Source organism: Phyllostomus hastatus, unplaced genomic scaffold (genome assembly GCF_019186645.2).
Source record: "Phyllostomus hastatus isolate PE091 unplaced genomic scaffold, TTU_PhHast_1.1 phas_contig_329, whole genome shotgun sequence".
Taxonomy (NCBI): Eukaryota; Metazoa; Chordata; class Mammalia; order Chiroptera; family Phyllostomidae; genus Phyllostomus; species Phyllostomus hastatus.
In genome coordinates, this window is record NW_025333854.1 from 1,192,614 (window position 1) to 1,464,417 (window position 271,804).

Genomic DNA, 271,804 nt, shown 5'->3' on the forward strand with positions numbered 1-271,804 from the left:
TCAAATCAACGATGTGGACCAGAAGGAAGAAAGAAACATTCAACCAGAACAGAATGAAGACACAAGAATTCAAAAAACTGAAGAGAGGCTGAGGAACCCCTGGGACAACTTTAAATGTTCCAACATCCGAATCATAGGAGGGCCAGAAGGAGAAAAAGAAGAACAAAAAATTGAAAACTTATTTGCAAAAATAATAGAGAACTTCCCCAATCTGGCAAAGGAAATAGACTTCCAGGAAGTCCAGGAAGCTCAGAGAGTCCCAAAGAAGTTGGACCCAGGGAGGAACACACCAAGGCACATCCTAATTACATTACCCAAGATTAAAGAAAAGGAGAGAATCTTATAAGCAGCAAGAGAAAAGGAAATAGTTACCTACAAAGGAGTTCCCATCAGACTGTCAGCTGATTTCTCAAAAGAGACCTTGCAGGCAAGAAGGGGCTGGAGAGAAGTATTCCAGGTCATGAAAGGCAAAGACCTACATCCCAGATTGCTCCATCCAGCAAAGCTTTCATTTAGAATGGAAGGGCAGATAAAGTGCTTCCCAGATAAGGTCAAGTTAAAGGGGTTCATCAGCACCAAGCCCTTATTTTATGAAATGTTAAAGGGACTTATCTAAGAAAAAGAAGATCAAAACTATGAACAGTAAAATGACAACAAACTCACAGCTATTAACAACTGCACCTAAAAAAAAAGAAAAAAACACACTAAGCAAACAACTAGAACAGGAACAGAAACACAGAAATGGAGATCACATGGAGGGTTAGCAGCAGGGGAGTGGGAGGAGGAAAGAGGGGGAAAAGGTACAGAGAATAAGAGCATAAATGGTAGGTAGAAAAGAGACGGGGGTGGGCAAGAATAGTATGGGAAATGGAAAAGCTCAAGAACTTATGACACATGGACATGAACTAAAGGGGGGGAAGTGGGTGGGAGGGGTGTGCAGGGTGAAGGGCAGTGAAGAGGGAAATGGGACAACTGTAATAGCATAAACAATAAAATATATCTTTAAACAATGCAAGGGAAAACGTTAAAAAAATAAAAGTGAACGGAGAGTATGCGTGTGTAAAATTGAAAACACCTGCTTCCACAGTCATGCGCCTCTCACTTAACTAGGGGGATCCGCTGGGAGACGTGCGTCACTCGGAGGTTTTGTGGTGGCGCGGACCTCACGGGGGCGCACACAGGGCCCGCCGGTCCCCGCCGCAGGTAGCACGCCCTGCCGGCCCGTGGGCCCGTGCAGCCAGGCGCTCGGGGCTGCCACCCCCCGCACAGTGTGGTCGTGGGCGGGATCACCCGAGACTGAGTCCCCCGCGGGAGAAAGGGATGTGGTGGAGAGGCGCGGTGAACGAGACGGAGGAGGCTGCCGTGGGGTCACGCAAGGCGACTCCTCGGCCAGCAGGCGGAGCGCACCCCGGTAACGACGAAAGGTGGTGGAAGGTGCAGCGGGGCCATCGGCCCGCCGGGAACCGCAGGGCCATGCCCGTCAAGCACCACGGACGGCCCGGAACTGCGCCGGCGGCGCTTTTCCACGGCCCGCAGGGCAGGAGTCCCGTGGACACCGCGTGGCACAGGCGCGGCAGTGACGCGTGGCCCTGCGTCGTCAGGACGCGGCCTCCAGTGGCAGGAATTGCTCAGCTCCGCGGCGACCCCACGTGACCCCAGCGGAACCTGCGGCCGGTCCTAGACCGAGGCGGAGGGGGCGCACGAGTGCGCGTGCGCGGAGGGCTGGCGCCCACGTGACGCCTGCGACCCTTAGTCTCCTCTGGTGCTGGGACCGCGTGTGCGTCCCTTACCATCTTTTAACTGTATTCCCGAGTTTTAGAGTGAAGTGTATAATTTTAGGGAAAAAAGCAATAAACGTTTTTTCTTAAGAGAGAAAATACGTCCCGCCAACTGCTCCACACCTGAAGCTGACTGCACGGACCCCCGCCGGTGTCACTGAAAGCCCCGTGCGCTCCCACGCGGTACTAGTTTGGGGCTCCACTGACGGGCGAAACAACAAGAAAACGCGTCGGCAGCTTCTAGACCGCCTACGTGAGGCCTTGGGTGCAGCGTTACCGCGTCCACAGGCATGCAAACCAGTGCACGCACCTTTCACGCTCCTTTATTCCGTCCACCCTGCCCAACCCTCCGAGGCGGCTCCGTCCCCCGGTTGGGGAGGACCCCCCTGGAGAACCGACTCGACGCTTCCGCTGAGTCCCCCGGGCCCTGCTCCTGGCGATCCCGACGCCTCGGCCGCTCGGCCCCTGGCCGGCCCACCCGGCCCCTCCTCGTCAGCTCTGCCAGCGTGCCTCGGGCGGCACCGATCGCGTTGGGCCGGGATTCCTGTTTCTGGCTGCACGTTTGTCCCGCCGGGAGGAGCTTTGCACTGCAGCCACTGGGTCCGGCCCTCGCCCCAGCGGGGGAGCTTGCCATGCCCCTCCGTGTCGGGAGCGCGGGAGCCCCCCGCCTGGCCTCGTGCCCTCATAGTCCAGTGGGGGGCGGGCGGTCCAGTGCAGGGTTGGTCCTGCAGTAAAAGACGGCAGCGAGCACAGGGGAGATAGTGGCCGGTTTTGGCTGGGGGCTTAGGAATTGCGTCCCAGCGCAGGGTCCACGTGAATTAGACGGCTAGACTTCAGGGGTTCCTTCCATAGAAAACGGGGGAGGGGGGGCGGCGGGGGGGGAGGGGCTGGAATTCACCAGTTACCGCCCCACCCTGACCCCAGCTGTGTTCAGCACCAGCTGGCCCTGGCTCCCACTGCCCCAACCTCCCTTCCCTCTCATCATCGCCCGAGTCACCGGCGGTGCATTTGCCGGTTAGGAGGCTGGGCTGGCCGCCTACCTGGCCAGGGTTCTCTGACCTGGCTGGACGTGTGTTTGCATGGCCGGAGAAAGGGTGCCGGGCACAGCACAGAGGGGCTGCTGTCTAATGCTGGCTGTGTCGTGGACTCGCTGAGCAGACCGGCGGAGCAGAGCGGCACGTGCTGGTCCTCAGTCTCTGCCTCTGCAGTCAGGGGCGGGTACGGTGACATGGCTGTTCCCCAGCCCGCAGGACCGAGAGCACCAAGCAGGAGTGCCTCGGTGAGCTGTCACGCTCTGTCCCAACGCTCAGTTTGAGGGTCATGTCACTACACTCCAGGACACACCTTGTGGGACCGCCCGGACCCCGTCTAGTGAGGGGACTCCCAGGCCACAGAGAGAGGCGAGCTGGGAGGAGAAACCGTGCCTCCTTGCACACCCGGATCTGTGGATTCCAGGTCCGTGTGAGCGGTGAGACATCGGGGGTCACAGAGGCAGAGTGTCGGTGTATTCGTTGTGTCACACACGTTGGGACGGTCTAGTCCCGATTTTGTGGCAAAAACCGTGACTGTCTCACATGCAAATACAAAGCGACGCAGCGACCCTGCCGCCCAGCTCCGGCCCCCACACTCCAGCGTGCCACTCACGCTGGTGGATGGCGCGCTCCAGCAAACAGCACCAAGCGAGAGACAGACGGAGAGAGGTTTTAAGGCATCGCCTTGCGAGGGTGGAGGCCGTCCAGCCCAAAGCCGCTGGCAGGCCCTCCTTCTCCAGAGAAGCCAGTTTCGTGGGGGGCCTCCTGTGTGGGGGTGAGGCCCCCCACATCATGGAGAGTGGCCTTGTGTACTCAAAGTCTATTAACTTAAGCGCTAATCTGGTCTAAAAAAATACCTTCACAGCAACGTCCAGACATGCTTAGCCAAATGCCTGGAGAGCGTGGCCCAGCCAGGTTACACGAAATGAACCACGGTGCTCACCACCTGAGCCCCAGAAGGGCAGGTGGGAGAGGGCTCCCCCTCCCTTTCTGGTCTGTCCCCCAGGATTTCCTAGGGCTGCGAAAGCCCAAGGGGGCGCTGGCTGTGCCCTGTTAGGGAACCGGCTTGTCACGAGGGACGAGGCCCCACTGTAGAGCGCCCCAGCCCAGCTGCTGCGGGCCCTGCCGTGAGGCCTGTGGCCGGGTCAGAGCAAACGGCGCCCCCACAAGGCAGCCCCGGTCCCCGTCCCCTGGGCCAGCACCTCCCCGCCTCAGGCTGACCCAAAAAGGTTGCACCAGGCCCAGTTTGGTGACAGTCATCTCGTGGGACGCTCGGGGCCCCTCTGATTACGGGTGAGATTGTTCTCTCTCTCTCACGGTTGCTGGTCCCTGGGAGGTCTCCTTTCGTTGTTGACTGTGCGAAGGCCAAGTCTAAACCGCGCCAGACAGCCCTGCCTCCCCGGGCCCTGACCTGAAATCCGGGTGACGGTGAGCGCTGCTGTTCTCCTCGGCCCTTTTGCAAACGGCCCCCTTGGCTCCCTTGTTGCTGGTGGCTTTTCGCCTGGTGCAGGAGCGCGATTGATGCTCCGTGGTTAATCAGATTTAGCCGGCTGCGGAGATTGCTTTGCTTCATCAAGTCACCTCACGGAACAGTCTGAGGACGAGAAGCAGAGCGGGGGAGCGGGGGCCCGGGGCTCCCCAGCCCTGTCCCACTGCCCGCGGCCTGCCCTGCACCCTGTGCACAAAACTCGCGCCGCCCCCCCCCCGCCCCGCCCAGTGCTTGCGGCTGTCTCATCGTGGACGCCCGGCCCAGCCCCGAGGGGCCGCAGGAAACACGCGTGAGTGGAGTGAGCACCGTACACCCCGACCGAAAAGACCGCAGACAAAGCAGAGGGCACTCGGCGAACGTTTCTCCCCCCTCTGCCTGGGTGAAACCCCCTCGAGTCTGAGGACCGTGGAGGGGACCCCACGGAGACCCGCGCTGGAGGTCTGATCACATAGCACGGTCACACTCTGTGGGCCCGAGAGAACCGTGAACCGAGTCCACAGAGGAACCTCAGCCTGGGGGCAGCCCGGCTGCGTGCACGGCGTAGAGAGAGGGAGGTAATAGGAGGGCATCTAAGGTTCCGGCTCAGAAATGAAACACCAGCATGAAAACGGACAAGTCACGCAGAAGGAGTGCAAATAGCCATAAAATGGCAAAGAAGGACCATTTTCTCACAACCCGTGTTGACAAAAAGAGAAAACAACGACCGTCCTCGGTGCTGGCGAGGACGCAGGGAGTGGGCCCGCACCCCACGCTCGGCCCTGACCTGCAGAGCCAGGGCGGTGACACTCAGAGCCAGGCAGCGAGTGGATTATTCGTTTATTTTTAGAGGGAAAGGAGAGGAGGGAGAAGGAGAGGGAGAGAAACGTCACCGTGCGGTTGCCTCTCATGTGCGCCCCACCACGGGGGACCTGGCCCGCACCCCAGGCAGGTGCCCTGGCTGGGCCTCGAACCAGTGACCCCTTGGTTCACAGGCCAGTGCTCAACCCACTGAGCCACACCAGCCGGGGCGTTTTCTGCCTCTTAGCTGCTGAGACCGCCCCCGAGGAGCCACGCTGCACGCAAGCCTGCAGCGCCCCTCCAGGGGCGGGAGAGGTGGGCGCGCAGAGAACCGCAGCCACGGCAGCTTGGCAGTGCCCCAGAGGGTCCCGGAGACAGTGAAGGGTCATCCTGTCCCCAGTGGGCAGGGACCCGATGTCGCCCACTGGCGTGAGCCGTGTCCTCTACACGTAGCCCACCAACACTTCTTCCCTTCGAGGGAAGAGCCAGCAGCGACCACAGACGACTGAGAAATTGGTTGACCAGTGTCACTGGCAATACTTTTTATCGGGTATCGTTTTCCCGAAGGCCCAGAGACCGTGACGGGACGCAGTGTCCACTCGGGCGCGGAGAGACACGAAACATGACTAAAAACGTCTTCTCTCCACCCCTGGCTGGCGTAGCTCAGTGGATTGAGCGCGGGCTGCGAACCAAAGTGTCGCAGGTTCGATTCACAGTCAGGGCACATGCCTGGGTTGCAGGCCACGGCCCCCAGCAACCACACATTGATGTTTCTCTCTCTCTTTCTCTCTCCGTTCCCTCTCTAAAAATAAATAAATAAAATATTTTTTTAAAAAGTCTTCTCTCTGAGTACATTTCAGTGATGAACGCAGGCCTCGGAACAGAGGAATTGTGAGTCCTGCCAGTTTCGGGATCTTTGTTGTTTCGTTTTACTTTTTTGCTTGCTAATCACAAACCTCGGCATGAAATCCTGCAAAAGCAGAGTGCCGTGGCCAGGCCGGTCTGCCCGGCCCTGGCCAGGCGGCTCTGTTGGTTAGAACGTGGCCCAACACCCTAAGGCTGTGGGTTTGATCCCCGGTCAGGCCACATCCAGGAGTCAGCCAAGGAATGTGTCAAGAACTGGAATAACAAATCGATGTTTCTCTCTCTCACGCTCTCTCTTAAATCAGTTAAAAAAAAAAAAAAAAAAAAGATCAGTCTGGCTTCAAACCATTAAAAAAAAAAATCAGTCTGGCTTCAGAGCCTTCCCAGCTTCCCTGCCTGGAGGACAGATGTGTCTTGCTGAGTCAGGACCATGAACTGCGTCTGCCGAGACCACGGGCCACGCTGCGCCCACACCCACCCACCGCCTTGCACGGTGAGCCAAACACCTGGGAACCGAAACTCGGTCGGGGGCAGAGGCAAAACTCGGCTCAGCCGGGGCAGAGTTCCGCCCGATTCCCAAATGTGAACGGTTCCATTAACGTCCAGGGAAGAGCGGGGACCCAGCCAGCAGATTTGGAAATTTCCTTTCAGATGTCTTGAAATTTTCCTCTGACATTTCCAGCCCAGCACACGAAGCGCTTCCAGGCCCTAGCGCACGTCAGCCGCCCGCTGGCTGCAGGGAGAGCCGGCGTGACGGCCTCCTGTGCGTCCAGGCCTTGTCCAGGCGGCCAGCAGCGCTTTGTCCGGCTCCGTGTCCCAGCATGCCCTCGGGGATCACCGCGTTCCCTCGGGTCCTCGGGCGGCGCTCCAGACGGTGACCTGGTTTTCAGAGGTGGCCCCGGCGGGCGGACGAGGCAGAGCTTCCGTGCCTGCCCACCCACCCCGCGGGGAAGCGGGGGCCCGGGAAGGCGAACCCGGGGCTCCCCGCCAGTTGTGGAAATGTCGTCAGCACGGACACGAAACTCCTGCTTCCCCCGGGGCTCTTCCTCGTTCGCCTGAAACGAAATCCTTCCCGTCCCCGCAGCTCCCGGGAGGCTGTTCCGTCACACACACACACACACACACACACACACACACACACACACCTGGGGTCCCCTCTAACCGGGACCCCCCCCGTTCTCCGGGGCCCCCGAGCCGTGCATCTCGGGGCGCAGCCCTCTCCCGGCTGAGCAGACCACCGTCGGTGGGTCTGCCGCCGTCACGAAGACAGTGTGGGAGCCGCTCGCTGAACGCTTAGATCTGGAGAGCTTTGTCTGTGAGAGCCGCACACCCTGGTGTTCTCGGAGACGCCCTTTGGAACTATCCACCTTAGGAGCCCCGTCCTCATTTTCGGCTCCCAGGTGTTTGGCTCACCTGAGAGAGTGGGCTTAGCCGGGAGAAAGGCCTCGCCCACGGGAGACAGCTGCTGCAGGAGGCGGTGGGGCCACCCTCGGAATGTGGGGCGTGGCTCTCTGGGGACAAGCCCCTCCTCTCTCCCTGCAGGGCTGGGGTGAGTCACAGGCCCTCCCACCTGCTTCCTACGGCAAAGGGCAAAGGGCAAAGTCTGTGACGCGATTTCACACCGGGAGTTCAGAGGTGGCAGGGCCTCCAGTGCCCCCCCCACATCCTCAGGCCTCCCCGCTACAAAAGCAGGTGGCATGTGTGACTGTGCCTGAGGACTTGCCCGGGGACAGGGGCTCACGAGGCTCATGCACAGGGCCGGTGGCAGCCACTGGGCACGCCCTGGCCTCCAGGGCGAGACTCAGGCTGGCAGAGGGGAGTGGGGTCCCATGGGCCCAGGCCCTCCCGCCCCCAGCCGTGCCCCAGGGGGACAAGCAGGCCCCAAGGCTCCCCCTCTGGGGGCTGCCTTCTCTTCTCCGTGTGCAAATGGGTCCTTCCTCTAGGGACATGGGTGCTGTTGGGCGAGGTCCCAGCCCTGTGGCCTCCCTTCAGTCTGCCTCAGCGAGGACGCCAGCTCCACCTGGGGCCACGTTCTGGGGTCTTGGGTGTCGGGCCCGCAGTGGAGAAAACCCGGGGGACACGGAGCGCCCGGCATCCTCTCGGGCCCCGCCCACCTCTGCAGGAGCACGCTGGCCACGGGAAGGGTCCTTTGAAGGCCGGCTTTCCAAGGTTCGCTCAGCCCTGCAGAGGCTGCCAAGCCTGGCCCCCTGGCCACGGGACCGTGAATACAGGAACTTTCCGGCCCGGGCCTGCCAGCCGTCCTGGAGGGGAGTGAGAGGTCCAGTGCTGCAAGGTGGGGTTTGCCTTTGACCTTTGCTCACTTGCATGAGTTCTCTAACCCCACCCACGGCCAGGGCCTGGTGACCTGGGGGGCCCCCTCCGACGCTGACGGCAAACAAGCAAACTGCCATGACGGTTGTTCTCCTCCAGGTCCCGAGGCTCTCTGCTCAGGAGAGAGAGGACACCGCCGGTCCAGGAGAGCCACAGGGTTCTGTTCTCCCTGCCAGTTCGTTAGCAACAGCCGGCCCCCGGGCCGCGGTCCAGGCCGCTGACATCAGTTCCCCGCACAGGACAACTGGAGCTGGGTCTGGGCAGCCGCGGGGCCAGGAGGGCTCAGCTGTACTGATGGGTGGGCCAAGAGCAGAGAGGGGAAGGGAGGCGAGCGGGGGAGGGGGACGGAGGGAGAGAGAGAAGAAAGAGGGAGGGAGGGAAGGAGGGAAGGAAGGAGGGGAAGGGAAGGGAGGGAAGGGAGGGAGGGAGGGGGGAAGGGAAGGGAAGGGAGGAAGGACAGATGCAGGGAGGGGAAGACAGGTGGAGAGGCCTGCAGACGCCTAGGTCGCCCTGCGTCAACAAGGGACTCGGGCAGGACGGTGGGAAGCAGGGCGCGAGGCGAGGTGATGGCACGAAGTCGTGTCTGACCACCATCGTCTCCTGTGAGTGTGTAGGAAAACCGAGGCTCGCGGCCCCTGTGACCCAGCGCCGTCGGTGCTGGAAGCCCAGGCTGCAGCCAGCGTGCCGAAGGGGACCCACCCCGGGAGGCCGGGCTGGACGCAGGGACAGGCAGCCCAGCCCACGTCCCCTCTCTCTGAGCCTCCCCCCGTCTCTCAGCGGGGCCAGGGGCACCACCGCACCCCTCCCTGCCCGAACTGCATTTCTCCAGTCGCCTGACGCCCCCCACTCCACCCCCCGCACGGTATGCTGATCCAGCAAGAGATCTCCGGAGCCCCCCCCAGCCGGCGGGGCGGGGCTTCCTGGAAGCTTCCCGCCTGCAGTCGCTGACCCCCCCACCCTCTTGTCTTGATTAAGTGACAGCCTCCCCGCTGAAGCCTCCTCTCTGTGGCTCGCCGCCAGAGCCCCTCCTGGCCTCTCCCGAGGCTCTTCCTTCCAGCGCCCGAGCATGAGCCCTGGCCGGCACTTCTCGGCCTTGGAAGAGCTGCCGGAGCTGAGCCGGGTGTCCACGTGTTACCTTCTGTCCCTGCCACGTAGGGCGGCGCGGAGCCGGGACGGGGTGGGGAGGCCCGTGGCCGCTCCCAGCCGCCTGGAGGCAGGGCTCGGGCCTCAGGGGGCCTGAACAGGGGGCTCTGCCCCCAAAAACCGGGGCAGCCGCCGAAGAAGCAGGGGAGAGAACGCCGAGGAGGCGAACCGAGGGCGAGCCGCAGTCACTGGGCTCCTCGCTGCGGCTCCACCCCAGGGGCCTGGGGATGCCGTGTCCTCCCCTCGGAGGCTGACGCTGGGACCCTCCCCGTCAGGCGGGGCCCTGGGAGCTCTGACCCAGGGGTGACCTTCACGGGGGTGCAGAGAGCGGAGGAGGAGCCCGAGAGGGCCACAGCCGGGGGAAGTGGGGCCTGGACCCCCCTCGCCCTCGGGAGACGGCTTTGCTGACTCTGGGCACGTGGCTCACACGGAAGCCTCAAGGAGGGAGTCACGGCGGCTTCCAGAGGCCGTTCCCTGAGAGGTGTTAAAACATCGAGGGACACCCGGAGGAGAGCCGCCTCCGCGCTCCTGCCCGCCGAGCCGGCGAGAGGGGCCCGGGTCCGAGCCCCGGGAGCCGCCCCCCCGGAGGACTCTGCCAGCCGAGAAGACGGACGCCGGGGGCGAGAGACAGAAATGCGTAAAGAAGGGTTTTCGGGTTGTCAGTGGATAAACACACAAAGCGCTCTCTAAAAAATATACGGGGGGGAGGGAGGAAAGGGAAGGAGGGAAGGAAGGAAGGAAGGAAGGAAGGAAGGGAGGGAGGGAGGGAGGGAGAGAGAGAGAGAAGGAGAAAGAAAGAAAGGAAGGAAGGAAGGAAGGAAGGAAGGAAGGAAGGAAGGAAAGAAAGAAAGAAAGAAAGAAAGAAAGAAAGAAAGAAAGAAAGAAAGAAAGAAAGAAAGAAAGAAAGAAAGAAAAGGAAAGAAAGGCAAGGCAAGGCGCCCTGGCCGGGCGGTGCGGTTGGTTGGAACCTCATCATAGGCACCAAAGGTTGTGGGTTCGATTCCCTCAGGGCACAGGCCTGGGCTGTGGGGTCCGCCCCCGGTTGGGCTGCGTCCCAGAGGCAACCCATCAATGTTTCTTTCTCGCATGATGGTTCCCCTGTCTCTAAAAGCAATAAACGTATCCTTGGGTGAGGCTTTTTTAAAAATTAAAAAATACACACACACACACACATAAAATAAATCAGACTCGTGGATACTAAACGTGGCCCTGCTTCTTCAGAAATCACATCCATTCACTCGACAGTGAGGACCGGGGGCCTCCCCCCACCCCACCCCCACCCCAGCGCAGTGCTGGGGGCGCACGGAGTAATAGGAAAGGCTTCCTGCCGGGAGGAGCCCCTTGTCCGGGGCTTCCTGCGCGCCCCGCCCCCCCTCAGGGCTCTGGACTGGGGCTCCGGCTCCAACTTGGACCCTCCAAACTCACGGTGCCCATGCTTCCTTTCCAAGAGGAACCGGCTTCCCCGCTGACGCAGAGCGTGGGCCGCGGCCAGACCTCCGCTGTCAGCCAGACGTCCAGCCCCGGCCCCTGCTCCTTCCTGTGTCGGTGCGAGGCCCAGCGCAGCAGCCCTGCCTGGGCGTCCTCTCGGGCCCAGAAACTCGGTCCGCACACCGAGGTCACCCCACGGAGCCCCTCTGGCCCTCGGAGCCTCGGGGGCGCCGCTGCTGTGGGGTCCTGCCCTCTGGTCTCCATCGGGGGCCCCCCCCCTCCGCCCGGCCACCTTGGCACTAGGACAGAACTGTAGGGTCCCCGTGCATCTGAGAGCTCCTCCGTGACCAAGGAAAGCAGGGGTCATGGCGAGCTATTTCCCTCTGACCCCGCCCAGGCTGCCCTGTCCGAGGGGTGCCTGAGCCGGGACCCGCCAGGCCCCCAGAGCCCGGAGCCACCACTCCCCAGCTCCTCACCTGGCCCTCGGCCTCGTCCCCCCACAGAGCCGGGAGGGGCTGCCCTGTAGCCCAGTGCAGAGCAGGCACGTGGACACGGGGCACCCCTCCACCCGTGGGGCCGTGTGCAGCCAGACGCTCCCCCTGGATCCCACCACGAGGGGAATCCAGACGCCCTCGGTGCAGGCGGTCTGCAGAGCAACTGCCCTGCGCTCGTCACAGACGCCGGAGTTTGGGACGCCAGCAAGCGGCTCCACATCCCAGGGAGCTGAGGAGGCGTGGCAGCCGAGTGCCGTGCCGGGTCCTGCACCGGAAAACCGTGGCCGCAGAGGACGTGATAGGGACAGTCACGGTCCTCTGTCTGCGTGTGCGTGTGTGTGTGCGCATGTGTGACTGCGTGTGTGCATGTGGAACGAGAGGGGAACACGAATGTGGCGAGACGCTGACCATTCAGGCATCCAGGCGAAGGGCATGGGCTGTGTGTTGCACCGTTTTCTCAACTTCGCTGCAGGGTCGGTGGTTAAAGGTCACGCTGAGAACGCTAGCTGGTCCCACAGATTAGTGACAGTGTGTGGGAGGGGGCGGTGTGGGCCCCTGCAGGACCCCGGAGAGGAGGGCAGCCCCCGGCGGCTCAGGGCTGGTCCTCGCTGGTGAGAAAGGCAGGAACCGGGCGGAGCACCGGGCCAGCCCCCCAGCCACGGAGCCAGGGAACCCGCGCCTCCTGTGCACCTGGGAGCCCCGCCACCTGGCCCCCAGCCGCAGACTCGCTAACCAGCAGGGAGCCCCAGCACTGCCCTGGCGGCCCCAGGGGCTCAGGCCTGGGGGGGCCAACCCCCCCCCATGCCACGAGCCTGGAGCCCGAGGTGGGGGTGGGGGGGTCCTCAGAGGCAGGGCCAGGCTGGGCTCTGCTGGCTCTGCCCTGGTCACAGGTCACATTGCCAGATGGCCGCTGAGCGGGCCCACAGACGTCACCCCGATTCCCCCCCTGCCCATCTCTCCTCTCTCCTGCCCTCTCTGCGTGACCCTCCGGGCTGCCCCCGTCCCTCTCCCGGTCCACGCCGCGTGGTGTGTGGAGGCCTTCCAGACCGGCCTCCCTGACGCGCCCCGAAACGCCGGAGGGCCGAGGCGCCAAAAACAGAACAGAAAGTAGCCTCGGCGCCGGTTTGGTTCTCAGTGAGACGTGAGGTTTCCAAAGGTCGTGAACTGCGTGCTGAAGGGACCCCCCTCCCCACCCCGCTCTGTCCTCCTCGGGCACGCCCGTCCGGAGCTCTCCTGCCCCTACAGGGGTGGCCGCCCCCCCGCCTCTCCGTCAGCCCCAGCGGCCCCAGCTGCCACCACAGAGGCCCGGGCACTCTGGAGGGCCCCGCCCCTCCCGAGGGTTCTCCCCGGGTGCAGAGCGGAGGTCAGCCAGGGGTCGGTGCAGCCCGGGGGAGCAATGCCAGGCCCCTGTGCGCTGGGGGCGGGGGTGGGGGCGGGGGGTCCAGGAGCGGAGGGACGGACGCCCCCTGCGAGGAGCCAGGAGAGCGGCCGCCGAGCTCGCGCGGCGCGGACGAGCGGGGCTCGCCCGGAGCAGACGCCTCCTGAGAACCAGCGGCGTCTGCGGAGGTGGTGGGCTCGGGCGCCCCGGGGGTGTCCGTCTCGGTGTCTCTCTCGTTCTGCCCTTCGAATCGGCAGGGGGTCCTGCGTTCTCACACACACACACAGTGTGGACGAGAACCGGTGTGGGAGGGAGGCCGGAACTCAGCCGGTCGGGTTGTGGGGGGTGGGGGGGCTGTGGGCGGACACCCCCGCTCTGGTCCGCCCTCCCCCGCGCCCACCCCCCACCCCCACCCCCACCCCCCGCGGAGGGAGTCTGCATCTTCTCCCGGCTGCCGACCCCGCCCCCCCACTGCCCCCCACGCTGCTTCACGCTTCCACGCCCGCCAAGAACTTTTTCGGTCCGATCTGTTGTATCAACGTCCTAACGGTCTGGGAAGTGTCTGTGGACGGAAAATCAGGCTAAATGTCATCGCTCGTGGTGCCTTCAGAAACGAGCGCTGGCCTGAACCGCACGTGTTTCGTCACACGGGAAAAGTCGAGGTGGGCCCCGGGGTGGGGGTCGCCCCTGCCCTCCCGTGGGGCCGGAGGGCGCTGGGGTGGGGGTGGGGGGTCGGAAAGCGCGTCCCGAAGTCTCGGAAAGGTCCGAGTGCGGGAACAGCAGGGCAACGCGGTGAGAGAGGCCACGGGACAGCGAGCCCGCCGGCCGCCACAGTGGCCGAGGCCCCGGGGCGGGCGGGAACCCTTTCCACCTCTTGGGGCCGGGCTGCCCGCAGTCCCGCGGAAACAATGTGTTGTCGGTCGTTAAAACGTTCTGGATGTTTTTGGCTCCCTCCTCGGTGGCCTCTCGTTTTCCATTTGAGTTCATGCGAGGTTGGACTGCCTGTCCCCGGCCTGCACCGGCCGGAACTCGGTCTGCCCCTAAAACGCGCAGAACGCCAAGATCGCCCGGGGGTCCCCACCCTCGCCCTTCCCTCCGGTCCTCATCAGCGTCCCCATCCTGGGAGGCCCCCGCACGGGTCTCACCTGGTTCACCCAAAAGTCCAGGACCACCGCCAGCTGCCGCCGCTGTCTCCTCTGACCCTGCCCATCTTCAGTGCCGCCTGCCCCGCCTCCACCACCCCTGCAGCTGTGAGTGGATGTGTCACAGTGCCTCCAGTGTCCCCCCCACCCCCATGGGCCCACTGCCACCATCACCCCCCACCCCTAGGGCCTTCCGTGTGCACTGCGGAGACGGACATGCTGGAGGTGAGGGCGCTGGGTGACGCAGCGGGGGGCAGGCTCTCCCCTCCGTGGGGGGTACCCGGGCCTGCGTGAGACAGTCCAGTCCACCTGGTCTCCTGCACCGCAGAGTGACGCTGAGGATGCTGGTTGCATCCGTTCGGGCGGCTGTAACGTAAATGCTGCCCACGGGGCGGCTCAGAAACCACAGCGGGGTGCCAGCAGGGTGGGGCCCAGGGGCAGGCCCTGCCCAGGGTGCAGGCTGCTGGCCTCTCACTGGGTCCCCCCAGGGCAGAGGGGCCTGTTGTGATGTCACCAACCGCAGTTTCCCTCAGGAGGACCGAGCCCCAGGGGCTGACCTCTCCCACGGGCCTTTCCCTCCCAGCACCGCCCCGTGGGACAGCAGGGCTTTAACGGGAGGCGGCACGCTGGGTGCCAGCTCTGGGGCGCAGGCCTGTCCGTGCTAGGACTGGGGCCTGGGGCCTGGGAGCCGGCCAGGGCCCCGGGGCGGAGCCTCATGCCCCCAGAACGGCGCCTCCCTCCGCAGCCCTCACCCGCTCTCCGCTGCACCCTCCTTCCCTTACATGGATGGGTTCTCTCCCCCGAGTTCCTCCCCCCTCCCAGGTCTCCGGTTCTGGCAACTCGCGCCTCCCCACAGGCCCAGACTGGCCCGGGGCCCCGGCAGGGCAGGGCTCAGGGTTACGCGAAGGCCACGGCGGCAGACCTTTCAAGTTCAGGTTTTCTGCAGGCGCGTTTAGCCTAGCAGGTAACTGGGGTTGCATCGATGCTTCATCCCTAAGTCAGTCCGTTTCTTTTCTTCTGTCTGTCCCCAGGAGCTCTTGTGCACGCCCCGGGGCCGGCTGGAGAGGCTGTTGCCGACTGTTCGACTTCGGGGCACGAACCCCCGGAGCGCAGCCTGCCGCACTCCTGTCTCCCCGCGTCTCCGCGCCACCTGCCCGAAACAGTTTGCACACACGGGTGTCGCCTCGGACACGGGGCCGTTGGAGCCCCCGCGCCCGGCCGGTGGGGATGTGAAGTGGGGCGGCCACTCTGGAAATCAGCCGGACAGGTCCCCCGAAAAGACTCACCCCAGGACCCCCCACCATTTCCACTGCTGGGTGCGCCCCGGCGAGAGACAAGCACACACGTCCACACAGCCACGCGCACACGGGTGTTGGCCCCCCACGAGCCCTCCACCGCAGCCCCTGAGTGGGACCGGCCCCAGGGCCCGCCGGCTGCTGAAGCACCGACTGGAAGCTCTGGTACAGGCTCGGGGGCGGCCGAGCCCGAAAACATGGTGCAGAGGGAAAGAGGCCGGACTGAAAATGTCTCCTGGTGTGTGACTTCACGGGCTCAGGATGTCCGGAGCGGGCGAGTCCACCGAGACAGAAGGCAGATTCGGGGCTGCCCGGGGCTGGGGGAGCGGGAGGGGGAGGGGCTGCCAATGGATTCGGGTTCCTTCTGGGGGTGACGAAAGCCGTCTGGAAATGGCGGTGTTTGCACAACCTCGTGACTCTCTAAAAACCCCCGAGTTTACACGCGTTGAAAGGGTGACTGTCACGGTATGTGAAATGTATCTCAATTCAAAACAATGGATCTTCACCGCATGTTAACCATTCAGTACACACACAAAAACCTGCTTTTTTTTTCCTTATTCAGATTTCCTTCCCTTTTTGCCTAGCATCATTTTTCTGTCCCCAAACCCTACTTTTTAAAGAAAAAAAGTCAGCCCTGGCTGGTGTGGCTCAGTGGACTGTCGGCTTTCAATCCAAAAGGTCACAGGTTCGATTCCCAGTCAGGGCACATGCCCGGGTTGCAGGCCAGGCCCCCAGTATGGGGCACGCAAGAAGCAACCAATCGATGTTTCTCTCCCTCTCTTTCTCCTTCCCTTCCCCTCCCCTCTCTCTAAAAGTAAATAAAGACAGTCTTTTAACAATTAAGCAATTTCTTTCCTGATCAATGTTTACAACTCACTGCAGCTTCCCAGCAGCACCATGCCAGACTGAGACCCTTCCAGCCCCCCCCCCGGGGGGTGCCAGCGGGGCGCTGGGGCCTGAGACGGGATGGGTGCGGAGAGCAGGCCGCCGCAGGGGGCGGGGGCGGGGGCGGCACGCGGCAAGGACACGCACTGGGACTGTGGGCTGAGAAACCCTCTGGAGCCTGAGCCAGGAGCCCAGAGAGCGGGGGAGGGGGGCGTTCCAGAAACAGGGACAGCGTGCGCCAGGCCCCGGGCCGGCAGAGGACGCGCGGCACATTCTGGGAACCAAGAGCTGTGCGGGGCGGCTCCGGGACAGGGGCCCCGTCCAAACGCCGGGTCTGAGCTGCGTCCAGATGACTGTGTTCAGGAATTCGGTGATCTTGCCAGGGCCGCTGCTTGCGCAGACTCCCTCCGCGCCGAGCGCCAGAATGTCTTCAGCGCAAGCAGCAGCGGGGCTGACTCCGGGGGGGCGGGGGGGCGGGGGAGACCGGGACCTCCACTCTGTCTGGCCAGAGGAAGATGGGGAGGAGGGCGGGCTCGGGGGCCAGAGGGCCCAGGGGCTCAGCCACCGCCTTCGGGACCAGCTCCCCTCTGCCTCTCTCCCCGCCACCCGCCCACGGAGCTTCTTTGCAGGGCAAGTTCCCCTAAGGCCACGTGACCGGGCCGTGCTTCCCTGTCCCCTTTGAGGGGACACGGTCACTTCTCCTTCCTGAGGGCCCCAGCGAGCCTCCCCGGGTGCTGCGTCGGCCCAATTCCCTCACAGGTCCCAGGCTGGGAGTGGTTTTCTAGCCGAGGACTGTGCGTCTTGGGGGGGCGTCCACTGTGGGGAGCCCCCCAGCACACAGCCCGGTGCCTGCGGCTGGCGCTACAGCCCCCAGCACCCACGCGGGGCCCACCGCCCACTCGTGGTCCGGAATCACGTCCGAGTCCCACCTCGGCCGGTGACGAGCTGCGTGGTTTGCATCGCCACGGTTCCGCGAGCATCGGCCCTCCTGCCGGCAGACTTCCTCAAAGTCCTCTTCGAGCCGCGCCCTCGGCCTCAGATTCCCACCCCCCACCACGGCCGCACATCTCCGTGTCTGTCCCTCCGCCCCATCTTCCTCCCCAGACCGCGTGCGGGCGGCCACCGCTTTTTCCATTCCCCCGTCTTTAAATCCGCCGCCCCTCCTCCGCCACACCGAGGGAGGGACCTGCAGGCCCGGCTGCCCGTGGGCCGAGGCTCCAGCGGCCTGGGTCCCGGTCCACCCCAGCGCCTTCCACGCAGTGGCTTGTTGATCAGGACTGAAAGTTACGGACAGTCAGTCTCTCCGAAGGTGTTCTGTACAGTGCCGGAGGAACTCAAAAAAGTCCTGCGGCTTTGGCTGAAAAATAAAGCGACTCAGACTCGTCCAGGGTCACACGGCTTGCAAGCTGGAGACACCCGCCAGCCAGGCCCAGCGAGTTCCCGAGGAGAAAGGCGAGTCTGACAGTTTCGAGGCGAGAGGCACATTCCTGGGCAGAATCCGCTCTGCATTCTTAGCCCCCGGGGCCCCTCTGGCAATAGGGACTGCTGGACGTCCGGCGGCCATCCCCACGTAAACGGACGGCCTGCTGGATGGCCCGGGGTGGACACGCCACACACGGGCGTGCATGCAGATACGGACGCAGCACCGGAAGTTCGGGAGTTCAAGTCCCCAGGTGAGCGAACAGGAATGAGAACAGGAATGAGTGTTTCCCTGCGCCTCAGCCCACTCGAAATTAATGATTTAGCAGCTTGGCCACGACGACTCCATTTTATTTCTTCGTCTGTTCCCTAGCTTTGCTGAGGTCTGAAGTGACCACAAGCATGTCCAAGGACAAACGAACACCGGGAAGTATTTGCAAAGTACACGACAGTCTCCTTAAGGGACACAGTCACTTTTACAAATCCCTAAGAAAGAGATCAACTTCCCAAGATAAAGGATATGGGCTGTCGGTGTATGAGAGGGAGGGAGAGAGAACAGTTAACTTATTTCCAAGGTTGCCCAGTAGATTGGCAAGGACTTAGAAAATTATTAATCGTGGTGTCGCAAGAACATGAAACAGTGAGCGCTGTCGCTGGGAATGCCAGTCGGAGCAACTTCCCAGGAAGTCCACCTGCACCTGTGGAAGTGCCAGTACCTACACTAGGTCTGCCTTTCATCAAGTAATGAACCCTTCTGGGCATTTACTCTGAGGAAGCATTTAGGCAGGGGCACAAAAAATGTATGTGCAAGATATTCGTCATCACCCATTTCTAATAGCAAAATTGAATGACTTTACTGTCCTGCTGTAGGGGTTAATTAAGTGAATTACACTGAATTTGTGTGGGCACAGACCTACTTACCTATGAATGCACCTCTGGACTCTAGCTAGTGATGTGTCTGCGCGTGAATATTTATTGAATAAACAGAGAACTATAATAGACATTCTATAGCCGTTAAAAATGACAATGCACATTTATATTTACTGAATTGGGAAGCTGTCACCAGTTGTTAAAGGAAAAAGCATATTCCCAAACTGCATGACTAGAGTGATCTCGTTATTGTATAAAAGGCGTGTGTGAATGTAACCACAGGAATGAAACTGAGAAGGAGACTTCCGACCAAGATGGAGCCATAGGCAGACACCCTGTGCCCCTCACACAACCAAAAGAAGGACAACAACAAATTTAAAAACAAAAAACATGAACACCTAAGGCTCTGCCCCTCACTGTAACAGGAGCGACCAGACCAAAAAAAAAGAGAGAGAGAGAGAGAGAGAGATGGCTCAAACAGAAGAACAAATCGGTGCCCCAGAACTCATCCTTTTGAGCGACCAAAAGATAGCTAACCTCTTAGATGCACAGTTCAAAACACTGGTGATCAGGAAGCTCACAGAATTAGTTGATTTTGGTCACAAATTAGATGAACAAATGCAGGTTACTATAAAAGAAATGAAGGAAAAGGCACAGGGAACCAATAGTGATGGGAAGGAAACTGGGACTCAAAACAATAGAGTGGACCAGAAGGAAGAAAGAAACAACCAAACAGGAAAGAATGGAGAAATAAGAATTCAAAAAAACGAGAAGCTTAGGAACCTCCAGGACATCTTTAAATGTTCCAACATCCGAATTATAGGGGTACCAGAAGGGGAAGAAGTAGAGCAACAGATTGAAAATGTATTTGAACAAATAATGAAGGAGAACTTCCCCAATCTGGCAAAGGAAATAGACTTCCAGGAAGTCCAGGAAGCTCAGAGAGTCCCAAAGAAGTTGGACCCAAGAAGAAACACGCCAAGGCACATCATCGTTACATTAGCCAAGGTAAAAATGGAGGAGAGAATCCTAGAAGCAGCAAGAGATAAGGGGACAGTCACCTACAAAGTAGTTCCCATCAGACTGTCAGCTGATTTCTCAAAAGAGACCTTGCAGGCAAGAAGGGGCTAGAAAGAAGTATTCCAGGTCATGAAAGGCAAGGACGTACATCCAAGATTGCTCTATCCAGCAAAGCTATCATTTAGAATGGAAGGGCAGATAAAGTGCTTCTCAGATAAGGCCAAGTTAAAGGAGTTCATTATCACCAAGCCCTTATTCTATGAAATGTTAAAGGGACTTATCTAAGAAAAGAAGATAAAAAAAAAACATGTATAGTAAAAGGACAGCAAACTAACAATTATTAACAACCACACCTAAAACAAAACAAAAACTAAGTAAAACAATTAGAACAGAAACAGACTCACAGAAATGGAGATCACAGGGAGGGTCAGCAACAGGACAGTGGGAGGGGGGAGGAGGGGGGAAGAGGTACAGGGAGTAAGAAGCATAGATGGTGGGTAGAAGACAGACGGGGGGAGGGCAAGAACAGTGTGGGAAAGGGCGCCCGCCGGCCCGTGTGGTTTGGCTCGTTTTGCTGTGATAACCTGGGAATGCCGAGGTCCCGGCAGAAGCTTGCCGCTGGGGAAAACTCAGCAAACTGTTAAAGGACGCCAGGACTCCCCGGAGGAGGAAGACCGGCCGGCTGCCCACGGAGCTTTCCAGAAACGCACGGTTGCTGGGGACTGTGCTGGGACACGAGGCTCACGGAGAAGAATGAAGGACAAATGGGAGAAAAGGACACACGATCACGTTTTAAACGTATGAACTGTTGTCAACCTCAAGGAAGACGCTGCAATAAACAAAATGCACTCTTCGCGTGTTCATTATCCTTGTTTCTCTTTTCTGTGTTCTCCTTCTTCTCTTTTTTAAAAAATCCTTCTCCGTGCACGAATCGGAGATCCAGTGACTGGGCCACACGCAGCCTCAGGCGGAAGGTGGGACGGGTGGCCGTCTCGGGCCTTTCTGGCGGAAGGGTCAGGCTGCATGTACGCCCTCTCTGAAGTTGTGTTTTTGCAACAACGACAAAAAAAAAACATCAAAAAGCAAAATGTGTCTACTCTTCGACACGGCGACTTCACCTCCAGAAACGTCTCACACGGAGGCACCCCCACCCCCGTCTTTGTGGACGGAGGTGTTTGAACGCTGCATAGTCCGTGTGTTAGTAGAAGACTGGACACGGCCGGGCAGTCCAGCGGGAGGGTCCTGGGCACAGGACACGCCTCCTCCGGTGGGATGCTGTCTCACCGTCACCGGGGAAACAGGCCGATTTACAAAATGCTCGGCTGGGCTTCGAGGTTGCGGAGGAGAGAAACTGCCGCAGAAGACGGTATTGGGACAACTGCAAACATCTGTCTCGGGACCGCCTGTGAGACGGCGGCGTGGGGTGGGGCCAAAGGAGGTGCACAGTCGTTCGTGCGGGAAATGATGCAGTTAGTAAACAGTGGTACAAGCATCCACCCTTTGCACACTCACACCCGTAAACCTAGTTTTGTCCCCCCCCACCCCGTACTGTATCGATACCAGGTTTTCTGGATTTGACCCTGTGTCATGGCGAGGTAGGACAAGGCTCTCAATCTCCAGAGAGACGCGAACTCGGGTGTGCGGACGAGGGCGGGTGCCGCGCGCTCGGAAAGGCTCCGCAGTGACGTCGACCAGGGAGATGAAATCTCTCTCCCTCTCTCTCTCTCTCTCTCTCTCTCTCACACACACACACACACACACACACACACACAGCACAGCCGGGGCAAAGTGTTCATGGAGGAGCGTGCGTGAAAGGCACACCAGTTTCCTATTCTTGGGCCTTTTCTGAAGGCTTGAACCTTTTTTTTTTAAGATGTTATTTATTTATTTTTAGAGAGGGAAGGGAGAGAGAAAGAGAGAGAGAGACATCCATGTGTGGTTGCTGGGGGCCGTGGCCTGCAACCCAGGCATGTGCCCTGACTGGGAATCGAACCTGCGACACCTTGGTTTGCAGCCCGCACTCAGTCCACTGAGCTACGCCAGCCAGAGGCTTGAATCTTTTTAAAAAGAAAGCGTTGAGAAGGGAAAGAGCAGGGGTGCGGAGCGTCCAGGCTCCCCCGCGTGCTTGCGGGGAGAGGCGCTGCGTCCGGGAGGAAACCAGTCTCGGTCGGCGGCGCCCAGGCGGGGTGCGGCGGTCTGCCGTGCTGCGGCCCCGACTCTGCCTCGCTGTTGGAGAGAGAGAGACACACACACACAAACTGTTAGTATTTTAAAAGGAGCTGCAGCTACTAACCGACCAACACGGCTTCGCTTCCGTCGAGCCAGGGTCCGAGGCACCACCGCGTCCCTCGGTCACCTGGGCGCCCCGGCGCACACTGGTGGAGTCACTGAGCCTCACGCTGGAAGGAGGAGGGCGGGCCCCACAAGGCCGCCGCCCTCCAGGGACAAGCTCGGAGGGGGACCCCCCGGGTTTCCATGTCCCCGTGTCTCCACATTTTTTAAGACTCAGTTGAGATCATACTTACGTAACTTTATAGTCTACCTCTTTTTTTTTCTTTTTGTTGGCTTAATAGTATGTCAAATATGTCATAGCCTTAAAAACTCTTTTTAGACAGAACTTTTAACAGCCGCATAAGGTGCTGTGCTGGGATGTCTGGCAACTTCGGTCCCCAGCCCCGGCTGCTGGGCATCCAGGTCGTTTGCGATTGTTTAGTCATCGCTATTGTATGTGAGTGAGTCTGCAGTGAACGTGGTTACCTGAAATCTGTCGCCTGCATCCCAGTTACTCCCTGAAGCTGGTTCCGGGGAGAACCCACCGGCTGCGGCAGCAACACATGCACCCCTGGACACAGACGCCCGGCCCTGCTCCGTCCGCACAGGCCGCCCCGGCCGCTGTCCCCGGGCCCAGAGCCGTCCAGGGCCTGTGCCGGCGGGGACAGCTCGACAAGGACGGGACTGAGGGTCAGGAGGACGGCACTCTGGCCCCCGCCCGGCCACACACCCGCTGTGTGATCCCGAGAACAGCCACTGAAAGACGTATTCAAAAGTACGCATAAAAGTTCTGTGGTTTTTTAAAACCACGTTCGCACCCCCCCCCCCCCCCCCCCCCGCACCGCACAACCACTGCGTGGAACAACAGAGGAGGCTCAGCCCGGTCCGGGGACGGGTCCAGGGTCGGGGCTGCCGAGTGACGGGAAACACTCGACTCCCAGACCCCCGTTCACAGCCGTCGCGGAACAGCGACCGCCCCTCTTTCCTTCGCCTGCCCAGCACGCTTTCTGGGTGGCCCCCCCGCTCCCCAGACCAGACTGTGCCCACTCGTGCCCTGGGGAACCTTGCGCAATGCAGAGTCCAGTCTCCGGGCAAGGCCAGTGTCCGCGGTCCTCCATTCCCAACAAGCTCCCGAGGGCGGGGGTGCGGCCACACCTCACGCCGAACAGCCGCGTCCGGACTGCCTCGCCAGCTCCTGCCGGCAGCGGGGCACTCCCCGTGCCTGCATTTCCCACCGAGACCCAAGCTGTGCCTCCGGGAAGCCGTCCATCACACAGCCCCCCCAGCTTCCAGGACGTGAAGATCGGGGGACCAACGACGGACCACAGCCTGGACTCCAGAGCTTTCCGCCACAGTGTCAGAGAGCAAAGGATTTTAAAAAGAACACAAATCTAATAAACCATAAAAGCTCCTGGACACCGCGGACACAGGGTGCAGGGCCAGGGCATCCGCTGGGGAGGCAAGAGTTACACTCGGAGGCCGAGGCCGAGGAGTGCCAGGCTGCATGACTAAGGACCGGCCGGGCAGGACTTTCCGGGCGGAGCCCAGCTTTGCAAGCACAGACAATAGGCCTGAGTCAGCCTTTAGGGGCATCTGGGAGGAATGCGCAGGTCTGTGGGCAGATAAGGTCGGACAGGCAGCCCCGCCGGGCCGGGTTTTTATAGCCTGTGGGCGCTCGGTCGGGTGCAGGGCCTTTCCTTGCCAGACCGAGGTCGCTGCGGTTGCAGGGTTTTAGGGGTTTTAGCAACCGGAGCCACAGGATGACTCGGTGCCGCCGGGAGGAGGAATTTTCGGAGGAGGGGCGGGGTCCACTCTCAGGTGGGAGCGGGCGGCCGTGGGAACAAACACGAACGGACACAGATGCGGGAGCTGCTGTGAGGGGCGGGTCGCCTTGGCGGCGCGGGCTCCTGGCCGGCGGCCGTGACGGAGGCATGCAAGGGGAGCGTTTGAGCTCTCGAGGCTAGAGGTCGGGCCAGGGCCACGGGCTCCTTGGCGGACTCGGGGACCCGAGGCGCGGTGCCTGAACAGCTGCCGGGGTCCCCTTGGTGCCTGGGCACGGCCCAGGACACTGTGACCCCGATGGCAGAAGAGAGACGAACCCGAGACGGTTTTGCCTCGACGTCCTGATGATCAGCTAGTGTTTTCACGGTGGGGACGGCGCCCGGGCTGGGTCGGTCTCCCAGGAGACCCGGGGACGCACACACCTGTGCCTCCTTCCTGCCCATCCTCCTCGCAACCGGCGCTGGCGGCGGTTCCCTGGGGTCGAGAGGAATCCCTGCGGCCAGCCCCCCCCCCGCCCCCCCGCCCCGTGGGGTTCAGACTCGGAAACATCGGCGTCGCCCTCCGCATGCACCGCTCTCCGAGGGCACGGCTCCAGTTCTGACTCCACCCTGGTCACGGGCTCCGCTGGAAACCCCCCGCCGGCACCCGAAGTCCTCCCCCGTGGAGCCCAGCTCACGCGTGCTTGGGCCTCCCGACGCCTCCCCCAGGCCTCCCCGCCCTCGGGCCGGCGCGGTGACCGGCAGCGGAGGGCCGACCTTTGCACCCCGTCGGCAGCCTCTGCCCTCGGTGGGGGGGGCGGGGCCCAGCTCACGTCACGTGCAGCTTCCTCTCTGCTCGTCCGTTCGCCGGTGGGCCTCTCGGGTGGTCTGACGCTGTGCCACAGTGGTGAGGTGTCGGGGGGACTCTGAAACGTGGTTCCCGGCGCGCCCTGTACACACACATAGAAGACCTTCGATTAGGGCGGAGGCAACCGAGAACCGCATTTTCTAGAGGAAGAGGGTTGACCTTGGTTGAAGTCACATGTCTTCATCGGATTCCAGCCGAGATAGTTCCACGCGTGAATATTTTTCTTCTCACCTTTAAAAACACTGATTTTGGAGAGAAGGGGAAGGGGCGCTGATGTGTAGTTCCACTTATTTCTGCATTCATTGGTTGATGCCGGTGTGTGCCCTGACCGGGGATCGAACCAGCAGCCTTGATGCATCAGGACGACACCCCAACCAGCTGAGCTCCCCCTCACCCCGCCCCCGGCCAGGGCCTCCTCTCGCTCCTTGCAGCCGGCAGTTAAGAATCTGTAGAACACCCACTCTGCTCAGGGCACAATAACACGCCATTGTTTCGCGTTCCAAACAAGTTACCAATGCAGTGGACCCAATAAAAGGTTTGTTTTTCACCCTTTGGTAATAACGGCCACTTTCATGTGAGCAGCTGACTGTGTCTCAGTGGGAGGGGCACGCGGCATCCTGGGGCATGATTTACCGTAGTCACGTGTGCAGTTTGGCACGGAATGAGACGGGACTTGGCATGCAGCCTCCAGAGAAGGGTCTGTGTCCACCCCCGGCTCGGTGCTCCTGCCGGGAGAGACGTCCCAAACCTGCCGACGGGGCGGGCGCAGCCTCCGCACCGGGCGGCGGAGCAGAGGGCGGCGCTGCCAGGACCGCCGGTCTGGTTTGGCCGGAGAGCCCGCCCCGTGTCCTGAGGAGTCTCCTCGGCCCCTTCTGGAGCCAGGAAGCCCGGCAAGCCCGGGCTATTAGCCGAGGTGTGTTTTCAATCACAGGAAGCCTTGGGAAGGGGCCGGCCGCTGAGTCAGAACCGCCCGTGAACCCAGACGCCAAAAGCCAGATAAACGCACCGCAGCCGGCGTGGGAACAGGCCCGCGGGAAGAGAGGGGAGAACCCCCCGCAGGAAACCAGCTGGGTTTCGTCCGCGGCTGCGGCTGCTGGGCGAGACCCGCTCCCCAGGCACTCCTCCGAGCTCCTTATCCTGTGCGGCCAGCTGGGTCCCTCGAACCGCTGCTTCGGCTTGGCCTCCAGCGCGACGATTAAACCCGAGTGCACGGCCCAGCCCAAACACAAGGCGAGGAGAAGAAGGAACTCGGGTGACATCTGCGGACGATTTGGGCCACAGAGGACCCCTCGGGTGACCTGGGGCACCCCCCTCCACCCGACCCCGGCGTCACTCTCCGTGACGGGGCGACACGGGCCCTGGTGGGACAAGTGTGTCACTTCAAACTTCGCGTCGGTGCTGTGCGACGCTGTCCTTCGAAACGCCCCGGTGGGTACGTTTCACAGGGTCAAACGGCCTCGGGAAGCACCGGAGCTCTCACCGATGTTCGTGCAGTTAAATCCACCGCCTTCGGGACCGCACACGACTCGTTTTCACGTGCCCGGCAGCGGCGTGTGACAGGTCCGGTGTGACGTGGATTTGAGTATCGGGTGTTTTCCTCGTCGCGCCGCGAGGGTGAGGTGTCGGGGGGCGGTCTCGGCGTCGGCAGTCCTACCACTTCCCGCTGGGGTTTTGACCGCGATCGTTGGACACGCACACACACCAGCCGTCAGACTCGGTACAGAGGGCGCGGCTCCCCCGACGGTAGCGAGTTCGGGACGCACAGACCAATGTGGCAGCCAGGACCCCCCCAGTGACGCAACCCAGAGACCTTGCCCCCGGCGCCCCAGCTCCCCCGCACCCCGCACCCCGCACCTGGGGGTGCTCGCGTGTGCTCCTGCGCAGCCGCCATCGGTGCCGTTCTCGGCGTCCGGCGCACACGCCTCCATCGCTGAGGGGGTCCTCCTCTCGCCTTTTCCTCGCTGCACACGGCCCCTCCCAGCCCCCGAACTGTGTTCTGTTTGGCTGACCAGCTAGTTCCCCGCGCAGATTGGAAAGCCAGCACGGACAGTGGTGAACAGTGGTTCTGAGTCCCGCCGCCTGGTGCTGAAACCGCGCTGGGCCATTTCTGTGCGTGACGGCACGGAAGCCCCTAGAAGCCCCGACAACCAGGCATTCTTGGTCCCGTGTCCACAGGAGGAAACGGCGCCTCAGAGCGAATACACCACAGGCTTTGCCGGGCGCCGGGCTGGAGGGCCTTGGGTGTGAAACCAGGTCTGTGCGCCCCCCAAGCCCCTGCTTCCCCGCACGAGCGAATGCACTGAAGACAGGGTTTCCCGCGGGGGCGGCAGGGCGCTGGCTGGGGCCACCGTCCCAGCCCGGGGCCCGCCCTTGCTCAGGGCTCCGAGACACACCCCTCACCCCTGTGGCGCCAGCTCAGCCCTCAACAGGTCCTGCCCGGACTAGGTGTCGTGGGGTGGGGGTGAGGTGCTTCTCCCTCCCGTGTGTCTCCTGTTCCTGTGGGGGTCCCTGTCGGGGTCACTGTCGGGGTCACCCCGGCGGCAGCTCCTCACCGTCTGAGCCGGGTCCGCTTCCGGGAGCTGCACTTGGCTCCAGGCAGCAGGCTGCCCGGTCACTGCCCCCCTCAGGGGACGGCCCCCCAACCTCACCCTCCCCAGAGGCCTGGCTGCGGGCCCTGGCTGGGGGGACCCCTTGGGGTCCCTCCTCCAGTCCAGGAGCCTGAGGTCTGTCTGCAGGCCCCTCTCCAGGTCCACCTTCTGATGGGGGGCTCAAATGTTGGAAAACTTGAGTTTCCGGTAATAGCGAAGACGCTGAGGGATCAGTGTGTGTAAAAGCTGTTGGTCCAGGAATGGAAGGTGTGACCCGCCCGGATTCCAGGAGACCACAAGGGCAGTCCCACCTGTGTGCCTGGGGCACTGCCGGCCCTGGAGACGGAACCTGAGCCGCTGTGCCCCAGGGGGTGACGCCCACTGCCCAGGGCCCTGAAGAAGAACCCAGGTCAGTGGGTGCAAGAACGCTGCAGCTTTTGATCTGGAATTCCCTGAATCCCAAACCCCTTGCCTACACTTTTCCTTGTAAAAAGGCCGGCTTAAAAAGGAATGGGAGACGGTCTGCCAGGGTGCGAACCCGCCGTCATCTGAGGGCGCCGGCATCTGACCAAAGCACCCGTGGAGATTCGATCCCTGTCTCTGCCTCATGGGCCTGGTGGGTGACCAGCAGCCTGCGTGCCGGCTCTCCCGGCTTCGGTTCTGAACATCTGGACCCACTCTTTCTCTCAAGTCCCAATCAGCGACAGTCCTGCCCCCAGCACTTGGTGAACAATTCCTTGCGTTCAGTTCCTCTGTTGTAAGAGTCCGTATGGCTTCCAACTCCTCCCTGGACCGGGGTGGACGGATCCCAGGCGCCAGCTCAGAGTTTGGAAATTGACGAGCAAGATGGACCAAAAATGTGGCAAAAGTGTTTACTCTAGCAAATAGGACCTGTTACAATGTTACGGAACAAATACTCAAAACAAAAATGAGCTTCAGAAAATGACCGTCTCCGCTCAGCCCATCGGTCAATGGGAGAGGCCTCCCCGAGTGTTGCGTAACCTTCTGGGGAGGTGCCTCTGCGCCCGGCTCTTTCCACTCGGTGAGGCTCATGTAAGCTCCTCCAGGTCCTGCTGCTGCTAAAGAACACCCGTTGGATGGGCCATCACAGTTCATCCGGTTACGTTCGACAGGCGCTCACTTAAATATTCATGTCACGGCCCTGCGGTCCACGCGCTGACAGTTCTACTGGGACAACAATGGCCAAGGACATTTCCCACGTGGAAGGCTGCGGCCGCGGCCTGGCCGGCCAGGGGCAGCCACCCTTTGTTGTGGTGATGACCTCCGCAGGCCTAGGCACGTTCCCGAGGGTCGGCTCACCTGGGAGGGGGCCCGAACGAGCCACCCTGCTGAAAGCTGGCTGGCGTTTCACAAAGAGCATCTGGTGAACATTCCAGGGAGCTGAGCCACGGATTTGCTTAAAAACGCCTCCGTTTCGACCCGGGAACCCATGACCAGATAGATCAGTGCTCCAGCCCACCCTGGGGTGAGTCTGGTTGAAGGAAAGTCTTCCAGGCGGCAGGCCCCCTTTTTCCATGTATTTTTAATTCGGTGGCTTCTGTAAAGGGAGAGGATTGAAATCAATCCCCTGCAACTGGGCCTCGGGGAAACAGGATCCCCCCCAGGGCTCGAGGCCGGCGGGCTGGGCTCTGGGCCTGCGCAGAGCCTCCCGGGCCGGTGCCTCAGAGGCAGTCGGGAGTCAGGGCGTCGGGGTGCCCGGTCTGGACGTCCAGGGCCTTCTCCGGCTTGCGGCAAACCTCGTCCTGGGCCACTCCTCCAGGACTGCTGGGCCGAAGGCCATTTCCCCTCAGTCCCAAGTGCCACAGACAGAACGGCCCCCTCACCCTCCTCGGCCAGGAGCCCTGGGGTGGGGGCGGCTGGCACCCTACGCCCCACCCGACGGGTGCAGAGGTCCCAGCACAAACATTAGCTCTCACCCACGTTCCCAGGACTTTAAAGACTTCGGCACTGTAGAAAATAGGTAGTCAGCTTGTGACAGCTACAATCCTGCTCCTGTTTCAGCTTAAAAAAAAAAAAAAGGAGAAGAAAACAAGGAAACCGTACTCATTTCTTCCTTCCACAGCTCGGTGAAGTTCCGAAATGTGGAAAGAATTCCTCAGCTCGGTAGAAGCACCGGGCTGGGGCATTCCTTTGGCCATTTCAGCTGACGGCTGCATACCTCCGGGTCTGACGCGTCCTCGCCCCGGTGCTCTGCCACCGTGCCGCCCGGGCGCTGTCTGTCTGCGGGGACGGGAGAGCCCCCAGCGGGGCCCGGCGCCCAGCCGCACCTGGCCCAGCCCGAGGCTGCACCTTGGGGGAAACCGCAGCATCCCTCCAGCTCTTTCCACGTCGGGAGCTGGGCAGGTAGCAACGGCCTTCTTAGGAGTGCCTGCCTGTTCCCCTCGCATCCAGGGAGACGTGGGAACGTTCGCCCGGTGAAAGGAGACGGCAGTGAGTGTGACACAGGGCAGTGACCTCCAGGGCCACTCTTGCAGGCCGGGACACCCTCCCCGGAGGAAACGGAAAAGCTGACCGGGCCTTTTCTGTCTGGGATCCGCATGCTCTTGGCCCTCTTCCTGCAACAGCTTGTATTTAATTCCTTGTTTTATTTGGCAGAGAGCAAACGAGGAAAACAAGGGTATTAATAATGACGATCGACATTTGAACTTCCTGGGTACAACGTGTGCTTGTACCCAAGTGGTGAATAGAATTTTTTAAAAAAAGATTACTTGCGTGCTATTTGCCACCCACTGAAATCATTCCGTTTTCCTTTGTCCCCGAGAAACCCGTGTTTGTCCCTGTGGCATTTGGGCACACACTCCTCCTTCCTTCTCCGGTTCTGGCGTTGCAGAGGCCGGGTGGTGTCGTGAAGCGGCTTGGTTTCTTCCTCCCGCAGCCCCCGCCCCGGAGCCGGGGCGCGCCAGCGGGAGACGCGGTGGCGGCGGCGGGCGAGGGGAGCGGCGCCCGACGGTGGCCTGTGTTCCGTCAGCGAGCTCCTCGCAACAGGCTCCCGCTCTTTGGTAACTCGCACGCCACGGATCTGGTTGTCTTTCTGGTTTTGTGGTGAACCCCACCCGGTGTGGTCTTGGACCGTGACCTTCACGCTTCCGTCCGGCTGCCATGGACGGCTCCCTGTCCCTTTCCCCCCAGGAAGGTGGGGCGTCCGCAAGAGCCCAAGTGCTGGGGGACAGGGACCGGGGAGAAGTCTCCCGTGGGTGGTCCCACTTACGGGCTGTAATCTCTGGAATGCAAATTCTGGGGCGGCCCAACGTTAATCAGAGCGTGAAAGGACGAAGCCAGCCCCGTTTGCTAAGGTGGCAGCATTGGCCCAGCAGGCCTGTGACCTCGTGAAATGTGACTGACATTTTGCTCTTACGAGCTTATGTCCCCAGGACTGGAAGCGACAGGAAGCGGGAACGGAGCTGACCTCTCCCTGCAGCCACAGGGGAAGATAGCGTCGGGACACACTGCAGCCTGGGCTTCCCACGCCCCAGCAGCCGGGGCCCCGCACAGCAGCCACCGCACCCTTTTCCATCCAGTTGTAACCCAGTCCCAGCCCGAAGCCCCCGCCCCTCAGCGCTGGTGTCCCTCTCCGCACCGAGCCCCTGTCCTTCTGGGGAAAATGAATAAAAACTTGACTTTCTGCCTCACTTTTTTCTCTGTGAATTCTTCCCCAGCCCACGTCACCGACCACCAGAACAGAGCACAAATAATTGTTTAGAATCTCTCATGCTTCCATCACCTGGAAATAATTAGTGTGATCACATGAGTGTGTTCTCCTCCCGTCTTTTTTCTGTCCACGCGAGAAACGTCCAAACCTGTAACAATTTGTGTGAGTGTCTTTGAGCCAGACTCACAACAATCGCCAGGAAGCAAAACCTCAAAAATTTGAGAAGATGCTCCACAAAATGGCAGTTTGACCACTTACCGAAGACGTCAGATCAAAGGGGAAGACGGGAGGGCGTTCCATGGGACCCACTGGTGATGGGTTGGGGGGGTGGGAGAGAGCAGAGGGCGGGGGGCCCTTGGGGTCTGATAAAACGTAACATGACGGACTCGTGCTCGGTCTACCCAGGCGGGTGCAGGCGGGTGGGCCGTCGGCAGTTAGCAGGACGCCAGTGGCAGCGGGGGGGCGGGGGGGCGGGGTGTCTGCGGTCCCGGCTCCTCAGGTGCGCACTGAAGGGCGGGGCGAGGGGAGGGGGAGAAGATACTTGGGCTTCTCCGAGTTGTGTTACCTTGGCGGCAAAGAGACAACAGACAGGCTCCGTTAAGGTGAGGACTGAGCTTTTTTTGGGGGGGGTGGGGAGTTCTGCTGGAGGACACGGCTACCCCTCTTGAACTGCTTTTAGTGAGCGAGGTTCCGCTTCAGGCCGTCCGGTGTGGCTGCGGCCTGTCTCTCGGGGTGTAAGGCCGCCACGCAGGCACCCCCCCGCCCCCACCGCTGAGTGTGTCAGGTTAGCACATGGCTGCCTTTTGCCCACATTTGTATGTGAAAATTTTATTAATGTTGTGTTATAAAACATGTGTATTATAACGTAGTATAAATTGGCATGCTTCCTATAAAAAATCCGTATACAGAAATAAAGGATAAATTATTCCCTACAATCCCAACCCAGAATAGTTACAGAAATTATTGTGAAAAGTTTGGTGGCAGTATCTATGATATGTATATTATATCATTGTATATTATTATGTAATGACATACAATCTAGACAGATATGGTATTAATATATATCTATTACATATGATTTATTTCATATATACTGTTTTGACATTCTTGCCAAATGCCTTACAGTGTACGTTCTGTCCTGTAACTTGTTTTTTTCACGTGACAATGTATCCAGACTCCCAAGCCCAGATAGTGTGTCTGCTCTGTTTACACAACGACTACACAGCCTTCCATCGTGCGCATGCTCCCTGCGTGTCTACCTGACGCCCACGGACGAGGGTTTGCCGTTTCTCGTTTTTGCAGCTGTGGGTGACGTGGTGGAGAACAGTTCTGGCGCGCTTATCTCCCCACACCTGCTGGGGAAGTGGGATTGTCGGATCAGAGGGCAGTGTGCATGTGCTCTAAAACATGCTCATCACTGCATCTCATATTATTCTGTCCTCCACGTCCCCCCCAACTTCTTTCATTTCATGACACCACATTAACTTCGTATCATCTTAATGGCCGCCTAGCACCTCCCCACGGGAACCCATGCTTCTACGCCGGATGAGTGCTGTGTACGTGAGACTCGCACCCCCCGCGGGTCTCAGCTGCTAACCCCAGGGGCCGGCTCTCCCCACTTCCTGAGCCTCGAGACTCCGTGCGGCCGCGAGACGTGTCTCACTGGAGGCAGAGAAGACAAACCAAACCAAAACAACTCGTAAGAGATTCTTAAAGAGATGTGTTACATCTGTAAGGACAGGAAAAAGGTACCAAAAACTTACATGCCATCATTTTTACTAAGAAAATAAGCCAATATTTTAAAGATGAAAGTTATTTTCTGATAGCATACCTAAGCCACCTAAGTTTTCAGTGAAATCTCTCTTTGAAAAGTAACCGTGAGCAAGAGCAGGCCTCTGGCTACCACAGCAATTAGCCCAGGAAACCGCAGCATCTCCTGGTCCCCGAGCGGGCTGGGCCAGCGGGCCTCTCGGCCCCTGGGCGAGGCCTGTGCTGCTCCGGGCTGCCGGGGTCAGGGTTTCCTGCGACCCACCCCCCCCTCTGGCAGTTCAAGCGCTGACCGGCGAGCCTGTGTGGACCTACGTGTCTCCGGGCTGCACCCAGCCACCCGTCGTCTGCCAGGAGCCTGCTTCCCCGAAACGCCCCCATTGTGGACCCTGCAGTTCTGGAAGGTTTTGTGAGTGCACCCTATGGAGAGCTTTGTCCAGAAGGCAGCATTTTTTAAAAGGAGCAAGTGGAACCTTCTTTTTTTTTTTTTTTTTTACAAATAAAAGTCTATATCGAAACGGGATATATAGAACATTAAAATAAAATCTGCGCAGGTCGGAGTGCGGTCCGGCTGCGGGGCCCCCTCGGGCTGCCGTGGGGTTGCAGTAAGTAAGACATGAAGCGGAACAGCAGACGCCGAGGCATCCGGACGCACAGGGACCGTCTGCACGCAGCGAACCCCGTCTCCTGCTGACACGTGCTTCTGAGGGACAACACCGTGGCTGAGACAAAGAACGGCCGGCCTCAGAAGTAACCAGCACTGCGTCACAGACGACGTTCCCTGCTGTGAGGCCTCGCTCGCTTCAATAAAAAGCAGAAAACGGTGTGCCCCCAAATATCGCCAGCCATGGTGCCGCTGACGAGGGTGGCGCGGGGCGCAGTCTGCCCTCTGGACCTCGGCGATGACGCAGATACGAAGCTCAGTCTGTCTCTGCATGTGAGAGTATGCGTGCTTGTTTGGAGACCTGCCCTATTCTGCAGCCCGGCACCGTAGGTTTCGCCCCAGAAGGACGAAAGGAGACTTGGAGGGTCCAGAAATTCGAAACCAGGGAAGCCTCATCTTTAAACACTATTTTAAAAGGTCGTTCCAAAGACCGCCTGTATAATACAATCACCGTGAGATCCTAGAAAGTAGTACAGGTGTTTCCACTTCGCCCCCCAAAATTCTTTTCCATACGGGGCAGGAGCCCAGGACTCTGTACCATCTCAAATGTTCTTCAAATAATTCCCACGTGCACTTAGGCAGGAAGCTGGCGGCAGGGAGCTTCAAGCAGAGCCGGTGCGGAGCTCTGGGCGCTGGAGCGGGAGCTCAGCTGCCAGGACACTGCAACACGGGGCGGTGGCGTCTGGCCTCCGAGGAGCCCCCCTCCCACCCCCCCTGTCTGTCCTGTGGGGGTCCTCGCCACCCTGCGCTCGGCTCTCGTCTTCCACTTGCCCTCTGCCCTGCCCCCCGGCAGCAGGGTGCCCGGCCCCACAGGCTGTCCCCTGGGCTCCCGCAGGCTGTCCCCTGGGCTCCTGCAGGCTGAAGACCTGCAGCGGGGACCAGGCATGGGGTGGGGGGACTGGCTTGGGTCTGGAGGGCGGAAGTGAGAAGCCTCCTTCCTTCTCTGGCTGCAGTTGTGTCTTCTGCAGAGTTTTGGCTTCTGTCAGGCAGGCCCACTGTTGCTGTTGTTGCTGTTTTTAACTGACTGGCGAGACAGAGAGAAACACTGATTTTGTCGTTCCACTTGTTGACGGTGTCCCTGGTTGCTTCTTGCATGTGCCCTGACCGGGGATCAAAACCACAGCCTGGGCACCTTGGGACGATGCTCTAACTCACTGGGCCGCCCGGCCAGGGCCCGCTGTGCTTCCTGCTTCCACGGGCTGCCTCCCGCCCCTGGGCTCGAATCAGATCACCCCCGCCCTCTGTGCTAGAACCGCACGTGTCTCCTGCTGACGCTAGTATCCGGGATGCCACAGATCCCCTACCGACTTCTCAGCGACTCCACCAATCACCACGTACCCGAGTCCCTGCACTGCATTTTCTCTGTTGCAAATACTCAGAACGGTTTCTGTTTTCCTTGTTGGGTTCTGGCTGACCGAGGGCCCCGGCCCAGGGCTGGCTAGGGTCCAGAACCGGCCTCCAGTTACTCCAGAGGCAGGTGGGCAAGAATGAGGCAGGGAGGGCCAGGTCATGGGCCGGGGCCCTGGGGTTCTTCAAAGCTGCGATGGAGCGCGGCGCCTCCCTGCAGGCTGGGTCTCCAAACACGGGTCTCGAGGGTACATCGCGAACCACACCCCTGGAGTGCCCGGCGCAGGAGCTGCTAAATAAATACGTGTTGAGTGGATGTGCGTGATTTTCACGGGAAACTGATCGTATTTAGGGGGAAGAATTCAAAGCGGATTCTTTTCACCTTGTCCCATAAATATTTCCAGCATGAAAAGGAGATAAAAGGTTATTTTATTATTTTTGAAACGATTTTACTTATTTATTTTTAGAGAGAGGGGGAGGGAGGGAAAAAGAGAGGGAGAGAAACATCCATGTGACAGAGAAGCATTGATTGGTTGCTTCCCGTACACGCCCTGACCGGGGACCGAACCCACGACCCAGACAGGTGCCCTGACTGGGAACCAAAGTGGCGACCTTTCACTTCGCAGGATGACACCCGCCCTGCTGAGCCACGCCCACCAGGGCGATACTTCATTTACTGAAGAAATGGATTCTCCCCTAGGTTTTCCGAGAGGAGCACAGCTCTGCCAGCGTTTTGATCTTGGCCCGGGAGACACAGGACGGACGCCGGGCCTACACGGCTGTAAGAACATAATGTCGTGTTGATTTAAGCCTCTGGGTGTGCAGTAATCTGTTACAGCAGCAATAAAAAGCTAATATACGGTTATTTCCCTGGCTGTTGGAAATGCAACTTTTTTAAAAATAGAAAACTAACCCACACGCCTTGTCTCGATGGTTAGAAGAGCAACTCTTTCTGGGATCGCCTTCCTGCCCTGTGGGCCCCTGCCGTTGGCCACAACGCTGGCCGGTGGGAACGCCAGAAGCTCAAGGAGACGCGGGCTGTGACCCGAGCTGAACAGCCCAGAGGAGCCAGGAGGGCGGGCCCGGGCGTGCGTCTGCAGTGCGGCCTGCGGCGCGTGCTGCGGGCACGGACACGGGAGGCTCCTCCTCGGAGTCGCGCTGCCCCCGCAGCGGACGGAGGCCGGCGCAACGCACACACAGTGCGTGAAGCCGCTCTCGGTATAAGAACGAGACTGGTTTGTCAATAAGGACATCATCCAAGCCAGCTCCTGGCATGCCGACGACCCTAACCCCCCCCTCCTGCACCCCAGGGCGGGGCTTGCCTCCCTGAGCGGGAGCCAGCACAAGGGTCTCTCCTCCAAGGTCCCCAACAGCAGGAGGAGAGCACGACCAGGCCAAGCTCTGGGCTGCTGGCCACACGCCCGCAACGGGATAACTCGAGACGCGCCCGTCTGTAGTGGCCCCTTCTCCCCACGCGCGTTCTCCGATGACTTTTCTCCCCCCAGTTGTTTCGGAAGCGTTATGTACACAGAGCTTCAAGACACGTTTCCTGCAACCTCCCAGGAATCCGGGGACCACCCTGGGGGCTAGCAGTTGATACATGACATCAGCAAGCCGTTGTTTCTTGCCACTGTTGGTTGAAATAGTTCGGCCTTAGCTTGCGACGTTGTGCCTACACACACCTGTATCAGTTTGCTATGGCTGTTGTAGCAAATCACCACAAATCTGATGGCTTAAAGTTACAGACACTCATTCTGCCACAGACGTCTGACACCAGTTTCACCGGGCTGAACTCCGGGTGTGGGCAGGGCACCCGCCTTCTCGCCTGTCTGGAGTCGCATCTGCCTCCCGCGTGCGAGTACACTCGTGGTTGCCCGTAAGGCCCACTGGGACGATGCAGGGAACCCCCTCATTTCCAGGTCCTTAACTGAATGGCACAGGCTGTGTCTCCATGCCAGGAAACAGTGGCGGCTTTGGGGGGGTAGGGCGTGGACACGTCTTTGGGGGCCATCGTCATCCCACTACAACACAGCCCTGTGGTTCTGCTCCTGTTAAGTATGCTGCCAGTGCACTGCAAGAGTTTTTGTTTTTTTTTAAGATTTTATTTATGTATTTTTAGAGGGGTAGAGAGGGAGAAAGAAAGGGGGGGAAACATCAACGTGTGGTTACCTCTAGTGTGCCCCATACTGGGGACCTGGCCTGCCACCCAGGCATGTGCTCTGACCGGGAATTGAACCAGCGACCCTTCGCTTTGTAGGCGGCGCTCAGTCTACTGAGACACACCAGCCAGGGCACCTTGAGAATTTTTAAAGCGTGCAATAGCTGACTATTTTGTTAGGGGCCCTGACAGCTTTTCCCTTAGATTGTCAGATAAAAAAATGACAACAGCCAGCACAACCACAGCTGTTCCATGTCAATGAATCAAAGTTATACATGTTTTTTGTTAGATTGGTGAAAAAATATATATTTTGGGGTGTGCCACGGAATATTAGAAATCGGTTTACGTGCCGTGAGATGAGAAGGGTTGGAAATCGCTGCCCTGGCCAGCAGAGCTCCCAGCCGGGCCCCGAGGCCCTCTCGTACGTATGCAACACCACGGCTGAGAACGTCAGGGGGGCCGGGACATGATGGCGCTGGGCCTCACTCACGGCCAGCTGTGCAGACGCAAGCTTGTTCGAGGAGGCAAGGTGATTCGTCACGGGGGTCCTCGTGGGTGGCCACTGGGGAGCCCGGGTTTGCGGCGGCCCCAGGGCCTACTTCTCCAGATCAGCCCTGCTCCCCACTCCCACCCCGGAACCACCTTAAATCTGGGGGAGGGAGCTGGAAAAAAGGGTTTAGGGGCTACAGCTTGACTCTCTCCTGACTCTTGGTTACTTTGCTTTTTCTCCTTCATTTGTGTATGTGAGCAATTTTTTTTTTTTTTTTTTTGACTGCAGGTGAGGTCACGGTCCCAAGCACGGCCCTCGGAGCTGGGACCAGCAGGCTGAAGCAGGCCCGGTCCCTTCGCTGGAGGCGAGCAGCTGGCCAGCCTCAGTACGGGGGCGGGGCCGGGAGGGGGCAGCCACCGCGTGAGAAGAGGGGGTTGTGGACACAGCCCCACAGACTGGGGGTTGTGGACACAAAAGGAATCAGCAGATGAGAGAAGGGAAAGTTTTATTGATTTCTAAAGCAGATGGTTCCAATTAAAGACCTGGAACTGGATGGCAATCCTATTCAATATTTTTTTTAAAGAAAAATACATGTGATGTCTTTAAGGCTCTAGACGTATTCTAGGCAAGTCACTTCGGTATCGCTGGTGGCACAGAGCTCTAAGAGATGGCTAAAGGGAGAATCCGCGAGCGTCTGAGAGGAAGGAAGTGGCGAGCACCAGGCCAGGTGCGGATTTACCAGGAACCAGCGGTGTCGGGCCGGCCCCCGTCTTCGGCAGATTAGGGAACCGTGGTGGGCACTGGGCTGAGTGGGCGGCAGGGAAGCAGATGGGGACTCACAGGCACCTTGGAAAAAATACGTAGGGTGTTAGATCAGACACGTGCTAGGCAATGGCAACCACGGTTTGTGCAATCTGTAGTCATCACAAGAAGCCTACTAAGAAAACATTGTCTTCCTAAGAAACAACATAAAACCCGGGTCCTCCAAGTGGGACCCTGGAGTTGGGTCCTGGTGGAGAGATTCTTGGGGGAGACGGGTCGCACATCCATGCACCCCTGACTCTGATCACAGAGGTTCACTTTGCCTTTTCTGGTTTTTCACCAAGTCTTGCCAGGCAGTCCCCTGTGTAGGCTGGGGCAAGTGCTGTCGGTCGGCTTGCCCCTCAGTCCCCTCCGGCAAAGCTGAAAAGGGCGTGGGCGACCATCTGGGGGCCATAAACAAGATTTTAGGAAGACAGAAGACACCAAAATGGAAACAAGCATAGAGAAGAACTTGAAACTAAAAAGTCCAGTTTGCAAAATCAGGTTTACTCATCCAGCGTTTGGAGTCCAAAGGTTGTGACTTCCTCTCACTGCTGGAGCCCAGCACTAATTTTGAAAGACTGCCCTCAGCAAGCCGCTGTGTATTTTTAGCCTCTGTCCTGTGCCTCCAGGCACACTCTTTAGCTTGCAAGCTTACCTTCTCGAACCTTCCACCAGTCCTCAATGTGAGTTCCTTGTTTTGCCCCTTTTCCTAACCAAGGGCTTCAGAATGAGCCGTAGGCTTTGGCGCTATGCACAGACATCCTTCTGTCTTCAAAGTCTCCTCTCCGTCCGCATCCATTCAAAAGGGTTTCAAGGGCGAGAAATTCCCTGACATGAGCTCAAGTAAAAGGTTGTCTTCGAACAATGCCACCTGTGACTTCTCAGTCATGGGAATCAGAATACTCTTGAGTCTTGTATTGGTATCGCTCGTGAATGAACGTCTTGTAAGCATTTTTTTCCTTCTTACGCTGAAGGAAATCTGGACGGAGCCAGTTGCTGGTCATTACAGTGACTCGACATTGTAAAGACCCGGGACACTTCCTCTTGTCCTTTTCCTCGTGATCACAAGATGACTGCTGTGGCGCTAACCGTCACATCCATGTTCAAGGAAGGTAGACAGGGAGGCAGTAAAGCCTGTCTTTTCCTTCGCTCAGGAAAGCAAAGCCTTTCACAGGAACCTGTCGAAGACTTCTGCTTCCCATTTGGAGAATTCCGCCACACGGCCGCTCACAAGGGAAGTGAAATCACAAGCCACAAAGTATTGGGGGGCAAAATTACAGTATGAGGAATCAGTGTTTAGGATATATAAAGAGCTTCTGCACTTCGATGAAAATAAGATGCACAACCCCATGGAAAACAGGCAAAAGATGTGACTAGGCAAATGATCAGGAGAGGATACATTTCTGATGAATAAACTGAGGAAAAGATGCCCAGCTCCCTGAGAGATGGGGAAATACAAATTAAGACTACACTGAGATGCACAGGGTACCCACTCAATTAGCAAAAATTAAGAAACCTTCAACATAAGCGTTGATGAGTGAGTGGAGGCCCCCCCCCCACCGGTGTGGGTGGGGTGAAGTGGCACAGCCCCAGGGCAGACGGTCTGAGGGGACCCAGGGAGGTGGGAGCAGGGCGTGCCCCGGGAGACAGGGGCACCCCAGAAGGGAGTCACGGCAGCATTTCTGTACCAGCGGCCGTGGTGACAGCGCCCCAGGCGCTCCCTGTCAGCAGAACGAATCTGATGTGTGCACAGGGCAGACGGACACCCGGTGAGCGAAAAAAACCAAGAGCAGATGGCTGTCTGCGGCATCATGTTTTTAAAAGCTAAAAAACCCATAAATTCTTTAGAGATCCGTGTGCATGTAGCTATGTGTTTTCTCAGGAAGAAATAACAAAGCAAGGAAAAGGTGAACGCGAAACCGCGGGGCGTGGCCATCTCCCCTGACGCGGGACAGGAAGGGCCGAGCACACGCAGGTACGCAGACGCCGTGTGTACTGAGTGCAGCAGTGGATTTGTAGTTGCTCCTTTTATGGTTAGGCGTCCTAACTTCCGTAGATGTTATATATTATATATATTTATGTGTCGAATGTCACATAAAACTTAAGCAAAGTAAGAAACAAACAGCTTTGGCAGTGGGCGTTAAAGGGATTATGGCCTGGCTGGCGTAGCTCCGTGGATTGAGCGTGGGCTGCGAACCAAAGCATCACAGTCTCTAAAAATAAATAAATAAAATATTTTAAGAGAAGGATGACAGTGTACCACAACGTGAAACTTGGTTGGGGGGGCGGTGAGGCAAATGCACTAGGTAACGACACATTTCCATCTGTTACTGTTTGGGTCTAAAAGTGCCACCCGAGTGTAGGAGAAACTGTGTTTGCTTCAGTGCAGGGGGGAGAAAGGACACCGGGACACACACAAACACTCCGAGGGGATGTGCCCTCACTACCGTGCAGACACGGGAGGAGACGAGCGAGGGAGTCGCACCGACGGTGTCGGGTTAGCCGTGCCAGCCGAGGGCCACGGGCAGACGTGCGAACGCAGGTGCGTCTGAAGACAAAGTGAACATGGAGGATCTAGACTAGTCTCCTTTTCAAACTGCTTGGTCACGAAATCAGAGAAAATTAGTTTCAAGGAGAGAGCACGTACCCTTCTCTTCCCTTCGGGGAGACTCCAGGGCTGTTGTTCCCAGGCCCTCTCTGCCTTTGTCCGACGCATGCGTCAGGGGGAGAATCCGGGCCCACGGACAGGCTTTGCTAAGCACGTAAGAAAGGTCCCACACCCAGTCTGGGGACACGCGGGCGCCTGCCCCCACAGGTGCTCACGGTGTCCCTGTCCAGTTAGTGTCCCCTCTTTCCTAGTGTCACCCTCACTTCAAGGTTATTTCACTCGTGCTCAGTTCCAGAGGTCACACAAGCATCCAGTCAGGACAACATACGCAGCAAATAGACCAACGCTCCCTCCAAAAACAGACATAAACTCCCACCCGGAAACAAAGTGACATTTCTCAGTCAATCTCTCTTCAGCTGAAGACTTAATTGCTTGTAATTTGAACAGATCACAGATCCCCCCCTTTTAAAAAAGATTCTATTTATTTATTTTTAGGGAGAGGGGAAGGGAGGAAAAAAGAGAAGGAGTGAAGCATCAATGTGTGGTTGCCTCTTGAGCACCCCCTACTGGGGAGCTGGCCCACAACCCAGACATATGCCCTGACTGGGAATTGAACTGGTGATGCTTTGGTTTGCAGGCCTGTGCTCAATCCACTGAGCCATGCCAGCCAGGACACTAAATCACAGAATATGACTTCATATGTCTCAGGGGACCTTATTTTGTTAATTCATTATTGAAGCTGTTACGTGTAACTCCTCCTAAGGGCAAGAAATCTGTTAATATATCAACTATTGATGTTCTTTACTTTCTTCTCACCTCAGTAGTAATTGTCGGTGTGGGAGAACGACAGGAAAGACCAACGTAGGTATCACCGTCCTAGAGAGTGTCTCCAGAGCTCCCAGGTAAAATCCCCACCCCTCCTTGGGTGCCTGCTGTGCACCCTCCCCCTTCATCCCAGTATTTATACAGGCCCGTCTTTCCGACTCGGGAGCCGACTGCTGGAGGGTACCCACCCTGCCTGCGCTCCAGCCCCTCCGCAGCTGTGCGGTGGGTCTCATCCCCGCTGCAGGCTCAGTGTAGAAGGAATGTAGAAGGAATGAAGGGATGAGTGAAGAAACAATGAACAGGCACATGTGAACCAATACGGGCTTCCTTTTGAAAAAGTATTTCAAAAGTGAATGTTCCTTTCAAAAGTTGTTTAGATAAAGCACTGCCCCTGGATTATGTCTGGTCCCCAGTCTCAATGAATGTTTTTTGAATGAATACTGAATACTTGAGAGGCCACAAGTAATTTCAATTTCTTGTGGCCTTCCAATCTGGGGGCCTTTTAATCTGGAAGTCAGAGAAGCCACAGAATAAACTAAGGCATTATCTCTCAGGTATAAATCGTTTAAAGCTTTTAAAAGATAAAAATAAAAAGTGAAATCCTACATTCACAGTCCTTTTAAAGGAAAACTTGCTTCTTCGAATACATTTTTTTGGTTGTGGGGATCACGTAGTACTCTTAGACCCCCCCCCCCCAGGATAACATTATTTATCTCTCCATTGATTTTATTTTAGAAGTATTTTGCAAGAAAAGTTTTAGAGGTAGTAATTACAGCTTTCGATTTGCATGAGAAGATGGAGCAAGGAGGAAAGACACTGATCTCTAACACCTAGAGAGGGCTGAACCTTCTATGAAACACCCGCCCATTACTTTCCCCAGACTTCACCGGCCCCTGACTACAACATAGAACGGGGATATTCGGCATCCAGTTTTACAGGTTGGGAAGCCGAGATGACTAAACCTCAGCTGGAGTCCTCCCGAGTCGGGGTGAGAGGGGAGCTGCCTGCTGTTGAAAGAGAGTAGGTGACACTTGTTCCCGTGGTAGGAGCGGCTTTTGCAAGTACAAGCCCACGGCAGCAGAGGAGCCGCGCTCCGCTCCGCATACCGCAGCACAGCTGAGGGCCAGTGGGTGGAAAATTACCGCCCGGAGCAGTAAGGGCGGGGGCGCGTTACTTAGGGCAGGCCGTGGGCTGGTCTACCAAAGCTGGAGGATGAGAAATCGGATCCCTTATCAGAGGCAACGAGGCCGCAAGGGACGGTTTCGCAGGTTCCGGGCCGGGCTTGCAGGCCCAGGTGTAGGCCTAGGTGATTCGAGGGCTCGGAGACGGAGGGAGGGTCTTCGTCAGTGCCTAGCCGTGGAGGAGAGCCGGCGGCAGCCGGGGCTCCGGGGTCCTGCCGGGGTCCGAGGTCTCCCTACCAAGCAGCAAACCCCCGCAGCTGGTGCGCGGGTCACGGCGCCGCGGTCCCGCCCGCCCCGGAGACGCCCCCAGGCTCCACCCAGCCACCGCGCATCCTGCTTCTGGGGCGGCCCCCGCGAGCCGGGCGGGGCGGCGGGCACTGATTGGCGGAGCGCCCCTGAGTGGCGCCCCGCGGGCCCGCCCCCGCCGCGCCCGCTCAGCCGGGGAGGCAGCGCGCCGCTGCCGGTCCCGTGCTGCGCCGCCCCTTCCCAGCGCTCCCCATCCTTAAAGCTCGAGCGCGGGCGCCCCGCCTGTTGGAGAGGGCGCTGCGATCCGGGCGGTGAGCCGCGGGGCGGGCCGGGCCGGCGGAGAGCGTCCGAGGAGTGTCGGCCCCGACCCGGAGGTTGCGGCGCTGTGGGGGAGGGTCCGGCGCCATAGCTGCCGTCCGACCGCCACCCGCCCGCCCGGTTCGCCCTCGGCGGCTGCCCGGCCGGGACTCGTGCGTGAATCGGCGCGCTGTCCGCCGCCCGGGCCGCGACCATGTTCGACCGGACGCGGCTGCCGTACGTGGCCCTGGATCTGCTGTGCGTGCTGCTGGGTACGTCCGCGCCGCCCCCCTCCGCCGCCGCCGCCGCCGCCGGGACCCCGCTTGGGGCTGCGCCCCGCCCCCCGCCCGCTTCTTCGCGCCCGCCCGTCCGCGCCCGCCCGGCCCGCCGCGCCCGCTGCTGCCCCCGGCGTAGGGTGCCCTCGGCCCTGCGGCTTCGGGAGCGACCGGAGTCGCGGGCTGCAGCCCCGGGGCGGGGGGTCCCGCAGACAGGCGCCGCTGCCCGCTTTATCTCCCTGCTGGGAAGCAGTTTAATTTTCCGACTATAAAAGGCCAGAACGCTCCTAATTAGAAGGTGTTACCAGGTTGTAAATTGTCAGGTTGCGAGGGGGTGAGGGTGCCAGGTTTCTGCCCCGAGGTCTGCAGAAGCTTGCTTTTGCTTTTTCTTTGGGGGGTGGGGGGGCACCCCGAACTGCCGCTGCTCCTCCGCGCGCCCCTCGCCTGCGCGGCGCGGCTCGGCTCTGCTGTGACAGCCCTGGCGCGGCGTCGCCCTGACGCGAGCGCTCAGCCCCGGCTCGCCCGCGGCTCCTTGGCCTGGACGAGACGGAGCTGGAGGCATCCGAACCAGCGATGGGCGTTGGAGGGAGGCACTTGCACCTTTTAAAATACACAGTGTTGTTAAGGCAGGGCGTTGTGAACTCCGTACACGCGTGGGAACCGCGATAAGACCCGCCGGAGGGCTGGGTAGCCCTGCCTCCGTGTGGGTATCGGCGCCACGGCCCCGGCAGCGTCCCAGGCCGCAGCCCGGTGACTCGGGAGCAGTCCAGTGCGGGACTGCGTGGGGGCTCGGGGTCTGCGGGGGCTCCGGGCCTGCGGGGCTCGGGGTCTGCGGGGGGCCCCCGTGGTGGCAGGGAACCCCGGGATCAGCGCAGTCTCGCGCTCCTGCCTCACCCCTGCCCCCTCCGGGCTCCAAGTCTTGCTGAAGACCCATGCTTTCGGTGACCTGGTGTTTGTGGACGGAGATTCCCTTTCGGTTATTTTTATTGTGAAACATTTTTATTGTTTACCGAGACACTTTCTGTATTGTTCCGCAGGCAGTGAAGGCTAGGAATTCAGGTCAGGGAAGGGAAACGCAATTTTGGAGCACCGTTTTTATAGAAACACAGGTCACAAGTGATCGCTTCAGATGTCAGGACCTATTAATAATGCTATTGAAACATATTCAAATTTCCTTATTTTCCACAGGAAGCTTACCTTTGCATTTTGGCGTGTGCTCAGTGTTGCCAGGCTTCGCTCACATTTTCACCAAGGAAGAGGGCCGTGCTGGGTCAGAGGTGATTTGGTTACACTGCCGTTCGGCCAGAATTTCCCCTTTTCCTGCCCTGTGGGAGGTCGTCACTTACAAAGCAAACATCATGTTTCTCTGAGCCCAGCACTGTCTTGCCTGACAAATGAGACTTCATCACACTCTGAGGGAGCCGAAGCTAACGGGACGACGCAGGCCGCGGCAGATGGGCTGCGTGTTTGCCTTTTAAGTGGACGTGGGGCGCAGTGCGGGGTCAGGGGTCACAGCTTCCTCTAGTCTGGGTTGTCACCCAGGCGCCGGCGTCGTTGGCCTTCAGAGGGGACCTGAGAGGCACAGGGTTTCTATCAAGGCGACAACATTGTGCTTCGGGTTTTAAACGTCCTGGATGGTTGTGGAAAGAGCTTGTTTTGGGGATTTATCAATTGAGTATGTTTTCGGAAAAGAAAGGTGATCTATTCGAAACACGTTTCATCTGCTTTTCTATTATTGGAGTTTTCTAGTTTTTAAAGTGGTAACTCAATGTATTGTGACGATGAGACCCAAATTCCCCTTTTCTAACTGTGAAATGAAGCACTGGCCTACTTCAGTTGGGTAATAAGATGCCCGCACAGGTAAGAGCATCAGCTCTGTTACAGACAGCAGTTGGGGGGGGGGGGCGGGCGGGGCGCAGTGATGCCATAGAGGCAGAATCTTCCCGTGCTGTGTTTTGGAAGACGGCGTGTTTTTTTTATAGCAAGCTCACCTTTCTAGTGCAGTCCAAGTCATTTTAAATTTATTTTTATTCACCTTCCTGGCAGCCCAAAGTCACGGTAGCAGAAAGAGGGTTACCAAGCTGGCATTAACTTTCTCCGCGGAGAGCTGCAGGTGAGAGTTGACTGCTCCAGCAGAAAGATGATTAAGCACTCCGCGAGTACAGGGTTATGTGAGAGTGACTCATAATTATAATGTAAACATGTTCCAGGTCCTGATAATAGCCACCCAGCATCAAACAGTGTATCCATTTTAACAGGACAGTGCTGCGTGAGTCACGTGGCTGCTTTATAGTTTTATGGAGGGTGGTGTCTGCCCAGGCGGCCGCGGAGCAGATCGGCACTCGCACCTGCACGCCAACACTGTCGCCCCTGTGGCCGTGAACTCCTCCCTGCGACGCCCCCGGACTCTCAGTGCCCTTGGTAGGGCTGGTGGGTTGTCGGAAAAGGAGTGAGACTCTCCAGAGAGGACGCGCTAGGTCTCCTCCCGGAGCCGAGCACCGTCTGGCCGCCTTCCTCTGGCCCCTTGAGGGTGAGCTCTGTCGGAAAGGCCGTGGCGTTCGGAGCGTAGGAGGAAGCTGCCCTGGGTCTCCCCAGGGCGGGGCCAGGCCCTGCACGAAGCTTGTTGCTGTTCAGCCGCCGAGGGTCGTTCCGGGTTTTATCCACCGTGGCTTCAGGCTGCCTGCCAAGGGACCCCGAGTCCACTGATGGGCTCAGGGCACGCCGACTGAAGGCTGCCCCCTGGCCGGGTCCCGGAGGTGGTGGGGACACGAAGGTGGGTGGGGAAGCCCCGCCCTGAATCAGCTCAGGGTCTAGTGCGGGAGACGCCGCCCAGAGGCTAGGGTCCATCGCGATAAGGAGGCTAGTGGAGGTCTGGACCGGGTGCCCTTTGAGTGTGGAGAAGGGAGTGGTCTCAGGGACGGGGCCGTGTAGATAAGCGGGCGTCTGTTTACTGTTAGAGATGCAGCAATGACCACAGTGGCCTGGAGTTCCTTTCAGAGTCTTCCTGTCCCTGTCCCAGGCTGATAGAGGGCGGCAGGAGCTCAGGTGAGCACCTGTGACTTCGCGGGGGGCCGCCCGTGCTGTCCAGATTTGGTGGGACTGGCAAACCGCTGGTGGGCCTGTGTTTTGCGGGGTGGCAGGCACTTAGAATGCCCTCCCGTGCCCTCCAGATCATTGCCCTCTCCCCTGCCCTGCTCTGCGCTCTGGGAAGTGACTTCCATGGGCTGTGGCGGCTGAGCTCCTGCTCTCAGGTGCCTGGTTGGCCGTGGCCGACGGGACGTGAGCGGGAGGCCTGGCCTGCCGCTGGTGTGGTCGCCGGAGCTGCTCAGCGTTTTGTGACCGGGTCACTCCTTCTGTTCCGTGGCCCCTGCGCCCGCCAGCTCCAGGTACAGGTCTTCCTGGGTTCTGGTAACCCCCTTCGCCGCCCGAAGGCCTGGAGGGGGCGGTGCTTCCTGGTCCGGCCGCCGGGGCCTGTTCCACCTCCCTGGCGGTCCCCCCGACGCCCCGCCTCTGCCTGGGAGGACAGTGCCTCCGCTGAGTCCCCTTGAACGCCCGATGGGAGGCGCTGCTCTTCCGCCTGGACTCCACGGACCGTCCTCACGTGCGTCCAGGACAGATCAGATCGGAGGTGGCTTCCCTCCCTGCGCTCGCCGCCGCCGCCGCCCGTGACGGCCGGTGCAGACGGGGACTCGTGGCCTCGGCGTGGGCTTGCCGGGCAGGGAGGGGTCCTGGTGTCCCGGCGTGCTCCCGGGGCGGTGTCGCCGCTCTGGCGGGTCGAAGCCCGCCGTCGGAGCAGGAAACCTTGGCGGCGAGTGTGAACCACGAGGTGGTTGTGGGATCCTGTCCCTTGCGCTTCCCTGGCGGTTATCACCGGGACGCTGACACCGCTCTGCCCCTGCGGGGTTGTCGTCCCCGAGGAGCGGTGTCCTGCCTGACCCTCCATCACCTCCTCCTCCGGGGAGGACACCCAGTGTGTAGTGAGAGGGCCACGTGCTCACTGCTCTCAGCACTTATGCCCTTCCTTGTCTCCTGACACTCACCGATTCCAGCACACGTCCTCGAGGACGTGTTTGTTTCGTACTCAGTACGTCTGTGCGCTGGTGAGGGACTGAAGATAACAGTAAGTAAGTAAGTGCAGACGGTCCCCTGTTTAGGACAGTTCGATTTGTTCTATTTATTTTTTAAGATTTTATTGATTTATTTTTCAGCGAGAGGGGAAGGGAGGGAGAGAAACATCCATCAGTTGCTTCGGGCCACCTGGGGACCTGGCCTGAAACCCAGGCCTGTGCCCTGACTGGGAATCGAACTGGCGACTGTTTGGTTCTCAGGTCAGTGCTCCGACCACTGAGCCACCCCAGCCAGGGCTTTTTTTCTTTTTGGACCTGACAGTGGCGTGAAGGTGATACACATTCAATGGAAACCACACACGGCATGTTAACTTTTGATCCTTTCCCGGCCTCCGGTGTCGTGGGAGGCCACATGGCACCCTGGCGATGCCGGGCACAGCAGCAGCCTGGTGGCCGGCCTTGGGGGGCGAGGGCAGGTGGGCTGCGGCGTTCCTGCCTCGGGTGGACTTCAAGGTGCTGGTCCAGCTCTGGGCGGGTGCGAGCGTTCTGAGCAGGTTCAGGGAGGGCCCGGCTGAGCCGGGACGTGCGGGGGGTGAGGTGGAGCACGTGCGCTGCGGCTCGCAGGGGTATGTGGGGGCCGAACCCCACTGGGAGTCCAGGGGCGTCCCTCGGGAGAGAGGAGAGGAGGACCCCGTGCCCGTCCCCACCCAGACCCCTTCGCTTCTGAGCGAGGCCGGCTGGGCTGCTTCCCTGTCCTCCCAGCCGCAGAGCAGGGGAGGAGTCTCCCAGAGGGAGCCAGCATTTGTCAGACCTGGCACGTGCTGGGGTCAGGCTGCAGCCCTGCTGCAGGCCGGGCGTTCTCTGCCGGTGAGTGGCCGGCCCGGAGCGAAAGCAGAGGCCCGAGGAAGCTGCCGCTCCCCTGCTGTTGCCGCCGCACGGCTGGGTTTCCACGCGGTTTAGCTCGCTTGGAAGAGAGATGGCAGTGTTTGGGGGTGTTCCCCCACGGCCGTTAGGAACTGTAAATCCCTCGTGCTCTCTCTGAGTTGCCGCCGTCGGAAACGCCTGTGCGCGTGACGACTCTGGACCGATCTCTCTCCTGCTTAGTCATCTTGGTGAGCGAGCTGCACCAGGATTCCCTGCGTGCGTGCGGCTGCTCTGGGGCGCCGTCCTGGTTCTCTGGGGCCGGGAATCGGGGCCAGGCTGCCACTGTGCACCCTGCTGGAAAAGACCGGAGTTAGCAGAAAGTCGCTGAGCTCCAGGTTTCCAGGGGATCAGTTAACGCCGAGTTTGGGTTTTGTGGGAGGGATTTGGAATGGTGATTGCCTGCTCCCTCCTCGTGTAGGTGGCGCGGTGCGGCCCCCGGGGGATGGAAACGCGCGGTGCTGGGGATGCGCCGGTCCGGGCTCCGCGGGCCTTGTCTCTGTTCTGTTCAGAAGCAGCCTGCGTCACGTGGATGAGTCGGAGGGGTGCCGACTCCTGGCCTCCTGCCCCGCTGCTGTCCCTCTTCGCCTTGTTTTCATGACTGCCCCCACAACCCCTGCACTCTCTCCTGCTCCCACCTTCCCCTCGGCCTTCTCGCTGCCCAGGGTCAGAGCCCAGAAGACAGAGTCGTTTTTGCGTAACAGACTGGCCTGGCACTGGGAAGGGCTTGTTCTCTCTAAACGCACGCTTTTCCTGAAAACGTCAGCGAGGCCGCCTGGTGATGGACTCGGGGCTCCCTTCCCAGCCCCCGCACTCACCCGCTGTGGGACGGCAGTCCGCCTCCTCCCCGTGCCTCAGCTTCCTCGGTTGTGTTGTGGTGTAAATACCGACCCCGCGTGGTGGTATCGAATGAGTCCATGCGGGAAGGGCTCAGAGCAGCGTGTTGTGCTCATGCGTGATGCGTGTTTGTCAAATAAAGTTAGTTCTCTAGCACCCTGCCAGCCGTAACCTCGTGATTATTTCATTAGAAGTAACGTCAGCCGGCTTTGTGCCGGGAACAGACACACTCACACGCCCGGGAGCATTTCCCGGGAGCATTTCCCGGGAGCATTTCCCGTGAGCGGCCGCGGCAAGCTTCGAGGCTGGCAGAGCCTCTCGCAGCGGCGGTGTTTGTCCGCCCCGTGTAGGGCCACACGCGGGCGCGACCTCCAGGTCGTGGTGACCTTGCTCGGGGGGCAGTCGGTGTGGGCGTGGCTGCGCGCTCCATCGCCGACTCTGTACGCGCTGCCCAGGCTTTGGAGATGGTTGCGCCCCGCGTGAAAAACGGGCTTCACGTTCCTAAGAGTTTGGAGGGACCTTAGTTGTGCGTCCTCATTTGTGTAAATTCTATTAATTTGACTTTTCTCTGCAATTAAGCAGCCAGCACAGGAAAACCACCTACTGTGTAACTGTAACCCCTCTCTTACCACCCCTCCCCCCACCCCCCTTGTTTCTCCGGTCAGGTGCTTGCTTGGATGTGCGTCGTTCTGTGTTTCGATGTGTGAGCACAGCGTCCTGTTTTTAAAATGCTGATTTTGCTTCAGCTTTCACTTCCTTCCTTATGAAACCCCCGCTCCGTGCTTACTGCAGTGCTGGGAGCTGTCAGTGCCCCTGGGGAAGGTGACAGGGTCCCCGTGCTGACCTGTGGGACAGCCGCAGGCGTCTGCAGGTGCTGTGAAAAAACGAAGGCCGGCTAGGAGAGAGTGAGGCATTGTGGGGTGGCACCTCGGGAGGGCTTCTCGGAGGAGGAGGCGTTTGAACTGAGACTTCAGGATGAAGCTGGAGAGGATGGGTCCAGGCACGGGGCGGGGGGCCACGGGCGCTCCGTCACGGAAGAGAGGCCAGTGCGGCTGGAGTGCGGTGTGCACCCAGGGTCTTCTCCGCAGTCAGTTCTGTACCTTGCTTTCAGGGTCAGCGTGGGTGGTGGTGACTGGTGGTTCCGTGCTCCTTGGACGGCGCCGGGCGACCGGGTGGGTTCCGCGGGTGGTAGAGCGGTCGGGAATCCCTGCCGATGGGAACCAGGTGAGGGGTGGTGTGGTCAGGAGCGGGGAACTGCGTTTCTGAGGGTCGTGACTTTGGAAGGCAGAGGGGCTGGGATTCGGGAAAGACCGCCGTGAATGGAGAGGGCGCGGAAAGTTAATGGGCTGTGAAGGCAGTGGTTACGTCGGGCGGCCTGAAGGTTTACGCTCGACCCTCCCCTTCTGTACGAAGGGGCTGCGGAGTCGGTCTCGGCTCACTGTGTTCGAGCGTGTGTCTGCTCTCTCCGGGAGGCGCCTGGATTTCTGCCGCTCACACTCCCAGTAACTCCTGAGAGGTTGCCAGGAGGGAGATCAGGCAGGGAGATGAGAACTCATTCGTCCTGTTCAGTGACATGCCCACGGACCTTGTCTTCCAATAGCATGGCTGCTGCAGGCGTCCCCGCACCGGGAGGCGAGACTTTTGTCCTCGGCACCGACCGGAGGGAGTCACGTGAGCAGCGAGCGCAGCCACCTTCCGCGGCTCCTTCCAGCAGATGCAGGGAGCGCCTCGAGGGGCAGCGCTCAGCTGTCACTGCTTGGAAATGTTTCCAGGGTGTGGCGCCCGGGAAAATGACATATAGGAAGTGTGTAGCGGATGAGCTCTTGAGATAATTGGCAGCTTGCTCGGCCAGGTTCTGCCGGCCTTTTGGCTCCCTGACGTCAGCAGGGAGGGAGGCGGGCGGGGCCTGAGCAGGGGGGAGCACCGCCACTCCCCGAATGCCTGCGGGAGCCTCCCGCAGCCGTCGGCGGACTCTGCAGGCACCAGCCGCCCTCGGCGCCCTCAGCCTGGGCGCGCAGAAGGGGCGGGGAAGGGAAGCAGAACCCGTGGACCGCAGGTGGCTCCTCGCTTGCTGCGGAAGACAGCCTCGTGAGAAGCGAGGCCCGTGCGGCTCGTCGAGGGCCTGGCATGTCACGGCGCGGAGGTCACGGACAGCCAGGGAGACGGGCCTTGTAAGGGGAGGTGGGCGGGTGTTTCCGTGACGTCGACCTGCACTTCAAGGTGACCTCTGCGGAGAGCACTGCTTTCCCGCGGCCGCGGGGAGGACGCCGCCCTGGCCGGTGCAGAGTTCCGAAGACAAGCCCCAGGGCCCACGGAACCCAGGGGTGTTACCGGGGAGGAGGGACTGGGGGCGGCACACGGAGGCGCCCGGGTCTTTGCCGCAGGGGCCGTCGGCGGTGAGCCCGAGCCCGCCGCCCTCCTGGGGCGTGAGCTCTGGCTCCACCGGTCACTCCTCGTGGGGTGGCGGTGTCCTCGTTAGTGAGGACGCAGACGGCGGCCCCGGGGCCCTCGGGACCCCGGGGGGGAGGCGGTGTGCGAGGCCGTGCTAGTGCTGGTCGTCATCGTGGTCGTCCGGTTCAGGGAGCCGCCCGGCGCCACCGCCCCGTCCCGCCCCGCCCGCAGTTTGACTCCGACCGTCTCTCGCTGGCGGTTTTCTTTGGAACACGGTTTAGTGTGGTTCTAGCTTCCGTTCAAACGGCGCTTGGAATCGGAACCGGAACCCGGCGGGTGTTTCCGTTTCTCGTGCCCAGCTCCCTGTAAGAAATACCTCGATGGCTTCCCGCCCATTTCCCTCCTCCGGAAGCAGACGCCTCGGTCCCACCTGCGGATTGATTTCACCTGCAGGTGAGCACGGCGCCTGGGAAAGGAGCGCCGGCGGTGGGCGGGGCCGGCGGTGGGCGGGGACAGCGGAGCGTGCACAGGCATGGGCGGGGCGTGCCGGGTGGGCGGGGCGTGCGGGGTGGGCGGGGTGGGCGGGGCGGAGCGGTGCCGGGCGGCTCTCAGCTCCCCCCTCTTAGCTCCCAGCGGAGCAGGTTCTGCTTCTGGGGTGGAGGCTGGCGCAGCGCTGACTCTCGCAGTGCAGGTCGGGGGAGCGGAACGTGACCGGCCCGCGTCGTGACTTCTTTCCACTCGCAAGAGTGCGTCTTGTCTCCTCCCCGTGGATTCGAGAAGTGCGGACGGATCACGCCCGTCTGCGGTGTCTGCGCAGCCCTGATTTCAGGCCACAGTCTGCGTGGCTGCCGTTTTGTTGAATGTATGTCTAAGTGTCCTTAAAACATATGTTTTATTTGTTTGTTTTTAGAGAGGGGGAGGGAGGGGGGGAGGAGGAGAGAAAAAGAAACCTCCATCGGTTGCCTCCTGCTCGCCCCCAGCCAGGGACCTGGCCAGCAGCCCCGGCATGTGCCCTGACCAGGAATCGAACTGGTGACCTTTTCGTGTGCCAGACCACACCCAGCCCACTGAGCCACACCAGTCAGGGCTAAAATATATACTTTTATAAAAACAAGTTTCCTTAAAAACTTGTTTCAGAAAACTCAGTATTTCGGTGACATCCCAATTTGATTTGGGAAATACGCCTGGCCTGGTCATGCAGTGTGGCAGGGCAGCTGACGTTCATTGCGTTTCACTTGTTCCCAAGCAGCGCGGGTAAGAGGAAGGAATTTCAATCAAGTGTCCTCCCTCTCAGATGCGGCCTCTGTGTGGCCCGGTGGCTCCGCTGGGGACAGGCTTCCACTGCGATGCTGTCGGACCTCGTGGGGCGCCCGTGGGTAGTCCTCTAGCTCATGGCGGGTGTCTGCGTTGACACCCGCTTCCTTCCCGGGGCGGGAGTGAGGCGCTGAGCGCGGTCGGAATGCCGACCGGCTCTGGCGGCGGACGAGGGAGTCACCTTTCACAAAGGTCATTTGTGTGCATGGATTTCCCCCTTGCTCGGGAGGTGGCACCGTGAAGGATGTTCCGGTAAGTGGGAATGTGCTTGCGGAAGCCGGCGCAGAGGGCCGGACGGGGGAGCTGGTGGTGAAGGTCGCTGGCCGGGGAGCCGGGCCCGGGTCCTGCATCTGCTGCTCCCTGTGGTCCCGTGGGCAGGGGCACGCTGGGCGCGCGTGTGGCTTTGTCACACGCAGACGGCAGCGAGAAGACCCTGGGCCTTGCCGGTGTCGCAGGGTCCGAGGGGCAGCAGACCTTGCCCCGGAAGGAGGGTCAGCCGCCGCGTGGTGTGCCAGAGGCACCCTGAGCAACTGCAGGGCACCGGCGGGGGGCTGGGCCTGAGTCCAGCCTGGCCCGGAGTGCGCGGAGTGTCGTCAGCCGGGAGCAGGGAGCAGGGCAGAGCTCCCGGCCCCGACTGGCTGGCGCACTCAGGGAGTGGTGCGGTAAAGCAGAGCGGGCCCGAGACAAGGGAGCACGGGGCCCTGCTTGCGTTTCTTCTTTTGCCGCACAGGTGCTCGGCTGGCTTCAATCAGGGTGTCCTTCGCGTGTCAGCCCGGCTGTGGGGAAGGGGAAGTGCGCCACCTCGAAGCCGAGGCAGGGTGCACTTTGGTCGGAGGCAGGGAAGTGTCACGGAGGGAGGAGGCGTCGTGTCCCAGGAGACGGAGACAGTGACCCTTTGTGTAAAGAGGGCGAGAAGGGCACCTTGGGGTGGCCCCCCGTTAGTTCACGGCGTCGGTTCCTTCATCCCAAAGGGGCTGGGTCTTCACCTGCAGAGTCTCCGTGGCCCGTGGCCTGGTGTCCCCTACGTGGTGGGCCCTCACTGATTCTGCAGAGACTGGTGGTTCCTCACGTCTCGTGTGCCAGGCCGTGTCTCAGCTGGCGGAGATGCGCCTGGACAGACAGGGCCCGGGGAGCGCTGTGGCGGAGACGCCCGGGCACTGGGACGCCGTTTGAGAAGGGCTCGGGGTCAGAAGAGCAGGACAGCTTTCAGGGGCTGCGGGGCAGAGCGGTGGCCCAGCACGGAGAAGAATCGGTTTCCCAGGAAGGCCAGTGAGGGGCTGCTGGACCGTGCAAGCAAGAAAGTGGCGTGCCAGTGGGTGGTGGTGGACGGACAGAGAGGAGCGGATGTCTGGGAGGCCTCTCGGAGGTGGAGCTGGCTGGCTTGGGCACCCTGTGGGGTGTGGGCAGTTGGGGGGACGCAGTCAGGGTTGTTCCGACCGACCCTGCCGGCCTGTGCAGTCAGCTGGAGGCCGGTCCATGCCACCGCGGAGCTGGGAGCCCTGGGGAGGCCCGAACCGAAACAGGAGGGGCCGGCACCTCGCGAGCCGTGTTCCAGGCGCCTTCGAGGTCTCCAGGAGGAAGTGTCGGGTTCTGTGTGGACGAAGGGGCCGGTGCTCACGAGGGGCCTCTTGGTTTGGGGGGGCAGCGGCGCTCCGTGGTGACTGCAGTCGCGCGCACCGGGGACCTCCGGGGAAGGGGCTGCAGCAGCAGGAGGAGGCAGGCAGGTGGGGGCCGGAGCTATGAGGAGCCCCGACCGCACGGACTGGCTGGCGCTGGCGGGACTGAAGAGCGCCCGCCCGGGAGGGACCCGCCGGAGACCGGGGGGCATTTCTGGAAAGCCAGCCGAGGGCAGTGACTCAGCGGGGCCGTGGTGACAGCGTCCACGTTCTCCTGAAAGGGCAGCAAGGGTCGGGTCTGGCAGGCGCTCCCTGGGTCTCGTGGCACAGAGGCGGCCGGAGGGCCGGGGGGTGGGCGGCTGGGGTGTTGGGGTCACCTTAAAGAGCAGGACTGGGAAGGGGGCGTGTAGTGGCTTCGGGGGAAGACCCCCAAGTAGAGACTGGGTGGAGAAAGGGCTCTGGGAGGGCTCCAGGCCCGGCCTGCGGGACCTCTGGTTCTGAGGATAAGGGGGGGATGTCAGCCGGAGCGGGGACGGCCTGGGGCGGTGGGGGGCCGACCGCCCACCCCGTGCGGGTGGGGAGCGACGGGCTGGCCTGGGAGGAGGGGCTCCATTCCAAGTGGGCGGCGTGGGAGGCGCCGAGCTGCTCCCACTGAACGCTCTTTGCTGAGAACAGCCAGTCACTCGCCGCTGTCCTTCTCCAAGGAGCTGTTGTCACCAAGGACCATGGGGTCTGGGCTGTGCGGCTGTGGGCCGGCGTCGGGCCCCTGCTGGGCCGTGCTGCCCGTCCAGCGCGGGCTGTCCGCCCCGCACCCTAGGGAGAACCCGGGGGCGTCCTCCTGCCTTCAGCTCCCCTCCCGCGTCCGGTGCCTTGAGTGGCTCATGCGCACGTTTCTGGGAAAACAGATACCTGGTTGGCTGCTGCAGCCATCATGACCAGTAAAAAAAGGAACTGACCAAACTGTCTTGGCTCGTGTGCCTTTTGAAAAAAGTGTGTGTGTATTTTAGACAAAGCTTACTAATTTAGATATGCCACTTTGGTGACTTCCTGCCGGAGTAAGAGTTTTTATATCTTCCTTCCGAGACACACCTTAGTATAAGCTTGTTTTAGTTTCTGGACACTCGCCGTCTGGCATAGTTTCAGACTGGACGTGATGGGTCTGCATAAACACTTCAGAGTTTTAAAATACACAGTGCACTTTCCAGTGAGGTCATGGCCTGTGAACTTCAAGCAGTCGAGGTCTCAGATTTTTAAATTTGTAGTTTTGATTTTTCAATTATTTATTTCCCGTGTATGTTTTGAGCCCTGAGATCACTAACTTTGTACCGGAATGGGGAAATCAAGTCAGTCTGATTTCTTTTCTACCAGTTCAGTTGCTACAGCGGTCTCCTCAAAGGTTTTGAAGTCTGCCCCGGCTCCCAGCCCCCAGCCCCAGCCCCAGCCCCAGCCCCCGATCCCCAGCCCCCCAGCCCCCCAGCCCCCAGCCCCCCAGCCCCCCAGCCCCCCAGCCCCCAGCCCCCCAGCCCCCCAGCCCCCCAGCCCCCAGCCCCCAGCCCCCAGCCCCCAGCCCCCAGCCCCAGCCCCAGGCCCCCAGCCCCAGCCCCCCCAGCCCCAGCCCCCAGCCCCCAGCCCCAGCCCCAGCCCCAGCCTCCTAGAGACACTCCTGGACTCGTGCTCCCGGCAGACAAGTGTGAGGAGTCGGGGATTCCACGCTTCTCGCCGAGTGCAGGCCCCACTGCCCAGTGAGTGGGGGGCCGGACGGGCCCTCCCGCCCAGCCCTGCCCAGGGAGGCTGTGTTGGTGAGGGGACCTCGGGGGTGGGGGGCTCTCTGGGACGGGAGTCGCGTGGTTGGTGCAGAGAGAGGAGTGACTCCGCTGGTGTTCTTCCGGAACGTGCCGTGCTGTGTTCACACGCCTCAGTCGTGCCCGGGCAGGACCTGCGGGATGCAGCTCCCTTAAGGACGAGACGAGTGAGCACTGTGGAGACGGCCCTGCAGGGGGCGCCCTCCCCCACTCGCGCCGCCCGACCCCCTGCCGTGTGCCGGCCCCGGGGAGCCCACCTGACCCCCTGGCGTGCGCCGGCCCCGGGGAGCCCGGAAGAGAGAACCGGCTGCGAAACCCGTGCGGTTGGTACTTGGCGAGGCGCTGCTGTGCCGGTCCTGGAGTTCCCGGCCACGGCCGACGGCTCCCCTGTGTCCTGTATGGAGGAGCTCCGCGTGTCTCGCGTCCTCACGGAGCTGGCGTGCGCGTCGCGGTCACGACTGTGGAAACACAGGGTGTGTCGCCGCAGGCGGTTAGCATCAGGTACGCAAGGGCCGGATGTGGAACGCTGTCATCGTTAATGAGATCTAGACTAGCTTTTCAAAAAAAGTTATTCGTCGATTTCCGGCTGTTCTGAAATCAGCGTAGCCAGTGGGCAAACTGGAAGAAGCCCAGGAAACGAAGTGGGTGTCACTGCTGACCTCGCCATGATGACCCAGAGACGACCTCTTCTAACGAGCCGGTCCCAAACCTTTCCAGGGCTTTCTCTATGTCTGTGAACGCGCACTTGACACGCACACCTGACAAAATTGGCGTGCTGCTGCAAACACTGTTTGATTTCTAGCGCAGGCTTCCACAGATCACTTCCCGTGTCCACGTGGCGGTGTCGGCGTCCGGCACGACGCACTCCCCTTCGCCTTTTAACGCTCAGGTCGCGTGCGGCGCGGGGGCCGCTCCTCCGTGCGCAGCAGCACCGGCCCGTAAGCCCCGGGAAGCCTTCCTGGGCTGTCCCGCCTGGACGGCCTCCTTGAGTTCTGGCCTGTGCGCCCCTCCAGCCCTGCCGATGCCCCCTCGTCAACAGGAAGGCCCCCCAGGTGGGCGCACTGTTCTCGAACTGGCGATCGGCAGTCCGGCAGTGAGCGTGCTGGTCTCTGCGGGACTCGGGGGTCAGACCACGCACGGACGTCCTACTGTCCGGAGAGAAAGCACTGCAGGGTGTGACTCGCGTGTTGTGATGGGGCCGTGTGTGTCCTGGGCCCATGGGGACCTGATGGACAGTGGCTGTGGTGTCGGCGGCAGGCGGAGAGGACCACCGGGAAGAAGCATGTGTTTTGTCCTCTTCACGGGCCGGCTGCTGCGTTGGGCACTTTCCTGGGCTCTCTGTGCACGGCCGTTCCGGGGGGCAGTTCTGGGGGTTCGCTCACGCTCACTCACGGTGGGAGGAGACCGAGCGCAGGCCGGTGAGCGGTTTGCCCGCGTGCACACGGACAGGGACCGGGAGCGTGTCGGCGGTGCGGCCCCTGAGCTGCGGGGGCTGCAGCGCCCAGCTCTGCCCACGGCCGCCTGCCGCTGTGGGGGAGGCCCGGGGTAGCTGCCCGAGGCTGCGAGGGCCGGTGCGAGGTAGCTGGGTGGGCGGGCGTGGGGCGGGTCGCCGTGTCGAGTGTGCAGGAGGTGTGGGGCGGGCAGAAGCCAGCACTTGTTTGTTTCAGATTTACACATAGTAAAGTTCACTCTCTTGGGGTCAAGTCTATGAATTTAGACAGCTTAGACAGCGTAACCACTGCACAGTCAAGATAGGGAAGGAACTGCCCTGGCTGGTGTGGCCCAGTGGACTGAGCGCCGGCCTGTGAACCAAAGGGTCACCCGTTCAATTCCCAGCCAGGGCACAGGCCTGGGCTGTGGGCCAGACCCCCAGTGGGGGCTGTGGGACAGGCAACCACACGTGGAGGTTTCCCTCCCTCCTTCTCCCCCCCTCTCTAAAAATAAATAAATACAATCTTAAAAAAAAAAAGATAGGGAAGGAACAAAAGAGTTCCTCCGTGCTGCCGTCTGGTCATCCGCTCCCCACGCCCTGCACCTCGGGCGGCCACCGGCCCGTCCTGCCCCTTCCCGGCGTCTGACGTCGCACAGACGGAGTCAGCCGTTTGCGGCCCTTCGAGTCCGGCCCTTCCCGAGTCCGGCCGCGCCACTCAGGGTGATTCACTGCTCCTTAGGCGCCACCAGTGTCCTGAACTGTTGCTGCTGTTGTTGCCTCTTCCCCCCGCTGCCCGCCCCCTCCCCCGCTCCAATTTCCTGTCAACAGAATTTGTTCTGGCCGAGAAGTGATTGCGGTGGTGGCTTCAAATACCAAAGAAGCCCAAAATAGACTCCTGATAAGCGCCCGGGAGAAAGCAGAGCAGGGAGTGGACGGCTGCCCCTCCCCACGGCCTGCGGGCAGCCCCCCACCCCCACCCCAGCCCTTTGCTGTCCCGCGGACGCACGGTTGGCGGACGCACGGTTGGCCGCGGCGGCCTCTGGGAGCCTGAGAAAAGAGGGAGCAGCTGCTGTGGCCACGCAGGGGTGGAAGGAACGCTCGTTCCGGCCAGCTGGCTCCCGGAGCCCTCGGGGAGGGAGACAACAGGTGACCGACTTCTCACTTTATTTTCGTTCGCGCACGGGGAGGCTGGCCTGTGCCCGTGCCGAAATCTCAGGGTTCACGGGACAAGAACCCGCCCTCCCGGCTGTGGCGAACGGTTTTTAAAAGCTCTGTAAGTATAGATGCATTTATTTTAAGCATCTTTAACGAACCACGAGACTCCAAGGTTGAGGATATTATAGTTAATTATTGACAGAAAACCACAAAAAGTGCAAACCTTCCTTGGTAAATGTCACTTACGTTCAAACTGCCGTTTTCCCCTTTTGTCCCCACCGAAACACAAAACAAAACGCCAGCAGGATAACGGAGCCCTTTTTATAGTAAAACCACAGCAGCCACAGAGAGGTGGGGACGGTGGGCCGGGCGCCGGAATGCAGGTGTCTCCGGGGCCGAGGGTGCCCCGGTGCTGGGCAAGCTGGGCGAGCCGGCCCGGGACGTGCCCTCCCAGGCAGAGCGCCCCTCCCCCCGCGGAGCCCTGTCTGCGCTGACCTCGGTGCCGTGCCCACGCACTTTCACCCGGTCAGCAAGTCAGGCAGGGAGATGGGCAGCGGCAGTGACGGGACAGCACGGTGGGAGCAGTGCGCTGCCGGACAGCGGCGTGGGCGTGGCCTCTTTCTGCGGGCGGGGGGCGCCCTGCCCGTGCTGGGGTGCAGTGAGGGGGGCTTCCAGGTCATGTGATGCCTTTGGGCCCAGGTCAACTGCTGGTAACTGGAGGGGGCGGGAACTGCTCTCACTGGCCCCTCCCACCTGGCCCCAGGCCCCGCCCCGTCTCCCTCGGTCCCGCACCTGCTCTCCCTCCCGAAGGACAGCTCTCCCTGAGCCCTTTCTTGCTCAGAGCCTGGGCTGGCTCTTCCTTTCGTAGTGAAACACATTCCAGTCATTCGTCTGGGATCAAACACAGGCATTCTCTAGTTTTGCTGTCCATTTATATTTCTCTTACTCCTCATTTCCCTCTATCCTGCTGGAGTTGGAGCATTTTTTAAAAATTTGATTGGCTGGCAGCAGATTGAGCTCAGCTATGAGCCTTGAATGCATCTCCAATTCCACTCCCCAGGGCAGGTGTTGGAGCGTCTCTTCTGCTCTGCGGGACCCTCAGCGACGGCCCACTCCCCGTTCCCAGCAGATGCTGGGGTTCCCACTGCGTGTAGGAAGATGTTGGAGTCTGGGGCGCACCGCGGACTACCGGGGCTGACAGCCAGTCTGCGCCCGAGTCCTCCCCTCCCCCACAGCTCCCCGTGTCCTGGTGCCCTGGTCCCTCCCGTGGGCCCCCGGGGTCCCGCAGCTAGGAGGCTGGAGTGGCACCCAGCGCCCGCAGGGTGAGCCGGCATCTCTTGGCGTGCTGGGGCAGCGCTGGTTGGTAAGTGTTTCTGATCGCGCCCTTGTTATGTGTCTGGCTCTCCTCATTAACTCACTTGTCCTCTGTGAGTCATCTGCCCGTCTTCAGAGTGGGGCGACAATACCTGTTTCTCAGGGCCACTCTTTGTTCGCTAAGCGCTTGTCGGGGACCCGCCTGTCCGTGCCTCCTTGGGGCTGGTGTCCCAGTGCCGTGCGGACGCGAGGACCGTCCAAGCGGCCTGTTCGGTGCTGTGCTCACGGTTCCCGGCGGGGGCAGGCGACGCTGATAACTCACGCCAGCTGACCCTTTCTGCGTGGCCCTGGAGGTCTGCTGTGCTGACCTCTCCTCCCACCCCCTGGGACCTGGCTCCTCCCTTCATCCTCCTCCTCGGTCCTGCTCGCCCCCACCCGCCCCCCGGGCCCACTGGCGGGGTGCAGCACGTGCACCGTGGATGACCACAGAGCAGTGGTCGTCTCCTCCTGCCCCTCTGTCCTGCCGGGCGCCGGCAGGCTTCTCCCCGCCCTCACTCTTGGCCAGGAGAGGGGTTCAACGCGCCCCTCCCCTCCTCCTGGTGCACCCTGTCCGCCTTCCGGGGCTGCCCTCGGCCGCTGCAGGCACTGTGGTCCTCGCCTCAGGGCCCTGGGGACCTGCTGGCCGGGGTTTTCTGCGATGCTTCTCTCTGACCTGGTGGTTAAGGCCTCGTGACCTCCGTGGGCCCATGGTGGCCTCGTCGGCCCAGGTTCGAAACCTGCTTCTTCAGCCCGAGGGCTTTGGGCTGGTCTCTCTGCCTTCGGCGTGATGCAATCCTACTCACCTTTATGAGGTTCTGGAAGGACTGAAAAGTTGCCACACCCAGCCCATGGCCAGGGTGGACGGCGGTGAGAGGGCGGCGAGAGGCACCCGCTGTCCCGCGTTCCGGAGCAGCGCCCTGTCCCCGCTGGGCGTTCCCCCGAGAACTCTCGCTCCCCGCCCCCCCTTGCCCGCACACGCACACCCTCCCGGCTGGCTGTGTCCGCTTTCTCTTTCTCTCGACGTTCAGAGCTGATGTCACTGTCTCTGAGCGACAGCCATAAAACCCCACGGCGTCGCCTCTCCCCTTTATGGTGGGGCGTCCGGGGATTCCCCTGCAGTCCGATTCCCCAGCGCCAGGAGGCGTGTCCAGCCGTGCGTCAGGTGCCCAGGGACACTGACCAGGAGGCAGGCTCGCCTGTCTCAGGTCAGCTGGTACACGTCGAATGCCTTCCTTGGGGCCATGTAGTGGTCCTTCCCAGAGGGGGGAGGACACCCTTCCTGTCCAGAAACCACGCCCGACTCCTGTCCACGGGCAGGAGGGTGTTTCGTGTGACTCTGGGCAGAATTCGCAACACCTGCTTCTAAAGAAAGCAAGAAAAATATCACATCTTCCCCAAAATGTATTTTGTCCCAACCGAATTAGATGCCAAATAAAGAACATTCCTTAAGTTTGGAATGAAAAGAACTTTCTAAAAACTGCCCGGGTTACACAAAATAGTAAAGAGCCCCCAAAAAAAAAAGTTCTATTTGCTTTTAACCTTGGACGGCTAAAAGGGGAAAACGAAAGGGTTTGTGGAGGCAGATTTCACAAGGGCAACTTCGGAGCCGTTAGGCCCGAGTGCGCACGCGGGAAGAGGCACGAGAGCGGCCACAGCCACGCGCGCCGGGCCTCCTCGGGAGAGGAGGGTTTCTCCCGCGCATGCAGGCTTTGTCCGCCGCCTTTCCGGTGAGACCCCGCTCCCAGAGGCAGTTCCCTCACTGGGCGTCCTTCTTGTGTCAAGTGTCGCTGAGGTTTCCCGAGTCTCCCCCCCCCCGCCCCCCCTTTGCAGCCAGGTGTGGTCCGACGGGAGGGCGGTGCCCGGGGCACCAGAAGGGGGTGCCAGCAGAGGGGGGTCTGTCGCCGGCCTGCACGCCGCCCTGATGTGTGTGTGGAGTCACGCATGGCGGGGGCCCCAGGAGGGCCCCCTTCTTCTCGTCTGTGGGTGAGGGACGGAGCCTGGGGGGGTGGGGCCCTTTCTGGGGAGAGGCCGAGGGGCCGTGTGGGGTGAGGGGAAGGAGCTGTGGGCTCCTGGGCGCGTTACCTAGTGTCTCTGAGTCTCTGATGAAGGCAGCCCGGAGACATGGTCAGTGCCCTTAACAGTTTAATAATTTGCTGTTATTCGTGTTTTTCTTTTCTTTTCTTAAGCCTTTAGCAAGACTGGTCATTAACCGGTGAAAAGTCATTTGGTTTTTGTCGATTTGGTTTTTCCTTCGTTTTCTGTGTCCTTCGTTTCTGTGTTCCTTCTACTTTCTTGGACTTTTTACAATAAGTTATTGGGGACTGTAAGGGGACTACACGATAATGGGAAGATACAGTACAGATTAAATAAAAGATAAGTTATTAGGTGTCTCATTGATTTCTAATGCATACATTTTCTAATTTATTTGAGAGAGAAAGAGACTCGATTGGCCATCCCACTCGCTGACGCCTGCACGGGCTCGCTCTCGTGACTTACCCTCGTGTCACAGACGCGCGGGCCCGGCGGCACGGGCTGGCGGCTCCGGAGTGCGCTGGGCTTGCAGGGGAGACGGGAGAGCAAGCACCCCACTGGGCGGCGGGCGTGGGTTGGCGGGAGTCAGTAACGATGGCGCAGGAACCGACCGGCACAGGAACAGGGCAGCCCTCCCGAGTGCTGGGGCCCCTGGGGCTCTGCAGACCTGCCCTGCTCCGCAGCAGCAGCAGCTGGGTGCCTGGGGTCGGAGCCTTGCTGTGGAGGGGGGAGGGGGAGGGGGAGGCTGTGCCGAAGAAGGTGCCCGCTCACCCCGAGGGCCGTCTTCCCAGGGCCCTCAGTGGGAAAGGAACTCCCTCCCGCCGCACCCCCGCGCCCCCACCCGGACACTCCAGTGGTGCAACCCAGCTCCCCGCACTGGGCCTCAGGGCTGTGGCCCGCCCTCCAGCCCAGCACCTCTGCGTCCCAACGCTGCTCCTGCTCCTGGTGCGCCCGCCCGCCGCGTTGTCGCCGGCAGAGTGCGGCTCCCACTTCCCTCCTGGCGTGTCCAGCCGCGGCAGAGGCTCCCTTCTGATAACGCAGGTCATTCCTCCCGCCCCTGCGGGCGGGCCCTGCGGGAGAGAGGGCCGTGCTGTTTCACTGCCTGCAGGATGAGTCCCTTTTCGGCCGGGGTCGTGAAACACAGCTCCTCGTTGCACACACAGAGATCTCGGGCCCGCCCCCCCCCCGAGACGTGCCCCTCTGCAGGGTTCAGGGGGACGCGCAGCGAGGACTTTGTCCCGTGAAGTTCGGGTCGTTGGTGTGAACGTTGCGTGTGTTCTGTGCTGAGCCAGCTCCTCCAGAGCACGGCCCCTCCCCCGCGGCCCTCTGTCCTCGTCCCGGGTCCGGCCCGTGGACTTTGCCCGGCCACCTCCGGCCTCCCCGGGCGGCCGCGGACTCGCTGCCTGCAGAAACGGCCTGTGCTGGGGCCCGTGCCGCCTCCAGGCCCCCGGCAGGCGCCGCGTCCCCGAAGTCTCGTGGGCACCGTGGGCGCCGTCTGGGAACGGTGGGGAGGGCGGTGGTCCGCACCTCCCAGCGTGGAGGGGAGGGCGGCTCCTCGTGGATCCCACGCCTGCACGTGTGGGCACGCGGCGCCTGCTGGCTGTGCAATGTCACGCGCCCCAGACCCCCCGCTCACGCCCGTGCGCCCGGTGGGCGTGCTCTGGCCAACCCTGCCTGTCCCCCCCCCCCCCCCCACTCCAGCTCTCCCCCGGCCCTCCCCGCCCCTGGCCGTTCCCTGCGCTTTCGGGTCCAGCTCGGCCGCTCAGGTTCAAGTGCACCTCTGAGTTCCTGCGGGGCGTCTTACACCATTTCAGAAGTTAGTCCATTTTGTCTTTTATGGTGTTTCTTTTACACCGTACGCACAGTAAAATTCACGTTTGTGGTACAGTTCTTTGAGTTCAGACACATGCTTAGCACCTTGGTACTAAGGTACTAGTTTTTAAACAGCGTCCTGAGCGTGTGTCGTATTCCCACACACGTGACTTCGGCTCTTGGACGCAGAGTGTCTGTCCTTCACACCGATCTGTCTCCCCCGTGTGGCACCCGCTCGCTGTCCAGTGTGCAGTGAGCGGTGCGTGAGTGTCTGCGCAGAGCCGAGGCGCACGGTGAACCTGACCGTGTGCAGAGGCCGCTGGCTGCGGGGTTTTGATTTCTCTTTGGGTTTTCATCTTTTTTGGGTAAAACATTTCAGATGAAAACGATTCCTGTTTAACCTGCTCCAGTGACTGGGGAGGTTTGCCAGGGCTGAGAAAAACCATCTTTAATCTGTCTCTGGGATACAGAGGACTTGCCTCTTCCTGTTTTTATTATCGACTACTCTTACGGTTTCTACCGTTTTCTAATCCTATTTTAAAATCCTAATTTTAATGTGAAACAGAGTTTTGTATCTTTCCCCTCCTCAACTGTATCACATTTGGCTGTTAGGGCGTTGAGATTACTAAGTGTGTTTAGTGTGCTTCTCCTTTTTCCTTGCGTGTACTTCAGATATTAAGCAATTCAATTAAAAATGAATTAGCTACACAGTGAAAAATGCAAAGCCGTGCTGTTTCCCCCACCGTATTTTCCCCTGGGCCGGTTTTGCCGAGCTCCCGTATTCTCCCGTGTATGCTCTCGTATTGAGTGGCTCTGAACTCAGAGGTCAGTGCGGAGAGGGGCGGGGGCGGGGCTGCTGGCTGCCAGCCCTGGGCGCTCACCCTGGGCTCTGGGGAGTATCGATCCGTCCCCAGGAAGGGAAAGATGTTTCAGATTTGCCCCCCACGCAGCAAGCTTGACTCCTAGCGACGTGACTCCAGTGTAACCATGTGTATCTCTTTTCGCTTCCCCAACAGCTTCCATGCCTATGGCTGTTCTAAACTTGGGCCAAATATACCCATTTCAGAGAGGCTTTTTCTGTCAGGACAGCAGCATCCGGTACCCGTTCCATGACGGAACCATCACAAGCACTGTCCTCGCCGTAGTGGGGCTTGGTTTACCCATTTTCTCTGTAAGTAAACGCCCGCGCAGGCGGCGAGGGGTGTGCCGTGCTGGAGGTGGAGGATGTCGCGGGGTGGGGCGAGTCCCCGGCGCGCCGGCCGCCGGCGTCCGCGTGCCGGGCGCTGGGTGGTGGCCGGAGAGCTCTGCCCGCTGCTGGAACCGGGGGTCAGCTTCTCCGGTGAAAGGGGGTCCGCCCGGAGCAGCCGGGGGTCATCGTGAAGAGCCATGGCAGGGTTCACGTGAGTCGCGTGCACCTGAGGGCACTCGCGAGGCCCAGGAAGCTACTGTGTGCTTGATGCAGAGTACGAAGCTGGGGTTGTGCCCGTGTTATCATGTTACCAAGTGGGATGTGAGGCCACGATAAAGGAGACGGACTTTGTTCTGAGGCCACGATAAAGGAGACGGACTTTGTTCGTCAAACTCCAGAAGACAGCTCAGCAGAAAGGCGGCGAGCAGGTGCGCAGCGTGAATCCTGGGGACGGCGGCACGGCGGCCTCACCCTGTTCCGGCGGTCCCGCCCTTCCGCGGCCACCGGTCTGTAGGGTGGCGTGGGGTTGCGTTGCTCTAGGTGACTGGGGAGTTTCTTTCCAGGTCAAGTTCCACCAGCAGGTTAACAAGATGTTGTCTTAACCTACTTTCTTTGTCCGCGGCGCTGACTCCCAGCCAGGCCGGCCGAGCCCAGCCCAGCCCGGGGTGTGACTGGGACACAGAGGACAAGGAGCTGCGGGAAGACTCGGCCCCTGGAGGGCTCGTGGCCTGCAGTGTTCCTCCTCAGGCCCCGCCTCCTGCCGGCTGTCTTCCCGGGGTGGGGGTGGGGGGGCTGGCGGGGGGAGTCGGTGTAGCACCCTCGTCTCGGCGAACCCGGCAGCCTTCTCTCCACGGCACGGCAGGCGGGCCTGCCTCTCCCCGCTCTGCCCCCCAATTGCCTCAGAATATAATAACCTCGTTCTCGGGACGTCTCGTTCATGGCTCAGTTCATTTCGGACAGCAGGTTTCTTCGTGGTCCTCAGCACCGTCTCCAGAAGGCGAAGGGAGCTTGGGGTTTGTGAGGTCCCGCGGCGTAAATGTTTCCATGTGTCGTGCACACATTCTAGTGTGATTAGAGCCACTTGCTTAGGCGTGAACAGGGAGGAAAGTCTGGGGTTTGACCTAAGGAGATACTTACTCTTGTCCTAAGAAGCGAGCGCTCCCGCCGTAACTGGCAGCTGCTCTCTCTCAGCTGGTGAAACGGCGCACAGGTGCCCGGCGGGGGCGGGGGCGGGGGCAGCATCGCTGACCGCGTGTGGGGTACAGGGTGCCCGGGCAGTCGCGGCGTTGAGCAGCTGGTGGTTCGCCGGCTGGTGGTTCGAGCCGGCCCCGTGTTTGAGGGGTCAGCGCTGGGGGGTCGGGAAGAGACGTTCAGTCATTTGCTTGTATATTCCGTTCTCTTTAAAGAAAAGTTAAATTATAAAAATAATGCGTATTTATTAACGGATTTAAGAATATCTCTCACAAAGGACAAAGGAGGAAAGTTTGACTCCTTGAAGACCACTACTACTTTGATGTTGTTTCCTTTGGTTGGACGGTGTTTTATATCGCTGTGAGTGCGCTGCAAATTCAGTTGTACGCCTTGCTTTTTCACGACGAGGATTGTCGAGTTACTAAGAATAGTGCCCTTCACTTCGTGGTGGACGGACCGTGGTCCCGCCGGGTGCTGGGGCCTCACTCGGCGCTGCAAGGGAGTGAGCGACGGAGCCGTGAACAGACGGGGGAGCCTGAGCGCCCGTTGCCAAGTGCGGGAAGCCCGTCTGAACAGGGGTCCTGTGGCGCCGTGCCAGCCCCGTGCCGCCCTGGAAAAGGCGGAGCCGTGGAGGCGGGGACGGGCCAGTGGTTGCCGGGGGTCGGCGGGAGGACCGAGGAGGGACGGGACGATGGACTGCAGAGGACTCGGGGGCATGGGGCCTGCCGGCGTGCTCCTGGAGTGGCAGGCGCAGGGCGGCGAGTGTGCGTCCGACCCCCCAGACTGCCCGGGACGAGGGCTGAGCCCTGAGCCCCGGCGTGAGCTGTGCAGCTCGGTCAGCGCCGGGTCAGCACCAGGTCAGCGCCAGGTCGCTGCCGGTGCCCCAGCGAGAGCCTCGGGCCCCGCTCACAGGAGGCCCTGCTCACTGTGGGCGGGGAAGGGCGGAGGTTGCAGAGGGGGCATTTGTCTCTTAACTTTCGGCGCAGTTTTTTAGATGCACCCAAGGCTTTTTAAAAAGTAAGGTATTAATTTTTGGGAATTAAAAAACCTTTGCTCATGAGGTCTGGCGAGGGGTCAGTGCCCTGTGCGTGAACAGCAGTCGCTAAGACAATTGCGGCTGGTCCTCACAGTCGGCCAGGAGCTGTGCATTCGTTGCTGGGAATTAGATGACCCGGTCGGGTGTAAAAAGGAACGTTTCAAGGCTGTGAGTCATGTGATTTATTTACTCACGAACTCACTTTACGAGGGTGTTTGTTTTTCCCTGAGACTGTGGGTTCTTACGAAAGGAAAGGAGTAAATACAACAGTGATTGATCGCTTAATAACTAGAGCACACCTTCGATTTATGAGACTTAATCTTGCACAACAGCACGTGCAAATTCAGTGCCAGTTTTCAGGTTTTATAACAAAACAACAGACAAGGAACAGAAATCTCGTGGCACTGAACAGCCCCGTAGTTAGGGAAATGCATGTGTGGGGTGTGTGTACTGCGTCTCATACAAGGGGCCGTTCCCGCTTGAAGTTTTACTATGCAATAGCAGCCCTTTAATACACTGGACATTGTTTGGGTTTCTGAACAGCAGTAGGTTGAACCTAGAAGTATCTGTTCATAGTGAAGGGTTTTTTTTGTTTGTTTTTTAAAGACTTTACTTATTTTTAGAGAGGGAAGGGAGGGAGAAAGAGAGAGAGAAACATCAATGTGCGGTTGCTGGGGGCCGTGTCCTGCAACCCAGGCATGTGCCCTGACTGGGAGTCGAACCTGCGACGCTTTGGTTCACAGCCCGCGCTCAATCCACTGAGCTACGCCAGCCAGGGCTGATAGTGAAGGCTTTATCTAAACACAAGTTTGTGGTCCGTTATCCGTCCGAACTCTCGGGGCCAGAAAGCTGCGGTTTATTTCTGTGCCTCGTGCGACGCCCCCCCCGGGAGCCCGGGGCAGCATCCCGTCGGGAGATGTGCACACACGGCCGCCTGTGCCGTCCGGGCGAGGGGGGCCCGGAAAGGCAGGCAGCCCCTCCCTCCATGCAGGGCCGGCTGCCAGCCGCGGAGCCGGGGCCGGGTTTGGCACCGCGCGCAGTGGGAGAACTGGGGTTTGAGGGCTTTGGGACGCAGACTGGGGGATTACGGGCTCTGAGGGAAAGCTGACTGAGGGCTATTTAGCTGCCTGTTCACGGGATGCAGCTGCTTCACACAGACACTAGAAACCCCCCCCCCACGCCGCCTCTGTGTCGAGGGGGGGCCGCTGGCCAGAAGTGGGAGCCGAGACCCGGGGAGGGGGGCAGGGCTGGCGACGCGGGCCACAGACAGCAGGCGTGGCGGCGGCCCAGGGACCGGGTGCCGCCCGGGTCCGCGGTGTGCGGGCCAGCAGACACAGCGTCCTGGCGGGGGGGGGAGGGGACCCTCACGGGACAGTCTGTGTCCCCGTCGCCGCCAGTAGCTCAGGCTGCCTGCCTGGCTCTCCGCAGTCACCCAGTACCCTGATGCGCCCGATCCCTCTGGGCTCCGTCTTTGAGTGAGAGCGTGGGAAAGTTCCCTGCTGTCGCCACTGGCCGCCATCGAGCGTCTGGGTCTGGACCGAGGCGAGACAGGGCTCCAACGGCAGTGTGCTCCCGGCCCACCGCACACCGGGGTGCTCCGTCGTCGCTGCGGACGGAGCGCTCCGTCTGGTTTCACTTCTGTTTCCGGAGCCGCCTGCCCCTGGAGTGGAGCGGCGTGTCTGGGCCCGGGCTGCAAGGGCGGCAGGTCCGTGCTGGGGGCTCGCCCTCGGTGGGGTGCCGGCGAGCAGAGGTCACGGGTGGGCTGGGGCCGCTTCCCCCGTGGGACACGCGGCGGCGGCGGGGCGCCGGGCACCGGCCGGGCGTTTGGTTGGGCGTGCACGTGTGTCCAGCACGCCTTGCTGCACCGAGTGTCACCTGGCGCTCACCTGGGAGGCTGACGTGTCCCGTGAGAAGGTGCCAGAACCGGAGAGGAAGAAGAAGAACCAGAGTTCTGTCCAGTAGTTCTGAGGGCTCAGCACACGTCAAGGCTCGTGCGTCCGCACCCGCGGCCAGGGCCCGGCGCCGTGCGTGCGTGGGCCCTGGGGTGCCCCCCGGCAGACCCTGCCCCAGCGACCCTGCCTCCTCGCCAGCTCTGTGGTCTCGTCAGGCGTGTCTGTCAGGTGGACTCGTGCAGGGTGTGTCTGGCTGACACCGGCTGTCCGAAAACCCCGGCGTGTCCTTGCTCTGCCCAGGCTGTCGCGTGAATCAGCAGTCTGTCGGGTTTTATTGCCGAGGGGTGTTGCACCATGTGGGTGTGTCACGGTGGCCCCCCCCGCACCCCGGTCTGTCGCGGGGCCTTCGGGTCCTTCGGTGCTGACGGCACGTGAAGCTCACAGAAGGCGTCCCCCGGCGTCGGGGTGGGGGTAGGTCTCCGTTCTTCCAGGCGGGTGCCCAGCAGCGGCGTCCCCGGGCGCCGTTCCCCGGAGGCAGCGCCCTGCGCTGGCCCGGCCCGGCGCTGGTGTGGCTCGTTTCTGCGCGCTCGCAGGTGTGGAGGGGCATCTCGGCGGCTGGGACTCGCTTGCCTGCAGTGGCTGCCCACGTGGCCCAGCACCCACGCGTCCTCTGTGGACACGTGACGTCCAGGGCATTCGCTCGCTCTGAGTTATTATTTATTTTTCCTGTGGAGTTCAGACAGATCCCCGTACACTCTGGGTAAATAAAGTCTCTGTTGCACACGTGATGTGCAAGTAGATGTTCTCCAGTCTGTCGCTTGTCTTTCCATTCTCTTAAATGTCTCTTTGGAGAGCACTGACTTTTTAATTTTGATGAACCGAGTTTTTGGTGTTTTTTTTTTAATAGATGAGAAATATTCTTTGCTCAGAGAAGTTAAGCCATTTGCGTGTGCAGTCCAGGGCCTCAAACACACCCTGACACTGGATGCCGGCGGTGGCCGCACGGGTCCGTGCTTTTCATTCCCAGAAAAGGGACTGAGAACGAATTCCGTCACTGAGTGTTCAGAGGAGCACGACGGGACAGGGACGGTCGCTGACCGATGAGAAGGGGTCGTTTTCGAGATGCCCTCTTCCAGGCAGAGGGAGCGAGCTTGGTTTGGGTTTAACAGGAGAGCATGTCCGAGTGTCCGAGTGTCCGAGTGTCCTCTGGGGCTCCCTGCAGCGGCCGAGGGCGGTGTGTGCCATGGGCACTCGGGGCGTGGCGGCGGGGAGACGCGTGCAGGAAGGCCGTTGGCTCGGCAGTCGGCTGTGCCTGCCCGGACGGAGCCGCCCGCGCGTCTTGAGGGGGCCTGGTGGGGCTTCCCGCTCAGCTGGGGGTCTCGCGCACCACAGTGCTGGTCAGTGGGCTGCAGGCGCGTGGACGGCCACCCTCAGTGAGGCAGAGGGGAGCTGACCCCCAGGGCTCCCGTCCAGGCCGACGGCAGACCCTCCAGGCGGTGAGGGCGCGGCAGGCTGGGCTGGGCAGGGAGCAGACCGCGGCGGAAGCAGGGGGGTGGCGTTCGGGGGCTTTTGTGCTCCGTGGTCCGTGTTCTCCAAAGGGAGTCGGCTGTTTGCCCAGACGCCTTTCACGGCGGCTGTGACCTTGCCGTGGCTGGCCCAGCCGCCAGTGGATAAAGCTCCGCTGGATGCCCTGAAGGCCCAGCCAGTGACCCTGTCCTGCCCCGCTGTGGTGGTGAACAGGCGAACCTGGGGGACACAGCGCTGTGTCCCGTTCGGAAGCGGAGTCCGTGACCACGGGCCTGAACCCGGTGCTGGGAACCCTGTGACGAGCTGATGCGCACGAGAGGGGGTTCCTCCTTTTTCCCCCCGGAAGCCCACATCATGTTTGGGCAGAAACACCGGGAGGAGGTCAGTCCTGGGCGGGCTGCTCCGTGGAGGCCTCGGAAGCGCTGTGTTCTGCAGAAAAACAGCCTCGCCCTGCACTGCAGCCTCTAACCTCTGCCGCCTGCACCGCTGCTGCCCCCCCACCCCACGCGCGCCCGGCCCCCGGGGGAGCTGCTGCCGGTCGCCGGCCGGGACGTTCTCGCGTTAACGCTGTTCTCGTTTGTTCCTTCCGCCAGCCGGGTTGCCCTGTGTGATCCTGAACGCGCGGCATGCCCCCTTCCAGCGAGGCCTGTTCTGTAACGACGAGTCCATCAAGTACCCTTACAAGGAAGACACCATCCCCTACGCCCTGCTGGGCGGAATAATCATTCCGTTCAGTGTTATCGTCGTAAGTCACCTCCTCTTTCCTCCCACTTGCACTTCCCGGTCAGCTGGCATGTTTTCTGTGCTAACCCGGTCCCGCCCGAAGGCATAGCCCTGGGAAGCTGGCGTGTTTTCAGCCTTGCGTCGAAGGGGTCGTCCGACCCAGGTGGTTCCCGCGGTCGTGGGCGGGGCCGGGAGAGCGGCAGCGTGTGATCGGAGGAGCTCACGGAGAATGTTCAAGTTCTCCTTCGCTGAGATGTCAGTAGCCACGCAAGAGACGCGTGTGGATGCCAGTGGGTGTCTGCTCCGTGCGTGGGGCAGCCCTTACTTTACAGCGCACCGATTCTGTGCGTCTGTGCCTCCTGTCGACTGCCTGCGCCCCGGCAAAGCAAGGGTGCCAACCGATGTCGGGACGTCACGTAACCCACATCTGCCCCAGAGAACGTTTAGGCGGGCCGGAAACGGGAGAGAAAAGGTCACGTTCCGTACGTACACAATCAGCAGTGAGCGTGAGCGGTCCTCACTGGTCCCGGAACAACAGTGACCGTCCCTTTCCAGGGTTCCCGGCCCTGGGGAGAAGACTTCAAGCCACTGGACTGGAGGGTTTTTACGGCCTCTCGACCCAGAGGTGCTGTGGTTTCTGGTAGTTTCCTGCTCTGGAACCTGCGACTTCGGAAACGTGGTTTATCTGAGTTGAAAGCAGAAAACGCGGTCCCATCGGGGAGCTGGGCCAACCGAACAAGAACGCCGTTTCGTCCGTTTGGGAGTGGATCTAAAACACAGGCCAATTCTTAACTTAGACGTGTGACGTCTTATTCGAGGACGGTCACAGCTCCTTACAGCCCGGAAGTCGTGGGACAGGCCCGGCGAGAGGGAGCCTCTGTTCTCCAGACGTGTGCTCCCCGCGGCCGGGCGCCCCGGAGGCAGGGACGGCCCCCGGCCCTTCTCAGGGGCCTCACAGCCTGGCGTGGGGCCCGCGCGTCCCACGCGTGGGGGGCGAGCCCGAGCGGCTCGCGGTCACGCTGCCGACTCCCCTGCACGGGGGTGAAGAGCTGAGAGGAGACTGGCGACCCCTATCCTCCGGACAGGTCTGTGCACTGCGTTCCCACCGCTGAGAGAGCGAGCGGGAGAGAGAGACAGAGAGAGAGCGCGAGCCCCGCCGACGGAGGTCGTTTCTCAGGAGCCCGGGAGGGTGTCAGCAGGAAGGTGTGGTCCGCCGTGCCAGGTACGACTGAGGTTAAGGCAAACTCTGCTCTGAAGTTGAGAAGAAACCCTCCCGTCGGATGAGACAGTGTTGACTGTCGGGAGAGAGATGTGGTCGGAGAGAGAGAGGGGCGGTGCCGGGGTCGGGAAGGAGTGGGAACACACCGGTGAGCTGGCCGGTCCTGGGGAGGGGGGGCCCCCGAGCGGGAGACCGCGGCTGCGGAGACAGCATGGGGATGCGGGGTCCGGTGCGGGGCAGGGGGCGCTGCGGGCGTGCCTGTCAGATGGCCCGTCACAGCGGTTGAGGGCACTGTCGGCTCTGACCTTCGGAAGTATCCCGGCCACTCCCCCGAACACTGTCTTCCGCTCTTCAATGGTTGGCTCCACCTTTAGAGCCGCAGTGAGTGAGTGGCCTATGCCAGGCGCCTGGCCCGAGACCCGGCCGCAGATGGGGCGACCTCCGTGCGGCCGCCGCCTCAGGCGGAGAGTGGGTGTGAGCGGCCCAGCGGGCGGGCGGGAGACGGGGTGCGAAGGGAGCGAGACACGGCCCCTGAGTCGGCAAGACGGACACACGTCCCCGCGTCCGGTCTGGGAGAGCGGTTAGGTGGGCCCGAAAGTTTGTTTGTTTTTTCCCCCGTAAGATGGCTCTAGTGGTGCTTGTCTTCAACTTCATCCAAAACAATTTTGTTAGATTGCACCGTGACAGCTGTCGTATCCATGTGCATTAAAGAAAAACATTAAAATTGGTGACTTTTTGTGGAGCCATTTTACTACTGAAGATGGGAGAAAATATGCAGCGTTTTCGGCTACCAGTTCTGTCCAGAAAAAGTGCAGCCGCTGTTAACAAGGATGGTTCTCGCGACACCGCTGTGACCTGGCAGCTGGGGGCGGACTGGAGTGTGCCGGCGTCAGCCGTGACGCCCGCACTGCACTCGTCGGTGGGGACGGTAGACGCCGCTGAGCACATGACTGTGTGGCCGTTGCAGGCAGAAGGAGTGGGTGACGGATCTGTGCCGGATTTTGCGTTGAGCTGGACACTCCTCCGCAGAAACTATTCGGACGGTTCCGAAGGTTCTCGGGGACGAGGCGGCGAGTGCAGCGCAGACGAAAGTGCGGCACGGACGCTTCAGAGACGCCGGGAGTCCGTGGAGAGCGGCCCGCGTCTGGAAGGCCGGCAGCACGCCGACCCCCTGAGGACGCTGAGCGTGGGCGGGCTGCGTCAGCCAAGGCTTCCGGCTCTTTCTGAAACCGCAGTCACCTGTGAGAGAGAAGCGATCTTAGACCATCGATGAGATTCAGGAAAGTGCGACGGGGCAGCCGATGGCGATGCCTCCAAGGGGTCCCGCAGAGGAGACTGACCAGAGGGAGAGACGCCGAGGAGCCGCGTGAGGTCCAGGTGCCTGCGTTGAAGGGGACGGAGGCGTCCCTGTCCCGTGTGCACGATGTTTCTCGCCTTGTCTCCAGAGAGTGTCTCTGTTTCTCACGTGTGGCCGAGAAAGTACTGTCCGGACGGACCCCGCGTTGCCCTTTGTCACGCCAGGAAAGGCGACGGTGCAGCGGAAGTGCAGAGGGATGTGTGCCGTGTGCGGGGAAGGGGCTGTCACGGATGGGGCGTGTCAGAAGCGGTTTGCTGGGAGTTTGGTGCTGGGAGATTTCTCGCTGGACGGTGCCCCAGGGTCGGGCGGACCCGGTGACGTTGACAGCGACCCAGTCAGGACCGTAACTGAGAACAGTCGACGTTCTACCGCGCGGGAGAGCGCCGACAGACTCCGGACACCCAAGTCAGTCCGTCGAGGCTCTGGTGAACGTGAAAAACGCGTCTTTCGTTTCTCGGAAAACACTGAGCGGACTCCTCGGCCGGCCCAGGACGGAGCCTTCTCTCCCGCCTGCTCCCCTCCGTGCGCGCGGAGCCCCGGAGCCCGAACGACACACCGGGCGAGGGGGCCTCCCGGTGGCCAGCTCAGACCCCCTTCCCCTCCCCCGAGTCGGGGGAGTGCCAGCTGCTGCTGCTGAGGATCGGCTCTTACCCCGCTCGCTCCTGGTCCGCGGGTCCCTCTGTTCGGGGGCAGGAACCGGGGCCCTTAATGACGGCGCCGGGGACTGGGAAGACCCGGGTTGGACACCTGTTTCCGGAGAAGACGTGATTGTTCTCCCAGGACGGCGGAGACAAGGGTGTTTCCGACTGGGGTGGGTCGGCGGACGTGGCCTGGATTTAAGTGACCAGCGGTCAGCTCCACAGCGGCTTGTTGGAGAGACCCTCTCCTGCTGCTGCCCTCCCGGAGCGGGACTGCCCGAGCAGCCGGAGGCCAGCCCGCAGACCAAACGCCGGGCCCTGGGGGCGGCCGGGGAGAGCCCCGGGGAGCCCCACGCAGCACCGAGGAGGCTGTGGTCCCCCGTCCGGAAGCCCTGCTCTCCGGGAGGGGTCCCATCGAGTTGCGTGTGGGGAGGGCCGCAGGGAGGAGTCGGTCTCCGTGGGGCTGAGTGTGTCTGGACGAGGGCGTTGGCCTTGCACTCGGAGGCGGCGGCATCTGCAGCTAGAACGCGCCGGCCCCGCTCTGCCGGGCCTCCCGGTGCCGCTTCCGGCGTCCCGGGGAACTGCCGGGCACGGGCTCCGGCTTCTGCGGGGCTCGCGGGCTCGCGGGCTCGCTGTCAGAGGGACAGCCGCCGGGCCAGGTGAGGAACGGGCTCTTCGTGTCAGGTTCCTAACGTCCTGTCCGTGAGGCGGCCATCCGTGTCACCTGTGGTGTGGCCCACGCACAGCCCACGGACCCCCCTGAGCGGGGGCCCCGAGCGCTCTGCACGCCTGTTCACTGCGAGGGGCTGCGAGGGGCCGTTGTCTACTGAAGTGCGGCCGGGAGAGGTGCGTGCGTCCCAAGCGAGCCCTGGGGCCTCTCCCCCCGCCGCAGGGTAAAAGGTCAGGCAGGCTCTCCTTGGGGGGTCTGCTCTGGTCTCAGGCTGCTGCGAGAGCGCGGCCTATTTCCCCAGCAAACGTAACGTTCGTGATGTTGCCATTCAGTCTCTTTGAACTTCTCAGGGCAGTAGCCTGTGGACTTGGCAAGTGCCCGGAAACCCCTCTTGGCCTCAAGCCTCATCGCGCTGCTGCGGGGTCGTGCGCCTGCCGGCCGGGACCCAGGGAGACTCACTCCGCCCCGCAGAGCCAGCGACGACCCGGAGGACGGCGGCACCGTGGCGTCTTCCTGCAGGAGAGCGTCCGGCGTGTGCTTGACCTTCTCCAGGCCCCCTGGGATGCAGGACCAGCTGACCAGCTGACCTCCGCCCTCCGCCCCCGGCCCGGATGCTGGAGCTCTCCCGCTCACACTCCCAGCCTGCTCGTGCGGCGGAAGTCGGGGTCCCGAGGAGCGCCTGCCGGCCAGCAGCAAAGACTCTGGGGGCGAGTGGGTGGGGCGCCCGCCCAGGGAGGCACCCGTTCTCTGGACAGCACCCGTTTCTGCCCGCGGCACACCGCTGGCTGGCTGCCTGCCTGCTGGAGCCACTTGATTTCCGTGCGAGAGCGGGATGAGGTCGCACCATTTTGGACAGACTGCGGAGCTGCTGTGGCTGGGCCGCTGCCGTGTGAAGAGCACCCACCGCTGCTCTGACGCCCTCTCTGTGGCCCAGCGGCCCCCGCTGGCTCTCCGTCTGTGGGGGGGGCGGGGAGGGCTGTGTGTGAGGTGAAGGTCGTTACCGTGACTGACCGCTCTCTCCCCCACTTCCAGGCTGCTCCCAGGGCCCGGCCGCTGCCGCCGTGACATGCCGTTTCTCTGCTTCCCCCCCCAGATGGTGGTTGGAGAGACCGTGTGTGTGTACTGCAACCTCTTGCACTCGAACTCCTTCGTCAGGAACCACTACGTGGCCACCGTGTACAAGGCCGTGGGCACGTTCCTCTTCGGCGCGGCCGCCAGCCAGTCCCTGACCGACATCGCCAAGTACTCCGTCGGCCGGCTGCGGCCGCACTTCCTGGACGTCTGCGACCCGGACTGGGCGAAGATCAACTGCAGCGACGGCTACGTCGAGAACTACGTGTGCCGGGGGGACGCGCAGAGAGTGAAGGAGGCCAGGTGCGTGGGGGCGGGGCGGGGGGGCCGCTCCCTGGGGTGCGGGGCGGTCCCCCCGTTGCGCAGAAGGACCAGAGCCCGGGGTTTCCTGCCGATCTCCACGCACCGGCCCGGGCCGACCTGTGTCCTCATCGCTGCCCCAGAGGGGGGCTGCCGCGTCCAGACGGCCTCCCGTCTGACCCCCCCCCGCCGACCGCAGGGCCGTGGGGCCCAGAGCCCCCTCCTGCCCGACAGCCCGTCTCCTCCCTTCACGCTGCAGCCGGGTGCTCGTGCGCCCGGGGGAAAGCAGTCGTTCGCAGGGTCGAGGTGCGTGCCCTCCTCTCTAGCTCCCGGGCAGGCCACGCTCCCTGGCCGGTTCGCTCAGCGCTGCACCCTTCCTGCGTGTCGGTGCGTGTCGGTGGGGACTGGGCTGCCTGTGCGCGTCCTTCACACCCTCTGTGCCTCTGGGTTCTCCAGACAGACGTCCTGCCGGGGCCCCAGGGGGCGGAAGCTCTGGCTGTGGGCGTTGGAACGCCGCTGGTCCCTCCCTTCCCTCGTGCTCCTGCTGCTCAGGGTGTGACGTGTGCGTGCAGTTGGTCTGCTGCGTGTGCCCTCGTGTGTGTGAGGTGTGTGTGTGTGTGTGTGATGCCTGCCTGTCCCCAGGACCCTCCGGGCCTGCAGTCCTGCGGTCTCTGAGGGTCACAGGCGTTTGCTTCCCCTGCCGGCTCTTATTGGGGCGGCCCGGCACGCACACCTGGCTCGGACACCTGGCTCGGACACCCGGCTCGCACGCCGTGCTCGTTAGCACCGCAGCACGAGCTCAGGCGCCCAGGACGCTCACCTGTGAGGCGTCTCCCCGAGAGGCGAGCTTCTGCACCTGTGGCCGGGCCGCGCCGGCTGCCTGCAGCCGGCTCTGACTCCCCGTGGGCTCCTGGGCGCGGGCGCTCGGCCACGGGCGTCGGGTTCAGTGTGAGGGTTTGGGCGGACCTGTGCTCGGTGGCCCCATGGTCGGCAGGGAGGCAGCGACCCATCATCACGGGTGCTTTGTGCAGACGGAGCCCAGGGTGACCATCCAGTCTGACCACAAGGTCCCCGTGGTCGGCACAGGGAGCGAGAATGTTCTCTGAGGGGCGTGTCTGACCACACAGACAGACTGCCCGCGGGCTCCAGGCCTCCTCGCCACTCCGCCGCGGAGTCCCCCCCCCCCCCACGCGTGGCCAGACTCGCACACCCACCTGATGTGGTGTGGTCCGGTCCAGGGCGCCGGCCGCCCCCAGGGCCGCGCAGGTGCTGTCCGAGCCACGTTCCGGGGCCTGTCACGTGGGCCTCCTTCTTCCCCGGGCGTGGGTGGGGAGGGCTGGGAGGCGCGGTCTCACGGCACGTGAGCCCCATCCCCCGCGCGGCCGACCCCGCGCCGGCGTGCGCCCCGGTGAGCGGGACTCGGGGCGTGGGAGCGGGAGCCGGCCCGTTCCGTCCCCCACGTGCTGCGGCCCTGGGCTTGCGAGCGTTCCGCCATGTTCAGGTGTGGGGGGGGCTGCCGCAGGTGCTCGCAGACCGGGACGCCGGGAGACGACACACCTGGGACGGGAACTGCGCAAAGGACTTGAAAACAAGCGTCAAACAGAAGCGCCTGACGGGGGGGCGTGGGGCGGGGGGCGCCCCAGGGGAGAGGGGTGCGCACCGGCAGTGCCAGCACGTCACTGTCTCAGGTTCTCGGAAGTGCTGGTCGCGGTGACAAGCGGCCACTCCCGAGGGTTCCGGGGGCCTCGCTGGCGTGCACCTGGCCGGCGGGAACCGGCCTGAAGTCTCAGCTGCGCACACGTGTGTGGTGCGGCCAGGCCGTCCGTGCCGGCCACGGCTGGGCGGGTGGGCGGGACCGCGCTCCGTGGCTCGCCGCCCACGCCGGCAGCTCCGCACAGCGCCCCCCACCCCGGTGCACACCTGCCCCCCCCGCCCCCCCCACCGTGGGACGGAGGGCCGCGTGCAGCTCAGGACACCTCTCCTCTCCTCCCCACCCCCCAGGTTGTCCTTCTACTCCGGCCACTCCTCCTTCTCCATGTACAGCCTGCTCTTCGTGGCGGTGAGTGTTCGCGCAGCCGGGGTGGGGGTCGCGTGCTCGCCTGTCTGTCCCCCCTTGGCTGCCGTGCGGGCAGGCGCAGGGGAGAGGGGATGCCTGTGTCTGCCCGGCCAGAGTCCCGGGTCCTCCCTGAGAGGCGGAGCAGCTGCAGGGCAGGGCAGGGCAGGCGGGGGACAGGCAGCCTTTCCAAGGGGAGCAGGCCTCTCTCCGCAGCGGCTGGCACGTGCCTGTCCTCTGGGCGCGAGACAGCTTCTGGGGCCCCACAGGTCCCACCGGAGACCCGGGGGGGGTGGGGACCGGAGCCCCCTCCGCATGAGACCAGCCTCTCACTCAGTTCGGTCTCGTGGCCTCGACAAGGAGGACAGGGGGCTTTCCGAAGCACTGGCAGCCCTCACCCCGCTGGCCGCCCACCTCGGCTCGCGGCGGCGTGCTCCTCACCGCCGGCTGCCGCCGCCACCGCCACCGCCCTGAAGTGCTCACTGGGGCCGAGGCGGCTGCGGGAAGGGCCTCGAGCGGGGAGGGTGCGCGCACCTGCCCCGAGCCAGCAGGGCGCGTGGGTGACCTGCTCTCGGCGGGCTGTAGTCCCGAGGTGTCGCCCCTCCCCAAAAGGATGTCTGTTGGGTGGAAATCAGGCCTGAATTCTTCCATGAGTCCAGATTCGCTAGGCAGCGCGCACAGGGCTACGACCCAGGCCCCTCCCTCCCCACGGGCCGGCAGTACAGGCCGACGTGCGGACGAGGGGAGGGAGGTTCTCAGGGCCAGGGGGGCGGGGGGCGTGCGAGGAGAGTCCCGGGACTGGCGAGGGCGTGGGTGCTGCTGCACACAGAGCGTGCTTGGCTGGGGTCCCGTTCATGTGCCTCGGCGGGTGCTCAGCCCGCTGCCCCGGGAGCTGACGGGGCCGCGGGGCGCCCGCAGGTCAGGGGTGAAGGCGTGAGGCAGAGGATGTGGTCCCCGGGCTGCGCGCTGCCCACAGCGCCGCCTGCGAAGGGGAACCCTGGTCGTCCAGATGCCAGTTGACACCCGCCCCCCCAGCTCTATCTGCAGGCCCGGATGAAGGCGGACTGGGCGCGGCTGCTGCGCCCCACGCTGCAGTTCGGCCTCGTCGCCACGGCCCTCTACGTGGGCCTCTCGCGCGTGTCCGACTACAAGCACCACTGGAGCGACGTGCTGACCGGTCTCCTCCAGGGCGCGCTGGTGGCCGTGCTCGTCGTAAGTGTGCGGGGCGCAGCCGCTCCCGGGTGCCGCCCAGCCCGCGGGTCTGCCGGCGTGAGAGGCGGCCAGGGCACAGACGGCAGGGCAGGCGGTCCCTCCACACGGGGTGGGGGACACTCAGGGCGGGGCGTTCTGGGTGAAAACCGGGTTTGCACGGAGCACAGCTCAGACGGGGGGTTGGGGGGTGCAGCGCCCAGTCTGGAAGAGCCCCCGTGACAGCTCCCGTCGGCCGCAGACCCCTGTGCCCGTCCCCCTCTCGTGCTGGTGGTTGCTGCCCCCCCTCCCCGCCCACTGCAGCCCTGTCGGGGGCGCCCGCGCGCTGCCGTGGGGGTCGGTGCGCGGCCCCACTCTGAGCGCGACCCGCTGTCCCCGCAGGTCGTGTACGTGTCCGACTTCTTCAAGGAGAGGAACTCGGCTTTGAGAGACCGCAAGGAGGAGGACTCGCACACGACGCTGCACGAGACGCCCCCCGCGGGGAACCACTACAGGACCACCACGCACCAGCCCTGAGGCCCGCCGGCCCCCCGAGGACGCCCCGGCCGGGCCTGTGCGGACGCCGCCGCCGCCCCCGCCGCTCACTGCACCGTGCGCACGGCCGCCCGACGAGGGGCTCTGCCCGCGCTCAGCTCACGGAGACACCTCCAGCCTTCCACTCCACCACGCCCCACTGTACATTTTTATTAAAAAATGTAACGCTTATGTACACACACGTGCGTGGTGACGCCTGATTCGCACTCACGCCACACTCCACGTCTGAGGACCCTGCCCACTCCCGCCGCACGCAGTGGGGCTTGCGCCGCGAGTCCCACGCCGCCGCCACTGCCGCCGCGGCCGCTACAGGTAGAGGCTGGCGGCGAACACGATGTCCCTCTTGATCTTGGTGATCCCTGAGGAGAGAAGATGCGGTTCCGCTCACACTCTCGGCACCACTGGGGACGTGGCTCCCACTCCCGGGGTGTTGAGGACGTGTGTGCCCCCCTCCCACACACACACACGGGAGACCAGCAGGTCCGAAAGCCCCCGTGAGGGTGGGACATGCAGACCCCAGACCCCGCCTCATGACGTGTGCGCGTGTGCGGGGGTGATGTCTGTGCACACACACTCGTTCGGGGGAAGGCCGGGCTGTCCCAGGACGGGCCCAGACCAGGCGCACCAACCCCCAGCCTGCAGGCGCCAGGGTCCCGGTGCCCGGGGGGCCTCCGGGACCGAGGCAGGGCGGGGGCTGTCCGAGTTGGGGCGGTGAGGCCCCTGCCTCGGGGTGCACCACGGGGAGTGCGAACCCGCCCACGGGCCGTGTGAACCCGCCCACGGGCCCGTTCCCTCCCCCACGACCACCCTGGGGTCCGGCTCTCCAGAGCCGCACTCGGCACCCAGCCTGCAGGCACGGCGGAGGGGAGCTGAGGGGCCCTGCTCCGCGCCCCCTGGGCCCCGGCGCACGGCCGGTTCCTGTGGAGCCACCACCGACCGACACGTCTGACCTGACTTGCCCCGCCCCCGCCCCGCCCCGCCCCCAGCTGGCCCCGCAGGCCTGGGTGCTTCCTGCTCACGGCCGTCCCCACGTGCCTGAAACGATGCCGGCACGCAGGGAGTGCCCGTAAGAACAGGGTCCGGCCCCAAGGACCCTCTTTTCACAACCATTTCACGACAAAACCGTAAGCGTTCTGTGACGTAACGTGTCCCACTCAGGCGCACCATCTGACGTTGTAGGTGAAACGTTCAGATAAAACTTCATTATCACACCCACGTGATTGCCCCACCCACCAACCGCCCTCCAGCGGGCCTGCCTGCTGCCGGACCCTGTGCTGGGAGATGCCTGCAGAAGGCCTTGAAAAGTCCCGCCCCCGCGCCGCCAGAGGCCCCCGGCGGGGGGGGGGGGGGGGGACAGAGCCCACACACCCACCTTCCGCGAACTTGTTCTCCAGCTCCGTGTTCCCGATGGCTTTGGCCGCCTGGCACATCTGCCGCAGCAGCTCCTCCAGGCGCCGCATGCAGCGGATGATGCTGCCTGTGGGGGGGAGGGGCAGGGCGTGTGAGGTGGGGGGGGCAGGCAGGGGGCCAGGCCCTGTGCGGCACCCGGAAGGGTCTGCAGAGCGGCAGGGCCGCGGGCTCCCCGCGGCCACACCTGCCCCCACAGAACAGAGGCAGCGGCCGGCCTGGCCAGGGAGAGTGACTCGGGGCACAGCCCAGAGACCGGCGGGCGACCCGCCCCGGCTCCCGGGGACCAGGAGGGTGCCGGCAGCGACGGGACAGGGAACGCGGGAAGGCCCCCCAGGCTGCCTGGTCAGGGCCCGAGCGCAGGGCCGACTGGGCGCAGCCCCGTCAGCAGGGGAACCACAGGGTCCCCGTCACCCGAACAGCGCCGCTGACCGTCAGGGCCACTGACCACCGGGGCTCTGTCCCCACAGCGCCCCCGAGGCGGCCGCCGGGAAGGGGAGCCGGCCCTGCCCTCCCATGGGGCCTGAGCCAGTGCGCGCTCAGGAGCAGCGGAGGCTGCAGACGGTGTCCGGTCAGACCTCACGAGGACGGCCCGGGCTCATGGGCCCCGGGTCTGCGCCCGTGACGCCGAGACACAGCAGGGCCTGCGCCGGAGTCGTCCGTCCACGGGTGACCGGTTCCTGCGATGCACTGGCCGCCGCGCGGCATGAGGGCTGCATGTCCCCTGCCCCGTGGTGTGTGCTGGGGGGTCGGCGGGAGACGGGACTCGCGGAGTGGAAGGGCACTGGAGCGGGGACCGCCGGCCCCCCATCTGTTGTCAGCACAGAGCTGGGGCGGGGGGGTGTTAGGGGGGACGACACACACCCTCCCTGCAGGACGCCCGGGGCCAGGGCACGGTGAGGGGCCTGGCCACAGACACGGCAGGGGGTCACCTCAACGGATGCGTGGGGATGACACCGCCTCCCAAGGACGGCCGTCTCCCGGGCACGGGACGCTCCCCTGCTCCAGGCCTGGTTTAGGCCTGGTTCGAAGCCACGAGCAGCAGTGCCACGAGAGGGGGGGGTGACGGGGGTGGGAGGGATGGCTCATCCCAACTGGGGCTCAGGCCCTTCCCCACTCCACGCCTTGCCCCCCGGCCCCCCGCCGAGAGGCATGGCCCCCAGGGCGGTGGGCACGGAGGCAGCTCTCCCTGACTGGGGGGGGGGTGTCCTCCGAGACGAGAGGCCAGCTCTACAGGACAGGCCACAGGGAGCCCTCTGGCTGCCGGCACAAGGCCCTGGGGTCCCGGGGAGGCCCCGCCCACCCCCACCCTGCCACTTGGCACCCAGCAGCCACGCTCCCTCGGGGGCATCCACAGCAACAGTGACAGCCGGGACAGAGACAAACGGCACAGAACCCCACCGAACGCTTGGGCCCAGAGGGACCCCCAGCCCCGTGCACAGGGAGCCCAGGGGCCCCCCGGAGCTGGAGGAGGGCAGAGTCCCTGCTGGTCCCCAGGCGTGGGGCTGTCTCCTGGGCACGCACGCTGGGGCAGGGACGCAGTCTGCACCCAAGTCCTCTGCCGCCTGACCTCGGCCGCCCTGGGAGACAAGCCCTGCTGCTCCGTCCTCACGAGCGGCCAGGGGGAGGGGGGTTGGGGGGTGGGGGTGGGGGGCAGAACCCGCCCCAGGGAAGTGACGGGCGGACAGCCTGGAAGGCGGCGGGAGCTATAGCCAGCCCCCTGCACTCCCAGGCCGCCTTCCCAGCCTGTGCCGACTGCCCCGCTCGGGCACAGACCACAGCGACGTCCCCCACACGACCGGTCCCACAGGGTGTCCTGGACTCCCGGGGCCGCTGCCCTTGATCTTTCTTGAACCGAACAGCAGGAAGCTCCCCTCCGCGAGGAGCGCCGTGTGTGAGGGCACGGTGCGCCTTCCCGGAGGGGCAGTGACAGATGCCTCTCCCGTCCCGCGGTCCCTCCGTGGGTGACACGGCAGGCCGCCGAGTCGGCACTGGGGATGGGGGGCGGGGCAAGACCAGAGAGCGGCCCTGGTCCAGGGTCACGACCTACGGGAAGAGCCTCTCGAGGACTCGGGCCGAGCGGACCACGTCCAGTAGACGGTACAGAGAACATGGGGAGAACACGTCTGACCTGCACGGCCACGAGGCTCCGGTTTTCCACCCCAAGTTAAAAGAACCTCTGACTCACGCCCCGTTAAAGCGGCGCGCACACGGGGTCAGCCCTACCTTCGAAGACGTCGGTCATCTTGCAGATGTGGGCGAAGGTCGCCCCGGTGGCCCAGGTGTGCACTACGTCCATCAGGTGAGGCTTGAAGGAGCTCAGGTAAGTCTCCTCATCGATCTCCAACTTGGCCTCTGCCGAGACTTTGGCGATGCGCTTAGCACACTCCTGTGGAGACAGAGGGGGACCCCCCGTCGCTGAGCTGCCCCACCGCTGTCCCCTCCAGTGCCAAAGCCGGCACCCACGGGCCCTTCTCCCCGGCCGGCGGCCCGCCTGCCGCCTGCGCTCCCCGCCCGGAAAGAGCCGTGGCCCCTCCGCCCTGCGTGGCGCCTCCCCGCCCCACGGAAGCGGTCGGCCCTGGGAAGCGGTCAACGCCAGGCTTTCCCCGGCTGCGCCTCCTCTGCCAAAACCAGGCACCGGCCCTGTCAGACACACTCTCCTCTCCTGGGCCGTCCAGGAGGCCGAGAACCCCTGCAGCTACAGGGGCCCCCGTGGCTCTGGGGGCCTCCACTTCCCGGTAACACCCGGGGACTCTCTAGGGACTCTCGGCGTCCCGCCGGGCAGCTCACCGTCCCGACCGCCCTGCACACTGCGGAATGGGGCAGACGCCACCTCGCCCTCGGGGGACAGCGACACCCAGGACGCCACCCCCGGCCCCGAGGACACGGAGCAGGCAGGGCGGCCCCCCACAGACACCGTGCCGCGTGGGGAGGGGGGTCTCACCTGCATCTGGCGGAGGGGGCCGGCCAACTGCTCCGTTAACTTGGGCATCTCGCTCGACTGCGGGAGAGAGGGCGGTCAGGGCAGGCCCACGCTCATGGCACCGTGCGCACACGCCGCCCCCACCACGCCACCACACACAGTCTCCGCGGTGCCCACTGATACTGGTCGCAGGCCTCGGCGTGACCCGCACCCGTTCTCTGCACGGGTCACAGTTCACGGGAGCGAAAACACGCGGCGCTCGCCCTGCACTGTCGCCCGTCCTGCTGCGGAGGAGAGGGGCCCGGCACGGGGCGTGCGAAGGGAGCGAGCCCAGCGCCCCCCGTGCCCACAGACGGGGCGGAGGGACAGCGAACAGTGTTGACTGTGCACAGCGGTCAGGCCGCACCTAGGTTCCTGGGAACCACTTCCCCCCGGTGCGGCTTGGGAGCAGCTCTGGCCTCTGGGCGGCCCCCCCTCTGCGGGCACGGGCACCCGGGGGTGGAGACCATGAGGAGACCCGGCCTCAGTTCCCCCTGCGCCGGCGGGTTCCAGCCCCCCTCCACTCGGATGAGGCAGCCACGGTCCTAGCCCGAGAGTGTGCTGCTGACACCGACAGCCCACCCGCGGGGAGCGTGTCCGGTTCTCACTCAGGGGGCGGGGTTTCGGGTCTGTGCCTGACGACGCCCATGGACCTGGACGAGCCGCTCAGATGCTGGGTGCTGGCCTTCCACCCGTCTCTTCCAACCCTTCTCCCGGGAGACGGGCAGGCCGGGGACGGACACCGCGCGGGCTGGGGCTAGGACACAGGCGCTGCTCGTGAACGTGTTTTCACGGGGACAGACTCGCCCCATGGGTACAAGACCGCTGTGCGCGTGGCCTGCGTGCGCGTGTGGGACGGGACCTCAGAGGTTTATCTCAGGTCCGTCTGTGGGACAGCGACTGCGGCTGACTCGCAGCAACACATGTGCTCTCACTGTGGGCACCAGCACCCACGGGACTCGGTTCCACTTGCCTCTCCCTGTGTCCCTCTGTCTCTCTCACACACACACACGCGTGCACACACACACACACGGCGGTAAGCCCCGGGCCAGGCTCCCCGTCGCCCCTGTGCAGACACGCAGCTCGCGCGAGGACGAGCAGGCGCAGCCCCCGCTCCAGGGGGGAAGGCACTCGAGGCCGTGGGAGGAACGGCCTCGAGGCCGGCCCCCGGCCCAGAAGAGCTTCGCCCCCGCTGCCCGCCAGGCGGGTGCGGCGTGTCCCCTCCCCTCTCCGTTCACCCTGCCCTCGACCTGCCTACTTGAACCGAGCGTGTGGACGGCGCAAGGCCTCCCGGAACACGCAGCAGCACGTGCAGTGAGGTCAGAGGGCACGGGTCCGGTCCTGTCGCCCCCCTGCAGCGCGGGCTGTGCGCGGGGGGCCAGGCTCACGCTCTCGCCCTCCCCGGGGACAGGGCACACCCGGCGCTGCTGGCCCCCCCTCACCCCGCAGGAGACGGTGCGCCCACAGCCGCGCCGTGCGTGCGGCACTGGGGTCGGACTGAGGACGGACGGGTGTGAGAGCTCAGGGGCAGTGGGGGGCGGACTCACGTTCTCCTGGAACACGAAGCAGCTCAGCAGGGCCGCCGCCTGCTCGGCCGACAGGTCATTGAAGAGGCCGTTGAACATCATCTCGGTCAGGAGCAGCTCGTCGGCGCTGCGCCCGCGGGGAGGGAACCGGTTCCACGCGTCAGCGTGCACCACGCGTCAGCGTGCAGACACACCCGCACACCCACACACACGTGTGCACACTCAGAGTGGGCTGCCACGCCGCCTGAGGGGACGGCGGGCCCTGCACCCCCGGCTGCAGCCGGTGGCCTGCAGTGGGCGTCTCGCGGGATGGCCCCGCCGAGGCCGCACGCCGGGCCGCACGCGTCGGTGGGACGAGGAGCCGCCACTCCACCTGCGGCCGCCAGCACACGGTCACCCCACCCACCTCCGCCTGGTTCCGAGGGCCTTCTCAGCCGCCGCCTGCACCCTGCTCCTCCCCACACGACTCAGGAGGGACGGGGATGGGGCGGCTTCATCGGACGGGGGCCGCAGCCCGAGAGCCCCCGGAACAGCAGAGCCGCCCCCCGCCCCCAGTGCAGAGCGGCGCCCCGGCCCGCGGTCACTCATCTCCCTGCCCCCCGACTGCCCACACTCCTCTGCTCCCCCGAGGTTTTGAAAGGACACCGCGTTGTCCACAGTCAGACCACGACTGAGTGACAATCCCACGCGTGACAAAAGAGAAAGGAAAGGGATCAAGGTGCCGGTGGTGCCTGCGTCATCGGGCGGGACCCCAGAGACACTGAAAAGTGTCCTTTTCCAATCCCCCGTCTCCCGGCCGGGCCGGTCTCACCTGCTGATCTCACAGGCCACGCGCCCCTTCATCTCGATGACGTCGGAGGACGTGGCGAACCCCAGCCGCCGCAGCACGCGCTTGCGGCACTTGAGCTCGTCCATCTGCAGGACCGTCCTCGCCTTCTTGAGCTCCCGCTTCGCCGACTTGATGTCCAGCGCGATCTGTGGTGGGCCCGGGGCAGAGGGGCACAGGGGCTCAGCGCGGGGGGTTCCCCGCGCAGTGGAACCCAAGGCGGCGAGGGAGGGCCCCACGCTGCACACTGCACCGCACGCAGACGGAGCAGTGCAGGCGCTGAGCCGGGGCCCCGGCCCCGCAGACGCTTCCCGTCTGTGGTCTGGGGGCAGGACGGCAGAGCCAACCGAGTGGGGCACTCGCAGGAGCGGCCTGCGTCCGGGGGAAGCGACCGCCGCCCAGGACACAGGTCCCGGCTGCAGGGCAGTGGGCGGGGGCGTGCCCCCTGCCAAGAGCCCTCCCTCGGTCCTTCCTCAGGACATCGTGAGCACGCCCGTCCTGCGCGGGGAGCACCGCCGACTCCCAGGAGAAGCTGGGCTGGCCGCACGCACGGCACAGGCAGGAGCCAGCGCCGTGGGCGCAGGGCCTGGGAGCCGCCCCCCCCCACCCCCGCCGGTGCCAATGGAGAGGGGCGCCCCCCCCGCCCCCGTGGGAGGCCAGCTCTGCGGTTCCTCGAAGCTCGGCCTCGGGCCACGCTGTGCGGCCACCTGCCCCCCGAGTGCGCCCGGGAGATGTGGGGACGCACGCCCACGGGAACACGGGGACACGAGTGCTCGGGGGGGGGGGGCGTTATGCACCACAGCCACGGGGACCTCGAGGTCCACCGACCGACACGTGCCCAACCCCGGCACAGGGCGCCGTGCAGCGGGTGAGCGCCGCCTGGAGCGCCTGCGGGAGCCAGCCACACGGACGCCACGCTCAGGGGAGGGGCCGGCACCGAGGGCCACGTCCACGGGTCTGCAGCGGCCAGGGCCGGAGGGAGGAAGGGGCAGGGGGGTGACCGCTGACCGGCCCGAGGTTTCCTTCGGGGAGATGGGAATGTTCCGGAACCTGGCTGTGGTTACAGCCCCAGACGGCTGCGGGTGCACTACAGACCACGGGCTCGTGAGCTCTGAGAGGGTGAACATCACGCCACGTGGCGCACGTCTCATGAGAACATGCTGAAACCCCATTGAGAGCCTCAGTGGAGGGAGACGAGCCGACAGTCACTGGATGGCTGCTCCCCTGCGTGCAGCCGACGGAGCCCAGGGGAGAGGACGATGGACATGCCGGCCCCTCCCCACCCCGGGGGACCCCGCCCTGCCCTGGGAGACCCCGCCCCGCCGCACCTGCGCTTTCCGCTCGCAGAGCGTGTACGCGGTCTCCAGGCCGGGGTCGTTGTGCAGCGGGTGCGAGTACATGCGGTGCTCGAAGGCCTCCACCTTCTGGACGACCCTCTTCAGGCCCTGGTCCTGGATGCCCATGTCGTCGATGGGGTCCAGCAGGGGCACGCCGTCGGGGAACCGCTTCTGCACCTCCTGGAACAGGAGCCCGAGGTCACTCTTCCCCGAGGGACGCCGCCCGCAGGCCCGCACGGGGCCGGGGTTTCCTCTCGGATCTCTCTCTGCGCACAGACGCAGAGACCCGCAAGCTGACTGCCCGTCCCGAGCACCGCCCATGTGCGCGAGCTGTTGGTCTCCGGCCTCCTGGCCACAACTGGACCGGCACGGGGCGGGCACGTGCGGTCAGAGTGGGTGGGGTCGCCCCCGGGAGGCCTCGCAGATGAGACGGGATCGGGCCGGTGCGGGACTGAACAAACAGGCGCGTCTGTGAGAACCGTTACGCTGTCACGAGGACGGCTCGTTTCCAGGACCGCAGCCCGGAGAGGCCCCAGCCAGTGCCCCGCGCCCCATGTCTGTGGGCCCGCCCCTGCGCACAGCTGCCGGTGCCCGGGGGCGGGGGGCCCACGGGCCCATGCGCTGAGCAAGCAACCAGGGTCCTCCTCGCACTGAAGATAAAATGCTCAAGAGTCACATTTTGTTGAAGATGAAGCTGCTTCACCCGCTAATTAACTACGCTGAACGTGGCCAGGAGTCCAGGCAGGGGGTCTGACACGTCCCTGTCGCTCCTGCCCAGCGTCCTGAGCGCGAGGCCCTACGTCCGCCGCGAGCTCCTTCGGGGCCCCCGGGGGACGACCGAGGGGGTCAGCTCGGCCTCTAGCAGGACGCCAGCCGCCTGGTTGCGACACCCCCCCCGCCCCCCCGCGTGCAGAGCCGGGTCCCGCGGCCGGCGCGCCCACCTGGATGGACTTGAGCACGCTCTGCCTGTTGTCCAGCGGCCGCAGGTCCCGGGGGATGTAGAGCCGCACGCTGCTGATGGCGGCCAGGAGATGCACCAGCACTGGGACCACCTGCCAACGAGCGGGGTCCCGGTCACCGCGGCACGCCGCCGAACCCCGCCACGTCCCGCGCGCGGAGTCGGCCCTGCCAGGTCCCCCGCCCCGTGTCCCCGACGCCTCTGCTGCGCGCCCGGAGAGGACAGGGCGCCTCGCGCTCCGCACAGAGCGGAGCACGCACACCCGGTGCCCGCGGCCTCCTCCGCTGGGACGCAGCTCTGCTGGGGGGGGGGAGCCCCCGTTTTCCTGCAGGTCTGGTCCGTCTCTCCTTGTTTATAGAGCCTTCTTTACAGCCCCCCGCCACCCCCCGCAGCAGGGGGGCCCGTCTTCGCCGTTCCCCTAGCTCCTTACCCACGAAGTGCCACCCCCCCCCCCGTTCAGCTGCAGCCAGAGACCACGCCTGCCCCTGCCGGCTGAGCCCCCCGGTGACCTCCGCAGAGCGAGTGAGAGTCTCCCAGGACTGCCCTGCGCCAGCTGCGCCTCCGTCAGGGAAAACTGTGGGAGCAGGAAGGCACTCCTGGGGGCTTGGGGGCCTGGGAAGCACCCCGCAGAGGCCGTCTGTCCCCACGACACCTCGTCGCCGTGGGCCACGAGCGCGGAGTGCTCGAACCCCTCGGGCACCCAGCGGACCCCGAGGAGCGGCCTGTGTGGCCACAGCGGCTACCACAACCCTCCACCGACCACGCTCCTTCGACCGGGTCCCAGTGTGATGACCCTTCCCGAGAGACCGAGGCCATTCGCCCCGTGCCCGACCCGGGCTACCAAGAAGGAAATCCCACGACGCCGTCAGCTTCCACAGACACCCCCGAAACCTGCGATGCAGTGTTCGCCTGCAGCCACTTTAGTTACTGTAACACACAATAGGAGATGCTCGAGAACCATGGGATCTCCCGTGGCAAGCAGAGCGTCCCGTGTCCCGTCACGGGCACGTGTGAGTTACGTGACTTGAACTGCGGACCCGCCGGCAGGAGCTGCTCAGGCCAACACCGCACCCCGGTGCTCCTCGCAGGAGGGCGACAATGCACACGGGTGGAGTGCAGCCGGGTAAGTATCTGATCGTGAAAGTGACCAGAACGGTTTTACGGCCCAGGTCAAACCCGACTTCGTGGGAAAATTTAGGTTAAAAATTCTTTTCATCTTTCCCTTTGGCATCACCAGCCTCGCCACAGGCTCGACCACGGAAAGAAGCCGAAGTCCCCGGCACGTCTCACTGACGGCCCCGACGCGCCTCCGTCACGGCCGACCCAGGGAGCCCGGTGCCCGCACGTCGCCCACGCGGCCTCTGCAACACGAGGGTGGGGGGGGAGGACGGCACGCACCTGCATCTCTCCCCGCTCGTCGGGCTTGGCCGGCTTGGCCGCCTCAGTCGCCGAGTTCTCCAGGCTTTCCCGGCTGCAGCGCAGAAGCACCTCCACCACGTAGAGCGGGTCCAGCTCCCCGGAGTTGGGCTGGAAGGACAAGAGACGCGACGGTCACCGGTGCTCGGGCGTGTGCCGGGCCCCGGGCGCAGCGACTGGCACGCAGGGCCAGCAGGCGCTGCCTCCGGGACACGCAGGCCCCTCGGCCTGCAGCCGCTCCAGGGGGCGGGCACAGGGGAATCCCCCGATGCTCACGGAGTCCAGCAGCGTGACCACCAGGGGGGCATAAGACGCCACTCTAAATCCCATTCTAAACTCCGACAAGAAATATAAACTGTCACGGAATTAAAGTTTGTTGTTTTTGCTAGGAAAATAAGCCATACTATTTTTAGAATGGAATTTAAGATTATTAAAAAAATTCATTCCTTGTGGGAGAATTTAGTACATCTCCTCTTAAGATAATGCTTTTTATGCCTCGATCAACTTCACGAGTCTAAAACAAAAACGCTGCACAGATAATCTATATAACATTGTCATCTAAGAATAACGGTTTACCTTAACATTTGACTTCTTTGAGAAATTCACCACCACTCCCCAGCCAAAATCATCTCCTTCATTCTTCACCTGGAGAGGAAGGGGAGGAGGGAGACAAGGACATTGGTGTCCAGAGGTAATCGCAGACTCCCTCTCACAGGCCAGAGAAGCTGAATCTCCCTGCTGACGCATTGCTGAAACACACTGTCCAAGTTGCAGACAAGGTGCGGACCCCCAGGAAAAAACCACGGCCACGCCACAAAGGCTTCTGGGACCACCGCAACGGGAACCTCGCTGTCAGCAAACCAAAGCTGAAAATGGTAACAGTGAATCTGGCCCGAGAATCACTAGCTTATTAATAAATTTGCCTCAGACTTAAAGCTGCCTCAGCTGTAACTAAAACCCCCTTTACTTTCAGGTTTTGTAACCAGAAGCATTTCGTACGTTAATTCCAAAACCGTCCACTTCAATCCATACCCCCAAAGGAAAACCTGACCGCCGACGCCCCTTGAGCAGAGGCACATGAAGCCGAGGACACGACCTGGTCACTGCAGATCAGCCCCCACAGCAGGGGGCACACCCCCCCAGGAGGGAGCGGGCCGCTGTTCCACGCTGGCGCGCGCCGGAGCCCCAACCAGACCCCCAGCCGGACCCCCGGCGCTCCGCGGAGAGGCGCGCACCTTCACCAGGCGGCCGGGCTGCAGGAAGGGCAGGCAGTACTTGGGCTTGTGGATGTAGTCCTCGATCTCCTTGCCCAGCCGGGCCAGCTGCTGCCTGATCTTGTAGTAGACGACCACGCTCTCCTCGTTGGGGATGGCTATCCTGTTGTACTGCTCCTCCGAGCTCTTCACCTCTGCGGGCAGAGCACACGCGTGCGGGCCAGAGTCACGCCCCTGCCTGCGCCACGGCCCCGGAGACGCCCCCCACCGCGGCAGCAGCTCCAGAGAGGCCCGGGGCCCACCTGCTGTTGGGGCGCTGGCCCTCCTCCTCCCCCAAGGACCACCTTGTCGACTTCCCCCGGTCCCCCGCCCTGTGACTGTGGACGCCGCGCCCGGCCGCGTTGCGCCTGGTGAGGTGGCTCTGGTGAGGTGGCTCTCCCCTGCGGTGGGGGAGGTGGCCGCCCCCGGGACTCCCGGGCCTACGTCTCTCGGCACAGCACCGTCCCGCGAGAGCCCTGCAGCGGCAGAGGCAAGCTTGGCCAGTGGTCTGGCAGAGCGGCCAGAAGGCAGGAGCGCCTGTGGCCACCCCAACAGCCCGAGCCCAGAGCCAGCGCTGGTTCAAGAGCGCAGCGGCCACAGGGGCCCCGTCCCCCGCACGCAGCAGACCCAGACCGCCTAGACCCGGACCGCCCGCGGAAGTGTGCTGCGTCCACGGAGGGGCTGCAAAGGGCGCACAGTGCTGGCGCGGCGTCTCCGTGTGGGATTATGAACTGTGCCAACGGTCTGCGGCGCCTTTCACTGATTTGCTTTTTTTAAATATGGCTACGCATTATTTTTACGGTTTACCCAAACCGGGTTTTCAGCGTTTGCCTCTATGTTAGATTTCAGTGAGTTCTGTGCGGTCGGCCACACATCCCCTGAGATGGGAACGAGCTCACCGCCCCACCCAACGGGGTCCCCGCCGCAGCACACTCGCTGCCGGACCTCAGAGAGCGCCGCCCCGACCCGGGGCTGGATACCGCGCACAGGCTCCTGTCGGGTCTGGGCAGCAAACGTGGACTGCGCACTCTCCTCCCCCGAGAGAGAGAGAGAGACAGAGAGAGAGAGAGAGAGAGAGAGGGAGGGGCCAGGCCCCCCACGAGCCCCTCCAGGTCAAAGGCGTCCACCACGTGCTGCTCAGGATCGTGAGTCGGCGCACCCCGGCTGAGACAGCACCCCGCCCTGACCTGGAGCCCCCACCCACAGGGTCCCGCCAGGACTTGCTCATGGGGTCGGCCAGAATCCTCATTCAGTGTCTTTGTCATTCAAAGCAGCGTTGTTAGACTGTATTGCGACAGCCGCCACATCAGCGTGCACTTAAAAAATGCAGAATTGGTGAATTTTTGCGCGGCCATTTTAGTACTGAAGATGGAAGAAAATACGCAAAAAAAGACGTGCAGTGTGTGGAGACGTGCTGTGACGGATCGAAGGAGTCCAGGGTGGTGGGCGGTACTTCTCGGCCCTGCTGACATTCCGGCCCAACCCCTCCCTGCCGTGGGGCTGTCTCCCGCACTGGAAGGGCTGGGGCGGCGCCCTGGGCTCCGCCCACTGGAGGCCAGCAGCGGGAGACCGCCGACACACCAGCATGCATCCGCGTCAATAAAGTTACTGGTGGAGATGAAAAACGTGTCTTTCATCTAACAAAAAACCGGACGGACGGTTTGGTCCAACCCAGGACTTCCACCCTGAAACGCTCCGTCGGGCCCCAGGGCCCAGGGCCCAGGGCCCAGGGCCCAGGCCGCGGCTCTCGCCTGACGGCACGTGAGGACCGAGCCCGCCCCACGGGACAGCGGCTGCGTCCGAGCGGCAGCCCCGCGGCACCCCCGCTCGGCGCTAGGGCCCCACGTACTCTCCACCACCCCCGGGATGGCGCGGTAGTGCTGGAACTGGTAGAAGGACTTCTCCAGCATGTACTCGGGGTTGATCTCCTCCACGCGCAGCAAGTTCAGGACCATGTTGTAGGTCAGGTGGAAAGCACTGTTCAGAGGGTCCGCTGAGCCCTGACAGAGGAAACACGTCAGGTTTTGGGTCACTCAAGGGGTTTCACACAGAAACCTTCCACCTGTTAAACTGCTTAGTGATTTAACTCTGTGTTAACGAACACTATGGAAATGCATTAAGTTCTTCCCCTTAAAACGAGCAGTACGAAGCGATCAAATGGTTCGTGTCTTTGGGAAAGTGAAGGGGAAGGCAGGATCGCGAGCAGGACAGCAGCAGCGGAGATGCTGTCTGCCGGCCCCGCCCGGGGCCTCCACGTCCCCCCCCCCCCCCGTGACACCAGCCGCTCGTCCGCGGGAGGACGGACGGCAGGGTACGAGGCGGCAGCCCCCTGAGCAGCTCCCTCCCTCGACGCCCTCCCCAGACCCAGACAGCTCACACAGACAGGCCCCTGGACGGACAAAACCGACCCCGGGGGCTCCTGGGGGCCCGTCCTCGGCCCCCAGTGCCGGCGCGGCGCCCGCGCCCAGTTAGTTACCTTCAGCAGCTGCTTCCCCACGGTCGGGCTCATCTTCTCGTCCACCATGAGGATCACGATGCCCCTGTCGTCCATGCCCCGCCGGCCCGCGCGGCCGGACATCTGGATGTACTCCCCGGAGGAGATCTGCACGGACAGGGCCGGAGGCCCACGTTGGGAAAAGCGGGGAAAAACCGTCCTACGACTTCTCCTACAGGATACACAGGCCAGAGGTACATGTTCCCTCACCCCCCCAACAACCCCCCCAAACCTGACTAAAACCCTGAACTGTTAGGAGAGTGTAAGTGGAAACACAGAAATGCACACACGCTCACAAACAACGTTTAAATTTCAGCTCCAAACGATCAGACACACCAGGCCCAGGCCCGCCGGGAACCCCTGGCTCTCCCACGGGCGCAAGCACCCGCGTCTTTAAGTCGGACGCTCTGGGAAGCGGCGCCGTCTGAAGGAGCCGGCAAGGACCAAACCGCACAGGACGCTGCCCCTGATCCGACCGCAGAGCCCCCCCCGCTCAGGAGCGGAGACCCGCGTGGAGCCGGCACGTGCCGTGGGGCGGCCCGGTCCTCTCCCTCCCGCCCCGCCCCGCAGTGCGCGGCCACAGCGGGGCCCACGCGCCACCAGCGGACACCCAGGTGGGGGGGCGGCGAGCCACCACACGCGGGTTTCAGGGCGGCACCGGCGCACCGCGGCCCTGGGCCACGTCTCACCCCGCGTGCTCGCACACCGCCCTCCCCGGCGGGAGCCCGCGGTTTCCGGGGCCGCAGAGCCCACTGGGCTCCGGCAGCGGTGAGAGCGCTGTGCTATGCGGGAGGGCCCGTCACTAACAGCATCAAACTCAGCCCAGCTTCCCGGGGGCGAGGGAGGCACCAAGAAAACAGCAGCAGCAGCAGCAGCAAAACCCGACCCTAAGGAATACCAGGAAGGAATTATCTGCAAAAGGCAGCCCGATAAAATCCCACAGGGCCAAAGGGCATCGTTCTGACATGTTGCGATTTCTAGGTTTCGCAGTCGGGGCGGGGGCTCCTCACGGAGAGGCTCCTTCGTGCCCCCGACTCCCCACCGCACCCCGAGTCCTCGCCGCGGCTCCGCGGGGCGCCGAGCGCAGGTGCGGGAACGAGACTTGTTGAACTGTTTTCCCGTGGTGGCGGTTCTGTTCGGAGAGTGAGGTAATTCTAAACTGACAGACTATGAGGAGCTTTTAAATTCACGTTAATTTAAAATATGAAACAAACAAAAGACTTTTAACAGCTTCGGAATTAAAAACCATATTCCGCATGCATTTTTGAAAGTTCAATTCGAAAAAGCTACACATTACAGAACATTTCCGCAGGCCATGGAAAAGTTTTTAAAGAGAAAGGGCACCCCACACGTTTTGAAATAAAGCAAGTAAAAGCAAGTAAAATGCTTCTGCCTTTCTGGTCCGACCGAGGGCACTTCCCAGAGTTCAGCTGGTTGCCGGAGCCTGCCAGAGGCCCCTCGAGCGGAAACAGGCCGCCCTCCTCAAGGACACAGAGGACCACAGAGCGCACGGAGGGGCGGCCGGGCACGCTGGACCTCCTCTGCCAACGCCCGAGGATGGCGCCTCGGCCAGCACTGACCTTCAGCCCGGGGATCCCCCACCCTCCGCCAGCCCTCGAGGCTCCTGCTGCTGCTGCTGCCGCTGCTGCTCAGGATGCGGAGCACCTTCTCCAGGAAGCCCTCCCTGACTGACCCCTGACACGCACGGGGCTTCTTTTCTCCTCCCCACACCTACTTCAGGCTCCACAACGTCCCATCTTATCGCCTGCCTGTCCACTCCCACCGATGACCGTGGGCTGACTCGGTCACCTGCCTCTGAAGCCAAGAATTCACTCTTCGCCCCACTCACTGTTGCACCCGCGACCCCGACGTTCTCTGTCGTCCTGCCCCAGACCCCCACGCTGGCCCCACCGCCAACCCCAGGGCCACCGCGGCAGAGGTGCGCCCCGCCCCGCCCCGCGACCGTGGAGACGCAGACCCTGCGTGTGCGAGGCCGCTCCGGCCGCTCGGGGCCCCGGGACGCTCACTCCTCCCCAGCGCCGCCCTCTCCTGGGAAGAGTGTTTGTGGCCAAAGGGCAAAGGGGCAAAGGATCCGGAGTTTAGCTCGGACACACGCATCGTCGTGTTGGCTCAGGCACAAGCTCACACGCACTCCAAACTGGAGACCCCAAAGGCGCCATGCTCCCCGTAGGCAAAGCAATTAGAGACCGGAGCTACTCCAGCATCCGGATCGCCTCACTCACCCATCGGAAGTCTTTCCCGTCGAATTTCCGGGCATTTGTAAATAACACCGTCCGGGCCGGCATGTTGATTCCCATCGCGAAAGTCTCCGTCGCGAACAAGGCCTACACAAACGGGCAGGGACGTGACTGAGCACGCACCTTCAGCCGGAAAACCGACTTTGTGACCGACCGTCGCTGCCCAAGGCTGGGTGCTGCCGAGGCTCCACACACACGAGACAGGAAGCTCCTCCCAGAAACACGTCGGCAGGTCACGCACAAAACCACTAAACCGCACTCGGCGTCCTCGGCGTCCCAGGAGACGCTCAGCTCGGGGAGGGTCTCCCTCTAGCCCCGGGGGCACCTCCAGCTTGGGAAGCCCAGGCCCGCCAGGGGCGCGGCGGCAGCTGGAGGCCCAGTCGGGGCCCCTGGGAGGGGCCGGCGCCAGTGGCCCTTCCGGGGTCGTCCAGGGCTCCGCCGGGCACACGCGCGTGCGGTCTGGGCGCACGGGGCTGTACGCACGAGCTCAGCCCCGAGGTTCGGAGACCGGTTCTTCCCCTAAAGCACCGCAAGTACGTTCTTTCGGGTGAGTACACCTCTTTTCAATATTCTACTGGGTACTGCGGTTCTCACGGCAAATTCCCAACCTGACTTTCAGACAGAGTGGTCTGAGTCACACGGAAGCTGGCACGTTCTGAAGCCGTGTCCCATCTCTAACATCCCACTTCTGGGTACGGACGGTGACGTGACTTCAAACAAACGCTGAGAGAGGCCGGCTCCGGCCAGGGCACCGTAGGCCCACCCGCAACCGCCGGTCCCCCCCGAACCCCCCCGGTGCCCTGCGCACAGACGGGCGTGCGCCTGCGGACTCAGACCCAGACCTCACAGCGGCACCTGCGACCACGTGCCGCCCTGCGACCCCCTGCGGCCCTGCGACCCCCTGCGGCCCCGCGTTTCTTACCTGAGGGAGGGCAGAGAGAGGAAACAAGGGACTCCCCCCCGCAGCCCGGAATCTGCGAGGTGAGGCGGCCGCGCCGAGCGCTCGTGTCGCGCCACCTCGCTTCACAAAGGGAGACACGAGCGGCTGCTTCCGCCGACCGAGGGACCCCAGGGGGGACTCGGCTCTCACGGAGAGGGCAGTCTCGGCAGGGTCCCCACTGCCCGCCCGGTCAGGTCCGGGGCCCGGCGAGTCCCAGCGAAACCCACCTTGATCAGCCCTTCGGAAAACAGGATCTCGATGGTCTCCTTCAGGATGGGAAGCAGGCCGCCGTGGTGGATGCCGACGCCGCGCTTCAGCAGGGGCAGCACGTGCTCCACCTGCAGGGGGACGACGGTCACCTCGCCGCGGGGCGGGGGGGAGGGGTCCGCCAGCGCCAGACTCACCACGGCGAGAGAGCGGGCGACGGAGGAGGAAGGGCGCTGCTGAGAGGAGCGGAGGCCGGAGCCAGGCTGGGCCCCCACGGACCGGGCCCGAGGCGGGGCGACCCTGCCCGCGCGCCCTTTACGGAGACGGCCCACGAGGGGCTCTGGAAGGCGACCTTACACCGGCTCCGCAGACGCCCTGCAGCCTCCGCGAGATGCTCCGGCGTCGCTCCCACCCTCCATCCAACACATCAGCAGTTGCCGGGGCGGCGTCTGTGTCCACGCTCAAGGACCCAGAACCCTGGCCCCCTCAGCCCGAAAGGTCCCAGTCAGTGACCACGAGACATTCAACACCACACTCCATCCACAGCTACACGAACTACGGAAACTCGTCCCCATCAGAGGCCCACCGCCCGCCATGTCCGCCCCAGGACGTGAGCCAGGACAGCGGAGCACGCGGGGACGCAGCTCAGCCTCCAGCGCCAGCGGCGCGGCCGGGAGGAGACCCGCAGACCGACCCGGTGAGGCAGTGCCACTCTCAACACCAGCGTGCAGCCGCGGTCCCGCCACAAACCCCGCGTGAGTCGCAGCGGTCGTCGGCAAGGAGATCGGTGCACCCGCCCGCCCGGCGGGTCACAGGACGGACCCCCGAGCCAGGCTGCACCGGAGCGGCGGTTCTCAGGCCCCCCAGCACGCACACCAGACCCCCCGGGCAACTGCTGGATGGCTCTCCTGACCGGGACCACCCCAGACCCACCAGGTCCGACACCAGACCCCGCAGACAGCAGAGCGCCCCAGGCAATTCTAGGGGCCGGAGAAAAAGGCCCCCGGAGCACGGCAGAGTGGACGTGCGGCCCCTGCCCAAACACGCGACGGCCCCGGGGCCGAGCTGCTGCTCTGCTCGGGAGCCTGAGGCGCCGTCAGCACGGCGGCAGGAGGCGCCAGACCGCGGCCGCTCCCAGCGAAGTGCCTGTGGGGCCGCCCGTCGCTCTCGACCACCGTGCCGGGAGCTCAGAGACACGAGTGACGACAGCGTTCGGTGCACGACGCGGCGCGTCTGCGGCCGTGGGCACGCGGCCCAAAGGTGCGCTGCCCCACCCCCCCCCGGCCACCCCCGCCCTGCCGACCCGGACCCGGACCTGTGGGAGCTTCTTGTCCTCGTCCGACAGGCAGTCGATCGCGTTGCTGAACACCTCCTCCACCATCTTCTTCTCCTCGTCTGCGAGAGAAAGCCCGAAGGGCCGTCAGCATCTGTGCAACATGTGGGGGCCCCACTCCCAACACGCGGAGGACGGGAGTCTGGGGAGAGTCCCGGCGAAGAGCCGGTATTTGCGACGGTCGGAGGCAAAGCGGATTAAAACGACCGGACGGCTACCTGATAAAATTCACCGCCTCGCAGCACCCACCCGGCAGACTGAACCCATCCCGAGCCCGACCCTGCGGCTGAAATGTCGCTGTGGACGACAAGCACCCAGGTCTCCCCGGGCAGGACCACGCACGCTCGGGGCGGGGCCGAGGGAGGGCGGGGCCAGCGCACTGCCTGCGTGGCCAGGCTGTGCTTCGGCCTCGCCCTGTGTGACTTCCAACCAGGTCAGGCGCAGGGCGGCTCTGCCCGGTGCGGGTTCCTAGCGCCTGAAGCCCAGCGCCCGCCGGTGCGGCAGGAGCCCGAGGAGGAGGAGGAGGGCGAGCAGCCGGGGGGCAGGGCCAGACCACAGGCCCCAAGGGGCGAGCTGCACGTCCCAGCGCCACACGGCACACGACACCCCAGGGCAGACCCCCCCCCCCACGGAGCTACAGCAGGGCTACACGGAGGCCACGCGGCACCTGTGTTGAAGTCCAGTTTGGTCATCTGAAGTGCGTAGGCTTCACAGTCTTTCTTACTGAAGCTGAAGATGATTACGGGCTGAAAGTTTCTCTCCATGATCATCTTCACAATCTTGAACACATTTGATGGTCCTGCAGAAAGAGTACGTAAAACCGAACCCCAAATTAACTCGAGGTGGGTCGTAGACCTAAATATGAAAACTAACTCTGTGAAGCTCTCTGAAAACACACAGGAGCACAGGGGGCCTGGAGACAGCCAGCGCCCCTCGGCGGACGAGCGGGTGGGAGAGCCGTGGTGCGTTCCCTCGGCGGAGCACTGCATGGCCGCAGCGAAGGAGGGCGCCCTCACCCGTCCCGGCAGCGCGGGCGCCTGCAGAGCACCGCGCTGAGTGGGAGACGCCGGTCAGAGGAAGACAAACACCATATGGTCACTTCTGTGCGCAACATAATGACCAAAATACACAGACAAATAAACCAGAGACAGGCGTGGACACGGGGAGCAGGCTGACAGCTGTCAGAGTGGGGGGGGGGAGCAGGGGTCAGCACGGAACCTGTGTGCGTGACCCGCGGACACGGACAGCGGTGTGGGGGCCGGGTGCCCGAGAGCAAAGGAGGGAACAGGCAGAGAACAGCAGGACTGGAAACCCACAGCAGAAACTCTTCATGACGGGGGGGGGGGGTTGTGCGCGGCATTCTGGGACACGACCCCAAAGCACCAGCAGCAGCAACACACTGGTTCCATCAGAAGTGGCGAGTTCTGCTCTCCGACAGAGCAGACAACAGGACGAAGAGAAGGGGCAGCCCTCACTCCGGGAGCGGAGCGAACCTCACACCTGTGTGCAGATCACACATCTGACACAAGGGCCAGGTGTTCAGGATGCACGAGGAATTCCTACCACTCGACGACAAAAAGACAATGCACTTTTCAAACCGGCGAAGAATTTGGACAGACACTTCTGCAAAGGAGACACACAAACGGACCCCGGCCGGGCGGCTCCAGCACCATCTCGGCACCAAGGCTGTGGGTCTGATTCCCGGCCGGGGGGCACGGCCCCGGGTTGTGGGTTCAGTCCCCAGTCACACACTCACTCACACACACACACACACACACGGAAGGCAACCAGTCATGTGTCCCCCTCTCTCTGGTCCCTCCCTCCTTCCTCTCCCCAAAGCCAATGAACAAGTGTCCTCAGGTGGGGGAGAGGCACGGAAAGCTGACAGGCCCCGGAGACGGACCCGCACGGCCCGCTGCAGTGGCGTGGGCCGGAGCACCGACGAGGGCGCAGGAGAAACGCCCTTCCCTTCTGTTTCAATGAGACACTTCCTTGTTCACCCTCACCCAGGGCGTGCTTACTCACTGTAGAGACAGGGAAGGGAGAGGAACACGGACCCGTTCACCTCTCGCACGCGCCCCGACCGGGGACCGGGGACGGAGCCCACAGCCCGGCCCCTCCAGCGCGCCGAGCCGCCCCAGCCAGGGCAGAGCCGCCCCTCCGACGGGACCGGAAGTGGTGCGGCTGCGGCTGGACACAGACTCGCCCACGGCGCGGCTGGGGGGCTCCGGCCCCGGACACACGCCCGTGGGAAACGGGAACGCGCTCGCACGAGAACGGTGAGCACTCACAGCAGCGTTCCCAGCCACGATGAAAATGCGGAACCACCCGGACACCCACCCACCCACGGACGGATCAGCAATGAGGGTGCCCGTGTGCAGTGGAATGGTATCTGAACGTGAGGAGGAATGAAGTTATGGACACGCTCTAACACGGACAAACCACGAAAACATGCTGGGCAGAGGAAGCCAAGTGCGAAGGACCACACACGTCTTGACCCCTTTTACGCCGGACATGTGGGAAACGGCGACGACCGAGGGGGGGGGGTAACTTCCGGGGCAGGGGGTCACGGGGCTACTCTCCGGGCAGACGCAAACGAGCTGAGACGCAGCCGCTGTGCGACTCTGGGGACACACCGAAACCCACGGCCGTGCACCTCGAAGTGGTGACCGTCACGGCCCGAGAGCTGTCTCTGGGCTGAACAGGGGCCGTGCCGACGGCCGCCCAGTCCCGAGAACGCCCGCACAGCCACGGAGTGCTGGGCTGGAGCGGGCGGACTGGACGGCCCATGGACAGCACCTAGGACACGTCACCCAGGAAAGGCCACCCGGGAGAAAGGACTTGCAGTCACTCGATTTCACAGCACAGTGTCTCGATCTGGATGCAGCGCCCCGAGGGGAAAGGTCACACTCATCACAAAATGTACTTTGAAATACAATTTACGTGCAATTCTCCAACACAAAGTTCCAAGTTACCTTTCGTCCCTCCGCGCCGGCCCTTCTGGTCGCCCTTCGCCAGGTCCCCCGCGTCGCGGAGCACCTGCATGGCGGTGCTGAAGTTGTCCTCCCGGAAGTCGCCCTGCAACGGAGGGGCTCCTCGCACTCGTACCCACGCCCACGAGCTCCCACCCACGCCTCCCCGCCGCCTCGCCCCGTCCTCCGACCCCTCCCGCACCCCAGGGCAGAGCGGCCGCAGGTGGAAGTGACTCGGTGGTTAGCGACTACGACAGAGGTCGTGGAAACAGCTCAGAAACGCCACGGGCTACAGGTAGTGAGAGGTGAGAAGGTTTTAAAACTGGGAAAAGCGAGCCATGAGATATCGGAGACCAGTCCAGAGGCCCTTCTCTCCAAGCGTTTTTAGAAACGCTTTTCTGGAAAAGGGGGGGGATCTAATTCACGCACAAGACAACACAGACTTTCAAAACACACGTGTGTGCGCGTGCACACACACACACACACACAAGCAGAAAGCTGTTTTCGGGTGGAGGGAGGAGAAACCGAGACCCCCACGCCCCCCCCCCCGCCCCAGGGGAAGCAGCAGCCCGCGGTGCCCCCGGCCCTCACGTTCTCGTCGACCACCAGGTGCAGGCCGTCCCCGCCGGCCGGGAAGATGTAGTGCTGCAGGGGCGTGGGCCGGTAGTCCGTGTAGATCACGTGGCAGGGCTGTGGGGGGGGACGACGACACAGTCAGACACGCAGGGTTTCGCTTCCTCCGTGACAACTCTGTGCATCTGACCCACCTTGGAGAACTCGGTGGGAGAGAAACTTCTGAAGTCAGCATTTCAAACAGAAAAAAAGAAAAACTTATAAAAAATCCCTTCAAAACCCGGCAGGAGAAAAACGTGAAAAAACGAGGTCTACAGTTACGCTGCCACCTGTTCAATTTTGCCCTTTCCCGCATCAGGGCTGAGCGCCCGGTCTCCGCTGCAGCAGGGACGCTGGACCCACGCCCCAGACCTGTGCTGCGGTGAGCAAGGACGCCTGGTGGCCTGGGACCTTCCCCGAGGCCGCGGGACCTGCAGGAGCACCGTGGGCATCACCCGGCCACGCTCAGGAGCCCAGCAGACAGGGAGCAGGAGTCTGTGCGGACAGACAGACGTCCCTTCGGACAGAGGTCCGAGAGGGCACTGCTGGCAGGGCAGGGGCGGGCAGGCAAAGCCACGGGGAGCTCACTACACGCAGCAGACGCCCGTCACAAGGGCCCATGCCGCTGCTACAGACAGACGAGAAAAGCACGGGGGGGGGGGGGGCGGGAGCGAAAGGTCTGACTGTGTGCACAGGAGAACCCTCCGCTCAGCACAGCCCGGCCCTCGCCCAGCACCGCGGGCTGAGCGGCAGTGCCCGGCGTGCTCCCGGCTCCCCGCACGGCGACGGGCAGGATGCCCAACCTGGCAGGTCACCGGGTCGGCTGGGAGCTGTAAAAACTGGGGCCTCGGGGCCCCGCCCCCAGCCACGCCGGGCCGCTGGAAGTGAGGCAGGACTCCGCGCCGCACACCGGCGAGAGGCCACGCCGGGCCCCTCGGACGAGCCGCCTCATCTGAGGAGAAGGGGCCTCTTTATTCAGGCAGCCCCGGGAACGAAGCACAGGACAGAGCAGGGCCAGCCTGTGACGCCTCGAGCGCTGGAGGCGCCCAGAAAGGGAGCGGCAGTACCTGCTTGTGCAGGTGGCAGATCCACTCGGCAAACTGCCGGGCGTTGGGGATGGTGGCCGACAGGAAGACGTAGTGCACGTTGTCGGGGAGCAGGATGATGGTCTCCTCCCACACCACGCCGCGCTCTGCAAGAAGCACAGGGCCGCCCGCCCACGGGTGACCTCCAAGCACCGCCTTCCTCTGCAGCCCCCCCCCCCGCCGCGGGAGCAACGCAGAGGCCACTGCCCCGCGCCCAGACCCACGTTCGTCTGCGCCGGGCACCTGCCCGCAGCGCGGCCGCAGACTGACCCGCCTGCCGCGCTCACAGCGGCCTCCGCAGGCAGAGCCCGGAGGCGGCAGCTTCGGACCGAACCCCTTCCCATGGTCCTGACGGGAGTCGCAGAGCAAAGGCACGCGTGTCCCCGGGTCGCTCCAAGACGCAGTTCCAGAGGAGCACCATTCCAATGCCGGAAGGCGCCCCTCACCCAACTCACCCCCGCCTCTCCGGAGAGGAGAGAAAGACAACGTGATAGGCAGCAGAAATCGAAGTCAGTTCTCATTAAAATGGAGAAAGCCAGAAAAACCAGTGGGAGAGCTTCCCCCTTACCCAAACAAGTCAACACAGGACTCGCGATTTTAAAGTTTTGCAAAGGGTGAAATGTTCAAAGGGCACGTGATCACCTAAATCGTACTCTTCCAACGTGCCCAGTGCTTAAACAGTAACTGAGTTTTAGGTGCGTACATACTACACACGTAACTTTCAAATGTGTTTGTTAACACTGACCTTCCCAGCTCCGTCTGAAACTCCAAGTACACCTTTCCAATGAGGCAGTGTAACAGTTCAAGTAAAGAAATATTTGTAATTTTTTCTTTTTGATCATTTTTACTTCACAATCCCCTTTTACCATAAACACGCATTCCTTAGTTTAAAAAACTAAAAGAACAATAAAAAAAATTAAATTTCTGGCCAGAGTTTTATAAGTTCTTTAACATTAGTTAGAGGGCTCTCTATTTAAAGAAAACTACTTTTAATTGTCTTATTTGAAATTGAATTTTCTTACCTAAAAAAAGTGACTATTTAAAAACCGCAGCCAGCCTGGCTGGTGTAGCTCAGTGGATGGAGCTCGGGCTGCGAACCAGAGTGTCGCAGGTTCGATTCTCAGTCAGGCCACATACCTGGGTTGCAGGCCACGGCCCCCAGCAACCGCACATTGATGTTTCTCTCTCTCTCTCTCTTTCTCCCTCCCTTCCCTCTCTAAAAATAAATAAATAACATCTTAAAAAAAAATAAAAACTGCAGCCGAATGAAACCTACTGGAAACACTGTATCGTTCTGTCCAAGATTTGGTGGCTAGAACTCCAGCCACATGAAACACCAAAGCAAACTTTTCAGAATCCAGAAGAGCAGCCAGACCACGCACACAGGGCAAGGCATGCGGGGCAGGAAGGGGGCTCTCACGGCCCCCCTCCCGAATCTGCGCGTGCCCACCAACCCAGAAGCTTCCCGAGCGGCGCCCCCGGCAGGAAGACCCGCAGCAGGGCAGCCCGCAGAGCCCACCTGAGTCTCTCATGTAGTGGATCTCATCAAATATGACCCAGGCGACTTCCCGCATGACCTCAGAGCCTCTGTACAGCATGCTCCTCAGGATCTGGAGAAGCAAACAGACAGAGTTCTGGCACTCGCATCCGCCTGCACAGGGTGAGGGAGGGAACGGCAGGTGCTGGGACCGGGTGCTTCGGCCGCACTGAGCGGGGACAGCGGGCCAGGCGCCGCAGCCTCACCTCCGTGGTCATGACGAGACAGGACGCCGTGGGGTTGATGGTGACGTCCCCCGTCATCAGGCCCACGTCCTGGAACTCCTCGTACATCTCGCGGTACTTCTGGTTGCTCAGCGCCTTGATGGGGCTGGTGAAGATCACCCGCTGTTTCTCCCGTAGGGCCAAGGCAATGGCGTACCTGAGAGCGCAAAGGAAACCAGTGCTTACAATGCCTTTTCTCCGAAGCATGCGGACTTAAGAACACTAAAACTATGACACTTAAACTACGGCTGAATCTTCCTGAATCACTCATCCCAGACGGACCCTGCAGACATCCGCGCCCTGCTCTACCTGCTGCCAGCGCGCCGCACGGTGACGGCTGTGGAGAGCCCGCAGGGCAGCGGCTGAACACACGGGGCGTCTCCACTGCAGACGGCCGGCAGCTGCCTGGCTTCCGTGGGCAGGGCACCACTGCTCCTGCAGACGGGCGTCCAGACGCTCAGAGCCCGGCCCGCCCGCTCACACACACGCCCAGGACGGACAAACACCGAGGACGGACCCGTCCGCTCACACGCACACACACACACACCGAGGCGGGACACGCGGGGGAAGGCGGTGTGCCCCTCTGTCTGAGGGTGCACAAGTAAGCCGACCCACGTGTGTTCCCTCCCCGAGAGCACGAGCACGGAGGCAGCCCGACGGGACGTTGCGGGGGCTCTGATGACGCCCGAGCTCCCCCACGGCCCCCGGAGAGTGTGCCAGAGCTGGCGTCTGCACCGGGCCGAGCGCCGGCGTCCCACCACAGGCCGCGGGTGGGAGCTCGGCCGGCCCCGTGGCACAGGCGAGGCAGAGAAACCGTGCTTGTCTGACCATCCCCCCCGACAGTGAAACAACCAAAACGCTACAAACTGCCCAAACAAATACGAGTTACGAGAGAAAAGAACAGAGAGTTACAACAATGCATTTTCTAAAATACCCACTTTCCAAAAAAAAAAAAGGATACAGAGAGAAACAGGGAAGCGTCACACGCGCAGGCAAAAGAGCGTCGTGAGCAGCTGTCTCAGAGCAGCTGTTAGAAAACAGCCCAAAGGACAAGAAAACCACGTTCCGAGAACCAGTAGGACAGCATCAACAGAGAAAGGGAAACGGCGTGTAACAACGTCACCAGGGGAACTGCCCCAGATGAGAAGTGTAACTGACACCTGGTGCCCGCCCCACAGAACCAGACGCTGCTCACCGCGGACTCACGCTCGCACGTGACCGTGCACACGAGCAGCGCCGGGAGCAGCCCGACGCGCACAAACGCCTCCCCAGCTCGTGGGCGAGCGGCAGCCCCGCCCGAGTAGCTGCTCTCCGCCCTCTGGGGGACGCGCCTGCAAGACCCGTCCTGCTGAGTCCGAGGGCAACACCACGGCTGACTCGCGGAAGCACTGCAGGACTTTCTCACAGCAGCTTTCCCAGCTTTCCCAAAGGGCCTTTGCCTCTGGGGAATTCCTCCTAGCTCTCCTCGTGGTGCCCTGCCCCCGAGCCTGACAGCAGGCTCCAGAACCCCTGACCGCGTCCTCCAGCGAAAACCTCTCCTCGCTCGGGAGAAACGAGAGCGAGGCTGCGCGGCGCCCAGCTCCGCGGCGCGGCGAGTGCCGCTGTGAACAGAGCGCAGCCCGCAGCCTGCACGCCTCTCTGGGTGCGGTGGGGCCCCCGACCCGGGAGCGGCCGGACCCCTCCTCTACACCTGACCCGGCCACAGACACAGGTGGTCTCGTGCCCCCCCCAACCCCCCCTCCCCCGTTCTGTCCGCCGGGGGAGGGCTGGCTTCCTTCCGCCCCACCCTTTCCCAGAAGGCACTGGAGTCAAGCTAGTTTCCTCCTTACGCACAGACACAGAAGAAGAGGCTTCCCTAAGTCCAGGTGTTTCACCAAAGTGACAAACTCTTGCTGACGAGTCACGGAAACCTGAACAAGTGGACCAAAGACCCAACACACAAGCTAAAACTACGATACCCTTGGAAGGAACCGTCCAGAGTGACTTCAGATGTGAGGACACCAGAGTGGAAGTGAGGGACGGGAGAAGACACTCCACGCAAACGGAAACTGGAAGGAGGAAAGACAGGAAGGAAGGAAGGAAGGAAGGAAGGAAGGAAGGAAGGAAGGAAGGGGAAAGGAAAGGAAGCAAGTGGGGCAGCGATACCTAATCAGACAAAACAGCCTGAAAAACGAAGGCTGAAATAAAAAGTGGAGAAAAGCATTACTTAAGGATAAAGGGGTCGGTCCAAGGAGATCCAACACTCGTAAAGTGTGTACGTAACCGACACAAAAGCACCTACACACATGACGCAAGTATTAACAGACGTAAAATTTCATTAAAAAAAAAAAAAAAAAGAGCTACTCACTCGGCACATACGGTTTTCCCCGCCGACGTGTGTGCCGACACCAGAACAGACTGGTTGTTGTCGACACACTGAATGGCTTCTCTTTGAAAAGCGTCAAGAATGAATGGGTATTCCTATAAAGACATACGTGTGTTAATGTCCACACGAAAATTCCAGCTACACACAAACACACTTAAAATCGAGAGAGGTTACTCCCAGGACACTTCTGGGAGAGTAAAAAAACCTTTAGCCTGCCTGCCACTCTGCCTTCTGGCGGGGGGGGGGGCAGGGGGGGAGCCCCGGGGATGGCGGGCGACCGCCCCCGAGGGTCAGCCAGGGCTCCCGAACCCTCCCTCACACCAGCACCCGAGTTTGGGGGTCGCTGGAAGCGTACTGGACTTCTGAAACTGTGCACAAAACTTATTGCACACATGCGTCTTTTCTAGGAGAAAGACTGATAATTTTCATTAGATTCTTTAAAAAGGCTGAGAATCACTGGTTTTTAAAAATCTCATCATGTGCTGCCTGCCTTTCAGTGTGTCTGGGCACCGATTCAGGCCTCACACTTCCCCTCAGGAGCTGCCTCTCGGTGCACGCACGCCGGGAAGCACCGACATCTCTGTGGAAGAATCTCTCTCCAAGGTTTTCTCAGGAAAAAAGATTCACAAAGCTGTAAAAATCATATTGCCAGAAGTACAGACCTTTGCAGCTTTTCCAACTCGAGGTTTAAGTGGTAAATAATCTTCATCTGCAGGAAGAGCGACCTGTTACAAGAGAGAAAAGAACAACTTGCTGTTTAAGAACCGATACACTCGGCTCTCACCCCCCGTCGACGACGGTGTGCAGAGTCAGAGCGATGAACCAGCGTCTGACGGGCGCAGGCGGCGCGGAAACCGAGTAACCGCCTTTACGGACACGTCAAGACACTAAAGCGGCAACACTCGGGAGCCTCTGCTGGTGTTTAATCTAAGGGCAACGGCACTGAGACCTGCTGTCTCCCTGGAGACAGGGGGTTTATTCGGGTCTGGCTCCTTTCTCAGCATCTTTACGTTTTCCACGTCCACTGTGTCGCCCGACATTAACAAACATTAACAAACGGTCAAAAAACGCCGAATGGACCTGTCACCGTGTGAGGGAAAACCCTGTGGAATACGACGACCCTCCCTCATTCCTGGGACAAGAAACCTAGTTTCCCCAGGAAGACTCAGGTATGGAGGGCAGTTCACAGTTGTGTCCAAGTTCCCAAACTTAAACCACGAAGCGGGTTACTAGCACATAAACAATCCACTGGGGGGGCGGGGGCAAAGCGAGGTGCTCGAAGACGTTACAAACAGTTTCTTCTGAGACTGAAACTTCAGCGAACAAGTAGAGACGCCGGCAGATGCGCAGCCCCACCGCAACCGAGGTGCCGCCGGCGCGGTTTCGGGGAGCGCGCCAGCTCCCGACCACAACCGGGGCCAGCGGGCGGCACACCCTGTGCAGCCTAAGGCCCAGCACCGCTGTGATGCGCGTGTCAGGGGAAAGGGGGGCTCTAAAGCACGTCGACGACCAAGGGACGGCGCTGGGACCCGGGCGTTCCCTGAGCACGCGCCAGGAGGGAGAGAGTGTGAGAGCTGTGTGTGCCGGAGGAAGCCCACTTCTCCTCCTCGGGGGCAGGTGCCAGTCCCCCTCATCGGGGGTCCCAGCAGGGAGAGGGAGAAGGCCACTCATCCGAGAGGTCAGCCCCCTTCCGTGCACCTCGGCCTCCTACGGGGGCACAGAGCCCGTCCTGGGGGGCACAGCCCTCGGAGCACCGCCGCTGCCGCACTTCTGGGTGAGCACGCCCGAAGACCAGACCCCAGGCCGTGGCGCGGCCCCACCAGGGCGGAGCCGGTAGCCCTCCCTCCCGTCTCTCCTGACGCCTTCTGGTCGCAGGACCCAGACGCCCTCTGCAGCGTGAGCAGAGGGCGTCAGCCCGGAGCAAGGAGGACCTGGGCGTCTCCGAGATGCTGCAACAGCACGGAGACACTGCGTCCTCGTGTGCGCGAGAACTGAAGGTCCGTTTCCCCCTCTGACAACGGCCCGGGCGACACCGACACACACACACAGGCGGAAGGGGAGAGGCCTGCGGTGACCAGGAGGGGAGACAGCGGAAACCCAGCAAGCGATCAGGGTCAGGACGGCCTCGCAACCGGTCTCCCTGGCGTGGGACGGAGGGGCTGGGCCATCACAGGGGAGCCCGAGGGAGCGGAGGGGAGGGCAGGCGGGGCGCCTGCGGGGACTCCCCAGCAGAGCACCCAGCAGCACTCTGCCGGGGAGGGGCCGTTCCTCCGCTTCTCTGAAGGAACACGAACAGCGTTCAGTAGAAAAACGGGTATTTTAAAAAACAAGGTGCTAAGTCTTTACCAAAAGCCATTTTTGCTCACTTGGAATTAGTGTGTTCATTCCACAGACTTTCAGTAAGACTCCGGGCTCCTGCCGTGGAGGGGGGACCGTCCCCACGAGGTGACAGCCAGAACGGCCAGAACGGCGAGGCTTCGCTGCGGCCCCACCACTCACAGCCACCGCGTGCCGGTCTGTGCGGGTCTCTGCGGGCCGCCAGAGCAGCCTCTGCCCCGCCCTGCGCGAGCATGTGCAGTGTCCTCCCTCCTCTGGGGTGACCCCGGCTCCAGCGCCCGCCCACACGGCCCTGTCCCACCCCAGATGACCTGCCACGCTGCGCTGAGGACCCCCCGTCCTCCCGCTGCGCCCAAGGTGCGCCTGGCATGCAACGCCCCCTTCATACCCCCCCCCCCGACGGAGGACCGCTGGAGCCGCCTGCCCTCTCCTGTCCTCTCAGCCCCGAGAAATTCCACGTCACTCCTGGAGTAACAACTTAAAGGCTGTATTGTACAGACAGAAGACCTTTAGGATAAACAAACAGCGTTACACTTCCCTCGTAGCCCATGTTCACCAACTCGCACTTTTCCAGGGTTACCACAAGCTCCTGAGACCACCCCCTTGTGGCAGAACCATGCAACTGCAGAGCATGTCACCAGGGCGGGGCCTGGGAGGGCCTGGGAGGGCCTGGGCCCGCCTGCGGGAGGACGGGACAGAACAGGCACTGAACCCGTGCTCTGCGCGGGGCGCCCCACCTGACGTCCTGACGTAATCCTCCCAGCCGCCCGGGGGGCACACGCTGCTCCCAGTTTGTGAATTAAACAACCACGACAAAGGTTAACAAAGTTATCTAAGACTGTACCGGGTCAGCCAAAAACTCCGTTTACTTTTTTCCATGAAATAAGAGAGAGCCTTTCATGTTCACCAATAACTTTGTTGACTTGGATGTATTCTGAGCATGTCAGCTGTCTCCCACTACTGGCTTCCAGTGGGGAGAGGCCGGGGCGCTGCCAAGCATCTCACAAAGCACAGGACAGCCCGCAGCAAGGAACTATCTGGCCAGAATGTAACCAAGAAACTTTGCAAACCACTTTTGACACGTTCGATCGGCCACAACACCTTCTCCATACGCTGCACAAACCTTTTTTTGCATTTCAGCTGCATTTTTACCTTTCTTGAAATAATATAGCATAGTACACTGAAAATACCACTTATTTTCTTTCATCTGCAATATTAAAATGGCTACACTAAAAGATACCAATTTTGGTTAAGTATTTTCAATGCACACTCACGTGACAGCTGTCACTACACACCCTAACGAAACTGTTTCACACGAAGTCAAAGACAACTAAGCACCACCAGAGCCATCGCCCAGCAAAGACTCAGCGCCCTCTGTGGCCCAGACAACGGTCAGGACAAGCGCCATGCCAGGCTCTGACTCGGGTATGGACACGACGCCCCACCCCGCCCATGAGGCCCCGTGCAGCGCACAGACCCTCCTTCCTGCTCCCACGGCCCCGACGGCCGGAACGCATGCAGGTCGTCCCGCGAGGCCGTCCAGGCCAAGTCCCACCCTCAGGGCCGACCCACCGCTCGCGCACCACACCGCCTGTGCTCACCTCGTGGGTACAGCCCTCGACGGTTTCCACCGACTGCACTTTCACTCTGGGCATCAGGTCTGCCAGGCTTTAAAAACAGGTGAGGTCACGTCAGAACAGGGAGTTTCTCTGCAGCTCACCCCGCACGCCCCGCCCGCAGGCCTGCCCTCGGTTCCCTCCTGTCCACTCTGCTCGGGATGCTGATGAACGAAGGAAGTTATTTTGCCGCTTCTTCTCTGACAAAACCCAGACTCCACGGGGTTCTCGCCCCAAGTCGGACTCTAAGTACTGAAACATCCTGTCTACAGTCTTCCACTCCCCCAACCTACGTAACCTTCTCTATTTAGATGCTGGTGTGTCTACCTGTACGAAGAATGTCTTCACTTTTCCGACTCTGCACAGAAACAGAACTTTGAGGCGTCACTCGACCAGCCCACTCACGAGTGACTGACATGCACGCAGACGGAAATGCTACCTCAGGTCCTCGGTTACGGACTCCTCCACCCTGGGCTTCTTCCCGAAGACGGGCTCGTCCGGGCTCTCGAAATCCGCGTCCCTCTTGGTTTTCCCGACGTTGGCGGGCTCGGGCTGCAGGTGGCCATCGGGACGCTTCCTGAGGAACGGACGGCATACGGTGAGTTCTGGAGCAGCAGCTCCCCCGCCCGGAGGGACTCTGTGAAATGCTGCCCCACATGGAACACCCGCCCCGTTAGCAGAAGAAGAATTCACGAAAACACCGGGTTCCCAACAAGATTGATTGTTTTTTTTTCAATGCAGTGTAGTGCGGAGTTGGGCTGAGTTGCCTTCACTTCGTTTTGAAACAATTTTGTAACATTGTATTGTGACAGCTGTCATATCAGCCAGCATTAAAAAACAACTCATCAGAATTGATGAATGCTTGTGCAGCCATTTCAATATTGAAGGTAGAAAAAGATATGAACATTTTGGCATAGTACGTTTTATTTCAAGAAAGGTAAGAATGCAACTGAAACGCAAAGAGAGATTAGTGCAGGGTATGAAGGTGCTGTGACTGATCGAATGTGTCAAAAGTGGTTTGCGAAGTTTCTTGGTACTATTGACATTCTGGCCAAATGCTCCTTTGCTGTGGGGCTGTCTCGTGCACTGGGAGGTGATGAGCTGCACCCCTGGCCTCCGCCCACTGGAAGCCAATAGCGGGAGAGAGCTGACTTACCCAAAATATATCCAAATCAATAAAGTTATTGGTGAAAATCAAAATGCATCTTTTATTTTATGCAAAAAAACTGAACAGACTTTTTGGCCAGCCCCCAATAAACATGACAGCAGTAACATTGAGATTAAGATACTGAGTACAGTTTTGTGCTTCTTTCTTTACTTAGAATGTGTCACACTGAGAATGAAAATACTCCCTAGTTTTTTTAAATGTTTATGCTACTAACTTGATACCTGTTAATTTGTTTCCATCTATTTTCCATATTTAAGGATTGCTAAAATATTCATTTTTTTTAAAAAATTATGTTGCCCTGGCCAGTGTGGCTCATTGGGTCGGAGCGTCATCCTGTACACTGAAAGGTCCCGGGTTCAATCCTGGCCGGAGTGTGCGTGAGAGGCACCCGAATGACTGTCTCACACATCGATGTTTCTCTCCCTCTCTCTCTCCCTTCCCGTCTATCTAAAATCAATGAGCATGTCGTAGTGTGAGGATTAGGAAAAAAATTCTGTAAAACATTTCACGGTCCCAAAGTCAGACCTTCATAACATTATATTCTTGCTTTCCTCCTATCTCTGCCCTGTTTCTTCTCTCTCCTCGAGTTTTCGGTTTCGGTTTTTCTCCTCGAGTTTTCTGTCGCACACACACTCAGACCGTGTGCACGTGTGCGCACACCTGCCGTGTCTGTCCGCTCCGGCGCTCACCGTTTGTGCCGTCATAAACGGTGCGGCAAGCAGGAAACAGCCTGTGCGTGTCTGGCTTTTCAGTTTAAATTTTATCTTTGAGATAGATTCCTAAACTTAGAATTCCTAGGTCAAAGGGTGCATAATTTTGCTAGGTGTTGCACAGATTTGTACCATTCTGTGTTCCCAACAGTATGGTAGGCAGAATGAACGTCCCCCCCTCCCAATCCCAGCACCACGGTCAGAACTGATACAATGCTATCTATCATCAAACCTGCAGACTTACGCAGACGCTGCCAACTGCTGTCATGCCCTTTGTAAGAAAAGGATTTGGTACGGGACCCCACAATTGGGCTGTCATGTCTAGAAATAACATTTACAAAGCATCTCAAGAATGGAAATCTTCTTCTTAAAGCGTAGGCTTGCTATCTATGATGCTTTACTTCCAGCTTTTCTACATAGCTCAGGAGATCCGAGTATGCAAGTCCCACGGAACAAGCACACCAAGCTGTAGGAGAAGTAACTGGAGAGAGACCTAGGAGTGTAACATACGGCACTATACTTTCACGTGTCAGCCTCTCCTTGTTCTGTAAACAATTCCGTCCACTTTCCGTGAGATATCTGCACCAATAGTAAACTCGGTGACCGACAATCGTTGAAAACTTACACGACCAGGCCCTTTACACATTCTGTGACTTACTCGTCACGACAGCCCTGGTGGCAGGCACTGTCATCTCCTTCCTTTGGGCTTGGAAATGGTCGATTTCTCTCCCTTCTCCCCTCGCTTCTTTCCCTTTCCCCTGCAAGTCAACTCGAGTCGGGTTTTCCACGCTCCTTAACCCTGCACTCAGCTGCTGTCTCGCTCCGTGCATCAGGGACCACCCGTCAGACGCTGCTTTGCAGCTGTTCACCGCCCGGGACCCGACCTCACCGGCCCGCAGGCCCCCGCCCCGGCGCAGACACGCGGAGGCGGCCACGCGGGCTCCAGCGCCAGGCCTGGGCCCACAGCGCCTGCGCACAGCGGCGACGCCGGCCGCGGCTCCCTCGGCCCCTGCCACCCCCGACACCGACTCCGGGGCCACCCTGCCCGCTCGGGCGCCGTAAAAGGCTCGTCCTGTCCCCCGTCGGCGCTAAAAACCGGAAAGAGGCCGTCGGCCAACCCCCTTACCCGGCCTTCTCCGCGGGCCCCGGAGGCCCCTTCCATTTCCCCTTGTCCTTGTCCTTCCCGGATCCCGGCGCGGCGGCAGAGTCGTCCTCGAACACGCTGAACAGCTCATCCCCGAAGGCGTCCGCCATCTCCGGGAGCCGCGAGCGCGGGGCCGTGACGCCCGCGGGCGCCAACGGTGGCTGGGGCGAGACAAAAGGGGTCGAGCTGCCCGGCCCCCGGAAGCTTCCCGGACTACTTTTCTCCTCCGACGGTGCCTTCCTCTCCGCGCCCGGAGGCCTTCCCGCCCTCCCCGAGCTCGGCGCGCTCTCCTCTCCCCGCTCTCCGACCCCGCGTGGGCGGGCCGCTCGGGGGTCCCGCGGGAGCGCGGCGAGCCCGGCACGCCGGCGGCGGGGGCGGGGCCTTCGTGCTCCCGGCCAATCGCGAGGCGGCGACCGCCCCCGGCCCGAGAGGCCCGGATGGAGACGCGGGCCGGCGGCGCGCGGCGCGCTCGGAGGCTGTTCCGGGGCCGGGCCTGGGCCGGGCGCCGTCTTCCGCCGGGGCTGCAACATGGGCGGCAAGAACAAGAAGCACAAGGCGCCGGGCGCCGCGGCGGTGCGCGCCGCCGTGTCCGCCTCCAGAGCCAAGGCCGCCGAGGCCGGAGCCGCCCCCGAAGCGCAGACCAAGAAACCCGCGGCCAGGCCGCCCGCCGCCGCCGGCCCCCGGGAGCCCCGCGTCAAGCCAGGTACGAGCGGCCGGCGGGCCCGGCTTGGGTCCCGAGGGAGGGGGCGCCTGCGCAGACCCCGGCCGCCTCGCGGGACCCGCCGGAGGTGTCGGGGCCTCCCGAGCCGCGACGGGCCCCCGTCTACGCCCGCTCTTTCTCTTCCGAGGACAAAACCAGGATTCCTGCGGGCTGGCTCCCGGCGCCGGGCCCCCTCCCCTGAACCGGCCGCTGCCGCCATGTCCAGCCGCGCCGTGGCGAAGCCACGTGTGGAGCGAGCCGGTGCTCGGGGCGAGTCCGGTGCTGACACGCCACCTGCGGGCTGGCGCGCCGGGACCCCGCGCGCGACCTCCACGGCAGCCGCGCGCTGGGGCTGTGCGTGCCACTCGGGGGGACAACTACTGGGCAGGCGACGGCCCCCGAGCGCGACAGGTCCCGGCGGGGGCAGGTTTCCAAAGACGAGCGAGCAGTCACTCGCCGTGGGTTCTGCTCAGCTGGTCTGCCTGGGGTTCTCACCGACACGCGCGGGCAGCTGTCGAGCACCTGCTGGTGGCTGGCCTCTCGCCCGCCCCGCCGGCCCCGGACGCCGGGGTCCGCCGGGGTCCGCTTCGGAGACGCGCCCTGCTGTGTGATCCGCAGGGGCGCAGAGAAACGCCCGGGCACGGAGCGTAGCACTGCGCTCCAGCTGGACGGCGAGGGACAGCGCTGGGCCTTGCCCTTTTCACTTGCCCTCTTGGCGCCCAGTCTGGGCGCTCCCGAGTTCCGGGAGCACCGGCCAAGCCTTCGTTTCTTTTCCCCGCTGCACCTGCCCTGCTCGGGCGTCGGACGGGGCGGGAGGGACCCTGCACCTCCCACTGCCTTGCACAGCCTCCGGCTCTGTGATGCCACCCGCACCGTTCAGTGGTGTGACGTCCTGGACCTTCTTTCCAGCCGATTCCTAAGCCCCACCTTCTGCCGAGGCCACCCTGGGGTGGTGTCGCCGCTCTAGATGCAGCAGTGGGCACTCTGCCTCCTCGGGTGCACCCTTGCCGTTTTCTCCCAGTGGAATGCCCAGCCTGTCCGTAACACTACAGACCGAAATCCTGGGACACCCCGCCCCCCGCTGTGTCAGCTGCTTTTGTCATTCCCCCGTGTCCACGGCTCATGCACCGTGTGGTTTGAATATTCCGTCTGGTGTTTAGATCTTGCCTACGGTGTGTGAGGAAATGCGCGTTTTACCTGCGGGAGGTCGGAGCTGTTTCACGGAGCACAGGAAGGCCCCTCAGTGTCTACTCCGGTGCTCTGCGTGTGTCACTCAAACAAGCCGTAGGAGAAGTGGCAAGGAGCGACTTAGAGACATTGTTAAGGACAAGACGTTGAGACAGAGAAAATCAGAGAAGGGCTACTAAATTTGTAGGGAATTTTTTATAACTCGAAGTTAATAGTATGTGGTATAAATAACATGTGGCTACGCAGAGCGCCGTGATGCAGACCCTGGCTCCTGGGGTCCGCCACGTCGTGGATGAGACACGAGATGTTCACACGGACCACCGAGTCCTGTGGAGGGAAAGGGACGGCGCGGCTGCTCTCTCAAGGGGAGGGAAAGCCTAGGCCCTACCCTGGGCCTGCTTTTATTGCTTTTCTGGGCACATTGCTTGATGGTCCTCATTTACTGTGCACAGGCTCCCTGTCGGTGGTCACCTTTTACAGAAAACCAAGGAGAGGATGCCACTAATCACATCACAGGAGAGGGATATTTGCAAATGCGAAGGGAAAAGTGGTTGAACCAGGTTACACTCCTCTTTGGGAGGTTTAGCACAGATTTTAGGAAGTTACTTTAAAGGTACCTAGTAAACGTTTGCTGCCGCAATTCAGGGTGAGGGAGTTTTAGCAAAAGCAAATCTCAAAGCGGCCCAGGCACATTGCAGGCCTGACTCCCCACGGGAGAACCTGTCCGTGGGCGTGGGTCCTGGGCATCTCCGAGTGGAGCTGGGCCCACGCCACGCAGAGCGGTCTCCTATAACACCACGTGATTTTTTTTCTTTGTGTTTCTTTTTGTTTGGGGATGTTTTTTAAATGACGAAATAAGACGACTTTGGGGAAAGAGTGGGAAGTGTCATCGCTGGCCTCCACCTCCACTGCCGCCCTTCCCACAGCTTGGGGGGCGCGTGTGGCCCGCTCTCCCAGAACCGCCCCCTCCCCAGCAGTGGCTCCTGGCACGATTCCGGGTGTCCCGCCACTCCGGCTTCCGTGTTTTCTCACCCCGCGGGTTCACGAAGTAGTTTCTGGGGAGTTGCTATGTGGCAGGCAAGAGGTGAGGCCCCGGGGCCCCCCACGAGCAAAACAGACCGAGACCGCTGCCCTCGGGAGCCCACAGCCCGGCCTGGGGGTGGGGCGCTCACAGCACCAGGCTCGTGTCTGGGACAATCCTTAACCCTAGTGGAGACCGCCATCTGAGCACGGGGATGAGACTGGGGAGCTGGTAGCGTGAGTACACTCTAGGGCCCCCCAGATAAAGCAGTGAGGACCGTGACGGTCGGAAACCAGGGACTCGGCCAGGAAAAACTGGGTGGCGCAGTCTCTTGGTCCAGGGCCGGGATGGCTTCCCCGGGGAAGCCTTGAAGTGAAGGTACGTGGTTGAGGCCCCAGGACCAGGGCAGAGGCCCAGGGCCCGGCTAGTTGCAGGGAGACCAGAAGAGAGTCCGTGGGCGGGGCCTCAGAGGGCACCTGCGTGGTTATCAAATGGGGGAGGGAGGCCACAGCTGGTGCGCCTGGTTGAAGGGGTTGTCAGGCGGTCTGGCAGCGTGGGCACGCCCAGGACCCTGACCGCCCCTTCCCACACCTGCATTTACTCCCTGTGTCCCCTGCGCCCCCCCTCCCCAGCATCTGCGGGTGCTCAGTTGCTTGACAACTCCTCCAGACTGCGGCCTGCATGCGGACAGGCACTGGGTCCCTCCGCAGACAGATGCTGTTGGCCAGAAGGGGACGCCGGTCACGGGCACTGGCGGCCTGTGTGGCAGTGACAGTGGCCACGATGGTCCCTGGGGCACGTGCAGCCCCGCAGGCGTGGAAGCAATGCCTCCTGGAAGACCCTGGCGCCGGCGGTGCCTCTGTGTTGGCCGAGTCATCCTGAGGGGCCGCTGCGTGTTTCTGTGCTTCAGCTTCCATGATCTGGGGGCCGATTGCGTGTCACGTTGGTCCATGAACTTGCACTTACAGATTTGAAGTCCGTAATACCTTCCGCCTCGGAGATGCTGCATCCCAGCATCTTTGCTTCCGGCCCTGATTTCAGTAACTTCCTCCATCTGAACCGGTAAACCGGAGCTTCCGGAGGAGGGGCTCTCCGCAGCGAGGAAAGGCCCTGGCGGGAATCTCAGGCGCCGGACTCGGCACCAGAAGGGGAGCCGTCCTCCTGCCGTGGCCTGGTGGCTTTGACTTGTACTTGGAAACGGGGTCGCTGATGTTCAAGTTGGAGTGCCTGTCGTCGCCCGGTCCCTTCGCTGTTTCCGGGGCCACAGAATGGGGGCCGGGGTGGGAGGCCATCGGGCTAACAGCTGACAGGGGACAGGAGAGGAGGCCAAGGGACGTCCAGGTGGGAAGGTAGCGCGTCCCTGGCAGCTGAGTGCGCCCAGCCCGTCCGGCGGCCTCGCCGGCCCCTAGAGACAGCACTCGCCGTTCCCGTAGGAGGGGCCTGGACCTCCGGGTCTGCCGATGGTACTGTGTCGTGTGCGGCCGGTGTAAATGCACTCTGGGAGGACTTCCGTCAAAAGTTACTAGAATTCACATTTCAGACTCTGGAGTTTTCGCCCCCACTGGTTAAAAGCCGTGCAGGAGCGTGTTTCAGGGAGAATCTGAAGCTGAGAGGGCCTGCCTGGCGCACCTGGTTTAGTGAGCGATGGCTCCTCGTTGCCCAGGCCTGAGAGTGGTGACTGGGTGAGCGCGTTCAGAGACCCGGGCTGATGGCCCGTGAGTGCCTGGCGGTGTGTGTGTGTGTGTGTGTGTGTGTACGCCGCCCCCTGCCCCCATGTGGACACAGGCAGGGCGTGTGCAGGAGGGGGCAGACAGGCCACGTCTACGGCCACCGTGAGCCTGGAGAGGCCGGCGGGGCTCTTGCTGGGAGCCTCCGGGGGGCACGTGGGCCTCCTGGCTCTCGAGTTTGGACTCCAGCCTCCAGCACACATGAGAGACGGTGCTCCTGGGTCTCCAGCCACCCAGTGAGTGGTGGTCCGCGGCAGCAGCCCCCGGGGACCAGCAGGGCGGCCTCGGCCTGAACTGGAGATGAGAGAGGAGCCTTCCCCCCCTTCCCTGTTGCCCGGGGAGGAGTGCCCCTCTCCCTAGTCACCCCTCCTCCTGGCCAGGCCTCTGTCCGCTGTCCCTGAGAGTCTTAGTTCTGCCGCGCTCCAGGCAGAGAAGCACCTCATTTCTAAAGTAGGAAGAAGAAGACAGGTTTACTGTAAAAGTGGTGCAGGTGTTCTCACGTGGTGGGCAAAGGGTCACCCCCGCGAGCACTGACCGGTCCGTGGTTGTGAGAACACGCAGAGAGCCGTGGGGACCTGTAGGTGAGCTGGGGTGGGGAGGGCTGAGACCCAATGGTGTTTAGCAGCCTTTACAGAGAAGCTAAAGTAGTGTCATGGATAGTAATCATTACATTGCCCTCACTTTCCATTCTCTGTTATGTGCAGGTCCGAAGATTTATAGTTTTAACTCTGCAAATGATTCCGGTGGTCCTGCAAATCTGGATAAATCTATTTTGAAAGTAAGTAACAAGCTTTTGAATCATTTCAAGAAATGTTCCCTTTAAAAAAAAAAAAAAGAGCCTTGGCTGGTGTGGCTCAGTGATTGACTGTGGACCTGCAAACCAAAGGGTCGCAGGTTCGATTCCCAGTCAGGACATATGCCTGGGTTACTGTCCAGGTCCCCAGTAGGGGGCACATGAGAGGCAACCACACACTGATGTTTCTCTCTCTCTCTTCCTTCCTTCTTCTGTATCTAAAAATAAGTAAATACATGAATCCTTAAAAAAAAAAAGATGTATTCTGAAGTATAATGAAAAGATGGGGTATCTAGAGTTTTTGGAAAGAGTGCGTTGACCATGCATCTGTATGAAGCAAAGCAGATCACGCACGCGTGTTGGGCGCTAGTGAGACGTCGGCGAGCCTGGGTGTGGCCAGGCTGGGGCGCACAGCACATCCGGCTGGCTCTGCCCCGGTGACCCTGGTCGGCCTCCTGCCCACATAGATTGTCGGTTCCCGCCCCGTGTTCGCTTGGGCCCACGGGGCTTCGTGAGGACAGCAGGCCCCCGCCCAGGGGCGCTCTGCCTCGAGTGCCCCACCTCCCACCTCCACCTGCCAGGTCTGCGACCTTAACGCGTCCTTTGTAAGTCACCAGGCTGGTCTTCTGGGTGGCTCCATGCGCTCTGGTGTGCCTTTTAGAGCAGCTGCCCTGCGGGGTTACAGTTGGCTGTGCTGGGTGTGTCTCCTTCGCTGCACCGAGTCCCCGGAGCCTGGTTCTGTGCTCACCCGCAGGAGGCACTCGGGAGAGGTGTGAGAAGGGGCAGCTGTCCGCGTAGGTGCCAGTGCGCCCTCAGGTTGCACACGGGAGGCAACAGGGGATTATTACCCAGCTGATGGGAAGAAGCAGGAGCCCAGCTCCAGAAGCCAAAGGAACGTGCGACCTCGTCACCACTTCCACAGACTTGACCGTCGCCGGCTGTGCCCCCCGTTGGTGTGGCCTCCGTGCACCCGGGCCGTGTTCGGCTGGTCTGCGTTCAGGGGAGCCCCGGGCTGCACCCCCGGGGTCTGACTGACGCAGGGTGGTCCGGCGCTCTGGGCTTTGGAGCGGCCGCCCAGGGAGGCGTGAGGGCACTGTCTCACTGTCTGGGATCACGCGGCTTCAGGAGGCTGCTTTAGAAGAGGGTTTCTTCCTTGCCGTGTGTTGCTGCTGTTTCCACGTCCCACTTTCCTTAAATGCGCGGTCCCAGGGTCCTCTAATGGATGGCAGCCCCAAACAGGGTAATTACTCTATCTGGTTTTAGCCGAAAGCCTGGCCTCGGTTGGCAGGAACAGAGAACACTGATAGACTTCACATTACTTAATTTTACTAAATGTAATTTCATAGCTTAGCTTGTAATTGATCTTTTTTTTTTTTTTTTTTTTTTTTGCCTCAACAGGTGGTGATCAATAACAACCTGGAGCAGAGGGTCATTGGCGTGATCAATGAGCATAAGAAGCAAAACGATGACAAGGGGGTGATTTCCGGGAGACTTACCGCCAAGAAGCTACAGGTATTGGGCCCGTTTTCTGGGGCTCCGTATTTCCCGCGGGGCACTGGCAAGGCAGCGGCATGCGTGAGACACGGTCACTTAGTCGGCCGGCCAGCCCCGCCTGCGGGAGCAGGGCGAGGGCCGAGGGCCGAGGGCCGAGGGCCGTGTGCGGGCCAGGCCGGGCTTCCGAGCGGCAGCAGCAACGTGGGCACTGAGCCGCCCCCCAGGCCTCACTTTGTCCCGTTCTGTGGGCGCCGCCCTCCCTGTTCCGTGCACAGCGGTCCCAGCGGGCACGCCGCCCCGTCCCTCCAGCGAGGGGCGTGAGGCCGGGAAGGGTCACACCAGGTACAGCCTGAGGTGGTTCATCCGCCCGTCAGGAGCAGGGTGAGCAGAGGCTGGCTCTGGACCCAGTCCTGTGCAGCTCTCAAAGGTCGTGCCTTTGACAGCGTGTTCGCACGCCCTCCTTCACGTGCGAGCGTGTCCGCGGACGCACGGCCCGGGGCAGACGTGAGAGCGTCCCGAGTGCCCACGCCTCTGGGGAAACGTGTCGTTAGACCCTGCCCCGTGGCTGCGGAGAGTGGCGAAGAGTTTCCATGACTCGGGAAGGTGCTTACCTCACAGTGCTAAGTGAACTTTGTCTTCGCAAAGCCGCGGACACATGACTGAAGGGACACGTCATACTGCAGGAAGCACGTTCAGACAGTGAGAATGGGAGCGATTTCTCCCGGCGCCCCCCCCCCCCCCGAATTTATCTGTGGTTCTCAAGTTCTCAGTGCAGCGAGCCCCTTTGAGTCTGAGGACTGCAAAAAGAGAAAAGAAAAACGTTTTTGGACACTTTCGGAGTGGTCACTGGTGTCAGAGACCCTGGGTTAAGTAAGACGCACGGGAGGGTGGTGCTCGTGATGGAGGAGGGGGCGGCGGCGGAGTGACCCTTCCGCTGCCCCGACAGGACCTGTACACGGCGCTGCAGGCGCTCTCCTTCAAGACCTCGGACATCGAGGACGCCATGAGCAGCACGCTCCTGCAGGGGGGCGACCTGCACTCCGCCCTGGACTGGCTCTGCCTGAACCTCTCCGACGGTGAGCCGCGGGGGGCCGCGGGGGGGCGGCAGGTGGGCGGCCGCGAGATGCTTTCCCTTTCCGGCGCGGCTTTGGAACTGGGTGCAGCACGGATGATGTTTGCACCGAGCTTTTGACTCGCACTTGAAGTTTTTCACTGGCACGGTGATTTTTTTGCTAGAATGTTCTCGCTTTTTTTGTTCTTTTTGGTGTCGCCTCCTTCGAGGTACAGTCTATGCGGGAAGGTTGTTTTTTCCTGTGCTGCTGTCAGCGGTTCGTTGTACAGCGCACTTACTACTGCAGACTGCCCAGGTCTGCCTGCCTGTGGCCTGCGAGGCCGGGTCTCCTGCTTTTGGCTGGAGGCGGGGCCGTGGGGCCTTGGCTAGGTAGCGTCTGGCTCAGCAGGTGGGCGAGGGTGGGACCCTGGGCGAGAACTGGGAGTGTGCGCTGCTTGAACGGCTGGCTCAGGGCACTGCCATTGGCCGGAAGGAGCGCCCCGGGCAAGGGAACGGCTGGGTTCTTCCAACGGAAACGTAGGGGCCGTAGGGGCCGGCCACCTTGAGGACAGAGTGCGTGGCCGGGTAGGCGGGCCGGCCGTCCTCTGCCGAGGGCCCCTGAGTGCGGTGTGACGGTGACCGGGGCTCATCGCAGGGCCTCTCTGGGGATCTGAGGGGTGCGGGAGCACCCGGTGCTCTCTGCCCAGGCGGGGTCTGTGTGTGTGTGCGTATCTGCGTGCACACAGTGAGACTGTGTGTCTGAGGGTCATGTGCGTGTCTGTCTGCGTCCTCACCTCTCTGCAGACTCGCTGCCCGAGGGCTTCAGCCAGGAGTTCGAGGAGCAGCAGCCCAGAAGCAGGCCGAGGTTCCAGCCCCCTCCGGGGCCGGCCGCTGTGCCGCCCCCCGTGCAGCACCCCACAGCCGGCACACCACGGGAGGGCCCCGAGAGCAAGGTGACTGAGGGGTTGGACGTGTGAAGCTGGACGGGATTGGGGGGAAGCCTGCGTGGCTGCTCCTGACGGGGCGCACGTCGGGGTCGCTGTGACGGCGCTCCTCGCCGCGCGCAGCCCACCGGGCTGCGCGGCTTCCCTGTCCCGGCCGCCGGCCGTGGTCTGCTGCCGCCTGACGGTCCACTCACAACGTGGGGGCGGAGACCAGCGATGCCGCGTCCTGCCCCAGGAGTCCACGGGCCGGCCTGGGCTCGGGCGGGCCTCCCTCTGTCCCCCCACCAGGTGTCTCCTGGGGCTGGAGTGCTCGGACAGTGGTGTCTGCCTCACACCGGGGGTGCCCGGTGGGCGGGGCTGGCCCGGACCAGCTGCGGTCTCTCACACACGGAGCTTCGTGCTGCGGGGGCTCCTGAGAGCAGGTGTCCCAGGATGCGCAGCCTGGGTGTGCCGGCCTTCGGGCCCCTGCTGGTATTGCTCTTGCTAACAGCCACGTGTCAAAGCGACTCGCAGAGCCACCTCCGGCGTCTGTGTGTGGGGCGTCGCAGGGAGGCGCGTGAGCACCGGCAGGTGCAGCTCGTCGGGGCGTCCCACTCGAGCACTCTGCGCCGTGCAGAACGCCTGGGGGCCCGCACGAGCCAGAGCACGTGCCGTGCCGGGGGAATGAGTGGTCTCGGAGAGGCAGGCGCGGGGGCGGGGTCTGGAGTGGTCAGACGCACGGCGGCAGAGCAGGGCCGCGGTCTCCGGGGCTGGGAGCAGGGGTGCGGGCCGCTGTCACTCGGTGGCTGCAAAGTCTCAGTTGGGCAAGGCGAGTGCATCCCGGAGACGTGCAGCCCACCCCTGTGCCTCTTCTGACGGCACAGCGCCGCGCACTCGAACATGGGCTGCGAGGCCGGGTCCCAGGGTCAGAGTTCTGACCACGCCCCGCCCCCAGCCCCAGCGTGCCCACGAGAACACGAGGTCAGAAGTCACCATGGGAGGTGAGGGGTATGTTCAGTGCTCGGTGGTGGTGGCGGTGTCGTGGGCCTGTGCACGTGTCCAAACCCACCACCACCATGAGCTCAGTGACACCTCACATGTGTGTTAGTGTGCAGCATGCCATGTTTCCACGGATACATCAAATGCGTCACACCTCAGTAATGCTCAAAGCAAACAAAAATAAAATACAAGTATCAGCCTCATAAAACCACAGTCTGTAAGGAGGAACACTTGCTTTTTGGTTCCCAGCAGTCCTTTCATTTTTGCCCCTTACGTAAACATGCAGGTTCAGAGTTTCCCTAAAGCAGTGCTGACCTCAGCCCTCCCGCCCCTCCCTGGCCACCAAAGAACAGACTTCCGAGGCTGTGCCCACTGGTTTGGGTGTAAAGAGTCGTGCCGGCAGCGTCCCTTGGTTGCGGTGTTGACGCCCTTTTGTAACTTTGGTTTCTCAGGTATTTGTTTTTTGTTCCTAGCCAAAAAAGGAAGAAAAAAACTCGGAAGTGAACATGAAAGAATGGATTCTGCGGTACGCTGAACAACAGAACGAAGAAGAAAAGAGCGAGAACTCTGCAAGTGTAGAAGAGGAGGAAAAGTTTGACCCTGTGAGTGGAAGCTTGTGTTAGACTTCCGGCTGGAAAGCCTTCAAGACCCCCCCTCGGGCAAACCGGCCCGTCTGCGAAGTTAAACACGCCCCCGTGTGGCCCGCCCGTGTCCTTCCTGGGGACTCGCTCCGTCTGGTGAAGATGTGTGTCCACCAGTGGACACGCACACGACCGAAGTGCACGGCGCCTGCGCGCGGGAAAGCGAGCCGCTGGCGAGGGCGGCAGGGGCGGGGGAGGGCGGGCAGGGGTCGTCCCCCAACCCTTCCCTGGCGGCTTCCAGGGGAGCGGCCCGCGCAGCGCGGCGGAGGCCGAGCGGGGGGAGGAGGCTCCTGCAGGCTCCGTGAGGGAGCCGTGGGGGCAGCGGACACCCTGCCTTCCTCGGTCGGGTCGCGCGGGGCTCACACAGACGCACACGCTCGCAGCCTCGCTCGCCCGCACGCGGCGGGACGGGCAGCTTTACTGCAGGCGGGACACGCCTTTGTGAGGCCGGCTCGGGGGGAACACGGGTGGGGTGCGGGACAGCCCGTGTCACGGTGAGCCCACCGCGGGGGACAAGCGCAGAGTGCAGTGCTGGTGGTCTCGCGGGTGCCCGAGACCACGCCAACGCCCCCTGGAGCCCTTCCTGGCGGTTAGGCGGGGTGGGGGCGACGGGGGGACGTCCTCCCTGCGGCCTCCTGACCTGGGCAGCCGGGACCGCGTGCCTGAGCCTGTGTCTGCGCCAGGTGCTGGCTCTCCCGTCGTCTCGCCTGCCGCTGCTGCCTCCACGCAGACTGGCCCCGGTCCCTCGGGGCGTGCCCTGGGTGCTCTCTCCCCGTGCGGCCCAGCACGGGCTCACAGCGGCCCTGCGCGCCCCCGTCTGCCCACCCACCCCGTGCTGGGTGCGCCTCGCCTGCCGTGCCCCGTGCCCTCGCCAGGAAAACACTGGGCGCTGGGGCTCCAGCTGCAGCTCGGGCTGGTTTGCCCAGCGGAGTGAGGCCCTTCAGTCCACAGCACCCGCCTCCCCGGGGGCCTCTCTCAGTGTCCCGTCTCCCGGGAGACGGGCTGGGGGAGGCCGCCGGGAGAGGAGCAGCGTTGTGGGTGCGTGCATGTGCGTGTGTGTGTGCGCGCGGTCCTCCAGCAACGTGCAAGCCTGAAGCGTGTGCAGTAAATACGCACTGTTGCCGCAGCGAGCACACGCCCTGTGGACGGCCCTCGTCCTGCAGCCCACCAGCCCCCCCCCCCCCCCGTAGGCAGACCACACCCGGTGTCCCGCTTCCCTCCGCAGTCGGGGACGCGGCCAGCTGCCGTCTCCCCGCAGACTGTCCGCATGCGCGGTCTTTCTCCCTGGGAACGCCGGCCAGGGGGTCCGCTGGGCAGGGCCGGCGAGGTCGAGGATCCCCGGCTTTGCCGGCACGCAGTGACGGGACGGCGAAGTGACCTCACTCTGCTTCTCGTCCTCGTCCCCTCTCCGGACCAGAACGAGAGGTACCTGCACCTGGGCGCGAAGCTGCTGGATGCGAAGGAGCAGGCGGCCGCCTTCAAGCTGGAGAAGAACAAGCAGGGGCAGCGGGAGGCCCAGGAGAGGATCAGGAAACTCCAGCGGGGTGAGCGCTGCTCCGTGTCGGCGTGCCCCTGCCTGCCCCTCGCCGGCCGGGCCGGGCCGGGCGGGGAGCCGTCTCCTCCGACCGTGTGCCTGCTCTGTCCTCCTGACACCGTGCCCGCACCAGGCCACGTGGTGACCGGGCCAGGTGCTGCGGGCCGCGCGGACGGTCACAGGTCTCCGCGCTGCTGTCGCAGCCAGTGCAGGCGGAGACCGTCTGCGGGTGCGTGGCCGTGTTCCCCTGGGACTTCACGTGTGGGCGCTGAAACGTGGCTTTCATACAGCCTTCACGTCAGCAACTGCATCTGCCTGTCTTCCCACCGAGTTGAAATCGTGGGACCCTCCTCGGCTCAGAGGCCGTGCGGAAGCAGGCCGCAGGGCTGCCCGGGGCCCACAGCCGCGCTCCGTGAGCCCCTGCTGTGCACGGCGGGGGGCGCCCACTCCACGCAGGGAGAGCAGAGCACCGCTGCGCCAGGGCTCCTTGCTGCCCCTGCCGGACGGTTCCCTTCGAAGAGCTTAGTGTGCGGGCGAACTTCAGTGCAGGTTTCTCGTGGGAGGCGTGGGGCAGTCGGTTACGGTGAAAAAGGCATTCTGTAGAACCATCTTTGCACACTAGAAGAGGCAAAGGCACAGAGCAGGCACGCAAAACTGAGCGCCGTGCTTCTCCTTGGTAGAGATGGAGGCTTTAGAAGAGCACCCCGTGTTCGATCCGGCCGTGAAGGTCTCACAGCGGCAGAGCGACCGGAAGAAGCCTCCAGCGGCCACAGGAGGGGAGAGCGCTTTGAACTTCAGTTTGTTTGAGAAGCCGCCAGCTGCTGCCGAAGGAGAGAAAGGTACGACGAGGGGGATGTGTTCCGGGTGTGACGTGCAACCAGTGAGACGTCCAGGACGGTACGATTAACCCTGCGTCACTTTGCACCCGCGCCACCCAGGTGAGGCGGGAGTGGGGCTCGCCTCCGCACGCCGACTCGGAGAAGGAGTAACGACAGTAACTCGCCCATGTAGCGGTCTGTCCTCCCAGTGTCCTGCTGCGGCCTCGTCCCTCCCCACTGCACCCCCGCCCTGGAGTTGTCTCTCCGCAGCAGAGCGGGGGTGGGTGAGCCCCTCTGAAAACACCCTGTAGCCACTGACACGTGTGGCCCGTGTGCCGTGCCGGCAGCCCCCGCGTGGCCAGCCGTGCCCTCCCTCACGGCTCACTGCACGTCTTGTCTCTCTGCGCGGGGGCAGCTGCAGGCCCCCCGCTCTGCCCACCCGTGCGGCCGCGCGGCTCTGGCCCAGCCCCGCCCCGCCTGTCGTTGCAGAGGGGAGGAAGGAAGCCCGTGACGTGCGGAACCTCGACTACACGGCCCGGAGCTGGACCGGAAAGTCCCCCAAGCAGTTCCTCATCGACTGGGTCAGGAAGAACCTTCCCAAGAGCCCAAACCCTTCCTTTGAGAAAGTTCCAGTAGGTCGGTACTGGAAATGCAGGTGTGTTTTTTTGGTTAACTGGAGGAGCTTCTAGAAAAATTGGAGATGGAAATCTCGTTTGTTTGTCGGGAGCTGGGGCGACACGGAGGAAGCGCTCTCGTCCCGCATCCTGGGGTGGTAGCACTCACAGGTCACGAAGTGCCTGTCTTCCAGGGAACGCTCCGTTGACATGACTGATGGGAACCGGGGCCCCAGTGAAGGGGGCTCTGGCCAGCCTCACGTTCCCGGTGTCGTTCCCGGTGTCTCGGCGCCCGCAGGGTGAGGGTGGTGAAGGCGGAGGACGACGTGCTGGTGGTGTGCCCCGCCATCCTGACGGAGGACGGCATGCAGGCCCAGCACCTGGCGGCCACGCTGGCGCTCTACCGGCTGGTGAAAGGGCAGGTGAGACCCTTGCCCCGCGCGCTTCGGCACCATCCGGGAGCGGCGGCGGCTCTGCGTGTCCTGTCTGCGCGGCGCCGTGTGCGCATGCGGGAGGCAGCGCACGCCGGCCGCAGCCTCTGCGCCAGCTCGCACCCTCCAGGCTGCCTCTCCCGATGGCCCCGTTTCTGTGTGATTCTGACGTCCCCCCAAGCAGGGCTTGGTCTCCCCCCCGCAGACACACACTGAGACCTGTGGCTGCCTCAGACTCTGGGGCCGCACTGGCTGCAGACTGAGATCATCGCTGTGCTGGGGAGGGGCAAGCGGGGTTTCCCTTAATGTTACACTGTCTCTCGGCGTTAGAAAACCGCGGGCGGGCGCTGGTTCTGGTCTCAGGTGAAGTTTCACTCACTAAGTTTCCTATTTAAGGGGAGATGGAGGGAAAGTGCTGCTGAGGGAGGGAGGCGCCTCGAGAGAGCTGGGTGCTCTGCGGGGGGGCCGCCCCGTTCCCGTGTCTGCGAGCAGTGGTGTCTCTCTCCGGGGGGGGCTGGAGCCACTGGCCCTGTCGGACGCCGTGCACGTGGGCTGCGGACAGTGTCTCCGCCCGGTTCCGCCAGTGCGAGCCCTTGATGTCTTCACCCCTCAGTCTGCACGCTGAGGCGTCACGGCCAACCTAACCCACAGCGGCGAGCCAGTGCTGCCGAGGGGTCTGGGCCCCGCCCCGGCCCAGACTCGGGTGCCGTCCCGCCATGCGGTGCGGCTGTCCGTGGCACGTGGACCCGCAGCCCGCACAGCGGCCAGCGTCTCGGGGGCTTTGCCTCGGACGTGTGCCGTGGGGCGCCTGCACCGCTCAGGCTGCGCCCTGGCTGGCCACGCAGACGAGACACGCCGCCCAGCAGCACAGCCCCCCGCCCCGTGTGCACTGGCCCGCAGTCCCCCCTCAGGGGCACGGGGTGGGGGAGGCCCTCGGCACCCCCACTTCCCTGAGGGAGAAACCGGGACGGGGGGGTAAGTCATTTGCCCAAGGCCGCACCACCGGCGAGTTTGGAAGCTGGAGTTTGGTGGGCTGCCGGTCGGTGTGCGTCACGCGCCTGTCCGTCTTGCGTTAGAAGGAGGCGCTGACTAGTGTAAGAGACAGGTGACGTGGGAGAGGGAGACAGCGTCCCTCTAAGTCCCCACCTGAGTTTGGTGTCCACGTCAGTGGGGTGACACAGTGCCGTTTCCCCTGTGCAGTCCGTCCACCAGTTACTCCCTCCGACCTACCGGGACGTCTGGCTGGAGTGGAGCGATGCGGAGAAGAAAAAGGAAGAGCTGAACAAGATGGAAACCAACAAGCCGCGCGACCTGTTCATCGCCAGACTCCTGAGCAGAGCGAAGCAGCGGCAGCAGCAGCAGCAGCAGCGGGGGCGGCAGGAGTCCGGGAACAAGAGAGAGGGCTCCGCGGACCCCGAGGGGTCCTGGGAAGACTTGGCTTCCGACGAGGACTTCTCGGCGCCGCCCCCGGGCCCGGAGCAGGCGGAGGACCTGGAGCCCGCCAGAGCGCTCTTCCGGAGGCTGCAGGGCACGCCCAAGTACCAGAGGCTGCTGCAGGAGCGGCGGCGGCTGCCCGTGTTCCGGCACCGGGACGCCATCGTGCAGGCGCTCGAGAGGCACCGGGTGGTGGTGGTGGCGGGCGACACGGGCAGCGGGAAGAGCACGCAGGTGCCGCACTTCCTGCTGGAGGACCTGCTCCTGGCGGGGCCGGGGGCCGGCAAGTGCAGCATCGTCTGCACGCAGCCCCGGCGCATCTCGGCGGTGAGCCTGGCCACCAGGGTGTGTGACGAGCTGGGCTGTGACGGTGGCCCCGGGGGAAGGGTAAGGCGGCCCCTGCTACCCGGGCCGGGGGGGGGGGGGCGGTGGCTTTGCTCGCCCCTTGCTCTCGGGGCCCGGACGGGAGTCGGGCCGTCACGGGTGGTGGGCTGGCACGTCTCCGGCACGTGCCACGTGCCGTGTGACAGACGTGCCGTGTGACAGACGCGCCGGGACGCCCCCGACCTTCACGTGGACAAGGTCGTTAGTCTGTCGTGGGAATTCTCACGTGAGGGAGAAGGTGTCCAGGTCAGTGGGTGACTAGTCAGACAGGTGTGTTACAGACTGAAGTGCACATTCGAAGACCACGGGCAGAGGCACACCTGACCCCAACAGCACGTGTCTGTCTCGAGTGTGTGCGAGTCTGCGCAGCGCAGCGCAGCCCCGGAGGGTTTCCTCTCACTCTTCCCCGTGAGCAGGAGGGCAGTCAGCGTGTGTGAGCGCCCGCTGTCGTGCGTTTGGCCACACAGCTGCCACGTCCACTGCCACACGCAGGTGCCCCCGACACGGGTCAGCCCCCGGGGCAGAGGCCGAGCCCCGTGGAGCCCAGCGTCGCTGCTCTTGGAGCCGCTCTCTCTAGAGACGGCGTCCAGCGGCTCCGGCTCTGTCTTCAAGGGGGCGCCCCGCCGTTAAGAACTGCTTGTGTAGCAAATCGCCTGGCCTCCTCCTGTGGGACGCAGGGGGAGAGAGGGCACTCTGTCTCGTGAGGAGCTCACATGCAGGCGGTGACGGCCAGGCACACGAAGACACGGGGGTGTCTGAGGAAGTCAGACGGGAAGCGCGGGAACCGAGGTCGGGGCTCCCTCGGGGTCCCCTGCGCGGTGCGGGCCGCTGCCCTTCCCGGAGGCGGCGTCGGTGACCCCAGCAGGGGCGCAGGCCGTGTGCAGGGGCCGCCTGGACCCTGCTCCGGCGCCACTCAGCCCGCAGCCCCGGTCACTTTCCGCTGCCCCGGCGCTCTGCCCAGCAGCGGGGCCAGCCCTGTGCACACACACCATCCCCGCGCCCCACTGCCCCCCCCGTGCAGCCCCCAGGCCCCGTGCCAGAGCCTCACCTTGCCCTGTCGTGTCCCCCCCCCAGGATTCGCTGTGTGGGTACCAGATCCGGATGGAGTCCCGGGCCAGCGAGGCCACCCGGCTGCTCTACTGCACCACGGGGGTTCTGCTGCGGAAGCTCCAGGAGGACGGCCTGCTGAGCAGCGTGTCGCACGTCATCGTGGACGAGGTGAGCCGGGCGCTCGGCGTCAGCCGGCACCCCTCTGTGCTCGCCGCGCCAGACACCGCCGTGGTCCCTCCACTCTCTCCGGTGGGCGGGGCTGGGGGCTACTCTGGTGAATACGAGACACCCTGTGCCAGGCGCCAGGTGCCAGGTGCCGGGTGCCGCTCTCCAGACTTCCCGCATAGCAGCCCCATCGCTCCCCAGCAGCCCCAGGCGCAGGGCTCCGCCCCTGGGTCACCACCGCTCGGGGGCCAGGGCAGAGGTCAGATGGCGGGGCCGGGCCGCGCGGCCAGCTGGCTCCACACTGGCTCCCAGGCCACGCTGGGCCAGCGTCTGCACCCGGCCCGCACACTCACCGCCGCCGCAGTGCGCGCGGAGGGCAGAGGGTTTCCTCGGTTCCGACAGGAACCCGGACTCCTTCGTCCGCGTGTCACTGTCCCCGGAGACACCCGCCCGCACCGGGCTCAGTGCCCGCTGGCGCTGGGTGGTGCCGGAAGCCCCGCCCGGGGCTGCTTCAAACGGCCTGGGGTGTGGGCGCTCCTCCAGGAGAAACGCTGAGTCCAGCATTTCTGTCCCAAAAACATCTTTAAAATCTTCTCTGACGTAAAACTTTTGTGAATGTACGTTCATTCGCTGAGTTCAAAGGCAGTGGTGAAAGCTCCATTACTCGTTGATTTTTAATTAATACACTAATATTGGTTATTGGGTTACTTTCCTCCTTTTGGTTAGAAAACACTAGAAGTGTAGACAAACACAAAAGTGAAAGTAAAAATTACAATCTCACGATCTAGAAAAGACCGCTGTTGACATTCAACTGGCATGTTTTTACGTGTGTATATCGTACAGTTCTTCACGTCACTAGTCCGCAAAAGCATGGTTTTTAGTAGCTTCATGGCGCATACTCTGGGCGCCCCATGCTGTCTAACCGTTTTCCCGTTGCCGGACGAGTGGAGGAGGCCCAGGTGTCTGCTAGTGACCTAGCAGTCTGGTCGCAGGTAGGCGGCAGGAGACCGTCTTCACTCAGGAGCCTGTTCTCCCCGGGGGAGAAACCGCCGCCCTCACGCAGGGCGGGAAGGGAGGGGCGTGGGCTGCGGTCACAGCCCCGCTGTGCGCGGCCGAGACCCAGACCCAGACCGCGTCCGAGTCCTCAGGACCCGCGGGGGCCGAGTGCTGCTCTGTCTGTTCACGGTGAGACACTTGTACCCCTGGGCGGGGTGGAATGTTTGTGCTGGCTACTCGGTAGACCTCCGGGACGCCCCAGTGCCCCAGAAACATGCGTGGTGCGTGTGTGTCAGAGGGGACCCCGGTGGAACAGCCAGAGCGAGCTCAGGAAGCCGTTTCCGACGGTGCGGGGTCGGCAGCCTGCGGACCCGGCCCCTCCCCCGAGGGACACGGCGGGAGCGAGAGGAGGGCCCCCGCGGTGGTCGCGGCGTCACGTCTGAGGGTGCACGCGGTGCTGCGGCCCAGCCCGCCGCAGAGGAGGCTCCCGTGTGAGGGGGGTGCAGCATGCCGGGGGCGGCGCTCCGGGACGGCCGGGGTGCTGGGGGTGGCCGTGGCTTTGCTGAGTTCACGGTCCCTGCGGGAGCGGGGCCTCTTTCCCCGGGCTGCTGGCGTGCTCACACGCACCTGTCTGCCCGTCCCTCCCCACGGCGCTGAGCAGGAAAGTGCAGGTTTGTGCGGGCCCTGCCTTGCGTTCTAGCCTCCTCTCTCTCTCTCTCTCTCTCTCCCTCTAAATCAGCGTGTGTATTAAGTTCCATCCGTCGATGGTATTCCCCAGATTTGTTTTATCCGTTAGGAAGTCTCTTTCTTGACCTTTAGACACAGGTGTCCTGCTCAAACCACAGAGGAAAACCACCCAAGGTTCTTGCTTTTTCTTCCTCCCACGTCTGCATCAGGGGTGTCTACCCTGCAGCCCAACACAAGATCGTAGCTTACTTAAAACGTTGTGAGATGTTTTGTGTGTGGCTACACGTTGCGATGTATCTAATGTGCAGCCCGAGACGGTTCTTCCAGCATGGGCCAGAGACGCCAACAGGGTGGCCAGCCCTGCTGAGACCCCTGGGCCCGTTGGGCCCCCTTGCCTCAGACTCCCTCACCGGGACTGCCCTCCCGTGGGCCACCGTTGTCTCTGCAGTCACTGCACGGGCCTCTGGCTCAACGTCCTGCGCTCTGTGGCGCTGTCCTCCACGGCGGCCTCTGCCCTGGAGCCCGAGTGTCCTTTCAAAACGTAACTCTGGGACCAGCTCCCCTGCAGCGGAGTGCACTCAGCGCTCAGGGTGCGGTCAGCCCCTCCCCAGCGCTCCCGGCCTCGCCAGGGCCTGTTCCCATGCGAGCCCGTTCCCCACGGCTCCCTGACCCCTGCCCGCCACCGTGATCTGGCACAGCCTGGGCTCCGCGACCACTTTCCCCTCCTCATCCCGTTCCCTCCTCCTTGTTCTGAAAGTCTCCTTCGGTTCTCAGCGCCATGGCGGTTCCTCCGGCGGCCTCCTCAGCCCCTGCGTGTGTGACCCCCCACCACCCGGGGCGGGGTCCTCGGCCCGGACGGGCACTGGCACCGACAGGGCTGCGGGCGTTGTGGCCCCAGCGGGGAGCCCGGCGCCCACGCTCCCTGCTCACCGGGCTCCGTCACGGGGCTCTGCTGGGCCCCACGGGGTTGTCACGGCCACCTAGGAAGTCGTCGCCCCTCTGTGCTCTCATCTCTCGGGGGCAGAAACACACCCAGTTTCCTCAGGCCACGCCGCTCCCAAGCGACCGATCCCAGAGCCCCAGCGCTCACCCACCGTCCCCGTCACCGCCCTTCCAGCCAGGCCTGCGAGCAACCTGCTTTCTCCCACAGCTCTGATGCGCTTTGGCGCTGTGAGCGGCCTCCAGGCCCGCACGGTGGGGCGGAGACGGCTGGGCGGGGCGCAGGCAGGTGGGCCGGGCAGAGGGTTCTGGAGAGGGCCCGCTCTGGACACACTGCTCCCCCCTCCCCCCCTTCCTCCCTCCCTCCGTGTGCACGTGTGCTCGAGAGTAGAGTCTCGGTCAGCTTCCCACGTGCGTGTCGGACCGTTTCAGCCTTCCCCCGGGCCCTGGGTGTGCCGGAGGCTCACACTCCCGGTTCCCCAGGTTCACGAGAGGAGCGTGCAGTCGGACTTCCTGCTGGTCATCCTGAAGGAGATCCTGCAGAAGCGCTCCGACCTGCACCTGGTCCTGATGAGCGCCACCGTGGACAGCGACAAGTTCTCTACGTACTTCACCCACTGCCCCGTGCTCAGGATCTCAGGGAGGAGTTACCCCGTGGAGGTGCGCGCTCCCACGGCACCTGTGTGCCCCCCCCCCGGGAGCAGCCCCCGCAGGGGCCCGAGGGCGGGGTGGGAGGGACAGAAGCGTGTTCCCGGTGGGTGTGCAAGGCCACAGAGAGGGCCTCGGGGGCCTGGGAGGCAGCGCCGCAGCCCTGGCTCAGGGAGAGTTCCTCTGAGCCCCCCGGGGACGGACTCGCCCCCACCAGCAAGGCTGTGCGTGCTCAGATAGTGCAGACAGAGCATCTTAAGTTCGCACTTGGTGACATTTGACAGTTCAGAACCCCCTTGTTCTCTTTAAAACGGCATTTACCGGTGTGAATGTGAGTTCACCACGTGCACGCTCTATTCTGTGCAGGTTTTCCATCTGGAAGATATAATAGAAGAGACGGGTTTTGTACTGGAGAAGGACTCAGAATACTGCCAGAAGTACCTGGAGGAGGAGGAGGAAATAACCATTCACGTTACCGGCAAAGCAGGGGCAACGCAGAAGTACCAGGTGAGAGGAAAACCTCTGACGGGCGTCTGCCTGATGGCGCTCCCCAGGGCCGAGCTGCCGTGGGTTTGGAAGCCGCGCTGGCGCCCTGAACGTGCGTGCGGTGGGTAGGAGAGGGGCGGGCGTGACGAAGGGCCTTTAAAGGTCGGCCCGGGCTCGGACGGCTTGAGTCCCTGACCGCCCGGGCCGCAGAGGTGCGCGTCTGGAACCGAGGGCCAGAGGGGGGAGGTGGGGGGGTGAGCGCTGCTCCACAGCAGCGTTGGTGGTCGGTGGGTGAGGAGTCGGTGAGCGAGGACCCCTCGGCGTCACCTGGGCTCCTGCAGTGTGAGGACCCCCTCTGTGTCACCTGGCCCCCCCGGCAGGAGGTCAGGACACGGCAGGTGCCAGCGCCCGGCCAGCGGCTCCTCGCATCCTCTGCCTGCCGTGCACCCGCCTCGGCTCCGCAGTGGAGCTGCCGGAGCGCCCGTCTCCAGCGTGTTTTCGGCAAGGGCACCGAGCTGTGTTGTCCCATGTTTCAGCCGGCGGCCCCGTGCCCAGCGCTCTCCTTGTTGCATCCACGATTCTCCCTTTCCCACACGGGTCCAGGCTGAGGGGGCCCACGGGTGCTCGGTCCTCTGAGCCGGCGGGTGGGCCGGGAGGGCAGAGCACCGGGGTCCGTCCTGACCTTCAGAGACAGAGGTCAGAAGCTGCAGAGAGACCTCAGAAAACCAGAGGCGTCCCAGAGGGGCGACTGGAACGCAGCCACCAGGGAGACCCGGGCGGAGGGGCAGGGTGCACCGCTGAGACGGCAGCAGTGCCGCCCCGGCCGACTGCCCTCCAGCTGCCGCAGCGCACGCAGGGACTGTCCTCCCGTGCTCGGACCTCGCACGTCCGTCCGTCTGTCTGTGCCGGAGGAGAGCCCCGTCGTGCCTGGGGGCGGGGTGGAGCTGAGCTACAGGGGAGAGGTGGACCTCCGTTCTGCTTCCCGCTGCTGCAAAGCCACGACGTAGTATTCTTGCTGTTTTGACGAAGTGATGATGGCGACGATGAGAACCTCCCCCTCCTTTGTCTGACGGAAGCACTTCCTGTTGTTTCCTTCCCTCTCCGGCGGCGGCGCCGGTGTCAGGAGTACCTCCCGGCCCGGACAGGGGCGGGGGCGGGCTTGGACTCCCGGTACCAGCAGTACAGCGGCCGCACGCAGCACGCGCTTCTGCACATGAACCCCCAGAAGGTCAACCTGGACCTGGTCGCGGAGCTCCTCGCGTTCTTAGGTGCGCGCCGGCCTCCGGCGGGGCCCCTCCGCGCTGACTGACGGGGCTGCCTGCCCGTGGGGGGTGTTCGGTGCTGCCTCCCGCGCCCCCCTTGTCCGTGCGCTCCTGTCGGGCAGCACGTCCTTTCTGAACCTGCAGACAGGAGCCCCCGGTTCCGGAGCACCGAAGGGGCAGTGCTGGTCTTCCTGCCCGGCCTCGCCCACATCCAGCAGCTGTATGACCTCCTGCTGACAGACCGAAGGTTTTCCTCCGAGCGGTAACTACACATCGTCTCGCGTTCCTGGTGGTTGGGAAGCAGAAAACGGCTTCGTGCATGAAAACTCTTAAAGAAAGATGTTATTTATTTATCTTTAGAGAGAGGGGAGGGGAGGGAGAAAGAGAAGAGAAACGTCAATGTGTGGTTGCCTCTCACACGCCCCCTACTGGGGACCTGGCCCGCAACCCGGGCCTGTGCCCTGACTGGGAATCGAACCGGCGACCCTTTGGTTCGCAGGCCAGTGCTCAAACCACTGAGCCATGTCAGCTGGGGCTGTTGTGCTTCCTTCCTGTGGGTGAGAGCAGGGTGGTGACCCCCCAGCCCGCTGCGTGCACAAACGCACGCCCAGCGAGCGGGCGGCGCGCCTGCCCCGTGCTTCGTCACGGCGAGCACACGGCTGCCGTGGTGCCTCTCCCGCCGCCGACGCCGGGACGCCCTGCAGCCCTGTGCCCCCTCCCGTCCACGGGCTCGTGCCCGTCGGACCTCCCGCTCTTGGATGACACGTGGGGGGTCCACTGCACCCTTGTCAGAACTTCCGTGTGTGTTTAAAGCTTCTCACGATAGAAAGTGTTCAAGTTGCTTCCTGTCTGCAAATGCGTTTTGTCATTCTTTGCAGTGTCTTCCCAAGAGAAACGCTTGCTAAGAAGTGTGGTTTTAACTTTCAGGTACAAGGTGATAGCTCTGCATTCCATCCTTTCCACCCAAGACCAAGCCGCGGCGTTCACGCTCCCGCCTCCAGGGGTCAGGAAGGTGAAGTTCCGTGGGGCCCGGGGGTGTGGGGCCCGGGGGTGTGGGGCCCGGGGAGAAGGTCTGCAGAGGGGGTGGCGGGGGGGGGGGGCGCCGGGACTGGCCCTCGGAGGCGGCTGCCGGTGCAAGTGCCTCCGCGAGGGCAGAGGCGAGCCCAGCGCTGGGTGAAAGCGTCTGGTCCCTGACGTGTCACCAGAGGGACGGGCTTTTCGGAGGCATGCCGGGTGGAAGTGCGTCCTGGACGTTGCTTGTGAGGAGGAGAAGGCCGGTCACAGCCGGCCCCAGGCAGGCACCGTGAGGGACGCTGGGGGCCGGGAGCTGCCAGCCGGGAGCTGCCGGCATCCAGGCAGAGAGAGTTCTTTGTTTTCCAGGCTGTTCGCCTTATCCTCCCCTGCCCCCCCCCCGTTTTTGTTTTGCTTTGCCTTTGTAACGGTAGTACACAGAGCATTAGTTTGGGGGGATCGCAGCACTCTCATTGTGTCCTCTATTCGGGATCCTGAGGGAAGAGTTTGTTGCCAAAGAGAGTGTCTCTGGGTTTGAACCTCTGCCAGAGAGGGGGAGGTGGCACGGAGCAGGAGCCTTGGGGACGCAGAGCGCCCAGACGGAGCAGGAGCTCTCCTGCGGGGCCTGGTCCACGTCCGAGCGGCTGCCCATCTGTGGCCCCGGGCAGCCCGGCCCACCCCGGTCCTCCTGTCTCAGGGGCGCAGCCCAGGGCCCCGAGCTCTCGGCGCACAGCTAGAAAACCGCTGCTCGGGCGGCCCCTCGGCCGTCTCCCACCCTGCCCGGGCGTTGTCAGGGGGCCTGGCTGGAGTCAGGGAACGGTCCTTTCATCGGAATAAAAGTTTGTGACTTTAATTAGCAAGCTGAGGTGACGAGACTAATTAGAACAAATTGAAGTAACACAGCAATAACAAGTAGATTGTGAATTTTTGTGAACATTGAAATTCACCTTTTTTAATCCTCCCCCGAGGACACTGAGTTTGGAGGAGGGGAGAGACGGTGGGGAGAGGAACACCAGAGTGCGAGAGAAGCTTCCGCTGGTTGCCTTTTGGACGTGCCCCGACTGGGGGCCCAACCTGCAGCCAGGCCCCAAGTTCGCGCTTTAGACGCACCGGCTCGAGCTCGGTGAGGGGGTGTCCGTGGCGGCGTGCTGCCGGAGGCCACGCCCTAAACGTCGTGACTTCTTCTCCAGGTTGTTCTGGCCACGAACATCGCGGAGACCGGCATCACCATTCCAGACGTCGTGTTCGTGGTCGACACGGGCAGGACAAAGGAAAATAAGTGAGTTGACTTTCCCAGGTCAAAGCGTTTTTGTCCGGACAAGCACGTGGGGCTCTAGAATTCCTAGGGAAGGTCACAGACTTGTGGAGGGACATTTTCAGCTACCCCAACTCCGCCCAGAGCGAAACTGCAGGAAATGCGAGACGCGAAGCTTCACAGGGCCGGTCTCCCGCAGCAGCCGGCGTGCTGCCGCTTCCAGAGAAGCGTGCTCCGGGAAAGGTTTCAGGACAGAACTTCCTGTCAGTCTGTCGGCTTGTGAAGCAAAGTGTTTGGCAGAAGCGTTCTCTCAGGATCATAAAAACTGGTCTGGGTTTTGGAACTACAGTTAGATCTGAATCTTCGGTCTACAAGCTTAGGCAAGCACCGCAGCGTCGCCGTAGGCTGTGAGCACGGGTCTCCCACACGGAGACGAGGAAGGCGAGCATTTCACGACGGGAAGTGCCTGCCCGGTGCCCTGACCCGCACGGCGGGTCCGCTGGGCCGAGCCTCCGCCCAGGAGGTCGTGCTCCTGCAGCTGTTTGCGGGTCCGTGCTGCGCAATCAGCGGGGGCTGCCGCGGCCGTCTGCCGTCGTCCGCACGCACCGCCCCGAGCGTCGCGGGGCCGGGGCACCGTCTGCGGGGAGCGCAGGTGCCCAGCACAGGGCGGACCCCGGGCTTCCAGCAACGCGCCTTCGGAGGAGGCGTGCTCGGGGTGTCGCTGCGTCCCGTGGCGAGCGGGGCGAGCGATGGCGGCCACGGTGGCACTTCTCAGAACTCCGGGAGTCCCCGTGGCAGGGCCGCTAGGCGTCCCACCGAGATCAGAGAGGGGCCCGGGTCAGACGGACGCGGGCAGGCTAGGGGAAACAGGTCTCCCCTCGTGCCGGAGCTGTCAGCTCGGCAGCGTGAGAGTCCGTGTGCGGGCCTTGCCGAATGACGTAAGTGTCAGCCGCGGTTTGGAAGACACCGCTCCACAACGATGGGGCCTTTTTCGTTCGTCTTCAACGCGACTTCAGGAGTCAGGTGGGCCAGCGTCTCTGGAGTCTGACTTAAGTCGGTGGCCACACGCATTTCTCGCTCCCCTGTCTCCGCAGGTACCACGAGAGCAGTCAGATGAGCTCCTTGGTGGAGACGTTCGTCAGCAAGGCGAGCGCCCTGCAGCGCCAGGGCCGGGCCGGGCGGGTCCGCGACGGGGTCTGCTTCCGCATGTACACGAGGGAGAGGTACGGCCGGGGCCTCGCGTGGGGACCGCGGTCGGTGCCGCGTGGCGGCCGACGGTTCCCAGTGACGTGCGCTGCCGTTTGGTTTTCCAGGTTTGAAGGCTTCCTGGACTACTCTGTCCCCGAAATCCTGCGTGTGCCGCTGGAGGAGTTGTGTCTTCACATCATGGTAACCCCTCTGGAACTCACGGGAACTTGTTATTCTTCTCCCCTTCCTACTTTCCTTACCTCGTATTGCCCCAGACGTTCAAGCCCTTGTACGGAGCCACTGTAAATAAGTGCCCCCCCACCCCACCCCACTGTGCTGTGGTCCCGGCCCCGGCTCCCGCCCTCACAGGGCAGAACGCAGCCTCACACCCCACACGGGCCGTTCTCAGCCGGGGGTGTCACTACTCACCGGGACAGGTGGCTCTGTCTGTGGGGAGGAGGGAGGCCCTGCTGGGGGCATCCTGTGGGTGGGGTCAGAGGGGCAGCTAAACCTGGTGCGGTGCCCCGCACAGCCCCCCAGACATCAGGCATGTGGCCCCCGGAAACCACCGAGCTGACACCGGGACAGCCTGACCCACCCGGGGGCTTCCCCCGGGAAGGAAGCAGAGGCAGCCCCCGCCGGCCTTCCCCGCGGAGCGGAGCGGAGCGGAGCGCGCTGACTCGGCCGCCCCTGCCCCCTGCAGAAGTGCAGCCTTGGCCCCCCCGAGGACTTCCTCTCCAAGGCCCTGGACCCTCCGCAGCCTCAGGTGATCAGCAGCGCGATGCACCTGCTCCGGAGGATCGGCGCCTGCGAGCCGAGCGAGCCGAGGCTGACCCCCCTGGGCCAGCACCTCGCGGCGCTGCCCGTGAACGTCAAGATCGGCAAGATGCTCATCTTCGGGGCCGTATTCGGCTGCCTGGACCCCGTGGTAAGAGAGGGCGCTGCCGCCGCCCACTTGGCATTGCACTTTGGTGGAGCAGTCACCCTGAACCTCTCGTTCGGTTCCCTGACTAGACAGGGCGCGCTGACAGTGAAACGCGGGGGGTCTGAACGCTGAGTGGGAGGTTTGAGGGTTTAACGCTACACGCAGGGAAGCACATCCGTGCACTCGCGCAGGCTGCGGGTGCTGCTGTTACTACGTGCGAGGGCTCGGCTCGGCTCGCCTTGCTGCGGAACGTCCGCTCGCAGTGTTGGTTTAGCTGCACGTGGGGTAGACCGGGGGTTCTCAACCTCCTCCTCCTGGCACACACAGACTAGTCACTAACATTCTGCGTCACGCCCAGAACTGCACTGTTGCGACCTGACCAAAAGCAGATGGAATTGCGACTCATTTGCCCAGGACGGCTGTCGTGTTGGTTGTGGTCGTCTTTTGGGTGGCGGTTAGTGGGGGGGGGCCGGGGCCCGGACCGGACGCCCGGGTGCTGCGTGCTGTGCCCGCGCTCGAGGGCCCCCCCCCCCACCAGGCGAACACCGCCGCCTTGGGGGGGCCGTTCTCCGGCAGCTCGGAGCCCGCGGGCTCCGCTGTGCGGGGCCACACACGCTGTGACTCCCGCTTTCCCAGGTCAGGTCCCTGTGCTGGAATTCACCCGAGTGCTCCGACTGCAGAGTTAGAGTTCCCAGGGGCCGGCAAGGACCAGCCGTCCGTTCCTCGCAGCATCTCGGATGCAGCGTCTCGGACGCAGCAGGTGCTGTGCCTCTGCCGGACTCCGCGGGCCCCCCGGCAGCTGGGCCCCCCGGCAGCTGGCCCCACGGCAGCTTTCGGGCATCCCCACGCCGTGGCCTTGCCCGGGACGGCCGGTCGAGGCCGTGACAGAGCAGGACAGGGGAGTGCGCCTCTCTCGAGTCTCCTCTTCTTTAGCATTAGAGACAGACAGACACTTGCCAGAGTCACGTCGAGTGCAGAGAGTGGGCTCTGCCTTGGCAGCCGGTCTGAGAAGCTGCTGTCACGGCGCGGGTGGTCAGGAGAGGCCGTCAGCGACACGGACGGGGAGCCCACCCAGTGGGAGGACGGATTCGCCAGTGAAACCACAGACACGGGAGTAACCTCCGAAATATATGAAGAACTTGTGCAACTCAACACCGGGAAGACAACCAACCCAGTTAAAGAAACGGGCAAAGGACCTGAATAGACACGTCTCCAAAGAGGATGTACAGACGGCCAGTGGACATACGAAAGGTGCTCACTAGCCATCGGAGAGATGCAGATTAAAACCAGTGAGATACCACTTCACACCGGTCAGAATGGCCATCGTAAACAAATCAAGCGCTGGCGAGGATGTGGAGAAAGGGGACCCTCGTGCACTGCCGGTGGGATGCAGACTGGGGCAGCCGCTGTGGAAAGCGGTGTGGAGATTCCTGAGAACACTAAACATGGATCTGCCCTTTGACCCAGCGATTCCACTGCTGGGTCATGCCCTAGGAACCCTGAAACCCCAGTCCGAAAGAACCCCTGCACCCCGGTGTTCACGGCAGCATGACTTACACCAGCCAGGGGCTGGAAGCAGCCCAGGTGCCTGTCCCCAGAGGAGCGGGCGTAAGAGCTGCGGGCGCTCACACGGTGGGGTGCTGCGCAGCGGAGGGTGGGGCGCCTGCCTTTCCCGGCGGCGGGGACGGGCCTGGGAGCCCTGTGCCGAGGGAAATGAGAGGAAGACAAGCACCACACGGTGTCACTTCTGGGTACAACCTGATGACCAGAACACACGGACAAAACAGAAACAGAAACAGAAACAGGCGAGGACACGGGGAACAGGCTGACAGCTGTCAGACTGCAGCGGGGGGGCGGGGGACAGGACGGAAGAGGGTGCGTGACCCACGGACACGGACCACGGTGTGGGGGTGGCCAGAGGGAAGGGGGAGGGGGATGGGTGGAGGGGGGCAGAGGGGGGGATGGGAACATCTACAACAGCACCAACGATGAAAGTGTAGTTGTTTCTAAAGCGCAGCATGGCGCCCTGGCTGATGCGGCTCGGTGGACTGCCCGAGGGCCTGTGAACCAAGGGGTCGCTGGTTCGATTCCCAGTCAGGGCACATGCTCTCGCCCGTCCTGCGGTCAAGAGCGTTGCCGGCAGCGGGGGTTGGGCGGGGGGTCGCGAGGTTGGAGTGAGGACGCGGGGACAGACCCGTGGTCACTCCCTCAGTCCCGTTTGTCTCCGGCTCCAGGGCCGCTACGCTCTGTCTCACCGACACGGTGTGAGGACAGAGTGGCGCATTTCTGAAGCCCCTACCTAACGCGAGGCTGCAGGTCGCGAGTTGGAGCGCAAGTGCGCGCTTGCTCTCGCACGGCGAGCGTGGGGCTGCGGGAGGAAGCGGCGCGCCCTCTGACCACGGCCCCCGGGGTTCCCTGCGCAGGCGACGCTCGCGGCGGTCATGACGGAGAAGTCGCCCTTCACCACCCCGATCGGGCGGAAAGAGGAGGCGGACCTGGCCAAGGCGGCGCTGGCCGTGGCGGACTCGGACCACCTGACCATCTACAGGGCGTACCTGGGGTGAGCGAGGGCCTGCGGGTCCGGGCGGCTCGCTCCGGAGCCGCGAGCGTGTGGTCGACTTGCACGGGGAGACCTCAGTTCGAGACTGAGACGTGAACCAGTTCCGAGTTACGTCGTCTTTCGAGGCACAGTTAACTGCCCCGCAGACGCGTGGTTCTGCGCCACTTTCTGAAGTTCGAGAGCAGCGCCCTCGCGTGTGGGGTGGGCGCCCCGTGACGCTGACTCGCTGAGGCTGTGCGCTGGGGCTGAGCTCGTAAACACAGCCGGGAGCCCCCGCCCGCAGGCCACCCCCTTTTTACGTGGGGGGGACTCGGGGGTCTCCGAGGAGGGGGTCTGCCCGGGGAGCCGGCGGGCGGGACTGGCGTCACCGTGGTCGTCCCGTCTCTGCAGGTGGAAGAGCGCACGGCAGGAGGGCGGCTACCGCTCCGAGGTGGCGTACTGCCGCCGGCACTTCCTCAGCCGCACCGCCCTGCTGACGCTGGAGGTGAGTGTGGGGTGGGGGGGGGGACACAGCCTCCTGACTCTGGGCTCAGCCGCGTGGGCGGGTCTCGGGTGGGTGCTGGGCCCTCCCCGTCCCCAGCAGTTCCCGCCACGAGGCGACCCCAAGCAGTCCCACAGGTGGTCCGTGAACGCTGTTTTCTGTGAAATCACGACGACCCTGGCGACTGAAATGTGTCTGATGGGTTCCCGTCCTCTGTGGCTACTTTTTGATCCCCAAACTGTCGCCTCTGGACAGCGGGAGCCGCTTTGGGTCCCCGAGCCCTCCCCACACGGCCCGAGCAGTCTGGCGCTGCCCTGTTCTGGGAGCGACCGCCCGCCCGCGCCGGCTGCCTTGGCGTCTCGTGCTCCAGGCCTGGAACCCGTCACTGTTCTAAGGGTGCTGATTCCTTCTGAGGGGCTTCTGTTGCACCCCCAGACGTCAGCCAGCGGCTTCGCTGCAGTGTGGGACGGGAGCCTGGAGAGGCATCGGGGCGTCGTGCCCCCGCGGCTGGCCGGGACCAGGCTTGTAACCCTGCCCCCAGGCAGGCAGGGGGGCCGGTGACTCATCCTCCCCTCCGGCTTTGGCCGCGCCCGGGACCAGACTCCCCGCCGAGGACGGGGTCGGAGGGGAGTCAGAGCGGAGAGACAGTGCTGGGAGAGCCCGGCTCCTGTGCCGACCGGCGTCCCGTGGTTCTTAGTGCTGGGGCGCGTGTCGCGTGCGGCCGGTGTCCAGTGAGGCTGGGCGACGCGAGGGCTCTGTCCCCCATGGGCCCTCTTCCTGTGCTCACGTTCCGAACGGTTAAACAGATTTCCCGTATAATCCGGCCCATTCCTTCCTGTGACCTGGGGTCCCTGCCGGGACGACAGCAGGGGCTTCTCCAGGGGGACAGACCTCGTCCTCCCCGAAGCAGGCGGAGGGGCGAACTGAAGAGAAGCCCCCCTGGGCCGCTGGCTGGGACCCCACTGCAGTGCCCCCCGCACACCTTTGCCGCCCCCCCCCAGGCGCCGCCCCCTCCTTCCCAGAGCCTGTCCTCGCCTCCCTGGGCTGCGCCGCCAGGGAGTCGGTGTCTCCCCAGCCCTGGGGCGCGGCCGCAGCTGCCTGGTGGTCTTCCTTGCCCCGGAACCCACGTGCCCTGAGCCCCCGACCAGACGCCCAAGGGAAACCCCGAATGTGAACGTCACCCAGTAATCACTTGTGTCCTGTTGGCTGTGAGGAATGCTCGTCCTTCCTGTAGAGTCCTAGCTGATGGGCACTACGGGAAGCAGAAAAGGGGTTTAGGCGACTGTTTGTTTGTTTGTTTGACTCAGTGTGTGGGGTGACACTGGTTAATGGGGCCGCGGGGGTATCACGTTCTGTGACACCTCAGACGTGCACTGCACTGAGCGCCCCCCACCCCAGAGTCAGCTCCTCGTCCATCGCCACACACTGGCCCCCTCCTGACCTGGGCAGCAGGTCAGGGTATGTGAAGTTGCCGTCAGCCAACTCTCTCCAAGTTGCGTGGAAAATCCAGGCGGGGCCCCCAGACCTGTGAAGACGGCCCTGGCGGTCTCAGCGGGTCCCTCCATCCCCCCACCAGCTCTGCTCTGTGGGCGGCCCGCTGCTCGGCCGGAGGGAGCTGCGGGGGCAGCTGCCGCCGCAGGGACGCAGGGAGCGTGCTGAGGGACCGTGTGCGCGGCCACCTTCTCGCCGCTCCCCCACTGCAGACAGCCGCGGGTTCCTGACACCTGGAGTGCCGGGTGGCGGACACGGGTGACTCCTTAGTCCCTGGCCTTCCCGGTCTTTCTGCTCCGATTTAACCTGCGCTGCGGTGACGTGGATGACCCCCTGGCACCTTCCCGTTTTGGCAGGAAACGGTGATGGAAGGTGCGAGGCCGTCGGGCAGTCTCTCTCTCTCCTGATCAGTTGCGGCCTCGTCTCTCTCTCCCTCCCCGCCCCCCCCAGGACGTAAAGCAGGAGCTGATGAAGTTGGTGAGGGCGGCGGGGTTCTCACCTCCCGCCCCTGCTGGCAGCTGGGACGGCCGCAGGGCCGGCCAGGCCCTCTCCTTCCAAGAGATCGCCCTCCTGAAAGCTGTCCTGGCCGCCGGGCTCTACGACAACGTGGGGCGGATCATCTGCGCGAAGTCAGTCGATGTCACGGAGAGACTGGCCTGCGTCGTGGAGACCGCCCAAGGCAAAGCGCAGGTGCACCCGTCCTCGGTGAACCGGGCCCTGCAGACGCACGGCTGGCTCCTGTACCAGGAGAAGGTGAGGCGCCTCTCCCACCCCCACCCCCAGCGCTGGGGCGGGGTCCGGGAGCCGTCCGCACGCTGCGTCCTCACTCCTCACGCTGCGCCGGGCGGGGGTGGGCGTCCGGTTCTGGAATCGAGCGGCTCACTCCCGCTCACACTCGCGCTCGGGGCGCACGTAGTCTCTCGGTGGAAACAGTCCTCACTCGTCGAGGGAAGAAAAGGGCTCCGCGGTGGCCGTCGCCGCCGGCTGGACTCGAAGCAGAGGGAAGGCAGAGCGAGGTCGCCCAGGAGCGGGGACGTGTCGCTTCCCCGAGGTCTCACTGAGGCGCTGTCTCAGCGGGAAGGCCCTTACAGCTGCGTCCCCAGAGAAGGGGTCTGGGGAGACCCCCGAGTCATGGGGCGACGGTGCGAGTCGCCGGGTGACCCTGAGATGACGTCACACCGCACGTTCACGGTCACAGCTAGGACAGTCGCCCGCGTCAGCTGGTTAGGGTGGCAGGGGCCCACGATTTCCCGCCGTGTGTAAGTGTAAAACTTGGGAAGTTCCTGACCCACGGCCACGGCTGGACACTGGCTGGACTCCGCACCCGTGAACTCCAGCCTAGTGTTCCTCTGCGCTAACCACCTAACTGACAGCGCCTGCGGGGTGGAGGTGCGTGTCGGCAGGCTCACGGTGCTCACGGTGCGCGGCGGCTCGCGTGGAGAACAGCACGGTGGTCAATAAGTAGCGACACAGGAGCGGACTCCGTGCTTCGCGGCTGGCCACTGCAGACCCGCCTCTGCCCACGCCGCGTGGCCCAGCGTCCCGGCGGCGGGCCTTCCAAACGCCTTCGGAGAGCAGGAACCCTCGGGGCGGCGGGGGCGGCGGCGCACGCGCGGGGCTGTGCACGCGCGGGGCTGCAGAACTCAGGCCGCGGGTGCCGAGTCCCGGAGATGCGTGCGCGACCCCGGTGCCCGCGCTCGGTGCTTCCGCGTCCAAGCTGCGAAGGTCTGTTTTCCTGCCGTCCCCGCGCAGGTGCGGTACGCCAGGGTGTACCTGCGGGAGACCACCCTGATCTCCCCGTTCCCGGTGCTGCTCTTCGGCGGCGACATAGAGGTTCAGCACCGCGAGCGCCTGCTCTCCGTGGACGGATGGATCTACTTCCAGGTGCGCGCTCCCGCGGCGGCTCTTTCCGGCGGGGCTGGCGCTCCACTCCCAGTGCCGCTGGGGGAGGCTCCCGGGAGCGTCTCGGCATTTGTGTGGCCTCCCCTGTAATTTGGCGGAAAGCAGACTACTGTGTCTCGCCTGCGTGGTCTTGAGTCTGCTGCACTGGAAAGTCCAGCGGCACTGCCGTAGAGACCACCTCGCCTCCGGTGCCCGTGGTGACTCCTTCCTGGAGGGGTGGGGCGCGCGGGCGCCGTGAGAAGCGGCTCTCGTGGGCCGCACCAGTGCTCCCGGCAGAGCAAGGTTTTTAACGCTGGGACGGCCTGGCCCTCGCACCCACCCTCCGTCCACGCCTGCCTGGTGTCGGCACCGCTGGGGGAGCGGAGTGGGCTCCGCCACCCGCCGGGAGGCCCTCCCCCTCCCCTGCCAGCCCACCCGCCCCCGCCGGCCGGGGCGCCCCGAGCACGCCTGACCCGGGGAGCGCCGGGGCGGCTGTGTGTGTGTCGGGGGGGGGGGTGGGCGGCGAAGACGTCTCCCCTGCGGTCCCCAGGGAGCTGAGGGGGCGGCGCCGTCCTGTGCTCAACTCTCTCGACTCCCTGCGGACCGCTGCGTGGTGCGCTTACGGTGAATGCCTTCTCACGGGTGTGAGTGGTGCCTCGGGGATGCAGTCTTCAAATGCGTGGTCCCGTCTGCGGACTCGCAGTGGGGACATGGGGGCTGGCGCAGCTCGGCTCCGGGCGGGAGCTTGCCCGCGTCCTCCCCCCGCAGTGCCCCGCGCCGCAGCCGAGGTGCGCGGGCCTGGGTCCCCCCACCGCCCTCCTCTCCCCGCAGGCCCCCGTGAAGATTGCCGTCATTTTCAAGCAGCTCCGGGTGCTCATCGATTCTGTCCTCAGGAAGAAGCTTGAAAACCCCAAGATGTCCCTTGAGAGTAAGTGCGCGACCACAGCGTCCGTAGGAACAGCGCGCTCTCCACCGTCGCAGTGCGCCCTGTGGCCCCGGAGTCTTAGGTCCGAGCGGCTAAAACCGTGGCGGCGGAATGTGTTTAGTGCTGACCCCCGTCAGACCCGTGGACAGCTGCTCGCAGGCGCCGATCGGGGCGGCCCCTTTAGTTGACCCCGCCCCCTCGGCCCCCCATGTCCGCGCTCCTGGCCATTCCGCGGAACACGGGTAGGACTGAGCTTTGCAAACGGTGCTGCTCGTCGGCACACCGGTAAACCGGGAGTGCGGTCACTGGAAATCGTGAGAATGAGGGACCTTCGGGAGGCTGCTCCCCGAACAGGTGCAGAGCCCTGAGTCTACGAAGCCGGCACGGCAGCCTTCCCAGATCGTGGTAGATGCTGAGGCCCCGTGAGCCTGGCGCGGGGCCCCCTGCACTGGCCAGGCATGAGGGGGCCGGTCCTTGGGTGGTCTCGGCAGCTGGGAAAACACACAGTTCCAGGCCCGCCGGGACACACGGGGTCTCCTCCGAGGGAGGCCTGCGGCTCTGCGGGTTTCTGTCTAATCTGAAACGCTTCCCCTCCCCCGCCGCCCTGCTTTCCGAATGAAGTGACGGCTGTAAACTGGGTGGTTTTCCAGGTGGGACCGCCCCATTCAGGATGTAGTTGGTGCATCTCCATGCTCTGAGTTAGTGCGTTTCTCTGTTCTGTTCCTTGCAAACGGGGCATCCTGTCTAAAGGCTTGACCAGAGTCAGGTTTTCAGGAAAGGAATTGTTTCTGGTTGGTTCTAGACTTCCCCTTGCGTCGCACCAGGAAGCACTTGCATTTGGCTCTTCTGCCTTAAGGGCTTTAAGAATTGGGTGGTAACTGTCCCGGTGGCAACCGTCCTGGTGGTAACTGTCCCGGTGGCTCTCGCTGCTGAGCAGGTGGGGGCGGGGGGGGGGGCAGCTGAATGTGGGTGCACAAGCCTGACGCAGGGGCGGTTCTCCCGGCTGTTGGACACCGGACGCCGTCTGCACGTGGGGTTGATTCGGGGGTCCCTCGGGGAGGAGCTCTGTGCGTCACGGCGCAGCCTCGGTGGGAGGGGCCTCAGCAGAGGTCGGGCGGAGCCCCCACTTCCCCTCGAGACCAGAGAATCATAAGATAATCAGTGTCTCCCTTGCTGGCGGGAGAGAGCAGAGCCCACCCGAGAGGAAGCACAGTTTCTGGCTGGGGAGGGGTCTGCGTGCACTTGCGCTGTGCCCTCCTGGGCTTGACAGGGAGAAAAGCTGGGGCATGATGAATGCCAAGCTTTGGAAGAAGAAGTAGCTGAAGTCCCTCCTGTGCTGCTGGCTACTCGGCTGCTCCTCCGGTAAAAATCGTGGTTCTCCTTAGACCCGCAGCTGCTCCCAGTCGGAGTCTCTTAGTCCTGCAGAGCAGTGGTTAGGGGGTCACAGCATCAGGGAAGCTGTTAACGCCTCCTGCTGGGCAAGCAGCAGGTTCTGTGGTGGGTCTGTGTGATGCCTGGATGCGTGAGGCTCCTTTGTTGTGGGGCGAGGCTGTCCTCTGGCATTGACACCTCTGTGGGCCGCTCCCTGGGAAGCCCTTCCCTCTTCCACTCCCATCCGGCCCTCCCCAGGCCCCTGGGTGGAGGGCGAGAGTGGCAGCAGTGCCCCCTCCCGGGGAGTCCCCCCTGGGGAGTCCCGGCACTCTGAGGAGCACGTGCACCAGCCTCTGGAGTGGCTGCGCAGGTGGGAAGCCAGCAGACGCTCGTCATTGGACAGGGACGTTCAGTAAGGAAGTCCTCACAGGGGACTGGCAGTCACATCCGTCTTCTCCCCGGGCCTCCGCCTGCTCCTCGCCAGAGTCGGCGCGTGGCTAGAGCAGCAGTCACAACAGGGTCTGCGGGGCAGCAGGTCACGAGGCCGGGGGCTTTCGCCCGGCACGCCACGGGAACTTTAAAAAGGGGCAGACCAGGCTGCGGAGTCGGGGTGTGGCCCCCTTTCCCTCCAGACCGCCGCCGGAAAGGACAGCCGCCCGCGCTGAGGACGGCTGGCGCGGGGGCATCGCCAGCAGCACGTGGTCTGGTGCTGCGGTGCGGGGTTTCCGTGGTCGGGGTCAGTGCTCTGTGCTCCAGCTCAAAGCAGCGTGCCGACGCAGCGTGCCGACGCAGCGTGCCTGTCGCTGGCACACGTGCGTGCGCGCTGGGGGACGCGCCGGTGACGGGTTTGCCCTGTCTCCCCCGCGCAGACGACAAGATTCTGCAGATCATCACAGAGCTGATCAAGACGGAGAACAGCAACTGAGCCCGGCCTGCGGGCCGCCGCTTCGAGAACACGGGTGACGGCGCGGGCGAGGGCTCACGTGCCCGTGGGCCTTCCGGCGAAGCCTCTTCCTTCCCGGCGGGGCCGGCCCAGCGGCAGCGGGGAGCGCCCTCCTCACGCACGCACGTGTGACGCCCTGCTTCCTCCCCAGCGACGGTGTCACTCAGCGCGTCTGCCGCCGCCGCGCTCCCAGCAAGTCCTTGGGGGCGCCCCGCTGCGCGCACCCCGCTGTGCCTTCCGGGCGGGGCCTGCTCTGCAGCGTCCGTGACTGGGTGCTGGGAGTCCCCCTGCACCCACCTTCCCCCCACACCCCCCAGCGCCAGCCCCTGGTGCCCGGAGAGCTGACCCCTCCCTGGTGCGGAGAGGAGGCGGCCCCAGACCGGCCGCAGGCAGACCCGTGAGCTGGTGCCGCTGTAGGAGTCGGCCCCCGGCCCCCGGCCCCCCCAGCCCAGACCCGAGCAGCCCCTCGCGTCCTTGGCCGCAGGCCTGCGCCCGAAGGTGCCTGCGCCCGAAGGTGCCAGCGCCGCGCAGTCGGCAGCACTGGCTCGGAGCGCACAGTAGGTACTCGGTATTTCTTGACGAATAAAGAACTTTTATTACCTACTTAATTTCTGTGTAGAAGGCAGAACTTGGGAATGGGTGGACATACACACTCTACATTTAACTGTAGAACGGAATTATCTGCCTGAAGCCAGTCTGGGGACACCAAGCAGGCCCCATCCAGCCCGGGGGCACGTTCCCTCTCTTCCCCCACAGTCCCCACAGGGCGTGGGGGCCCGGGGCGGCTCAGCACCTGGGGGCGAGGGGGTGAGGGGAAGGGCCGAGGGCACAGAAATGCAGAGCGAGCCGGGTGAACCCGAGACCAGCTGGGTTGGGGTCGGGGGGTGAACGGCAGCGGGAGGAGCAGGAGCCGAGGGAGCAGGGAGCCACTCGCGCGCGCGTGCACGTGCGTGTGTAAGGCGCAGTGACAGAGCGCGGTGCCCCGTCCCCGTCTGTGCTCCCGGCCGTGAGCGTCTGGGCGGAGACGGGGGTCTCCCTGCGTGTCCTTCGAGGTAGCGTCCTAATCTTTCTTTCCGTTCTGGTGGTTCTGTGACGCTGGCCCCGGTTTGCCCCCTTTGCCCCCTCCGCCCACCCCCACCCCCCACCCCCACCCTGCAGTCCGTGTGCGTGGGTCACTCACACACGTTCTTTGGCCCCTCCCCTCCTTCCCACCCCTGCCGTCCCGTCATTCCTGAACCGAGGCGGGTGGGCGGGCTCCTGGGACGCTCTGCAGAGAGGGACGTGAGTCGTCAGACACACAGCACCCTGGGGTGCTCGACCTCGGGAAGGCTGGGTCCCGGTCGGTGGGGAGCGTGATGGCCGTTTCGTGGGGGACGTCGTCCGACTGCGCTGTGTGGTCAGGCAGAAGGCCAGTGACACAGGGCCCTGGGACGGGCAGTCTCCTCCCTGGGGGTGGGAGCGAAGGTGACCTGTCCCTTCCAGTCCTGGGCGGGAAGGAGCCCCCGCAGGTGGCCCCGCCGACCCTCCTGGGCCCGGGACCGCGGCAGAACTCCGAAGACGGCTTCCTGCCCACGGGAGTGGCATGGGCTCGGCCTCGGCCTCGGCGGGGGGGTCTGGCCAGGCCTGAGCAGAACGCAAGGCCCTGACGGCCACTGAGCTGAGCCGGGAAGGCTGGCCGTGAGGACGGAGAGTGCACTGGGGAACCAGGCCGTGTGTGTGGCCCTGACTTGTTAATAAATAGTGCACACACACGCACACACACACACACACGCATGGTGGTGCGCACAGAGAAACACATGCAGGAGACTGGAAGAGCGTGTACCGAACGCCAGGGGTTTCTGGCAGGAAACTTCTCTTCACCACGGACGTGCTCTAACTCCACCACAGTAAGCGGGCACTGCTCTTCCGATCAGGAACTCGCAGTGGAAGTCACTCACCGGAAAGTCTGCGGGGCGGACACTGAAGCAGCGCCGGTGGATGAACCCACGGACCCGGGGTGCAGGGCCGGCTGCAGGGCCCCTGGACGGCCCAGGCTGACCGCGCAGCCTCCCGGGCGAGCCAGGCGCATTCTCCGACTGCTGCCGCAGGCGCCTGGTTCCCACGGGGCTGGGTCACGCTCAGGCTGACCTCGCAGCGCGGGGGTACGGAAGTGCACGGGGGCGGAGCAAACCGTGCTCTGAACGCGCTTCCCTGGGTGGGGGAGGGGGCACCCCGAGCCAAAGAGAAACAGAAACGGAGTGGGCCCGTGGAGGCGGGGGTGTTCGCCCGCTCCGGTCGCTGAGCCCTAAGTCCCAGAGCAAGTCCCCCACGGGAAGGGGCGTGGCTCTGCTCCCCTGAGCGGCCAGGCCCTGCTCCACCCTGCCCACTGCTTTCCGATGTCCCCGCAAGACGGTGGTCACCACATCTCGGGCCTCCCCCCGGGGTTCTCTGCTTCCTACTTGACGAAGGCCCCGAACAGGTCTGAGGGCACGAGTGAATGTCATCAACGCTGCAAATGTTACACCTGCAGGGCCGGGAGGCCTGTCCCCGCCCAACCCCTCCGGGTCTGCAAGGAGGTGGGCTGCCCCTGCAAGGGGCCACAAGAGGGAGCATCGCCACGGCCCACCCCAGTCCACCGAAACCCCCAGGTGCCCAGAGACAGGCCCCGGGTCTTCCGCGTCCCGCAGCCTGGGGGCCCGAGCTGTCTCTCGGCCGCTGTGCTCCCGGCCGGTGTGGTTCTCCTCCGTCCCCTCTGATCCAGGCCCGGGAGGGCAGGCAGCGGCCGCAGACACCCACCCCGATGCCCCCTCCCCTCCCAACTGCAGAACGGAACGCTGCGTCTGGGGGTGACAGAGACGCAAAGGTGACCGAGGGACAACCCCTCGTCGTGACCCCGGGCCATGCTCATCTGCAGGGCGCCGTCTCCGGGTCAGCAGCCCCCAGACCTGCCTCAGTCTCAGGTGGAGTCCGTCTGGTGGGCTAGCATAGGAGGAACAGCAGCCTCCTGGCTCCTTACCACCATACACGCTCACTGACACGTACGTGGGGTGTGTGACAAGTGGCCTGTTGCACACGTCAACAAACTGAACGCCACGTACTATTTTTCCCAGCGAGCCGGGGGCGGGGGGCAGAGAGACACACACCTCAGCTCGAGCAAAGCACCATCGCGGTGGCAGCTAACTCCTGCTGAGCACCCTTCGTGCCTCTGTGACCCTCGGGGCAATTTCACTGGGTCCTCTCGCCACCCCACTGTTCAGCAGCTGGGAAACTTGCTCCAGTTCGTGGAGCCCGGGTGATTCGGGCCCACGGGGGCGGACTCCAGAGCTGGGCGTCTTAACTACCGTTGGGTGCCGGGCCGGCTGCCGCAGGCGGGCGTGAGCCCCGAGGGAAGGCACGTGTGTGAACGAGGGGAGGAGCGGTGTGTCTGAGTGCCTACAGGTGGTGGTGAGGTGGCAGGCAGGCAGGTGTGGACACTGGTGGGCACTTACACATGGAAGGCAAAGGTCGGGCTTCAAGAAGTGCTGAACATTCCTGCCCTTTGCTTACTAAGTGCCAGTGATACGCGTCTGACTTCAAACACCTGAATTACTTCTCAGTTTGGGCGCTTCAGTGCATTAATAGAAAACGGCGTCTTCAGCGAATGTAACTTTCAGGGACGGTCAGACCTGCGTCGAAGGGTCATCTGGGGCGCACCCTCAGCCGGGTAGCACCCCGCTTGTTTGGTTTGCAGCAAAAGGGGCTGCTGCGAAGGCACCGTTGTCCCCCAGCCCCAGCCCGGGGCTCCTCCCTGAGGCCGACGTGCCCACCTGGGGACACAGAACACCACGGGACGCCAGGCCACCTCGGCCCCGCGGTGCTCACGCCCTGGCGGACTTCAGGCCCCGCCCCTGAGGAGCACCGGGGCGGAAGGCGAAGCCGCTCTCAGCGCAGAGGCCCGGTTTAATTAGGTTTGGCGTTTTTTGAGAGGTATTTTAGGTTTACCTACTGCCTCTAAGGTGCACTGGGCCCAGGGCCCGGAGAGATTAGAAAACAAATTAATTTTAAAGACCCTTCACGGGGAAAGTAAAAAGCCCTGAACTTGCACCATACTGCTCCTACCGCAAATACTGCACCCCGCGCCCCGCGCCCCCCCCCCAGCCCGTTTCCCAGCGATGGGGCACAGTAACCTCCCCTCCCCCCAACCCGGGACGTGTTTATTGACTTGAGAGAGAGACACGGTGATTGGCTGCCTCCCGCGTGCACCCCAGCTGGGACCGAGGGGCGTGCGCATGCGCGTGCGCTGGCGGGGAATCAGACCTGCAGCCTTTGGGTGTAGGAGACAACGCTCCCGCCGACCGCGCTACCGGCCGGGGCACAGTCGTCTTCTAAGCAGAGGACAGACCAGCCCTCTGCCTCGGTCTGGCCTCTCCGTGCCTTTAGGTCGAGTGTAAACATTCACGGGAGCCGGACGCAGCCACGGCTCTGCGCGGTCTCGCTGCAGCAGGGGCGCGTCAGGCGAGCGGGGAGCCAGGCGGGATGCGTCTGTTCGCTGCTGGCGGGGCGGTGGGCCCGGTGCTTGTCCTCTCTGCGCCCCAGGTTCCTTTTCTGTGAGTGGGGACAGTGCAGAATCCACCTCTTGGCGCAGTTTGCAGAGTCAGGGAGCACAGCACAGCACCCGGCCCACAGTGAGTTCTACGTGAGCGTGGGTATCCTCTCCCTGCATCCCCCCACCCGGCCCCTGGCCCCTCGGCGCTGGCTCCAGCCGTGCTGGGTCGGGCAGGCCCCAGCGCCACCCCCCCCCCATCCTGTTCCTTTACTGGGAACACACTCGCATCCCCAACCCCCCGCTCTCAGCTCCATCAGCTCGACCAGCACTGGGGTGTTTGGTGGGAGTCGGGTGGGCGGGCGTCTGTCCGCTGCAGGGCGGAGCTCCCACCGCGGCTGCCGCTGGGAGCCGGCTGCCCGGGGCTCGGGGCCCAGCTGAGCGTGAGCGTCGGTAAACACCAACGAACTTCCGTGCGAGCGCGCCCCGTGCCGCGTCCGGGTCTCAGACGGACAACAGTTTTAGTGCAAACGTGCCCCTGCCGTATTCCAGCCGTCCTTCGAGCCGTTTCTCTGTTCTCGACCTGACGCTTGAATTTAACTGTGCCAGACCCGCCGGCGGCGCCGCGGGGAGGCGCCTCGCACTGCCGGGCACACTTCAACGCGGACCCAGGTGGCGCGCGCTCCGTCCCCGCCAGCTCTGAGCGAAGCCAGACCCGGCCTTCTGCGCGCACGGGCGCGCCCCGGAGACCCCGCGGGCGGCCGCGAGCGGCGACCTATCCGCAGGTGGGAGGCCTCGCCTGCGGTCTGTGAAGCGAAACAGCTGCGAGGCGCCGCAAAGCCGAGCGCAATGGAGCTCGGCGCGCGCGTCCCGGGAAAACAGCGCCGCCCGGCCCGAGCGCGGGCGCCCCCTGCCGGGGGCTCGCCCTGACCGCGGGGATGGCCGAGCCCTGGGCACCAGGCGCCTCTGCCTCGCGCCCGCGGGCGCGCGGAACGACGGCGCAGCTCTGCGGGCGGGCTGCAGTGCGCTGGCTTTGCTGACGCCCCCAAACAGCTGTAGCGCGTAACCCCGCTGGTTCACGTCCGAAGAGGCCTGGGTGTCGGCCCTGCAGCATTCGCTCGCGCGAGTCACAGACGAGGAAAAGAGCCGGGAGACCCGCCGCGGGAGCGACGTTTCTCTTGACTCCGGGCTTTTCCCGCTGCACGGCTGGGCCAGCAGGGCCGACGCTGGAACCGGGATCCCTGGGTTCTTCCTCCTCGCCCTGGGCGCTTCTGCCCGAGGGCGTCTGATGTCTGCCCCCCGCCCAGGTTCCAGGGCCCCCGCCGCGACGGTGCCCCGGGCAGCCTGAGAGGAGCCGAGGGGCCTGGCACCTGCTTGCAGGTGATTCTCAGCTCACTCCTCCCGTTACAAATCGCACCCCTTAGCCTGGGGGCTAAAAGCTTTGCTCAGATTTGCAGGGAAGGGAAATGGGGGTGACACTGCCCAGAACCCGAATCAGCCCCTTTCCTTCCGCCCGCATTTCTAGAAGACACCGCCCCACCCACTAAACTCCTGGGGACAAAGATTCGCACTCGGATCACTCACGTTGGGAGGGTTTGTTTGTTTGTTTGTTCCCGGAATGGGGTGAGGAAGGCTGGCCGGCTCTGGGCTTACACCTAGTAATTTCACCTTTGGGGGCCTCTGGGCTTCCTGCCCCAGCGGCAGACCCTCGGGGCTCCCGGGTGCTGCTGGTGCCCCCAGGACCCGTCTCCTGCAGGGTCCAGCTGCTCCCGGGGCGGGGCGCTGCGGACTAACCCAGCAGGGCCCTCCAGCCCGGACGCCCCACCCCCACGCCGCGCAGCTCCGCTTCCCGGGGCTTCCCGGGAAGGGGCACTTCCCTGAGGACTCGTCCCCGCCGAGGCCGGGAGCTGGCAGCAAAGGACGACCCGGCAGAGGGGGCAGACGATACGAACATTCGGTAAAGCGGGAGATGCGCCCCTCCGACTGGGTGGCGCGCTTCTGAGCCGCCCCAGCCTACTCGGTGCCGGGTGGCAAGCGCGCAGGGCCGCGCGCCAGGCGAGACTCCTCTGGCGGGACTGGCCGCGAGGTGACGGCTGCGCAGAGCCGCGTGCATGGAGGGACGCTGGCGACTCCGGTCCTGCCTAAGACAAAACCACACGCGCAGCTGAACCGGGGTCGATGCTTGTGTGGGTCGCTGCAGAAAACCCGCGGGCTGGCAGAGTGGCCGCTGCAGGCTTCGCCTGGGGCTGGATCAGCGGGCAGGGAAGGTCCGGCCGTCCGGCCCAGGAGCGGCAAGTGGCCGCAGGACCAATTTCTCCGCGGGGCCGCCCCACCTCCACCGCCCCGGGGTCCGAGCTGCCCCCCCCCCACGCCGGGACCCCACTCGGTTGCCCAGGTAACGCGGGACGCACGCCCAGCCCGCGGTTCAGAGTCGGTGAGCTGCCCCCGGAGCCCCGCCTCCTCCGGCCTGCCGGCCGCGCGCTCCGGGGCGGCAGTTTGGCCGCGAAAGCGCGGCGCCCTGACGCGGGGGCGCAGCCAGTGAGAGGTCGAGGGCGTGGTGGAGGCCGGAGCAGGCAGCTACTTAGGGCCTTGCGGCCCCTGGGGCTGGGCTCCTTCGCGTCCTGGTACCTGCGTCCGGCCCGCCGCAGCCACGGAGTGGCGGGTCGGCCGCCGGGACGCAGCATGGTGACCCCGTGCCCCGCCGCCCGGGCCGGGAGAGGAGACAACGACCAGTACCTGCGTGCGCCGGTCAAGAAGAGCAGGCGCCCACGCCTGCGGAGGAAGCAGCCGCTGCAGCCGCTGAGCCCGTGCCTGCTCCCGGGGGACTCTGGCATTTGCGACCTGTTCGAGTCCCCCAGCTCAGGCTCAGATGGTGCCGGCAGCCCCGCGGCCCCCGGGCGGCGCGGCCCTGCCCAGCAGTCGGCGCAGCTGGATCTGCAGACCTTCCGCGACTACGGGCAGAGCTGCTACGCCTTCCGCAAGGAGCGGGAGAATCACTTCCACGCGCGGGAGGCGCTGGCGCGGCAGCCGCAGGTGAGCGCGGGTGGAGCCCCGGCCCGCGCCAGCCCGGGTCCCTGCGGCGTCCCAGCGGGAAGGGGGTAGGCTCTACGGATGGTGCGCAGTGGGCGGTAGCGGGCTTAAGCCTCCAAACTGGCTGTGGGGACGCAGTGGCACGCGGGGGGGAATTAAGGCGGTTTCTAGGTTGAGTCCGGACTGCTACAGACCCAAGGGAAGGTGTTTAACAATCCCGAGCCGTTTCTTCGTCTGCGCGGTGGGAAGCCCCCGCCCCCACTGAATTACGGAGACAGAGGTACTGTGTTACGCGCTCGGCACAGCGCCAGGCGTGAGTCCTGGCACCCAGCCCGGCTTTTTTCGCCGCGGCACGGCCCGCGCTTCCCAGTTTACGCGCATTTAGCTTTTTCCCCTTCTTCCGGGGAAGCTCCCTGGGTTGCCGTGACCCGTGCATTCGCAGCTCCTCTCCGCCCTAGGCTCAGCCGGCCGCCTCCCGCTCCTCCCGGTAGGTAACCGCGGAGTCCCGCTGCAAGCTGCTCAGCTGGCTGATCCCCGTGCACCGCCAGTTCGGCCTCTCCTTCGAGTCGCTGTGCCTGGCGGTGAACACCCTGGACCGCTTCCTCGCCACCACGCCCGTGGCTGCGGACTGCTTCCAGCTGCTCGGGGTCACGGCCCTGCTCCTCGCCTGTAAACAGGTACCTGCCCGCGGGCACCCAACTCCCTTCTGGCCGCCGGGTCCTCCAGCGCACGCGATCTAGTGACCGGCTCCCTGAGCTCCTCGGGCAGAGGTTTGTGAACTGAGGCGCCCGCAGCCTTACCTTCACAACCACTCCCAGGTCCGAACTAGGCTGCAGTCAGTCCCAAAGGTCAGTGACAACAGCCCTTCGCAGGGCCGCGACTCCCGTCCCTTGAAACTTCCTCAGACCTTTCCCAGTTGGGCAGTAGTTAGAGAAGACGCGCTGGGAGCCCAGCGCAGGTGGCTTAAGTGAAGCCCCGGCCGTCTCGCTGGAAGGGATGGGGGGAGCCCCGGTTTCCCCGGGGTTTGAGGCCGGGGTGCGCCTGGGGCGCTGGAGCGCGTGCGCGTGCACGCGCGCGCACGGGGGAGGGGCTGAGCGCCCTGTGCCGCAGGTGGAGGTGCACCCGCCTCGCGTGGAGCAGCTCCTGGCCCTGTGCTGCGGCGCCTTCTCCCGGCAGCAGCTCTGCAACCTGGAGCGCATCGTGCTGCACAAGCTGGGCTTCAGCCTGGGCGCGCCCACCGTCGGCTTCTTCCTGGAGCACTTCACGCACGCGCGCGTGGACGCCGGGCAGGCCCGCGCCTCCCAAGCCCTGGAGGCGCAGGCGCTGGCGCAGGCGGTGGCAGAGCTGAGCCTGGCCGACTATGCTTTCTGCAGCTACGCCCCGTCCCTGCTGGCCATCTGCTGCCTGGCGCTGGCCGACAGCATGCTCCAGCGCCCGCTCCCCGTGGACTTGAGCCTGGGCGGGCACCCCGAGCCGGAGCTTCAGGACTGCCTGGGCAAGCTGCAGCTCCTGGTGGCCATCAATGGGACCTCCCTGGCTCACGTGCTGCCCCTCCAGATCTGTGACAAGTGCAGCCTGTCCACCAGCTCGCAATAAAGTGGACCCTGGGTCTCCATTTAGCTCCTGGGGCCGGGCCCCTCCCACTGCTTTGAGAGAATGCAGTGTCGGCCCTGGGGAGAGGGGAGCTCCAGGCCCCGCCTGGCCACCAGCTCGTCCTGCGCGGGCTGTAGATAGTGTGCGATATTAGCGCCTGGTCACTTACTTATTTTGCTGAGAGCCGTCTTTGCCCAATAAACAGGCTGTCTGTCCGTCCTGGTATGTTTGAATGCTCTCCTTGGGCTTCTTTGTCGCACGGAGGGGTGGTGAAGGCCTCTGGGCACTGGAGGCCCGGGCAACGAGGCAACAACGGAGGGGCCCTGCCTCCCCTCCCCCCACCCCTGCTGCACTCCGTCCGCAGTTGGCGTCTCTGCAAGAACGCCAGGTCAGGCGAGGCCCCAGTGGAGTCAGGGTTGCCTGAAGGCCTGCACCCTGTGATAGCCACCCCCTCCCCCAGCAGGAGGCTGAGGCCAGCACACCCCTAGGGATCCGAAAGGGTGCTGGGGTGTGACACCCACAGAGCCCACACCAGCTTGTGCTGTTCGGAGGGGCCAGGGTGCACGCGCTGTTGCCAGCAGCCCGGTTGCGAAGCTCTGCGGCCCCCGCAGGTGTGCTGGCCGAGGGAAGGCAGAGCCCCCGGCGGCTTACAGGTGCTGCAGATCGAGGCCTTGCCTTGCGGGCAGCAGTGGCCCCTGCGAACACAGCCCCTCACCCTGCAGCCAGACGGCTCCGCAGCTGAGCCTCTCGCTCACACCTGCTGCCCCTGAGCCGGGCAACAGCGGTGCGGCAGTCATCAGGGCTCTCGCCGCCGCAGCGGCGTTCCCCATTTCAGACTGAGGCTTTTGTGAGGGGCAGCGTCCAGTCCCTCACTTTGCAGTGAGGGACACGGGGCCGCAGAGAGGTCAACCGTGGAGCAGCAGCAGGAGTGGAAGGCAGGTGGTCTGCACTGCCCTCGCTTGCCCACCCTTAGCCACTTTGCTCGACTCCCCCCCCCCCCCAAGTTTCTGCAAGTGCTCGGAAAACGCTCCTCCCGGGACAGGAGGGGCGGTTGGGAGGCGGTATAACGTACTGAGTAAGCAAACGGACTCCGGAGTCTGTTTGCCGGGCGACCTTAAGCGAGTCTACGCCTCTCCTGCAGAGGTGGGAATACCAGCAGCGCTCACCTGGTAGGGCTGGGGCGGGGGTGTGATGTCCTGTCCACTCAGACCCCCAGCACAGGCCCTGGCAGGTAGTTAGCGAGTCTTCAAGGAGGCTGGTGGCGGCCTGCACAGGGGGAAGGGGAGAGGAGTTACCCAGACAAACACTTGGAGACAGAAATAGAGATGAAGCAGCTGGGGCTGGTATGGCTCACTGGGCTGAGTGCTGGCCTGAAAACCAAAGGGTCATAGGTTCGATTCCCACTGAGGGTATATGCCTGGGTTGCAGGCCAGGTGCCCAGGAGAGGCAACCGCACATGGATGTTTCTCTCCCTCTTTCCTTCCCGTCCCCCCTCTCTGAAGATAAATAAAATCTTTTTTTCTATTTTTTTTTATTTTAATCGTTGTTCAAGTACAGTTTTCTCCCTTTTACTCCCATTCCAGCCCACCCACCAAACCCCCCCACTTCCCTCCCATGATAAGTAAAATATTTTTAAAAAAAAGAAGAAAAGAAATAGAGATGAAGCAAATACAGAAAAGTTTTGCCATTTGGAGGTGAACACACTGTTCATTCAAATTTCCTGTATGGGTGAAAACAAAGGGTTTTTTTGGGCGGGGGGAGTCATGTTCTACTGCATTTAGAACTAAATGTATGACAAGCATGCACAAGTAAAAAGCAAACAAAGCAAATTTAGAGAGTCTTCCTTGCACCTGGTTTCCCATGCGCCCTCCAGAGCCGGGAGCCCTCGGTCTGAGCCCCGCCCCCCCGCCCGGGGCCCTGTCTCTCCTGCTGCGTTTGCCGCGCGCACGCCCCAGGAGCTGGCCCCGCCTGGGGTCGGGGAGAGGGAGACAGCGACCCCCAGGCTCTTTGAGGAGAAGCCGGTCTGTGACGGCCAAAAGGAGGAGAAAAACCACGTCGTCTGTGCCAGATTCCCAAGTCGACCGCGGCGCCCTCAGCCCGGCTGTGGGGCGCGGGGCGGGGCCTGGCCCCTCTGCCGCGGTGTGACGCTGGGAGGCGCTGTCTTCCCCAGCACTGCTCCGTCACTCGCCCGAAACCGGTGTGTGACTCGGTTCCAGAACCATCCAGACTGGGGGCCTGTAACCGAGCGATTCCCGCTCCTGGGCCAGTTACTCTAGCGCGCGTTTTTATGTCCCATGCCCGTATTTTTCTGCACAAGTTGATGGAGCTCATTGGTGGAAAATGGGCCCGTTCTGGAAAACCGGGGATGGTCTCCACGTGCAGACCGCCGCCCCAAACTTAGCTAAGAGTCCCCCTACTCCCTTTACAGGCTGGGGGGTTGGTGGGCAGTGGGGGAGGGGAGGGGAGGGGGTGGCCAGGCTGCCCAGGATCCAGGGGAAGGAGCCGGCAGAGCCAGGAACAGGCTGTGGGCGCCCGGAGGTGCCCAGAAAAGGCTCCTTAAGACACTAATTCTTCTTGGCTGGAGTAGCTCAGTGGATTGTGCGTGGGCTGCAAACCAAAGTGTCGCAGGTTCGATTCCCAGTCAGGGTACATTCCTGGGTTGCAGGCCAGAACCCCCAGCAACCACACATTGATGTTTCTCTCTCTCTTTTTCTCCCTCCCTTCCCTCTCTAAAAATAAATAAAATCTTTTTAAAAAAAGATATTAATTCCTCCACACACACCAAGGAGCACCAGTCTCGACATAAGTAATCTCATCCTCGCGGCAAAGCCCTCGGAGTCTGTGTTATGTCTTTCCTAAAGAACTGGGGTCCGTGGACCCGGTTCTGATCCTCGGGCCCTCCCACCCTAAAGCCACGGCTGGTCACGGAGAGCGGCGTCACACGGGCTCCAGCTGGCTGGCCTCACCCTGCTGGGCGGCCGCGTGGACAGACGGACCCGAGTGTCCGAGTGGACACCCGCTCTCATCACTGTGAGGGGCTCCCGTTCCTTATTAGCCCGGGGAAAAAGGACCTTTCATGACTAGTACTAGGCACAAGACACCAGGGGCCCACTTTCAGACGGTGGTTCGGACTCGATGGGTGTGCGCGGCCCGAGGGAGGCTCCTCGGCCGGGCCTGGAGACGCCCCGTTCCGGGACAGGCTCGGGCAGGCAGCCGCCAGGGCGGTGGAGCCGCCACCCGGAGCACCCGGGGGCCAGCGGACAGAGACCGGGGCTGCAGGGGCTGCGGGACTGTCCGCCGTGGCGGTTTCCGAAACCGGAGCACGGTTCGCGGGTGTCACTTTACCCTAACTGGCCCCCTTTCAAAGGCTACGCTCAGGCGCTGCCGCCGGGGAAAGCGGAGCTGGGGGGCGCGGGGGCGCCGGGGACGGGGGGCTCTAGGCCTGGGACGCCCGCAGATCCCGCGCGAGTGCGTCAGCGCCGGGAGCGCCCCCTGGAGTCTCGGGGGAAGGGGCGTCTGCGACGGGGGAGGGGCAACTGTTCCCGCGAGTTCCCGCCGGGGTTCTACGCCGGCCACGCCCCCCAGGGCGAGGCAGACGCTGGGGCCTGGCTTTGGAAAGGGCGCGTTCTGCCCCGCTCTGCGTCTGGGTGGGAAGAAAATGGAACGAGAATCCTCAGCCGCGCATCCCTGCTGCCCAACGGCGGGAAGGAGGCGCTCGGGGTTAGGGACCGGCGGGCCCCGTCCGCCCTATTCCCTCCCTCCCTCCCGCCCTCCCTTTGGCGCGGCCAGGAGGCGGCGGCGCCAACCCTCGCCGAAAGGGCGCTGGCGGGCCCGGGCCCCGCGCTCGCGGCTCCCGGGGGAAGCCGTTGCCGGGCTGGGTTGAGCGCCTCCGCCCCCGCGCAGATTGTCGGCGCTCGAGGCGCCACCTCCGGCGCTCCGGCGCGGGCAGCCCCTCCCGCGCGCGGCCGCCCCCGCCCCTCGGCGCCACCCGGCCACGCGCCTGCCGGGAGCTCCCGACGGCTCCCTAGCCCGCGGGCGCCCGGCGGAGCGCAGGGTGCGAGTCGCCGCCTCTGAGCTGTCGGCGGGGTTCCTGGGTCGAGGCCGGCGGGCAGGCGCGATGCAGGCGTGCGAGGGCGCCACGGCGGGACGCCAGGCCTTCGACAGCATCTGCCCCAACCGGATGCTGGAGCTGCGAGGCCGGGCCCTCGGCAAGCCGGGGAAGCCAGAGAGGAAGGTGGGGCGGGGCCGGGGCCTGGGGCTCGGCGGGGCCGCACGCCCTGGGTCCCCAGGGCTGACCCGCACTTCGATTCCGTGCCCGCCTAGTTCGCCCCTCCGCGGACGTTCTTCTCTGGCTGCAGCGGCGGCAGCCCGGTGTCGGTGTACGAGGACCCTCCGGGCGCCGAGCCCGCTACGCTGCCCGGTGAGCCCGGTGGCCCCGCGCGCGACCCTTCGGGTTCCTAGTGCGGGGCAGGTCGGGCATACGCGGCGGGGAAGAGCTGCTCTGCCCGGGTCCCTGCGGCCTGGCCGGAAGCTGAAGACCCGCCCGCGCGTCTCCGGTTCTTCCCGCGCAGCCCTCACCACCATCGATCTGCAGGACCTGGCCGACTGCTCGCTCCTCGGGCCAGACGCGCCGCCTGCCGGTGACTCGGCCGCCTGGCAGGTACCTCCCTTTCCTCGTGGCTCCCTTCTGCCTCCCGTGCCCAAACTCTGGCTTCGGGGTCACGGGCGTGTTTCTGCAAAGGCTTGTCGCCCGTGGGGAGCGCAGACACGTCTGGCTAGTGAGGGGACGTGGGGCCGGAATCCGGGCCCGGAAGATCAGATTTCCTCCTTCCTCCCAACAAGTCACGACGGCGGCCGCCTTCTCAGAGCTGTTCTGACCGATCCGGCAGGGGGCTCACCTGCAGGGCGCCCCCGCCAGACCCGTCTCTGGCCTCCTTCTTATCCATTCCCTGGAGCTTCTCCGATCGCTCACCCAGGCACCAGGTGCTCGCTTGGCATCGGACTGGTCTTGTCTGTTCCCCCAACGCGCCCTCCCCGGCCTTCATGCACCTTTCCCACCGCCTGGGTGTCTGCGGAGTGTGCAGGTCAGAGGGTATACCACTTCTGGATGGAGATGGGGAAGGACGGAGAGAGTTTACACTTGCAGAAAGCGGGACGAGGAGCAGAGGACTCTGGGAGAAATCCACAGAAAACGCTCGTCTCCACATAGGTGCCCTGTAGCAGTTCTAAAGTTTCTTTTGTCTTCCCCCCCAAAGGCTCTCGTTACCTACCCTCATGGGACAGAGGCATTTGACTTTTTTCTTTTCCCAAAAAACCATCTTCCTACTTCTGGGCCACTCTAGCGCTGGCCAGGGCTGACCCTCCCCGGGGCCGATGGTGGAACCTCCCAGCTCTGGTGCCCAGCAGGCCCAAGGCCTGCTCACCTCCGGACATGGAATGCCCAGAAGGACAGGCGGTCCCAGCTAAATGCAACCCGGAAGAGTGCCAGTCCAGCCTCCTGGCGGCAGGTGCCGGAGACAGGAGCCCGTGGGGACAGACCCAGCACAGAATCCCCTCAGACATGACTGCCCCCCACAGCTGCAGTCGGCGATGCAGCAGAGATTCCCAGGCCCCCACCCCCACCCCAGTGCCCCTGAGAACTGGGACAGAGCCCGGGGGTCTCGGGGGAGGTGGCCTGCCAGAGCAGAGGTGGTCCAGGTGAAAGGTAAGAGTGGGCGTGGCCCTGTGGAGGCCGTTCTGTCGTTCTTTTTAGTTCCGGAAGCTCAGATAAGGAGAGACAGAGTCTGCATGCCTTCCCAGGGGCCCAGAGCCCACACCACCCTCCCAGCCACCGTGTCCAAACCAGGAGGCTCTGGCTGAATGTTCGCCGCAGGACACAGAACTGCAATGTGACATTACGTCCGTGTTTGCCTTTGTTTCGGTCTGCGGCTGTTGGAGGAACGCCACATTTGTATGTCACTGGGGAGGCAGGATCGAAGTTCCAAGCATGGCGGTCACATAAGACGGCCCAGGAGGCCCAAGACTTCTCCTGGGGAAGACAGCTGGTGCGAGAGGGAGGGAGGCCCCTGGCCCGTCCCGGCCACATGGCCCAGCCCCTCCTGCTGGGGAAGGCGGACAGAGAGAAGTGCCCCGGAAGTGCCTGAGGTCCAGCCAGTGCGGGTCACAACCAGCACAGAGGGAGCCTTTCCTGTGCCCTCATCATCGCTGTTGGCCTGCAGGCTGCTCGTCCTGGGCTTGTCTGCAGTCTCCGGGGAGAGGGCGACCTTCCCGCCCTCAGCAGAGGAGACTCCTCCCCTGTCCTCTCCTGTCCAGTGCCTCCCACCGGGGGCGGGGGGGACTCAAGCCTGGGCGTTTCCAGGGCTGTGGGCCTCTCCTCCCTCAGCTCCTTCCCCTGCAGCCTCAGTCCCCAGCTGATGCCAGCAGCACCCCCTCCCATGAAGCCCTCCTCCCTGAGGAAAACTGACTCAGACACTGCGTGAAGCCAGGGTCAGAATAAGTTTTTTTCTCACACATATCTGAGTAGTGTGAAGACAGGCTTCAGTGAGGAGAGTATGGCGGAAGCAAAGGAATCTACCAATCCACAGCAGTGCAATGCGCAGAGTAGAGATTTTCGGTGGGCTTTCTGGAGGTGCCCCCACACCGTGTCCCCCCAAAGACTGCTTCCCAGCCTGGCCGTGCTGGACGCCAGGCTCTCCCGAAAGGCGGGTGAAGCCGGAGGCGCTGCTGTCTAGAGGCAGGAGGACTGCAGGAGGCGCGTGCATCCTGGGGCAGGAGCCCCAGTTCCGCGATTCCAGAGCTGGGCCACAAGTGGGCAATTCCCGTTTCTCGGAGCTTGATTCAGAGGAGGAGGAGGAGCCACGTCCTGGGCCCTGCCTGCTTCCCACATCGGTGTGAGAAGTAACAGAGGGACTCTGTGTAGAGTTTAAACGTTCAGGAATTAAGGGATGGGAAGTTCCTGGACCCCCAGGCACTCTGCAGGAACCCAGGAGAGTGTGCAGCACAGGACGCTGCAGGTGCCGCGCACCGTACGGGGAAAGTCAGCTCGGATTTTTTAAGGAACGAGAGAGCCACAGGGCGACCCCTGCAGCGTGCGGAACGGGAGCTCTGCCCCTGCGTCTTAGCCGACCGTTTCCTTGGCATGGTGGGAAGGGGTGGTCTACTGTGACCGAGCCTGGGCGCAAAATACGGCCTCAAGCCACCGCCTTGTGAGGCCCTGCACCGTGTAGGGTCCTGGGAGGAAGGACCGGGGCTTGGGTGTTCGCGCGGGCGCTCCGGGACCTGGAGCAGTGGCTCCTCGGCCTGTGCAGGTGAGTCCGCGCCGAGGTCCCGCAGCGCAGGGGGGGCGCGCCGCAGGCAGCTGATTGGCTGGTGGCCGGCCAATGGGGCGACGCGGGGACCCGGACTGGGCAGACTGGGGCGGGGGCGGGGGCGGGGGGGTGGCGCTGCTGGGCGCCCGGCTGCCTCGCGGGGCGCTAAGGGTCGGAACCCGATGCAGCAGCGCACGGGGAGGGGGGGTGCCCGGCGCGACCTTCGCAGACCGGGTCCCCACGTCGTGCACCCGCCCCGCGCCCTGGCGGTGCAAGGCTGCTGGGCCCCTGGTCTGGGACGGGGCTCAATTGTCAGGGGGGAGGCCCGGCTGCGAGCGCAAGGGCGTGCAGACGGGGCGGAGCCCGGGGCGGAGCTCCGAGCGCGGCCATCGGAGCAGGGCGTGTCCCGGGCCTGTCAGGCCCCACGCTAAGCAGTTCGCACCTCTGCTTCGTTTCAGAGCCCCGCCGCCCCGCCGACGGCGGCGGACTTCGGTCTGCAGGGTTTCAGGGACACGGTGGAGGATCTCATCGCAGGCAAGTGAGGTCTCTCTGCGGCTCAGGGACGGCGGGGTGCCCCCCTGTCCCCGCCGCGGTGAGGCCGGTTCCGATTTCCTGGTTTCCTGGTCGGGAGGGCGGGAAACCCAGCACCTGCCAGCCGCTCGTCCAAGGGCCAGGCTGTCGGTAGTTGGAGCGCCCCGGGCTTCCTGGGGGAGAAGAGGAATCGCAGGGTCTCCAGCGCTGTCTCGGGTTGCGGGTGTGAGATCCGGGGCAGGCCCCGCTCTGCCCTGCGGCCGGAGAGGCGAGCGGCAGGGCCCGTCGAGCGCCTGCTGCGAGCGCGCAGGTATCGGGAAGGGCCTGGGAACCGCGGGGACGCGGAGCGAGGGCCGCTTCACTTACCCAAGAGAAGTCTCCGCGCAGCCCTGCAGCCGCGAGCCATCCTGTCCCTGTCCCAGCGGGCGCCAGTCCGAGGCTGCGAACCCCGCTCCCGCTCTCCCGCAGACGCGTCCTCCTTGATGTCGCCTCCCCTGGCCAGCGGAGACTTCCCCTTCTCTCCTTGGGACGCACTGCCCTTCGGACCCTGCCTGTCCCAGCCGCTGGACCCGCTCGCCCTGCCGCCACCACCGCCGCGCCCTGCGGAGGCGCTCCGCTCGGAGCAGTACTGGAAGGAGGTGGCCGACCAGAACCAGAGGGCGCTGGGGGACGCGCTGGTTGAGAACAACCAAGTAGGGACCGTGGGCCGGCGGCTGGCAATGCTGGGGCGGGACAGGATGTGGGTGCCGGAGACCTGGGAAGCGGTGGGCCCGCGGGTGGCCCACGGAGCCGCCCTGGCTCCAGGGTCCCGCCTCCGCTCCCAGCTGCACTGGGTGGGAATGCTCTTGCCCCGCCAGGGTGTTAACAGGGCCACCCTGTTACTGAGGGCTTTCTGCGCGCCCAGCATCGTGCTCCCCAGCTTGCGCTCTCCTCGCCTTTCACGCCGTGTCCTTTGAGCGAGACGCCCTTACCAGCCCCACTCTGCAGGCGAGGAGACTGAGCCATAGGAAGGCTGAGCCTCAGAGGCCGAACCTCCCTGCCTGTTGCCCAGTCATTTCCTCTTCACCGCCAGCCACGCCAGGGGTTAGGGGACATGCATTTCGTCCGAGTGCTCTGTTCAAAAAGAAGATGCTAATTCTCACCAGTGTAACTGCTCTGGGCCCGCTCCTGGTTGGACGCTGGTTAGGTCCCGGCTTCCCTGGCGCAGAGCACCCTGACAAGGCCCAGCGCGGTGCCTGCCGCTCAGGGTCCCGGTCTCCCGCAGCTGCACGCGACGCTGACCCAGAAACAGGAGGAGATCGCGTCGCTCAAGGAGCGCAACGTGCGGCTGAAGGAGCTCGCCAGTCGAACCCGGCACCTGGCCTCGGTGCTGGACGTAAGAGGGGCGCGCCCGAGGGATGCTGCGGGCAGTCGGAAATGTCCTGTACGCCCGCCCCCCCGCCCCCCCTCGCTCCCAGTGTGGGGCTGGGACGAGGTGGGGGACGGAGAGGCCAGCTGGGAGTCCTCGGAGTCACTTGCAGGGGCACCGCTGAAGCGCCCGACGCCGGCCCCAGGCGGCGCCCCTCCTCCTCCTGTCTTGTAGAAGCTGATGATCACGCAGGCCCGGGATTGCGGGGCGGCCGCGGAGCCCTGCCTGCTCAAGGCCGCTGCCAAGAGGAGCCTGGAGGAGCTGCTCGCAGCCGCGGGGCAGGACTGCGCGCAAGCGGACGCCATCCTGAGGGATATCTCCGAGCACTGCGACGAAGCGCTGCAGAGCCGTGACCCCAAACGGCTCCGCCTGCAGCCGGAGTCGGCGAGCCTGACCCGCCCGCCCGGGCAGCTGCACGGCGCCTTCCGTGGGCTGCACACGGACTGCAGCGCGCGCGCGCTGGACCTGAGCCACGGGGAGCTGGAGGAGGGCGGCTCCTTCTGCACCCCCATCCGCAGCCACAGCACCATCCGCACCCTCGCCTTCCCCCAGGGCAACGCCTTCACCATTCGGACGGCCAACGGGGGCTACAAGTTCCGCTGGGTCCCCAGCTGAGCTGGCGTGCGGTCCCTCCGCAACGCTGCCCGCACCCTGAGCGCAGCGCCTGGAGGCTCAGCGGGCGGGGCTGGAACTGTTTCCTGCACCCGGCTTCTCAGACTCCCCCGGCGGGGCCAGGGCCACCTGACGCTGATTTTTTTCCAGGAGCAAATCCCAACACTGACGCACTGAAAGTTCTGGGACAAACACTGTCCATCCCCCCACCTTCACAGCCGAACGGCACGAGTGCACGCATAAACGCACACGTGTGCGTGTGCCCCGCAGTCCATCCGCCTTACATCCCGAACTGTCAGAGCTGGGAGGGGCTTAGAACCCACTTAGCTATTTTATCCTATAAAGTGCCCTGGTTGTATAAGAGGGGAAAGGAGGGTTTAAGATATTGAGTCATTTCTGCAACAAGAGGCATTCTTGGGGACTTCCAGTCGCTCACACTCACTACTCGGGCTGCACATTTTTAAATAACATTTTAATTTTTAAAAGATTTTATTTATTTTTGGAGAGAGGGGAGAGGAGAAAGAGAGAGAGAAACATCAGTGCATGGTTGCCTCTCACGCACCCCCCTGCAACCAGGCACGTGCCCTGACTGGGAATTGAACCAGCGACCCTTTGGTTCCCAGGCTGGTGCTCAATCCACCGAGCCACACCAGCTGGGGCTGGGTGCACATTTTGTCACTCAACCTCCCCGGGTCCTGGAAGGACCCTTCACTGTGTTCCTATTGAAAACTTACTCTAGCTGCCAGAATAAAAAGCTAGGAGAGGCAGCCTAAATTCTCACTGTCAGTCAATAAAGTGGAGAAAAATGTGGGTCCTCTGAGGCGGCGCACTCCGGACAAAGGAGATGCTACACGTGTGTGTTTGTCGTAGTCCCTCACGTTATTGTGTAAGATCTATGGTAAACCTTTATCTTAATTCTATACACAGTTTTGCCTCAACAGAACAAGCACACAAAAGACACACTTAGTTAATAAAGACGTAAGCTGATTTACCTGGCTGGCGTAGCTCAGTGGATTGAGTGCGGGCTGGGAACTAAAGTGTCCCGGGTTCGATTCCCAGTCAGGGCACATGCCTGGGTTGCAGGCCACAGCCCCCAGCAGCCACACATTGATGTTTCTCTCTCTCTCTCTTTCTCCCTCCCTTCCCTCTCTAAAAATAAATAAATAAAATCTTAAAAAAAAAAAAAGACGTAAGCTGATTTAAGAAAGTGGCACATCCCACATAAAACAGCGTTCGCATTTTGGGCCAGAATCCTAGTGTGGAAATATCGGCGGAAGTAGAGCCAGCTATCTGAATTCCGCGGATGAGGCCAGGGCCCACCTTCGCCTCGCACAGGTTTTGGCTTCGTCTCCTAAGCGGAACTTCCCTGCTGGGCACTGCCTGTGCCGTGAGTTTCTTCCGCCCCCTTTCGTGTGAGGCTCCCCTTTCTCCTTTGCTGTGAAATCGTGTGGGCAGCACCTGTCAAGTGGTCTTTTATCCACGTTCTCCACGCGAGGGCTTCTTGTTGGGGCTCAGCTCGGGCAAGTGCCCAGCCCCGGCGGCCCCCCGCTGGGCCGGCGTCTGAGGGCGGGTGGGCGCGGGCAGGGGCTCGGAACCCGCTCCTCCAGTCCGTCCTGTGTGCTCTCGTCTGTGTTTAAATAGCCACTGGGCGGGGGGGGGGGGGAGTGATGAAATGGACCCCATTTCCTCATACTTTGTCTGACAAGTGAACTTAAAAATACGCTGGCTCAGGCTTCTCATCAGCTCACATATCAAGTTGACATGTTCAGGACTAGAATAAAAACGTAAACACAAAGACGAAACAAAGTGAAAATCCTTAGCATGTCCCAGGAAGCAGTCAGCTTGTCAAAAGGTCTTTTCCTCTCCACTCCTCAATTAGCATTTTCATAACGCATTGGCCTCAAGGATTGAACAGTTTAAAAGAATGCGTATGTGTTTTTTTCTATTTGTTTTATGCCTGGATTTTTTTTTTTTTGGCTTAAAAATTTTTTTTGATTGTTGTTCAAGTACAGTTGTCTCCATTCCCCCCACCACTCCCCACCCCCAGCCATCCCCACTTCCGCCCTTGACCCAACCCCCATTTGGTTTTGTCTCTGTGTCCTTCATAGTTGTTCCTGAAAACCCTTCCCCCTCCCACCCCCCACTATCCCCTCCACCTCCCCTCTGGTCACTGTTAGTTCTTAATTTCCATGCCTCTGGTTGTATTTTGCTTGCTTGTTTGTTTTGTTGATTAGGTTACACTTATAGGTGAGATCACATGGTATTTGTCCCTCACCACCTGGCTTATTTCACTTAGCACAATGCTCTCCAGTTCCATCCACACTGTCACAAAGGGTAGGAGCTCTTCTTTCTTTCTGCTGCATAGAATTCCATCGTGTAAATGTACCACAGTTTTTTGATCCATTCATTTACTGATGGGCATGTAGGTTGCTTCCAGCATCTAGCTATTGTAAATTGTGCTGCTATGAACATCGGGGTGCATGGGTTCTTTTGGATTGGTGTTTCAGGGTTCTTAGGATATAGTCCCAGCAGTGGAATTGCAGGGTCAAAAGGCAGATCCATTTTTAGTTTCCTGAGGAAGTTCCCTACTGCTTTCCATAGTGGTTGTACCAGTCTGCAGTCCCACCAAGAGTGCACTGGGGTCCCCTTTTCTCCACAACCTCTCCAACACTTGTTGTTTGTTGCTTTGTTTATGATGGCCATTCTCACTGGTGTGAAGTGGTATCTCATTGTACTTTTAATTTGCATCTCTGATGGCTAGTGACGCTGAACATCCTTGTGTCTCTGGACCCTTTGTTTTCCAACGGTATGGGAAAACACATTTGCCAATGGATTTTCGAACAATTACAGTTCCCACTGCCATTCAGACTGTAGACCTGTGACTGTCATGTCCGCCATTGGCAACCCACTGCTTAAGCAGCTTCCGTTTCTGGGGGCGGGGGGTGGTGGGCGGCAGCTCTCCGGTGGACTACTGGCATGAGTTACCAACTTTGCACTATTTAGCCATATTTGAGCTAAAAAATTAGATTCATCCATTCAACAGACGTTTGTTGGATGCTACCGAGAATCTCCGTGACACAGACGCTTGGAAAAGAGCGAAAGAACGGGGCGCAGAGGCCCGCCCGGTGGCCCTTTCTCCGGGGGAGAGACGGACTAACCGGGTGTGCGGACGCCGTGGAGAAGGCGAGGACAGCGTCTCAGCTGGGGCCGCTGCAGCAAAGCACCAGGACCCGCGGTTTAAGCCACAGACATTTATTCCTCCCAGTTCTGGGTGCTGTGATGTCCAAGTTCAGCATGCCGTCTCGGTGGGGCTGTCTTGTGAGGGCACCCCTCCCACCCCGGGGACCCCACTGCCAGGACCTTCTCCAGACCCGACTGCCTCAGCAGGCCCGGCCTCCAAATACGCTCACGCCGGTTCTCAAACCTCTCGGTTCTCGAACAGTTCAGTGCTCCACTTCGTCGTTCACGGGAAAAATGTCTCGGTTATCTAACAAAACTTCGGGTTTCTATTCTCCACCTGAGAAACCATTCCTGCCGATACCTGCGTCATCAGCCACGCACCTCTCAGGTGACAAAGGAGATTCGGTTTTCGAACAAATCGCTTCTCCAACAGTTTTCCGGAATGAACCAGGTGCGAGAACAGAGGTTCCACTCCACCGGCACATCGGGGGCTGGGCTTCACCTGTGATTGTTTTCTCTCTTCCCCGCGTGGTCGCCTCTCGCTCGCGTGCCCTGGCCGGGACCACGTGGGCCGGGGAGTACCGTGCTGTGTTGATTGCGGTAACTCTGTAGCAAGTTGGAGATCGGGAAGCGTGAGATCTCCCAGCTGTGTTCTTGTTCAAGTTGGACTTGTCACTTCTGGGTCCCTTGCATTTCCGAATGACTTTTAGAATCATCTTATTACTTTCTGGGTAAAATCTAGCTGTGGTTTTGATAGGGGTTGTGCAGAACATGTGGATCAGGTTGGGACTTTGCCACTTAAAAAGTATTACATCTTTTGATACATGCATGTTTTCCTTTTGTTTAGATCTTTTCCAACTTCTTTCAATAATGCTTTGTGGTTTCAGCATACAAACCATACACTTCTTTTGTTAAATTTATATCTAAGCATTTTATTTTTGATGCAGTTGTAAATAGAATTGCTTTCTTAGTTTCACCGCTAACGTATGGACACAGAACTGATTTTTTGCATTGACTTTGTACCCTGTAACCTTGTTAAAATAGTTCAATAATTCTAATAGTTATTAAAATGGTTCATAGGGTGTTCTATGTACAAGACCACGTCATTTGCAACAAAGGTGATTTTAGTTCTAATCTCAATACCGTCTGTTCCTTTTTCCTGCCTCCTCGCCCTCCCTGGGGGCTGATGGGAGGGGCTGGGCGGCCCTCCTTGTCTCTCTGCCGATTTTGGAACGGGAAGGTCTGTCCCCATTAAGCATGACGTTTACTCCGAGTTGGTCAGAGATGCCCTTTATTGGGTTAGGGAGGTTCCCTCTTCTCCCTAGTTTACTGAGCCTTTTTCCTGAAAGGACGTTAAATTTTGTCGGATGATTTTTGTAGAAACAGTTACGTGGTTTTTGTCCATCAGGCTATTAAAATGTTTTAGTACCTTGATTATTGGACCCAGGAGATTCCTGATGTAAGACAAGCGAATCAGAATTTCCTTCCCTGGGAAAACGTAAACTTAGAAATAAGGTTCGGAGACTTGCAGTCATTTTAAGCGCAGAACGCTGGGCGAAGACCCCGCACTGGGCGATGTCAAAGCCTTGGGGGCGGCACCGTTCAGGGACCGGGGCTGTGGCGGGGCGGCCCAGGTGGTGACCCTCGTGGGTGGACCCTGAGTCCTGGAGGAGCTGTGCTGTCTGAGAGAATCGGGTGACACTCCGGGCCGGGGACGCCCACTGTGGGGCAGGGGACACCCACTGTGGGGCAGGGGAAGCGTGGATGGAGGACACGTCCCTGTGACTGAGGAGCAGACAGTCCCCCTGCTCCCCGTGGAAAGAGGAGGGAGACGCTGGGGTTCGGGCCGAGTGTCTTGGGGTGAAACACTTCTCCCCGGGGGATCTCAGAGCTTTGGGGAAAACCAGTTGTATCCTACTCACCTTGACGTCAGAACCACCCACAGGGTGTAAAGTTTTTTAGAAAAACAGAAACCCAACTTGCAAGATCAGAGACTTGCCGTATTACTAACTATATTGTTTCTGTAGCTTTAAACTTGTTTTCCTTTTGCTTTTCTTTCCTTGGAGCTGTTTTTTTGAGGAAACGATAAACATCTAAAGTTGCCATGGCCTTAATTGCTATTGATCTTTGTGGATATCACCTTTATGCTCTCGAGTCTTCTCTGCCCGCTGTAAGTCCTCGGTTTCAGTCAGTTCCAAAGGGAATAACGTGTTGCTCAACGTTACAACACAAAACAGAAAGTGTGGCTTTTGGTGACAGGTGACCCGCTGTTTGGCTTGACCGGGTGTGATGGGGGTGGGCCTGCTCATCGCCACCCTGGGGCCCCGGGGCTCTCTAGGAGCCGGGCCCAGACCCTTCCAGTTCACCCGCAGTTTGGGGTGAACGGAAGGCCGTCCATAGAGCCACGACCACAAGTAAGGCGCCCTCCTGTGGTGACCGTTAGTAACGTTCGAACAAGCTGAGTGGCCCCCACCGGTCTGCCCCATTTACCTGATTTGCGGGAGAAACCGGGTGGAGGGCAGTGTCTCCCAAAGGTCACCAGGTTGAAAGGGCTGTCACCTCCCCACCAGCCTTGGTCACGGGAGTGTCACTGGACGTTAGGTCCATAGAGCAGAACAGCGAAATGGGTGGGAGGAGGTTTTTTTTTGGTGCAAGCCCCAAACTAATCTTTCCCTGAAAGTGTGACGGTCGAACAGCCAGGCGCCGCTCCGCGGGGGCAGCCGGCTCCCTCCGCGCGGGAAGGCGGGCCCCGTGTCTGCCCCTTCCCGCGGGGCCTCGGACTTGGTAAATAAAGACGGCTGGGAGCCAGGGGCCGTAAACAAGGGCACAGGCCTCGGGAAACAAGAGAGGCTGATACAATGAATGTAAATTAACGTGACTAACGAGGCTTAGAAATGGCGTTGCGTTTCTCCTTTCCTCTTTTGCTGCGTGATCCAGGAGAGGGATTTAAGCAAGTGTGAGCGGGGATACCACATATATTCAATTTACACAGTTGTTTATATGAAAATACATTATTATTATTATTATTATTATTATTATTATTATTATTAGCCCTGCCTGGTGTAGCTCAGTGGATTGAGTGTGGGCCTGTGAACCAAAGGGTTGTCGGTTCGATTCCCAGCCAGGGCACATGCCTGGTTGCAGGTCCCCAGTTGGGGGCACATGAAAGTCCCCTCATGTGATGTTTCTCTCCCTCTCTTTCTCCTTCCCTTCCCCTCTCTCTAAATAAATAAATAAAACAAAAATTTTGAAAGATACATTATTTTAAATAACAGTAATACATGTTTATTGTAGAAAAGTAAATCCAGCCATCTATTTTTTTTTTAAAGATTTTATTTATTTATTTTTAGAGAGGGAAGGGAGGGAGAAAGAGAGAGAGAAACATCAATGTGCGGTTGCTGGGGGCCGTGGCCTGCAACCCAGGCATGTGCCCTGACTGGGAATCGAACCTGCGATGCTTTGGTTCGCAGCCTGCACTCAATCCACTGAGCTACGCCAGCCAGGTAACAATTTATTAATTTAACTGATATATGCTGAATGCCTACTGTGTGCCAAGTACTGGGTGTGTATTTGGAAAGTGGAACAGGCGTGGATCTGCCCACGTGGTGCTGAGGAGCGGGGACCAAAGACAGACGATGCCCCGTCAACATAAACCTGCCATTTAAGATCGGAGTCGGTGCCTCGATGCTCAGACTCAAGGGTCAGAACAGGCTGGAGAGACCCCTCACACAGGAACTCGGGAACTGCATCTCCAAGGAAGAAGTTTTAAGCATTCGATTTGAAACTGTATCAAAGCAACACACACATGTGGTTAATAAACCAAGTGACAGGGAAAGCTGTCTGGGAAAAACTATGATCCGCCCTCCCCGCCCCACTGGCCGCGGCACCTTGAGTCCCTCCCTTGGGGGTCTCGGCAGGCTGCCCTCTGACCTCCGGCGTTCAGCCCGGCTCCGGCTGGGGTCGCCCGGGAAGGTCTGGAGAGCGCCCGCCGCACGTGGGGGCCGCCGGCAGAGACCCTGCCGGATAGCAGGGGCCACACAGGCCTCGGGCTCTGCTTTCGTTTCAGAGAACACCCTTCAACGGGGTGCCCAGCCCGTGGCCCGCGGGGCCGCATGCGGCCCAGGATGGCTGTGAACGTGGCCCAGCACAAAATTGTAAATCTACTTAAAACGCGATGAGATTTTTTGTGGTTATGTGTCACAATGTATTTAACGTGTGGCCCAAGACAACTGTTCCTCTCCCAGTGCGGCGCAGAGACGCCAAAAGGTTGGACGGCCCTGCACAAGATCTTGACCTTTTGAGATCTACGGGGATTTGTTTAATTGCCTCGCTTAATGTCTGAACTGGTGAACGCAGACAGTAAGAACAGTGTGTGTTCTGCGGCTATTGAGTGTAGTCTCCGTTACATGCCGATTAGAATCAGGTGGTCAATATTATTGTCCATGTTGTGTACATCCTTACTGATTTTTGTTCTTTTTTTTTTTTTCCTCTGGAGATGTTTCCTGCATGGTTCGTCTCCTCAGTCATTGTCCGAAGGACTCTGAGAAGCTCTAGGAACACGCAGGCGCAGACGCAAGGCCCAGCTTTCCGTCCGACGTTGTGGGAAGGGACCGTCCATCACAGGGTGGAGCCCTGTGCTCCCCTACGCCACCTGGACAGGGTATCCACGTTGGTGCTTTTCTGTTTTTTTTTTTTAAAGCCAGATTTTTTAGAAAAGATGTTATTTATTTATTTTTAGACAGAGGAAGGGGGGAAGAAGAGAGGGAGAGAAACATCCGTGTGTGGTTGCCTCTTGTACCCTCTACTGGGGACCAAGCCTGCAAACCAGGCATGTGCCCTGACTGGGAATCGAACCTGCAACCTTTTGGTTTGCAGGCCAGTGCTCAATCCACTGAGCTACACCAGCCAGGGCTGATTTTTGCTTTTTTTGTTTTATCAAATACTATTAGAATCGCCAACTATACTTGTGGAATTGTCTATTCCTTTTGTTCTGTGAATTTTTGCTTCATGTATTGTGAGCCTCTACTATTGGGCACACGCAATTATAATTATTAGATATATTTCAAAGGTATTGGCTCTTTCTATCATTTTGAAGTATTTCTGTCTGTAAGTCATATCATTGTCTTGAAGCCTATTTTGCCTGATATTTTTACATAATTTGATTTGGCATATATAGTATTTATATTTTAAATGGACTTTTTAAGAGCAGTTTTAGATTTATATAAAAACTGAGACATACAGAGGACTCTCCTATATTTCCTGTCCACAATGTCCCATATTAACATCTTACGTTAGTGTGGTACATTGGTTAGAATTAATGAACTGGCATCAATACATTCTTATGAACAAAAGTCCAGACTCTGTTCGCATTTTCTCCGTTTTTCCTCGATGTCCTGTTTTCTGCTCCGGGACCCCACCCGAGACACCACGCCACACTGAGTTCCACGTCTCCTCACCCTCGTCTCGGCCACGACAGCTTCTAAGACTCTCTTGTTCTCGACGTCCTTCCTCAACGGTCTCGGGGGTGCCAGTCAGGTCTGTTTCCGTGCGCCCCGACACTGAAGTTTGTCTGAGGTTTTTCTCACGGTTAGCGTGGGGTCACGTGTGGGGGAAGGTCACACAGGTGAGGCACACTGTCATCCTATCCTGTCACCAGTGCCTTCTGTCAACGTGACCTGTGAGTCCTGGTCTTGACCGGAATCACCTGGTTGATGGAGTCACTCTTCCTCCCTGCCCCCCGGAGTCCCCTACGTGTGGCCGCACTGAATGCGGAGTCGGGTTTCCCCCCTTTTCGGGTGAAGTCTCTACACACACTACTTGGAGTTCTTCTGCGCGGCACATTGGTCTCTTTCCCCCGGAACACTTATGTCTCGGCTCTGTCTGTCTGTCTGTCCATCCATCCTTTCGTCGTCAGCTATTTCCCGTTCAAGCAAAGTGCGGAAAGCAGTGAACACCGTCTCGCCCTGTGAGACCCAGTGTCAGTTCTACGTGTAGACCGACACGTCTTCACGCCACAGCGTGCAGAACAGTGCTCGTTACTTGTGTTCGCCTTCTGGCTGGTGTCGGGCGTTTACCCGACAGTCTGCAGTGGGTTCTCTGTGCCTCTCCGTAACTTGCAGCACTTTGGTCTAAATGCCCACGCTACCAACCGCACGTCGCTGGGGAACCAAGTGGTCAGACACCACTGCCAGGTTCTCACGACGCGGGGGCCACCTCCACAGCTGGGTCCTCGCTGTGCTCCCGCCTCCCTGGCTGGTCCCCTCTTCGTAAGTTTTAAGGAAATTGCTCCTGTTTGCTTCTTGCTTCTAGTCCCTTCACCTGTCCCTTGTGTGTGAATCCAGAACTTTGGACGCCCACCAGCCTGGAGGGGAGAGGTGAAAACCAGGCTTCCCCGCAGTGCCTAGGAAACCTCCCACTCGCTTTGAACACGGCTGCAGACGGGAACCGGCCACGGCTCTGGCAGCGAGCTGAGCAGCGGCACTGCACTGCACACGCCGAGTGCAGACCCGCACGCCTGGCGGCAGGCAGAGAGCTTACAGGTGCCGCTGCTTAGAGAAACTCGGGCTTTAGCTTCTTTTGTTCCTGGACTGGAAGCAGGACGTGTTTGCCTTTGAACTTGGAAAGCTTCGCTGATACCTGTTGTTAGAGTAAACAAACACTGCCAGGTGAGTGGCTTGACCCTGAGCTTGTGTGCCAGGAGCTGGTGGCCCTGAGCCACAGGGCGCCCCGAGGGGAGGAGAGCGGAGGGTGGGGTGGGGGTGGGGGCAGCTCAGACAGGGGGCGGGGCTGAGGACAGAGAGCCCTGCGTTGCACAGACTTTTACAGGAACTTGGGAATGAACTCAGAGCTGTTAAGTGGATGACGAAAGCGGCTGTGTTATGGAAGGCTCTCTGCGTTGTCGTGGGGCCGAGAAATGCGCCCAGCTGAGGGCCGTAACGTGTAACAGGAGAATGGCGTTTGTGCCTGAGTTCAGTGTAGGGAATTATTTACTCAGGGAATATTTTATGTTCTGAACCGCCTACTTAAAGCCCCCTGAGCCATCCTACATCATGGCACAAAATATTTAATAGGTTTATACTGGAGGGAAAAATTTATAACTAGATTGAGGAAGCTATCAACTACATGGAACCACCAGATCAAGTCAGAATGACAAGTTAAAACCAAGAGTGTCACGTGTGGGTATTAAGCTAGTTTTTGTTATGTAACAATGACGCCCTTATTCTATTAAATGTGTTATATGTATTGGTAACATATTTTACCAGACGGGCTGGAGGAATCTACACGATGTGAACGACAGGTGATTTTCAGTTAATCAGGTAAACAGGGACTCATTAAGAGGTCTCACAGCCTCTTAGCCTAGGTCTGTTTTTACTTAGTTTCTGGAGGCGCGGTTCCCGGGAGAGGAGTTTGGCTGAACGAGACCTCGCTGGGGGTGCCTTGCAGGAACCCCCGTTGGCTCTAGCCGTTCAGAGCGCTTCTCCTCAGGGTCTCTGAAGAGACCATCTGACCCGGAGAAGCTGTGAGGAGGGAGTCCACAGCCTGGGAAATAGATCCTACATGCTGATAATTTACACACCAGTGGGAGCGTGTCTACAGCAGATGCAAAGGGGCCCGCAGCCTCCGTGTGCGGCGGTTAGAGACTGGCCACGCCGCGCAGGGCGGGGCAAGCCCTGGGCCCGGCTGCCTCACGCAACCTGCCCGTGATCCATACTCTTCTTCCTCCCCCATTCCTTCCTTCCTTCCTTCCTCCCTTCCTCCCTCCCTCCCTTCCTTCCTCCCTCCCTCCCTCCCTCCCTTCCTTCCTCCCTCCCTCCCTTCCTTCCCTTTCTTCCCTTCCTTCCTTCCTTCCTTCCTTCCTTCCTTCCTTCCTTCCTTCCTTCCTTCCCTTCCTTCCTTTCTTCCTTCCTTCCTTTCCTTCCTTCCTTCCTTCCTTCCTTCCTTCCTTCCTTCCTTCCTTCCTTCCTTCCTTCCGTCCTTCCTTCCTTCCTTTCCTTCCTTCCTTCCTTCCTTCCCTTCCTTTCCTTCCTTCCTTCCTTCCTTCCTTTCCTTCCTTCCCTTCCTTCCTTCCTTCCTTTCCTTCCTTCCTTCCTTCCTTTCATTCCTTCCTTCCGTCCTTTCCTTCCTTTCCTTCCTTCCTTCCTTCCTTCCTTCCTTCCTTCCTTTCCTTCCTTCCTTCCTTCCTTCCTTCCTTCCTTCCTTCCTTCCGTCCTTTCCTTCCTTCCTTTCCTTCCTTCCTTCCTTCCTTCCCTTCCTTCCTTCCTTCCCTTCCTTCCTTCCTTCCCTTCCTTCCTTCCTTCCTTCCTTCCTTCCCTTCCTTCCTTCCTTCCTTCCTTCCTTCCTTCCTTCCCCCCTTCTTTCCTTCCCTCCTTCCCTCCTCTCCCCCCCCTTCCTCCCTTCTTCCTCCATACTCTTCTTTCTAAAATCCCCCTCTTTCGTCTCATTCCGTGGCCCATTTCCACACTCCCTGAGCGTCTACACTGGTCCCGGTGAAGCTGATTAGCTCTTTGTGCCTGAACTGATGCGCTGGTGGTGCAACTGGCGGTCTATTGGTCGTTGCTCTGCAGTTCAGTCTTTCAAACACAGACTCGCTGCCTCAGCCGGGAGACTCCATTCACTCTCTGTGCTGCTGGCTGTTTCCGTTCTCGTCTCCTGCTGTGTAAACTGAGGTGATGCAGGAAACTTAGGCGGGCGATGTTCCTTTAATTGAAATATGTCCTATCTGGAAAAGCGTATTCATACCTGTGCACACCTTCTGTGAAACTCCTGGTGCATTATCACGTGCCACAAGAGAAGAGGTTTTGTAAATTGCCTTGACTTCAGCAGAGAAAGAAAAAAACCTTCCATGCTCAAGCTTTACCTGAACTATTCTCTTTTATTACTGAGGAGATCATGCACTTGCGTAAACTCTTTCCTTGAGTTTGTTTCCTCACCTGAAAAGACAGAAACAGGCTGGCCCCTCACAGGCTCCATTATAGATAACTTCTTAGAATATAATTATGGATTTAAAAGAGGGCAGGTTTATTGAGAAGCAGAAAACATTTTCCCTATTCAAATCAAACTACTGATCTTTGTAAGTTGAGATGTTGACAAACACTTGGTTGTCTTGGTTCTATCCTAAAGCCTTTCGTTGTCACCAACGCGGACGCTGAGCACGGTTTCTGAGAACTCGCACGCACTGTCACTCACGAGCACGCGGGAGGTTCGCGTCCCCGCTGGCCCAGGACCACTGGGCGCAGCTTGTTTTAGCCCCCGGGAGCCCGGTGTCTGTCCCTCTCTGCCAGCCTCTGTCGCGCTGCAGCGCACAGGGCTTATCCTACCCGATGCCTGCTCTTACCTGGTTTCTGCTAAGAGGTCGGTAAGTGAAACGATCATGTGGCCCAGCCTAGGAAATGTCCCTGTGAAAAGAGAGATCTGAAAAACTGCAAGCTTGTAGGGTCCCAAGAGGGGCACCTCTCCAGTCACATCATTACGCACGATCACGTGTCACCACGCACAATCATGTGCCGTCACACATGATCACAGCCAAATACAACCACGTGCCATCACGTACGATCATGCACCACCACACATGATCAAGACCACCGCACACGATCACATGTCATCACGTATAACCACGTGCCATCACATGCGATCATGACCACCACAGACGCAGCCTGAGCTGCGCTCTGCACGGTTCGGCTGGCCCTCCCCACGGTGCAGCGTGCACGCCGCCTTTCCTACGATTGGCTCGCGTGTGCTAAACACGTGAGAATCCTCTTAGTACGGTTATACTGTTCGTTAGGCTCGTTAGGCCTCTCAGGCTAATTAACCAAGGTTCTACAACTTGCTTTGCTTGTGAGAATTTTATTACAAAATGAGGCTTTTTTTTTTCCTGTTGCAAAATGACTGACAGCAAGCAAGAAGAGAAACCCAGAACGCCCACACTCCTCCCACCTCGGCGGAAACTCCCGGACACTTTGTGCGCATGGGCATGCGCGCTTAAAAGAACCGGAGCCACGCCTCACCGTGCGCGGGTTTTTCTCCGAACGGTGTTTGGGATTGTTGCATGATTTTTATTTCTGAAATATTTTTCGACTTCATTTTACTGTATAGGTGTGGAGTGATTTATTTATCCAACACCGGTGGCTGGGTATTTGCCAAATCTTCACAGCATCCTGAAAAATTCCTGCAATCATTTCAAAAGTGAACAAAAAAACACACACTAGGAAATAAGGGAAGTGAGACATTTATTCCAAAATCCGGTCTTTTGGGCCTTTCCCCTGGCGGGGCAGGGTGAGTTCTGTGGTCTGAGACAAATACTGAGACCCGAGGATTCCGAGGAGGACGGAGGACAAAGCGCTGGGAAGTAGGGACTGGGATTACTTGACCTTCAGGAGCCGAGCGTACACACGACGACTGTCCCACGACGCCTGTCTTTGCACCAGGCCCTCTCCGGGTCCGCGGGCATTAGGGTTATCTCCTGCGCGCGCGTCTCCTCTTCGCGTCCCGACCAGAGAGCCCCCCGGGGGGCGGGCAACGGTCCCACTCCCCCGTGCGCCCGGGTAGGTGCGGGTTGCGGGGAAGCCTGGCACAGGAGCCGGACGGGACTGTGCCGTCTGGGAGCGAGAGCACGCAGTGGGGCCTCGGTCCTGCCGCGGCGGCCGCCAGCCTGCAGCCTGCGACGACGGCCTCCCGTCCCTGCAGGAGGGCCCCAAGGCTGCGCCCCGCCGCCTCGGCCTTGCGCCTCCTGTTGCTGAAATGTAGACGCCCGGGTGCGAGGTCGTGACCGCGGGGTGATGAAACGGGAGCTCCCCGTCCCCGTGTTTGCACAGGTATGTTTGCTCGGGGTCCGCTTCCTCCACGTGGGACGAGCCTGCAGCCCGCAGCTCAGGGGCCCGCTTTCCGCAGCGGCGATTCCGCGCAGGCTTTCTGGGTGATAAAGTTGTAAAAGCTCTAAAAGACAGACAGGCACACAAACACAAAAAATCCCCAAACACGGGCAGCACCTGGGACGCACAGCAGGTCCGCGCGCTCAGGTTACGCGCCGCGAGGCCGGTGGCAAGAGTTCCCCGGCCTCCCTCCCGCGCACGGGGGCGCAGGCGTGTGGACCCGGACCCCCCCACGTCTGCGACTCCACAGCGCGGGGGGTGGGTCGGGCCGGTGGAACTTGGTCTGATTCCGCTGGGGGCTGTTTGGTGTTGGCTAACAGGAAGCGGAGAACGTCCTTAAGGCGGACTCCTCACTCTTCAGTGGGTAGCAGGTAACAAAATAGAGGCTCTTACTGAGCCAAGGCTCCGGTTACCACAGACAGACGTCACAGCTGGTCTCCGCGCGTGCTGCTTGCAGGGGGAAAAGGCAGATAAACAAGTTCACGAACTCTTAATCTCCCTAGCAAAACCAATGAAGTCGGAGTGGGGGGCGGGGCGGGGGCGGGCTCAGTGTTCTTTAAAAAAATAACCTCTTTCCTTAGTCCACCCTAAAGTTCGTGTACACGCGCTGTAACGTATTCAAAGTGCTTAGGGCAGTGGCTGAACATAGTTATCTTTTAATAGACGTTAGCTACTAGTTTTTGTAGTGAAAACAATATCTTAATATAAAAACCCACTCAAAAAGGGAAAGGCTGCAGCTATAATAGATAGGCGATCAATTTGATCTCAAAAAAGAAGGGAGACAGAATCAAATGAAAGGGAAAGAGCGATTCAGACGACGCAAGGCGTCAGGGTCACGGAGGCCAAGGCGCCCGTGACTTTCCCTCGCTCACAGCGCCACCTGCAGGAAAGAGGTTGCATTGTAATGTCCAGCGGACGCGGGCTGATGGGGCGGAGCTAAGTCTGGCGCCCGCGGACCAGGTGTAATCAAGACAAAGCTTGTTTCAGTTTAACTGATGGCCGCGAGAGCGTCTGCCCTGAATCTTTCTCTGCCCGGCCGTGTGTCGTGTTTCGTGCAGCTGACCGGCATGTCGGCTTTTCAGTTTTGACATGTGGCATCAAAAAATTGACTAGAAATGAATGCAGATGATTTCTTTTTTAAAAAATTTTATTTATTTTTAGACAGAGGAAAGGAGGGAGAAGGAGAGGGAGAGAAACATCAATGTGTGAGAGATATATCCATCGGCTGCCTCTCACGCGCCCCCAGCCGGGAACCTCGCCGCTGCAACCCAGGCGTGTGCCCTGACTGGGAATCGAACCGGAGACCTTTTGGTCTCTAGGCCGGTGTTGAGTCCACGGAGCCATGCCAGCCAGGGCGGAACACCTGTGATCTCTAACTGAATTTCTTTTGGAACGCCACACTGAGATAATAATATATAAGTTGTCCATTTCTGCTATCCCCACAAGATTTAGTAGTATCCCTTGATAATTTATCCCTTTAATAGTTAACCGGTCTCATGAGGAAATTTTCCATCCCATCGACTAAAACATGGAATGAAGCAATTACTTCCTTCTAGTACTTCAAACAGCACCCAGTGGGTGAGGGCTCCGAGAGGCAGCCGGAGGGGGCCCGAAGGAGCAGGACCTCGGGCTGCATTTCTAGGGGGCCTGGGGGGCTGCTTCTCGCCACTTGGGGCTCTCGCACCGCGGTGGGCAGCGCCCCCGGGGCCGGCACTGCCTGTGGAAGACACAGGATTCTGAAGACAATGCGAGGAGCTGTGAGAAGACGTCTCAGTGACATTTCACATGGATTACATGTGGAAGTCGTGTTTCGTGTATATTAAATTGCATAAAATATTTAACTTCACCCATTTATTTTCACTTTCCTGTAAGTGGCCGTGAGAAGGTTTACAGTGACCCCTGTGGCTCGCACTTGCTTCCCTGGGCAGCCCGGCTGCGGGGCCTGCTGATGGCAGACAGCTGTGCCCGTCACCGCGACGCAGCTGCTGAGCCCGGGGAAAACCGTGCCCCGGCACCGGGCTGTGAGCAGATGAGAGACCTTTACGCACAGTTCCATGATGGCTCCTGTTTTCGCCAGGAAGCTAAAGCTGAGAGATGAAATGCTTGCCCAAGGGACCACAGCCAGGAAACAGAAGAGGGGCTACTGTAGCCAAATCCGACCCCGGGGCCCGCTTTCTTAATGCCCACCCTCTGCGGCCTCCCCCTCCAACGGGCTTTACCGGGAAACGCAGCCACTGGAGCGAGGTGCACGAGGCAGAGACTGCGATTCCAGCTCTCGGTGCTTTCGTGGGGGAAGGAGGCCGAGACGAGGACAGTGACCCCAAGCTCCTTTGCCGTGGGTCTCAGCTCACCGTCTCGTTTGACCTGGGGTGGGTCACGGTCCAGCCTGAGCGGGAAGGGCAGAGGGCGTGGCAGTGACAGCACACAGCTGGGGGCTGCGGTGTGGCTGCAAAGTCAGTAGCAGAGGAATCAGGTGGGTGGGTCAGAGTGGAAACGAGGGGAGGCAGAGCGGAGGGGGCGGCAGCAGCCAAACAGACACGAGTCCTGAGGAGAAGGAGCTCGGCTTCTTTGGGGAAAGGAAAGGTGCTTGGGGACAGCATGCAGGGAGCCTCGTGGGGCTTGGGCGGCTGGGGAGGAAGGCGCGGAGGGATCAGACAGGGAGTCGTGGGCCTTGCAAAGATCCTGGTCCACCACGGGCCACGGCCACCGCCACGGCCACAGAGCAAGTAAATGGAACAGCTGATTCCAAACCCACACCTCCCGGCTCCAAGCCTGTGGGGTGGGTGCTCACACCCCTATGTTACCAACGACCCAAAGGGCCAGCTGGCTCCTGTTTTGTGTCATTATGAGTTTAAAGATGGTGACAACATTCGATAAAAACAGAAGTAACTAGGAGTGGACACCCTAGGACCTGCTTTCGAGGATGCTCCCCTCCGGCCTCTCGAGCCCCCGCAGGCCCTGCTGACTGTGCCAAGGGTGCTGGTCCGGCCGTTCCTCGCCGCTGCCGTGTCTCTGAACAGACTCGCCACCAGCAGCCTTTTCGGCGAGGCGACCTCCCGCTCGGGACAGGGGGCCGGCTGGCCTCTGCTCACTGTGGGAGCAGTGGGTCTCCCAGGCCAAGGGCCATCTCCCCCACTGCGCCCCGCTGTGGGGGCGGGCCCCTGCCTGGGCCCTCGAGTTGTCCCCGTGGGGTGTGTGGGCAAAGGAGAGTTGATCCCAGCCTGGGGCTCAGGCCGCCTGCTGGGCTGCGGGTGACAAGGTCCTTCGTGTCTGACCCAGGAGTCTTGTGCCAGCGCCCGTGGGCCAGCAGGAGGTTGCCTCGTACCTGGGGTCCCGTCAAACCCCAGCCCCAAACGTGTGTATCTTCATTGCAGGTCAGTGGGCCCAGGAAACCCCGGGGGGGCGGGGGGGGGAGAGAAGGCACTGGAGCAGGTGACCGTAGAGCAGGCGACCGTAGAGCAGGCGAGAAGGGACAAACACAGAGTTTTAAATCAGTCAGCTTCCTGCAAGGCTTTCAGTAAACTGCCTCCCCGACTCGGCGGCCTCTGGCTTCAGAAGCAGCAGCCCCGGCTCCGGGGCCCAGGGCCCCACGCTGCCCCTCGCGGGGCTCTGCGTGTTTGCTCCGGAAAACTCGCTTCCAGGTGCTGCAGGCCTGACCCGGCGGGCGGCGTGTCTGCGTGACGCAAGCGCGCAAGGCGGCTGCCTGTGGGGTCGGGCAGCCTCCCAGCCCCTTGCTCCCTCGCTGAGGTCACCTGGCGGGTCACTTGTGCACGTAGGTGCGGTGGTGGGACCGTCGCGGGTCCCTCCGCCTTCTCTTGCCCTTTCGCACATGACCCGACTCCGGGGCGAGCAGCACCTTCCCCGAACTCAGCCCGCAGGTCAACGGCAGGGCCAGGGGTCTGGCCTGGGGTAGGGCTCCTCCGGTTCCCCCACCAGCACACACCCCCGCTCCGGTCCATTCTGCTTCCCCGGGCCTGTCTCAGGTGGGAGCGGGTGCAGGGCGCAGAGTCTCCACGCTCAGATCTGCAGGCAAGCCCCCAGACGGACGCGTAAGTCGCAAGTCCAAGGTGGCTCGGTGAGCCCCGAGTTGGGACACGGTTACTCCGTGTTTTCTAGTGACATAACCCTCAGGGGTCCCCGCTGACTTAGTGTATTTCTCCTTTAAAACCCGGGTTGGAAGCTATAATTATGTGAGTGGACACTCATATAGCATTTATGGACCACCTACTACGTGTCGGACACCTACTGTGTGTGGGCTTCAAACTAGAGGGTGCCATCCTCTGGACGAGTGCTTCCCAGAGGCATGCTTGTTATCCGAGTAGTTTTCTTTTCTTTTCTTTTTTTTAAACTACATAGTTTTGCTTTTTTAAAAAAAATATTTTATTTATTTTTAGAGAGGGAAGGGAGAGAGAGAGAGAGAGAGAGACATCAATGTGCAGTTACTGGGGGTCATGGCCTGCAACCTAGGCATGTGCCCTGACTGGGAATCGAACCTGCGATGCCTGGTTCTCAGCCCGCGCTCAATCCACTGAGCCACGCCAGCCAGGGCCCAAGTAGTTTTCAGAGCAGCCATGCAGGCGCCCTCGCTTTATCCCAAAAGGAAGGGTTTGCACTTTCCGGGGTTTCACAGTCTCTCTCTGGGTGCTCAGCACGAATTTGTGCAGTAGATGATGATGAGCACGCCCTCACGGGTGAGCAGCCTGCGCCCGCAAGGGGTGACGTGTTTCAGTCACGCAGCCTACCAGCGGCCGGCCCAGGGATCCCGCACCTACCTTCCCCCACGCACCGTTTCTTTCCACGGCACGTTTAATCACAGTTTCCTCACAGCCGAGCTTATCACGCACTCCGGTTGCGGTCACGGTGCGGCCTTTCTCCGGGAGGCTGCGGTCCTGGCCCTGCGGTTTGTGCAGGGTCCTCATCCCACGCGCGAATCAGTTCCTCAAATGTTCACGGAAGGCCAGCTCTGGGCGGAGCTGGCCGTGCAGGCAGAGGGCACGGAGCCGTGCTCCTCAGAGGACACGGAGGTGGGGCGGGCACGGCCCCCGCACTCGTGGAGCTCACAGCGCGCGCGGACAAGGGGAGACCTGGAGGACGCGGACGGGAGGCACAAACAAAGCGCTGTGCGAACCCGGGGGAGAGAGGACGTTCCCACCAGGGCGACTCGAGAAGGCTGTCTGGGAAAGGGGAGTGGAAGGTCAAGGGCAAGAAAGCCAGGAGAGGGCAGGGACGAGAACTCGCAAGTGAGGCGGCCTCAGCGAAGGCCTGCGGGCCTCAGAGCTGGGCGTCACCGTCACCTCCCGCTGGAGGCGCCGGTGGTGCTGTGGGCGGCGAGGGAGGGAGGGAGCTGCTACGGGGCGGCACAGGGCTCGTGTTAGGTGGCCGCTGGGAAGGAGCGGCCGGGGAAGGGGGGCTGGTGGGGGGTGCCTGAAGCAGGGCCCTGCCCCCTGCAGTCTAGCGAAGAACCTCAAACGGGAGGCTGGGGACCGGAGGGAGACATGTCTCACTGGCTGACTCAGCCGTCCTGAGCCCGGTCTGATAAGATTGCCAGGCGCTCCGGACAACACGAGAAAAACCGTGATAGCGCAGAGGAGGGGAGCCCTTGGCGTTCTGTGTGTGTGTCGTCTCCACTGTGTGGGGAAGAAAGCCTTTGACACTGTGTATGGTCCCAAGGTCTAAAGGGGAGGGGGAGGGGGAGCCTATAACCTGACTAAGGTATCTAATCCCTGAACACCCAACAACTGGCACACTCAGACTAGCTGGGCACCCGCTGGCAGCTTCTGGCTCAAGCGAGTAGAACAAACTTACTGGCTTCATTTCCTCCATACGCAGGGCACTCAGACGGGCCGGGCGCCTGCCGGCAGCTTTGTGCCGGTGTGTGTTTCATAAACAAACTTGTCACCTCATTTCCACTGGGCCCGCAGTCTCTCGCCTGAATTCTTCTCTTGGGAGCAAGGCAAGGCCAGAGGAGGGGGGACCCCCGACTTGAGTCTCCCCGGGAACACTTGCATGGAGCTAGAGAATTTGGAACCTAATTAGGGAGGACCCATCCAGAGACTCTGGGCAGGGGAGAAACATGGTCAGCGCACGATGCTGTGTGTGGCTTTTTACCGCTCTGTCCCGGGTCTCCACCGCCTCACACGGTGCGGGCTCTTGCCCTGTGCAGCCGGACATGTAAAATGAATGGGCCGGGGTCCAGGGGTCAGCCAGGCTGTTGTAATTGGTCAGGAAGAGGGCGGATGTAATCACCACCTCAGAGGTGGAAGCGGCTGCCTTTGCCAGCTGCACTGGGGCAGCGAGTGGGGAGGGGGAGCCTGGGTTGCCCCAGGAAGGCGGTGCACGGGGGACAGGGTGCGAGCAGGGGAACCGATGGCCTGGGGAGAGGGGGAATGAGACTCCCACTTCTGTTTGGGGCTGTGTTGTGCTGCAGCGCCGGGAGGCTGTCTAGCAAGGCATTTATTTCCAAGGCCAGGGCATTCCCGAGCCCTCTTTCCTTAGGGCAGGCACCATGCTCCTGGGCCTGACTCTGTCCACCCATGCAGGCTTGCACTGATTTCGTGTTTGGGGTTTTCCTTGCATTCCCTAGAACGACGAGGAAGCCGCTTGTCTCTTTAGGGGCCTGGGAAAGAGCGGCCCTAAGGAGAAAGAGAAGGCAAAGAAAATGCTTTAGAGGCGTAAGTGCTTGGAGGTGAGGTGACCTGATTTTCGAGCTTTCGGCGGGGCAAGGTTCACCGTCCACCTCCGCTAACCGCGGTGTGGATGGACTGGCTTTCTGCTTAGAAGCCAGGCAGTAACGAAAACAGGTGTGTGCAGGTAAACCACTAGTAACTGGGGAAATGAGCCACGTAATCAGAGGCGAGGTGCTTCCGGCGGAGGCTTCTGCGCCGCTAGAACCCTGGCGGGATGAGTCCGCCCAGGCTGCGGGTAGTCTGAACGATAAGGGACTCTTTCCTTCCTTCCTTCCTTCCTTCCCGGCCCTGTTTTGAGCTGTGGATCCTGTGCAGCAGACTCGCTCAGAGGGTTTGTCAATCCGGAACACGGTGGCTTTCCCCCCTTCCCAGTCCCCTCACCGGTGTGCAGACCCGGAACTCCATCCGGCGTCCCCTGCCCGACCCAGGCTGGAGCCCGGTGGACCCACCCCCGACCTGGCGGGGGCGCGTGCGACGGTTGAAACGCCAACGGCCCCCGGGTGTCCGGTAGGCGCGCGCACAGGGGCGGGCGGGCGGGCTGGCGCGTCCCCGGCGCGCGCCCGGGAATGACCGTTGCGCTTGGGGGTAGGGAGCGCCCCGCTTCGCATTTCTGGAAAAGCAGCGGAATGCAGTGAAGTGGAAAAGGCGAGGTGCCAACCGACGAGGGCCGTGCGACGCCCTTTCCGTAGATTGGGTCCCCGGACGGCGTGTGCATGCGCCGCGAAGGGCCGGGGAAGCAGGGTGGGGAGGGCGGTCCATGGAGGGGGCTCACCTTGGACAACGCCCATCTCTGGATGACTAACACTGTGTTATTTAGATCGTCATCCTATAATTGAAAAAAGAGCCGGCGCTGGGGAACCCTGGGTACCCCCGCCCATCGTCAGTGGTGGGGACCTGCCCAGGCTCTCCGCGCGCGCGCACAGGAGGAGTCAAGTAAACCGTCTCCTCACGCGCCCTCTCCTCTCTCCTCGCTGCTCTACCGCGTCTTCCCCCGCCCCCGCCCCCGCCCCGCCTCTTCTCAAAACCCCCGAAGGCCTGGGCGGAGGAGTCTTCTCGTCCTTCTTAGGATCGCAGACTCACCTGCAGAAAGAACCCAGTCGTCAAAGGCCGCTGACTCACCGCACCTGACCTCGGCGTTTGGCATGAGCTGATAGAAATTAAGAAAAATATTTACTGTATGTTTCTATTTCCTCCTAAGCAGTTGTACCATGGTGTTTCTTTTATATGACCACGTGATGTTAAATATTTTAAGTTTGCATTTGGAAACAATTTGACTTAGAAGAAAGTTACCAACATGTTTCAAAGGATTCCATTGTATACCCAGCTTCTGTGAATGTTCACATTTAAGGTAACCACAGTATCGAGGCAAGGATTATAACGAGGAAATTAGCATCACTGCTGCTCTATAAAGATATTACTCAAATTTTTTTTTACAAATTATCCTTTTTTTCCTGGTCCAGGATTCAATCGAGGGCCTGACAATGCATCTAAGTGTTGGTTTCTCCTGACCTGTGACAGTTTCTCACTCTTGTTTCATGACGGACACCTTAAAATTTTTTTTAAAAATATTTTTTTTTTAGAGAGAGAGTGGAAGGGAAGGAGGAGGAGAGGGAGAGGAACATCAATGTATGGTTGTCTCTTGCTCACCCCCTGCTGGGAGCCTGCCCTGGCCTTCAGCCCAGGCACGTGCCCTGCCTGGGAATCGAACCAGCGACCCTTTGGTTCCTGGGCCAGGGTCGCAATCCACTGAGCCACATGAGCCAGGGACATGACTGACAATTTTGAAGGGCGCTATTGGCCAATTATTTTTTTTAATGTACTTCAATTTGCATTTGTTTAGTATTTTCTCATTATTAAATTCAAGTTATGTATTTTTTGGACAAAATACCACAAAAATGATGTATGCCATCCTCAGGGCATCATACGGCGGGTGGGTGGGCTGGGCTGGGCACAATGTCAATATGTCATTTACGGTGACATTGTTTGACTGCTTGGTTCACGTGGTGTCTGCCAGGTTTCCCACGCTAAGCTGGGGTTTCCCTTTTTGTATTCAGTCGGAGGGGGCAGGTGTGCTCACTGGTGACACTCACTGTAGCATCCACGACTCCCGACAGCACTGTGCTTTGCCCAGGGTGATCTGATTTATCATTCCGATGCTAAAGTTCCATCTGAATATTTAAATGCAGTGACATTTTATTATTTATTTTTTGACTTTTTTAAAAAATTTTATTTACTTTTAGAGAGGGAAAGGAGGGAGACAGAGAGAGAGAGAGAGAGAAACATCCATGTGCGGTTGCTGGGAGCCGTGGCCTGCAACCCAGGCATGTGCCCTGACTGACTGGGAATCGAACCTGCGATGCTTTGGTTCGCAGCCTGCACTTGCAGTGACATTTTAAATGAAGATATTTGACTAATTCTTCTACTTTACATTAGAGAAAAGGGCATTGGGAGGTTGTGTGACATGCTGTAAAATTAGTGGCTAAAATAGAATTTATGAATGTATGATAGAGAATTCTAAATGAATAGTTCACTGTTTTGAGTCCTTGTAAGAATTTGGAGTTTAAAACCCCAGTGTACATGGATGTACGAGCTTGTCCATTGATTTGGTTTTAGTACTGCCTTATTTGTACCTGCCCTTATAAACTGGTAAATGCAAAATGGTATTTAAAAACAGAAGAAAAAAGTTGTTTCACTATTATTTCCAACGTACTGCTGCTTTTGGTCGGCATTTGCAAAACGGACCCTTTAAAAAACCAACAATACGCGGGACTCCCACCCAGTGTTTCACTTGACTCAGCCTGACTGTTTGCTGAGAGGATCCCCCGAAGGGGGAACGGGCGCTCCTTGGCCCGCGCTGCCTTCAGAGGGGGCGGACTCCGGGCGGTGGAACTGGGAGGCCCAGGTCAGTCGGCGCGCTGTTTCACTATCGGGCGCTGAGATAAGTCTCCTTTGCAGAGGAGCTTCCCCTGGGCGGCGTGCTCCCTCACTTGTATCGCTGTAGCTGGGAAACTGGTCTGAGATTGGGTCCCAGGCTCGGTGCCAATTTTTCCTGCTTTCAGCGTGGAGAGGGAGTTTAGTTAGTTAGTTTGTTTGTTTGAATCACTGACTCTGGAGTATCTGATATCTTCGAACACTGTACCCCGAAAAATGTACAAACCCACAGGCTGCGTCAGAGCAAAGGCACCCCGAAGTCACACAGGGGTGGGCGGGTGGAGGGAAAAGCCGCCGCCAGGCGCCGGAGGTGTCCCGGTTTCCCCTCCCGCCGTCTGGCCGCCCACCTGGCCCCTCGTGGCTTCCCCGCAGACCCCTCCCTCAGTCCCCGGCGTCAGCCGGTCCTTAACACTCAGCCCAGTGTGCCCAGTTTTTTTGCGGGCTCTTCGCTGGCTCCGTCCCCAACCTGCTGGGGACGGGCGCTCCGCGGCCCGCGGGCGGCGGCGCGCGGGGAGGACGCAGCGCGCGCGTGAGTCGGCGCCCCCTGCCCCGCCCCCGCGCATCAGCACAGGGTTCCCGTCTGTTGAAGACGCGCTGGGGGCGCGCGCACGGGGACTGTCCCGGAAGGAGGGAAGGCCGGAGTTACCGCCCCCCCCCCCCCCCGCGGCCCCTCCGAGGCAGGACGGGGTCGGGGAAGAGGCGTCAGGACCCGTTATAACGGAACGACTCGGTTTCTGGACGTGGGAAGAGCGTGAACTCCCAGAGCCCGCTTCTCGGCCCGCCAAGCCCCGCGGCCCCCGCGGCGGGACGGTCCCGGCGCCCGGCCCCGCTCGGCCCGCCACCGCTCGCGGCAAAGCTTGGCGCGCCCGGGCGCGCCGCCGCGGACGCACGGCCGCCTGGCCGGAGGGGCGGAGCCAGTGCGGCGTTCGTTCGGGGAAGCCCTGCGGCTCTGACGTCACCTCAGCGCTGGCCAATGGGAAGCCGGAGAGGGGATTCCCGCTCCGGCTGCCGCCCCGCCAGCTCTTTAAAGGGTGCCCCGGACTGCGCTCTGGGAGCAGCGACTGGAGCCGGGGAGCCGGGCCTGCAGGGTGAGCCAGGACCGCTCTGGGATACGAGACGCTAGAGGTTTGGCGACTAGGCGTGAAGACTGGTGCAGGCCTGGGGGCCAAACCGGGGACCAAACCGGGGACACCGGGAGTCGCCCTGAGAGCGTGGAGGCTGGAGCGCGCCTCCCCGCGGAGGGTCCCTGCGGAAGCAGAGGGGCTGCGGATGGGGGAGGCGCTTTGGATTCCCGGCCCCAGGCCCCCCAACGGGGTCGCGTGCGGAGGGCACCTTCGTCACCCCTGTGTGGGACGGAAAGGTAGCGCGCGACTCGGAACCCCGACCGTGACTTCAACTGGCGCAGTTGAGCTCCGGCCGGAGGTTGCTTTGGAAAAGTGAAAGCGGAGGACGATCTAGAAACATCCCCACCTGAAGTGACTTTCCTAAACGGCTTTTCTCTCCCCCTGTTACCTCTTTTCAGAGAAGGGCATGCACGCGGGGGCTCGCCGAAGGCGCGAGGAGAGAAGTCAAGGCACCCCCCCCGCCCCCCGCCCAGGTGAGTGTCCGGCGCTTGCGCTGGTTTCTGTATTAGATTTGACCTTGGACAGACGAATGCTGCCGAGGAAGACGGCTGTGGGAAGCACGGGCTGATCTGAAAGTATGGAAACATGGTATCATTAACTTCGGAGTCCGATCACGTGCTAAAACGCACGTGGCCAGGAGCCAAGGACCCCTGGCGCACAGTGGTAAGTAAGGGCTTGCATCTGAACGGCACTGCCTAGCTTCCGCCTCGACGGCAAAGGGCGCCGCTTGGATGCGTCAGGTAGGCATGCACCGCTCGGGGGTCGCGCCCCTGCTCCCCCCACCGCGTCTTGGCAGCTCGCCCCCAAAGGACCCGGGACGGCGCCCTCTGGTGGGCAGCGGTGGCATCCCCACGTCGCGCAGGCGAGCACGGGCAGTGGTTGTGGGGTTGATCCCACGCAGCGCTTCTCCTTGGAACCCGGAGGCCTTTAGCTCCTCTTGTGGTCAGAGTGACCATGAAACAAATCCAAGCGCTTTTTTTCTTATTTCTCCCGCGCACACAGTCCTCGTGCGCTTGCCTCCCGGTACCACCACTCACTCCCCCTCTGCCTAGGCTGGCATCGCGCCTGCGCACAGCCTCTCGTTTCCAGCGCATCACCATTCGCACGGACTTTTCTGCTCTTCAGACTCTTCTCTGTTTGAGCGGTGACACAGTAACGCGGACGCACGCCTGCACGTGCAGAACGCAGTGACTAATAGCCTGTCATGGGCACACACACACACACACACGTGACATGTAAGTTCTTAAATTCCCTGAATTCTTTAATATCGATTCTCCCCAAACACAGCTGAAGATTCGTCCTGTGCCCAGCGTTTGTAGTATTAGCACCTTGGCCCCTCAGCGTTTCACTGCGGAGCACGGGCCGCCGGCCTTGGGTCGGCGCACAGAAGCGACGGGAAAGGCCAGAGTCAAGTGCAACTGCAAGCACCCGCTTGTCCTGCAGGAACTGTCTTCATGCCCAGGCTTTTAGTGGGGAAAACCTCACGTGTGAGCAGTTTAATGAGATTAAGTAAAATGTTGGTGTTATTTCTCACAGCGGTTTTGGAGGGACGCACTCGGCGTGTGAGTTCTCTTCGGTGCCACTGTTCTGAGGCCGTGGTTCCGCCGCCGTGTTTCACACCGGGAGCCCGGCGGCCTCAGGGGCCTCACGGCCGCGAGGAGCAGCGGCGGCGGCCCGAGGCAGGCAGGCAGTGCGTTGTTAGCTGGCTGCGCTGGGTCAGGCCGGCAGCCACAGCCACCCTGCCACTTGCTTCTGGACACGTTCTCCTGCTGGTGAGCGACGCCCACGGGTCACTGTGTGCGATGGGCTGGCAGTGTACTTGTTAGCTGGTTAATGTGCAAGTGACACCAGCTAACACGCAACTGCTACCTCATTGCATTTACAACGAGCACCCGAGTGCGGCTACATGTGTGTGCACGCGCTTTCTGCTGTGAACCAGCGAGTGAGCACCAGGATACGTGCGGTTGCTGTTCGGTTACCCGATCGCAATGCAACAGACAGCTTTAGAATGGTAGAGGAGCTACTCCAGTCATTTAAAAAGTTTCCAGGTAATACTTTGGAGTCTCTAATACTTGTAGGAGGTATGAAAATATTTGTGAAATTCAATATTTGTTTTATTTCTTATTTTTAAAAAGATTTTATTTATTTTTAGAGAGAGGAAGGGAGGGAGGAAAACATCAACGTGTGGTTGCCTCTCACACGCCCCCTACTGGTGACCTGGCCTGCAACCCGCGCATGTGCCCTGCCTGGGAATCGAACCGGCGACCCTTTGGTTCGCAGGCCGGTGCTCAATCCGCTGAGCCACCCCAGCCAGGGCTCAATATTTATTTTAACTAAAAAACTTAGAATCTAGTGACAAGTTGGAATGAAAGCCCGAAACGTTTCCCCAAGGTTTCGGCCGTCCTCGGTGGTCCGCCGCCAGGTGGGTGGGCGGGCTCCACATGGTGTTGGTGCTCGTTGTTCTCCGGCCACGTGCGCGCCTGCTGCGGGGGACTGCGGCGGCCTGCCAGACGGAGACGTTCCCACTCGACATGTCGAGAGAGTTGGGGTGTTGGGGTGCAGGTGTGGGCTGGGATGGGATGATTTGGAAAATTAGCCTCACTTTTTCCTTCATCTTCAGTGAGATCACAGACCCGTATTTGGAAGTGAGCATGAGCTTTAGCTTGTGAAGGGGAGCATGGACCGTACAACACAATTTTAAACATTTCCTCACTCCCTGGCTGGCGTAGCTCAGTGGATTGAGCGTGGGCTGCGAACCAAAGTGTCACAAGTTCGATTCCCAGCCAGGGCACATGCCTGGGTTGCAGCCCACGGCCCCAGCAACCGCACATTGATGTCTCTCTCTTTCTCTCTTTCTCCCTCCTTTCCCTCTCTAAAAATAAATAAAATAAAATCTTAAAAACAAACAAACAAATATTTTCTCACTCCCGTGAGGCCACTCGGACCCCAGGAGCAGAGCTGGCTGGGCTGGGCCCAACACAGAGCGCATGCGGTGGGCCCGGCCGCAGGTGTGGGGAGCTGGCCCCGGGGGTTTGGGTGACGCTTTTCCCCCTTGAAGGGGCGCGAGAAATAGATCCCAGGCTCTCCTCACTGGGTTGTAAGTTATCGGTGAAACAATTTTTATTCTTACCTTACTTAAATGTCAACATTCTAGAACGGTGGGCTAAGAAAAAGCCTGTAGTTTCATCCTTACGCATCTTGCTCTTCTGCAATCTCGCCCCCTCTCGGTGGTTGCCAGTATCACTCCATTTGCAGGACCTCTGTGTGAATACCGCTTCTATGTGAATATCGCTTTCCTCTTGTGTTTTTAAAGGTTAAATTTCAACATGTTATTTTTTTCATAAAAATTCAGCTTTTGATGAAAATAAAATCTATGGAATGTAGAAAGTTTGGCCTTTTGTTTTAATGTAAGCTGAAGAGAAGACACAAAACGCCACCATTCGCACTCAATAAAGAGAATAGGTGCTTAAAGCCGTTCTCCAGTTGCAAGCTATCGCGCTGATGAGAAAGGAGGGAAGGAATGGAATCACGTGAACAGAGGGAAGGGGTCGTGGGTGAGGAGGACACGCATCCGGAAAGTGTTTCCACGGGAGGTGGGGTGGGGGGAGACAGGGAGGGCCCTGGGCAGCTGGGGGGAAAGGAGTGGGCGGCCCTGCCGCTGGTTGGAGGTGGTGTCCCAGGTGCTCTTCCGCTCCGTGGAGGGGTGGGTGGGGGTTTGGCGGTGGCAGCAGCCGTGGCAACGGCAGCGGCAACGCCTCCTCGGCCGGGAGGGCCCCAGCAGCGCAGCCCCCGAACGCAGGGAAGAGGAGAGCGGGGAGGAGGGTGGCGGGCGGTCTCCAGGCGGGGCAGGCGTTAGAACCCGATTCCTCCAGGGCAGAGAGGGAGCCAAGCTGAGGGCGAACGCGGGCAGAGCGACCCCTCGCTGCTCCACCCACTGGAGACTCGCCACCAGTGAGCGGGATGCACGGGGCCGGACAACCCGGCCCTGTCCCGCGTGTGAGGGGCCGGCTTTCCAAACACAGCCCGTGCGCTGCGAGAGCCTGGAGAAGGCGCGGGCACACGCAGCTGCGGGCCCTCTTAGAAGACCCTCCGTCTTCGTCTCTTGCACCGCCGGGCCCGCCGACTCAGGGCACCTGCGCGCACTCTCGCCGCCGCAAGGGGGCGTCTGCCCCTTGGTGAGTCGGCCGGGGGCTGGGAGCCGGCCCGCAGCCATATGGACCGTCCTCCTCCCTCGCCAAGGTCCGCAGGCCTGTGCGTCCCCTTCCGCACTTCCTCTCCCGCCTTCCCGTCCAGCTGTCCCGTGAGATGCCTGTTCCACGGGGCCACGGCTCGCCTCCACCAACTCGGCCTGCTGCTTTGCTGGCCGATGGTGATGATGCGGCGGACGGAACAGAAAGGTGGGGACTCGGGGGAGTAGACAGTTGGCTGTGCCCCCGAGTGGCTCAGTCCAGGACGTCCGCAGTTGCTCCCCTCTTTCCAGGAAGGGCGTTGGCGCTTTGGGGGTGACCCTTAGGACTTCAGCCACCGGGATGACGTAGCATTGAATTCTTCCTCCAAATGGCGAGTCTAGTCTGAATAGATCATCAGCCAAAGATACCGCTAAGGATCCAAGTTCAGTGATGGTAGACTGATGGCCCTTTTCTTACACTTGGGATTTCCACGCAGAGATACCGACTCAACTGTTAATGCTGTACTTACGGAATTTGAGTTTCTCCCGGGAACTAATAAATATTGAAAATAATGGCTCTGGCTGCTGTGGCTCTGTGGATTGAGTGCTGGCCTGAAGACCAAAAGGTCGCCAGTTCGATTCCCAGTCAGGGCACATGCCTGGGTTGTGGGCCAGGTCCCCAGTTGGGGGCGTGCGAGAGGCAACCACACATTGATGTTTCTCTCCCTCTCTTTCTCCCTCCCTTTCCCCTCTCTAAAAATAAATAAACAAGATCTTAAAAAAATAATGAAGGCTTTTTCAAATGTTATGATAATGTCATTTATAAATGACTCTTTGGCCGGATGTAGTAAAACCTACTATGAACTTGTCCCCAAAAGATGAACAAACAAAATCCTGTATATGAAAAAGACAAAAATATGTAAGGATACGGATCTATGCATATATACATTTCACAATGTTTATTTTGTGTTTTATTACATAAAAATAGTCCTTTACAGTCGGCTGCTGCAGACGCGTCAGCCGCACCCAGGGTCGTGGCCTCAGTGGTCTAGCGTGCTGGCGTGTCCGTCCAGGACGCTCCTAGGAAAGGTCAAGTTGAACAACCGGCGCTTGGAGCTGAGTGGCGACTGTGTATTCTGAATTGTTTGGTGTGGTCAAATGGAGTCTGGAGTGCGTTTTGTTTTGATTCCTTGGGCTTTGGGCAGCGTCCCTGTGGTGGAGACGTTCATTGCCACTCACTGGCAGGGTGACAGAAAACCATCTGTCAGTGCCATGCGTGGTCGTCGGAGCACCTAGAATGAGAGCGGACCCTCGGGGAGACGGCCCCGTGTGCTGGCCGCCACACTGGAGCGAGGCCCCGGCGTCTTCAGAGATCCTCCCTTTTCTTAATGATCATCTGTCGAATCAGATCTGCTATCTCAGGCCTGATGGCCTCGACGGGCTCCTCGGGCCTCCAGGACCTCACGACTTGGCCCTCGGGGTTGACCAGGTATTTCCAGAAGTTCCACCTCGGCTCCTTCTTGGAGGAATCTGCAAAGTCAGAACACATTTTCACGAGTGTGATTCTATTCTTTGCCGAGATTTCCACTTCTGCCAGGGTCTGCACGGGTGACAACTTCAGAAACAAGTCCTGGTGGGGGGTGGGGGGAGGTGCCACCACAGCGAAACAGGACAGAGAGCAAAACCCCGAACGGGGCAGAACTCAAGGTCTGAGCGGCCGGGTCCCGTACACACACGCGGAGACTCCACTAACGCACGATTCTGCCACCCAGAGCTGTCACGAAGCGGCTTACTCAGATCTGTTGCTCTAAACAACACAAAGTTTGTCTTGCCACTCGCTGAAAACTTCCAGTTTCCTGGCACGTTTAAAGATAAAATGATATTCTAGAAGTCCTTTGTAAAGGGAATGGGGGGGATCGCTTTTCATATGAAACATACCTACGTTTTTAACATAGTGACATATTCCGTAGCTGAAAATGGTAAATTCTAAATCATGTTATTTTGAGAAACTGTGACATCCTTTGGATGCATCTGAATTGACATGTAAGAGGTAGGGTTTCCCGTTTCTATCCAGGGGGCTATGGGCATTACTACGGACTGACACGAGGAAAACCACAGTCACAGCTAAGATCGACCAAGTGCCCACCCTGCGCCCAGTGACGGGGGCTCAGTGCTCCGAGTGGGTCCCTTGTGTACTCTCTGCAGCACCCCTGCCGGCGGGGTGTCACTACCATCACCCCCATTTTGCAGATGAGAAAAGCGGGGGCCTGGACTCCAGACCCCAGGGCTGGCGGGGGGCAGAGCCCGGAGCCACCTCGGGACCTTGTCCCCAGCTCAGGCTCTGCCGCCTCCACAGGGCACAGGGCGGAGCCACAGGGCACAGGGCGGAGCCACAGGGCACAGGGCGGAGCCAGCTGACATGGGGAGGAGGAGGGCCAGCTCTTCCCTGTCCGTGCGGGACTCGGTGTCTGTGGGACGCCCGATCGGAGGGGGCCTCTGGGTCTGTGGCTTGGGAGCTTAGGAGACAGAGCTCACTCAGGGACCGGAGATGGAGCGAGAAGGGCCCAAGTGGGTTTTAGGGAGGACCCTGAGCACCCATAGGGTTAAGGGTGGATGGACAAGGGCCACCTGCCAAGGAGAAGGAGAAGGGACCCATGGGGAGTCAGGTGCCAAGACCCAGTGGGCTCAGAAGCCGGGGCAGCGATGCAGGGAGGAGGTGGGGGGGAGGGGAGGAGCCGTGTTGCCTCCTCTGGAAACAGGGAGCGAGTGGCTGTGAGGACACCCCGCCGGGAGGCGTTAAAGGTGGGCGAGAGCCCACGAGGGAGCGTAGGCTGGAACCAGTAAGATGTGGCCCAACGCCCACTTCTATGCGCTTTACTTTGCACCGGTGCCGAGTGTTTACATCGGTTCCTTCACTGTTGGAAGTAGCGCCTGTTGGAGCAAGCATCGGGGACTCAGCAGGAGCAGAGCACTGCCTCGAAGCCTTCCTCGGGTCGTCCCGGAACAGCCCCTTTCCACAGCGGAAAACGTGTCCAGGGCACAGCTCTCTCCAGCTGGGGCGCCACCTGTGAGCCAGTGAGCTGCCGCTGCCCCCCGGCCCTGGGCCCCCGACCGTGGCTGCAGCCCCTCCCCACCGGTCTGGCCACTGGGCTGGGATGCTGCCCCCACCTGCCTCCTCACCCAGGCCCCTGGGCAGCCGGCACACCTGCACCAGGCTCGGTCCTGTCCAGGTGGGCCCACTGAAAAGGCCTGATTGTAATTGGGCCATCATCACTTGGCTCTGGGACTCGCTTACATTACGTGACCCTTGTGCCCGCCCCCCCCCCCACGGGGACAGTGGGGTTTGAGAACCTTTGTAGGGATGGAGGGTCCCAGGACCCTCCCCCAGGAGCGACGGTGCCCCAGCACCCCGCGGCGGTGACTGCGAGACTCCCTGGCCCGCGCCTGCGCTGGCTGCTCTCTCCCGCGGCGCACCTAGAGCGCCCTCTGCTGGTCTGTGGGACGGAAGTGTCCTGGCAGGATGAAGTCCCGGTTTCAATCAGGGGACCCACAGTGACAACGGGGCAGGGGAGATCTGTCGCTGACGGCCTGAGCGTCCTTTAGGACGGTGTCCGGCCCAGGGTCAGCGGTGTGTGCGGCCTTACTCTCACTATTAACACGCTCCTCCACACAGTCTTAGGAGGCGGACAATACTGACGCTCTCGTTTCACACACGAGGCACCAGGCACAGAGGAGTTCGGTCGTGTGCCTGAAGACACACAGCAAAGCAGCAGAGCGGACCGGGGCCCAGGAGCATGCCCAGCCTCTGACCCTCACTCCCTTCAGGCTGACTGACCCTGGAAAAACCTAGGATTTCTGCAGCCAGTGGCCTGATGGTAAAACTTTTAGGAAGCAGTGGCCCAACACTGCTTCCTAAAAGAATCCTTTTGTTTTGTTTTGAGTTTTAGCAAAACCGCGGCAAACTGAGTATTGCTCATCCCTGAGGCCAGCTCAGAGGTGAGGCACCACACAGCCACCGCAGAGAGGACGGAGCCACGGCGCCCCGCCTGTTCCAGACGGGGGGGGGGGCCGTTACCAGTGGGGGCGGGGGCGCCTCCCCAGAGGCTACTGAGGTGAGAGGAGAAGACGCCCCGTGACAATAGCTATGCCCACACTTCCACTGCGTTTTTCAGTAAAATGATCATCAGGAATAAAACTCGGTGGGCCAGATTTATTTTGCCATTCCCGGCGTTCAAACATAGATTTCAGGAAAGCAAAACTTCTAGAAAGTCCAACAGGATGAAATTCCGGCTCGTTGGTCGTCTTATAAAACTTTCCCACTAAAACATTTCAAATGAAACTGGAAAGCCTGCTTCTGATACACTTGTTTAAAAAGGAAAAGCAACAACCACACAAAAGCAAAAGCAAACTAAGCAAACAACTAGAACAGGAACAGAATCACAGAAATGGAGATCATATGGAGGGTTAGCAACAGGGGAGTGGGTGGGGAGAGAGGGGGAAGGTACAGAAAATAAGTAGCATCGATGGTAGGTAGAAGATAGACAGGGGGAGGGTAAGAATAGAATAGAAAATGGGGAAACCGAGGAACTTATATGTGTGACCCAGGGACATGAACTAAAGGGGGGGAATGTGGGTGGAGAGGGGGTGTGCAGGGTGGAGGGGAGTGAAGGGGGGAAAGGGGACAACTGTAATAGCATAATCAATAAAATATATTTAAAACAATAAAACGGAAAAGCAACACTCAACGTTACACTGGGAAGGCCAGACCGGTACTCACCAACGAGGAACCTGAAGGCAGGCTCTGCCTCGGGTCCCAGAATCTTAATCTTGTGGAAGATGGGGAAGGTGACCCCGTAGTTACTCCTCACGAAGGCCGCCACGTCCTGGCTGGGCCGGGGCTCCGCCTCCCCGAACTGGTTGCAGGGGAAGGCCAGCACGCTGAAGTGGAAGGGCCCGAACTCGCGGTGCAGCTCCTGCAGCGCCCCGTAGTTTCGGTCTGTGAGCTGGCACTCGCTGGCCACGTTGGCCACCAGTGTGACCTCCCGGAAAAAGAGCAAACCCGGCCGGAAAGTGAGGCGAAGAAACGACCCAAGAATCCTGCCGGTGGTTAAAAACCCTACACTGTCTGGGCAGAAAGAACTACAACCTAGGAGAGATGGTTATTTCGGACTTCTAGGCATACCCGGCTGTACTGAACATGGTGACCGGGGTGCCTGGCTGAGACGCCTTTCAAAAAGCACCAGGGACTCGTGATGGTTTATTAAAAAAAAAAACCATAATAAGTTCCTGTTGTTTGGTTAATGTCTCCATGTTCACATTACAAACTGCAGAGAATTCCCCAAACCACTTCAAGTGTTAGTTCAGCACATCAGTGAAAACACTCTCAAGAAAGCAGTTGAGATAATCAGAGTTTACCAATTAGAAGCACAAAAACTATGAGGACAATGATGGCTAAAGTGATGTACCAATCCCATTCCTGTATTATAAACGATAACACGAGCGTCTAACGGAGAAAATCGGTCCCAGGAAGAGAGCGCACGGAGAACGTGGCCGAACAACAACAACAAAAAAAAAGCAATAAAAGTCGGAGGAGGCGACTTACTTTGCCTTTAAACTTTTCCAGAGACACGGGTCTTCCCTTCGCGTCTTTCACTTCAAAGGCGTAGAAGCTGTTGGCCCGCGGCTTCAGGAACTTCAGCTGCAGGAGAAAGAGCGTCGTGGTGCACAGCGCCATGGACAGCAGCACGGCGAACACCCGCGCCCTGGGCCCCGAGCACCGCCCGGGGTGCACGGCCAGAGGCTCCATCTTGCAGGGCTCCCGGCGAAGGCTCCTCCGCGCGCTGGAATTCGAGGAGGAGCTGAAACTCGAAACCCCGCGTGCGGCGGAAACCCAGGAAGGACCGACTAGCTCATTTCCCTGTGGGGGCGGGGTGTGTGTGTGTGTGTGTGTGGGAGGGGGGGGGGCAGAAAGACCCTCCGCAGAGGGGGAAGGGGGTTCCAAGGAGGCAGAGAGCGCGAAAGAATGCCACGTATTTCTGATGGCAGCCGCAGTTTCTGCAGGAAAAATGCGGACGTGTCGGGTCGCTCTCCACCACCCTCCCCCGCAGACGCCCTCTCACCGGCAGGGGGCGCCCGTGCACCGTGCGGCCGCCGGGGCCTCGCTGCCGAGGGCCCCGCAGGCCCCTGCACCCAGAGCAGCAGCTCAGAGGGCAGAGCTGCAAGCAGGACGTGGGACCCGCAGGGCGCGGATTTTATGTGTGTGGACGTTCAACAAGCTCCATGAGTTCAAGGGACCCGTATAGAGGGAAGGGCAGGAAGACAGCCGAAGGGCTGCCTACCCTGGCCTCCCCTCGCTGTGGCAGTGCCAGGCGGACCCAGCACAAATAGTGAGCAAGGGCACTTTTAAAGAGTTTCTCTCTTTTCCCTTCTCTTTCCTCTCTCTCCAGAATGAGTTAAAAAAAAGAAACACTAAATGAAACAATACAGAAACCTCCGTCCAAGGCACTGATAACACGTTGAACGGCATGAGGCCAGGAACCGGAGCCCGTGGCTTGGGGGCCGGGGCCGGGGAGACCGGGCGGTCCGCCTGCTGTTCTCCCTGCCGGGAAGCCCCGAACACGCTGAGAATGCTTGCCCATCCACTCTGGGAGCACTTTTCCCTTTCATCATGCCTTTCCTAGGTAGCGGAGCGGTGTCGGTTCGGTGGGGGGCCTGTGGTCACCCTTCTCGGGTGTCCTCGATCTGTCCCAGACTCGGGCGCTTGAAATGCTGCGGGGACACGTGTTGCCCTGCTCACCGCCCTCTCCGGGTCCTGCAGACACGCGTCGTTACGCCCATCCAGTCCGACGGCCATTCTTTCCAATGAAGAAGGAGGAGAAGGGAAGGAGGTCGTTTATCTCCCGGCCCCGGGTTCCTTCCTAAATCCCCCGAGACTTTCCAGTGCGAGGCCCCGGGGGAAGCGATCCCCCCGTTTATTTGTTAGGGAACCTTTGGGCACCTACAGATGTCCTGTACCCGGAGGACAGTGAGAGGAAAGACAAAGCGCCTGGTCTGCGGGCGTCTGTCTCGCAGTGGAGGAGAGAAAGGTGATCGGAGGGGCAGAACAGGCGCTGTCCTAGCCGCGTGGGCTGCTGTCACAAAACTCTGCAGCCCGGGGGGCCAAGGAGCAGGAGTGCATCTCTCACGGTCTGCAGGCTGGCAGGCGGGCTGAGAGTGGGGTCTCGGCGGGGTCAGGCGAGGGCTGTGTTCCCAAGTGCAGACTCCCCGTGTGTCCTCACGAGCTGGAAGGAGCCAGGGAGCTCTGGGGGTCTCTTGCATGGGGGCCCTACTCCCATGAATGAGGGCTCCACCTTCAGGGCCTGACCCCCCCAGAAGCCCCACCTCCTAACACTGTTGGGGGTGGGCCTAGGTCTTCAGTGTGAGGTCTTGTGGGGCGTGCACAGACCTTCAGGCCCAGCACGGGCAGCAGTCCTGTAAGCGCAGGCTGGGTGGACCCGTGGGTTCAGCCTCCGCGGTTGGCTCTGGGTGGCCCTGTCTGTGCACTGCAGGCTGTGTGTGGGGGGGGGGCGGGGGTGCACACGGCCTGCACCCGGGCCTGCTGCTGATGAGCTCTGTGTCCTTGCCCAGCTCGTCCTTGCTGAAGCCGGAACCTTCCTTCTCCAACTCCGTGTGAGGAAGAAGACAAGTACTCGCTTCCTCAGGCTGCGAGCAGTTTGAGTAAATCGCCCTCCCCCGCGTCTTCCAGCACCGGACAGACGCCGTCACCGAGGAGATGCGGTGGAGTTCCCTGGCACCCCCGCCCCAGAGAAGGGCTGCGCATGAGTTCCCAGAGGCTGACCTGACGAATGAGCACACTCACTCTCTGGGTCGTGGAGGCCGGAGCTCTGACGCGAGTTCCATGGACAGAAACCAAGGAGCCCGTGGGGCGCGTGCTGGGGGCAGAGGCTGAGCGAACCCTCCCAGGACTCTGCTCTCAGTGGCCCCGAGGGGACTGAGAGACGGGCGGGGCGTGCGCCCCGCGTGTCTGATTGGAGGCAGCGGGACAGAGGCCCCCCCGCCCTGGGACCTCGCGTAGGGACAATGTCTGCCTGCCTCCCCCCGTGGGCCCTCCTCGGCCCGTGCGGCGCCTGCTGGCCCGAGCCCGCGGAGCGGTGGGGTGGGGGCGCCCCGCGCGCGGACGGCAGCCGGGGGCCACGTGTGGGCAGAGGGTCCCCGGCCCAAGCTGGGGTTTTCCTTCGGTTTTCCTTCGGGGGCGGGCGGTTCACACCCTGGGGGCCACGTCCGCCCTGAGCCCCGCCTTCTTCGTCGTGCCGTGTCTTTCCCTCGTGGAAGCCTCTGTGTCACTGGCGAGGCTGTGGTTGTGGTTGGAAAATGACTGGTCCCGAGCCCGAGTTCTGCGGGGACCCTGCGAACAGGACCCAAGGTGTGTTTCGTCCAGAAACTCCACCCGTGCGCCTCCCTCGGGGGGCCCAGCGGGGGTGCTTTGTGGGGGGGCTCCGGGTCCCAGTGCGTGCTAGAGGACATTGCTGTTTTTATGCGTTATCCCAACTTTTCATTTAAAAATGTTGTTGGGAATTAAAATAAATTGCACGGACGATTCACAGATACGGGCTTTGCCGGGCAGACCGTGTGCGGACGGGATTTTCTGCCCGCGGTCCCCTGCCGTGTGCGGGGGTGGGGCAGCGTTACGTGAAGACCCGCAGGGCAGGTGCCAGGCCCCCCAGTGCTCTCTTGGGGTTTGGGGATGCCCACCTGAGCGAAACTCGTCCTTCTTTCCTTCACCTTGTTTTTAGCATTTTACTTCCTTAAAAGCAAAATAAAATATTTGGAGACATGTTTTCGCTCATCTTCTCGGGGTCTGGTCAGCTACGAATTCCTGCGAGTTGCTGGATATTTGACACGGGATGAAAACTGAGTGTCTTATAAAGGCAGAGGGAATGGTGCGCCCCGTCTGGTTCTGACACCCTGGAAGGCCTGTCTGTTTACCTGCCTGCCCTAGTTCTTTCCCTTTTCTTATCCTCCCCCAGGACGTGTTTTCATTGCTTTACAGAGAAGGGGAGTGGGGGGGAGAGAGGAACATGGGTCGGTTGCCTTCTCACCTGCACCCCGGCCAGGGATCGGACCCGCCAGGGGCTGTGGCCTGACCGGGAATCAAACCCACGACACCTTTCATTTAGGGGACAAGGCTCCCACACACTGGGCCACACCGGCCGGGGCTGTTTGTCCCAGTTCCCAGAGGAGTCTGGGTTCACAGCAGAACTGAGGGGAGTGTATGGGGGGGTTCTCCTACATCCCCTGCCCCACTGTCAGTGTCCTGCGCGAGAGACTGGCGTGTTTGCCACAGCTGATGCGCCCGTGCTGACACGACGCCGTCCCCTGAAGCCTGTAGTTCACACTGGGCTGCGGTCTTGGTGTGGTGATGCAGACACCGGTCCGCAGTGTCCGAGTCATTATGGATGAAGTGAGACATTCACAGGGACTACTGAGTCCGGTGGAGGAAAAGGGACAGCGTGGCTTTTCTCTCTTGGCCCTTGCTGAGACCAGCCTTTATTGGGTTTCCCCCGCCCATTATCTGATGGTCCTCATTTACTGTGCACAGGTTCGCTGTAGGTGGTCACCTTTTACAGAAAACAAAGGAGAGGATGCTGCTAATCACATCACAGAAGAGGGAGATTTGCAAATGAAAAGGCAAAAGTGGTTGGACCGGTTACACTCCTCCTGGGAAGGTTTAGCATGGATTTTAGGAAGTTGCTTTGCAGTAAATGTCCTCAATTCAGGGTGAGGGAGTTCTTCAGCAAGAGCAGGACTCAAAGCGGCCTGGGCACATTGCAGGCCTGATTCCCCACAGGAGAACCTACCTGTGGGCGTGGGTCCTGTGCATCTCCGAGTGGGAGCTGGGCCCAGGCCACGCAGAGCGGTCTCCTACCGTGGGGCACATTCCGTGGGTTTTGACGAGTGTGTAATGGCAGGTACCCGCCATTACGGTTTTGCGGCTCTGAAAGCCCCCCCGAGGCTCCCCCGTGTACCCCTCCCTCCTCCTCCTCTAACCCTGGCAGACTTCTCTGTCCCCACAGTTTTGCTCTTCCTGGCGTGCCAGATAGTTGGAGTGGGACACTGTGCAGCCTCAGCAGGTCGGCTTCTTCTGCTGAGGAATGTACACTCCAGGCTCCTCCGTGTCTCTTCGTGGTTTGCTAGCTCCCTTTGTTTAAAGCACCAAATACTGTTCTGTTATCTGGGTGTGCCACAGTGTGTCACCCGTTCACCTCTTCGAGGGCTTCTTTGTTGCTCCCAAGTCTTGGCAATGGTCAGTAATTGATCTGTTTGTCTGTTCTTTTGCCAATACCACGCTGTCTTGACTTCTACAGTTTCCAGTGAGTCTTCGAGTCAGACAGTGCTGGTCCTTTGACTTGGTTCTTCTCCTTCAATGTTGTGCTGACTGTTCTGGGCCCTTGGCCCCTCCATATAAACTTTAGAATTAGTCTGTCCATGTCTAAAACATGTCACTCGCTGAGATTGCACCGCATCTATAAATCAAGTCGAAAAGAGCTGACATCTTAATACTATTGAATCTGCTTACCCACGCACATGGGATGTCTCTCAGCTGGTTTAGATTTTCTTTGATTTCTTTGGCTGGAGTTTGGTCGTTTTCCTCATATAGGCATGGCACATGTTTTGTTAGATTTATGCCTGAGTATGTTATTGTGGGGGTAATTAATGGAACTTTTCAGATCCACTCTCTTAACAACTTTCCAATGTGCAAAACAGTATTATTAACAACAATTACTGTGCTGCACACTACCTCCTTATGATCTTTTCACGTTGTAACTGGACGTTTGTGCTTGATTCTTCCAAACTTTTGCTGGCGGTGCTCGGTGCTTGCAGTAGCCTGGCCTCTCCGCCCACAACGGCCGCCCCTGAGGCTGCGTGCCGTCGCGGGTGGCGCTGCCATGCTCTTACGAGAAGTCACGTGGTCGTGGATACCGCACGTCGCTCGGGTGGGCTCACTTCCTGTTGATCGTGTGGCTCTCAGTGTGATCGCAAGCCCGGTGGTTGGGGAGATGAAAAGGCAGTGGCCTGTGGTTTAGACTCACTGGGGTGTTTTGAGGAGAATTAAGGCTGAGCACTAGAGAGACCTCTGACCTCAGATGGTCATGGAAGAAACTAGCCAGAAGTCATACGTGTGGCACAGACACAGTGAGACGTTTATTTCGTCAACGAGTCAACATTCATTTACTTACTTTTAAATACGTTTTATTGGTGATGTTGTTGTCCCATTTTTTTTCCTCTTTAATCCCCCCTGTCCTGCATCCCCCCTCCCACCAGCATTCCGCCTCCCCCCCCCCAACCGCTTAATTCATTCCATGGGCCATACACAGAAGTTCTTAGGCTTCTCCATTTCCTATACTGTTCTTAACCTCCCCCTGTCTGTTTTGTACCTACCATCTATGCTTCTTATTCCCTGTGCCTTTTACCCCTCTCTCCCCCTCTTCCTCTCCACTGAGAACCCTCCATGTGATCTCCATTTCTGTGATCCTGTTCCTGTTCTAGTTGTTTACTTAGTTCATTTTTGTTTTTGTTTTAGGTTCATTTGTTGATAGTTGGGAGTTTGTTGTCATTTTACTGTTCATAGTTTTGATCTTCTTTTTCTTAGGTAAGTCCCTTTAACATTTCATATAATAAGGGCTTGGTGATGATGAACTCCTTTAACTTGACCTTATCTGGGAAGCACTTTATCTGCCCTTCCGTTCTAAATGAAAACTTTGCTGGATAGAGTGATCTTGGATGTAGGTCCTTGCCTTTAATGACTTTGAGTATTCTTTCCAGCCCCTTCTTGCCTGCAAGATTTCTTTTGATAAATCAGCTGATTTCTGGGAATTCTTATGGCAATTTCTTTGTAGGTAACTCTCTCATTTTCTCTTGCTGCTTTTAAGATTCTCTCCTTATCTGTCATCTTGGGTAATGTAATTATGATGTGCCTTGGTGTGTTCTTCTTGGGTCCAACTTCTTTGGGACTCTCTAAGCTTCCTGGACTTCCTGGAAGTCTATATCCTTTGCCAGAATGGGGAAGTTCTCCTTTATTATTTTTTCAAATAAGTTTTCAATTTCTTGCTCTTCCTCTTCTCCTTCTACTACCCCTATGATTCAGATGTTGGAATGTTTAAAGATGTCCTGGAGGTCCCTAAGCCTCTCCTAATTTTTTAAAATTCTTATTTCTCCATTCTTTTCTGTTTGGTTGTTTCTTTCTTCCTTCTGGTCCACTCTATTGTTTTGAGTACCAGTTTCCTTCCCATCACTATTGGTTCCCTGTGCATTTTCCTTCATTTCTCTTATCGTAGCCTGCATTTGTTCATCTAATTTGCAACCAAAATCAGCCAACTCTGTGCTTGATCACCAGTGCTTTGAACTGTGCATCTGATAGGTTGGCTATCTCTTGGTTGCTTAAAAGTAATGCTTGTGGGGCTTTCAATTCTGTTTGAGCCATCTTCCCCCTGCCCCTTTGGTCTGGTGGTGCCTGTTACGTATGAGGGGCGGAGCCTTAGGTGTTCACCAGGGTGGGGCACCCCAGTTGCTGGGTTGTGACGTTGTATGTGGGAGCGGGGTCTGAGAGGGAACAATGGTACTTGCTCCACTCTCTGTTGGACCTCAGTCCCTTCCACCGCTTCCCCCGAGCAAACTGGGCCCCACACAATTCCCATGTGGGTGGGCTTGTGCACCCCGTGGGACTTTCTAATGACCCCTCCTGTGAGGCTGGGAGTCTCCCCCTGTGCCTCAACCCCCACAGGTGTTTTCAATCAGTGCCCCAAGGCTCTATTTCCCAGCGCTGGGACCTTGGGTTGCTCGCAGTGTCTTGCTTCACAGTCGCCACCTCGCTGGGTCTGCCGGTTGCCACCCCTCGACCTGGGTCTGCCAGCTACCACTTGTGCACTCAGGGTCCTCCCGCTGAGGTCTTGCACACCCCGGATGCCTTACTCGCCCGGCCCCAACGCTCTCTGCTCTGCGAGGCTCTGGTATCCGAGTCCAGGACTGCTTCTGAAATTCCAGCCCTTAACCGACTTATAAGCCATGCGAGTCCTATGAGGAGGCGACCGCCCCGCTGGTCTGACTTCAGCCGTGTCCCCGAATACCCACCCGCTCTCACCTGGCCTCCTTCTCCGTGTGCCCCATCTTCCCCCTCTCATGGGGTCGGCTTCCTCTGTTTTGGCCTGAAGCTCTGATCATGAAAGTCACCGTCGCGTTAGAACAGGGTCTGCGAAGTATTTCCCAGGAACACGGGTCTCTGGGGAAGCTCAAGTCAAAAGGACTCTGGCCACGTGAGTTTCAGAACCGGGCCGTCACAGCCCACCTCCCGGCAGGTCCGGTGCGTGTAACAGCCTGGGGTCCTGCTTGATTGTCCCACCCGGAGCTCCCAGACCGATGAGAACATGTAATTGATAGGGGCTTAAGACTCGGAAAATTTTAGCTTAAGGTAAATAGCCATAAATCTAGCAGGTCATGTGTATGTTAAGCTTTCGTTTCAATAACTACAGATAAGGCCCCTCCTGGCACCTGAGAAAAAACAGCCGACCTCCTGGGTCACTGGCTAGAGATGACCGCCTGGGGACATCTGTACCAGGAAGAAGCAGGACAGGAATGTTGCAGCTGCTGAATCTCAAAGCCCTCACCACACAGTGGTTGTCCTTCCCCGCTCCCCTTATGAAAAGATCTGGCCAGGAAGGAAAGGGGAAGATGGTTTGTTAGGGTATGAACCCGCCATGTTCTCCGATCGCCGGCCATCTGAATAAAGCGCCCATAAAAGATTCAATCACTGTCATTGCTTATTGGGTTTGGTAGTGACGGGCAGCCCGAATGCCGGTGTCTCTTCCGGTTACACAATGACACCCCCATCACTGTTAACCCCCCAGCCTCACGCAGAGCGGTGGCCCCAAGCGTGTTCTACGAGAAACCACCAGTGGACACCGAAAGAGGGTGTTCCCAGAAGTCCACGAGTGACACCCGAGTGCGCTTCCCGGGAGAGATTCTGGGGTCCGTTTCCAGGAAGCTGCATCTGTTCCTTTGGCCAGTTTATTGAAACCGGGGCCCCCGGGGGGTGAGTTTGGGGGGGGTAAGAGGAGGGAGGGAGCGGGACCCAGCAGTGTCTGGGGCTGGTGGGTCAGAGAGGGCAGAGCTCCTGAAGCGTGGGGCCTGCGGGCTGTAGCGGGCTGGACACGGCCCCCTCCCTGCCCAAAACAGCCACGTCAAATCCCTGGAACCTGCGGACGTGACCTTGTTTGGAAGAAGGGTCTTTGCAGTTGCAGTGAAGTTAAGGGCCTCGAGCTGAGGTCATCCGGAATTATCCAGAGGGGCTTGGGATCCGACCACAAGGGTCCTTACGGGGGACAGAACGGGAGGCGATGTGACCACAGGTCCGGGGCTGGGGGGAGCGGCGGGAAGCGGGAAGAGGCGCAGAGTCTGGAGCCCCCGGGGTGGGGGGAGGGGGCGGCCGTCGCTCTGATTTTGGGCTTCCGGCCCCAGAGCTGGAGAGAATAAGTTTCTGTCGTCTGCAGTGATGTGGTTTGTGGCAAGTTGGCATGGCAACCACAGGAAACCGGTGCGAAGGGAGAGCAAAGCGACACCTGGGCACCTCGCGAGGCTGGCCGGGTCCGCCCTGGCAGCGTCGCCACATCTGAGGTGCCGCCTGCCTGCCCTGAAGGCGGCGGGTTTGGGGGAGCCCTTGTTCTGGGAAGGGACCCCTGGCCCCACCTGGGGGGCCCCCCCGTCCTTGGCACCAGCCCTTGGGCGGTGCACAACGGCTGCCTGTTCCTCCTCCCGCCGGCCGCTGGCGGGGTCAGCTGCGGTGGGTGGCACAGCCGATGTGTCACCCCCTCACTTCTCGGTGACAGGAACAGCTGGGGTGTGTCTTCTGCACGGGGGCGTTGGGAGGGTCGAGCTACGTGAGGAACTCTCTCCAGGGCGCCACCTGTTCCCACCTGCTGGCTGCGGCCATTGGCTCCGCTCCCTCCCACTGCAGGCCCGGACCTTGACCTCCTCTCGGACCCTCCATCCTTCTCTCTCTGCCTTCTCCTCCCCTCCCCTTCATTCCTCCTCCTGCTTCCCCTCCTCCCCATCCCTCCCTCTCCCCTCCTCCCAGTCGACACCCCGTGTTTCCCGGCCTCGCACCCGTGGGCTAGTTTCGCCCAGGGCCAGCCTCCGGGGGAACGGAACCGCACAGACAACGTTGACTGCCTGGCTTCTCCCACCCAACACCACATTTGCAGGGCGGATTCGCGCTGCTGCCTGTCACGAGGGTTTGCTCTTTCCTCGCTGTGCGATATTCCGTCGTGAGGTGTGCGAGGGTGTGTCCGTTTTATGGTGGGTGGACCGTTGCGTTATTTTCAGCTCTGACTTTTGAGAATACAGCTCCTCTGCAGATTCCGGGACCCATCTCGGTGGGGAGGAAAGCGCTCGTCCCCGTCTGGTGTGTGCCCACGGGTGGGATCGTTAGGTCGCTGCAGAGCACGTGCGCATGTAGTTGAACAGACGCGGCCACTCTCCCTAAGGAGCTGCACCACTCACACCTCCACCAGCAGGGCACGAGGGGGCCGCACGACTGCTCTGTGAGGGGGCCGCAGCCTCTGTAACAGACGCTGCCGGGGCGGGGGGAGGGGGAGGGTGTGGTGGTGCAGGACAGTCCCTCCCCTGGCTGCGGTTGACGCCCTAGCGGGGAACTAGGAACTGGTGGGGGGTGGTATACGAAACGCCATCCTGGTGAGTCTGCTGGAGCCTGTCTTGGGTATCAGCACCGGGACCCACTGCCCAGTGTGGGGCTCTGCTGTCCGGCTGCGTGTGTTGTCGCTGGGGAGCCGGTGTGAGGAAGGCCCTGTCCTGGGGCCACCGAATGCCAATCACACAGAAAGTTCCAGGGGCGGGGCCTGGGCGTCGGTAATGTGAAAGGTCAGTCTAATGGGCAGCCGTGGGTGCAAATGGACCGCCAGGGTTCGGGCCGTTTCTGAGGTGTGTTTCTTCTCTTGCTGTAAGAGCCCGTCCCTCAGTGTTGCTGCGTGTTCTCGGGCCAGGCATGCGTGGGGTGTGTGTGCACACATCAGATTTATGTGCCTGAAGGAACTCATGCACATCCAAGGGGCTCTGCCCACACAGTCACTTCTCGAAGCAGCTGCCGGGCGAACGACCGTCCACCAGGTTCCATGCGCTGCGTGCACACGCCGGGGCTTTCTCCGAAGGACGCCTTCTGGCTGCACTCCACTCGGACTCCCCGCTGCGGGCGGGATGGGCGGCTACTGTGCACCCCCCCCTCCCCACCCCGCCCCCCGTGGTGGTGGGAGCTGCCCAGGCGCAGGAGCGGCTGCTTCGTGGTGTCTCCTAGAATTTCACTGCCTGTTCCCCCCTGCCCGCGGGGCACACTGAAAGGCACGTCCGGTTCCTGCCTCTCCCAGAGACTCAGGGTTTCCCCGTAACTCTGAAGCGCGGGGGCAGACGTGGGACAGTGAACTTGGAAGGGCAAGTTCTCCCGCGCTCCCGTCCGGCTGCTTCCGACCCCCCGCAGCCCCGCGGGGCCCTCTGCTGCGCTGGTCACCAGACGCCCTCCCTGACCGAGGGCCCCTCCTCCTGGGTCCCAGAGGGGCAGTGCAGGGGCTCGGACAGAGCCGCGTCTGCGCGTCACTTGACCCGTGGCTGGCTTGGGGACACCGCTCCCGGGTGGCTCCCTTGCACCCCCCCCCCCAAGGCCACTCTATGGGGCAGCCTCACTGCGCTGGGGAGCTCTGCCCCCTGGAGTCATCGGACAGAAGCGGGGATGGTCATGCGCCCTGACTTTATTTATGACGGGAGTGAGAAGTGGCAGCAAATGACATGATGCACGGGGACCTAGGCCGCCCCCTTCATCGTTTGGATGATCCAGGTGAGGTGCTTCTGGGACAGCAGCACGTACACGCCAGGCCCCCGGGGGTCTCCGCACTTGTCCGGCTTGCCGAAGGAGGTGACGCCCCTGAAGATGCCCTGGCAGATCAGAGGGCTTCCCGAGTCTCCCTGGCGAGGACGAGAGGGGCGGGGTCAGCAGGGGACGGCGTGGGGTGGGGGGCGTGGCCATCACTGAGCGGGAGAAGTCCCATTCAAAGTGGAGCAGAGACCAGCCTTCCCTTCACTGAAAGCCAGCGCCTCCAGAACCGACACGCTGAGGCTGTTTTAGTGTGCCTCGACGGGCGTCCTGGACTGACTCACGCACCAGGGGAAGCAGAAGCGGAGCTGGCACTGCCGTCTGCGCTGTCCCGTAACTTTGGGACCCAGTCTCTGCTTCAGAAAGGAGACCCTGTGCCGTTTTCCCAGGGTGCTTCGTAACTCAGGGGCCAAAGGGTCAGATGCAGACGAAAACCAGAAACCACACTTCCGAGTTTCTCCCGCAGAGAGAAACTCCTGCCTTCCCCAAGACAGGACACCAGAGCAGCCTTTCCTTCCCCCTCTCGGACGGACAACACCCTCTCCCCACGTCTGCGCTGACGCTGGGCGGGAGCCCCGAGACCCACGCTTCCCCTCCGAGCAGGGACTCCGCGGCCGAGCGACTCCCCGCAGCGGGAAGCCCCCGAGTCACTCTGCCCACTGTGCCCGCGGGGAGTGGCCTGTGGCCCGCGTCCCTGCTGCTGGCTGGGGCGCAGGGCCCCAGGGCTGTGCACAGCGCTCTGCAGACTCGGGGCTGTGGCTGGCTCCAGTCCAGCAGCGCGAGGGCGGGGCGGCCTCCCGCTCCTGGCTCCTGGGAGAACTGGCCCCTGCGGGTCTGAAGTCAGGGGCCCCGTGAGCGGCTGGGGCCCTTCCTGCCCTGAGCTCTGTCTCCTGCCCCACGGAGGAGTGCGCGGACCGCCTGGAAACTTCAGAACGAGTCCTTCCGGTTCAGTCCCCCCAGAGCCATTGCGAGAACGGGCCGAGGACGGCTGAGTTTGGATGGCAGAGGGTGGCATCTTGGGATGTCGTGTGTGGGTCCCAACAGCACACAGGCTGTGGGTGCCCAGCGTGTGAAGGACCGGAGGGGCAGGGTGCGGGGCCGGGAGAGCGAGCGGCGGCTGCAGGAGCCGGAGGCCACCTTTCTTGGGAACGGCCCCACCCTGCCCCCCGGGCGAGCTGCCCGGTGCTGCTGAGGCTAGGGAGGCCCCGGGAAGGAAGAGGGACGGGGGCCCACTCAGGTCTGCGGGCTCCCAGACCAGCGTGCACGCTGCTCTCCCAGCGGCCCCTGCGGGGTCTTCAGCTCGGGTTGGGGGGGAATGACAGCTCGCATCCGGGGCTTAAGAACCTACAGTGTGTCTGCTGCCTCTGCCCTCACGCGGGGCCCTGTCCCGTCCCTTCTCGGGGACCCTGTCACAGGGCCTCCGCGTCCTCTCTGTGTGGGTCGTGCCTGCGTGTGGTCTCCTGGCCTTGGACTTGGGTCTGGGAAGCTGGGGCGGGGGGGCTGGCCTGCGGTCCTCGGTCTGGCTCGGTGGGCGGGGGGGGGCAGGCCTGTCAGCCTGCCGGTGCAGGGGCAGAGGGGCTTGGGGCTGTGCCGAGTTCGGGGGAAAGGGCTCGGAAGGGCCTAGAGCAACCCTGACTTTGGCTCTCCCAAGTGTTACCGTTTTAAAAATTTAAAAATTTTAAAAATTACTCTTCTCCACATATCTGAAAGTGAAAAATGGGGTAAAAAACAACATTGCTTCTTGGGTGGGCTTTTTTTTTTTTAAATCCTCACCCAAGGATATATATGCTTATTGATCTTAGAGAGAAAGGAAGGCAGGAAGGGGGGAGGGGAGGGGAGAGGGGGAGAGAGAGAGAGAGAGAGACATCTCGATGGGAGAGAGAAACATTGATGAGTTGTCTCCTGTACACACACCCCAACCCCAGACTGAACCCAGAACCCTGACTGGGAATTGAACCGGCAACCTTTTGGTGTATGGGACAATGCTCCAACCAACTGAGCCCCCGGCCAGGGCTGCTGGGGGGTTTTGATAGGACACGAGAAGGTGTCGGGGGGTCAGCACGCACCGGCAGAAAATGTGTTATTCTCGCTGAACCACACACCTCGCTGAGACCTGGGACGCGGCAGGAGTGGGCGGAGGGCGGGGCCGCCGCGTACTTACGTGGCACGAGTCTTTTCCGCCTTTGGGGTTCCCTGCACAGAGCATGTTCATCCCGATCACGGGGTCGTAGTTGTAGTGCTGTGCGTCGTTGCAGGTCTTCCTGTCAATGACCGTGACGTTGACTTCTCTCAGGCCATCGGCGAGCACCTGCCGCCGATTGTTTACCAACCCCCATCCCGCGACCTGGCAGCTGGTTCCTGGTTTGACGTCACTCCCCCTCTTAGGGAGGTTAAGGATGGCCACGTTCTTATTGATGGTTGCTTTTTTCTTCAGCTGTTGGAAGGCAAGCGGGAAGAGTTACAAGAATGAGACAGTGAAACTGTTCGCGTTTTTATAGCCTGCAGGGACCCCCACGCCCCCTGGTGTGGGTGCAGTCTGTCGCCACGGGGGCTCGGACGAGGGACCGCACCTGCAGCAGTTTGAGGTCGCCCTCGTGTGTGTCCCGGTCGTAGCACGGGTAGGGAAACTCTTTCTTCACGAACAGTATCTGTTTTTCCGGCTCCTTCTTGGATCTCGAGTGGGCCCCGAGAGTGACTGTGGACCTTTTGTTCCTGAAAACGGACACAGGGCTGTCACCGCGTCTACGCTGTCCGCGGGGAGCCGAGCTCGCCGCGGGCCGGCCGGTTGCCTCGTCCCCTGTGCGCACCTGCTCGCCACAGACGTGCTTGTGGGGAGATCAGAAAGCAGCATGGGTGCTTGAAAGAATAAAAAGATGTTTATTCTTTTTTGTATAAAAGATGTTGGAGAATTCACCCTCACCATCAACCTCGCCGTCGCCACCCGCGTATTCCTAGCAGGTCTATGCTAGGAATATGAGGTCTGTTGAATGTTAAGCGAGGTCTATTGAGAATCCCACGGCAGCTACGCCTGGTCTTGGGGTCTTTGCTGGGGTTCTGGTGGGTTTCCTGCCCCCCGCCCCTCCTTCAGCTGTGACAGAGCATCAAGCAGCCGATCACAGGAGATGAAGGGCTCAGTGGTCTAGAGACAGAAGCCACCTGGTGCTGGTAAGGGGGGCCCACTTATCGTCGTGGCGCGACGACAGCCTCGTCCGGAATGGGTCAGCGTTCAGAAACCGACCGTCCGGTGGGGACCCTGTTTGCCTGGCACTGAGTGTGGGCGCCTGGGGCGGGGGTGGCCTGCAGGAGGCACCCGCACCGACCCTCCCGCTCCGTGCTAAAGGTTCGTTTTGATTCATAACATCGGAACATGCTCTGGGGCGTTCACGATTAAGGTGAGGACCATTCCCAAGCCAGTGGCAACCGCACCAGCGCGATGCCCACACGGCCGAGCCCCCACCCCCCAGCGGACAGGAGTCTCGCTGAGATGTGAGCTCGGGGCACGGGGCACAGCACAGCGGGGATGACGGGATGTTCCCTGTGTTTGCGCCATCCACGTGGGGGTCGGGAGCCACACACGGCTGCTGAGGATGAGCAGTGTGGGGAGCGTGACCGAGGAAATCGATTTGAAATTGTATTTAAAGTTATACAGTCGCATGGCTTTTGCGTAGTGCGACAGTGGCCATCACATCGGACAGCCAGGCGTAGAGGCCGGATTCCGGGAGTGGAGACGGGACCACGCCGGAGGGAGCGAGCGGGTGGCCCGCTGGGCGGCCGCAGGTGAGCGGGCAGGCGGCTCACGCAGGGGAACTCGGGGCCCTGGGGACGAGCTTTCTCAACTCGACCGCTGTGGGCCGCCCCAGGGGGGACTGGGGGCTGGGCTTGCTCTCCCCCAGCCGTGGAATGGGAGGCAGACCAAGCCGCCTGGCCCCTGGGCCAGGGTGGGGGTGGGGGGCTGCCACAGCACCCTCAGACAGAGCTGTGGGTGCTGCCCCCGGAGGCCTCCCTCGCTGGGGCTCAGTCTGCACCTGACTCCTGGTCGGGGCGGAGCCAGAGTCCAGAGCGCCTCCCTGGCTTTCGAGGGGTGTCCTTTTTAAATCACTCTTCCCCGGAACCGGGGTGTCCCCACGAGCTGCCGCCCCCAGCCCAGCACTTACAGGAGGCAGTGAGCGGCGGTCAGCACCCATCTGTCCTCGATCAGGGCCCCCCCGCAGATGCTGCTGTTCACCCCGGAGAGCAGCGCCATGTAGGGTCTGGAGTGAGGAGTCACCTCGCTCCCTCCGATGATCTGCACGCAGAGAGCTGAGGAGAGGAAGGCAAGTCACGGCCATGCCTGCCCCGTCGAGCGCTGCCCCAAGCCTTGATTCTGAGACCAGACCCGGAGCGGAAGTGCAGGCGGGGGGGTGGGGGCACGGCCCCTGCCGCCCCTGCACCCCCTCCCCTCCATGCAGACGTCCAGATGTCTGAATGCACGCCCGCCCCTGCTGGATTCGCCCACAGGTCCCTCTCCCCCCCCCCCCGCCCGCAGAAGCCACGCCACTGGCAGTTCGGGGATCTTCAGGCTGCAACTCTGACCTCAGGCCTCCGGGCCTGCAAAGGCTGGGCAGCTGCTGTGCATTGGCCTCTACAGTAACAGTCGCTACAGGAGATGCTAGGGATGAAGACGACCTTGACAGCCTCCCACCTCACCCCCTTTCAGGCCTGGCGGTAGTCCGGCCAAGGAGAGAGGCTGTGAGAAGCCTGGGTGCTCTGCTCTGCACCCCAAGTTGCTGCAACAACACCTAGCTCACAAACAGGCTAGCACCTTTGAGCTGTGACCTTGCCCGCGAGTCCTCTGGCCCTTGTGAGACTTCCTTTCGCAGAAACCTGCACTCTCCTGGTGCATACGTCCAGGGAATGATGTCAGCTGCCCCCCCCCCCCCGGGCCCTTCCCTCTCCAGGCTGGACCGCGTGGTTTGACGGCTCTTTCCCGGGGAGGGGGCGGGGGGAGGGAGCACAGGAGAGGCTGTGAGGAGGGGCTCCTGCCTTCCTCCCGTCCCCGATGACAGGCCAGGGGTTAGGCTCGTTCCTGGAGGACGGGAGACCGAGACGCAAGGTTTAGAAAGAAGGTCCTGGGCCTCGGGAATACTCCGAACTCCACCTCCCGGCACCTGACGTTCTGGGAGGAGTCTCCTAAAACCTCTGCCCTGGCCGTTGGCCCGGACCCACGGTTCCTGAAACAGGGCCCAGGACTGGTCACCCCGTGCCCACCGCGGCCTCCCTGCCAGAGTCCCAGCAGGGAGTCAGTCGTGAGAGTGAGGGGAGGGAGAGGGGGCCACAAGGGCCCTCCCTTCCAGGAGGGGGCGGGGCGGGAACTTGTAGGGGGAGGAAACGGAGCAGGAGCTTAGAGAAACTGAGAGAACCCCACCCACATCTCAGTTTTCCCTGGGGTGTATCCTGTATAGACAGACCCCCAAGGGGCCTCTCCGGGACTTGCGGGGTGCAGAAGCCAACAGGACCCCCTCGTTGGCAGAGTCCCGTGTTTGGGGGGCACATACACCCGCTCGGAAAAAGGTCCACGGCTCCCACAGCCAACCGTCCTAGAAGCGGCTGGGCCTTAGAACACGCGGGAACGTTGTTTTGGAGCTGGCAGCTCGTGGGCGCCCCCCAGAGCCCAAACAAACCGGGATTGGTGGGGCGCGGGGGGGGGGGGGCGGGGGCGGGGATGTCCCTGCCATTTAAAAACCCTGCAGAGCATCTTCCCCGTGCGGGGTGTCGCTTTTCGGGGTCTGTCCCCCCCGAGGGCCCAGGCCGCCCTCCCAGCGGCAGGAAGCCGGGCAGAGCCGAGCCCGTGGGTTCCGAGGTTTCCCTCGCAGAGACGGCGCGCCTGGAGTTGTGCGCCGCTCTCTGTGTTCCCCGCGGCGCGGCCGGAGGGCGCGGTACTAGCCGTGCCGGTCCTGCGCCCACTCTCTCACCCCAGCTGACCCGCAGCCTTGGATTCTGATGGTCTCCTCATTTTCAGGTGCAAGATGAACCAGGGGACTCTGGGAACTGCCCCCGCCCGTCACTCCCACCGCCACAGCTGACCCTGGGCAAGCCCTCCATTGCTCCGCGCTCGCCCACACGGTCCAGACGGGCTCTGGAGGGTCCTCCCCTCCTGGAGGGGCTTCTAAAGACACCCTGCAGCTACCCTGCGGGCTGTGACCCTTGTAGCAAGGATGCCACGGGTTTTTACAGCCTTTCACATGGAAGCATGCATGTGAGCCCCACACGAGACCAGACACGCGGGCCACTCCTCAGCGCACGGGAGAACCAGCTCAGCACGGAACACTGCAGCCGCCCCACAGAGCAGGTGTGGGGGCGCTCCCGGTGCAGACACCTCCCGAGACCGCCCGCACTGGCCTGGAGAAACAGGGTGAAGATTCTAGCTGCTCCTGACTCGCTTTGGGGAGGTGTAAGTCAAGTGCATCTCAGTGCCATTACGGCGGTCTGCTTTTTCTGCAGCAAGAAAGGCTGAGGGCCCCCCCTCCCCCCGAAAGGTGCCGTCAGGTCCTGACCCAGGGGTGTCTGGGCTGTCAGCAGTTCTACAATCTTTTGTGAAGAAACGGGGGGGCGGGTGGAGAAAGAAGGATGTTTCCCCCCCGAAGTAGAGACATGTTCATACTCAAAGAAAGGAGGCCGGGGCTCGGGGGAGGGTCTCCCAGTGCCCTGAGCTCCTGCGGCCCCTTGCCCGCAGGTCTGCCCCTCGGGCTGTAAGGGAGGTGACACGAGCCGGTCTTACCTTCGGGGACCAGCAGGAGAAGAAGTGCCACCGAGAGGGAGGGCGACGGGCGAGCTCCGGGGTTCCTCATTGCGGCTGCCGGGCCCACATCAATCGGCGTGCTGTGCTCAGGTCCGGCCCGTCGGGGCTTTATACCCAGAGCGGAGAGGAAGTGGCGAGCCCTCGAAAGCGAAAGAGCAGCAGTGAGAACAGCTCCCCGGCCGGCCGCAGCACGCACCCCGCCCCCCCCACCCCGCCTCCAGCAGCGCCCCCCCCCCCCCCCCCCCCCAGACCGCTCAGGGAGAGGGGCCCTGGCCCCCAGCACGGAGCCCTGAGGGGAGACTTGGAGGTGCGCGAGCAGGTGTGAGGGCTCTGGCTCCAGCATCAGCAACTCCAGCTCCCACTCGGGTGGGCGCCCTGTGGAGAGAGACTTCAGTTCCAGCTCTAAAAATGTCCTCCAGATTGGCCACGACCTACCCCCTTCTGGTTACCGATCTGGGGGACGGAGGACCAGCAGGTCAGGGTGAGGGCGATGACTCCTGCCCCCTCAGTCGGCACTGGCCTGGGCCTCCCTCCCCACCTGGTGTGGGGCGGTGTCGTGGGCTCCCGTCTGGGGTCCCGGGGGTGTGGGGACGGGGCTGCGGGGGTGGGGCTGGTGGCTCTCTCCAGACCCCCGACGGGTTTCACAGCTTCAGGTCCTGGAAAGTGTTCCTGAGTCCCCCTCGGTCTTCCCGTCTCCCCGCACTGCCTGCCCCCTTCCCGCCCTCCTCCCTTCCTGGGGTCTGGATGTGACTACCTGCGGAAGGAAAAACGGGACTCAGACGCGGTGATCTTGTTGCAGTGCGGGGGGGTGACCTCACTCTAAGGGGGGACCAGCTTTGGGCCTCGAAGGGACTGAGCCGTGAGCTTTCTCTTAGAGATGCCCCTGCCCCTCTCCTGAGCTGAGGATGTGGTCTTCATGGTCACACACTTGGTCCTCTGTCCTGACGCGAGGTCGGCGTCACACCAGCCCTCCCCAGAGTTGACACCCTGAGGGCTCCAGACCCGAGGGTTACTTTGCAGAAATCATGTGGCCCCGAGAGGAGTCGCCCCCCCTCTGCCCCCCGCCCCGGTGCGCCCCTAGGTTTCCTTTTCCCGGAATCGCTAGTGCATCACAGGCTCCGCAGGGCCAGCCATTGCAGTGGGATGCCCAGGCTCTGGTTTTGGCAGTTCTGAGACGGCCGTGAAGAGAGCCAAGCGCCGACTGACTGGACTTACTCAGACTCGAAGGAAACATTGGCGGATCTGTTTCTCTCTACGTGCCGCGTGTGGTTTTTAGCATGTTGACTGCGTCGGGCAGCCACCTCCGCGATGATTGGGTTGGCTAAGAAGTCCATGTAGTTTTTTCCCGTAAAATAAAGGACACATTTTTCATTTTCACCAATAACTTTATTGATTTGGATATTTTGAGTACGTGGGCTATCTCCCACGTGGTATAGCGATTGTTCTCAGTTACTGTCTCCAGGTGATCGCTGTCAACGTCACCTGCTCCGCCCGACTGTGGGGCATCGCCCAGAGAGAAGTCTTCAGCACGCAACTGCAGAAACCACTTCTGACACGTTCCATCCGCCACAGTGCCTTCTCCACACACGGCACAAGTCTTTTTTTTTTTTGCGTTTCAGTTGCATTTTTACCTTTCTTGAAGTGATAAAATATAATATGCCAAAAATGTTTTCCTGTTTCCTTCCATCTTCAATATTAAAAATGACTACACAAAAATTCACCAGTTTTGATCAGTTTTTAAAAAAATGCATCTTGATAGGACAGCTGTCACCATGCAATCTAAAAAACGTGTTTCGAGTGAAGTTAAAGACAACTAGGCGCGCTACTAGAGCCGTCTCACGGAGGAAGAAAATGAAATTTTTGGCCAGCCCCATAACTCGAGAACACCTTCCTCATTTCCGAAAGAAGCCTGTGGCTCCCCGTGACCCCTCCCTCCCCCTCCCCGGCCCTAGACGACCTGGGACCCGCCTTCTGTCTCCGTGGGTCTGTCCACGCCGGACCTCTCATGGCAGTGGCGTGGGAGAGAGCATGTGCTCTGTTCTGACTTTTTCTTTCATAACACGTTTGAGGCTCGTGTAACACATCAGTATTTTTTCTTTTTATTACCAAATGATATTCCATTGTATGAATAGATTCATCCACTCATCAGTTGATACTCATTTGGATTGTTTCTACTTTTTGCCTGTTATGAATAACGCTGCTGTAACGTTTATGTGTGAGTTTTTGCGTGGGAATATGTTTTCGTTTTTCTTGGGCACAGACCTAGGAACATGAGAATTGGGTCGCGCGGGAACTCCGTGTTTAACATTTTGGGAAACTTCTAAACAGCGGTCCAAGACAGCCGCACCATTTTCTTGTATATTCCCATAAAAATGTATGAAGGTTTCACTCTTTCTACATCACTGCCGGTACGTGTTATTTATTGTTAAAAAAAGTCATTGTTATTCTAGTGGGTGTGAAGTCCTCTCTTACTGTGGTTTTTATTTGCGTTTCTTTAATGACTAATCATGTTAAGCTTCTTTTTATGTGTTTACTAGACATTTATACAATATATCTTCTTTGGAGAAATGTCTACTCAAATATATTGCCTATTTTTAATTTTTTTTTTATTATTGAACTGTAATGTTTGGCGCTAAACTAGCCACCCAACTTAACACCCGGATGACTAGACCCAGGGGTCCTGTCTCAGGAATCCCGCGATCTTATGGACTTGGATAGGAGCCCCGTGTAGGATACATAATTTGCAAGTATTTTCTCCCAGTCTGTGGGTTGTCTTCTATTTTTCTCGGTGGCGTCTTTTGAAGCACAAAAGTTTCAATTTCGAGGAAGTCCGACTCATCAGCCTCTTTCCTCACTTGCGTCTCAGGTGTCACCACAGGGGTGACTGACTCACCAGCGCCACAGAGACTCACCCTTTCGTTTTTTCTAAGAGTGTTAGAGTTTCTGGCCTCGCAGGAAGTTCTGAGATAGAAAACTGTGTGTCCGCCAGCTTTCCCACCAACTGTGTTCTGCTCTAACGATCTTTTCTCAAGATTGTTTTGACTACAAAATATGCACTTTAAAAATTGTGTATGCAGGCTATTTCTTTATATTCTTGGGGGAAAAATTAGTTTATTCTAGCTGTGCATGAACCCTTGCAATATTGTAAACCAGTGGTACGACTTGTAGAATCCTGGGGGTTCCTGAGACCCTTTTTGGGGTTCATAAGGTCAAAACTATTTTCCTAGTAATATTAAAATGGTGCTTGCCTTTGCACCTGCGTGTCGATATTTTCACTGATGGCACCAATGTGGTAACAGGTGAAACTGCTGGAGCCCTTGTACAGGTCAGTGCCCAAGCAACAAGCAGTGCTAGTGGTCGCTGTATTCTATATGGTCGGTGCCAGAAAGAGAGGAAGGAAGGAAGGAAGGAAGGAAGGAAGGAAGGAAGGAGAGAAGGAAGGAAGGAAGGAGGGAAGGAAGGAGGGAAGGAAGGAAGGAGGGAAGGAAGGAAGGAAAGAGGAAGGAAGGAAGAAAAAAAAGGAAAGAAAGAAGGAAAAGAAGGGAGGGAGGGAAGGAAGGGAGGAAGGAAGAAAGAAAGAGAAATAATCCAGTTTCACGTAAGAGCGACAGGGATGAAAGAGTAAAAGCAGCAGAAGAAAATGCTAACACCTCTCTGTCCTCTGGCAAATGCCGTTCAGTGTTCGGTGGGATGCGGGAGGGGCTCGGAGCAAGCACATGCGCACTCGGCCGCCTCCCTGGAGCCCCGTGGCTGCAGGCCGAGAAGCTCCGGGCGAGCCAGCCCGCCTGGCGGAGGACGGCAGTTACGCGGACCTGGTTATTTGGTGGACGTTTCCTCGGATAGGAATGAGGCAAGCCGGTCACTTGAAAGAAAACAGCTTTTACTGCTAAGGATAAAATTAGAGATTTCGAGTGGATGTTAGGGTCCCTGGAGCGCTTGTGCCTGCCATCATGAGCTTAACCTCTTCTTAGCACTCAAGGACTATTTACAGAACATTTATTTATTTATGTTTAGAGAGAGGTGAAGGGAGGAGAAAGGGAGAAAAACGTCCATGGGTGAGAGATACATTGATTGGCTGGCTGCCTCACGTACGCCCCCTACTGGGGACCTGGCCCACAACGCAGGCATGTGCCCTGACTGGGAATCAAACCAGCGACCTTTCGGTTTGCAGGCCGGCGCTCAGTCCACTGAGCTTCACCAGCCAGGGCTCAAGGACTCGCTTGATGAGTTGGTAGTAACATGAAGAAATGTGATTTTAAAACTACTGTGTCATGAAACGTGTCAACATTTAGAGACCCTGCGTGAATCAGTGAATGGAAGTTTTCCAAGAGCACTGCATGTGGTGCGTTTGAATTGGCTGCTCTCTTCCTGCGGCGGTGGAGGGGGGAATCGGCTGCTGGGGTCGCGTGTGAGATCATAGGAGCTACGTAGCCACGCTCCTATTTACTGACTGAATGCCCGTTAGGTGCCAGGCACAGTGTTGGGTGCTGGGCCCGAGGGCAAAGATGACCAGGACAGACTCAGTCCCGGCCGTTCATGAGCGCTCGCAGACCGGGGAGGGGGCGGGGTGAGAACCTGCCCGTGGCCGGGAGGGCAGGGAGCCAGGGAAGCGGGAGGTGGCCCACCCCAGGGTGGCAGTTCGTTTATCAAGGGAAACGTGCAGGCCTGTGGGGCCCCAGACACGCCGCCGCCTCTGGGGCTGGGTTTCTGCTGGGTGGAGGGGGCGGAGCGCAGTTCTGCACGGGCTCCCTCGGTGCTCTCTGCGGGGGTGGGGGGGGGTGGCCGTGGGCCTGGGGGACAAACAGGCCTTCGATTCTGGGGGTGGCCTCATTAGATTCGCAGAAATACCTGCTTCTGCAGACTTTGGAACAAGAGGGGGTTGGGACTCAGAGAGGGAAGGAGGAGAGACCGACGGTGATCGGTCCCTGCTGAGGGCTGCCACCGGCCTCCAGGACAGCGTCACCGCTGCAGTGACACCCACAACGACAAACGGCCCGTCTCCCCCCGTCTAGACACCGTCTGTCCCTGCACTGGAGCGGCTTTTCCTGAGGCTGGCTGGGAAGAAGGCAGGGGGCCAGCCACAGAACAGCTCTTTTCAGAGGTCTCCAGGGGCCTTTGGGGACACTGTGTGATCGGCTGGGCCCCGAGTCTCCTCGGCCCGACCCCCCCCTCCGCGGGAGGTGCTTTCCGAGGGGCCGCGCGCCCATTGAGAGGGGTGCTGGCCTCAGCTTTGGAGCCCCGACAGCAGCCCTTTCTGTGAACTGGGATGGAACCCACACACGGAAGAAGTCACCGTTTCCAAGCGCGCCACTCGGTGGTTTTCAGTGCGGCCACCAGGTGGCGCACCCGCCGGCATCGCCTGACTCGTGAAGCTCCGAGCCCCTGGGGAAAGGAACGCCCCCACACCCACTGGCAGTCCCCCTCCCCCCACCCCTGCCCCTGGGCAGCCACTCCCTCGCCCCCTTTCTGTCCGAGGATGCCCCAGCGCCGGACACTCCCTGTACGTGGCGTCCCGCGGCAGGTGGCCTTTCTGCGTGGCCCTCACTCAGCACCGTGTGTCCCAAGTCCGCCTGTGAACGCCGCCGGGGGCCACCCGTCCACGCCGCATTTCCTCCTGCCGCCAGCACCCTTCCACTGAGCGGGCACGCCGGGTCTCCTTTAGGAGTCACCGGCGGACAGACCTGCGGGCTGTTTCCGGGCGCGTGTTGGCTGCCGCCGAGAACGCTGCTGCGAACACGGGCGCGCAGGCCCCGGCGTGCACACCGCACGCGTGTCTCTGGGGCCCGACCCCGTGCCGACTCCCTGCCGGACCCTTCGAGGGGCTGCCGGGCGCTCTCTTCCCCCGTTTGTGCCACTGCCCCTCCCGCCAGCAGGGAGTGTGGGGGTTCCCGTGTCTCCCCATCCTCGCCAGCACTGCCTGGGTTTGGGTGGTAGCTGTCCTGGGGGTGGAGGACGACCCTGACCTTCAAATTCCGGGTGCACCTCTTTTGAGACCCTTTTAGATTAGACGTGACACCCCGTTTACAGGTGTGAAGATGGGGGTGTGGGCCGGCTCTCTGCTGAGGTCTCGTTCCGCCCAGGGGTGCAGCTGGTGTCTGACTCACAGACCAGCGTCTCCCCAGGGCTGTCGCCTGGGACTGGCACCGGCCGGCAAAGGCCCCCCCCCCCAGCCCCCCTCCAGCCGCGATGGCTGCTGGCCGTGTGCCTGCCCCCCCCACCCTCCCCACCCAGCAGAGCGGATGTCGACGGCCTCTGGTTTGGGGGCGTCTGCGTGCCCTCCGCTGGGCTGGTTGCCAGCCCTCGGGGGGGCCGTGGCCGTGTCTCGGCATTTCCGGTGCGGGTCGTGATGCCCGGCACGGGGCGGGGGCTTGAGAACTGTCTGAGGAATTAAGACGGGTCCGGCAGTCAGGACTCCTAGAGAATGAGTTTTACCAGAAGTCCGCTCTTTGGCGCAGCGGCAGGACGGAAAGGGGAGCTGCAGGTGGCAGGGGGCGGAGAAGCAATTTCTTCACCAGGCGCCACGGTTTGTTAGGAACGACAGAGCGGTGAGCTCAGCGCTCGCACGAGCAAACGGACTCCCCGAGGCACAGGTGGCACCTGGGGCCTGGCTGGCAGAGACCCCTGGGTGCAGGAAACTTCAGCCTGCTGATAGCTGATGAGTGAGGCCATGCTCAGAACCACCCCTGTCCTCAAAGTCTGAAGATTCCCGATATCTCCAACACACTCCGGGTCTTTCTCGTTGCCTTTCCCATGTAACACTTTGTAACAATGCAAACACATGACGTAAGTACGTAGTAAGAAGCAACACCCCTCCCCCTCCCCTTATTCCCACACTGAGTAGAAATTCAGGCTGTAGGCTGCAAAGGCACGGGTATTGTAAAACTTCATTTGAAAAATAAAGAACATTCTGACTTCTCCTTGATGTTTTTTAAAGGCATTTTAAAAGACAAACGCGGAAGGGGATAGTTCTGAATCGAGCAAAGGGTCAGGAAGTGGGGAACCTCCGCCCCAGGGATGCGCCTGGTGGGGGACAGAGGTCACAGACGATGCACTAGGAGCCGAGGGCGAAGGAAGTCGTTTCTGCGCTGTTTGGGGTGGGCGGTGCTCCGCCATCCCCCCACCCAGGTCGGGAGAACGGGGAGGGGCTGCAGACTGTTTGGGGTGGGCGGTGCGTCGCCCCCCCAGGTCGGGAGAGCGGGGAGGGGCTGCAGACTGTTTGGGGTGGGCGGTGCGCCACCCCCCCAGGTCGGGAGAGCGGGGAGGGGGTGCAGGCAAAACCGCTTCGCTCGCTGCGGTGGGGGGCCGCCTCAGCTCCCCGCTCCGGAGCAGGGAGGTCCGACGGCGCCCCTGATGGTCTTCCTTATCCAGTTCAGGTGCTTCTTGGTCAGGAGGATGTAGACGCCCGGCTTCCGAGCGTCGCCACACTTCCCAAAGGAAGTGACGCCCCTGAAGACGCCCTCGCAAATCAGAGGACTTCCGGAGTCACCCTGCAGCAGGGAGTCACAGGGCAAATGGGGGGGGTTTCCCATGGGAAAGCACTCACTCATCTTTCATTCATTCACTCACTCACTCACTCACTCACACATTCTCGCTCCTCTGCGCGTTTCCAGGCCACTCTCACACCTCTTTGACTGTCTGCCCTCCCATCCAGGTTCGTGGGTCTTTTCCAACCACTTTCCTTGGGAAAGGGACCGCCCCCGAGAAGAGGTGCGAGCTCCTGCTCCGCGGTGGGGCGGGCGGAGGCAGGCTGCTGGGGGAAGCCTGCCGCAGCGAGGAGTGCTCTTCTCTCTCTCTGCTCTCGGTCCGTGGGCGTCAGGGGACAAAACTGAGTGTCAGGGCCTCGCGAAGGCTTGGGATGGGACCTCAGCTACTCCTCGCCCTGGCGGGGGACACGGGACCACGTCGTCCTCGCGGCGTCTCAGACGACTTTTAGAGGCGGTTTTCCGAGTTTCATCGGGTCCCCTCATTCTCTCCCCGACCTTGCCGGCCACTCCCACACCGGGGGTCCGAGTCCGGTCCGACCCTGGTCCCGCCCGTTCTCGGCTCCAGGAGGGGCCGCCGCTAACAGTGCAGAGCTGGGGGTCGGGTGGCCTCCGTCCCAATCCAGGGTCACCCCATGGACAGCCCTTTCCCTCGGGGGAGTCACATAACTCCCTGTGCCTTCGTTTCCTCGCCCGTCAAACAGAGCTGGCCATCACGGGGCCTGTCTCGGGGGCCTGTCTTGGGGGCCTGAGGGGCCCGCGGGACAGAAGGAGGTGCGGTCCCACCGGCCGTCATGACTGTTCCTGAGACGTCTGGGCAGCATTGGGGGGGGCAGTGAAATGGTGACCTGGAAGTGACTGCCAGGAAGGAGGGGATGCCCCCCGAGCAGAAGGCTTTGCCAGGGACAGAGGGCGCACAGAGGGCTCTCACGGGCCTTGAGCGTAGAAAGCGGTGACAGCTGTCCCCCGTCCTCCTGTCTCCAGCTCGCCTCCTCTCCTGGGGCCGGGCAGGGCTGGCGTTTGCAACGCACTCACCTCGCACGAGTCGTCCTCGCCTCTCCTCCCCCCGGCGCAGATCATGCCGCGACCCACGACCGGCGAGAAGTCGTAGTGTGCCACGTCGTTGCACGTTCTCCGGTCGATCACGGTGACGTTGGCCTCCCTCAGGGCCTTCGCCCGTTCCCGGGAGTTCCTTCGGGGGCGCCCCCACCCTGCCACGCGGCACTCGGTGCCGGGCTGGACGTCGTCCCCCGTCTTGGGCAGCTCGAGGGTTTTCACAGCTTTGCTTTTGGTGGCTCTGCCTTCCAGCTGAAAGAGGGGCCGCTTCAGGCCGGGACCAGGGGCCGGGCACGGCACGCGGCTCTGAGGGGGGCGTGTCAGGTGCCCGTGGGCGTGTCCTTACACGCCGCGGGACAGGGGGGCTGCAGTTGCAGCTGCCTGACCGTCAGTCGCTGGTGTCTGAGAAGCCCAGCGCACCTTCACGGGGGGTTTGGCCGAGCTCGGCCCTGTGAGCTCGGGACAGCCGACCGGCCGGGGTGGAGCCGCCTGCAGGTGCCTGCGGCCGGAGCTGCGGGGCGAGCCCGGCCGTGCCGCGCAGGCGGCCTCAGGTGTGCGGAGTGACGGGTCTGCAGGCTGGCTCCGGGCAGGTGCACACGGGTTCTCCCCACCCCCTTCACTGCCCTCTTCCCAGCTCGCTGCCCACCTCACTCAGGTAATGCACGGCGAGGGGGCGGTGCGACCACACCAGATTAGGCCCCCGGGGGGGGGGGGACAATTCTCGTTCTTTCCTCCCTCCTTGCCGAACCGTTTGGGCTGCAGAAGGACCTTCTGAGAGCACAGCACAGAGCGGCCATGCGCACAGGCGCACCCAGTCACGTTCAGCCGCCCCTCCAGACGTCGGACTGTGCCCCGTTCTGCAGTGCACCCACCCCTCCCCAGCTGCCGTGCGCCCAGCACCTCCCCCACCCCCCAGGTCTCCCTTGCTGAGCAAACCCCAGCGACCCGCACGGTGGCCGGCTGCGGGAGCGCCCCGGGGGCATCGCCACTGGAGGAGAAGCCCGCAGCAGCGGCGGCGGCACCGGGTCCCAGAAGGCCGTGCGCCTCACCCCACACCCCAGCGTTAGCCCGCCGTGGCTCGGGGCCGCAGGCGTAAAGATCATTTTCAGGTCAGACAAACCAAATTTCAAAAGTTTGCTATTTCAAGAGTTACTGGTAAAAAAAAAAAAGCACATGTACCTGAAGGAGCTGAAGGTCCCCTTCAAAGGACGCCGGGTCGAAGCACGGGTAGGGAACCGCCCTCTTGACGGGGAACACTTGCACGTACTTCTCTCTGTGGGCCGCGGAGTGGGCCCCCAGGACAACCCGAGGTCTGCCCTTCCTGAAAGACACGCGGACAGGAAGCCGTTGACACGGGAGAGCGGGCGCACTTGAGCCTGAGCGTGAACTGAACGTGTTCTTTCAGTGCGTTCTTTGCACCGGCCGTTTCATTTCCACACACGCGCAGCGAGGCAGGGGCTCGCGGGTGTTTAGTGGCCCCCGCCTGCAGCTCCTCAGACGTGAGCCGTCGCGGGCTGCTTCGGCCTCACTGCGTCTTCTTCAGGCGGGGGCTGCAGGCAGGGGGTCCCCGGCCTTCGGCCCAGGCAGAGGCCCGGAGCGCGGGCGGCCGGCTTCCCCGCTGGCCTCCCCTGGCGGCCTCCCCGCCTGGTGGAGGGGGCTGGGCCCTCGGGCGCGAGAAGCGGCAGCGGGTCTGCTGCTCTGCGCTTCCGGGAGACCAAGAACTTGGCTTTGTCTGCAGGGATGATGACGTGGGGTTCTCTCGAGGGTGCAACTTGGAACAGGAAGAAAGGCATCTCGACTTTGTAGGAAAATAAATCGGAGTCTAAACAAATGCACGCAGGTGCCCGGGTGCACGCACAGGACCGGGAGCGAGCCAGCCGGGGAGGCTGGGCCAGTCTGCTGAGTGACGTGCGGGGGCCGGGCTGCGGAGGTGGCACCCCCCCCCCCCCCCCGGCCTTGACCTGCTGGCTGACTCGGCCCCGCGAGGGCCTCTGAATCAGCCCGGCCGATGGCCCGCTTTACGTAGAGTGCGGCTTGGGCTGCAGTTCCCACTCGGGAAACCCCCATTCCACACAGCGAGATGCTGCGAATCCCTGTGGGTCTTCCCCTCGAGAAGCCGGTCTGCCAGCCCCTTCCCTCACTCCTGCGGTCCTGCCGCCGTGCACCAGGCGCCGCCGGCCCTGGTGACGAGCGACCGCACGGGCTCGGTCTCGGGAAGGAAGTCGCGGCGTGGCCATGTGACTTTCTGGTCGCAGTCAGGACAAGCTTCAGCTTGAGCCACAGAAAAACGCTCTTTTTCGAAGTCTAACCGTCAAACACCAATAATTTCTGAGGGTTCAGTGTACTCTGCAGCGTCGTGGGGCCACGTGAATTCTACGCAACGGGCACGCAGTCTGCTGGACGGCGTGAGGTTTGCTTATGAAGAAGCCTGAGATGATGCATAGTGGGGGGTTAGCAGTGATGGTGTGGGGGCGCACAGGCTGATGGGCCTCCTTTTCACCTTTCCTGCGTTTCAAAACGCTAATAATTTTGTAATTTATGGTGAAAACATACCTTAAAAGAATTTGAGAAAGGGTCGTGCGTTTCAGCTGGATGCTGCGGACCAGGCCGGTGCTAGCAGATGCAGGAGTACAGGCCAGAGCGCCGAGTGCACTTGCCCCTGCCTCCTCCACCCCCCTGCCCTGGCTGGAAAGGTCAGGGCCATGCTCCGCCCCCTCCCCCCCACCACCCTCGCCTCGGGAATGAGGGGAGCCCCGAGCTACTCACAGGGCGCAGTGAGCGGCCGTCAGCACCCAGTTCTCTTTGATCAGCGCACCGGCGCAGAGCCGCGGCCCCTCGACGAGAGCCATGTAGCCTCTGGAGTGAGGCGGCACCTCCTTCCCTCCCACGATGCTCGCACGGGGTTCTGGGGAAACTGGAAAAACAGCCCAGGGTGAAGGCTCCCTTGCCCAGCCCTGCTGCTCTGAGCCAGTCTGCGGCTGGTGGGGAGGACCGGGCGCCTTCCGGGCCCTAGGTACCGCTGCTCCTGGCGGGGCGGGGTGGGGCGGGGCAGGGTGGCCACGCAGTTCTGCCGGCGGTCTTGCCTCCTGGGCAGCGTCCCTGCGGCACACGAGGTCGCTGCTGTTTCCTCGCGGTGAGCTCAGGGCTCTGTCGGGGGGCGGGGGGGGCGGGGTGGGGGATGCTTGGTATGAGCAAGCATCCCTCTTGAGTTAGGCCTTTATTATTTTTTCAATGTCTACATTGGTTTCTCTTTCTTTTTTTGAAATCATTAGGGCAAACGTGACAACTAGGTAGAAATGCTCCTTTCTTTGCACACTGGTTCTCTGACTTCGGTGTTAGTGATGGCCACTCCCAGTCCTCACGGGCAGTGCAGGGTCCCTGGGCCCGCCCCTCGGGCGCTGGTGTGGAGCCCGGGGGGCGCCTGGGAACCCGCCTGTGGATACGCTCCCAGGTGGCTGTGGGGTGCCTGGGGCCCCGGCAGTTCTGGGGTGGACCTGGCGGAGTGACTCTGGCCCGCAGCGATGCCCCCTGCTGTGCCGTTTCGGCAGATCTGCATTTCAGACCGTTGCCTGCTGTGGGGTGTGCGCAGCCAGGGCGGTGCGGGGGTGGGGGGAAAGGAGCAAAGGCAGCAGGCTGGAGTGGGGGGCGGGGCTGGGGCTGCGGCGTCCTGGCAGGGCACTCGGACTGGGCTGTGGCGCCCACACTGACCCTCTCTGCTCTGGGGATTGCACGGGGCTCCCTCCCACCCCCGGCTCAGGGGCTGGAGTGCTGGGAGCCCGCCGGGACTGTCCAAGTCGGAAAGTCCCTCATTGGTGGAACGCGCACCTGTGCAGGTGAAGGCACCCTTGGTCTTGGCACCTTAGAAGTGCCCTTGGGGGGCAGTGGGGCGCACCCGGGGCTCTGACTGGGCCTAGAGGCTCATGGGACACAGGTCCCTTCCCCCCCAGTGTTGAGGTGCCTGTGGCACATTCCCAGGGTCTGGCTGTGTGGGGTGTACAGTCACCACTCCATCCTGCCCGTGCCCCCCTGTGCCCTGACCCCTCGAGTGCAGGCGCCAGGCGACTCCTGGGCCTCGGGGGGGCTCGGTGTGGCTGGAGGTCTCGGGACTTCCCCACGAGGCCTGCGTGTGCGATGGGGACACGAAACCCACGACCTTGCTCCGGGAGCCCACGCCAGCCGGGCAAACCTTCGCTCCCACGCACTGAGGCTGCAGGGCTTAGTGACCTCAGTGCGTTTTCATGTTTTCCTCTTACTCGGTGTTAGTGACCCGGCGGGGAGGCGAGGCAGATGGGCTGAGTGAGGGGGGTGGGGCTGGGAGACAGATGTTGTAGCTGAACAGCAAACGGCAAGCCCCGCCCCCCGTAGGGAGGGAGAGACAAATAGCAAACTCGTGAGGAGGACTCTGGCCTGTGCTTCAAAGTCCAGGCCCTGGCAGAGTCACGCAAAGATGAATGAATCACAGCTGTCACCCTCGAAGAACCTGGTGTAGAAAGAGGGAGCGAGCAAAGCTGTGGACAAACACACCCATGATCACGGGGCTGGATGTGAGCCGAGCACCCTGAGGGAGAGGAATCGGGGAGCTGAAGGGACTCAGAGGCCCGAGAACAAGCTCGTGGCTGGGCAGCCGGGGGTGTGCACGAGGCAGGCTGGGCAGCCGGGGGTGTGCACGAGGCAGGCGGAGCGGCTGGGGGTGTGCACGGAACAGGCGGGGCGGCCGGGGGTGTGCACGGAGCAGGCGGGGTAGTTGGGGGTGTGCACGGAGCAGGTGGGGCGGCCAGGGGTGTGCACGAGGCAGGCGGGGCGTCCAGGGGTGTGCACGAGGCAGGTGGGGTGGCCGGGGGTGTGCACGGAACAGGCGGGGCGGCCGGGGGTGTGCATGGGGCAGGCATCTGTTTATTTGTTTATTTCCAAAGGAGACGGAAAGAAACTGAGATTCCGTAGGTGGGGCTGCACAGAGAGGGGGCGGCCCACAGAGAAGTGTTAGAATGAACTTCACGGGCATCACGTTTAAACGCCTTTGGCATCCGACCTGACACCTCGGAGCCGGTCCTGAAAAAGAGAACTGGTAGCAAAGTGATTTTTTTTAAAAGGCCCCAACGTGACTTGCTGTTATTCTTTCAATTGTTCAAGGTTGAGTGTTTTTCTAGCTTCTCTAATTTCCCATGATAAAATTGCAGATTCTCTGGGTAACAGTGTCCGGCATTTAAGCAACATTTAACTTCTCTTCCCCGGGAACTCACAGCACCTGTAACACAACGCCTACCCCCTTCCAGTCTCAGGGAGGTGGGGCACATCAGACAACCGAGTCTCTTCTCTGAAAGCTCACAGCCACCCCGGAGACTGAAGACCTACTCAGCGTCCCCCGTGGGAGCAGAGTGGGAGGAGTCCCGTCGCCCTGACCCAGCCCCCGGTCTGCTCAGGTCCCACCGCGGGCTGCGTGGCCTCTGTCTCAGGCTGGACCCGGCCTCACTGGTCTCAACGATCTCCCCGCATGCCACGGTGTGGCTGTCAGTTGGAACGAGAGCTCAGTAAGTTACATTAAAGTCAAAGAAAACAACGGCAGTAACAAAGATCACGAAAGCATCTGGGACTCGCCAGCCACTGGCTTGTTTGGGACCGGGCTCTGCCGCCGACCGCAGTGTGGGGGGCGGGGCGTGCGAGCAAAGCCGCGCTCTCAGCCAGCTCCAGGGCGTCTAAGACCCTGACTCTCCCAGTGTGGTTCACTGTTTTCCTAAAGAAGTGTCGCCCCACCTCTTCTATCTCTGAGCTGTCAGTTTCTCGAACACACCAGTGCAGACACACATGTGCATGTCAATATTTGCACGGCGTTCGGGAGGGTCCCGGACGTCCTGAGGCCTGTCCTGGGCCTTGGGGAGCTCAGGACTCTGCTTTGAGAAGCCCAGCCCTGCGGGCACGGTTGAGCTGAGTGATATCATGGTGTGTGGTGGAGGGTACAGGCTCTGGGTTCAAACCCGACCTCTGCCACTTTCTAGCTGATGACTTTGCCTGCGCCTTGGTTTCCCCATGTGGAAAATGGGCTGGTAACGTTGGCACTGAGGAAGGTTGAGTGAGTGACGGTCCGTAGAGCACTCGGCAGAGTGCGGTGCTGAGTGGGAGCTGTACTGCGTGCTGACGTCGGTGGGTATTCCCTGTGCAATCCCTGGAGAGTCCTGCGCGGACACTGTCGCTTCCTCGCAGACCCCGACCGGTGGGAACAGACGTTCGCAGACACGTCCTGAAGCCGAGAGCGCACAGGCTGGCCTGAGGGCTAGGACTGTTCAGGGTGCATCACGGCCGGGAGGTCCCTGGAACAGCTCATCGACACCGTCCCCCCACCCGTTTAATGGTTTCATCACCTTTCCACTGAGAGGTTTTGCCTCATCGCCCCACCGCGAATGTTCGAGAGCCACCGGGTGCAGTGAATGCTTCCGGTTTTCTGCTGTGGACACAGAGGGTTACATTTCATCTTAGTAAGTCAACGTGCCTATTTCAGCAGAGGCGAAAGGTAACATTGACAACGGTCGGAAATGAGCGAACATGTTCTCCCAGACGGTCGGTTCCCTTTTCATTTTGGTGATGGTTCTGGAGCTGTGCAGGAGCTTTCTAGTTTGAGGTGGTCCTATTGGTTCATTTTTCCCTGTAGTCCCCTTGCCCTGGGGGATAAATCGGCAAAAACACCGCTACGTGGGATGTCTGGAGTTGTACTGCCTGTGCTCTGCTCACAGGGCCGTCCAGCCTTGGGGGGCATCTCTGGGCCACCCTGGAAGGACAAGAGCTGTCTTGGCCCACACACACTAAATACACAAACACCAATGAAAACTGATGAGCAAAAAAAAGGTTTTACGTAAATTTACGATTTTGCGTTGGGTCGCGTTCATAGCCATCCTGGACCACACGGGGCCGGCGAGCCCCGGGTCGGACGCCCCTGCAGGACTTTTGTGTTGTCACGACTTCTATTTAAATCTTGTATCCATTTTGAGTTCATTCTGGGGTGCCACGTGAGTTGGCGGTGCAGCTTCACTGTGTGCGTGTACCAGCCCAGTTCTCCTGGTACCATGTACTGAAGGGGGCTGTGTTTACCCCACCGTGTGCTCGTGCCCCTCCGTCAAATACCGACTGACCACAGGGACCTGGGATTATCTCTGGGCCTCCGTTCTGATCCGTTCACCCGTGTCTGTCCTTCTGCCAGCACCCGGCTGTTTTGACTACAGCGGGCTGTTACGCAGTTTGACGCCAGGTATTGTGACCCCTCCTACTTTTCCCTTCTTTCCCAAGATTGCGGAGGCTATCTGGGGGTCTTCTGAGGCGGATCCCGGCTCCTGGGGTCCGCGGTGTTGTGGATGAGACACGAGACAAATTCACACGGACCCCCGAGTCCCGTGGAGGAACAGGGACAGCGCGGCTTCTCTCTCGAGGGGAGGAAACGCCTTGGAGCACCTTGGCCACTCTCTCCAGGGGAGAGCGCCCCGACCCTTGCCTAGACAGGCTTTCATTGGGTTCAGTTTGCACAGGGACACAGCATGTATACGTAAGCTCACCAGTCGTTGTCAGGCAGAAGTGGTTAAACCATAGATAACATTCAAAGAACTCTGAGGGCTTACTCTGAGTCAGGGTCAGATAGCTAAAGGACCATAAAACTTTGGGGAACAAACTCACTTCCTGCTTGGACCCTTATCATCTAAATTGAGGGTACTAGCAAAGCAGGTTTCATGGATTTTATGCATTCTTTCTTAGGCCTGATCACTCTAGGGAACCCACCCTTTCCAGCCCAGGGTGGCACCCACCTCCAGCATTGCTTCAGGCTTAAGGCATTGTTTCAGGCTTGAGTCAGGTAGGGGAAGTAAGGCAGCCAAGAGATCAGGAGACTTCTTGCAGACAGAATGAGTGTTCAGTTTATGTCAAAACTGAGGGGTGAGGGTCCATCACCCCCTTTCTCCATAGCCCCCCAAGTCCTTCCCTGGGGTCCTCTGTGACCATGCCTGTCTTAGGTCATCCCTCCCTTGAGGAATCTTCCCCATCATTGGTGACATGGTGACTGCGATCATGCACTGGGGGCCAGGCAGGGTGAAGTAAAAGGGGCAGAGGCAGCACCCCTGCCAGGGAGATAAGCTGTGTCTCCTTAGTGGCTTATGGTCTGAAGGTCTCTCACTCAGCCTTAGCCATGGGGGGTTACAGCTCCTGAAACCAGGCAGGGCAGTTCCCAACAGTCTTTTTGTTTCCATATAAATTTTTGAAATATTTGTTGTAGATCAGTAAAATATGCCATTGGTATTTTAATAGGAATAGTATTGAATCTATAGATTGCTTTGGGTAGTATAAACATTTTAATGATGTTAAACTCTTCCAGTCTATGAACACTGTATATGCTTCCTTTTATTTTTATCTCCCTTAATTTATTTCTTCACTGTTCTACAGTTTTCCAAGTACAGGTCTTTTACCTCCTGTTTACGTTTATTCCTGTCTCCAGAATTATGAAGAACTCATCCAACTCAACACCAAGAAGACAAACAATCCAATTAAAAAGTGGGCAAAGAACCTGAACAGACACTTCTCCAAAGAGGACATACAGAGTGCCCAGAGACATGTGAAAAGATGCTCAATGTCACTAATTATCAGAGAGATGCAAATTAAAGCCACAGTGAGATACTACTTCACACCAGTCAGAATGGCCATCATTAATAAGTCAACAAACAACAAGTGCTGGGAATATGGAGAAAAGGAAACCCTGATGCACTGCTGGTGGGAATGCAGACTGGTATAGCTACTATGGAGAACAATATGGAATTTTCTCAAAAAACTAAAAATAGAACTGCCTTTTGACCCAGCAATTCCACTGCTGGGATTATACCCTAAGAATCCTGAAACACCACCCATAAGAACCTCTGCACCCCAATGTTCATAGCAGCACAATTTACAACAGCCAAGTGCTGGAAGCAACCTAGGTGCCCACCAGTAAATGAGTGGATCAAAAAACTGTGGCACATTTACACGATGGAATTCTATGCAGCAGAAAGAAAGAAAGAGCTTATACCCTTTGCAACAGCATGGGTGCAACTGGAGAGCATCATGCCAACTAAAATAAGCCAGTTGGTGAAAGAGAAATACAATATGATCTCACCTATAAGTGGACTCTAATGAACAAAATAAAGCAACAAACACAACAGAACCACAGGCATGAAACATGGAACAGACTGACAGCGACCAGAAGAGAGAGGAGGGGGGTGAACGGTGGAAAGGAGGGGAAGGGACTGGACGAAGCACACGTGTGAAGGACCCACGGGCGTGGACAACAGGAAGGGGACTGACTGTGGGCGGGGGGGTGCGCTGGGCAGAAGAGGGCACAGGGCGAAAAACTGGGACAACTGTAATAGAACAACAATCAAATATTAAAACAAGAACAAAAGAACCTATTGGAAATTAAGTTGTGACTTCTTTTTCCTGCATGCACAATGTTAAGTGAACACAGCACCCCATTTTCCCGTGAGCAAAGCAAAGAGGCGAGGGGGAACTCGGCTCACCTCCAGGAGTGAGGAGAAGGCAGCCGGCGGCCAGGAGCAGCGGGAACGCCAGGGCGGCTTGCATGACGCCTGTCACCCAGCTGCGGGGACCACTCAGCTCCGAGTGCCGACAGTCAGTGACATGCAGGGCAGCGCGAAGGGTGTCGGTGGTTTCTTCTCTGCCGGGCCGCTGGAGGGGCTGGTGTTTTATTAGTGGAAAACAATTTCAGTGACGGTGTGGTCGCCGTTTCTCAGGTGAGGTCATTTCCTTTGGGTTAGACCACTCCCGCCCCCAGCAAGGGTAAAGGGGAGGCCATGGCGACTGCGACAAATTAAGAATGTTCAGGAGGACGTTGCTCTTCTTGGGACGGCTGTTGCACTTTTAAATATGAGTGAGTGTGTGTGTGAAAAGGCTGAGAATTCATGTCTGTACTGGAAATTGTTTTGAAGTACCATCTTCGAACTTGTTCCGGGGGAAAGGATGGATGTCTGAGCCTTCGCTGCTGAGACCCCTGGGCGGGCAGGCACCCAGCGTGAGTTACCAGCGATGAGAAGGCCAGCGCTCACCGGCCGTAAGAAGGCCGGCGCAAACATCCGGGCCCCGGGGCCGCCTGCCAGACCGCTGGGAGCTGGACAGATGAGCAGCGTGCCCTCTGTCGCTGGGAATTCTCACGGGTGACGGTGCCCAGGCTCCGCCAGCTTTCTGGCTGGCCAGACACGTAGATGGCTCCTGCATTCGGCATGGCCTTTGGCCCAACGAGTCGGGTCTATGATTTTTTAATAAATGATGGGGATGCATAAAAACTTAGCTGTAACGAGTTCCCTTGCATTCTTGTTCATCATGAGAAAAAGCTGAAAAGAACCTAAATGCCCCCAAATAAAGAATTAGGTAGGCAGCGTTTGGGACTTCCCATGGCTGCTGTAACAAACTATCACAAACTGCTTCACCGCTCTGGAGGCCGGGGTCTGGCGTGGGCCTCACTGGGCTCAAGTCTGGGGGTCCGCGGGGCTGTGCTCTCTGGGGAGGCTGGGGGGGGCGGGGAAGCCGCTCCCTCACCCCCTCAGCTTCGCCCACTCCCTGGCTGGGCACCCCCCAGCTGCAGGCACGCAGCAGTCTTTCCCTGCCCCCCTCTTTTCCCTCCTGCTTCCCGGGGAGACTGGCTGGCTGAAACAGCGGCCCCCGAGCCTGGGCCTCGGGCTCTGCTCTCCCGAGACGATGGCTCCGTAAGCAGACAGGTGATGCAGCGTGCTCATCGTCGAAGCAAGTGGCACACGCCCCAGTGCCTGTGCGAACGCAGAGCCGAAACCAGAACACGGTCCATGCCAGAGGTTAACACGTGTTGCCGCTGGGCCGTGATTCCAGGTGACGGCCTAGTGTCCTGTGGGCACTGGGAAGGTACCTAACGCTGCCTACCTAATCCTTTATTGGGGGCATTTAGGTTCTTTTCAACTTTTTTCTCATGATGAACAAGAACTCGAGGGAACTGGTTCCACTCAGTGAGCGGGGTGGCATCTTTCTAATGAACAGAAGTCAGGGGACTTGAGTCTAATGAAGCCGAGGGAACTGGAGCTGCGGGGCCGGAGTGACCCGGGGGACGGGGTCAGGGGAGGTCGCTCAGCGCTAACGAGTTTGTCAGGACAGACAGGCCCAGGGGGAGGGGTGGGCTGAGGGGACAGGCGGGCCCCCTTGTTTCTCCCACAGCCCCGCCCCTGCCCCCCCCGCCCCCCCACGGGGAAGGCCGGGAGGAAACAGGTTTTCCCTGAAGGAGGGAGGGTGGCAGGAACCCCGCTCCAGGGAAACTCCTGACTTTGTAACTCCTCTGACTTTTTGAACTTTAGATTTTGTCACAAGAAGAGACGTTCGTGAGGTTCCCACCCAGTCTTTCCGGTTGTACTTTGGTCGCACAGATGTGGTCTGGGCCAGAGGTTTCTCTGCGGCGGGCTTTCCAGGCAGTGCAGCAGCTGGCTCGCCTGGGCCCTGCCCCCAGCCTGCAGCTCCGGCCCCTGTGGCCGCACGGCCGGTCCTGGCCGCCCCGGCGCTGTGTGTGGGGGGACCTCGGGGGCCGCCCCGCATTTCGTCTCTTCTTTCTTAACCAACTCAGTGAGACTCGCTTTACACGCCACTCAGCTCACCCTTTAAAAGGTATGGGTTTTGCTACATTACTGGCATCGATTTTAAAAAATCGTGCTAAAACGTGTGTCACATAAAATTGGCCACTTTCACCACTTCAAGTGTCCAACTCAGTGGCACTAATTACAGTCCCGGGGCTGGGCACCCACCGCCACCACCCGTTTTCAGGGTTCTCGGCACCTGAAACAGAGACCCAGCCGGCACCTGGCGGTGGCCGGCCCCCCTTCCGCCCCCCTCGGGCCCCGGCACCCCCGCCTCCACTTCCTGTCCCCACGAGTCTGCCGGTCCCAGCATTGCAGACGAGCGAAACCACACGGCACGTGTCCCCGTGCCTGGCTCGCTTCACTGCGTGCACTATCGCCAGGGTCTGTTCAGGCGTAGAAAGTCCCGGAACTTCGTGCCTCCTGGTGGCTGACTGGCATGGCGCCGCCTGCGTCCGTCGTCACCTCTGGTGTAGCCACTCCTCTGCTGGCCGACCCGTGCGGGGTCTCCCGCCGGCCACTGTGAGCGCGCCACCACGCACACTGACCTGTAAGTGTCCGTCCGAGTGCCCCCCGCCTTTCGGTTCTGCCCCTGGGAGTGAAGCTTCTGGTTCTCGTGGTGGTTATGCGCTTCACTTCCGGAGGAACCTCCGCATTTGACATCTTGGAGGCTGTCCTGTTGTCACTGTCCCCGCCCCCACTTCAGTACTCAGGGACACGACCTGGGCAGCGCCCTGGCTGCAGACCCGGGACTCTGCTCCGGGGGTGCGAGGCTGGAGAGAGGGAGGGATAATTCTACATCTGCAACGAAGGAAAACACGAGTGATCTACACAGTCATTGCTTTTCTTGGCCGTCTCGGAGCTGAACCGGCAGGCCAGCCGAGGAGGCTGAAACCCCTGGAGGAAGGCGGGTGCCTCGGGGGCAGGGGGCCTTGCGTAGCTGGAGCGAAGAGGGTGGGGGCGGTGCTGGCCCCCCCCCCCCGGGGGGGGCTGCTCGCGGGAACGCAGGCACGTTTGGAGAAGGAACTGGGTGGACGAGGGAAGGCCGTGCCCCCGGGGCTGCAGACACAGGTGGGCTGGCGAGCCTCTCCCCACGGCCCTCGCGGGAGCTGCTCGGGTGAGGCGGGCGAGGCCGTCGATGCCAGGAATCCCCGTCCTCCGATGCAGGGGTGAAGGGCAGACACACCGCAGGGGGGGCTTGACAGATGTGCGGCGAAGTGGTGACGGATGTACTCGGTCTGGGGGATCCGGCATTTCTCTCCCCGTTTCCCTGGTGATTGGAAAACTGTAGTCGGCATGGAGGCGCTGCTGTGAGGGGTCGCCCGACACATGGTCGGCCCTCGGCAAGTTGCCCTGGCCCACCCCCCAAGTCGCTGTCCGGGTCAGGCACAGCCCGAGGGCAAAGCTCCGGCCTGCAGTGTCGCTGGGGCAGGAAACGGACGGGGTAGCGGGGGCGTCTCCTTGGAGGGTCAGACCCTGGCTGGGCCGGGGGTGCTTGGGGCCTCTTTCCCAGGAACATAGGGGTTCACGCTTTATAACCACCCCCTGCCTGCCCCTTCCGCTCCCGGAGGCCAGGGACCGTTGCCCAGGGCAACCCACCCCTGTGGTGTTCACTCGCCAGAGCCCGGGGAGAACCCGCCTCTCGTGTCTGAGACTGGACTCAGCCGTTCCTTTGCCACGGCACGCTCAGGGGGCTGTTTCATTCACTTTGTGAAAACACACCCTTTACATAGGGATAGAAGACACTGATGTATCTACCTTTCAACAGTCCTCGAACTGGCGCGTTGCCAATGAACCGGGGCGGGGGGCTGGGTGACAGGTGTGTGGGGACTCACATCTTGTTCTCTGTGCTTTCGGACACCGAGTGACGCAGAGCCCTCGACAGCTTCTCGGTGTTGTCCGCACTAACTGCACCTCCGGCAGAGGAGGGACCACTGACACAGGGAGGTATCGGTGATCGCGGCCGGTTCATCAGTATCCCACACCAGCACCGCAGAGGAGTTTGGCTGACTGCAACGAACAGTGATGTAAAAACTCCTTAGAGTCCATTTTAGTGTCTTTCCAACGTTCGTTCTGTTTTCGTTTGTGCTTGGTTACTTTGCTGACGGTCTGAGAGAGGGCTGGTCGGGTTTTGGTCTGGCTGCCTCTGGAGCCCCGGACAGGTGTGTGTGAGCTGAGGCGGCCCTCGCCGAGAGCACGGAGACCCCGCTCTGCGGCCGTGAGCCCCCCACTTGAAAGCACAGCCCTGGGCAGGCAGCGCCAGTTTCCTGGCTGTCGCGGTCGACGCGCCACATCTTGCAAGAGCAGGCGTTGCGAGGCTGGAAACCACATCTGAGGCTGCAGCGGATAGAGCTGGTTGTCTGGGGGCTCCTGGGGGCGCCAGGCCACTAGGGGGAGGGCTTTGTGCATCAGGCCACTGTATGAGGCCTGTCGCCTCTCAGGAAGGCATCTGGGGTTAGTGGGGAAGGAGATCTCGTTGCCTTCTGCACCGACATCTGGGAGGGAGGGAGGGATGCAGCAGGGTTTCCGGGTGCCCCGGGCCAGGGCACGTGGGCGAGGGGTGGGGGGGCGTGGGGTGAAGCCGAGTGTGTCTGAGCATGCGTGTGGTGTGAGCTGACTGACTGTGGAAGCGAAGGCTCGATGAAGATGTCTTTAGTTGGAATAAAACGTTTCACCGAGGCCGAGAAAACAATGAACGAGGTAGCTCCACTAAGATGTTAAATGGAAGCGCCTCCAGAGGGGCCCCGTCTGTGGGGAGTGGAGGTACGACAGCAGCTGCCGCGGAGTGGGGCTGCAGGGAAGAGCTGCTCTTTTTGAATCACCGGCCGTTTACATGCAGAACCCGCCACCGTGAGTGCCTCTGGCAGTTTGCCAACCAGCCACTTTTTACCTGGGGAGTCAGAGGACCAGGGCGACGAGGTGAGTGAGTGCAGTGAGCCTGGGTAACAGTGAGTCTGTGCAAGAATGAGCTTGTTCAATAGTGAGTCTGTGCAACAGTGAGTGTGCAATAGTCAGTCTGTGCAATAGTGAGTCTGTGCAACAGTGAGTGTGCAATAGTCTGTGCAATAGTGAGTCTGTGCAATGGTGAGTCTGGGCAATAATGAGTCTGGGTAACAGTGAGTCTGGGCAATAATGAGCTTGTACAATAGTGAGTCTGTGCAACAGCGAGTGTGCAATAGTGAGTCTGTGCAACAGTGAGTCTGTGCAATAGTGAGTCTGGGCAACTGTGAGTGTGCAAAGTGTGAGTCTGTGCAATGGTGAGTCTGTGCAGTAATGAGCTTGTACAACAGTGAGTCTATGCAACAGTGAGTGTGCAATAGCGAGTCCATGCAATAGTGAATCTGTGCAATAATGAGTCTGGGCAACTGTGAGTCTGTGCAACAGTGAGTCTGGGCAACAGTGAGTCTGTGCAACAGTGAGGCCTGTGCAACAGTGAGTCTGTGCAACAGTGAGTCTGGGCAACAGTGAGTCTGGGCAACAGTGAGGCCTATGCAACAGTGAGTCTGTGCAATAATGAGTTTGTGCAGTAATCAGTGTGCAATAGTGAGTCAGTGCAACAGTCAGTCTGTGCAATGAGCCTGTGCAACAGACAGTCTGTGCAGCCATGAGTCTGCACAGTGGTGAGCCCGTGCAGTGCTGGTGTGCCCACACAGGTGACCTTGGAAATGACCCTCCTAAACCGAGGCAGCTGGTCCTCCCGAGTCATCAGCCGTTTACCGTGGGTGGCGAGCGGCAGGAACCGGGCTTCTAGCCCCGGGGGTCGGCGTGCCTGGTGACCGCCTCCACCCCCGTCCATGCATTTCCCTCGGCCGCTGCAGTTTCTGTCTCTGAGGTGGGAGCGGGGTCGGACACGAAGACCTGAGCTTCCGCAGGGGCTGAGGGACGCCTCAGGGTTAATGTGCAGAGTGTAGTCGTGGGTGACTGTATCCTCATCTACATTTGCTGTGTGCTTTTGTCCAGACCGAGTGTGGAGGGGACCCTGGGGCCCAGGGCTGGGGGAAACCGCCTCCCCGCGCCCCCACCCTCACCCTCAACAGGGCTCTGCTGCCAGGGGCCTGCGAATGGCCCGGCTGTCCACTGTCTGCGCCTTGGGGAGGCAGCCCCGTGGGTCACACGTAGGGAGCTTCCTGGACTGAGACTTGATCCCTGGGCCTGGGGCCGGCTGAGTGACAGCAGGCTGGCTAAACCGGAAGCCACTTCCGCCCGCGGAGCTTCTGGGACAATGGAGACACCTACTGTTTGTTTTGAGGATGACAGCTAACTCCAGTCCTTTGACTTCACGTTCCCCTCCTGTGTGTGTGTGTGTGTGTGTGTGTGTGTGTGTGTGTGTGTGTGTGTGTGTGGGTGGTGGTGGTTCTGGGGACGGGTTGTGGGAGCGTTATCTGGAGAGTTCTAGAATGCCAGAGCTGGTTGGGCTCTGAGAGACCCCGTTCTAGAGCCGGGCTGTTGATTTGGTACCCATGAGCCCCACGGAGAGGTCACAGTTCATGCAGATTAGTTAAAACGTCAAACCCAGCCACTTGGCCACAGCCGCCGCCCTCAGACCCAGGCTGCCGGGCGCAGCTCCCGCTGCGCCCTCCCCACGCAGCGGCACTGCGCGTCCAGCCACGTGTGCGCGGTTTCCCCCCGCGCTGCTCCAGACTCGGACTCCATCCGCGCGCACCCTCCCGTTTCCCCACGGCTCCTCCCGCGCCTTCGCGAGCACCGCGTAGATTTTGAGGTCGGCCCAAGTGGGTGCAAGCGCCAGCCCTGTTCTGTCCTGGCTGTTACTACTGTGGTCACCCCCGAGCCCCAGTTCACTGACCTGCACCCCGGGTGTGAGCCCAGGTGAACCTGCAGGTGTCACTCGGTCCAGCAGGCAGGCGCGTGTCCAGGAGACGACGCGAAATCCGCTGTGCGAGCGCCCCCTCCCGGTGGGGACAGGACCTGCACCTGCTCTCTTCGGGGGTCTCACCCCGCCCCCCACCTCGTTCTGGGGCATGGCCCGGAGGCTGTCCCCGCATCGGGCCGCATTGGCCTCTGCTGGGTGCAGTCACCTCTCTGCCCAGCCACTGGCCACGGGGCCTGGAGTTCCGGGCGCCCCTCCTCCTGCCCCCACCAACTTCTGTCTTTCCTTCTTCTTTTGTCCCTCTGGCTTAAGCGTGGACGCAGCCTCCCCCCTCCTTCCCCCTAGAACTGCGCGCGCACACACGCGAACTTTAGTGGGATTTTGTGGGTGACCGAGGGTTAGAGAAGCGAGTTCTGGCGTGGAGAGCGAGCACTAATCGGCTCCCGGGGCGGTGGGGCGGGGGTGCGTGCTGCCCTGGGACCACACCCCGGAGCTCCGTCCGGCGATTCCGCTCCTCGGAGTCAGGTTCCCAGCAGCCGCGACAGGGAGGGGCGTCCCGTGGCCCTCCGCCCACTTAAAAACCCATCGCGGAAACAGGAACACGGCCAGGAGCAACCGCCGCCGCCTCCTCCTCCGCAGGGGCCGCCGCGGGCCAGGCTCTGTCCTAAGCGCCCCGCGGCTGCTGGCGCACGGGGTCTTCGCGGCCACCCGGCAGGGCGGCTCCGTCACCGTCCCGGTTGAGCAGGCGGTGGAGCCGAGGCACAGCGAGAGGGCGGGTGACCCCCGCAGGCCAGACCCCGGCCGAGACCCGTGTCCCCACCCCAAGGCCAGCTGCGGAGGCCGGACGGCGCTCGAGTGCGCGTGTCTGTGTGTGGGTGCACGCACGCCCATCGGTGCTTGGGCGCGTGTGTGTGCCTGAGCGTGTGTTCCCGTGCTCGTGCGCATCACACCACTCCACCGCTGGGGGGGGGTGGTCCACTCCCACGGGGAAGCTCGCACTCGGGGGACTCGGGTCCGGTCCCTCCGCCCTGGCGCGGCAGTGAGCGCTTCAAAGGCCCTTGTCTACGGGGTGCCAGGGGCTGGGCGGGCGGCTGGGGCAGGACAGGAGCGCGTTTTCAGTGGTGACGTGAGTCCCGCGGAGGCGTCACGTGAGTGGGATCTGAGAACCAGGCGCCCGGTGCCTTTGGGGCAGACCTTGGGACCAGAACTGCTCGCGCTGCCGCGCCCCAAGAACCGCGGGGGCTTATCCGCGTGTGCCGGCGAAAAGACAGAGGTCCCCTGGGCAGGAAACTTCACGCACGCGCGTGTCTGAGAGCGCGGGGACGTCCCGAGGCCTCCCGAGCACAGTGCGTGAGTATTTTCGTTCCTGTTCGGGGAGAGCGGTTTGCACGGCGGCAGAGTCGGGTCTCGGGCGTGCGCTCCGCCGGGCACAGGCTGGCAGGAGGGCGTGGGGAGGAAGACCTGACGCTGTTGCCTCCGCACCCGGGCGTGGGGGGGTGGGCTGCCGCTCTTCACCCGTTAAGGGCCCAGGTGTGTGCCGAGGACAGAGTGGCCGAGGTCCGTCTGCAGTCCAGGCCTCGTCGTCCTTCTCCCGGCTCTCCCAGGCCTGGTCCCTTCCAGGGGGCCAGGGGTGGGAAGCCCTGTCCTCTCAGGGCAACCCTCCCTCCCCCCTATAGGGGGCGGTCTTCCCTCTCTGGGCGATCCTCTCTCCCCCCTTAGGGGGCGGTCTTCCCTCTCAGGGCGATCCTCCCTCCCCCCTATAGGGGGCGGTCTTCCCTCTCAGGGCAACCCTCCCTCCCCCCCGATAGGGGGCAGTCTTCCCTCTCAGGGCGATCCTCCCTCCTCCCTTTAGGGGGCGGTCTTCCCTCTCAGGGCGAACCCTCCCTCCCCCCTATAGGGGGCGGTCTTCCCTCTCAGGGCAACCCTCCCTCCCCCCTATAGGGGGCGGTCTTCCCCCGAGGCCCCAGAGAGCGCTTGGGTTTGCAGACAGGGTTCCTTCTTCAGCTCATCTCGCCAAGGCTGGGCGATTTCTTCTAGAACAAACCATCAGCAGAGCCGCCCCACTGCGTTCCCTCCAGGCCACTGGGCCCCCCTCCGTGAGCCAGGGGTCACATCTTGACCCCTGGTTTCCTGTGAGCCACTCGCGTAAGAACATGTTCTCTCTCCCAAACAAAACACGAGTTTCATGCACTGAGTTCTGCCTTAGAGAAAACGTTCTTACGGGGCCCAGGCCGTCCGCTGGCCGCACCCAGACTGTATCCTGGCCGCCATTGTGTTCAGTGTGGTCGTCGCCGCGTGGAGCGACACATTGTTCCACAGCGTACACATCAGTGTTCGTCATTGCACAAGAGGGAGAGTACGTACAGAGTCTGGATGTCTGACTTCTCCCGGAAAATTCGGAGCGCCTGGAACCACTAGGTCTGCTGCTCCATGAGTCAGCCCTCGGCAGGAGCCGGTAGCAGCTGCCACCTTTAGGGGGCGCTGTTGCTCTGGATTTTGTCACAGTCACCTCCACTCCCTGTTGTGCCCCGGCGAGGAATCAAGTACTGATTCCTGTTTGTCCTTGTGCTTCTGCTGTTCTTTTCCTTGTAGCAGAATTGGAAGGGCCATGATCTGTGTCCTGTCCTCACACCTCTGTTATAAGTTAGAGCCACAGAAAATCTAGAGAAGTTCACCTGTTCTCAAAGGGTCCCGGTTTCCGTCCACAGTCACTCACCGCGCCAGAAACAAGGCCGGGCTCAGACTCAGTGACCAAGACAAAGGCACCAGTCCTGGGGCGAGAGAGATATTAGAATGACCTGGCAACACATTTAAAATAGCCCAGTTGTCACAAAATGCTTCCACGAACAATTCAAAATATGCTGGAAACAAAGGAATAAATAGAAGGTCACAAAGGAGGAAACAGAAGATACAGAGAAGAATGAAATGGAAATTTTAGGACTGAAAAACACAATCAGCCAAATAAAGATCTCCACGGGGGGGCTGACCGCCAGAACCGAGGGGGCAGAGGGGGAGTCGGTGCCCTGAGACACAGAACAAGAGCAGCGGCCCCAGGTGGGCAGCAGAAGGAAAACGGACCGGAGAGGAAGGCAGGCGCAGAGCCCGAGGGCGCTGGGAGCTGTGGCAGAGGGCCCCACATTCGTGTCCGGGACCCCTGGGGTCGGGGGTGCGGGTAGCCCAGGAGTGTGCACTAAGGGGTAATGTCCGAGTACCGCCCGCATTTGTCAAAAGACCTGCGTGTATCTGAAGCCGAGGGAATTCCAAACAGATGAAATCCAAAGAAATCCACAGCAAGGCACGTCATAGTCGAATTTTCAGAACCAAAGACAAATCTTTGAAAACGAAAGACAGGGTGCGTGTGTCGGGGGGAGAATACCCTTCACCTTCAGGGGAAAAGCAGCTCAAGGTGACTTGTCAGCTGCCACCGGGGCTGGCACGAAGCAGCGTGACGTTTTCAGGTGCGGGGAGAGGAAAACAGAACGTTCTCTCCGGGGAAACCGCCTCTGGGGATTGAAGGGAAACTCGGAGCGTCCTGTCCGCTGACCGGCCCTGAACGCAGGGCTGACCGCGAAGCCCTCCGGGCAGAAAAGAGCTGGGGGAGGAGGACTCGTGGGACACCCGGGAGGGGGAAAGAGCGCAGTCAGCAACACTGCGGGTCAATGTACCGTACGCCCCTCCTCCTGAGTCTTCCGAGTCATGACCGTGGGCACGCCGCCACCAACACTTCACGTGTGTTGTCACAGGCCGGCGGTGTGGCCCGAGGCTCTGGGAAAACATTCCGTAGGTTCTGGTCCCCACCCCGCCCTCAGAGCACGGGCAGAAAACTTGATCTAGCAGGAGAGAAATCGGTGGTCCTGCTCCAGGGTCCACATGCCATCCAGCAGTCCACACAGCAGGGGACAAGCCGCGCAGGACAGTCCCCAACAGCAACGTCAGTTGGCAGCAGAGGACCCCATCCTGTCCCCGTTCCGGCGGCACTCCCGGGGCCGTCAGTGGGACACGCCACCCCGCACGAGGCCCCTCAGCTCCAGCCCCCGCCCGTCACCTGGGGGCCCCCACTCCGGACCAGATGAAGTTCGGTCCTGTAGTGTGGGGTCTTCCTCCCGCCCTGTTGCTGCTGCCGCCTTACCCTGACTTTCCCGCTTGCCGGGGAACCGCTTCACGGCCACTTCCAGGGCAGCAGCGACTAAGTCGGCCTCACGGGAAGCTTTCGGGGCTCCAAGGTGCTGGCAGACGCCCCTCCCTGGCGCAGCGGCTGGGGCCGGGCGGGCAGGGGCACCCGGCATTGACGAGCTGTTGATGGGAAGGAGCGTGGGCTGGATGAAGGGAGCGCCCCTGACACCCGGGGAGGAGACCCCGTTCCGCACAGCTGCAGGGGCGCTGCCCTGGCCTTCCCGGCCGGCCGGGTCCCACTGCTGTCCCCTCTCGCATTTTGTCACTTCCCCCGCCCCATGCTCCTCCCGAGGGGGCTGTTGGCTCTTCCCTCCTCTTTTTTTAAAAAATATGTTTTATTGAGTATGCTATTACAGTTGTCCCATTCCCCCCCTTTATTCCCCTCCACCCTGCACACCCCCTCCCACCCACATTCCCCCCTTCAGTTCATGTCCCTGGGTCGTACATGTAAGTTCTTTGGCTTCTACATTCTGTACATTAATCTTACCCTCCCCCGTCTCTTTTCTATCTACCATCTATGCTTCTTATTCCCTGTACCTTTTCCCCCTCTCTCCCCCTCCCACTCCCCTGTTGACAACCCTCCAAGATGATCTCCATTTCTGTGGTTCCGTTCCTGTTCTAGTTGTTTGCTTAGTTTGTTTTTGTTTTTGTTTTAGGTTTGGTTGTTAATAACTGTGAGTTTGTTGTCATTTTACTGTTCATAGTTTTGATCTTATTCTTTTTCTTAGATAAGTCCCTTTAACATTTCATATAATAAGGGCTTGGCGATGATGAACTCCTTTAACTTGACCTTATCTGGGAAGCACTTGATCTGCCCTTCCATTCTAAATGAAAACTTTGCTGGATAGAGCAATCTGGGATGTAGGTCCTTGCCTTTCATGACCTGGAATACTTCTTTCCAGCCCCTTCTTGCCAGTGGGGTCTCTTTTGAGAAATCAGCTGATAGTCTGATGGGCACTCCTTTGTAGGTAACTCTCTCCTTTCCTCTTGCTGCTTTTAAGATTCTCTCCTTATCTTTAATCTTGGGTAATGTGATTATGATGTGCTTTGGTGTGTTCCTCCTTGGGTCCAACCTCTCTGGGACTTTCTGAGCTTCCTGGACTTCCTGGAAGTCTATTTCCTTTGCCAGATTAAGAAGCTCTCCTTCATTATTTTTTCGAATAAGTTTTCATTTTCTTGCTCTTCCTCTTCTTCTGGCACCCCTATGATTCGGATGTTGGAACGTTTAAAGATGTCCTGGAGGTTCCTTAGCTTCTCCTCATTTTTTTGAATTCTTGTTTCTTCATTTTGTTCTGGCTGAATGTTTCTTTCTTCCTTCTGGTCCCACACTGTTAATTTGAGTCCCCATTTCCTTCCTGTCACTGTTGGCTCCCTGTGCATTTTCCTTTATTTCACTTAGCATAGCTTCATTTTTCCTCTAATTCTCAACCATACTCAACCAATCCTGTGAGTGTCCTGATTACCAATGTTTTGAACTGTGCATCTGATAGGTTGGCTCTCTCTTCGCAGCTTAGTTGTATTTTCTCTGGAGCTTTGATCTGTTCTTTCGTTTGGGCCATTTGTTTTGGTCTTGGCGCACCTGTTACATAGTGAGGAGCGGAGCCTTAGGTGCTGACCAGGGCAGGGCAGCCCACATTGCTGCACTGTGATGCTGTACGTGGGGGAGGGCCCGAGAGGGAACAGTGGCTCTTGTTCCACTCTCTGCCGGATTTCAGTTACTTCCGCCGCTTCCCACAAGCAAAGTGGGCCCTCCTGGTGCAGATTCCTGGGTGGGTGGTCTTGTGCACGTTCTAGGACCCTGTGGGTCTCTCCAATGAACTCTCCTGTGAGTCTGGGAGTCTCTCCTGCTGCTGCCTCAACCCCCATGGGTGTTTTCAGTCAGAGGTTTGAGGCTTTATTTCCCCGCTGGGGCCCTGGGTTGTGGGTCTGTCTCGCTCCCCAGTTGTTCCTCCTGGTTTAGCTGCACAAGAATGTGGGACCGCCTGGTCCTCCGGTCACTGCCTTGGTGAGAGTCCTCTTGGCCCAATTGCCCATCTCCACCCCTCCCACCGGTCTGGGTGAGAGTTTCTTTAACTCCTTGGTTGTTGGATTTCCATACAGTTTGATTTTCTGTCAGTTCTGGTTGTTTTTCATTTTTAAATTTGTTGTTGTCCTTCTTTTGGTTGTGCAAGGAGGCACAGTGTGTCTTCCTCCACCTCCATCTTGGCTGGAAGCCCCCCCTTTTTTAAGATTTTATTTATTTATTTTTAGACAGAGGGGAAGGGAGGGAGAAAGAGGTAGAGAAACATCCATGTGTGGTTGCCTCTTGCATGCCCCCTACTGGGGATCTGGCCCACAGCCCAGGCTTGTGCCCTGACTGGGAATCGAACCAGTGACCCTTTGGTTCACAGGCCAGCACTCAGCCCACTGAGCCACACCAGCAGGGGCTGCCCTTCCCTCCTCTTACAGGCCTGGGGACCTGGACTCCCGCCGGTCATTTGTCTATAATGACTTTCCCCGCTGCCCATCCGGAACCGGGGCCCCTGCTCGGTCTTTCCTCTAGTTCAGGCTTCTTGCCCAAGCTGCTCCGGCCTCAGCTGCGCCCCGTTCCCGGGGTACAGGTCTGCGGTGGCGGCCTCGTCTGGCGCTGTGTCCTCTGCGGCACGGTGGCAGTGGGCTCTCGTGTGCCCTGGGTGTAGCCGGGCCTGCGCCCAGCACACTCTGGTTGGTTTGACAGGTCCGCGGGTGAGGACACACTCGGTGTCGCCGCGATCGAACGCTGCCCGGCTCCCCGGTGTCAGGAAAGAGGGAACGACCAAGTGCCCCGCGCGGGGAGTGGGGGGCGCTGCTCTCGGGAGCCGGCGTAGGGACGCGCCCCCGCTTCCGTTCTGGACGTCCGTCCGCGGCGAACACGGTGCGAAGCCCCTGGGGCCAGCAGGGGGCGCACAGATTGGGGCCGTCCCCCCTGAAGGCTCACGGAGCAGATGCTCCCTGGGCTCCGGCGGGACTCGGTGGCCGCTTCTTCCTTTCCCACCCCAGGCGGGTGGCCGAGGAGGAAGCTGGAAACCTGGAAGCCCCAGCAGGCACAGACACCCCCCTCTCCCCCAGCAAAAGTCTGCTGTCTCTCGTCCCAGGGCCAGGACGGGGGGGGGGGGGGGGGCCCACGTGGTGCCCGAGGAAGCTGAGTCAGCGGCTGGGGCTCCGTCCCCCCACCCCGTGGCGGAGCCCACGGTGCCCACCTGATGTCAGTGGAGGGCGAATGGGGGGCTGGGGACCCTCCCAGCAGGACATGTGTCCGAGACCACCCCGCCTCCCCCCGGGGGTCTGTGGGCACTAAGCGGGAGACCCGGGCTCCCTAGGTCCTCCCGGCAGCAGGGCGGCGCCGTCGCGCGCCCCGCGGTGGGAGCGGGGTCCGAGGGCCAGCGGGACTGCAGGGGGCACTGAGACGCGCCGTGGGAACCTTGGTTTGCCCCGGAGAGAGGAGCTGCCCGTGCACACCTGGATTCGCTCGTTTGTCCGGCCAAGTTAGTGGGCGGTCCACACGGGCGGGCTGAGTGCAGGGCGCTGAGGGGGGCAGTCAGGAACCCCACCGACCTCGGCGTGGTCCCGGCCCGTGCACTCACTGCCACGGCGGCGGGGAGCACAGACCTCGGAGAACCCGGCCGGCCCTGGCGCGACACGGTAGGCAGGGCGATAGCTAGGACGGTGAGAGCACCACCAGCAAGGGAGCGGCCGCATCGCTGACCCCTGGGGCATGCTCACCACGCCCACCGGGGGCCCCAGGATCCTCTCCCACACTGGTCCCCCCCTTCTCCTCCTAGGTCAGACACTGGCCCAGACAGGAAACACATGAGTCCACAAACCACTCAGGGTGTCTTTTCAAAAAGGACATCCTCAGACTGTACCAGCTGGAAGTGTTCAGATCCCCAGGACGTGAACCAATACATGAGTCTCTGAGTGTGTAAAATATCCACTAAGGGACGGGATTTGCACTCACCTCCCCGATGTTTCCCAACTCTCGTTCTCGTGTCAACAGGTGTGTTTTTTGATTTCACCGGTGGGGATGGAGACCTTTCCGAGCAGACATTTGCGGAATGCCTGCAGTGTGTCAGACGCTGTGCCAGGCCCCGGGGACGGAAAGGTGAGGACAGCGCAGCGGGCGGCGACGAGTGGCAGGGAGAGTGTCGTCCCCAGCTCTCCGGGTGCGGACCTGGCCAGCAGACGGACAGGCAGCCCAGGAGAAGGAGCCTTTCTGCTTGCTGCGGCATCACCGGGGATTGAACAAGACCAGGAACGCTCCGAGTGCCATCGGCAGAGGCCGGTTGAATAGGTCACTGGGACACCGTGCCGTGGTGTCCCGTGCAGGCGCGAGAGAAAGGTGGGCCAGCTCAGCACGTCACTGTGGAGCTACCTCTCGAACGGAGTGTTAAATAAGGTAAGGAGGATAAAAGCACGTAAAGTATGCGGTTGCATGGGAGAAACAGAAGGGTAAGTTAAAAACATGTGAACGGTTTGACAAAAGGAAGGGGGCGGTTCACACACATTTTGATGGAAACATAGTTACCTGTCGGGGAGGGAGGGGGTAAAACTGTGGCCACAGCTGCGCCGCTCCGAACATTTCCTGTTGCAGATTTGACTTTAAAACCACATGCGTGTTTGGTACGACTGTGAAACAAAGTTCAGTTTTAAAAAGGGATCCCTCAAAATTGGAAGCAATAAAAAACAAATAAACCTAAAACTGTGTATCAAGTCAGTTGCATAACCATGCAACTAAAGCATTTTTTTAAGTGGCTATAAAACACAGACATTGGTCTCCAGTTCCTAGTGGGATATGCCCAGAGGAACAAGTCCCCCAGCAGTAAAAACCCTCAAACTGCTTTGCGTGACCACGTTTTTGGTGGCAGTGTTGATGTTACCCTTACATCAACAGTGTGTGTGTATGTTTTGTGAAAAAGAGAGAGAGAGTAATTACTCCTCTGATCGTGGAAAGCCGGGATCTCAGTGTGAGAAAAGGGGGTACGGAGGCGAGACTGGGACGAAGTGAATGTCCCAAGGGTGCAAGGAGGAAATGCCAGTGTAAACGGGTGGTGTGTTTCAACAAACAAACAAACACACACACACACACGGATGACCAAACGAAGGAGCAAAGGAACTCCTCCCCGAGCTGTGTCCACAGGAAAGGCCTGGAACAAGGAGCAGCCCCGCAGCGGGGGGTGTGGGGGGGGGTCATGTCGTGATCGACAGCGGCGAACAGCACCCCGAGAGAGACCGCTCCTGCCTTCCTGGCTGAGAGGCAGTCGCGCCCTCCCCCACGCTGAGCCTCAGCGGGGTGGCCCCGCTGGATGCACCACCACCTTGCGGAAAGCAGACTGGAGGGAGGAACCGGGCGAATGCCACATGGAGGAGGCAACAGTCAAACCCCCCGTGGGAAACTCCGTGGGAGAAATGGCCCAGTGCCTTCCACAACTAAATTGCAGCAACTGCAAATCACGGCAGAGAACGCTGTGCAGTTAAAGAGCTTCGACACGTACTGATCGATTTCAACACGGGGACCATGTTTGGTTACTGCTTTGGAGAAGTCACCTGTGTAACAACTAGACAATGGGAGAGACTGGAGTAGTGGCCAGATATGGTTTGATGTTAAACAGTTAATGTTAATTTAGTACTACGCAGATTAAAAAGATTTTTAAAAACCGCAACAATGGCAATGCTTTACAAAAGAGCCCTTGTCTTGTAGACACACACACTGAAATATCTGTAGGTGGTGTGGTACGACAGTGAGGTCTGCTTCAGCGCGGCCCAGGGGCGGGGTGGGGCCTGAGGGGGTGGGGGAACGAGACCAGCCGCGGGTGGAGGTGGGGCTGGGTGCTGGGCTGCCGCAGCCGCGGTCCGGCGTCCTCCCTGATTCTGTGTGCGCTGGAACATGCTCGTAGTAAGAGGCTGGTTACAAAAGGAGGCTGTGGACCCCATCCATCGAAGGCCGGCTCCCTGAGCTCCTTTGTGCTGGGGCGGGGCTCAGTTAGGGCCTGTCTGTCATCCGGTTCCCGTGTCCTTAGACACCAGCAAACGTTCCTGTAAGAAGAGAACTGACCTTGCTGAGGCACTTGTTCCGTGAGCTCCCTCCACGGGAGACAAGCTGGGGGCCGCCCGGGGCGCGGCGCTCACGTGGGTGCTGGCCTGCCCTTTGGGGTCCTGCCTCTCCCACCTGGGGCCGACTCTGACGCCTGACAGCCCTCTGCGGCTGTGGCCCGGGGACTCCACAGCGGGGATGCACAGCGGGGCTGTGTCGGCTGCTCAGAAACAAGGAATTAAATAGTGCCTCCGCCCAGCAGTCTCATGGAGAGACCTTTCTGAGTCCAAGGTCATGGCTTTCGGGGCTGTTGAGGACCTCACGGCCTGTCTAGGCCTCATCGTTGTGGCAGGTGAAGAAGCGGAAGCCCAGAGGGACGAGGTGCCCCGGCCGAGGGGGCGCAGCCCATGGAAGAGCTGCTCCCAGCCCACGTTCCATCGGTTCCTCCCCCCGCGTGTGGGGGTGCGGGACCCCGCTTGCTCCTCCCATCGTGGTCCGAACGCCCTAGAAGCCGGGCCACTCATTCTGCGTAGCCACGTGCTGCCAAGAAGTGGGGTGCTCAGTCCTTGCAGGGTGCGGGGGAAGGGCTCGTGGGGTGTGTGCTGGAGGGGGCAGGGGACTTAAAAGAGTTGGCAGAACTGGCCGGAGGCCACCTCAGGGGGACCAGCGGCTCACGCTGGGGTGGGGTGCATCTGCGAGTCGGCAGGGGTCTGTCCTGAAGTCCCAGGGAGGGGCTCACGGGACAGGCGGGCTCTGGGATCAGACTGTGTGTGTTCGAATCCCTGTTCTACCACCGACCAGTTGTGTGACCTTGGCCAAGTCACTGCTCTCGGTGCCTCGTCGTTACATAAGGGTGGCTCCCACACCATGGGGTCTCGGCGAAGACTGAAGGGCTCATACAAGCAAAGCTCTGTGACCACTGTGGCTGCCTCCCAGCCCTGCTGGCTGCGGCCGGAGGGGGAGCTCGCTGGGGGCCTGCAGCCGTCGGTGGTGGGCACGGCCGGTGGGCTTCCCTACGGGCAGTAGGTAGCCTCGTGTTTCGAAACACAGCGGCACCTCGGGACCCACCATTAATTCATTCCGGAACTTGTGATGAGCGCCAGAACCAACGAGTACGGAACAATGAAGCCTTTTCTCTTGGGGGGTGGCGTCGTGACTCCCACAAGTTCCAGCAGGTGCGGCGAGCCCGGAGCCAGCGCCCGGGGCTGGAACGCGTCTTCTCGTGAAAGCGCGGTGACGCGTTCTGAAACCGGCGCGTCCCGGGCGAGCGCCCACGGGCTGAGGGCGCTCTGCAGCGTAGACTCTAGCAAGAGTTCTGTGAGCTGCTGCTTCTGTCTAAAACGTCTTTCAAAATGTGTTTCTCCCAAGAAGCCGCAGACGGTTCATCCGGGGTCTAACACGTCCGCCTAGTCGGGCGCACAGGCGGGAACAGTCGGAGAGAAAGCGGGGGCCTGTGCCCACACCCCTCAGTTCAGCGGGCCCACCTGCAGCCTGTGCCGATGAGGGTGGGGGGGGGGGGTCGCGCCGCCAGGCCAGGCGGGGCGGCGGCCCACTTCCGTCCTGACGCCGTTTCTCCGAGTTGCTTTTCTTTCCTTTTTAACGATTAAGAGAACCAATGCAGGGGAGGCAAGTGTTGGGGTGAGGATAGCCTAGCGTTTCCACAACAAGGTGGGGTTCACAGGTTCTCTTCCCCAGGGCCCCAAAGCTTGTCAAAGAGCAGAAGAACAGTCATAACCGGTTCACGGACTGAGCTGAGTCATCTCTGGTCCGAGAGAAATGAGACATTTTCTCCCGAGAAGGATCGGGGGCTCCCGGCGCTGGTCGGGGTGCCCCTGCCATGGAGGGGGTCGTGGAGAGTGCTGAGTCCTTCCGAGGAGCGACCGTGTTCACCTGTGTCGGTCGATACGGCTGTAGCTCTCTCTTATCGGGTCAGAGATGGCTGGTACAGCCCGGTGATCTAGATCTTTCTCTCCTGGGGGGGCATTGCTGACTGACTACGAGTGAGTCAGGGTTCGTGCGGAGAGGCCCAGGGGCTGGAGCGGGTGGTCCTGCAGGGGTTCCGGATGACTCGCCCTCGGATGGGCCTTATGGCTGAAGTCTGTGTGGCCATCACAACGACTTCTGGGCCATAGTATAGTTGTTTTGTACATACCTCCACTCTGACTGTTTGGGGCATCTGCCTGTCTTTGCTCACTAGACCATGAATTCCTGTAGAGCAGGAATGGTGTCTTTTCTTCTTGGTTTCTCCAGTGGCCAGCACAGGGCCCAGTGCTCAGTGTTTGTTGATTGACTGACTGACTGAATGAATGAATGAACAAATGAATGAGGAAGTATCTCTGAATGCTCAGCAATGAGGGTGCAGCAGCCTGTCTGGCCTGGTCGTCACACAGCCACTCTGCACCGTCGGCTGGTCGGGTGAGCCTGCTTTGCCCTCCGACACCGTTGCTAGTATTCAGGGTGTTCCTCTGTCCAACTGTCCTCCAGTGGAGTTGCGTTTAGAGTTTGGATGGAAAAACTGCTATATTATTTCAAATGATTGTGAAATCATAAAACAAATAATAACCTCAAATGCCAGAAAACATTATTTTCATGGAACGTTACAGAAAACAGTTCTACAAGATCTACTTACAAAATACACACAAACGGAGAAAACAGGGTCCCGGGCTGGGGAGCGCCTGGGATTATTTTTACAGCAGGGGCCAGAGTGTTTGCTGCTCAGCAGAGTGTGGTTGAGACAAAAATACCTTCTCCAGCAAGCCAGGGCACTCCTCCACGTTAAACTGCAATATGGCACAGCGAGGGGGAAATGATTTATTGATTACAACAGTTAATAGTTCCTTTGCTGAGTCAATTCTTGTTTATTTAGGGTAAGGTGGCCAGCTAAAGCCCCTTGGGACTTTGGAGGATTTGGGCGGAAGGACAGGAAGACGCATGCTTGTCGTCGTTCGGAACGTGCGTCAGGGACGGGGGTTTTACCAGTAGGTTTCTGATTTTGTCTGTTAGGGTTGGGGGGGGACGAGGAAAACAAAACACCCCAAGTGACAGTGGGCCAGACAAGGGGGGGCTTGTTTTCCCTCACGTAAAGGAGTCCTCAGCGGGGCACAGCAGAGAGGCTCCTTCTTTCTGCCTCACTTTCGCTAACGCTGTTGCTATTGGGGCGTCTGTTCGCATTCGCCTCATGGTTCCAGCGTTGTTGCGGGAGTTCCAGCCATCACACCTGCAGTCCAGGCAGTGGAAAGGAGAATAGGGAAAGGCCCCTGCTTCCTGCTGAATCAGTTCTCTTTAGAGGACCTTCCTGGAAGCTCCCAGCCGTGGCTGCTCCCTGACGTCTCCTTGAGCACCACGAGCTGGGGGGGAGGGGGGGAGGCTGGCAAACACCGTCTGTTGGCTGCGTGCATGCGCGGCTCCAAATGGAGTCGCGCTTTGTTCGTCGGGGAGAGAGGCGACAGCTGCTGAGTAGCAAACCGTACCCTCCGATACTGAGTGAACCGATAGCACCCAGTGAAAAAGTCACAATCCTTCTTGGAGTTATTGGATAGTCAGAGTCTTGATGGGCCGAGGTCTCTGAAGATGCTCCAGATATGAGTGCATCTCACGCCTGTGGCCCGAGCAGGGGCGCCAGGAGTGCCCTCTGGGGGAGGGGCAGGCCGCCAGTCTCACGGGGTCGTTACTAGTCACTCGCTGTGTTGGTAAAGCCGCCAAGGCCCAGGGCTTGCCCTTCGTGAATACAGGGACAGAGACTGGGTTTTTTTCCAGCACAACAAAAGTGAATCGGAGTCTCAAAGAGAAATGCCAATGACCCGGACTTAGAGGTAGACAAGTGACAGCTGTAGACAAGCCCAGTGTGCATGGATTTGCAGCGAGGAACGGTGTTCACGGGGGCAGCATGCTCGTGGGCGTCTGCTGGCGAGCAGGGGATTCGGAATGGTCAGGTGAGCGGCTGGGCGGGCGCTCATGGGCCGAGGCCGGGGGAGGGATGGGCTGGCGATGGGGGGCCCGCCTCCCCTCTTCCCGCGGTCCTGTCAGCCCACCGCCTGTGACGCCCCCTCCCCGGCCTCCGTCCAAGGCCGAAGCCCCCCACCCCTGACCTGGACACTCGGAGCTGTTTGCAAGCAGATGCAACCAGCCGGGCAGGCCGGGGGACCCCGCTGTCCCCCCAGGGCGATGCTGTGTTTCTCAGCTCTGACAATGCGACACGCGTGGGGTTTCAGTGTGAACTCTCGGAGGGGGCGGTTTAACTTGACTTACTGCTAAATTCTCAGGGGGAGCTCCGGGCACCCCCCATTCGCTGCCTGTCATGGGCTGTTCCTTAGACATTCGCGGCGAAGACCTGAAAGTGAACGTGACCTCCCACGGGGAGGAGAAAAGGGGTTTGTCGCTCTGGGCCCGACTGCTATGACTCAGCGAACCGCCCGCAGGAGGGAACGTCTGTAACAGGAAGTCGACGGGTGCCCACGGCAAGGGGGGGCTGAGTCACTGGAACTCACGGGAGCCAGGGTCCCGCCAGCGGCCACGCGGGCTCCTAACTCAGGGGACGGCCTCTGAGCAGCGTTGTGGCTGTGTCTCTGGCCTCGTGCGGCTGGGGGCTGTTGGAGGGGTCTGAGCGTTCCCCCGGGGGCAGGGGGCGGGCAGGGCAGCCTCCTTTCTCTCCCTCCTCCCGGGGGTGCTGGGCCCCAAACGCAGAGCTCGCCCTGAAAGGAGCAGCCCCTGGTGGACGGAGAGCCCCTCCCCTGCGAGGGGGCCCCTTTCTGAGAAGGTGGGGCTCCCGAGCAACGCTCCTGCTACCGTTGCGGGGGGTGGGGAGGGGGGCTGCGCTGCGCCGAACCTCTGGGGGGGTCTCCAGGCAGGGCCGGCCCTGCTCCCGGGCTCCGGACCAGTTCAGCTGCCCCCGTGGGTCTGCGTGGATGGAGTCCAGGTTCCGTGGGTACTGTGTGTGGGCCTGATTGTTTCCGGCGCCCTCACTTTCTAGGACAGCGGCTGGACGTCCAGCAAAGCTGGTAGCGTCTCTCTGCGTCTGCGGGGAAGGCCCATGGGCTCTGTCCGCAGCCCCAGAGAAGGGAGAGAGCAAGTGATTCAGAGGAACAAGAGCCAGCTGTGTCCCCCTAAAGCCTGGGAGCAGTGTCCACCGTTGGCCCCGGCCTCACTGTCGCTCTCAGCCGGCACTCAAGGCCGCAGGTGCAACCCAGCTGTCCCTCAAAGCCAGAACCGCCCCGGCTACAGCGCCGTGTTCTTCCAGGCCGTGTGGGGAAGATTTCGGTGGGTTTGGTAAACGCTCCTTTCCTGAGAGGACGGAGGGGGTGCTTCTCAACGCTGGGGCTTCATCACCGGCTGCTGCCAGAATAAGCTGTCGATCTGCCCACTTCAGAGTCTCCAGACCCGCCGCAGCCATCGGGGGCCGGGGTGGGGGGGCTCCCTCTCGGCCGCCGGATCCGGCCGGACCGCTGGACGTGAGCGGCAGAGAGTCCGACGCCAAAGCACCTCTCAGCGGTGGTGGTGACGGCGCTGCGGGCGCTCGCCAACCGCGGCCCGGCCCGAGGAGGTCTTGGGTCTGTTTGTTAGACTGAAGGGGGTTTCAGCGAGGTGTTCCACGGATTTGGAATTTAGATGAAATACAGGTTCCGGCACCTGGAACGCCCCCTTTTTGTGACAAAATCTTCTATTACAAAATCATAAGCATGTCATTCCGTAACACGACAATATCCCACTGAGGCACGCACCTGACATTTTAGGCGAAATGTCAAATGAAAACCACACATCACTGCACCCACGTTGTCGCCCCGCCGACCACACCCCGGCAGCCGTGCTTCTGCCGGACCCTGTGCGCTGTCTCGAATGGTGATCCAGCGTCTCCTTGGTCCCCTCTTTTTTCTCTCGTGAAATTTAGTCAGATTTCTGGGCTATCATCAGAATATATATATATTTTTTAAATCATTTTTTAAAGATTTTATTTATGTAGTTCTAGACAGAGGGGAAGGGAGGGAGAAAGAGAGGGAGAGAAACGTCAATGTGTGGTTGCCTGTCATGCGCCCCCTACTGGGGACCTGGCCGGCAACCCAGGCATGTGCCCTGACTGGGAATCGAACCAGCGACCCTTTGTTTCACATTCTGGCGCTCAATCCACTGAGCCACACCAGCCAGGGTGATGATCAGTATATTTTTAATGAGTCAACATGATACGAAATGGAATCTTTAAAGGACTTTTTTTACTACTTTATTCTCAAAGCCGTTGGACAGTTGAACCAGATCGCTCTCCGGACCAGTGTGTGGCGTTCGCAGCTCAGTGGTGCTGAACGTGTAACGGTCTCCACCGGCCACGGGAACAGGCGAACGAACAAACACATGTGAAAGCACACATCCTGTGCCGATGCAGGAAACCCCGGTGGTGCCGCCTGGGAGCGAGCACTGTCTGTCCCCTGGAGCCCAACTGGGCACCACGGCGGAGACTGGCCCTGCGGCCGCTGCCCGCTGAAGGAGAAGCTACCCACCCCCATCCGATCACGGGACCCCCCCCCACGGACAGCTCACCGCCCTCCCCGGCCCCCCTCCCCACGCACTTCCTGAACCATCCCATCCCCTGTCAGCAGCCTGCACAGAAGGTTTACAAAACTGGTCTCACCACACTGATTGCTATTTTTTTTTGTAAGATAGCATTAAGAGCCCTGGGTGGTGTAGCTCAGTGGATTGAGCGTGGGCTGCGAACCAAAGTGTCCCAGGTTCGATTCCCAGTCAGGGTAACATACCTGGGTTGCAGGCCATGACCCCCAGCAACCGCACATTGATGTTTCTCTCTCTCTCTTTCTCCCTCCCTTCCCTCTCTAAAAATAAATAAATAAAATCTTAAAAAAGAGAGATGGCATTAAGAATGTTCCTTCTCAGTGGATTTCAGATTTGCCCCTTTTTCAGAACCAACCGACTTGCTTCTCAGCAACGCGGTGGCCAGGCTCAGCTGGAGCCCGTTCCGCGGGATTTCTGGGCGGAGTTGGGGCAACCCGTCCTGCAGGCGGTCCTGACGCAGTCAGCGGGGAGGCCTCTCGGTTTCTCCACCGACTTCTGGTTTCAGGATGTCATGAATTAATTAAAAATTTTAACCTATTGACCCCTTCACCTATTTTCCCATCCCTCTGCCACCCACCCATCTGTTCTGTGTGTCTGTGGGCTCACTGTTTTTTGTCTGTTTCCACATGTGACACAAGCGGGTGGCGTTTGCCTTTCTCTGTCTGACTTGTGTCCCTTGGCGCGATGCCCGCAGGGCCCATGCGCGTGGTCGCCGATCACAAACCCGCGTTCTTCTTAATGGCCGAACGGTGCCCCATGGCATGTGCGCGCCCCTCCCAGTGTCTCCCCCCGCTGACCCGCCGGGGGACGTGCGCCCTGTTCCCGAGCCTCAGGAGTCGTGGGTGTTGCTGCGGCGGCCCCGGGGGTGCAGGTGTCTCTCTGAGCAGGCGTCTTCGTCTTCTTCAGACAGACACCAGCTTTGGGGGTGCCGGGTCATGTGGTATTTCTGCTTCTAATGTTTGGGGGGAAAATTATTTTTAATTTCAAACTCTGCTTTGTTGCAGGTACTCTTGCAGGTTGTTTTAAAGCCTGTCTGGAAGAACGTGTGGATGAGTAAGTGATAAGGACGATTATGAATATTTGTAGGAGCTCTGGCCGTTCTTCATTAACCTGCCTGGGGGTAGCCGCCCTCGCCGTTTCTCATTCGGGAACGCAGCTGAGGGGGATCCCCCCGAAACCGCGACACAAAGCTGGTGGGGGCGGCGCTGGGACCCTCTGGTGTAATCACCGTCCGCCCTTCTGGGGAGTGTGGGGGAAGTGGGGGGATGTACCATTTGCCATAGTTACCCCCATAAAAGACAAACAGACGCTCTTCTACATTTTATTCAGAATGAAGTAAGCATGGCAGAGATACACCCGCGAGACCTGCGAAAAAGAACTTGATCCTGTAATGAAGTCAGTCCTCAGGGGGCAGGAGGGGACCCCGGCTGTCCCCAGCCGCATCCAGCCGCACCTGGAGGTACACGGGTGGCCCGTGGAACGTGTCACGGGGAAGACAAACAACCCCCACAACCGAGTAACGGGCAGACCCTGGAAAATCGCCGGCCGCCTCAGTGTGCGGGAGGCGGGGGCAGCTGGCGTTTGATCCAGGCCTGGAACTTCTGCATGAAGAGGATGTAGATTCCAGGTTTCTTGGCCTCGCCGCACTTACGACCCGAGGACACCAGGCCGTAGAAGGAGCCGCTGCAGACCAAGGGGCCGCCGGAGTCACCCTGGAAACAAGAAAAGGGACAGGTGCTTGGTCAGACGCTCTTGCACTTTTCCTGCCACCCACAGCCGGTGACACAAAAGTTTCTGGTCTGGTCCTCGGTTCCCTTGTGTCGCGAAGAGGGGCGGGCACGGCCCCTTGCTGAGGGTCGGGCGGGTGTCTGTGCCTCTGTCTGTCCGTGCCCTTGTCTTTGGGACTACCCATACACACACCCTTTGCTCCCCGGCGGCCACTGAACTTGGCTCCTCAAGGGACGGGCAGACAGAGAGTTTGAAACGACTCACTGAAATGAGACAATTGTGTCATCTGCGAGTGTCGTGTTGGTGATCACGGTCCTGAGACCAAGCTGCAGGGGTGGTGCCGCGGGAACCGCCCCGGTGGCAGGAACTCGGTCTCCCGAGTTACTCTCCCCACGTTGGTGCCCTCTGAGGGCTGACCAGGGTGCTCTGCACACACACACACCTTGCAAATCCTTGCTTGGTGCGCCGATTCCTGAGGATTCCCTCTGACAACAAAACGTGTACCTCAAATCTGTCAAGGACCGTGACAGGGTGGCAGCCTGGCCTTGGTCACTGCTGCCCCACCCCACCAGCTGCAGCACCCGGTGCCCTGGTGGGTGATGGTGGGGTGAGGGCAGGGTGGGGGCGCTGCACACACACAGGGTCTTGGAGATCACCCCACCCTCCCCTCCTTAATCACACCTGCAGTGTGATGTGAGTATTGTGTTCTAATTTTCAAAAAGATTTATTTATTTACTTTTAGAGGGGTGAAGGGGAGATGAAAGAGAGGGAGAGAAACATCGATGTGAGGAACACCCATGGGTCGCCTCTTGCACACCCACAGCCCGGACCTGGCCTACAACCCAGGCACGTGCCCTGACTGGGCATCGAACTGATGACCTTTCGCTTTGTGAGACAACACCCAACCCACTGAGCCACACTGTCAGGGCTGTGCTCAAATTTTTTAAAAAATTGGTAGCCTGCCCTGGCTGCTGTGACTCGGTGGGCGGAGCGTCGCCCCATACACCGAAGGGTTGTGGGTTCGATTTGCAGTCGGGGCACTTGCCTAGGTTGCAGGTTCGATCCCTGCGTAGACAAGAGACAGCTGATCGCTGGTTCTCATGTGGAAGTCTCTCCGTCTCTCTCTCTCTGAAGCAGTGACAAGTGTTCTCGGGCGAGGAGGAACAAACAACGGCAGTGCCTCCGTGCTCCCGTCTGTCACCCGCGCCCACGAGCACCTGTGTGTTTTCCGCCTCAGGAAGCAAGAGTGTGAGAGGCGAGACTGCGGCTCCTCCCGGCCCGCCCGTCAGCGGGGTTTAAGAAGCACCTACTCTCCGTCTGAGCTTTCTGCGTTTGAGTCCTGCAAGACCTCTCTACCAACCCATTGAAACGCTGGCTCTTTTTGGGGGGAGTTACCTTCGAGTCACCCCCGGTGAGCGCAGAGTGGGCAGGTAGGGGAGACCGTTCTGTGTGGCGTGGGCCCAGACAGGACCCACGCCCACAGGTGGGTTCTCCCGTGGGGAGTCAGGCCTGCGCTGCACCTGGGCCACGTTGAGACTCGCTTCTGCTAAAAGCTCCCTCGCCCTGAACTCAGGCAGCAAGTGCTCTCTGTCACTTCCTGAAGTCTGTGCTGACCGTCCCCAGTGTGGAGTGCAACCGGCGCACCCACTTTTCCCTTTGCATTCGCAAACCTCCCTCGTCTGTGATGTGACTGGCGGCTTCCTCTCTTCTGTTTTCTGTAAAAGGTGGCCACCTACAGGGAGCCCGTGCCTCGTGAATGAGGACCATTGTGCAATGTGCCCAGAAAAGCAACAAGGGCCAGTCACAGCGAGGGCTGACGCTTTCCCTCCCCTTGAGAGAGCAGCCGCGCCGTCCCTTTTCCTCCACAGGACTCGGTGGTCCGTGTGAACATTTCGTGTCTCATCCACGACGTGGTGGACCCCACGGGCCAGGGTCCGCATCAGGCAGGTTGTCCCCGGACGCTGCCGCCCCTGGGAGGACGCCGCCTGGAGAGGTCACCAGACGTGGGCACTGTGCTGATGCACGAGCGTGCACTGACCACGTGCTGTGGGCGTTGGGGGGGATGCCCTAAGGTTCGTTCGCGCTGGGAGAGGGGAGACAGGAGGACGCTGCGCGGGAGCGGAGAGGAGCCCCGGAGACCGGGGGCCTGGGCTCCCCCCCTCCTGTCCTCGTGCCCCTGAGCGAACGGAGCCTCGCCCCCGACCCCACCGGCGCGCTGAGCCCCTGCACGTACCTGGCAGGAGTCCTTCCGGCCTCTGGCGTCCCCCGCGCACACCATGCCCTTGAGGATGACGGGGTTGTGGTTGTAATAATCGGGGCTGTTGCACAGCTTGTGACTGATGACGGTGACAGTGACTTCTCTCAGGGTGTCCGAGGGTTTCAAGGTGACCCGGTCGGTGGCGCCCCAGCCGGTGACCTGGCATTTGGTTCCGGCTGTAATATCGTTCTTGGTGCTTGGCTGGAGCAGCTGGACATTCTCGTTGAGTTTTGCGGCCGTGTGAAGCTGACAGGTTGAGAAGGAGTACGTGATTGGTTGTCCCCAGCCGTATCCCGCTCTCAGCCTGCGCACAGTCTATGTGTGGTCCCCGACCTCGGGGGCGCACCCCTCCTCTCGCCTCTGCTCTGCTGGCGGCCTGCAGCTGCCTCTCTGCGGTTGCTGCCCCCAGGGCCTCCCCCCCCCCAGCGAAGATGCTGGGGGAGGAGCTGGCCCAGAGCAGGGGATGCTGCCCAGGCTCAAGTGAGCCGGCCTCCGCCCTCCGGCCTGACCTGAGCCGTGTTCCGTGGAATGACCTCGCTGGGTCGTGCCTGCGAGGGCGGGGCCGTTTCCTGCCGGAGGGGACCCTCAAAGTCGGTGCAGACTGCGTTTGGAGGAGACTACGTGCGGTCTAGGCCGGCTTGTGACTCACTTCTGCCTGCCTGCCTGCGGCCACTCGCCGGGCCCTGGCGGACAGCGCACGCGGATCTCTCACCGGCCAGTGCTGAAAGCATTCGGGAAGAAAGCTTTCCCCGCGGGCCCCTGGGCCTGCTGGGCCGTCCCCTCCCACGGGTGTGGCTTTGTTCTGTGTGGAGCCAGCCCCGACGGGTGTGTGGTGAGCTCTCGTTTCCTTCGAGGCAGCGAGTGGGGTGCAGGGGGCTCTTCCAGGACATGACCCGGGGACCCTGAGCGCGACGGGAGTGCCAAGGCCGTGCCTCTGTGCCGGTGGCCAGGCGGCCGAATTGCGTGACGTGGCAGGTTGGAGAGCCTGAGGGAGGGCGGGGCCGCCTACCTGAACCAGCATGATGTCGTTCGAGATGGGATCTGAGGAGTATCCTGGGAATGGGATGAACTTCAGGACGTCGAACTTCTGTTTGGAGTCCTCGCTCTGAGACAGAGAGTGGGCTCCTAACACCACTTTGAAGGACTGCTGTTTGGTGTACCTGGGAAGAAGCGAAGTGTGGAGAGTCGGCGGCCTCGCTGCCAGGCCCCCCGGTGGGGGGGAGAAATGGCGGAGCAGGTCGGGGACACACGGGGGCAAGGACTGTCTCCCAGGTCCCCCGTCTCGGGTGTGACGGGGGTCTCAGTGGACGCAAGCATGGTGGGCGCCGTCGGGAGCCCACTGACCCGCCGCCAGCCCGCCCCCTGGCCCCCAGCGCTGCGCTCCAGCGCCCGAACCGTGCCCCATCTCGGGAGGAGGAGCGCAGCCCTGATCGACGGACGCCAGCTGACAGCAGTGCCGTGCTGGTTTGGGTGGAAATAAAAGACGCTGCGTTTGTTGAGGTTGTGGGTTGAAGCTGGCATCTGCCACTGTTAGGAGCTTTTATCCGCTGCGGTAACATTTGCATGACGTGGACTTCACAGTTTTAACCGTTTTATGTTAATCCGTGGCGTGCAGTCCACTTACGCGGCTCCCCCCTCACCACTGTCCCTCGTCCCTCTCCGGGCCGTGCCGTCTTCCCAGCGCCCGGTGTGTCCTCACTGACACCTGCGCGTCGGCACGTCCAGATGCCATCTCTGACCTCCGGGGAGGGCGTGTGGTTCCTCACGGGGCCGCGAGGCAGGCTCCTGCGCCATGTCCCCTCCTGGAGAGAAGATGTGGGCGAGGAAGGCGAGCCGTCCTCCAGCCGGAAAGTCGCTGCCGACTCAGAGTGAGGGCCCGCGGGGTGGTGGCCGCTGCCGGGCCCGCGGGGTGGTGGCCGCTGCCGGCCCCGCTGGAGGTCCGGGGTGCATCCGCTGGTGAGCCCTCGGAGGAGACAGCAGGTGGGTTTTTCCTGTTTGTTTGCCTTGCCGCGGAGAGCTCCAGCAGCAGCGTCCCAGCGGAACCACGCTGCGTGGTTTGCTGTGCGTTTTGCTGAACTCCCTTCACAGCTCCTCGTGAACATAGCAGCAACACTTTGCCAGGCCTGCTGACGCTGGAGCCCGGCGTGCACGCACACACAGTTCCCGTCCCGGCGTGCGCCCCGGGGAGCCTCTCCGAACGCTCGTTTGGAGTAGGGAAGTTTATACGAAGCGTTGCATTTGTCTGGGTACACATACACACGTCACAGTCACTGGGAAAGGGGTCAAGGCAGGTCACAAACAACCCCACAGCCACACACACACACACACACACAGATCCCTGGTAAAGTTCATGCCAGTCACAAAGAGCGCAGAGACACAGAAAAGCAGAGCGGACGCGGCCTCAGGTTTGGGGACCCAGTGCCGACGGCAGGCTCTGACTGCCGGGAGTCCCCACTTTTTGAATTCTCCCAAAAGAGTCTGTCTTTGGAATTCCAGCTCTCCTTGTTGAAAAGTCGGCCTATTGCAAAATCTGGATGGGATGAAATCTCTCAAAGGATGTGGGTCGGATTTCCCAGGACCGACTGGAGCTCAAGTTCGGCACAGTCCCCGCACCCAAAGCTTTGGACGGGAAGGGGGACTGAACCCCCTCTCTCAGCCCACCCCCTGGGGTCGAGTTCTGACGGACGGCACGGGCACCTGCCCGAGTGACCGGCACTCGGAAGGCTGCAAGGCCGTGGACGACGAATTCTAACCAGGGAAGGGCGCTGAGGGAATGTCTGGTCCACCTTCTTGTTTTACCAGTTTCCTTGGTTGGTTCATGCCTTTGAAATGTTTGATTATTTTCATCTCCACTGGGACATGGGAATACTAACACAACACAGACAGCCCCGGCTGTCATGGCTCAGTGGGTTGGGCGTCACCCCGCAAACAGCCAAAGGTCTCGGGTTCGATTCCCGGTCAGGACACACACCTGGGTTGTGGGACTGGTCCCGGTCCCAGGTAGGGGGGTGCACAGGAGGCAGCTGGTTGATGTTTCTTTCCCTTTTTCCCTACCTTTCCCTCTCTCTTAAATAAGTAAAATCTTTTTTTTTTAATGTTTAGGAAAGCTTCTTTCTTTTTTTTTTAAGATTTTATTTATTTATTTTTAGAGAGGGGACGGGAGGGAGAAAGAGAGAGAGAAACATCAATGTGCAGTTGCCTCTCACGTGGCCCCC

The 271,804-nt window shown here is 61.2% G+C and overlaps 12 protein-coding genes and 1 pseudogene across 23 annotated transcripts in view; 4 read left to right on the forward strand and 9 right to left on the reverse strand.

Moving 5' to 3' along the window:
* Positions 1-21,363: 21,363 nt before the first annotated feature.
* On the reverse strand, positions 21,364-29,592 carry LOC123819564 (translation initiation factor IF-2-like). Of its 8 annotated transcripts, XR_006785833.1 has the most exons (4): positions 29,011-29,391; positions 22,679-24,325; positions 22,102-22,371; positions 21,364-21,570 (listed from the first exon to the last, which is right to left on the reverse strand). XR_006785833.1 is itself a non-coding variant. In XM_045839975.1 (2 exons), the coding sequence occupies exons 1-2, from the start codon at positions 29,389-29,391 to the stop codon at positions 23,759-23,761; spliced, it is 948 nt and encodes a 315-aa protein (XP_045695931.1). In that variant the 3' UTR covers positions 22,480-23,758. The 8 variants fall into 8 exon arrangements, 1 of the variants encoding a protein (XP_045695931.1); XR_006785832.1 differs by having other exon boundaries at positions 21,364-22,371; XR_006785836.1 differs by lacking the exons at positions 21,364-21,570; positions 22,102-22,371; positions 22,679-24,325 and adding exons at positions 27,334-28,016; positions 28,152-28,389 and having other exon boundaries at positions 28,896-29,592.
* Positions 29,593-42,776: 13,184 nt separating this feature from the next.
* Positions 42,777-80,680, forward strand: PLPP1 (phospholipid phosphatase 1). Of its 4 annotated transcripts, XM_045839866.1 has the most exons (7): positions 64,940-65,065; positions 71,323-71,474; positions 75,808-76,043; positions 76,430-76,710; positions 78,709-78,766; positions 79,796-79,972; positions 80,351-80,680. In XM_045839866.1, the coding sequence occupies exons 3-7, from the start codon at positions 75,948-75,950 to the stop codon at positions 80,483-80,485; spliced, it is 747 nt and encodes a 248-aa protein (XP_045695822.1). In that variant the 5' UTR covers positions 64,940-65,065; positions 71,323-71,474; positions 75,808-75,947; the 3' UTR covers positions 80,486-80,680. The 4 variants fall into 4 exon arrangements, with proteins under 4 accessions (XP_045695820.1, XP_045695823.1, XP_045695821.1 ...); XM_045839864.1 differs by lacking the exons at positions 71,323-71,474; positions 75,808-76,043 and adding an exon at positions 42,777-43,160 and having other exon boundaries at positions 64,911-65,065; XM_045839867.1 differs by lacking the exons at positions 64,940-65,065; positions 71,323-71,474 and adding an exon at positions 42,777-43,160.
* Positions 59,019-63,248, reverse strand: LOC123819495. Its single transcript, XM_045839863.1, has 4 exons — positions 62,998-63,248; positions 62,548-62,799; positions 62,134-62,184; positions 59,019-61,413 (listed from the first exon to the last, which is right to left on the reverse strand). Exons 1-4 carry the CDS (start codon positions 63,126-63,128, stop codon positions 60,732-60,734), a joined length of 1,116 nt encoding a protein of 371 aa, XP_045695819.1. The 5' UTR covers positions 63,129-63,248; the 3' UTR covers positions 59,019-60,731.
* Positions 76,776-78,309, reverse strand: LOC123819498 (translation initiation factor IF-2-like). Its single transcript, XM_045839868.1, has 2 exons — positions 77,922-78,309; positions 76,776-77,728 (listed from the first exon to the last, which is right to left on the reverse strand). The coding sequence occupies exons 1-2, from the start codon at positions 78,076-78,078 to the stop codon at positions 77,415-77,417; spliced, it is 471 nt and encodes a 156-aa protein (XP_045695824.1). The 5' UTR covers positions 78,079-78,309; the 3' UTR covers positions 76,776-77,414.
* On the reverse strand, positions 80,623-115,566 carry MTREX (Mtr4 exosome RNA helicase). The gene is made up of 27 exons (XM_045839862.1): positions 115,173-115,566; positions 112,608-112,745; positions 112,154-112,220; positions 108,878-108,940; positions 108,198-108,310; positions 105,833-106,007; positions 105,609-105,699; positions 104,072-104,196; positions 102,984-103,082; positions 102,396-102,498; positions 100,088-100,219; positions 99,403-99,482; positions 98,108-98,218; positions 96,926-97,027; positions 94,665-94,790; positions 94,038-94,188; positions 92,171-92,343; positions 91,512-91,580; positions 90,918-91,046; positions 89,503-89,613; positions 88,553-88,741; positions 87,210-87,373; positions 86,420-86,525; positions 84,855-84,911; positions 84,137-84,299; positions 81,876-81,980; positions 80,623-80,862 (listed from the first exon to the last, which is right to left on the reverse strand). Exons 1-27 carry the CDS (start codon positions 115,298-115,300, stop codon positions 80,810-80,812), a joined length of 3,123 nt encoding a protein of 1,040 aa, XP_045695818.1. The 5' UTR covers positions 115,301-115,566; the 3' UTR covers positions 80,623-80,809.
* A 49-nt stretch (positions 115,567-115,615) lies between these two features.
* DHX29 (DExH-box helicase 29) lies at positions 115,616-151,814 on the forward strand. 2 transcript variants are annotated; one of them, XM_045839860.1, is made up of 27 exons: positions 115,616-115,893; positions 120,531-120,604; positions 122,018-122,131; positions 123,060-123,189; positions 123,969-124,117; positions 125,560-125,688; positions 127,145-127,271; positions 127,942-128,100; positions 128,569-128,734; positions 128,992-129,115; positions 130,325-130,945; positions 132,017-132,160; positions 135,263-135,439; positions 135,794-135,934; positions 137,037-137,181; positions 137,320-137,437; positions 138,103-138,187; positions 139,377-139,465; positions 140,536-140,664; positions 140,755-140,830; positions 141,333-141,557; positions 143,978-144,114; positions 144,505-144,598; positions 146,537-146,839; positions 147,839-147,970; positions 148,799-148,895; positions 151,133-151,814. In XM_045839860.1, exons 1-27 carry the CDS (start codon positions 115,719-115,721, stop codon positions 151,186-151,188), a joined length of 4,116 nt encoding a protein of 1,371 aa, XP_045695816.1. In that variant the 5' UTR covers positions 115,616-115,718; the 3' UTR covers positions 151,189-151,814. The 2 variants fall into 2 exon arrangements, with proteins under 2 accessions (XP_045695816.1, XP_045695817.1); XM_045839861.1 differs by lacking the exons at positions 127,145-127,271; positions 127,942-128,100; positions 128,569-128,734; positions 128,992-129,115; positions 130,325-130,945 and having other exon boundaries at positions 115,617-115,893.
* Positions 151,815-156,679: 4,865 nt separating this feature from the next.
* Positions 156,680-160,480, forward strand: CCNO (cyclin O). The gene is made up of 3 exons (XM_045839923.1): positions 156,680-158,740; positions 159,229-159,414; positions 159,848-160,480. The coding sequence occupies exons 1-3, from the start codon at positions 157,886-157,888 to the stop codon at positions 160,331-160,333; spliced, it is 1,527 nt and encodes a 508-aa protein (XP_045695879.1). The 5' UTR covers positions 156,680-157,885; the 3' UTR covers positions 160,334-160,480.
* Positions 160,481-164,447: 3,967 nt separating this feature from the next.
* On the forward strand, positions 164,448-170,740 carry MCIDAS (multiciliate differentiation and DNA synthesis associated cell cycle protein). Its single transcript, XM_045839928.1, has 7 exons — positions 164,448-164,564; positions 164,654-164,750; positions 164,902-164,990; positions 168,096-168,171; positions 168,637-168,860; positions 169,433-169,543; positions 169,751-170,740. The coding sequence occupies exons 1-7, from the start codon at positions 164,448-164,450 to the stop codon at positions 170,189-170,191; spliced, it is 1,155 nt and encodes a 384-aa protein (XP_045695884.1). The 3' UTR covers positions 170,192-170,740.
* A 7,121-nt stretch (positions 170,741-177,861) lies between these two features.
* On the reverse strand, positions 177,862-178,041 carry LOC123819567 (annotated as a pseudogene).
* A 22,048-nt stretch (positions 178,042-200,089) lies between these two features.
* GPX8 (glutathione peroxidase 8 (putative)) lies at positions 200,090-205,054 on the reverse strand. The gene is made up of 3 exons (XM_045839920.1): positions 204,748-205,054; positions 203,923-204,184; positions 200,090-200,675 (listed from the first exon to the last, which is right to left on the reverse strand). Exons 1-3 carry the CDS (start codon positions 204,949-204,951, stop codon positions 200,512-200,514), a joined length of 630 nt encoding a protein of 209 aa, XP_045695876.1. The 5' UTR covers positions 204,952-205,054; the 3' UTR covers positions 200,090-200,511.
* A 10,885-nt stretch (positions 205,055-215,939) lies between these two features.
* On the reverse strand, positions 215,940-222,961 carry LOC123819538 (granzyme A-like). Its single transcript, XM_045839924.1, has 5 exons — positions 222,833-222,961; positions 220,230-220,374; positions 218,646-218,787; positions 218,237-218,509; positions 215,940-216,167 (listed from the first exon to the last, which is right to left on the reverse strand). Exons 1-5 carry the CDS (start codon positions 222,900-222,902, stop codon positions 216,006-216,008), a joined length of 792 nt encoding a protein of 263 aa, XP_045695880.1. The 5' UTR covers positions 222,903-222,961; the 3' UTR covers positions 215,940-216,005.
* A 6,858-nt stretch (positions 222,962-229,819) lies between these two features.
* On the reverse strand, positions 229,820-243,577 carry LOC123819541 (granzyme A-like). The gene is made up of 6 exons (XM_045839927.1): positions 243,548-243,577; positions 240,909-241,086; positions 234,157-234,304; positions 232,570-232,711; positions 231,370-231,642; positions 229,820-230,340 (listed from the first exon to the last, which is right to left on the reverse strand). Exons 2-6 carry the CDS (start codon positions 240,970-240,972, stop codon positions 230,161-230,163), a joined length of 807 nt encoding a protein of 268 aa, XP_045695883.1. The 5' UTR covers positions 240,973-241,086; positions 243,548-243,577; the 3' UTR covers positions 229,820-230,160.
* Positions 243,578-265,913: 22,336 nt separating this feature from the next.
* Positions 265,914-271,804, reverse strand: part of GZMK (granzyme K) — a 9,772-nt gene continuing 3,881 nt past the window's right edge. Inside the window, exons 3-5 of the mRNA XM_045839921.1 lie at positions 269,599-269,749; positions 268,566-268,835; positions 265,914-266,316 (exon numbers count right to left, since the gene is read on the reverse strand). Of these exons, the coding sequence (XP_045695877.1) occupies positions 266,155-266,316; positions 268,566-268,835; positions 269,599-269,749 (583 nt within the window). The 3' untranslated portion in view covers positions 265,914-266,154. The remainder of the gene's footprint in view (positions 266,317-268,565; positions 268,836-269,598; positions 269,750-271,804) is intronic.

Excerpts from the sequence above, each read along its gene's own strand:
- LOC123819564 (XM_045839975.1), bottom strand. The coding sequence starts at position 29,391 with ATGCGGATCCCAGACAGAAAAGGCCCGGTCAGCTTTTCCGTTTCCTCC. Across the intron at positions 24,326-29,010 it reads AGGACGCGTCAGACCCGGAG|GGCGCGCCGGGAACCACGTT; the intron begins GTATGCAGCCGT and ends GTGTGTGTACAG.
- PLPP1 (XM_045839864.1), top strand. The coding sequence starts at position 43,103 with ATGTTCGACCGGACGCGGCTGCCGTACGTGGCCCTGGATCTGCTGTGC. Across the intron at positions 65,066-76,429 it reads TTGGTTTACCCATTTTCTCT|ATGGTGGTTGGAGAGACCGT; the intron begins GTAAGTAAACGC and ends TTCCCCCCCCAG. Across the intron at positions 79,973-80,350 it reads CGCTGGTGGCCGTGCTCGTC|GTCGTGTACGTGTCCGACTT; the intron begins GTAAGTGTGCGG and ends CTGTCCCCGCAG.
- LOC123819495 (XM_045839863.1), bottom strand. The coding sequence starts at position 63,128 with ATGACCTGCGTTATCAGAAGGGAGCCTCTGCCGCGGCTGGACACGCCA. Across the intron at positions 62,800-62,997 it reads AGCAGCGTTGGGACGCAGAG|CAAGGCTCCGACCCCAGGCA; the intron begins GTGCTGGGCTGG and ends CCCCCTCCACAG. Across the intron at positions 62,185-62,547 it reads CGCGCGTCTGTGACACGAGG|GGCACTGACCATGTCTCCGG; the intron begins GTAAGTCACGAG and ends TAAACTGTTAAG.
- LOC123819498 (XM_045839868.1), bottom strand. The coding sequence starts at position 78,078 with ATGGGGCTCACGTGCCGTGAGACCGCGCCTCCCAGCCCTCCCCACCCA. Across the intron at positions 77,729-77,921 it reads ACCGGACCACACCACATCAG|CACCCGTGATGATGGGTCGC; the intron begins GTGGGTGTGCGA and ends GTCTGCACAAAG.
- MTREX (XM_045839862.1), bottom strand. The coding sequence starts at position 115,300 with ATGGCGGACGCCTTCGGGGATGAGCTGTTCAGCGTGTTCGAGGACGAC. Across the intron at positions 104,197-105,608 it reads CCACTACATGAGAGACTCAG|AGCGCGGCGTGGTGTGGGAG; the intron begins GTGGGCTCTGCG and ends TGCTTCTTGCAG. Across the intron at positions 103,083-104,071 it reads TCTGCCACCTGCACAAGCAG|CCCTGCCACGTGATCTACAC; the intron begins GTACTGCCGCTC and ends CCCCCCCCACAG.
- DHX29 (XM_045839860.1), top strand. The coding sequence starts at position 115,719 with ATGGGCGGCAAGAACAAGAAGCACAAGGCGCCGGGCGCCGCGGCGGTG. Across the intron at positions 120,605-122,017 it reads TGGATAAATCTATTTTGAAA|GTGGTGATCAATAACAACCT; the intron begins GTAAGTAACAAG and ends TTGCCTCAACAG. Across the intron at positions 140,665-140,754 it reads CGCATGTACACGAGGGAGAG|GTTTGAAGGCTTCCTGGACT; the intron begins GTACGGCCGGGG and ends TTGGTTTTCCAG.
- CCNO (XM_045839923.1), top strand. The coding sequence starts at position 157,886 with ATGCTTGTGTGGGTCGCTGCAGAAAACCCGCGGGCTGGCAGAGTGGCC. Across the intron at positions 158,741-159,228 it reads CGCTGGCGCGGCAGCCGCAG|GTAACCGCGGAGTCCCGCTG; the intron begins GTGAGCGCGGGT and ends TCCTCCCGGTAG. Across the intron at positions 159,415-159,847 it reads TGCTCCTCGCCTGTAAACAG|GTGGAGGTGCACCCGCCTCG; the intron begins GTACCTGCCCGC and ends CCTGTGCCGCAG.
- MCIDAS (XM_045839928.1), top strand. The coding sequence starts at position 164,448 with ATGCAGGCGTGCGAGGGCGCCACGGCGGGACGCCAGGCCTTCGACAGC. Across the intron at positions 164,565-164,653 it reads CGGGGAAGCCAGAGAGGAAG|TTCGCCCCTCCGCGGACGTT; the intron begins GTGGGGCGGGGC and ends GTGCCCGCCTAG. Across the intron at positions 168,861-169,432 it reads CGCTGGTTGAGAACAACCAA|CTGCACGCGACGCTGACCCA; the intron begins GTAGGGACCGTG and ends GGTCTCCCGCAG.
- GPX8 (XM_045839920.1), bottom strand. The coding sequence starts at position 204,951 with ATGGAGCCTCTGGCCGTGCACCCCGGGCGGTGCTCGGGGCCCAGGGCG. Across the intron at positions 204,185-204,747 it reads TGGAAAAGTTTAAAGGCAAA|GTCACACTGGTGGCCAACGT; the intron begins GTAAGTCGCCTC and ends TTTTTCCGGGAG. Across the intron at positions 200,676-203,922 it reads TGCCTTCAGGTTCCTCGTTG|ATTCCTCCAAGAAGGAGCCG; the intron begins GTGAGTACCGGT and ends CTGACTTTGCAG.
- LOC123819538 (XM_045839924.1), bottom strand. The coding sequence starts at position 222,902 with ATGAGGAACCCCGGAGCTCGCCCGTCGCCCTCCCTCTCGGTGGCACTT. Across the intron at positions 218,788-220,229 it reads ACCGCCGCTCACTGCCTCCT|GAACAAAAGGTCCACAGTCA; the intron begins GTAAGTGCTGGG and ends GTCCGTTTTCAG. Across the intron at positions 218,510-218,645 it reads GCGACCTCAAACTGCTGCAG|CTGAAGAAAAAAGCAACCAT; the intron begins GTGCGGTCCCTC and ends GCCTTCCAACAG.
- LOC123819541 (XM_045839927.1), bottom strand. The coding sequence starts at position 240,972 with ATGCAAGCCGCCCTGGCGTTCCCGCTGCTCCTGGCCGCCGGCTGCCTT. Across the intron at positions 234,305-240,908 it reads CCTTCTCCTCACTCCTGGAG|TTTCCCCAGAACCCCGTGCG; the intron begins GTGAGCCGAGTT and ends CTGTTTTTCCAG. Across the intron at positions 230,341-231,369 it reads GCGAGGACGACTCGTGCGAG|GGTGACTCCGGAAGTCCTCT; the intron begins GTGAGTGCGTTG and ends TCCCTGCTGCAG.